This window comes from Phocoena sinus, chromosome 4 (assembly GCF_008692025.1).
Source record: "Phocoena sinus isolate mPhoSin1 chromosome 4, mPhoSin1.pri, whole genome shotgun sequence".
Classification (NCBI taxonomy): domain Eukaryota; kingdom Metazoa; phylum Chordata; class Mammalia; order Artiodactyla; family Phocoenidae; genus Phocoena; species Phocoena sinus.
Window position 1 is genome coordinate 121897959 of NC_045766.1, and position 288358 is coordinate 122186316.

A 288358-nucleotide genomic window follows, 5' to 3' on the forward strand; every position below is an offset into this window, starting at 1 on the left:
GACAAATAGCGAAAGCAAAGCTATACAGACAAAATCTCACACAGAAGCATACACTTACACACTCACAAAAATAGGAAAAGGGGAAAAAATAATATATCTTCCTACCAAATTCCACCTCCTCAATTTGGGATGATTCGTTGTCTATTCAGGTATTCCACAGATGCAGGGTACATCAAATTGATTGTGGAGCTTTAATGCATTGCTCCTGAGGCTGCTGGGAGAGATTTCCCTTTCTCTTCTATGTTCGCACAGCTCCCGGGGTTCAGGTTTGGATCTGGCCCCACCTCTGCATGTAGGTCGCCTGAGGACATCTGTTCTTCGCTTAGTCAGGTCAGGGTTAAAGGAGCAGCTGGTTCAGGGGCTCTGGCTCACTCAGGCTGGGGTGAGGGAGGGGTACAGATGAGGGACGAGCCTGCAGCGGCAGAGGCCAGCAGGATGTTGCACCAGCCTGAGGCGTGCCATGCATTTTCCTGGGGAAGTTGTCCCTGGATCACTGAACCCTGGCAGTGGTGGGCTGCACAGGCTCCCAGGGGGGGAGGTGTGTATAATGACCTGTGCTTGCACACAGGCTTCTTGGTGGCGACAGCAGCAGCCTTAGCATCTCATGCCCATCTCTGTGGTCCCCGCTGATAGTCGCGGCTCGCACCCGTCTCTGGAGCTTCTTTAAGCGGCTCTCTCAATCCCCTCTCCTCACGCACCAGGAAACAAAGAGGGAAGAAAAAGTCTCTTGCCTCTTCGGCAGGTCCAGACTTTCTCCCAGACTCCCTCCCGGCTAGCCGTAGCGCACTAGCCCCCTTCAGGCTGTGTTCACGCCGCCACCCCCAGTCCTCTCCCGGCATGTGACCGAAGCCCAAGCCTCACCTCCCAGCCCCTGCCCACCCCAGCAGGTGAGCAGACAAGCCTCTTGGGTTGGTGAGTGCTGGTCGACACCGATACTCTGTGTGGGAATCTCCCCGCTTTGCCCTCCGCACCCCTGTTGCTGTGCTCTCCTCTGTGGCTCTGAAGCTTCCCCCCTCCGCCACCCGCAGTCACCACCCGTGAAGGGGCTTCCTAGTGTGTGGAAACCTTTCCTCCTTCACAGCTCCCTCCCACTGGTGCAGGTTCCATCCCTATCCTTTTGTCTCTGTTTTTTCTTTTTTCTCTTTTGCCCTACCCAGGTACGTGGGGACTTTTTTGCCTTTTGGGAGGTCTGAGGTCTTCTGCCTGAGTTCAGTAGGTGTTCTGTAGGTGTTGTTCCACGTGTAGATGTATTTCTGATGTATGTGTGGGGAGCAAGGTGATCTCCACATCTTACTCTTCCTCCATCTTCTCAAATCTCTCCTATTTTATTTTATTTAGTGCACTTTTTAAGCTCTATCAATTTTTAGAAACTAATTAGAAGATTAAAATAACTTAAATATCTTTAAATATAGGTTCCCTTTCATATAGAAAGAAATAATAACACTATTTCATGTTTCCAAGATACTAATTAAAATGTGTATTTAATTTTTTTTTTTTCCATTTGAGTCTGATGAGCCAATCTAATTTTGCTTTGCAGGGAACTAATAATTTTTCCTTTTTGTATATTTAGTAGATCATTGTGGAAAACACATTTATACCATTTTATAATGACATATCACAACTTATATAGTTTAATATTGTTTTCATTTAATAAAAGAAATTGCTATCCTGTATTAAGTATAGTGGAAATGTATACTATTCAAGTTATAATTTTTTCTACATTGGAGAATGTAAAATAATCACATTTGCCAAGACATAAAAAATGCTTCGATAACATTTCAATAGTTCAAAATTTCACATTATATTACCTGTATTGAAAGTTCTCTCAAATCACAAAGCAGAAATTACATAATTGACAGACTAACTTTTATTCCTCAAGTACATTTCAGATGGTGTCAAACAGTGGTGAAAAGCCTTTTTAAAACATTTTTATTGGAGTATTGTTGCTTTACAATGTTGTGTTAATTTCTGCTGTACAGCAAAATGAATCAGCTATACGTATACATATATCCCCTCTTTTTTGGATTTCCTTCCCATTTAGGTCACCACAGAGCATTGAGTAGAGTTCCCTGTCCTATACAGCAGGTTGTCATTAGTTTTCTATTTTATACATAGTAGTGTATATATGTCAATCCCAATCTCCCAATTCATCTCACCCGTTCTTCCCACCTTGGTATCCATATGTTTGTTCTCTATGTCTGTGTCTCTATTACTGCTTTGCAGATAAGTTCATCTGTATCATTTTTCTAGATTCTACATATAAACAATATTATATGATATTTGTTTTTCTCTTTCTGGCTTCACTCCGAATGACAGTCTCTAGGTTCATCCACGTTTCTGCAAATGGCACAATTTCATTCCTTTTTATGGCTGAGTAATATTCCATTGTATATATGTACCACATCTTCTTTATCCATTCCTCTGTTGATGGACATTTAGGTTGCTTCCATGTCCTGGCTATTGTAAATAGTGCTTCAATGAACATTGGGGTACATGTATCTTTTGGAATTGTGGTTTTCTCCAGGTATATGCACAGTAGTGGGATTGCTGGGTCATATGGTTGTTCTATTTTTAGTTTTTTAAGGAACCTCCATACTGTTCTCCATAGTTGCTGTATCAATTTACATTTCCACCAACAGTGAAGAAGGTTCCCTTTTCTCCATACCCTCTCCAGCATTTAATGTTTGTAGATTTTTTGATGATGGTCATTCTGACTGGTGTGAGATGTAGTTTTGATTTGCATTTCTCTAATGATTAGTTAAGTTCAGCATCTTTTCATGTGCTTTTTGGCCACTTGTATGTCTGTTTTGGAGAACTGTCTATTTAGGTCTTCCACCTATTTTTTATTGGGTTGTTTGTTTCATTGATATTGAGCTGTATGAGGTGTTTGTATATTTTGAAGATTAATCCCTTGTCAGTTGCTTCATTTGCAAATATTTTCTCCCATTCTCATGGTTGTCTTTTCATCTTGTTTATGGTTTGCTTTGCTGTGCAAAAGCTTTTAAGTTTAATTAGGTCCCATTTGTTAATTTTTGTTTTTATTTTCATTAATCTAGGAGGTGGGTCAAAAAAGAGCTTGCTGTGATTTATGCCAAAGATGTCAAACAGTGTTCTGCCTATCTTTTGCTCTAAGAATTTTATGGTGTTCGGCCTTACGTTTAGGTCTTAAATCCATTTTGAGTTTATTTCTGTGTATGGTGTTAGGGAGTGTTCTAATTACATTATTTTACATGTAGCTGTCCAGTTTTCCCAGCACTACTTATTGAAGAGACTGTCTTTTCTTCACTGTATATCCTTGCCTCCTTTGTCATAGATTAGGTGACCACAGGTGCGTGGGTTTATCTCTGGGCTTGAAAAGCCTTTTTTGAAAGAGGATAACCCATTCCATGATTCTTTTAACAAGCTCCTCTTGCGTCTCATACATGGTGGTAAAACAGGAATAAAGAAGGGAATAATATGAAAACTTCTGCTCTCAAAAGAAAACAAAAACAATAATCAAAAACTGGACCTCTCTCTAAGGTTATAATCAGCTGTCTTCCACAATTTCCTCTTTTTAGACTTCTTTTCTGAATATTTCCTACCAATGGATTAGCCTTTTGCCAGAAAACCATTGAGGCTTAGTACCTAAATACTTCATATAGCCCAACTACACTATAATCAATTTTAGTAAATCATTTACATACTTTCACTGCTTATGTTTGAATTGAAATATGTCAGTGCTGGGCTTCCCAGGTGGTGCAGTGGTTGAGATTCCGCCTGCCAATGTAGGGGAAACGGGTTCGTGCCCCAGTCTGGGAGGATCCCACATGCCGCGGAGCAGCTGGGCCCGTGAGCCATGGCCACTGAGCCTGCGCTTCTGGAGCCTGTGCTCTGTAGCGGGAGAGGCCACAGCAGTGAGAGGCCCACATACCACAAAAAAAAAATTAAAAATAAAAGAAATATGTCAGTGCTGTTAGTTTGCTACATTAGAAAAAAAAAGTATGCATAAATACAAAAGAACTTGACTATATTATTAATTTAGTGGAATTTGATATAATGCAGATATGTCTCAGACTATTCAAAAAGTGTTAGAACTGACTTAGTAAAGCTCTTCGTTATTACATATTATATTATCTACATACATATTAAAGTGTAATGTGAGATTCCCTTGGAAATGCAATTTTGTTTCAATTGTGCACATGTTTTAAACACATTTTGGAAAGTAACTGCACACAGTGATGTCATTTCAATCATTTTTATATGAAATTCTATTTATTTTTAAAATCAAGAATGTGTACTGAATCTTGAGTAGATAAATATTCACTATCTGAGAAAATTAAATTAAAAATGATTAGATTATGGACCCAAATAAAGAAGCTTAATGTATAAGAGATTTTTTACCTCCATTTTGATAACACAACATGAGACAAAAACTCAATGCTATGGCAGAGCTCACTGTTTTGCTTTTTCCTTCAGTGTAACAAGATGGAAAAAAAAAAAAAGTTGGAGTAACAAGAGCAAGAGTGGGAAAATCAACCTTTAGTCCAATAGGATTTGGTCAAGCATGTAAAATATTTTAGTTGTTAATGGCAGATAAAACTCAAATATTTGAACCTAGGGGTTTTAGGTAAAATCAACAAAGTTAGAGAGTATGAGAGAAAAATGCAAATCCAATTGCAAACCTCACTCATCTCCAGTCTAGAACTTTCCAAGCATTGTAATATTCAAAAGACATGACTCCAACAGTAATGTGTTGTTGACCCCTTCAACTCTTACAGTGGTCAGTGGAGCTTGGGGCTCTCAGGATTCATAAGATTATTGTTAGTTATGGTAATAAATGGAAGCGTTTGCATCTTCCATTTATCTAACACACTATTATTTTCTTAGTGTTCTGTGATACCAAAAACACTAGGGAGAAATGTTCTCAGTTGCTAAAGAAGACAAAGAAAAATCCCAACCTTGCATTAAGACACCAAAAATAGTTGAGCTTCTAGAATATATTTTCATGTCTTAAAAGGTCCTGAAATATTCTACCTCTCTGCATACCAATTAAAGAAAAATCTCTCTTTATCTGCCCATCTCTATTTTGCACCATCTCCTTATTTTTATCTCCCATAGCCGATCAAAACCGGACACTTCTCTGTTTCTGTTCTTAAATAACGCTTAGTTCTACACTCTGCTGTACTGCAGTTAAAATTACAAGTATGATGTTCAATATTTGCATTATTTAAAGGGAGAAAAATATTCAGGCAGTGGAGACAAAGCAAGAATGTCTAATTCTAAAATAAAGACTTCTGAACTTGTAAGTAGAACCAAAATTACAAGAAGTGAAATGCTCCTAACGTAAACACCATCAGATAGGGGCACATCCCTAATCATGAACAGGATTTTAGCTGCAGTTTCGCATGTTCACAGTTCTGTCCCCCTATGGCCTCTGCCCTTTATTCCCAACAAAAATTACAAAATAATAAAGCAGATATAGCATTAATACAGAATGTAATAGATCAGAATATAATGTGGTTGTGGCCGTTGTTAGCCTAAGACTAGAGGAAGTAGAATCCTAGAACAGATATGGTTTGGGCACTTTGGGTACCATAGGAGAGCCTGCTCCTTTAGCCTTCCGTTTCACTTTAATTTAATTACACTAGCCTTCTTGCTGTTCTTTGTGTACACCAGACAGGGTCACAATTTAGAGGTTTTTGTTTTTGTTTTGTCTTTCCTGTTACACCCTAAACACCTAGGACAGAGACTTGTATATTAATAGATGATCAATAAGATTTGGCAATTGAAAAAGTAACAATTACATAATACATGAGAGTCTATTAGGTGCTGTACTCAACTTGGCATAAATATAGCTACAGTAAAATAGTCACAAATCTGACTTTGAAATTTTTTTAAAGTTTATTGACTTAAGTTCAAGGAAAAAGTGCAATGCAATTCACAAATCTAGTTTTAACTTTTTTTAAATATGTGAATGCATGAGCCATCTTTTTACCACTTATTTATTTTGCAGTTCTTTTTTAAAATTTCTCCCTAGTTTATCTCACCACAACATATTAATTCCATATCTAAGTCAACACTAGAGGGCTTTATCATGAACAGTAGTAAAAGGAATGCTTTCCTTTGAGACCTAATCATAGGTGCTCCTTTCAGAATCCAGGCTCTTCACTTCTGGGTTTATAAAACATATTGCCCAGTAGCATTTGAAATGCTATTGTTTCACAACCTCCTGGGGAGATTCCTGGGTGTAATCTGAAACCAGCCCCGCTAAGCAGAGGGCAGGGAGAGACAGAAGATAAAACACAGAGCACTCCGGATTGGTAGGTAGCAGTTTTAAGAAGCAAGGGAATTCACTTCAGAGGCTTGTCTTGAGTGGCCACAAGATGAGTCAATTTTCACATCTGACTGCCAGAATCTTAAAAATGTATCTAGGGACCTTAACTGCGTTCAGTCACATGCCCAGTTTAGATAGTAGTCTCAATACCACATTTTTTTTTAACATCTTTATTGGGGTATAATTGCTTTACAATGGTGTGTTAGTTTCTGCTTTATAACAAAGTGAATCAGTTATACATATACATATGTTCCCATATCTCTTCCCTCTTGCATCTTCCTCCCTCCCACCCTCCCTATCCCACCCCTCCAGGCGGTCACAAAGCACCAAGCTGATATCCCTGTGCTATGTGGCTGCTTCCCACTAGCTATCTACCTTACGTTTGGTAGTGTATATATGTCCATGCCTCTCTCTCGCTTTGTCACAGCTCACCCTTCCCTCTCCCCATATCCTCAAGTCCGTTCTCTAGTAGGTCTGTGTCTTTATTCCTGTCTTACCCCTAGGTTCTTCATGACATTTTTTTTTCTTAACTTCCATATATATGTGTTAGCATACGGTATTTGTCTTTTTCTTTCTCACTTACTTCACACTGTATGACAGACTCTAGGTCTATCCACCTCACTACTAATAACTCAGTTTTGTTTCTTTTTATGGCTGAGTAATATTCCATTGTATATATGTGCCACATCTTCTTTATCCATTCATCCAATGATGGGCACTTAGGTTGTTTCCATCTCTGGGCTGTTGTACATAGAGCTGCAATGAACATTTTGATACATAACTCTTTTTGAATTATGGTTTTCTCAGGGTATATGCCCAGTAGTGGTATTGCTGGATCATATGGTAGTTCTATTTCTAGTTTTTTAAGGAACCTCCATACTGTTCTCCATAGTGGCTGTACCAATTCACATTTCCACCAGCAGTGCAGGACAAGGGAGGGAGTGAAGAGCCTCCAATTTCCCAGGTGCAGTGGGAGGATCAACTGGTGGTCACGTCACGTCTTCTTGATGACTTCCGCCTACAGATGCAGGCACTCACTCCCAGCATCTCTGCACCATGGATGTTGCTTACTTACTTCCTGCAACATTCCAATACTGTCCATGTTAATTCAAGAATAAAAATAAAATGGCTGGGCTTCCCTGGTGGCGCAGTGGTTGAGAGTCCAGCTGCCGATGCAGGGGATGCCCCGGTCTGGGAGGATCCCACGTGCCACAGAGCAGCTGGGCCGGTGAGCCATGGCCGCTGAGCCAGCGCATCTGGAGCCTGTGCTCCACAACAGGAGAGGCCACAACAGTGAGAGGCCCGTGTACCGCAAAAATAAAATAAAATAAAATGAAATAAAATGGCTTATATCCTATACGGAAATGCATTGGCTTTTAAAGATTCCAACATTAATCACAAACATTGAATAGGGAAAAATGCAGAATGGAAAAACGAAACCAAAAAATGGAGTTATCCATTATAAAGTAAATATCCAAAAGACAAAAAGAAGCAGACTATGAAACAAAGTAAACTGATGGGAAAGGTTTGTGATAGCAACCAAAACTAATACCTGTAGTATACCTGAAATTTCCAACGAGAAATGCAAGATAAGTAACACTGGAATTTGCACTGTCTTTTCCACATATACTGGTTGATATTACAGTTCACCCCATCTTTTTCTGTGCATCCCTCTTTATAAGCCTCTACAACAGTAAAGCTCTAAGTGCTTTCATGATATAAAGTAGTCTATGATATCTATGAAATCGAGTTGTGAGTGAGCTAACAATGTTTTGATGCCCTGGACTTTCAAAATATTAAACAAATAATCATTTTTCAACAGTATTTTTGAAGTTTTAAAAGAGTGCTAAAAAATAACTGTGCTTTTATTTACGTGTCGCTCTTGGATTTTTTTCTTATTAGACAAAAGCCACTAATAGGAAGAAAATTTCCATAGTTCACATCATGCTTTCATGTATAGATAAAAGTCACTATATTTGCCAAAAATTATACATCTACCTTGCATTTTCATGATTTATAAAAGCCTCATGGATTTTTTAAGTAGAGCTATGTCACAGATATTAAAATTGACAGTCTTACTGGGATTTCTTTTATTTCACAAAACATATTGTGTTCAAGGTTAATAATACATTTCAGCAACATACATAGGGCCCTTGGCAGATGTGTGCTCAGTTTCATCATTTTGATAAGCAGATCCTATTCTCTTCCTCTTCATACTAAGTAAAATTCTGCCAAAAGCCAACATTCTGAATTGCTTTAAAATTCTTTTTAAATGTAAATTTGGATAGAGTATTTTTTTTTTCTCTTGCTACAAGACTAGCTAACCAGTATCTGCAAGAAAACTGGCTGGCTGGAAAGGAAGTTGGTGATTTTAATAGAAAACTTATTACAAAAAAATGAATGGGATTAAAGAAAACAGTGAATGAAATACAGTTGTACTACGTGTTTGGTGGGAAAAAAATGAAGGGTATTATTTTAGGGGAAGAGAGAAGGAGCTATTGAGACTGTCATGTCTAAAACAGAATTCCAAGCTATCTTTTATCAGTAAAAACATACTATTAAATTTTTAGTCTTTCAAGGATATTTAACACTGACTCAGTCTTAGTACTGAAAGTCTAGAAGGACATTACAAAAAAGTCACAGGTTTTCAAAACTATATTTATTTCAATTGTTTTGAAAACTGATTGTATTTCAAAGCAATCATACTGTGCTTTGTTATTGAGATTGATCACACATATACTCTGTAAAAGCAATCTTTATATCAGTCCACAAATGAAACAATGTTGAAACTTAACACTTTTCTCATAATTAAAGAAAAATCTCATATTCTCCTACTTCACAAAGATTATAAGAGGCTCATTTTGTTTGAAAAAATACTGCAAAAATCACCTGCCATAAGTTAACAAATATTTATTGAGCTGTTGCCATTTTCCAGGTTCAAATATGTTTTGTCTTATTGAGTCTTATAGTCTATCTGGAGAATAAATAAATGAAACTGGAATAGTGTAATTTTTTCTATCATAGCTTTGCATAAGTTTTGGGGTATGGGCATAAAGGGAACTGTCTACATGGCACTGAAATTTTCAGAGTTGTTTTCCAGAGGCAGTGTCTCTGGAAGTGATTTCTAAACAATGAGTAGGGATCATCCAGACTATATGAACGACAGAGGAAGTTTTTTTGTTTGTTTGTTTAGAATAAACTTGAAACAGTATGTGCCCTTTTTGTTATTACAATTAGTTTCATAAACCTAGAGAAAATGTTACGTATATGGGAGATATTGGAAATAAGGCTGGGGAGGTAAGCATTAATTAGATCATGAAATAACTTGTCTGCAAATCTGTTGTGCAAATTGTTATAAATGCTATAGAGAATCATTAAAGTATTATAAGCTTAATACACTGTGGTCCTTCTTGATGGACCAGTTTCTACAGTGTGAGCATGGAGAGTAGACCAACTTAAATGGTCACACCGTAGAGAAGACACACCTGGATAGAACCAACTGAAAATTTCCTTGGAATAGTTTTCAACTTCTTTCTCTCTCTCACACATACACACACATACACTAGTAACAGTTGCCTGAGCCATTTATTTTTAAAATAAAGAATACAAACACCTTATTATTTTCCTTTAATAAATATCAGAAATCGCAAAGATAATCAAGGACATTGTAAGAAATTAATTTTTAGCCTTAAGACTGACATGTTTTTAGTTTCACAATAACTACTGTTCCCTCCTATTTAACTAAAGATGTTATAAATTGATAAAATAATAAAACAATTATTAGATACTTGAAAAGACAAGTATTTATACACACTCAAATACAGAACGCTGAGAAAGAACCAAGAGATCATGCAGAAACTGATCTGTTCTGGCCTTAAATCTACATATGTTCTTTTAGAAGGAGTTAAACTTTCTTTTGTAAATCCTGGACAAGATAACTCTACTTTCACAGTGTTGTATGCAGATTAGAATATGCCACCAAGCCTTAAGTTATTGGGTCGCAACCTCCCAGGGAAATTGAGCCTGTCACTTTCAACTTGTCCAAACTATCTAGTGAAGTCTATGCAATGAGAAATCTCAGAATAGCTAACAGGACACCTCTGTGGCTGAATGAGTTAATGTAGCTTCATAAAGTGCTTACACTTTGTCTCTCACTGGAAAACCTGGTTCATTGCACATCCAGAATGTGCAAAGCAATCTCAGTCTGCAGACAACAGGCAGATGGACTGCCTTAAAGACAGAAGTCCCTTGTTTACAGAGAAAACAAGTACAGAAATGCAGCCTAAGGCCAAATGCTCACAAACTGCCTGGGCAAGCTTTAGGGAGTTAAATCCCCAAACTAACCTGATGTCCCAAGGGGGCAGATTTTGGTCTTATAATTTATTAAAGTGTTCATGGTAATTAATTGTGCTCAATTGAAACAAGAATTTACTTAGCATGGATTACGAAGGCCTTTATAGGAGTAAGCCATGAGGGAAAGAATTAACTTTGATAAAACCAATAAGCATTAACATTGACCTGAAGATCATACTATATCGTAATGCTATACAGAAAATATTGGAAAGGCCCAAAATAACTTGGTGCAAAGAGTAAACCTTAACAATACAAATGTTTCTGTTTATATTTTTCAATTATTTCCCCAAAATTATTTTCCATATTTTCCTAGAATAAGGATTTGATTTTTATTTTAAAGGATGTGGGGATAAATATAACCCTCATTTGTTTACATTTAAAATTATACACCTTATGTCATTGAAATGAAACAAAGTATACAACAAGTTATACTACCCTTGTTTCTTGGAATAGTATCTTACAAGCAGGGATAAAATAATAATTATCCTAGATGACTTGTATTTGAGAAAAATTCAAATTTTATCTTGTTTCCTATGTAAATCTTTGGGTATGTATATTGCTGCATATTATATTCTACAATGATTTCTTCTCCTTCCCTTTTAATGCATCTTTCCTAGAAAGTCAGGATCTCTTGAGTTTGGGGAAAGGCAATCAACTCGGAATCATTCAACAGTACAGAACATTGCAATGTTTATGGATTGAAAACACAGCCAACTGGGAAGAGTTGGATCTCTAAAAAAAGTGATTTAACTTAGAAAAATTTTAAACTTTAGTCATTGGAGATACAGACTTGTGTGTGTGTGTATGTGTGTACTCATATGTGTGTATGCATATTTGCACATACACATATATGATTGTTAAAAATGGCCTGTTTATCCAAACCGTAAACTTGGCATAAATCCTTGCAGATTTATTTATTATGTAAATTGTAACCGGTAAAGTTTTTAAAATTCGAAGATACTGTTATTACAAGCTTTTCTCTTTTAGAAAAGAAATTTGTCTCTATCTGAATCAAGTCCATGAAATCTGAGCCATTGTTAAGCCAACTACTTGAAAGATACTTACTTTGAGTATCTTCTTTACATTTCCACCCCTGGCTAGTAAAGAGTGAAGATAAGAATAATTCTGTCTTTAAAAAGAAGTGGAAATTATTCCAGTCTCATTGAGGAAAATAATCTTCTTGTATAGAGAAACTCTAACTGAACCAGCATTTATGAAGAACATACAAGTGCAAGCAAGCAATTTATTTCATTTTTACTTCCTTTTACTTTACTTTAGTATCTTTTGTGTACTACCAGTTTGTGTTCTTCATTCATTTTTCTATTAGGTTAATGTTCTTTTTCTCATTGATTATATGAATTTTTCATGTATTAAAGAAAGTAGTTTTTTTCCTTTGGTTGCAAGTACTTTTTCCCCAGGGAAGTATTATTTTTATATTGGTTGCATGTAGTTCTTCTACAACTGGTCACTTTAAATTGCCCTTATGTTTGGTTGAAATAAAAGCAAAGAGAATTAAAAACATAAATGCTACATTTCACAAGAAATCAGTTGCATATTACCAATTACATATTTTGATTTAAAATGAAAGAAATTTATGTTAGACCACATGGTGTCTTAAGGGCATTGACAGGATTTTTCTACCTTTGAAGAATATAGCACAGTTATATTGTGATGAAAAACAAAAAGCCTTCACTGGAGAAAAACATGTATTATCAATAAGTTAGTTTACTGAACAGAACTAAATATGTTTGTTTTCCCATTAACCATCCAGTGGTAGCTTTTAAGATCAATATAAGGAATCAAAAAATTAAAAATATTAAATATTTTCTCATCAGAGTTATCAGATGATGAATTTTGAAAACTGACTCTACATTTTTATTATTATTGTTCCTTTCTCTACCACCCACAATGAAAAAATACTCCATGTGTTATTTAGGGTCCTTGTCTAATTCACTAATATATTGGCAGCACCTAGATAGTGTCTGGGATAAAATAGGTACAAACTTATCATTGTTAAATGAGGAATTGATATTTATTGAACATTTTTTTGCTCCTTTGTGAATAACCTTTATCTGAGAGTTTAAAGTTATATTTGTACATTAAAATATTTTTCTCTTTACTGGAAAATTACACTTTCTTTAACATATGGACCTTAAAACTCAACCAGAAAAAGAAGACAATGTTTCCTATAAACACTGTCATATAAAACAAATGTCTTTACTTAACACAAAAATGGAATTCACTTAAGCACACATATGCTTCAAATTAGTTTCATTTTGACAAAATAAATACTAATTGAAATAAAAATCCACAGATAATTTCTGCATTTATTCTCCCTAGAACTACTATAGAATGAGGAAAATTTTAAGCACTGGGAAAACAGAAAAAAGAATAACACATGGTGTTTTTAAATTTTTTTAATCTCAAACAGCTCAGAATCTGCACACTGAGCAATAGATATGAATAAACACTTGCTGTACAACAAAGATAATTATCAGTCTCTGGTCACTTAACAATTGCTATACACCACTCAAAACATTCATATGTATTTCCTTATTTAATCATTAATACATTGTGGTGTATTATACTCTCACTGTATAGATAGAAAAACTCAACAACTGAGAGCCAAGTAATTTGCTGATGCTACAGAGTTTTGAAGTTTTACACCTGGTACTCAGAAGTAGGCTCTCAGACTTCAGTGCCCCTCATCTTCAGTGCCCCAGAAAAGCAAAGAAAAAGCTTAAAATCTGCCAAGAGGTAGAGGGATTATTAGATCCAGTGGAATATTGTTATGTGGTTTTCTCCTAAGAATCAATAAAGATTAGATTAGAAGAAAATAAAATCACATGTTTAGAGTTCTGAAATTTAAAAATTTGTCAGTCCAAAATTATCCATCTAGTGGAAAAATTCTTTAAAATGAAGCTAAAACAAAAGCATTTTAAGAGAGAAATGCCTTAGAGAATTTGTGTCCAGCTGAAACAAACTATAAGAAATGGTCAACAAAGTTCTTCAGAATAAAGAGAAATCATACCAAGTAGAAATCCAGATCTGCAGGAAGAAAGAAGAGTACCTGGAAAGTTAAAATTGAGGAAAACTATAAATTACCTTTTAATCATCTTTTATAAGGGGGTGTATATATGTGTGTTCGCATATATTAAAATTCTTTAAAATATTATTGACTGAAGAAAAATGATACAAATATATGCTGGGGGTATACCATATGGAGAAACAAAATATATGAATACAAAAATACAAAGGACAGGCACAAATGGAATTACACTACTGTGAGGTTTGTATACTGTTGTTGAAATACTATAATAATATTTGATGATTCAATATGATAAATTAAATATTTGTCCTATAAGCTCAAGAATAACACTGTCCAATAGAACTTTCTGTGATGATGAAATATTCTATTAATCTATGCTGTCTAATCCTGTAACCACTAGGTACATTTGATTAGTAAGCATCTAAAAGTGGTTAGTGCAGCTACAGAACTGAGTTTTCAATGATATTTAATTTTAATTAATTTAAATTTTGATTTAAAGGACCACATGTGGGCTAGTAGCTAGCTATTGGACAGTCCAGCTCTGGAGCAGTCACTAAAATAAAAAAGGAAAGAATTATAATCCAAATGTTAATAGAGCAGATAAAAAGAAATAATAAAGGATACTTAATTATTCCAAAAGATAGGAGAGGAATAAGGAGAAAAAAGAACAAAGAATTGCTATAACCAAACCCAACAATTATAAAGATTTTAGACTTAAACACATCAATAATATGATCATGTAAATAAATACTGCAATTAAAAGACAAACACTTTTAGACTAGAGAAGAAAGCAAGACTCCAAGGGTGGAAAAAAGAAAAAAAGCATAGAAACACAAATTTTAAATATAAATACACAAAGAAATGGCAAAATAAATATCAGAAAAGTACATACCAAACATAAGAATGCTGGTACAGCTATATTTAATAAGAAAAAGTTCTCTTTAAAAACTCACCAGTAATAAAGTAGAGCATTTCCTCACGATAAATGTGTCAGTTCATCAAGAAGACATAACAAAACTTAATGAGTGGGCTTCCCTGGTGGCGCAGTGGTTGAGAGTCCGCCTGCCGATGCAGGGGACACGAGTTTGTGCCCTGGTCCGGGAAGATCCCAGACCGGGAGCGGTTGGGCCCATGAGCCATGACCGCTGAGCCAGCGCTTCCGGAGCCTATGCTCCACAACGGGAGAGGCCACAACAGTGAGAGGCCCGCGTATCGCAAAAAAACTAAATTAGCATGTACCTAATGGCAAAGATTCAAATATATGAATCGAAAAATGACAAATCCACAGCCATAATAAGAGATTTAAAACTCTCCACTCTCAGTAACTGATAGATAAACAGACAAATAATTAGTAAGAAGAAAGGAGTTCATTGATCTAATTGACATTGATAGACTACTACATCCCAAAACTGCACACTCACTTTTCTTTCAGTAAGCATTGAATAACTCACCCACACGGATGACATGCTGAGTCATACACTGTCTCAACAAATTTCAAAAAGATTGTTGTTATTCAAAGTTTGTGTTCTGAATACAGTAGAATTAAAATAGAAGTCAATAACTATAAGACATGTATAAAATTGTCAAGTATTTGGCAATGTAGCCATATATTTCTACAAAAATATAGGTCAAAAATTGACTACATGAGACTATGGAAAATGTTTCAAACCGAATATATGGAGGAAGAAGATAAAATATTATCATGAAAGTTATCAGAAGAAAAAATACTTAAACGTAAATTAGACCCCCCAAAGGGTGTAATTATTTCTATTATATAGCTTTTTTAGAATTATCAGGGCAGTGAAATATTACAATGAATTTAAAGAAAAATTAAAATAGAGCTAGGAAGTATAGACTAATTTTTCAAAGACCATTTTAAAATTGTGTTAATGGATAGAATAGACATAGTATAATAGCTCAAGGAAAAACTACGTTTGAAATACGTAACATTTTTAGAATTTAAGATCCCTGAGTGATTTTGTATGTAGATATAGGGATAAAAACCATTTGGAGAATGATTGATTGGATATATACAAATCTTGAAATGGTAAAGACTGTTTAAATGAATGATTCCAGAATGTGAGGTTGTTTAGAATGAAGACCATGTGTAGAAGAGTTAGTTTACCTAGAGTTCAAATAATATTTGGCATTATGATAGCAGAGGAGATAAAGACAGATAAGAATAAGCATACATTTGGAAGTAGAATAGAAGAAGTTGGAGAGGTTTGAACCTAGTTTCTTAAGAGATATGTGCTCATCAGCTGAGATGTTTTGAGCAGTGGGTGAAGGAGAACAACTTAATGCAATAAGAGGGATTCAGATTTAACAGCACCACTGTGACATGGGAGCAGCAGCTGTTTAAAATCATACAATGGTGTTTAAAATCATACAATCATACAGACAGAGTGAATCCTCTGGCTGTAGGACAAAGCTAGATTATCCTATAGAAATTCTCCCCAAATTAAGGAAAAATGTACATAAAAGTATCATATAAACAATTATGTCAAAAATTTTGTTTTGGGGACTTCACTGGTGGCACAATGGTTAAGAATCCGCCTGCCAATGCAGGGGACACAGGTTCGAGCCCTGGGCCAAGAAGATCCCACATGCTGCGGAGCAGCTAAGGCCGTGTGTCACAGCTACTGAGCCTGTGTGCCACAGCTACTGAAGCCTGCACACCTAGAGCCCGTGCTCTGCAACAAGAGAAGCCACCGCAATGAGAAGCCCATGCACCGCAATGGAGTAGCCCCTGCTCGCCGCAACCAGAGAAAGCCTGTGGGCAGCAACAAAGACCCAATGCAGCCAAAAATAAATAAATAAATAAAAATTTGTTTTGATCTTGTAAAGAAGTATCAATCTTCCTTAGAAAGATTATAAAATGGACAGCCTTCGCCACATATTTATTTCCTATGCCTTCATCACTGTATTTTACAAAGGTAACCAGTTTCAGGTCCTTAAGGATAATTTACTCTAAGATGGATTTTGTTTTAGTCCAAAGAACATTGGCACAAATGTGGGTCTTGGTGGTTTATTTATATATTAAAAAAATACATATACATACATACACACACACATATATATGTGTGTTTTTAGTTTTCAATGCTTAGTTATTGTGATATTTAACATAAAATTCCAATTTTCAGCTTTTCTCAACAAATTCTGAAGGCCTGCAAACATGATCTCTAAAATACTCTTAATTTTCATAGGGGCAATTGTTTGGACAAGAGCAGGAACTACTGCTTTTAGATGGAGCTTGTGTTCTACTGTTTAACACAATTCTCACTGCTCACTATTCTGCCTAAGTGTCAGTTACTTCTCACAGCTCTTGAAGTATTGCTTGTATCTTTATAGATTTAGGAAAGAGGAAAATATATCTTGATTCATTGAGTTGTAAAGGACATGTGTAAGATAAGATTTAATTTTTATTAACAGGCAAAAAAGTAGATCTGTAAAAATGCTAATATACACACATATTGTATATATGTACATACATATATATGTGTATTCATGCATACATCATATATATACACACACACACCACTTTGGTCAACAAGTCCCTACATTCATTCATGTTACTTGCATGGCGCCATTGTTACAATTTTTACTTTAAATCTATGTTTAGAAAAAACATATATAAGTTTATACAGAGATAAAAGTAAGTTTGCCAAAGACAACAATCAATAAGATGACGGCTATTTATCTTTTCTGTCTTCTGTGGACGCTGGAATGTTGCCTGCAATAGTTAGGCTACATTCTTCCCACATATCAGATTAACACAAATATAGAAGAATTTGAATTTAGAACATTAAGATGGCAATAATCTGATTAAGAAGCCTTAAAACAAAGACTTTTACAGTTTGCACCCAAATCTAAGTATTGCTAATTAACACTCATTTCTCAGATGTAATATAATTGGAATTTGTGAGGGATGAAGCCCTAAGATCTTTACATACTTCCAGTGTAAAAAAAGTCCCTAAGCATAAAATATCCTCAAATAAATAGTAGTAATAATACTAGTACTACTAGTATTACTACTACTAAATATCTAATATTCAGAAAATGTTTATGTGACTAGAGATGTTCAAAGGCTTTCTATAGAGTAAACCACTGAATATTCAAAAAATTCTTTGAAGCAATTATAATTGATCTGTATCTCAAGTAAAAGAAAATGGAGAATAAATATGTTAAGAAGTGTACTCAAGTCAAACAGAAAGTAAGGAGTAAATTCCAGGTTTTGAATTGAGACACCCCATTGGGAGAACCAAATACAGGCTCTCTCTTTGAGTCATGAGTCTTTGCCCAGATTTTCTATGCAACCAGCCTATGGATGGAGGAGCCCTATCTACTAGAGTTTTGGACAAATAAAATTTCTCAGATTTATTCATGCCTCACTGAATATTTAACATCCCATTATATTCCATGATCACCATCTTATTCACTCTGAAAAAGACCTAAAAAATATTCCAAATTCTCCCCTTTTGGTGATATTGCCACAAATAGAAAATAATTCCAGATGTTTCTATAGCCCACACCCTTCTGCCCCCAAGTATGGCCCTCAAGGCAGAGGAAGGAACAAGGCCCCTGAGTTTGATCTTTTTAATTTGCCCTTCTCTTCTTCCCATGTTTACTTTTCCATATTCCTATATCCCATCTTCATATCCCCTCTTTTTCTTTGTTGAGGTGCTTTTCCTACTTTCACCAAGAATATGATTACAGAGCATAACAGAGAAAAAAATGACCAACAAAAAATATTGTAAAATATCCATGTGTACATAGGCTGGTCAAATCATTGGTCATCAAGGTAAAAGATAATCTCCCCATAAGAGTCTGGAAACATATATGCCTCAATTCAATTCCTCATCATGACATGTTAGACCAAGTATAGTTAAAATCACAAATGCTAAAAATGTGTAAGGCAAAGATGTTCTGCACATTCTGTGACATGCTGCCTGCTTTTCACATTACTCTATGGATTACTCTATTTTGAGCCCTAGCTGTTCTTGCTAGCTGCCTTTTTAAAATCTGTCCTTGTAGTTTTCTGCTGTATTATGGTAATAATGAAGGTTTTAAACTAGGGAAACTAATAGAATGATTGGGGACAAAACTATGACATTTTCTACATGGAGCATGAAAATAGAAGTCCTGGTTTCCTGTGCAATCCAGTTTAACACCTTTTCACCCAATACACATATGGACACCCCCACAGCACATACAAATGAACACACTCCCCTTTTGGCTAAAGACAATCAGTGTTAATATCAATACCACCAATTTTATTTTGTTGCTTGTCCTTCAAGTGTTACATCCAAAATGTGGCCGTCATTAGTACATGACAGTCAAATGTGGGCTACCAAAGCATTTTTGTGTGTCTTATAGTTACTCACTCAACTGTTTCTATTAGATTCTGTTTTGAGTATCAATGCTACATAAATAAACACCAAAAAATGCAGTTGTAAAAAACAACAACCGTTTTCATGTGCTCAGAATTTTATGGGTCAGAATTTAGGCGTCATAACAGAGGACTCATCTCTGCTCCACAGAGATTGAGCTTTGGTAGTTCAAACAGTTGGAGATGGCTGTGATGGATAAAATGGGGCCACATGTCTAAGGTCTTAGTTGTGGCTGTTGACTGATCCCAAATGTCTTATTCACTCACGTGTCTGACATCTGAGCTGTGGGCTGGACTGGCTGGACCAGCTGAGGTTACCTGAGCAGCACATCTCTCATCTCCCCTCTTTCTTCTCTGTTTCTCCACTATGACAGTCTCAAGGTTGTTGAATTTTTTAGAGCGGATGGCTTCCCCTAGTGGTAGTATTCCAAGAAATCTGCATAGAAACAGCAAGACTTCTTGTGAAATAGCTTTGGAAATTCCAGAGTATACAGTTCTACTCATTTAATTGATGAAGTAAACAATTAAGGCAAGCCCAGATTAAAGAAGAATAGAATTAGACTCTACCTCTTAATGGGAGAAGCAGCAAGAATTTATGGTCACATTTTTTTTTTTTTTTACCATACAGCAAGCAGTGTTAACTGTAGTCATCATGTCATAATGTTGCACGTTACATCCCCATTACTCATTTATCTGGGAGTGAAGATATCTCTTCAACACAGTGTTTTCATTTCCTGTGGATGTATTCCCAGAAGTAGAATTGTTGATCATGTATGATAGTTATATTTTTAATATTTTGAGAAACGTCCATACTTTTTCCATAGTGAGTGTATTGATTTACTTTCCTACTAACAGTGGAGAAGGGTTCCCTTTTCTCCACATCCTCTACAACATTTACTGTGTCTTGTCTTTTTATGATAGCCATCCTAACGGATGTGAGATGATATCTCATTGTCGTTTTGATTTGAATTTCCCTGATGATTAGTGATACTGGGCAACTTTTCATGTACCTGTTGGTCTTTCATATATCTTCTTTGGAAAAAATGTCTCTTCGGTTGTTTTGCCCATTTTTTAAGTGGATTTGTTTGTTTGTTTGTTTTGTTTTGTTTTTGTTTTCTGTTGAGTAGTATGAGTTCTTTATATTTTGGATATTAACCCCTTATAAGATAAAGGATATGCAAATATTTTTCCCATTCCATAGGCTGTCTTTTCAGATTGTTGGATGTGTCTTTTGCTGTGCAGAGCTTTTAGTTTTTTTATGTAGTCCTGCTAGTTTATTTTTATTTTGTTGCTTGTCCTTCAAGTGTTACATCCAAAATGTGGCCATCATTAGTACATGACAGACTTGGTGTGTGTAAGTAGCTCAGAACCCACACTGTTGAAGAAAAGTGTAATAAAATGATTACACAGTTGTTGCAGTTTAATCCATGACAATTATACCAAAATACTTCCACAAGTTGACTGCTTGGCCTTTTTCTATTCCCTGCTTCTACTGTTGGTTTTGCCTTATTATCGTAAACACATGACCCCACAATTAAGGATCTCCTACCCTCCTCCGACACTCTACAATGAAACAAGCTTTATCTCTTTTGAAACTGTCAGTCAAATCTAGTCCATTTTACTGTAACTTTATACCCAGAGTTCTATAGACACCAGGTCTTTGGAACTATTTAGCAGAAGTAGGTTATTCCACTAAATGTGCAAAAATGTTCTTCTTATACCATATTCTTTTTATATTAATAAAATGCCAGAGTCCCAGAAGGTCTCAATAAGGATGACAAAATTTAGTGGGGTTTAGGAAAATAAAAGCAAAAAAAAAAACAGCATGAGAAAAAGAGTGAAACAAATAATATAGTAATGTTGGGTGTTATTGCCTGCTATTACATGTCAACTTAGCTAAAATAACATTAGCTCAAAAAGGACTATTTTAATATCAACTAATTTAACACATTTTTTGCACATTTCTCAGTTGTTTTCATTTTAGAAATACATGAAAGCAAAATTTTTGTAGGAAGAATATTTTAATAGATTTCAAAAAGTAGGCTCTTTCAAAGATTGTCATGCAATTTCTTATTTTTAGAGTTATACAATTTCTTAGTTTAAATTCCTCTGGGGGGAGTATTAATATCCAATTGATGGAAGGAGAATGAAATGGAGCAAAGTAAGTACAACATATTCCCAGTTCAATTTAATAATATTTTTATTCACAGTTATTATCAAGATAATACTCCAGAGATTTGTTAAACTATTTTTGCAAAACATTTTAAGTAGGACAAGAACTGTATGCATGATACTGCAAAACAAATTATATGACTTTCCAATTGATAAAATATTAATAGAATTAGAGACTTTAAACTCTAGACCTATGGGGATAAAATGAGAAAAATAAATATTATAATAGTATTCATTCTCAAAGTCCTTATTATCTCATTTTTATAGAGTTAAAAATGGATAAATATAACCTAAACTTTAAATTATGGGTGTTCGTCACTTTACCAATGAATAACAGTCAAAATTACAAAATTCAATTATTAGCTTTTATGTTAAGTGTTCTGGTAGTTTTTCTTAAGTAATTCAGTATTGTTGTGCCATTGGCCCATTTATTTTACCCAGAAAATGACATGCTCACCATGTGAGAGTGAAAAATTAGAGAATAGATGGAAAACAATAAGAATTGTTTAAATTGTCCTTCTCACTAGTAGAACAAAATGTATTTGATTCATAGACATGAAAAAGAATAGGCACAGAGATGCAGGAACACACACACACATATATATTTAACCCACAGTTTAATAACTTGACAAAATAGTTATATGTCTCACAATTGAGAGTCGATTAGAAAAATTCTATAATGATGTGTACATCAGTTAAGAGATTCTTGTTTGGTTTTTCTACTATGAAATAAAAATCAGAAATATTTTTCAGCATAATACAACTCTTCCATTTCTTTGACAGTTTTAGGCTATTAGAAACAGATGGTGTTTTGGTGGTAAACATAATTAGTTCCATTTTATAGAATTCACTTAATTAGAATTGGGCTCCATGTCTCACATGCATTGGATTGTTATACATATTGTTTTTAATTCTGCCAGCTGTCATAAATGCATACTTATTTTTTTAATTCTTAAAAATATCATTTCTAAAGAGAAGATAATCTATTCATTTTCCTGAATAAGTTGGAAATGAAATACATTATTGCAAAATTGAATTTTATAGAATGCTATAAGCAGACAAATTATTGTTTCAAAATGCATGGAGAATTCAAAGTATATACAAGTTCTAGAACATATTACCACTTTGCTTCCCTTCAATTATGTTAATGTTTTTATTTTTCATTTGTAAAGTATTAGCTGAAATATTTTATACTTCTAAGATTTAAAAAATACTAATCGTGACAAAACACATGCTTAATAGACCATGAAATCTTTCTCAATTTATTTACTTTTTATTTTTAAAAATGTTGCCAAAGTAGATTGAATACAAGAACCAAATAAACTGATGAAAAGTGAAAACACTGCCCGTTTCCAATATATTAATTCTACATAAAGCTTCTCAATGAAATGATTAATATTTCAAACTTTGTGTGTGTGTGCACTTGTGTGTGTGTGCGTCTACCTCTTGCTGATCACCTTCAGTATTCAAATACTATCTTGTTGAATTAAATATAATAACATAAGATATATTAACTCAAATCGTTTATATTTTATAAACTGTACTTTTACCATTAGATATTTTATTCATATTCCAAAAAACAAAACTTTGTCATGGCTATAAAGTCTATTTTACCTGTTATGGATCATCAACAGAGGGTTGTTTAATACTTTGAGCATACTATTCTTTTACTCTGGAAAGTACAATTAATAGTTTTTCTTTCTTTTTTTTTGTGTGTGTGTGTGGTCTGCAGGCCTCTCACTGCTGTGGCTTCTCCCGTTGCGGAGCACAGGCTCCGGACGCACAGGCTCAGCGGCCATGGCTCATGGGCCCAGCCGCTCCGGGGCATGTGGGACCTTCTTGGACTGGGGCACGAACCCGTGTCTGCTGCATCGGCAGGCAGACTCTCAACCACTGTGCCACCAGGGAAGCCCAATAGTTTTTCTTTAGTAATTTCCTATAGTAATGGTTTCTAATAAGTACAAAAGCTATGGTTAAAATTATGTATTTTGTATCCTAACTAGAATTAGAAAGACTAAAGAATATTTAAAATTTTAAAAAATAGCTTAAGCTTAATATTTTCTTTCTTTGTTTACTTTCTGTATGCTTTAAAAAAATTTTATTGAAGTATAGTTGATTTACAACTTTATGTTACTTTCAGATGTACAACAAAGTAATTGAGTTATACAGACATATATAACTATTTTTTCATATTCTTTTCCCTTATAGGTTATTACAAAATATTCAGTATAGTTCTCTGTGCTATACAGTAGGTACTTGTTGGTTATCAATTTTATATATAGTAGTGTGTATATGTTAATCCCAAACTCCTAATTTTGCTCTCTCCCCACCCCCACTATCACCTTTAGTAAGCATAATTTTGTTTTCTATGTCTGTGGGTCTATTTCTGTTTTGTATGTAAGTTCATCTGTATCATTCTTTTAGATCCCATATATAAGCAATATCATGATATTTGTTTTTCTCAATCTGGCTTACTTCACTTTGTATGATAATCTCTAGGTCCATCCATGCTGCTGCAAGTGGTATTATTTCATTGTTTTTTATGGCTGAGTAATATTCCATTGTACAAATATACCACATCTTATTTATCCATTCATCTGTTGATGGACATTTAGGTTGCTTCCACATCTTGACTATTGTAAATAGTGCTGCAATGAACATTGGGTAGCTCTCTTTTTAGTTTTTTAAGGAACCTCCATACTGTTCTCCATAGTGGCTGTACCAATTTACATTCCCACCAACATTGTGGGAGGGTTCTTTTTTCTCCACACCCTCTCCAGCATTTATTATTTGTAGATTTTTGATGATGGTTATTCTGATCAGTGTGAGGTGACACCTCACTGTAGTTTGATTTGCATTTCTCTAATAATTAGCGATGCTGAGCATCTTTTCATGTGCATTTTGGCCATCTGTATGTCTTCTTTGGAAAAATGTTTATTTAGATTTTCTGCTCATTTTTTGATTGGGTTGTTTGGTTTTTTTGATATTGAGGGGTATGAGTTGTGTATTTTGGAGATTAATCCCTTGTCGGTCACATCATTTGCAAATATTTTCTCCCGTTCTGTAGGTTGTCTTTTTGTTTTGTTTATGGTTTCTTTGCTGTGCAAAAGCTTTTACATTTAATTAAGTCCTGTCTATTTGTTTTTGTTTTCATTTCCATTACTCTAGGAGATGGATCTAAAAAGATCTTGCTGGGATTTATGTCAAAGAGTGTCCTGCCTATGACTTCTTGGAGGAATTTTATAGTATCTGGTCTTACATTTAGGTCTGTAATCTATTTTTAGTTTATTTTTGTGCATTATGTTCTAGAATGTTCTGATTTCATTCTTTTACATGTAGCTGTCCAGTTTTCCCAACACCACTTATTGAAGAGACTGTATTTTCTCACTGTATATTCTTTCCTCCTTTGTCATAGATTAATTGACCATAGGTACATGGGTTTATTTCTGGGGTTTCTATCCTGTTCTATTGATCTATATTTTTGTTTTTGTACCAGTGCCATACTCTTGATTACTGTAGCTTTGTAGTATAGTCTGAAGTCAGGGAGCCTGATTCCTCCAGTTCTGTTTTTCTTTCTCTAGATCACTTTGGCTATTCAGGGTCTTTTGTATTTCCATACAAATTAAAATTTTTTTTCTTCTAGTTCTGTGAAAAATGACACAGGTAATTTGATAGGGGGATTGCATTAAATCTGTGATTGCTTGGGTAATATGGTCATTTTTACAATATTGATTCTTCCATTCCAAGAACACAGTATATCTTTCCATCTGTTTGTGTCATCTTTGATTTCTTTCATCAATGTCTTATAGTTTTCAGAGTACAGGTCTTTTGCCTCCTTAGGTAGATTTACTCCTAGGTATTTTATTCTTAAGCTTAATATTTTCTTAGAAACAGCTCTTCACAATTTGTGGGGATTAGATTTAGGTTATATTTCCACTTATCTTATGTACTGTCATAAAAAAAACAAATTAAAGATAATCATTATTAAAAATAATGGCCAAATATTACAAATAATAATTTAGGCCCCAATGGTAATATTCAAATTGTTCTGAAAAATTCCCTTAATAATAATCCATTATAATCAATAGACTTATATTTTACATCCCTTTAGCCCATGATTTAATGAAACATCAAAAAAAAATCAGTAAAAGTTATATTATTCTTATTGGTGATTATTTGCTTGACTCTGGTATATCAATATTTCAGGCATAAAATAAACTTTAATTTTTTCACCTTCATTTAAAGTAAAGCATTTTTATCATCATAAAAGTTATGGCAGCTCATATTTCCACTGAATATTAATAAAGCTATCAAGAGAATATCTGTAAGGTAACAGTTAGCTATCAACTTCTAAAACAATCACATCATGAAGTATTTTTAGATGTATAGGAAAGAATGTTTTTACATTATTTCAATATTCAGCTTCAGCTCCCTCTTGCTCCAGCATTGATTATTTAAACAAACATTTTTCTTCTCAGATTCATTTGATATTCCAAAATCACAAAACAGTCAAACTATATGACCATAAGTAATTTTGAAAAGCTCCACTACATTCCTATTGATCTAAAAGGCTGAAGGCATGTACCAGACTACACACATGCCCTGAAAGGCATAGATAAAGACAAATCACAAGTCACTGACTTCTGGTTGCAAAAATAAGGCTGTCTTGTAAACTGTCTGCAGTTCAAATGTGCACCTTCTTGCACAGATCCTCTTGTTAAAAGGGTGGAAATCATACAGTCAAAGCACTTAAAGAAATGTGATCAGTCACTGTCTACTTACTAAATTATACTGGCAGACGTTAACCTCAGGAAGCAGGCTGAAAATAAAAACCAGTCCAAAAAAAAAAAAAAAAAAGAAAGAAAAGAAAAGAAAAAAAGCAGAGAACCCAATAACCACATGCTACAGGGAATAAAGTATCTAAAAATTATTCCAGGAGAGTTGCTAAATGATACTCAGCAACAGGGACAAAAATAACCTTTGGGGTAGAAGAACCTGATACCAGAATTGTTACAATATATTATGTAAAATCTACAATGCAAGTTTTAACAATAAATTACATGGCATGTAAAGAAATAGAAAAGTTTGTACAGAAAAAATGAAAGGAGATAGAAAGTTTCCCTGAGGAAGTCCAGATTTTGGACCTAGTAAACAAAGAATTTATGTTAGCATTATAACAGATGACATGATACTATATATAAAAAAATCCAAAAGATGCCACTAAAAAACAACTAGAACTCATCAATGAATTTCATAAAGTTGCAGTTACAAAATTAATATACAGAAATTGGTGCCATTTCTACACACTAACAATGAACTATCAGAAAGAGAAATTAAGAAAACAATCCTGGACTTCCCTGGTGGTGCAGTGGTTGGGAGTCCGCCTGCTGATGAAGGGGACGCAGTTTCGTGCCCCAGTCTGGAAAGATCCCACATGCTGCAGAGCAGCTGGGCCCATGAGCCTGCGCGTCCGGAGCCTGTACTCTGCAACGGGAGAGGCCACAACAGTGAGAGGCCTGCATACCGCAAAAAAAAAAAAAAAAGAAAGAAAGAAAACAATCCCATTTACAATCACGTCAAAAGAATACAATAGCTAGGAATAAATCTAAGGAGATAAAACACAAACAGATGAAAAGATATACCATGCTCATGAAAGAATCAATATTGACAAAATGACCATACTACCCAAGGCATTCTACATATTCAATGCAGTTCCTATCAAAATACTAATGATATTTTTCAGAGAACTAGAAAAAATAATTCTAAAATTTGTATGAAAACAATAAAGACCTCAAAAATCCAAAATAATCTTGAGAAAGAATAAAGCTGCAGATATTATGCTTACCTGACTTCAAACTATATTACAAAGCTACGGTGATCAAAAAAATTTTGTTCTGGCATAAAAACAGACACATAAATCCATGAAACGGAGTAGACAGCCCAGGAATGAACACACATTTATAAGGGCAATTAATCAATAATAAAGGAGGCAAGAATAAACAATGAGGAAAAGACAGTCTTTTCAATAAATTGTGTTGAGTAAACTGGACAGCTACATACAAAAGAATCAAACTGGACTACTTTTTCACACCATGTACAAAAATAAACTCACAATGGATGAAAGACTTAAATGTAAAACCTGGAACCATAAATTTCGTAGAAGAAAACATGGGCAGTAAGCTGTTTGACGTCTGTCTTAGCAATATTTCTTGGATATGTCTCCTCAGGCAAGGGAAACAAAAGCAAATATAAACAAATGAGACTTCATCAAACTAAAAAAAAAAAAATTGCACAGCAAAGAAAACTATCAAGAAATCAAAAAGGCCACCTCTGAATGGGAGAAGATACTTGCAAATAATATATCTGATAAAGGGTTAATATCCAAAATGTACCAAGAACTCATACAGCTCAACATCAAAAAAATAAACAGTCAGATTAAAAAATGAACAGAGACATTTTTTTCAAAGAAGACATACAGGCAGCCAAGGGACACATGGAAGGATGCTCACCATCACTAATCATCAGGGAAATGCAAGTCAAATCCACTTCACACCTGTCAGAATGGCTATTATCAAAAAGACAACAAATAACAAGCATTGGCCAGGATGTGGAGAAAAGTGAATCCTTGTGCACTGTTGGGGGAAATGTAGATTGATGCAGCTAATGTGGAAAACAGTATGGAACTTCCTCAAATTAAAAATAGAACTACAGTATGATCCAGAAATTCCACTCCTTGGTATTTATCTGAAGAAAATGAAAACATTAATTTGAAAAGATATATATACACCCCTATGTTCATCGCAGCATTATTTACAATAGCCAAGATATGCAAGCAAAGTGCCCATCGATAAATGAATGGATAATGATATGGTATATATAAACAACGGAATATTAATCAGCCATAAAAAAGAATGAAATCTTGACATTTGCAGTATGGAAGTATCTAAAGGGTGAAATAAATCAGACAGAGAACAAAAAATACTGCATGATTTTACTTACATGTGGAATCTAGACACAAAGTAAACACAACACAATAGAAACAGAGTCATAGATACAGAGAACAAACAGTCAGTTGCCAGAAGGGAAGGGTTGGGGGATAAGAGAAATAGGTGAGGGAGATTAAGAGGTACAAACCTCCTGTTACAAAATAAATGAGTCATGGGTATGAATGCATAGCACAGGGAGTATAGTCAATAATTATGTAATATCTTTGTATGGTGACAGATGGTTTCTAGACTTATCTTGGTGATCATTTTGAAATGTATAGAAATATCACATGACTATGTAGTGTACCAGGAGCTAACATAGTGTTGTAGGTGAATTACACTTCAAAACAAAAAAAACAAATGAACTCACCAAAAAAGAGATCATATTTGTGGTTACCAGGAGTTGGGGGTGGGAGAAGGGGAAACTGAATAAAGGCAGTCCAAAGGAAAAAACTTCTAGTTTTAAGATAAATAAGTATTAGAGATATAATGTACAGTATGATTAATATAATTAACACTACAGTGTGTTATATATGAAAATTGATAAGAGAGTAAATCCTAAGAGTTCTCATCACAAGGAATACTATTTTTCTTTCTATTTATTTTGTAACTAGATGAGGTGATGAGGTGATATTTAACTAAACCTATTGTGATAATCATTTCATGATATATGTAAGTCAAATATTGATGCTCTACACCTTAAACTTATATAGGACTGCATGTTGATTATATCTCAATAAATCTGGGAGAAATAAAAGTTAGCATTATAAATATCTTCAAAGAAGGAAAGTGTATATGAAGAATTAAAGAAAAATATGATGGTGATGTATGACGTTGGTGTCTCACCAAATAGAGAATGCCAATAAATAGAAATTATGAAAAAGAGCCAAGTAAAAATTCGGGAGTTGAAAAGTACAATAATTGAATTTTTTAAAAAAGATCACTAATAACTAAAGGGCTCAATAAGAGCTAGAATCAGTAAACATGAATACAGGTCATCAGAAATTATCCAGGCTGAGGAGTAGAAAGAAAGAAAATGAAGAAAAATGAGCAGAGCCTCACAGAATTGTAGAACACTATCAAGCGTACCAACATGTGCATAATAGAAGGCCCAAAATGAGAAGAGAAAGGAGCACAAAAATATTTGAAAAATTGTGGTGGGAAACTTTCTAAATTTGATGGAAAATATTAAATCTACATATTCAAGAAGCTCAATGAGGTACAAGTAGGATAAACACAAATAGGTCCACCAGACAACATCATATTGAAAAATGTTTAAAGACCAAGACAGAAAGACTTTGAAAGCAGCACGGGTAAAATGACTCATCATATACACAGGAACCCCAGTTAGCTGACTTCTTATCAGAAATTACAGAGGCCAAAAGGCAGTGAGATGACATTTTTAAAGTGCTGAAAGAAAAATGTATGTCATCTCAAAATTCAGTATCTTACTCAATGCTCCTTCAAAATTGAAGGAGAAATTTTTTAGTTAAACAAAGGCAGAGAGAATTCATTGCTAGCAGACCTACCCCATAAGGAATACTAAAGGAAGGTCAAAATGAAAGGAAATCAGACAGTAACTCAAGGCCATGCAAAGAAATATAGAGCACCAGTAAAGCCGACAACATAGTTATTTAAAAAGATAGTATAACCATATTCTTGTGTCTAATTCTTTTCTTCTATCAGTTTTAAAAACAATTGCATAAATAATCATTATAAATCTCTGTTGATGGGCTTATAATGTTTAAGGATGTATTTTGTTTGAGAGTAGTAGTACAGTAGAGGGAAAACAAGCCACAAAACCACAGCAGAATACACATTCTTCTCAAGTGCACATGGAATATTACATGGATAGACCATAAATTAGACTATTATTATATAATAAGCTACTATCATATTATATTACTATAAACTTATTATTTAATAATATAAAATACATTTTAAAAGATTGAAATCATACAAAGTATGTTCTCTGATTACACTGCAATTATATTAGAAAATAATGTAAGGAAATTTAGAAAATTCAAATTCAGAAATATGTAAAAAATTTAAAAGTAAACTTCTAAATAACCAATGGGTCAAACAAAAAAAATCACAAGAAATATTGGAAAATATCCTGAGATGAATAAAAATACATACACAGCATACAAAAATGAATAGAATTCAGCTAAAGCCAGGCTTAGAAGAAATTTATAGCAGTAAAAGCCAATATTAATAAAAGACAAAATATCTTAAATCAATAACCAAAATTTCCATCTTAAGAAATTAGAAAAAGATGTGCCAACACTTCTAGGATATTGGTTCTATCTAAAATGTTCATAAAATGTTTGCTACAAACCAGAAGGTCCTTGATATTTGGTTCTATCCAAAGTGTTCTTAAGATATTTGGTCAAAGCCAAAAGTTTCTTAATATTTGCAGGATCATTTGATCCTGTCCAAAACATCCATAAGACATTTGGTCCACGTTAAAAGGTCCTTGATATTTGGTCATATTTGTTCTTGTCCAAAACAATTTGGCATGAACCAAATATGCTCACGGATGTTTTGGATAGAGGGACCAAATTTCAAAGACATTTTGGTATGGGACAAATGTCTTTTAGATATTTTGGATAGGACTAAATGTCTGCTAGCCATAAAGATACTCAAAAAGAAATAGAAAATCTGAAAAGACTTTAAAAAGTAATTAAATTAATAATAATTCTAAAAAAACTTCCCACAAAGAAAAGCCCAGAAACAGGTGGATTCACTGGTTATTTCTAGTACACATTTAAACAGAATTAATAACAAACATTCTCAAACTTTTCCAAATAAACTGAAAAAGAAGGAAAACTTCCCAACTCTATGAGACCAGTATTACTTTGATACCCAAAACAAATACATTGAAAAGTAGAAGAAAATTATAGACTGATATTCCTTATTGTTATATAAATAAGCCAAAGATGGTTTCTATGTTTCTGTATTTTGGCCCTGTGTTGCTTACTTCTTCATAGCAAGCTAGGACTGTTAGTTCAAAAGCCTGTTGCAACAAACTCTATTTTTTACATACCCTATTGTTTTAAATATAGCTCAGATAAGCAGGTTTTTAGCCATTTAGAGCCTGCCTACTTTGCATACTCCACAATCTGCACCTCCAATCTTCTATCCATAGATAAGTAAAGCCCTGGGGATATGATAGACCACAAGCCACTGTTGCCCTTAAGAGTTCTTTGACCCAGGGACACACATCATGCTCCTAAGCACCATCCCCAAGACACATAAGGACACTCTCCAACTCTCCTTTTTCCCAGGAGGTCCACTTCCGTCCTCTCCTTCTGGCTGGTGGCCCTTTACTGTCATCTCTAAAAGGTCTCATGCTGTCGGGGGCTTATTCTTATATGCAAACCTGTGCAAGTGTCACTAAAGTAAAACTCCTATGCTACTGCCACTGGAATGGTCTTTTTCTTTGATTAACCCTGAAATTCCCAAACTTACTATAAATATATAGATTTAACAATGCTCAACAAAATATTAGCAGACCAGCAACGTGTAAGAAGTAATATACAGCAACACGTGGGATTTATTCCCAGAATGCAAAGGGGATTCAATATAAAAAAAAAACCCACAATTTATTTTATACACCACGTCAGTAGAATAAAGGACAGAAATCACATTATCATTTCAATAGAAGTAGAAATAGCATTTGGCAAAACTTAACACATTTTTATAGTAACAACCCTCAAGACACTAGGAATAGAATGGAACTTCCTCAATCTGGCAAAGGCCGTATATAAAAATCCAACACCTAATATCATAATCAATGGTGAAAGGCTGAAAACTTTCCCCCTAAAATCAGGGACACTATCAGAATGGCCACTCTTGCCACTCTATTCAACATTGTACTTGTGGTTCTTGCCATGGAAGTTAGATAAGAAAAATAAAATTCACCAATGTGTGAATGGAATATGTAAAACTATATTTGCAGATGACTTGATTTTGTATCTGAAAAAATTCTAAGGAATCCACAAAACAATTAGCATTCACAAACAAGTTTGCCAGGTATACCATAGAGTAAATATCATTATACAAAATCACTTGGACTTCATTCAAATTTAAAGCCATTATGTTTCAAAAGATACAATCAAGAAAGTGAAAACATACCCCAAATAATAGGAGAGCATTTTTGCAAATGGTATCCTGATAATGTTCTACTGATACTATCCAGGTTACATTTAAAAAACTCCTACAAGTTAACAATAGAAACGACAAATAACAGAAGTTTAAACAGGTCAAAAAATGTGAATGGACATTTCTCCAAAGAGTATATAATAATGGCCAACAAATACATGAAACATTTTCAACATCATTTATCCTTAGAAATATTCAAATCAAAATTCCAATAAGATACCACTTCCCACACACTAGGATCCCTATACTCAGAAAAAACAAAAAACAGTAATAAGTATTAAGCATATGGAGAAATTTGAACCCAAACATTGCTAGTAGAAATATAAAATGGTGCAGTCACCTTAGAAGTCAGTTCCTCAAAAAATTAAACATAGAATCACCATACGATCCTGCAATTTTACTCCTAGGTAAATATTTAAGACAATTGAAAATATATGTTCACTCAAAAACTTGTACACAAATGCTCCTAGCAGCACTATTCGTAATAGCCCCAAAGTGAAAACAATCCAAATGTGTGTTGACAGATGAATGGTTAAACAAAATGTTGCATATCTATACATTAGAATATTTTCTGGCAATAAAAAATAATGAAGCATAAAAAACATATCACGACACTGGTGAACCTTGGAAATATTATTCTGAGTCAAAGAAGCATACCTAAAAAACTAAATTTTGTGTGAATCTCTTTAGGTGAAATGTTCTGAACTGGCAGATCCAAAGAGACAGAAAGTAGATTAGTAGATCTTGTGACTGGAGTTGGGGGAGATGGTAACAGGAATGGCCACTGCTTGCTAATGGCTATGCAACTTTTTTTCTGAGAGTTGAAAATATTTCAAAATTAGATTATAGTGATGGTTGTACAACATGTGAATATACTAAAATACATTGAATGATATAATTTAAATTGGTGAATTGAATTGTATCTGAATTAAATTTTGACAGAACTGTAAAAATAAATCCCTTTGTTTAAAATAAAAAGATCCCCTCCAAAATTTAAGGTGTATGATTTTGAGCACTCCTCTCAAATAATTTAGTCTTCTTAAAGAACATACATAAAAATAAAAAGATAAAGAAGAAACCAAATAAATCACATATATATTTCCATGCTTAAAAGTTTACCTTTTTCATACTACTTCAATGATCTTTGTAGACAAATTGCTTAGAATTGTATCCTAGCTCATTATCTACCTGCTCTGTTTAACTTGGTTAATTTTGTTAACCTTCCTGTGCCTCACTTTCCAGCTTTTCAATTCAGAAAGATCTTATAAAGACTAAATAACTCAGTATACAAAGTGAAAATAACAATATCTGGCAAGAAATAAGGTCTGTGTAACTGTAGATGTTATATGCTATTATCACACACAATTATATTTATACATATAATTGTTATGTAATTGCTATAAGCACTTTAATAGAAGCATAATCTAATTAAAATTTATAAAGTTGGTAGCTTTGAAATTTTTTCACTTGAATGTGTACCAAAACTAAGCTTATTTCAATTTATAGAACAAACAGTAATTGCTAGTTAAGGTTCTAGTAAATAAAATCATACAGGAAAAAATAGAAAGATATAAATGAAGAATTTGTGCAAGATTGAAAAACAAAAGTGTAGGCTAATAGATCAGTGGGAAAGACATGTATGTGAAATGTTCAATAACATTTTAAAAAACATTTTTGTAAGAAATATTTTATTTAAAAAATGTTTGTATAAATAAATGTTTATGTTTAAAAGAATAACCATTTGTAATCTTACTGATCTTATTTTCTATAAGCCTACATTTTTAGAGAAATAGAGAAAAAAATTAAAACTAAGGCACTTTATTTAACAGGGTAGTGTCAGTTACGCTTGGGTTGAATATGTCTTTCTAAATCTTTAATACATTTAATATAAAAAGTATGAGAATACTGGTCCAAGAAAGAATGAAAAAACTTCTGTAGCCATTTACACATTTTTCTTTTCTTTTTTAACATATGTCTGTGAAACTGAGGAGAGATAAGAAAGGAGAGTAAAAGGCTGAAACAGAAAAAGAAAAAACAGAAATTAAGCCACCATTAGAAGTTTGAATACATAGCAGTCAACTAACTAAAAGTGAAATTCCTATGGCTTTAGTCTAATTCACTGTTTTTATATGTATCAAATAAAATACAGTTCTTTGCATGTATTGATATGTTTGGGTTGTGTATGTCTCTCTCTCTCTCTGTGTGTGTGTGTGTGTGTGTGCGAACAAACAAGAAAAAAATCCTCTGAGTTATAGGTCATTACAACCATATGATTTTGTACTTGTGAAATATTTTCAGATTTTTATTGATTCTGTCACTGAAGAGGCCACTGAACCTATCACATGGGTAGAAACTGCTTCTGAGTGAAAAAGATTTATCTGAGCAATTACTACATTGACTAAGAAACAAGGAGGTGAGTCTCCTCTTGACACAATTGTTTCATTGACTAGTGTTAAGTGAGAGACAGAGCCTAAGTACACAGGAACAATTATCCTCTCATGGGAGTGAAGCATGATGCTCTGTAAAGACTTGAATTCTAGAATAAATCATTAGAATAGTGTTGGCAGCAGTATGGATCCACTGTTTGAAAATAAATTTATCCCTAGTGGTTCCCGTGTTGAATGAAATAAATGCCCAGCAATATACAGAGCCAACCAGCATTCCTCAGTGGAAATTATTTTAGTCACTGTTAGAGTAGTTTCATTTAAACTACATCCAAGAGATTGTTAATTGATACCTGGGAATATATTAATGTCCCAGACAGCAAATAGTTAATTTTATAGCTTTACATAATTTTTTTTTCTCTCTAGTAATAACTGATTTTAAATCTAATACCAAGGCCCACCAAAAAACATCTTACATAAGTCTCAAATCTGAATTTCATAAGCCCAATTTATCAAAACAAATGATCAATATTAGAAGTTATACTATCTGCAGCAGCTAGTCTCAATGAGAAAAGTAACATATACTCTGGTGTCTATTTTTTCAGTGTCAGTATGCTGTTCATTTATTCTTATTACATGATGAATACTAAGAGAAACCTAGTAGAAGAAATCAAGGTCACTTATCCGTTCTTCTGCTCCAGTTACTCTGATAAGTGGTGCTGGGAAAACAGCTACATGTAGAAGAATGAAATTAGAACACTCCCTAACATCATACACAAAAATAAACTCAAAATGGAGTAGAGATCCAAATGTAAGACCAGACACTATAAAACTCTTAGAGGAAAGCATATGAAGAGCACTCTTTGACATAAATCACAGCAAGATCTTTTTTGATCCACCTCCTAGAGTAATGGAAATACAAAAATAAACAAATGGAACCTAATGAAACTTAAAAGCTTTTGCAAAGCAAAGGAAACTACAAACAAGACAAAAAGACAACCCTCAGAATGGGAGAAAATATTTGCAGACAAAAGATTAATCTCCAAAATATATAAACAGCACATGCAGCTCAATAGTAAAAAAACAAACAACCCAATCAAAAAATGGCCAGAAGACCTAAATAGACATTTCTCCAAAGAAGACATACAGATGGTCAAGAAACACATGAAAAGCTGCTCAACATCACTAATTATTAGAGAAATGTAAGTCAAAACTACAATGAGGTGTCACCTCACACCAGTTAGAATGGGCTTCATCAGAAAATCTACAAACAACAAATGCTGGAGAGGGTGTGGAGAAAAGGGAACCCTCTTGCACTGTTGGTAGGAAAGTAAATTGATACAGCCACTATGGAGAACAGTATGGAGGTTCCTTAAAAAACTAAAAATAGAATTACCATATGACCCAGCAATCCCACTACTGAGCATATACCCAGATAAAACCATAATTCAAAATGACACATGCACCCCAATATTCATTGCAACACTATTTACAATAGGTCACGGCAGCAACCTAAATGCCCATCAACAGACGAATGGATAAAGAATGACGTGGTATGTATATTCCATTGTATATATGTAGTACATATATAAAATGGAATATTACTCAGCCATAAAAAGGAACGAAATTGGGTCATTTGTAGAGACATGGATGGATCTAGAGACTGTTATACAGAGTGAAGTAAGCCAGAAAGAGAAAAACAAATATTGTATATTAACGCATATACGTGGAACCTAGAAAAATGGTACAGATGAACCGGTTTGTGGGGCAGAAATAGAGACACAGATGTAGAGAACAAACGTATGGACACCAAGGGGGGAAAGCGGCAGAGGTGGTGGTGGTGCTGTGATGATTTGGGAGATTGGGATTGAGACATATACACTAATATGTATAAAATAGATAACGTATAAGAACATGCTGTATAAAAAAATAAATAAAATTAAATTAAAAAAATTAAAAATGTTATTACAGAAGTGTGTCAGACAGTTACAGATTTTGTGATGTTGGTCAGCTGTTAAAATTCGTAACTTGTGATTTCTTTCCTTGGTTGAAATAAATATATTTTTTATACCTAAAAAAAAAGAAATCAAGGTTTTCTGTGAAATAAAAGCTACAAAATTAGTTTTGTGTTCACATATACTTCACCTTCCCAGACACAATGTTTATGACCTTCTCTTTTCTTTATTCCACAACCATGATTTTAACCCTTTGCCCCGAATCTTGAGACAGAACCATTCAGATTCTCAGTGTCCTCCACTATAGAACTGTCTCAAAATCTGGTCCCTAAAGTCACCCCTTTTATATAGTGGCTTAATGCTAAAACCATAGAAAATATAAAAACTCAATTTTCACTTATTTATTATTCTTTTCATTGAACAAGTGTTTATCATCCATCTATATGTGCTAAGAGCTGAACATACAGTGATGAGTGCATCAGCTCAAAAAAGAGCTTCAAAGTACGTGCATCAACCATTTCTTTGCCAAACATTCGTACTCTTATTTTAATTTGACTGCAGTGTAAACTAAAATGCATCTCTCTCTCTTTCTCTCTCTCTCTCTCTCTCTCACTCTTGTACACACACACACACACACATACACACACAATAATTTTATGAATGGTCAGTGTTTTAATCTGAAAATGTTATAATACTATTAACACATACAAACACACACAATTACATTTCTGCATATAATTGTCAACATGTGTGTAACGTTTGCTCTATGATAGGCATTGTTATAAACACTTTAACTATGAGCATAATCTAATTCAGATTTATAAAGTTGATGGTTTTGAATTTTTTTCACTTAAATGTATAGGTTTAATATACACTAATAGTTTTAAAAGCAGGAATAGCTTAAAATGTTGACAATTGTCCTGGCAGCTGGTTTACTTGCAACTAAGGTGTAAATCTGACAATGTATTCAAAGTGAAATAATTATTTTAGTATGTGATCTCAAAGAAGTAAACAAACATGAATACAGAAAGGGAGAGGATATATTTTTCCTGATAAATCTCTACTAACTTGGTGTTTTAATCTATGAACAGATTTTGACTTATAGTGCTAAAGTTTAAATATTAATAGTTAGTATTTCTAGAATATAACAAAACATTCCTTGTGAAACATACAAGAAAACATATCAGCTATATCTATACTTAAAGCTACTCTGTCTTTATTTTAATTATATTCTCATTTTTTAAAAATTATTTGGGAGCTTTTGATTCAGACTGTTTTGTTTCAAATTATAGCTCTGCCATGTATTTGTCTCAGAATCTGTGCAAATTAGTCAGATGTGTAAACCTCAGTTACATAATCTGTAAAATAGAGATAATAATATGAAACTGATAGAATTATTATGAAGCTTGAGATAATACAAAGTACTTAGCACAGTGTCTAGCACACAATAATACCTCACTAAGGTGTCATTTGAGAGCATATTAAAAATAGACCAATATTTCATCCTACAAGTGAAGTACATTCCAGTGAGAAAAGTATGGAAGTGTAATTCCCAATACCACATTTCTGAGCCTTATGGAGCTATGAGTCTATACTTTCATAAGACTAACAGCAAATTTGGAAAATTCTTGACCATAAGTTAATTTGAGAGTGGAGGGATATAAAATATCCTTAGAATTAAATAATATTTACTTGAGTTCCCTTCATCTCTGGTTCCCTTCAAGATTTTTCTCAACTATGAGATATTATTTATCTACTAATCTTCTTAGAGTATGGAGTCTTGCTGTTCACTTCTTGACAGTAATACATTTTTGTTTCTATACTAATAAATATGACCTTTTATATTTAACACGTTTTCACTATCCAAAATGTTTACATATTTTAGGTTTTTATATCCCCCCAAATATGTGATTAACTCCTATTTTCAGAAAAACATTGCTTTATGAATTTTATAGATAGGTGTGATTTTTTTTTATTAAACTGTATGTTATTCAAAGCTATAACTGGACTCACTTTTTGTATTAGAGTTTTTCCTGTCATTAAAGTAAAATATTTGCTCAAAGATGGAATAGCCTGTGTACTGTTAGTGAAAATAAATTTGGAGGTGTAGGAAAGAAAAATGTTCCTTGGGTCTCTTAGAGTCCCTGGCTGGGTCTGAAAATTAAACTGACAAAGACAAATTAACAAAAGAAATGCATAACGTTTTTTAATATAAGTTTCAGGTGACACGGGAGCCTTCATAAGGTAATGAAACTCCAAGAAACAGTTAAATCTGAGTATTTTTATGCTAGTTCTAATGACGAGTGGACAGTCATGGAGAAATATTGTAAGTCAAGGAGTGTGAGGTAAACTGGGGAAACTTAGCAAGACCTGTTTCTTAGGATTCTTCACACCTTGCTTTGTCTTGGGAGGTAAGGGTGCTCCTTCCCTTCAGTTACAGGGAAGGCACCTCTTACCTGAGTGTTTTACGACGCTTTTCAACGGAGAAAGGTCAGGGGAAAGTCAGCGTGACCTTCCTGCCTCTGCTGTGTTTTCAAGCTCCTTCAGCTTAAAATATTCAGTATGCCAGTAAAATATTTGGGCTACTGTGTCCTGAGCCTTGTCAGAGGACTGTGAACCGTTCACAGTCAATTATTAATTATTGAAAAAGAAGTTTCAGAAAAAGTGGCAATGTTAATAGTAAATGTATCATGACAAAGTTTTATTGTCATTAAGGATACATTAAGCTTACAATTATAGCCCTGTTATTAAAACAATTAATATCAGATGCAAAGTTAATTTTAAATGAGTTTTAAAGAAAGGTTAAAGTGAGATGTCAATAGATGTTTAAGATGAAAGTATTTTGTAATAAGAATGATAAACAAACTTGTCGGTTGGAATTTACAAGCTGATTTATTGTAATCCTGCAAAGAATTCATCAAAATTATTTAATACACCATGGAAAATAACTGATAAATAACAAAATTATTTAATACACCATTCCTTTGAGAACAATTATACCCAGAAAGCAGAAGAAGAGCACATTTTAAGAAAAAGATATTAGGCAAGTAGGGAATGTCATGAAGACCATCTCTATTTTGTCAAAAATAAAATACCATTAGAATTGGGACTCCTTGGTTATATATGATAGAATTATAATTGAACTAAATCTAGAGTACCTCCAGAATTGATCACTGTGAATGAATTACAGTTCAATATGAATGAACTATACTGAAGCATTGCTGTGAGCATGTACATGTGTCATATCAATAAAAGGTACCATATGATAAATAATCAGGGTTATCTGTTCACTGAGGATTTGTTCTAAGCCATTCTCTCTAACGGTGAGTTGGAGAGAGTTTTGTGTGTAAAAAAGATCATTCATTAATTCTATGTTATATGAATAACATTATTCTTATGAAATAACCACTAATCTTTGATAGTATGATTGATATTGCACAGCGATCATATTGACAGTCAAATCATTTTTCTAGAAAAAAAATCTGAAAAAATTGTCTTGCTCTCTTACTTTTGACTTTGAAACACAGTAGAAGGAATATTGTGTTATGACTGACAAGGTGAATTAACACTGGATTTCCCCTTAGGTAAAATCATTTATCTATTCACTTTCAGTAAGTAGGTGTAATGATATACTAGGAAATGTACATATAATACATGGTTGTAATTAAATATTTTATTTACTGACAAATTTATTTTCTAAGATTTACTTTCAAATATATGTAGAAAAAATGGCACCTATTTCTATACCTATAGACTTATTTATAAATTAATTATTATGTATGGTAGGTGGATTCCATGGGACCATGGGATATTTTTTATATGACATACGTTTGATCCTTTTTATAAGACACATGTTGATAAGCCAAAAAGAAAAGAAGTGCAAACATTTGAATGACCTGCAGGGGAAAGAGTCAAATTACCTCACCTTCCCTTTATAGTTAGAAGACTGTGGATATAAAATTGTCAGGTACATATAGAAATAAGTACAGGAAGATTTTTTTAATGCAATGGGGTCAATTAATTGGAACTGAATACTTATTGAACATTTATTGATCTAGAACCATATGATATGAAAAATGACACAGTCATATTCCTTAAAACACATAGCTATGTAAGACAAACAGCAAAGTGAATAGGCAATTACAATGGAAAGGGATAAATGCTATGGCAGAGAAAGTCTTATAGGGGCTTTAAGACACTATTAACAATACAGTCTTTGCAAAATTGGAAAAAGAAAAGAACTTTAAATTAATACACACACACACACACACACACACATGCACACACAAACACCTATAGTTTGATACTATGTTTCAAGATAAAAATTATAGCAGAACAGGAATCAGGAAACATTTGTATCATGATTCTGCTGTATTTGACAAATTCCTTTATTACTCCAGTTGTCCTCAGGTTTTAGAAGTTATTAGATTAGGAACATACCATTTAAATATAAGTTTTTAAGTAAAGTGAAAAAGAAAAAGTTGATGTGAATGAAGGTTTTTCCCATGAATATAATACTCATTTTTACTGCACTAAAGCTGCTCTGCCATTAATATGGTCTTCTGTACTTATTAGCCAAAAGTAATGTTTTCAATTGTCATACCTAATGATAAATTTTAAAAGCTTACATTTGTTGAACACTTTTTTGTGTGCAAGGTAATTTTCTGAAATCATTACATATAAGAACTGAGGTTGGATCTGCTATCATTCCCATTTTACAAGTAAGGAAACTGAGTACAAAGAGAAAATCTTCCCAAAGGTTCTGTTACAATTAATGGGAAAAACAAGATTCATGCTAAGTTTAGGGACAAGTTGTCCTAAACTACAAGCTAATAAGTACACTAAGATATTATATTTAAAATTTTTCACTAGGGCTCTTAGACCAGACAACATATATTCACACTGGTTCGATTAAATCAATGTTCCAAGCACAGGACCTTACTTATAGGTAGCAAGTATTACATTGTAGAATAAAATTATTTTAACTAAAGACCATTATAATGATTCTTCCAAAGAGATGTTGCAGTATTTTCAGGCTATAATATGATTATACAGATGAACAAGCAAAAAAGAGGAAAATAACTTTCATATAACCACACTAGTATTAGTGTGGTAGATGCAGTTATTAAAAGTATAATGAAATATGTGAAAATGTATTAAACAGATTATTATCCTTTAAAAAATATCTAAAGCCACTATTCTTATTGGAGAAATAAAAAGTGTATTATTCAGCAAAGGAAACTGTCAACAAAATGAAAAGACAACCTACAGAATGGGAGAAAATATTTGCAAATGATGTGACTGACAAGAGCTTAATATCCAAAATATAAAAACAGGTCATACAACTCAGTATCAAAAAAACCAAACAATCCAATCAAAAAATGGGCAAAAGATTTGAATAGACATTTTTTCAAAGAAGGCATACAGATGGTTAATAGGCACATGAAAAGATGTTCAACATCACTAATTATTAGAGAAATGCAAATCAAAACCACAATGAGGCATCACCTCACACCTGTCAGAATGGTTATCATCAAAAGGTCTACAAAAATAACAAATGTTGGATAAGATGTGGAGAAAAGGGAACCCTCAAATGTAAATTAATACAGCCACTGTGGAAAACAGTATGCAGGTTCCTCAAAAAAACTAAAAATAAAACTACCATATGATCCAGCAATCCCACTCCTGGGTATACATCTGGAAAAAAGAAAACACTAATCCAAAAAGATACATGTACCCCAATGTTTATAGCAGCACTATCTACAATAGCCAAGATGTGGAAGCGACACAAATACCCATCAACAAAAAATTGTCTTAAGAAGATGTGGTATATATATACAATAGAATATTATGCAGTCATAAAAAGAATGAGATTCTGCCATTTGCGACAATGTGGATGCACCTAGAGAGTATTATGTGTAGTGAAATAAGTCAGACAGAGAAAGACAAATACTGTACAATCTCACTTATCTAGAATCTAAAAAAACAAATGAATATATACAGGACAGAAACAGACTCACAGACATAGAAAACAAACTTGTGGTTACCAAGGGGAGAGGAGGGGGAGGAGAGGGGTATGGGACTAACAGATGCAAACTACTATACATAAAGTAGAAAAGCAACAAGAATTTACTGTATAACACAGGGAATTATGTCCAGTATATTATAATAACCTATAATGGAATATAATTCTCAAAAATACTGAATCACTGTGCTGTACACCTGAAACTAACACAATATTGTAAATCACCTATACTTCAATAAAAATTAATTTATCTAATTAAAAATGTGCATTATTATTCAATGCCTCTATAAAAAGTCCAAAGAAAACACCTGTAATTTCACATATGATGTTTCCTTAAGAAAAAAGAATGTTATCTTACCACTTAAAATTACGTACAACCTGGTTTCAGTACTGCTTCTGTTGTTAAAAAGCTGTGAGACCTAGGACATCATTTAACTTCTCTGAGACTTTGTGTGCTGATCTGTAATGGGAGCCTAGGAATCACAAATTGATTTCTGAGGTTCCCTCAGGCTATGATAAGCTATGATTATATGAAATTAGCAGAGTTTGAATAGAATGAAATCAATAGAGATAAACATGACAATTAGTGCATTCTAATTCAATGTTGAAGGTAAAGAAGAAAGGTGGAGTACTGATACTACTACCTGGTTTCAACACTTACCATAAAGCTACAGTAATCAAGACAGAGTGGTATCCATGAAAGAACAGACACTTGACAAAGGATCAAAGACAATACAATGGAGCGAATATAGTCTTCAATTAAATGTCCTGGGACAATGGACATCTACATACAAAATAATGAATCTAAACACAGAATTTAAACCCTTCACAAAAATTAACTCAATATGGACCAAAGACCTAAGTGTAAAATGCAAATCTATAGAATATATTCCTATAAGATAACATTGAAGAAAACTTAGATAACGTTGGGTATAGCCTTGACTTGTTTTTCTTTTCCATTTTTTTTTTAAAAATTATTTGAGTGTAGTTGATTTACAATGTTGTATTAATTTCAGATGTACAGCAAAGTGATTCAGTTACACATATACATATATTCATTCTTTTTCAGACTTTACCCATATAGGTTATTACAGAACGTTGAGTAGAATTTGCTGTGCTATACGATAGGTTTTAGTTTGTTATCTATTTTATATATAGTAGTGTGTGTATCTTAATTCCAAGCTTCTAATTTATCCCTCCACCACCATGTTTCCCCATGTAACCATAGGTTTGTTTTTGACATCTGTGAGTCTGTTTCTCTTTTGTAAATAAGTTCATTTGTATCATTTTTTAAAAATTAGATTCCATATATGAGTGATATCATATGATATTTGTCTTTCGCTGACTTAATGTCATTTAGTATGATAATCTCTAGGCCCATCCATGTTGCTGCAAATAGGTCTTGACTTTTTATATACAACACGAAGGCATGATTCATAGAAGAAATCATTGATAAGCTGAACATCGTTAAAATTAACAAACAACACAAAACTTCTGCTGTGTGAAAGATAGTGTCAAGAGAATGAAAGAAAACCCACCGACTAGGAGAAAATATTTTCAAAAGACACATCTGATAAAGCACTGTTATTCAAATTTTACAGTGAACTCTTAAAACTAAAAAATAAGGAAACAAACACTCCAATTAAAAAAAACAAAAGGGCCAAATACCTTAATTGACACTTCACCAAAGAAAATATACAGATGCCAAATAAGCATGTGAAAAGTTGCTCCACATCACATGTTATCAGGGAAATATAAATAAAGACAATGAGATACCACTGCACACCTATTAGAATAGCCAAAATTCAGAACACTGACAACCCCAAATGCTGGTAAGAATGTAGAACAACAGGAGCTCTCATTCATTGCTGGTGGGAATGCAAAATAGTACAGACACTTTGCGAGACATTTTGGTGGTTTCTTACAAAACTAAACATACTCAGCATACAATCACCAATCATGTTTCTTGGTATTACTGAAAAGAGTTGAAAATTTATATTCACACAGAGCCTGAACACAGATGTTTATAGCAGCTCTACTCATAATTGTCAAAACTTGAAAGAAACCAAGATTCCTCAGTGAGTGAATGAAGAAATAAACTGCAGGACATCCAGACGATGGAATACTATTCAGTGCTGAAAACAAATGAGCCAGCAGTTCATGAAAAGACATAGAGTAACCTTAAATGCATATTATTAAGTGAAAGAAGCCCATATAAAAAGGCTACACACTGTGTGCTTCCAACTATACGGATTCTAAAAAAGACATAATTATTGTGTATTTAGCAAGACTTCTACACTAAAACCTATGATCATCTCAATAGATGCAGGAAAAGCTTTTGACAAAATTCAACACTGATTTATTATAAAAACTCTCCAGAAAGTGGGCACAGAGGCAATCTACCTCAACATTGTATAGGCCATATATGACAAACCTACAGCAAACATCATTCTCAATGGTGAAAAACTGAAAGCATTTCCTCTAAGATCAAGAACAAGAAAAGGATGTTCACTATTGTCACTATTATTCAGCATAGTTTTGGAAGTCGTAGCCACAGCAATCAGAGAAGAAAAATAAATAAAATGAATACAAATTGGAAAAGAAGTGAACTGTCACTGTTTGCAGATGACATGATATTATACATAGAAAATCCTAAAGATGTCACTGGAAAGCCACTAGAGCTAATGAATGAATTTGGTAAAGTTGCAGGATACAAAACTAATGCACAGAAATCTCTTGCATTCCTATACAACAACAACAAAAGATGAGAAAGGGAAATTAAGAAAACGATCCCATTCACCATTGCAACAAAAAGAATAACATACCTAGGAAGAAACGCACCTGAAGTAAAAGACCTGTACTCAGAAAACTATAAGACACTGCTGAAAGAAGTCAAAGATGACACAAACAGTTGGAGAGGTATATTATGTTCTTGGATTGGAAGAATCAATGTTGTGAAAATGACTGTACTACCCAAAACAATCTACAGATTCAATGAAATCCCTATCAAATTACCAGTGGCATTTTTCACAGAATTAGAACAAAAAAATTTACAATTTGTATGGAAACACAAAGGATCCCAAATAGCTAAAGCAATCTTGAGAAGGAAAAACAGAGCTGGAGGAATAAAACTCCCTGACCTCAGACTATACTACAGAGTTACAGTAATAAAGACTAATAATAGAACTACCATATGACCCAGCAATCCCAGTACCAGGCATATACCCTGAGAAAACCAAAATTCAAAAAGACACATGCACCCCAATGTTCATTGCAGCACCATTTACAATAATCAGGACATGGAAGTGACCTAAATGTCCACTGACAGATGAATGGATAAAGAAGATGTAGTACATACATATACAATGGAATATTGCTCAGCCATAAAAAGGAACAAAACTGTCATTTGTAGAGATGTGAATGGACCTAGGGTCTGTCATACAGAGTAAAGTAAGTCAGAAAGAGAAAAACAAATGTATGTTAACGCATATATGTGGAATCTAGAAAAACGGTACAGATGAACCTATTCGCAAGGCAGGAATAGAGACACAGATGTAGAGAACAGGCATGTGGACATGGGGGTGGGGAGGAGAAGGTGGGACAAATTGGGAGATTGGGATTGACATATATACACTACCATGTGTATAACAGATAGCTAGTGGGAATCTGCTGTATAGTGCAGGGAGCTCAGCTCGGTGCTCTGGGGTGACCTAGATGGGTGGGATGGGTGGGATGGGGGTGGGTGGGAGGGAAGACCAAGAGGTAGGGGATATATGTATACATATAGCTGATTCACTTCATTGTACAGCAGAAACTAACCAACATTGTAAAGCAAATATACCACAATACCAAAAAAAAAAGTCAAAGGACACAGGGCTGGGGGTTCTGTCGCTGGGAAGGCCCACAAAGTCCTGCTCTGTTTCAAAATGTGGAAACTGTACTCCTATATTGCTCATTTTCTCCTCCACTTTTAATGCTATTACTTGTACACATATTATGTCTATATTTGATATAAATCCATTGTTATAATTATTACTTTATATTATCTTATGTATTTTAAAGAAGCTGAGAGAAGAAAGGAAAGCATATATAAAATTTGTTTTAAAATAACATTTTTATTTACCTGTTTTTGCTCTGTTCATTTCTTGTGGATTCTTTTGCTAATGGGTGTCATTTGTTTATACCAAATACAACTTTTTCCCCACCCACCTGTTCTGTGTTATTTTGTTATTGTCAAATATATTACATTTCTATATGTTATGGGTCCAGCAGTACAATTACATAATAATAGTTTTAGACAACTGCTTTTTAAATTAGTCATGAGAAGAAGGAGAAGCAATGTGCAATTATAGTCTTTTGTAGTTACCTATATAATTATCTTTAATGGAACTCATTAATTTGAATTACATTCTGATGTCACTTGCTTTCACCTTGAAGAACTTCCTTTAGAATTTCTTGTTACATGTGTCTTTAAGCAATGAATTCTCTCTACTTTCACTTACCTAGAAATGTCTTTAACATAATTTTGGTAAATTAGTTATAATTAGTATAAGATAGATAACAGAATCTTGATTGATAGTTTTTTGTTTTATTTTTTACTTTCATCACTTTGAATATTTTGTCCCACTACTTCCTGGAATCTCTTGTTTCTGATAAGTCAGCTCATTTCTTACTGGGACCCCCGTATACATAATGACTTATTTTTCTTTTGCTGCTTTCAAGATTTTCTCTTTGCCTTTGACCTTTTAATATATTAACAATAGTGTGTCTGAGGGTATATCTTTTTGTTTTCATCTTGTTTGGAATTTTTTGAGCTTTATAAGTGAGCAGATTAATCTTTTTATCAATCCGGAAAGATTTCAGTCATTATTTCCTCAAATATTTTTTTTTCTTTTTATCTTTCTTTTTCTCTCTCTTCTCCAGCCCAGTTACACATAGCTTCTCTGGTTAATGGTCCAACATTCCCTTCAAGCATTTTAAATTTTTCTTCAGTCTTTCTTCTATGGGTTCTTCAAATTACATAATCTCTATTGATCATTCTTCAGTTGTGCTTATTCTTTTTTCTTCCGGTTCAAAACTCTTGTTGAACTCTTCTTGTGAATGTCTTATTTTGGTTACTGTATTTTTCAACCACAGAATTTTCATTTTGTCATTTATAATAATGTCCGTGCCTTTGTTGATGCTCTATCTGATGATACATTGTATTCATATGTTTCTTTATTTTTGAAACATAGTTTTCTTTAGTTTTCAAACATATTTGTGAGAACTGCTTTAAAATTGTTTTATTCTGATTACACCCTCTGGTCCCCTTCATAGACAATTTCTATTACCACTTTTTCCCCCCCGTATTTGTGTCATGCTTTTATTTTGTTGTTTATTTGCATGACTTGTAGTTTTTAGGTGGAAAAAAAGTGGACATTTTAGAATGTAGTGTAGTGTCTCTGGATATTGATTCTCCCTTTCCAGAGGTTGATTTGTTGTTGTTTGCTTCATCATTTTGTGTTGAGTGATTTTGCTGAACTAAATTTGTGAAATCACTTTTCCCTGCATTTTGAAGCTCCTGATGTCCCTGTTCAGGTGATATTTCCCTTTCATCTTTTAGGCAGGCTACCTATGGGTCATCCCTGAATTGGTGTTAGCTGCATTTTACAAAAGTTTTATTTAAGCTTTCTTGGTCATTTCGGTTTTACCATTTACTGTTAGATGTGTGGCTTATTTTGTCCCCGGTTTCAAAGACCATTAGCTTGGAGGTACTCTCTCAGATCATTCCTAAGAGGGTTTAGCCTTGTGTATGAACTCAGTCTTCCAAACAGCCAGGAATGAGAGTGATTTTGTTTTTAATTCTGAATTTTTGAATTCAGCTATAAGAGCAGTTTATAATTCAGTCAGTGTTTAGCCAGAGGTTTGCTTTAAACCCCTTGTGTCAGTGGCTCTTCCACTATGTGATGTTAAGTCTATTTGTGACTTGAAGATGCTTTCAAGTCTGCAAAACATCCTGCTCTGTTCCTGAGAGAGTTCAACCAAGTGCATGTACACAAGCTTCCCATTTTCCAGGGTTGACTGTGATCCCTGAAGGTCAGTTCTTAACTTTCTCTTCCCTTCATTCTCTATTAAACTTCTGGCTGTTCTACCACTTTGCTTGTGTCATAGACCTACCAGCTTCCTCTTATTTTCTCTCCAAGCTCTTTATTTATTTATTTTTTTTACAACACCCTTAGGCATAGAAGTCACTATTCTCATATGCAAATAAAGTCAGCTCCCTTAGACAGATTTTTTTTCTGGAATGACACCCTCTCTCTATGAGTTGACATTGGGTAGTTGTGGCAACCACTTTCTCAGCTTGCTTCCTCTCTCCCCAGCATGTAATTTCTGCCCTAAGAATGAGTGAGTGGTGTCCCAGCATTCTTGGTTTGACATGCCTGGGTAAGAATTTCCACCATATAAGTGGGGACTGGGTGGGGGGATGGAGACCTGGTTGTATCAGATACACACCTGCATGGATTAGAGCCTCCACAACATGGTGCTGGGGCAGTAAGTGAGAAACTCAAGCAGGCTGCCCCTTCCAGGCTGAAACCACAACCCCAGAATGACAACTGGGAGGAGCCCATCCTCTTGGTATTACCTGCCTGCAGTAGGGTGTACTGTGTAGAGCTTCTGTAACTTGTTGCTAGAGAGTTGTGGTAAGGGATGAGGTCACAGTTCAAAGGCACAGACTCTTGCCATTCTTTGAAGGGATTTATTATATGACCTTGAATGAATGTTACTTTATTTACAATATTTCTTTAGAACAATTTCAGACTACTTTCTAATTATCACAATTAGAGCAATTAAAATTTATTTTAAAAATATATAGTACTTTTTAGTTTAAATTTTATTTCTCACAAATCTGATTTCTTTTAACTTTCACAACCTGCTAAGATTCTGTTATTGTATTTTAAGAGGGAGAAACTGAGGATCAAAGAGACTGAACATTTTGAAATGACTAGACAGAATTAAGAGCCAGAGGTAAAAGTAGCATTATGCACAATGGCCAAGATATGGAAACAACCTAAGTGTCCATCAATGGATGAATGGACGAAGAAGATGTGGTGTATATATATATATATATATATATATATATATATATATATATACAATGGAATATTATTTAGCCATTAGAAAGAAAGTAATCTTGTCATTTGCAACAACATGGATGGATCCTGAGGGCATTATGCTAAGTGAAATAAGGCAGACAGAGAAAGACAAATACTGCACAGTATCACTTATATATGGAAGTGGAATCTAAAAAAAATAAAAAAGAAAAGTGCTTGCTGGGGCCTGGGGTTTCCAGAGAAATAGGGAGAGGGTAGTGAAAGGGGACAAACTTTCAACTATAAGATAAATAAGGTCTGTATGACATAGTGACTCTAGTTGATAACACTGTATTGTATAATTGAAATTTGCTAAGAGAGTAGAACTTAAATTTGCCCACAAAGAAAGGAAAAAAGATAAATATGTGGGGTGATGGATATGTAATTGACAGATGAGGGAAATCCTTTCACAACGTATATATATGTAAAATTACCATGATGTTCACTTTAAGTATCCTACAATTTTATTTGTCAGGTATACCTCAATAAAGCTGAAATTAAAAAACAAAAAAAGTAAATTTGAAACCAGCTTGTATGCCTTTTCCTTGCACTCTACAGCTAGGCCACACTCTTATATTTTGTTCTGAATTATCTGCTTCACACCTCTATCAATAATCTTGAATTCTAGTCTTTTAAAATATTTCTGCCTTCACCCAACTCTCTTGAGTAGGAACTAGTGTGTAAATTGAAATGTCTCTTCCAAAGAAAGCCTGTAACAACTAAATTGTTTAGAAACTGGGGAAATGTCTACTCTCTTGCCTATAAGATCGTATTCCATTTATCAACTGCAATTGTTTAGATCAAAGTTGAGGGACACATGAAATTCACTGTGAAGTCTGCAAACTGCACAGCATGTGGCATTTATTTCTTCAGTTTGTTTCACACAAAACCTTGAAATTTCCCCTTGTGTTCTGAACAGATTTCTAACTGGCACTATGGTTTTCAATGTGGGTTTAATGTCAAAAAATAAACAGAGACAATTTCCTTGAATAAATATTCTGATTGTTTGGAAAACATCAAAAACATTAACAATTCTTGTAATGAGTAGAAAATTGTGCATTTTTCTTTTAAGCACAGACATTTTCTGACATAGAAATATGCCAGATCTCTATTAGGAGTACTGTGCCTATATTTTCTCGAAGTCAGTATTGTGCATATGAAGTCTTTATTACTGTACATGAATTATTTTATATCTAACTGAAAGTCCAAAAATTAGCCAATTATATCAAAGGATCAGAATAGAAGATATTTTTCCATTTCCTGGGAATTTTATTTCCCCTAAATCTCATCTTTGCAGAGTCTACAAATTCCTCTTCCCCAGATTAAATTTGTTTTCAGACATAAACTCCAAAATGATAATTGGAGAATTATTGGCCTAACTGGAACTCTAAAGTGGATATAAGTTATTTTTCTGTTGTGGTAAAATTCATCCTGATCCACTGCAGGCGTCCGTCAAAAAAACGAAGGAGAACGAGTGGCATGATCTGACTTTCTTTGATGTTTTTTTTTTTCCATTTAATGATCAGGAGCTCATTCTGGTTGCATGCTTCGTATAGTTCTAGAATAAAGCACATTCATCTCCCTAACTCTTTGTACTTTCAAATGCCATTTTATTCTCAAACGTCTTGACCATATCCACAAAAGTAAACTCTGTAAATTTAACGGTATTATTGAAAGTTGAGTGATCTAAAGAGCCCATGAACAGGCTGACATTATATCCAAAAATAACCCTGTTATTTATGGAACAGTTTTGGGGGGCTCTTTAACCTGACAACTAACTTAATAAAATATTTTACCACCGTAGCAGAATGTTAAATTGTCAAAACAAAAATGGTCAAAAACACGCCATGAATATATTGTCAAAAATTTATTCTGACAGAAAATTGTCATCTTTGACACATTAGATTTTGGAGAAAATTTACACATAATCCATAAATCCGTGTATCTGACTAGTAGTATAAAAAGTCCTGTCAAAAATTAAAGGTAGTAAATAGATATATTAATAATTACAATAATAGTTAATAATAAATACTTGTAAATTAAACATTATTATTTAAAGGTGAGGGCTTCCCTGGTGGGGCAGTGGTTGAGAGTCTGCCTGCCGATGCAGGGGACACGGGTTCGTGCCCCGGTCCGGGAAGATCCCACATGCCGCGGAGCAGCTGGGCCCGTGAGCCATGGTCGCTGAGCCTGCGCGTCCGGAGCCTGTGCTTCACAACGGGAGAGACCACAACAGTGTGAGGCCCACGTACCGAAAACAAAAACAAAAACAAACCGCCTATATAGTGTTAACTAATAATATATGATTTAAAAATAAATCACAAAGAGAAAAAATGTGTAAGGGACAGTATGGCAAAGCAAATGTGCTAAAGTGTTTTTACTATATTTCAAGTGGCTATTAGATGAATTACAGCAAACTCTCTTTTGAATTCACTCTTACGCTGAAAATAATTTAGAGAACATCATTCAAGGATTAAAAAACCAATACATAAACAGCTGAAACTGAGCAGGGAGCTCTCAGGTTATGTAAACTCATCATTGATGGGGTTTGGGGAACAAATGCTAATGCTGTTGTGTAATGCAGGTCTTTGAGCCTGTGTAATACTCCAAAGTGTTGGAAGTAAACCTGAGAGGCCCTCATTAACTCAGGATTCGATAAGGGACAATACTCAACTGCTCAACCGTGGAAACTTTATTTCTCCCTCACTTAATAGTCCAGAGGTGAATGTTCCAACGTTGGCAGAGTTTCTCTGCTCCGTAAAATTATCCAGGAACATGACGTGTCAGATTAGCGTTAAACTCAGCCATAAGCCTGTGATTTCCTTCACTAGGGTCTATAATCTAACATGCTGAGAGCCACTTTTTTTTTCTATGTAATTGGTAAGGGTTATAAACAGGTTATCAGTGGAAGTATAGCTTTATACAAATCGAGTGCATTTAAATTGACAACATGTATCAATATTTGATATTGCAGAGAGTGCCTTGATAAAGTGATTCCACTTATAAAATTTCACCTAGAGGAAAATCATACAGATGTATTCACCTGTGAACAATAACGTGGTATAGCAGTGGTTATAATAATAAATATATATTTAAATTTTTAGGTGTTGGTAGTGATTTAAAACAGCTTTATTTTTTACACTAATGCCAATAAACTTGAAAGAATGCAGAAGGAGAGATTTCTGAAAAGTAATTGTAAGAAACAGACAATTTAGAACGTTTAAAAAATTCTAATGGAAATAAATGTTATTTTTATATCTTTTTTTCAGATGTTAAAAAGCCAAAACCCAAAAGTATTTTAAAATGCATATTTCATAGCATGCCTGTATGTATATTATTCATGTGTCTATATATATGTATATTTATAACAATCATATTTACTAGAAATCTGAGCAAATGAGAAGAATAATGAGTAGTGTTACAGAAAGGGCATGAGCTTATAGAAACACTTATCTCAATTTGAATCCCACCCACCTCTGACCTCTACCATCTGTGTGATTTTCAGCATGTAATTGATTTCCCTCATTTTCAATTCAATCACAAGAAAAATCAGCTTAGTGAAGACTACACTTCTGTAACCATGGGTATTAAATAAGACAATAGTTCCGAAGTACTCAAGACAATGTTAAAAATTAAGTGTTCAATGACGGTAGCTTTATTGTCTGTTTTCTATTGTTGTTATTATAATTATTATTGTCATATGTTTATTAAAGGGATATTTGAAGTCTTTTAACCCAATGATTGTGCACACGTCCCTTTTACCGAGATTAACCAGGCTCTGCTAGAACAATTTTAGAGACAGAAAAACTATGTTTTAAAAAGTTGCCTTAACTATAAATGTTATACTTTTATATAATTGTTGCTATGCTAAATATATACATAGGTATATATATTAAAAAACTATGTTTTTAACACTTATTCAGAATTCTTATGTTTGCCTAACAATTTATGAGCAGTAATTCATACATTTAAACTATTTTATTATTTAGAATAAATTCAAAGATAATTATAATACAATGTAATCAGTTTGATGGGAAAGTGTACATTTATGGATTTCCTTTGGAAACTGATTAAATAAGATACACATATTGGAAATGGGAGGCTTATGTGCTACAGAATAAGGCTGATATTTTGTGCCATTCTTGAAAAATAATGTTTAATAATTGAGAAAATGACAGGGCTGTGCCACACCATATTTCTGTTAAATAACCCATTTTTAAAATGAGATTTTTGCTTATTAACAAGTTAAATCTCAATTTGGGGGGTGAGGGATTAATAAGCTTTGGCAGTATCTACCCAACTATCTTTAAGGAAAGCATCCATATAAAGGAAGCCTTGATTTTAGTTTTCTTAAATACAGATCTGCTAGATTGCTTCCTTTTTGCATATAGCTAGAATATAATTAAAATAGATAATTAGGGAAAGTAATTACTGAGTTCTTCTTTCAGCCCTTGCACATTCATTAAGGATTATATATAAATCTAAATTAGCCTAAAAAGTACAGTAGTTGACAGCTCAAAAGCTATCTTGAGTTAAAAAATTAAGAACAGTCATCTTTTCTCATAAATATCTGTGTTTAATTTGGGACCAGGCAAAGTTATATTAATTTGTATAATCAAGGTTTTTACATACTGCAGAGTAATAAACCATGAACTAGAGGAACAATCTGAATTTATATTTTATATTTACTTTAAATGAGGAAACAGAGACAGCTTTGTTTCCTTTTTTCCATCTTACTTGTATTTTCAAATCTCAAATGTTGTGTTAAGCCATTATTTCTATAACAGAAACTATATGCAAAATGATACTTTTTCTACCTTGGTCTGTTCAAACTATGTAAGCTGTGGGCAGTTTCTCTTTATTAAATGGAGAGACAAACAGTGAAACAATGTGAAGTATTACTGCATTATAGCCACTGACTTTCTGTGGGTAAACTCAAAATAGGATAATTTCATAGGATTTCAACCCAGATCACAAATCATAAAAGTCTCTAACATAGTAGATATTTACAGCCCTGAGCTTGATTACAGTGTAAACTGCATGGTTTTATTTTAATGATCATAGTCTTTCTAGTCTTCACCCTTTATTCTCATCATTGATGCCTGCTTAAGTATCTAATGCCCACCAATAAATGAATAGTTTTTAATTGAAAGATTATTTTGGTAGAAGAATGGAACATTGAAATGGAATAAGAAGTTATGTTAAAATTAAAATTTAGTTTTTTCAGTCATAGTTTATTATATTAGAAAATTCGGCTATTGATTTCATATTGTAAGGAAAGCAGATATATGTCAAAATCTACAAATTAAGGTATACAGAAATATGTTTGAAATTTTGCCCTATTGACTTAAATTTCATGTTTCCATCTGTTTTACCAAATATTAATTCACAGTAACCTTTGGGTTGATAACTCAAGAAGATGGAACAAACAAAATTTTGAAAGACACTTGCTATACATAATATCAAGGTATTGTACAGCCATGGTAACCAAGACAGCATTCACAGGGATGAACAAAGAGACCAAAAAAACAGAAAAGAAAGTGGTCAAAAAGGCTGCTATGTATGAATTTCTGATGTATGTTGAAAATAACCTTTCATATGCCTGAAGAAATCAAATATAATTCATAAGTGGACTCAGAAAATAAGTTTAACTACCAGATTGGAAAAAAAATAGTGTCATAATCTACTTGTTGATGACGTATGGAACAATGGACGTATACACACGCTGCTGAGGACAAATTGGTACTGCCATTTAGAAAACAGTTTGTCATTTCATTACCTTATAAAGCGGAACTTGTACATACGTTCCTTATTATTCAGCAATTGTGTTTCCAGGATATAGTCTTGTATACCAGAAGGCATGCACAGTATGTACTGTTCATAATACAACAACAACAACAACACACACGCACAAACTGAATATCTGTAAAACAGATATTGACTTACGTGTAGTCATACAATGCAAAATTAAACAATATATTATTGGGCATATTTACCTATGAGACAAATGAGTTATGTTAAGCAAGGCATTAAATAACACAAAATTCAGAACAGTAGATTCATTCTACTAAAAGGAAAACAGAGCATAAATGTAAATCAAGATTCACTTATTTCTTCCTTTCTTAAGGAATTTGGTCAGGACATAGGCATTTCTTTCTTCAGATTGTGCAGTTATATATTACATTAAGTTTTTGGTGTGCATGAAAGCAAATAGAAATTAACATACCATGAAAACTGGAACAGCAACTGTTTTTAAAGCTAAAAAATGAGCAGATCAAATAGAATTTTTTTTTAATTTTATTTATTTATTTATGGCTGTGTTGGGTCTTTGTTTCTGTGTGAGGGCTTTCCCTAGTTGTGGCAAGCGGGGGCCACTCTTCATCGCGGTGCGCGGGCCTCTCACTATCGCGGCCTCTCTTGTTGCGGAGCACAAGCTCCAGATGCGCAGGCTCAGTAGTTGTGGCTCACGGGCCCAGCTGCTCCGCAGCGTGTCCCAGACCAGGGTGCGAACCCATGTCCCCTGCATTGGCAGGCACACTCCCAACCACTGCGCCACCCGGGAAGCCCCCAAATAGAATTTTTTAGTTTCAGATAATGGATAAAAGGAGGAAATCTAAATTATTTTATGTGTAAAATATTATTATTTTGATGACTTGATTCCAGTGAAGCAAATTTTAATTTCTGAAATGAATAGCACATACTTGAAGTATATTTTCACAGTTTCACATGATTATTGTCCTAATTATGTCTAAGAACTAAAAAAAAAAATTCAGCATCTTACATTAATATACAAAAGAAAGAGACAAAATAGAAGCCCTAGTTACTGTGAATCATTCTTTTTTTTGCAACAAGTCAATAAAGAAGCACCCTCTCAATTAGGAGGACAATGTCTCAGTTTACCATCCTCATGGTGGGCCCCTCCCCTTGACTTCATTCCTAGATGGAAGAGAATACAGAGGCTCATTTGTGACAGACTGTCCTTTCTTTTTTTTTTTTTTTTGTTTTTTTTTTTTTAAATATCTTTATTGGGGTATAATTGCTTTACAATGGTGTGTTAGTTTCTGCTTTACAACAAAGTGAATCAGCTATACATATACATATGTTCCCATATGTCTTCCCTCTTGCGTCTCCCTCCCTCCCACTCTCCCCATCCCACCCTTCCAGGCTGTCACAAAGCACCGAGCTAATATCCCTGTGCCTTGCGGCTGCTTCCCCCCAGCTATCTACCTTACTACGTTTGTTAGTGTGTATATGTCCATGACTCTCTCTCGCCCTGTCAAAACTCACCCTTCCCCCTCCCCATATCCTTAAGTCCGATCTCCAGTAGGTCTGCGTCTTTATTCCTATCTTACCCCAAGGTTTTTCATGACATTTTTTCCCCTTAAATTCCATATATATGTGTTAGCATACGGTATTTGTCTTTTTCTTTCTGACTTACTTCACTCTGTATGACAGATTCTAGGTCTATCCATCTCATTACAAATAGCTCAATTTCATTTCTTTTTAAGGCTGAGTAATATTCCATTGTGTATATGTGCCACATCTTCTTTATCCATTCATCCGATGATGGGCGCTTAGGTTGTTTCCATGTCCTGGCTATTGTAAATAGAGCTGCAATGAACATTTTGGTACATGACTCTCTTTGAATTTTGGTTTTCTCAGGGTATATGCCAAGTAGTGGGATTGCTGGGTCATATGGTAATTCTATTTGTAGTTTTTTAAGGAACCTCCATACTGTTCTCCACAGTGGCTGAACCAATTCACATTCCCACCAGCAGTGCAAGAGTGTCCCCTTTTCTCCACACCCTCTCCAGCATTTATTGTTTCTAGATTTTTTGATGATGGCCATTCTGACTGGTGTGAGATGATATCTCATTGTAGTTTTGATTTGCATTTCTCTAATGATTAATGATGTTGAGCATTCTTTCATGTGTCTGTTGGCATTCTGTATATCTTCTTTGGAGAAATGTCTATTTAGGTCTTCTGCCCATTTTTGGATGGGGTTGTTTGTTTTTTTGTTATTGAGCTGCATGAGCTGCTTGTAAATTTTGGAGATTAATCCTTTGTCAGTTGCTTCATTTGCAAATGTTTTCTCCCATTCTGAGGGTTGTCTTTTGGTCTTGGTTATGGTTTCCTTTGCTGTGCAAAAGCTTTGAAGTTTCATTAGGTCCCATTTGTTTATTTTTATTTTTATTTCCATTACTCTAGGAGGTGGGTCAGAAAGGATCTTGCTGTGATTTATGTCATAGAGTGTTCTTCCTATGTTTTCTTCTAAGAGTTTGATAGTTTCTGGCCTTACATTTAGGTCTTTAATCCATTTTGAGCTTATTTTTGTGTATGGTGTTAGGGAGTGATCTAATCTCATACTTTTACATGTACCTGTCCAGTTTTCCCAGCACCATTTATTGAAGAGGCTGTCCTTTCTCCACTGTACATTCCTGCCTCCTTTATCAAAGATAAGGTGTCCATATGTGCGTGGGTTTATCTCTGGGCTTTCTATCCTGTTCCACTGATCTGTCTTTCTGTTTTTGTGCCAGTACCATACTGTCTTGATTACTGTTGCTTTGTAATATAGTCTGAAGTCAGGGAGCCTTATTCCTCCAGCTCCTTTTTTCGTTCTCAAGATTGCTTTGGCTATTCGGGGTCTTTTGTGTTTCCATACAAATTGCGAAATTTTTTGTTCTAGTTCTGTGAAAAATGCCAGTGGTAGTTTGATAGGGATTGCATTGAATCTGTAGATTGCTTTGGGTAGTAGAGTCATTTTCACAATGTTGATTCTTCCCATCCAAGAACATGGTATATCTCTCCATCTATTTGTATCATCTTTAATTTCTTTCATCAGTGTCTTATAATTTTCTGCATACAGGTCTTTCGTATCCTTAGGTAGGTTTATTCCTAGATATTTTATTCTTTTTGTTGCAATGGTAAATGGGAGTGTTTTCTTGATTTCACTTTCAGATTTTTCATCATTAGTATATAGGAATGCCAGAGATTTCTGTGCATTAATTTTGTATCCTGCTACTTTACCAAATTCATTGATTAGCTCTAGTAGTTTTCTGGTAGCATCTTTAGGATTCTCTATGTATAGTATCATGTCATCTGCAAACAGTGACAGCTTTACTTCTTCTTTTCCGATTTGGATTCCTTTTATTTCCTTTTCTTCTCTGATTGCTGTGGCTAAAACTTCCAAAACTATGTTGAATAAGAGTGGTGAGAGTGGGCAACCTTGTCTTGTTCCTGATCTTAGTGGAAATGCTTTCAGTTTTTCACCATTGAGGATGATGTTTGCTGTGGGCTTGTCATATATGGCTTTTATTATGTTGAGGAAAGTTCCCTCTATGCCTACTTTCTGGAGGGTTTTTATCATAAATGGGTGTTGAATTTTGTCGAAAGCTTTCTCTGCATCTATTGAGATGATCATATGGTTTTTCTCCTTCAATTTGTTAATATAGTTTATCACATTGATAGATTTGCGTATATTGAAGAATCCTTGCATTCCTGGAATAAACCCCACTTGATCATGGTGTATGATCCTTTTAATGTGCTGTTGGATTCTGTTTGCTAGTATTTTGTTGAGGATTTTTGCATCTATGTTCATCAGTGATATTGGCCTGTAGTTTTCTTTCTTTGTGACATCCTTGTCTGGTTTTGGTATCAAGGTGATGGTGGCTTCGTAGAAGGAATTTGGGAGTGTTCCTCCCTCTGCTATATTTTGGAAGAGTTTGAGAAGGATAGGTGTTAGCTCTTCTCTAAACTTTTGATAGAATTCACCTGTGAAGCCATCTGGTCCTGGGCTTTTGTTTGTTGGAAGATTTTTAATCACAGTTTCAATTTCAGTGCTTGTGATTGGTCTGTTCATATTTTCTATTTCTTCCTGATTCAGTCTTGGCAGGTTGTGCATTTCTAAGAATTTGTCGATTTCTTCCAGATTGTCCATTTTATTGGCATAGAGTTGCTTGTAGTAATCTCTCATGATTTTTTTTATTTCTGCAGTGTCAGTTGTTACTTCTCCTTTTTCATTTCTAATTCTATTGATTTGAGTCTTCTCCCTTTTTTTCTTGATGAGTCTGGCTAGTGGTTTATCTATTTTGTTTATCTTCTCAAAGAACCAGCTCTTAGTTTTATTGATCTTTGCTATTGTTTCCTTCATTTCTTTTTCATTTATTTCTGATCTGATTTTTATGATTTCTTTCCTTCTGCTAGCTTTGGGGTTTTTTTGTTCTTCTTTCTCTAATTGCTTGAGGTGCAAGGTTAGGTTGTTTATTCGAGATGTTTCCTGCTTCTTAAGGTGGGCTTGTATTGCTATAAACTTCCCCCTTAGAACTGCTTTTGCTGCATCCCATAGGTTTTGGGTCGTTGTGTCTCCATTGTCATTTGTTTCTAGGTATTTTTTTATTTCCTCTTTGATTTCTTCAGTGATCACTTCATTATTAAGTAGTGTATTGTTTAGCCTCCATGTGTTTGTATTTTTTACAGATCTTTTCCTGTAATTGATATCTAGTCTCATGGCGTTGTGGTCGGAAAAGATACTTGATACAATTTCAGTTTTCTTAAATTTACCAAGGCTTGATTTGTGACCCAAGATATGATCTATCCTGGAGAATGTTCCATGAGCACTTGAGAAAAATGTGTATTCTGTTGTTTTTGGATGGAGTGTCCTATAAATATCAATTAAGTCCATCTTGTTTAATGTATCATTTAAAGCTTGTGTTTCCTTATTTATTTTCATTTTGGATGATCTGTCCATGGGTGAAAGTGGGGTGTTAAAGTCCCCTACTATGAATGTGTTACTGTTGATCTCCCCTTTTATGGTTGTTAGTATTTGCCTTATGTATTGAGGTGCTCCTATGTTGGGTGCATAAATATTTACAATTGTTATATCTTCTTCTTGGATCGATCCCTTGATCATTATGTAGTGTCCTTCTTTGTCCCTTTTAATAGTCCTTATTTTAAAGTCTATTTTGTCTGATATGAGAATTGCTACTCCAGCTTTCTTTTGGTTTCCATTTGCATGGAATATCTTTTTCCATCCCCTTACTTTCAGTCTGTATGTGTCTCTAGTTCTGAAGTGGGTCTCTTGTAGACAGCATATATAAGGGTCTTGTTTTTGTATCCATTCAGCCAATCTGTGTCTTTTGGTGGGAGCATTTACTCCATTTACATTTAAGGTAATTATTGATATGTATGTTCCTATTTCCATTTTATATATTGCTTTGGGTTCGCTACTATAGGTCATTTCCTTCTCTTGTGTTTCGTGTCTAGAGAAGTTCCTTTAGCATTTGTTGTAAGGCTGGTTTGGTGGTGCTGAACTCTCTCAGCTTTTGCTTGTCTGTAAAGGTTTTAATTTCTCCATCAAATGTGAATGAGATCCTTGCTGGGTAGAGTAGTCTTGGTTTCAGGCTATTCTCCTTCATCACTTTCAGTATGTCCTGCCACTCCCTTCTGGCTTGTAGGGTTTCTGCTGAGAGATCAGATGTTAACCTTATGGGGATTCCCTTGTGTGTTATTTGTTGTTTTTCCCTTGCTGCTTTTAATATGCTTTCTTTGTATTTAATTTTTGACAGTTTGATTAATATGTGTCTTGGCGTGTTTCTCCTTGTATTTATCCTGTATGGGACCCTCTGTGCTTCCTGGACTTGATTAACTATTTCCTTTCCCATATTAGGGAAGTTTTCAACTATAATCTCTTCAAATATTTTCTCAGTCCCTTTCTTTCTTTCTTCTTCTTCTGGAACCCCTATAATTCGAATGTTGGTGCGTTTCATGTTGTCCCAGAGGTCTCTGAGACTGTCCTCAGTTCTTTTCATTCTTTTTTCTTTATTCTGCTCTGCAGTAGTTATTTCCACTACTTTATCTTCCAGGTCACTTATCTGTTCTTCTGCCTCAGTTATTCTGCTATAGATCCTATCTAGAGTGATTTTAATTTCATTTATTGCATTGTTCATCGTTGCTTGTTTCATCTTTAGTTCTTGTAGGTCCTTGTTAACTGTTTCTTGCATTTTGTCCATTCTACTTCCAAGATTTCGGATCATCCTTACTATCATTATTCTGAATTCTTTTTCAGGTAGATTGCCTATTTCCTCTTCATTTGTTAGGTCTGGTGGGTTTTTATCTTGCTCCTTCATCTGCTGTGTGTTTTTCTGTCTTCTCATTTTGCTTATCTTACTGTGTTTGGGGTCTCCTTTTTGCAGGCTGCAGGTTCGTAGTTCCCTTTGTTTTTGATGTCTGTCTCCAGTGGCTAAGGTTGTTTCAGTGGGTTGTGTAGGCTTCCTGGTGGAGGGGACTAGTGCCTGTGTTGTGCTGGATGAGGCTGGATCTTGTCTCTCTAGTGGGCAGGTTCACGTCTGGTGGTGTGTTTTGGGGTGTCTGTGGCCTTATTATGATTTTAGGCAGCCTCTCTGCTAATGGGTGGGGTTGTGTTCCTGTTTTGCTAGTTGTTTGGCATAGGTTGTCCAGCACTGTGGCTTGCTGGTCGTTGAGTGAAGCTGGGTGCTGGTGTTAAGATGGAGGTCTCTGGGAGATTTCCGCTGTTTAATATTATGTGGAGCTGGGAGGTCTCTTGTTGACCAGTGACCTGAAGTTGGCTCTCCTACCTCAGAGGCAGAGCCCTGACTCCTGGCTGGAGCACCAAGAGCCTTTCATCCACATGGCTCAGAATAAAAGGGAGAAAAAGTAGAGAGAATTAGTAGAAGTATGAGGAAAGAAAGAAGGAAAGGAGGAAAGGAAGGAAGGAAGAAAGAAGCAAAGAAGGAAAGAAAGGAGGGAGGGAGGGAGGGAGGGAGGAAGGAAGGAAGGAGTGAAAGAAGGAAAAAAAGACAGAAAGAAAGATGATACAGTAAAAATAAAATAAAGTATAATATAGTTATTGAATTAAAAAATATTTAGAAAAAAAAAAAAGGGACGGATAGAACCTTAGGACAAATGTTGGAAGCAAAGCTATACAGAGAAAATCTTACACAGAAGCATACACATACACCTTCACAAAAAGAGGTAAAGGGGGAAAAATCATAAGTCCTGCTCCCTGAGACCACCTCCTCAATTTGGGGTGATTTGTTGTCTAAAGGAGGGAGGGAAGGAAGGAAAGAAAGAAAGAACGAAGGTAAAGTATAATAAAGTTATTACAATTAAACTTAATTATTAAGAAAAAGAATTTTTAAAAAAAAGTCATGGACGGATAGAGCCCTAGGACAAATGGTGGAAGCTAGAGTATACAGACTAGATGTCACACAGGAGCATACACGTACACCTTCACAAAAAGAGGAAAAGGGAAAAAAATCATAGATTTCGCTCCTAAATTCCACCTCTTCAATTGGGGGTCATTCCTTGTCTATTCAGGTATTCCACAGATGCAGGGTATATCAAGTTGATTGTGGAGCTTTAATCCGCTGCTTCTGTGGCTGCTGGGAGAGATTTCCCTTTCTCTTCTTTGTTCTCACAGCTCACAGGAGCTCAGCTTTGGATTTGGCCCTGCCTCTGCGTGTAGGTCGCTGGAGGGCGTCTGTTTTTTCGCTCAGACAGGACGGGGTTAAAGGAGTCGCTGATTCGGGGCCTCCGGCTCACTCAGGCCGGGGGTTGGGGGATGGGGGAAGGAGGGGCACTGCGTGCGGGATGGGCCTGCGGCAGCAGAGGCAGCGTGACGTTGCGGCAGAGGCCGGCGTGACGTTGCACCAGCCTGAGGCCCGCCGTGCGCTGTCCCGGGGAAGTGGTCCCTGGATCCCGGGAACCTGGCAGTGGCGGGCTGCACAGGCTCCGCGGAAGAGGGGTGTGGAGAGTGACCTGTGCTCGCACACAGGCCCCTTGGTGGCGGCAGCAGCAGCCTTAGCGTCTCCCGCCCGTCTCTCGGGTCCGCGGTTTTAGCCGCGGCTCGCGCCCATCTATGGGGTTTGCGCTTTCAGCCGCGGCTCGCGCCCGTCTCGGGGGCTCGCGCCCTCAGCCGCGGCTCGCGCCCGTCTCTGGGGTTCGCGCTTTTAGCCGCGGCTCGCGCCCGTCTCTGGAGTTCCTTTAAGCAGCGCTCTTAAACCCCTCTCCTCGCGCACCAGGAGACAAAGAGGGAAGAAAAAGTCTCTTGCCTCTTCGGCGGGTGCAGGCTTTTCCCCGAACTCCCTCCCGGCTAGTCGTGGTGCACTAACCCCTTCAGGCTATGTTCAAGCAGCCAACCCCAGTCCTCTCCCTGAGCTCCGTCCAAAACCAAAACCCGAGCCTCAGCTCGCAGCCCCGCCCGCCCCGGTGGGTGAGCAGCAAGCCTCTCGGGTTGGTGAGTGCTGGTCGGCACCGATCGTCTGTGCAGGAATCTCCCCGCTTTGCCCTCCGCACCCGTCGCTGTGCACTACTCCGCGGTCCCGAAACTCCCCCCTCTGCCTCCCGCAGTCTCCGCCCGCGGAGGGGCTTCCTAGTGTGTGGAAACTTTTCCTCCTTCACAGCTCCCTCCCACTGGTGCAGGTGCCGTCCTTATTCTTTTGTCTCTGTTTTTTCTTTTGCCCTACCCAGTTACGTGGGGAGTTTCTTGCCTTTTGGGAGGTCTGAGGTCTTCTGCCAGCCTTCAGTAGGAGTTCTGTAGGAGTTGTTCCACGTGTGGATGTATTTCTGGTGTATCCGTGGGGAGGAAGGCGATCTCCGCGTCTTACTCTTCCGCCATCTTCAAGGTCCCCCTGTCCTTTCTTAATCTACAAAAGTTATCAATTTATTTATTAGAAATAAATTATAAATACAGGCTTATCTAGAGTTTACTATCATATTTCAGTGAAAATATTCTAAAATCATATTTACCAAAAATATGATGATATGCGCTAGATATAGTGGCAATTTTTCTACTGAAGTAAAATTAAAGGCAAATCTGGTATGACTGCTACATATTAATAGATCACTATAACAACAAAAATTCTAAGATCAAGGAAAGGATTTCTATTGGGGCATAATGCATTGATGCTTGTCCATCAGTCTCTACTCACAAAATATATATGTAATTTTAGAGATGAAATGGGTTGAAGTAAATTATTGTTAATTGTATTTTCTTATATTTATATTTATTGGCACTGAAAAAAGTAATAGCCTAATTTTCTTCAAGTACCACTAGTTAATATTTTTATATGATCATAATGGAAATATTGAGTTTTATTATTCATTTAATAATTCTAAAAATACACAATAGTTCAGGCAGCAATATGAAAAAAGAGTAATATTAAGCTCTAACACAGATAACATTGGTTATACAAAAACTAATCAAATAAGAGTGTTAATAGAAATTTATCAAGTAGCCTATAATATAATCCCAAACTAATTTATAAAGAAACAAGGAGATATATATTTTAAAAGATTAATCAGAGAGATACTTTCTTCTTTACCTGAAGGAAGATTAGAACAGGTACTTAATGCCCCTTGAAGTTTAAGATATTTTTTCCTTTAATACTTGAATGTCATAAAAATGAACTGGATTTCATACTATTTTTCTTAGAATAGAGGCTTAAAAAGTAGCATTTCACCAGAAAACCTCTTTATAGAATCCAAGGAGTAATGCATCATCGACAGAGAAAGATTTAAATAAGATTAGCATCTCTCTTCCTTTCTTTTCAGTGCACATTGTAATAACGTCAACTCCTAGTCTATTCTTCCAACATCAGTGACTCCCTTCTCTGAATTCTCTTGCTGGTAATCTCTGTAACCTCATTTAGAATTCTTCTGCTGCTTCATTTTACAGGATTATAATTATTTCAGTTTCCTTAGATTACATTCTTTAGCTAGATTTCAAGCCCCTGGAGAAGCATCCTCTAAGTTAAAAGGATGATCTTCACCCAACTTTATGGTGAGCCCCACCTCTTGACTTCCTTTCTAGATGGAGGAGAGAGTGGTGGCTTATTTGTGACGGATTGTCTTATGTGAAGCTACAAATATCGACTGATTTATTTATTAGGAGTAATACTTGTTATCTGGAGGTTCCTTTCCACATTAGTTAATGTAGTGTTGCAGATATTTACCTTTGAATATGATGAAATGCACTTGAATATAGAAGCAATTTTCCCACTGAAGTAAAATTTAAAGAATAATTTGGTATTAGCAGAACACTGTGCAGGAAGAAGTTTAATTTTAAGGAACTGATTTATTTTGAAGCATAATCATTGCTTTCCTTTCAGTTTTCCCGAATTGCAATAACATACATATTTGTAGGGGTGGAATGGGTTAAATTTTGCATTAGTCACTATTAAATTCAGAGGACAAAGAAAATAGGCTATGTCTGGTTAGACCTGAACTTGAAATCAGCCTTAAAAAATGAAGAGAATATTCAGTATTAAAAGAGAAGGAAGAGGGCTTCCCTGGTGGCGCAGTGGTTGAGACTCTGCCTGCCAATGCAGGGGACGCGGGTTCGTGCCCCGGTCCGGGAAGATTCCACATGCCACGGAGCAGCTGGGACCGTGAGCCATGGCCACTGAGCCTGCGCGTCCGGAGCCTGTGCTCCGCAACGGTAGAGGCCACAACAATGAGAGGCCCGCGTACCGCAAAAAAAAAAAAAAAAAAAAAAAAGAGAAGGAAGAGACTGCTGAAAATGAAATCAAAGATACAGGAGGCAGTAGTAAATTCAAGGGAGGGAAACAAGATAAAGGTGGCCACTTAAGTAAAATCCAGAGTTTATGTTATTCATTCAGACTAAAAATATTTTTAGAGCACCACCTTTTGGGAGACAATTTTCTATGGGTCCCTTATGTTTCTGAACATCTTGCAAGCAAAAGCACTGACAGCTTTTGTTCCAGACTGTATTTTCAAGGCAGCCTGTAGAGTGAACCACCCTAAAAGATAGAGATGGTGTCTTTCTCTAGAGCAGAGAGATTTGTCTGCTGGCCACAATAATAAAGTTAATGTCTCTTTCTGGGACAAAGTTTGGGCAGGTTTGCATCACTGGTAAAGATTGGCATTTTCTGAAATTGGAGTTCTTTGGATGTGAGCAAAAACACTGCATGTGTTACATCCAGCTAGGCCCCTCTGAGTCACTGCTGTGAGACCTGGGAGGCACAGGGAACCAGAGCGAACATGGAGCTCACGATGTCTGTTTTGCTATGCATAAAAAACAACAACAAAAAACAAAAAAAACCCTTTTTCTTTAATGCAGCGTTCCTCTGTAACTTAAAAGAATACAATCTCAGTCCCTTCACAGTTCTTGACATCTACTATGTTCTTGACATTTTTTAGGCCTTGGGGAACATAAACAAATAAAATAGACCATAATTTCTGCTCTATTAGAGCTTGTATTCTAAGGATGCAAAATTTTAAATTCTAAGGATTCAAAATTTTAAAAATAATAACTAAAATAAATAAGATATAGAGCATGTAAATAGAATTTCTCTAAAATAAAATTTTATTTAAAATTTTAAAGCAGTGAGGGTAAAATTTACATAAAGTAGTGCCCTGTGAAAATGTCATGATGGTCGTATACTGAAAGATATTTAACAGAGGACAGTGGTAAGTGTGGTGGGACTAGAGCCTAAAATTAATAGATTACCGCATATTTTATAGGCAGCTAGGAACTTCTTAGTGACTTATATCTTAAAATTAGTAATCACAGTGAAGATATAGACAAAGTTATGTAATCACTTGTGTTTCATGAAAAGTGGTCTAACTACAGTTGTAAAAAGGGGTTAATATAAAATTAGATAAATAATTGTGACACTGAATTTGACAGAATCATGAAAAAGTGATGAAATCGCCTTGAAGTTAAAACTGTGGTATTGAAAATTATTAATCTGAAAATTGATAACATAAATGAGAAAGGGCATGATATCAAGAAGAGGCTTAACTTTGTTTTAGGACCCTTGAGTGTGGGATTATAGTAAGACTTCACTACTAAGTGAAAAGGTTCATGAAACAGTGAAAAGTCTGGCCCTAGAATGTAGAAAGAAATTTGAATGCCAGATAAGGTTTAGGATCATCCCTAGAGAATTGATTTCTAAAGCTGTGAGAATAGATAAGCTCTCAAGGATGGTTACAAAAATGAAAGAACAGATGGCCAAAAACCTAATGCTGAATCACCCGCATTTTCAGAGCATTGTCAAAAGTAATCTAAAACAGAAATAGAATTGGAGAAAGAGAAACAGAAGAAGGATGAGGGGATTCAAGGTAGCACAGGGCCCTAAATACCAACACAGACAAGAGTATCAACAAGGAGGGAGCAACTGAGTTGTACAGAGTGACCAAAGAATATCAAAACTAGAGAAGAAATTATAGGTGACCTTCAATTATGTAAGGGTAGAGGCCATAGACTTCATAGAGATAAAAACAAGATAGTTTTAAAACAATTTTTGTAATGTTATGTATAATTGTTATTTTTATTGAAGTATAGTTGATGTACAATATTATATGTTACAGGTAAACAGTATAGTGATTCACAATTTTTAAAGGTTATACTCCATTTATAGTTATTATAAAATAGTGGCTCTATTCCCTGTATTGTACACTATATCCTTGTAGCTTGTTTTGTACATAATAGTTCCTATCTCTTAACCTGCTATCCCTATATTGCCCCTCCCCCTCCCACTCCCTATTGGTAACCACTAGTTTGTTCTCTATATCTGTGAGTCTGCTTCTTTTTTGTTTATTCACTAGTTTGTTGTATTTTTTAGATTACACATATAAATGATATCATACAGAATTTAACTTTCTCTGTCTGACTTATTTCACTTAGCATAATACCCTCCAAGTCCATCCATGTTGTTGTAAATGGCAAATTTTTATTCTTTTTTATGGCTGAATGGTACTCCATTGTATATATATATATATACCATTTCTTCTTTATTCATTCATCTGTTGATGGACACTTAGGTTGCTTCCATATTTTGGCAATTGTAAATAATGCTGCTTGAACATTGGGATGCATGTATCTTAAGACCAGAAACCATAAAATTAGAGGAAAATGCAGGCAGAACTCTCTTTGACATAAATTGCAGCAATATTTTTTTGGATCTGTCTCTTAAAGCAAAGGAAATAAAAGCAAAACTAAACAAATGGGGCCTAATTAAACTTAAAACCTTTTGCACAGCAAAGAAAACTGTCTACAAAATGAAAAGACATCCCACTAAATGGAAAAAAATATTTGCAAATGGTATGACCAATAAGGGATTACTACCCAAAATATATAAACAGCTCATACAGGTCAATATAAAAAAAACAACTTGAGTAAAAAATAGGCAGAAGACCTGAATAGATATTTTTCCAACAAGGAAATGAAGATGGTCAACAAACACATGAAAAGATGCTCAACACCATTAATCATCAGGGAAATGCAAATCAAAACCACAATGAGATATGATCTCACACCTGTCAGAATGGCTATTATCAAAAAGACTACAAATAACAAATGTTGACGAGGATGTAGAAAAAGAAACCCTTGTACACTGACTGTGAGAATGTAAGTTGGTGCAGTCACTGTGGAAAACTGTATGGAGGTTCTCAAAAAGCTAAAAATAGGACTACCATATGACCTGGCAATTCCAATCCTGGGTATATATTGGAAAAAAGCAAAAACACGAATTCCAAAAAAATACATGTTATGCATAATTCTTAAATTAATTTGTAAAAAATATTGTGTTGACAAGTTATCTCTAATTTTTTGACTAAAATAATTTCATTACATATGAAATGCTTGATACATAAAATGACATTGAAGTAAATCTTACTCTTTTGTGTGTATAATGTATTTCAACATTAAAATTAATAATAATAATGCCTAATTATAATTTTATTTCTTTTCAGTAAGTCTTTTCTGTGCTGAGTCCTGAGGGATGTTTATGAGTTTCTTTAATTCACTCAGTTATGTTAAGTGGTTAATACTATGAAATGATTCAGTATGAGCAAAAGGATAGAAATAAAGCAATAAAAATTCTCCAATATTTTTTCTTCATTACTTATATTTCATTAACTTGCTGTGTGTCTTTGGGAAATAAAAGGTATTTCCACCTCAATTTTTTAGTTTGTGATACAGGAATAATAATAATACCAACTTCAAACTTATCTAGAAGGGTACAGTTGATTTTGAAGCAAATGGAGAAAAAAAAATAGAGTGAGGCAGAAAATGATTTGAAGTTTCATTTCAGGAGTGTTAAATAGTTTGGAGTATTTTTTATTGTATTACTTGATTTAACTTCATCATTTCATTACATTAAATGGCAATATGAAAAATACATATTTCTCTAAAACACATGTGGGATCTTAAGCCTTCCTCTGTCTACCCTAATTCTGTCTAGGTTTACGAATAACCACTGAGTTCATTAGACACTACTGATGTGTGCAAAATAATTCGATAGTTCACAACTTCATATATTTAACTTTGTGAAAAAAATCTTTTAAATGCTGTTAGAGTTCATGTCACTTTTACGTGCCTACCATCTTTTGCATCAACTCAAATAAAAATTAAAGTACAATGCTTTGTTTGAATACTGACTTCCTGGTAAGATTTCTGTAGATTATTATGTACTCAATGTTAAAGAAAGGAAAACAAAATAATGTTATAGATTATTTACTGTGATTTATGTCACCACTGTGGTATCATAAGCATGTTAAAAACTTAGCCATATCACTTTCATTTATTTATTTCATGTATTTGCTTTCTAAATCAAAAAGTAATTAAAAGAGATAGTCATAAAATGAAGATTTTCTGACAATGCAGTGAAAGTTGTGAGAAATTAAATCTGTGGATTAATATTTTATAATTTTGAATCACAATATGAATGTGGAGAATCATTCTTTCCCATCAAGTTTGGAGTCAGTTGAGAAGCGACAAAGAATTAGCAGACATAGAACTATCATATGCTTTTGTTTTGTTTAACTGATAAAGATCTAGCTTATATGAGATTTTTTAAAAATGGTTTTCATACTTATTATTCTTAAAATAGCCCATGCAAAGGAATGTTTACAGTTGTAGAATAGACATTATTTACCCACGTTGCTACTCTCTACTACTTTAGAGTGTGTATATGTGTCTGTGTGTGTGCATGTGGCAGGGTGGTGGAGTGGGAGTGTCCCTAACTTTAGCTAGTTGAGAAACCTGGATGAAGACTCTGACCCATACCGGTTAACATATCCTACTCCTAAAGAAATACTAAGAGTGGTGGGTGGTGGAAGCATCCAGGAGGATGTAGCAAAATCCTTTCTCATAGATAACAGAATACTTGAGAAACGGATCATCCAATTCACTTTTAGGTTTTTTTTTTTTTTTTCCCAAAATTCATTCCAAAATATACAACACCTAAAGTCTAACTTTCCTTTTGGAATGCCAAAGAGTGACAACTGTAAATCCTCCTGGTTAGCATATTTAGAAGGTGATATAAGATTTTTCTTCCCATTTTGTCAATAATAATACTCCATGTATAGAAGACCAGATTATATAACTGGCAAATATAAATTAGACTCTACTTGAACTGAGACACCCCAAACTACAATAAACAATCTCATTTTCATTTCATTAAGATAATATTAATAATAATCAAAAAGATAAGCTTGGTCAGTTCTAAAATATCCCATCAGCCAGTTCACAGTGATTTCTCTAGTCTTTAAATCAAAACTCATCTTTTCTGCATGACTACTGCCACAAATACTCATATACTGAATAATGAAAGTTTTATTATCTAGAAATTATTATTACTTTATTATCTACTTGTTTCATATTCCCAAATTTAAAAAATTTTATGACCCATATAATAGTACCTTGAGAATAACAGATAATTTATAAATAGTTGGTAATTTGAGTTCTAAATTTTTTTTGTTTTATAACTAACTAGTGGAATAGTCTAGCCTCTGCTTGAATTGAGGATATCAGGAGTTGAATGATAGGGAATTTGAAATACCTCTAATTTTCTTCACTTTCTGTGTATAAATTGCTATTCCTTTTGTATTTCAACCTATTACATAATTTCTTTATGACACTGCCCCATCACCTTCCAAAGGGCTGATAATGACATTTGGCAATTATTGATATAACATCAATACTTATCTCTAAATAAGGTTAAATGAAACATATATTGTGTACAAAAGCATTGAGGTAAATATTTTTGTTGACACTGATTTATTTGCAAGATAGTTGCATTTTATTTTAGGTTCTGAGTCCAATTTTGATCCTGTTCTTGGACACAATCTAGTTTCCATTATATAAATAGTCAAACACTGTAAATTTAATAGTGAAAATACTATTAACACATTTCTTCCTTATTTTCTCTCTCAGGCTAGTTTCCAAAATATCTCAGGACTTCCATTCATAGGGTATAGGTATATTATTGTTACATCATGCAATCAATTGGTTTTTCTATTTGTACATTTCCTACTATATAATTGCAGTGACCAAATAATTCCTTATTTATTTCAGAGGACCACACATGTTAGTTTACTGATGTACATCTCTTTTGGATTCCAGCTCTGTTTGAGTATGACTCACTAAGGAGCAAAGGGAACCTACAGAAGGAAAACTAAATAAAGGAGAATAAATGAAAATATTATGGAAAGTATACAAAACACAAAAGGTTCCCAAAGAAATCAGAAGAAGAAAGGAGAGAAAAGGAAGATACGTGTGTAAGAAACAAGCAAAGAGGAAATCTTCACTAAGGGGAAGGAAGAAAGATGAAATCAGAGAAATTATTATATATTTTTGTAAAACCTTTAAGGCCCTTGATGTTGCTGCTAATAAGTGATCTCTTTTACATATTCCTCCAAGTACAACTCCAAATTTACATCACTCCATTTTAAACTGATCTTTTATAATGAATGTTCATTTCAACCAGATTTTCTCAAAGTTCTTTTCTCAGAAGTTTGTGTGTATCCTCTGCTGATTGACAGTGAATCTGTACCAGGAATGACTCAAGTCAGCTGACAACTACTTACAATCCAAGGTGCCATCAAAGTAAAGTTCTGTTTAGTAAAAAAAAAAGTAGTCTAACTCCAGACAGACTTCTCTTTCTTTCTTAGTAACAAGCAGTCGAGGGGCAGAATGCCAGCCTAATGTAAGCCAACTGTGAACTACTGGGAATGTGTCAGTATCTATCCTTAGCAATCACCATTTCAAATTTGAAAAAGGGAGCCTGTTTTAATATTTTAAGTACAGAAATTCACGTGTGAAAAGGTGAGTTGAAAGAGGATATTCTTTTTCCACAATATTAAAGACAATACGGGGATTTACATTAATGATTTTTATGTAAAACCTGAATCTTTCGGCCTTTGAATTCCAAATGAGAGCTAAAGTTTGGCAGTTTGCATTTTTTATGATGCCATCAAAAATGTAATAGCACCTGAGTTACAACACCTAATGCATTTAATTTCAATCAAACTCATTATAGATGGATCTATAGATAGGAGGTAAATCTAAGTGCTTGTTTGAGTTGGCCTTAAAGAAACTACAGGAGAACATACACAGCAAGTACAAACTTAAGAATGCAAATATGTACAAAAATACAACTCTAAATTTCTTCTCCTGAACTTAATGCTAACATGAGCATCAACTGTAACCAGTATGGTAATTCAATGTAAGAATAATCTAATAAGAGTTTTCTCAGTTAACCTAGCTTTCCCTCCTCCCTTTCTTCACAGGGTAGATAAAAATTATGAAAAAGTGAACATACGGTCAGTGCATTGACAGAGGAGCTGCTGATATTTGATCAATATATTTCCTTACGTTCATCCAAAGAGACATATATGGTTGGGACATCATGTCATCTGGTTCTAACATTGTTTCCTCAGTGCATTGTATTAGCTGAGATGTCCTTGATCTGCTGCTATCTTATATATATATAATATATATATATGTATATTACATATATATATACACATACATACATACATATATGTATTATTTTTTATTGGAGTATAATTGATTTACAATGTTGTGTTAGTTTCAGGTGTACAGCAAAATGAATCAATTATATACATAGATCCACTCTTTTTAAGATTATTTTCCCATATAGGTCATTACAGAGTATTGAGTAGAGTTCCCTGTGCTATACATACTGTAGGGTCTTTATTTGTTATCTATTTTATGTATAGTAGTGTGTATATGTCAATCCCAATCTCCCAATTTATCTTTCCCCACCAATTACTCCCTGGTCACCATAAGTTTGTCTTCTATATCTGTAACTCTATTTCTGTTTTTCTTCTATTTGCTACAACTTTCCTCCCTCAAACTATGAAGCCTCTCCAAGCCCCACTCTTTTCTCATCTTTATCCCCAGGTTAAAGGTCTTTCAGTGTCAGGTAACAGAATACCTGTTGAAAAGCAAATTAAATAATAAGGTTCTGATTTAAAAATGTAATAAGATTTTCATTTCTCTAATGACTAACGATGTTGAGCATTTTTTCATGTGCCTCTTGGTCATCTGTATGTCTTCTTTGAAGAAATGTCTATATAAAAAATAGAATAGAATAGAACAGAATAAAAAAATAAAGTAAAATAAGAAGTGTAGGAGTAATTGGTCCTATAATTAATTCATCAGAATGAAAATGTCAGTACTGGGGATGACTTTAATTTACTGTTCTGGTCCTTCCCATTTATACACGGGTCAGATGCTACAGTTCCAAATATTATCTAATCTTATAATGCCAGCAACAGAGAGACATGTACCATAAGGACATTGATGAGACACCAGAAGTTGTGCTTAATGACCATAACTTAACCTGGCTTCATCTGTCACACATCACCAAACACATATCATTTAACTTATTGCTCTAAAATATTAAATTAGTTATCTGGGAACTGCAAATTATAATCACATTGAGAGAGCTCTTTTTAAAAAACATAATTAATTTATTTTATTCATTTTTGGCTGCATGGGGTCTTTGTTGCTGCACGTGGGCTTTCTCTAGTTGTGGTGAGCGGGTGGTACTCTGTTGTGGTGCATGGGCTTCTCACTGCGGTAGCTTCTTTTGTTGTGGAGCATGGGCTCTAGGTGCACGGGCTTCAGTAGATGCAGCACGTGGGCTCATTAGTTATAGCACACAGGATCTAGAGCTCAGGCTCAGTAGTTGTGGCGTACAGGCCTAGTTGCTCCACAGCATGTGGCATCTTCCTGGACCAGGGCTCGAACCTGTGTCCCCTGCACTGGCAGGCGGATTATTAACCACTGTGCCAACAGGGAAGTTCTGGGAGAGCTCTTAACCCCTATGAAAATGGTCTAAATTGGAAATAATGACATCCCCAAGAAAAATGAATATGTGTATAAAATAAATATAGTCTTATACAGAAAGATTTATAGAAAATAATATTTTTCATAATAGCCCAAGCTGGAAACAATCCAAATACGTAGCAAGGAGAAGGGATAAGCAATAAATGGATTGTGATATAACAATACCATGGAACCCTACTGAATCATCAAAAGGGGAAAAACAAAAGCATATTTGCAACAACATAGGTGATCCTAACAACATGCTGAGCATAAGAAGCAGAGAGAAAAGAATACTCGCTGCATGATTTCATCTACATGAACTGCAGACAGGATGAAAGTTCAAATAATAGTTATTGAGGAATTATGAAGGTGAGGGCTGATTGGGAAGGGACATGATAGATTTTTTCATCTAAGATGATGTAAATTGCCCATATATTTGTACCAGTGTAAGTTATTCAGGTGTGTGCAAATATAAAAACTCATCACACTGTATGCCATATATAAATTTTACCTCAATTACCAAAAAAAAAAGTGACATACTGATACAAAACTATAGATTCTGAAAGATTCTCTGTTTTTTCTTTACGTTGGACATTCATTGGGTAACAGGACCCTGAACTTCCTAAAGTGAAAGAGAAAGTTTTGATATGTCATAAAAGAATAATGATGATACAAAATTTTTCTTCTAAACTAAATGAAAAAAAATCTTCTTTGAACTTCAGTGATATTCCAGAGCCTATCAGGAGATGATATGGGAGCACCATCTCAGTTAATAAATAACACCTCATCAAAACTAACAAAAGCTGTCATAGATAAAATTCGCTAAAAAATATTTTGTTAATTCATTTTATTATTTGGATTTTATTGTCTATAAATAAAATCTAACTCATTGGACAATTTGCCTTATTGTATATTACAGGTCTGAATATGTAAACAGGATAGGAAAGCATTTGAGAGAGCCCTGTGATTAAATTCAAAGAAGTATAAGACTATAACTTGAAAATTATTTTATTTTGATAAGCAGAATTTTCTATGTAGTATTAATCTGTATCTTTTTATAATTATTAAGTAATATTTTTTAAAAAATGAGAATTAACTTCAAAAACATAATCAAATGAAAGATTATATTAGAAGTATCTACAGAAACATGTTTTTATATGTATGATATTTATGTATCTATCAACAAAAATGTCTCGTGTTTGACTGAGACACAATATTTTGAAATGACTTTAGAAAACAGAAAAGGGATCCATTTATTATTATTGTTATTATTACTAAATTGAATTCTTAGATTTTTCTACCTGTAAATTGTATACTCTTTCTCATTATAACAGCTTGCCTTTTAATTTGATAACTATGCATACACTCATTGAAAAGTACATATTCTTCCCACATAAATAACACTTTTTAAAGTCTACATTTCCTCCACTGTCATCAAATTATCTTCCTCCCCTCACCTCAGTGTTTCCACATTTTTCTTTATTTTTCTTTCAGCTGCAAACAATAAGTCTCTATGAATATTAAATGTAGAAACACGATGTAAGATTACAGAAGGAAACATAAAATAAATTTAACGATGGCAAATTCACAGTGTTTAATAATGCACTTTATTAAATATATGATATTTCAATTTTACCTTCTCATTTTAAGAGAGTAAAACTAAACATGTTCTCAGATTATCAAAATAATGTAATCCAGAAAACTTGTTCTTGCTTTATTAATCATTTTCCTTTAAACAAGTATAACATTTAATTTACCCATATGTCCAAGTAAACTTAACCATTTTACCAACTGGTGTGATAAACAAATCGTTTATCTTCTTTACACTGTATTCAACTTAACTCTTTACTTGCATACTTTTCCTACTAAATCACAAATTTCCTAAATCCAGGACCTAAATGCAGGGAGTACTCTTAAATTACAAACTTTTATTATTAATTTATGTATCACTATTACCTATTTTGGTACATGGGATATAGTTAATAGTCAATAAATATTTTTAATTAAGAAATATTTCTTACCCAAACTGTTTTCTAACCATTGAATTCTTTTTTTTTTACATTGTTTTATTATCTTAACTCAAATATTGTCAATATTTTGACTTAAGTTAACAAGATTTCCAATTTAAAAAAAATATTGAATGAAAGATTCTTTTAATTCTATAGTACTTTACAATTTTCAAAAGTTTAACATAGATGATTTCATATAATTCGATAATAACCCCCTTTGTTTTCTCCTAGCCCTATATTGCCCCTCCCCTCTTCCCTCTTCCCACTGGTAACCACTAGTTTTTTCTCTTTATCTCTGAGTCTGTTTCTTTTTTTCGTTTTATTCACTAGATGGTGTATTTTTTAGATTCCACATATAAGTGATATCATACAGTATTTGTCTTTTTCTGTCTGACTTATGTCACTTAACATAATGATCTCCAAGTCCATCCATGTTGCTGCAAATGGCAAAATTTCATTATTTTTTTATGCCTGAGTAGTATTCCATTGTGTATATATGTACACCACATCTTCTTTATCCATTCCTCCGTTGATAGACACTTAGGTTGCTTCCATATCTTGGCAAATGTAAATAATGCTGCTATGAACATTGGGGTGTATGTATCTTTTCAAATTACTGTTTTTGTTTTTGCTTCGTTTTCTCAGATATATATATCCAGGAGTGGAATTGCTGGGTCATACGGTAGTTCTAGTTTTAGTTTTTTGAGACACTTCCATATTGTTTTCCACAGTGGCTGCACCAATTTACATTCCCCCCAACAGTGTACAAAGGTTCCCTTTTCTCCACATCCTCTTCAACATTTGTTATTTGTGTTCTTTTTGATTATAGTCATTCCGACAGGTGTGAGGTGATATTTCATTGTGGTTTTGATTTGTGTTTCCCTGGTGATTAGTAATGTTGAGCATCTTTTCATGTGCCTGTTGGCCATCTGCATTTCCTCTTTGGAAAACTATCTATTCAGTTCTTCCACATATGTTTTAATCAGGTTGTTTGTTTTTTTGATGTTGAGTTGTATGTCCAATCCATGTGCCCAATTTTTAACATAAATAATATGGGAATTTAAAGGTCTGTCAGATTTTATACAGCTTAGTTTAGTTATCTGTTATCCTTCTAACATCTTGGGCTAAATAGAAGAAAATGGGCATCTTAATAAAGTGTATGATAATGGAAAAAAAGAAATGTGAATTTTTCAAGCATGTGTGAATTTGGGCAATGAGTGGATTTTTAAAATTATTTAATTAATTAATTTTTGTCTGCACTGGGTCTTTGTTGTTGTGTGTGGGCTTTTCTCTAGTTGCGGTAAGCAGGGGTTACTCTTCATTGCAGTGCATGGGCTTCTCATTGTGGTGGCTTCTTTGGTTGAGGAGCACAGGCTCTAGTCATGTGGGCTTCAGTAGTTGTGACATGCGGGCTCAGTAGTTGTGGCACACAGGATTAGTTGCTCCATGGCATGTGGGATCTCCCCAGATCAGGGATCGAACCAGTGTCCCCTGCATTGGCAGGCAGATTCTTAACCACTGCACCACCAAGGAAGTTCCAATGAGTGTACTGCTATTTTATTAAGTCAAAAAGAAATTTGAAGAGAGAAAGTAACTGGGTGAAATGTAAGTCTGTAAAGGAGACATAGGAGACCACAAAATACAAGCATCCACTATTTGACATTTTTGCCTGGAATTATGTGGTTGTTCTCACTCCCCTCTGCCCCTTCTACCTCCTGACTCACTACTTACTACTACATGTAGATTTGTCTTCCTCTGTCTGTTTTTCTTTTTTTCCAGTGAAGCGCAGCCCAAATTCTAGCCACAATACGTACTTCAGTGTTCTAAAGAAAATAAATAAATAAATACAAATTTTCACAAGGGTTGTTAAAAGTATGTTTTTTTCTATACCACATTTTCAAATATAGTGTTATATTTCTTCTAAGGTTTCCCTGAAGTAGTGTTTCTCAAATATGGCTGCTTATTTCAATAACTAAGGGAGATTTTAAAATGCAATGAGATCCACACATCAGTATATTTTTTTAAAGCACTCCTGGTAATTCAAATGCACAGCTATCGCTGAGAGCTATTGCCAAAAATCAACTAAAACAGATGAGTCATTTAGTGGGCATTTCATACATAACTGATGTCATCTTCAAAATCAGGCAAGAAAATGATTTGTTAGAATGGTTTCCATATATGAACTGAGATAAAAGCATTTACCATGCTTACTTGAAAAGAAGAATAAAATATCAATTTCCAAAACAAATATCTCAGGAAAGCACCTTTGGAAATGCAGAGAATTTGCTGCTTATTAAAAAAAAGTCTACTTTTTAAAATCAAGGGTATTCCATTTGTCCTCTTCTCCCCCTGTTTCTCTTTGCCCCAAAATAGCACAGAAGGTACAAGGCAGCAACCTATTTTTACCTTACTATTTGTGAAATTCTTAAAAAGAAAACATGACTTATAAGTGGTACTTAATGTTGCAAAGCATTTTTGTAAAAATATGATATTTGTATTTGAATAACTTTAATATGGAAAATAAATTCCATTTTTAAATGCCTTAAAAAGGAAATTAATTTGATTAATTCAAGTTATGAAAAACAGAAATTGATAAGAAAAGTGGTTATAAGAAGTGAATGCAATACAAAAACGCTTTTTAATATACTTTTTTTTCTTTTTCTTAAGACAGATTTTCCAAGGGCTAAGGTTCTACTTTCCCCAGAGCTAAGATGATTTTATATCTCAATTTGTCCTGGAAAGCTAAAGTTTTTTATTCTATATCTTAGGAAACTTCCAGGTCAGAGAATCTTACTCCAGAAATAAGTACTGTATGTATCTTCTTAGTGAGATATCTAAGATGACCTCATTTTGTGCTGGTTCACAGTGTGATACATGATTCCTTGTACTTTGCCACAAATTGTTTAGTTTCTCTTCTAAGACTCATTCAGTCCCAAGAGTTTGGTTTTATTTTGTATGAAGGAATCCTGGTTGCCAGAGAAATTCAGGATTTAAAGATACTTCTTTTTATCTATTCTTATATCAAGACCACATGCTTAACTCAGAGGCTATTGGTATTTAAGACAAATAGATTCACTTAATCTGCTAGTTGCTGTTTCCCTGACTTTGCATTTCCCTGAGGAGAGTCTTTACTCTCAGTTCCTCCTGATGTGTGGAAGTGAAGGAAAAGGCCTTATTTAATTGATTTGCTGAGACCTCCACATTTTGGTGAATTAGCCAGGCACCGTGAGAAATAGATAAGAAATAACTTTAGGAGAACAGTGTTACATATTAAGATTAAGGATCCTTGTTTATCACAAGAGCTGGTTCTAAACGTGTACCAAATGAGTTTGAGCTTGGTGGTTTATGGTTAGTTTCTACTGACTACCTTTTTACATGAGTGCTTGACTAGTTTTAATTGATGAGCAAACAATATCTAAGTGAGCAAGGACTGACTATTTTGGCAAGAATTTGTGAATCTGGTTTTGACAAGCCCTAGCCAGGTACTACTGAAATAAGGATTCAATTATAAGGAAGAGAGAATTTTTATATATCTAGGCCCCTTAGATATCTACAGACTTGGTTTCTTAGCCAAGAGTGCAAAAAGCCATGTTGAGTTTGGAGTTTTACAATATTGGCCAGTGCTGTCAGACAAGCAGCCTCAAACTTACTTAATTGCTATGTTGTCTTTGACTGTTCACAGGGCCAAAGGAAGGAACTGTGAATAAGCTAACCTCTTGGATCCATGTGGCTTTTTTTAATAGGCAAAAATTTCCAGCACTCACATGGTCTCTAGTTAACTAGCTGCATAAACTCTGAATATGGCTTTAGGTAGTAGACATCAAAACTTTCATCACCCACAGAAAGGAAAAGTGGTACATTTTATAAACAGAAAAAAACAATTATAAACAGAATAAACAATGTTAAGCAGTGGGGTGCATCTAGAATATGTGATATTCTTTGATGGAAATTGATAAACAACTTGTTGAAAATATTACAAATCAAATACTTAAAAGGAAAATTTTTTCAGACGCACAGGCTCAGCGGCCATGGCTCACGGGCCCAGCCACTCCACGGCATGTGGGATCTTCCCAGACCGGGGCACGAACCCATGTCCCCTGCATCGGCAGGCGGACTCTCAACCATTGCGCCACCAGGGAAGCCTGGGAAATTTTAATACATATCTATAATAATCTTGAAATCATTTTGCTCCAGAAATCAAGAAAGAATGGGAGTGATTTGAATTTAAAATATCATTACTAGTATCAGAATGAAAATGAAGAGAGAATAAAATAAAAATAAAATACTAAAAAACACAAACCTGTTTATACTTATTTACCTGTTTTAAATTTAAAATCTGAGAATACAAGAGTGGGAGTGAATGTGGATAAAAGAGTTTTCTTGATGTTGAATGTATAAACTACTCTGAAAAAAAAATACCTTGGATTTATATTGTTAAGTTGAACAGTTATATATACCTTATAATATTGTAATTTCATCCTTATATAATATACCCAAGAAAAGCTTTAATATCTGTGTACCTGGAGACATCTAAAATATAGGATCATTGAATAGCATTGTATTCGAGTGATGTACTGGAACCAACCCAGACTCTGATCCAGTGGGTAACCATATTAGAAAATTCACACAGTTACATAATTACACAGCAGTGAAAATAAAGGGGTCACCTAAGTGAATATTAGTAATAAATATTGTGTTGAGAAAGCAAGTTCCCAAAGACTATTAATAGAAGACAATTTTATATAAAGCTCAAATATAAGTAAAATAGTATATTTTACATATATATTGATTAAAAAATAAAGCAGACTATGGTAAATCTCAAATTCAAAATAAGGATTACTTTTAGGAATGATAGAATAGAAGAGGGACTGGCAAATAGACAAGCACTATTGACAGTAATTAATCCTCATCTTTGACAATGTGTCTATGGCTGTTCATCCTATCATAAAAATAAGTCATGTGGCAAATGATTCAAGGAAACAGCAGGGAATTCATTATAGTTGGGGTAGGAAGCTGAAGAGATTGGAAGTGAAAGATTGGCTCTTCTTGGGTCTTGAGCCTGCCAGCTTTTGGAGTAGAACTTACATCATCCACTCTTCTGGTTCTCACAACCTTCAGACTTAAACTACAACTGTACCACCTGCTCTGCTGGGTCTCCATTCAGCTTGTTGACTGCAGACCTTGAGACTTCTCAGCCTCCATAATCATCTTTATTGAGATATAATTGGCATAAAACATTGTGGAAAGAGCAGTTCCCAGCTCCCAGCCAGTCGGGAAACAGGACCTCGGAGCCATAGTCACAAGAGACTGGATTCTGCCAACAATCTGAATGACTTTAGAAGCAGGTTCTTCTCAAGAGCTTCCAGTTCCCAGACCAGGGATCAAACCTGCACCCTTGGGACTGAAAGCTCAGAGTCTTAACCACTGGACTGTGAGGGAATTCCCCAGAATACCCCACTTCTTATCACCTCTGACACCCTCGTCCAAGCCACCATCATCTCAGGTTTATCCATTGAGAGGGACTGAGGGCGGAAACATCCCAAAGCAAGGAGCTCACTTAGCACCTGGATCTTAGATTCTGAGTGCCAAGAAATCTGGCAGAGACCATCTTCATCAAATGACTCAAGCAAACAAAGTTAACATCACAAGGAATGAAACAAATTGAAATTGTGCACCCCCCTGATAGGATGCAGTAAGAAGAACACAGCATCACTTGTGTGATATTCCTGCCAAAGTGCATCACTTGGGACCTGAGCCTTACTCTAGTGGCACCTCCAGTGGAGTCCTGTAGGACATAATTCACTTTCCACATGGATAGGAATTATCAAAGCAAAAACTGCACTAGACAGAGTTATAGAGCCATGTGGCTGACAGGGTCTTGGTGCTCTGGCCAGGTCTCAGGCCTGAGCCTCTGAGGTGGGAGAGCCGAGTTCAGGACATTGGTCCAGCAGAGACCTCCCGGTCCCACATAATATCAATCGGTGAGAGCTCTCCCAAAGATCTCTGTCTCAATGCTAAGACCTAGCTCCAATCAACAACCAGCAAGCTCCAGTGCTGGACACCCCATGCCAAACAACAAGCAACAGAGGAACACAACCCCACCCATTAGCAGAGAGGCTGCCTAAAATCATAAATTCACAGACATGCCAAAACACACCACTGGATGCAATCCTGCCCACAAGAAACACAAGATCCAGCCTCATTCACCAGAACAGAGGCACCAGTCCACTCTACCAGAAAGCCTACACAAACCACTGAATCAACCCTACCCACTAGGAGCAGACACCAAAAACAACAGGAACCACAAACCTGCAGCCTGAGAAAAGGAGACCCCAAACACAGTAAGTTAAGCAAAATGAGAAGACAGAGAAACACACAGCAGTTGAAGGGGTAAGCTAAAAACCCACCAGAACAAACAAATGAATAGGAAATAGGTAGTCTACCTGAAAAAGAATTCAGAGTAATGATAGTAAAAATGATACTAAATCTTGGAAATAGAATGGAGAAAATACAAGAAACAATTAATAAGGACCTAGAAGAACTAAAGACCAAACAACAATGATGAACAACACAATAAATGAAATTAAAAATTCTCTAGAAGTAATCAATAGCAGAATAACTAAGGCAGAAGAACAGATAAGTGACTCTGAAGATAAAATAGTGGAAATAACTACTGCAGAGCAGAATAAAGAAAAAAGAAGGAAAACAATTGAAGAGAGTCTCAGAGAATTCTGGGACAACATTAAATCACCAACATTGGAATTATAGGGGTCCCAGAAGAAAAGAGAAAAAGAAAGGGACTGAGAAAATATTTGAAGAGATTATAGTTGAAAATCTCCCTAATATGGGAAGGGAAATAGTCAATAAAGTCCAGGAAGTGCAGAGAATCTCATACAGGATAAATCCAAGAAGAAACACACCAAGATATATATTAATCAAACTATTAAAAATTAAATACAAAGAAAAAAATTAAAAGCAGCAAGGGAAAGCAACAAATACTATACAAGGGAATCCCCATAAGGTTAACAGCTGATCTTTCAGCAGAAACTCTGGAAGCCAGAAGGGAGTGGCAGGATATACTTAAAGTGATGAAAGGGAAAACCCTACAACCAAGATTACTCTACCCAGCAAGGACCTCATTCAGATTCAACGGAGAAATTAAAACCTTTACAGACAAGCAAAAGCTAAGAGAATTCAGCGCCACCAAACCAGCTTTACAACAAATGCTAAAGGAATTTCTCTAGGCAGAGAACACAAGAGAAGGAAAAGACCTATAATAACAAACCCCAAACAATTAAGAAAATGGTAATAGGAACATACACATTGATAATTACCTTAAATGTAAATGTAAATGGAGAGGCCCGTGTACCGCAAAAAAAAAAAAAAAAAAAAAAACAGAGCCACAGGTTATGTATATACTAAAGGATTAATTTGATGTAAACAAAATTAAACTAAGAACTTATCATAAGTTCTTATGATAATCAATGATAAATAAGAGTAGTAAATGATATTTAGTTTTGTTTTTTCTACCTCATGAAAGCATTGAATTAAACAGGGGAGATGTTTGACAATATATTAAATGTGACACACTCCAAAAGTACATTATAATTTATAAGCACTATTTTTTGTGTCTGTATGTATTTATGTGTGAGGTTATGCATGTGTGTGTGTATTTCTCCAAAATTTAATCCAAAGTTATCTTTAACTCTATCAAATAGCATGAAAGAGACATCTATTTTTTTACCTACTATTTTTTTTCTTTTCTTTTTTTTTCTTTTTGGTGGGGGGTACACGGGCCTTTCACTGTTGTGGCCTCTCCCGTTGTGGAGCACAGGCTCCGGGTGCACAGGCTCAGCGGCCATGGCTCACGGGCCCAGCTGCTCTGCGGCATGTGGGATCTTCCCGGACTGGGGCACGAACCCGTGTCCCCTGAATCGGCAGGCAGACTCTCAACCACTGCGCCACCAGGGAAGCCCTACCTACTATTTATATATCTGAATAAAATGCAGTTAAAAGCTGAAGAGATCAATCTTTTTAAAAATGGAAAGTAATCCTTTCTGCCTCCAAATAAAACTGAATTACAACATTCTTCTTATCTTTCTAGTTGTCCATGTTGCTTAAAGATTGTAAGTTAAATTTAAAAAGTAGGCAGAAGTTTGTATCTAGAAAATGACATTTTCACTGTAATAGTCATTATTATTGTAATGCTTGTAAAGTCCAATTAATGATAAATGTCAAAATCTTAAGTGGATATACTGTGTGCTGTAGGAGGGCTAAGATTCAGAGAAAAATCTACTTTGGAGAGGTAAAAAAAAAGGAAAATTATGATAGCTTTTTTTCTAGGGAATATTCTCTAAAGATATATGACAAAGGTGTGCATTAAAGGACCAAATTTAAAAAGAGTAGAATAAAGTGGGATATTTTAATCTATTTTCTACTTTTTCAACCACTGTTTCCCTAAGATTAATAGTACCTTTTAAAATTACAGTAAGACTGTATATAAGGAGATGTGACAGTGGGAATACTTGAATTAGAAGAAAGTAAAATAAAATGAAATTGAATGTTAAACAAAGGTAATCAAAGTGAGAGTCTACACATGTCAAAAAGTTTAAATATAGTATCATACTTAATATTCACATTGTATTCTAGTACAGGTATTATTAACTCCCTTTTCAAATGAACAAGAACAGCAAAAAATTAAAAGAGATAAATAATTTGCAAAAGATATATAACTTGTAATATAACTAACACCAAGTGCTTGCTTGTTCACTGCAGCACCCATCCTGGATAAATGAGGCAAAGCACGTTGTAGATTATGTATTTGATTAAGTAGCATTTTTTTTTTTTTCTGTGAAACTGAATTCAGTTTTCAGAGAAAAAAATGTGTAATATAAACTAAGAGATTTTAGAATGCCAGCCAAAGGTCTCTGGGTTTTTTGAATTTTTAGTCTTGGCTAAATTGTAGCTGAGTAAGCACCAGGGCATGGGAGTTCAGTTGAGGTTAAAAGCAACAATATGGGGCACCATCAGGGGAGCTTAAAGGCTCAATTCCTCTGAGAACCTGTGTGACTAAGAACTTGGATCCATAGAGTTAATGGACAAGCAGAACTTTAAGTAATGTGTTGGGAAAAGTACTGTTAGGTCACTTTGGGATTGTGAAGTTACAGAAAGCAAAGACACTGTTCCAGGACCTGCCATCTGTAGGTCACATTGACCTTCCTGCTTGGGGGCCCTCATTAAGGGTATGCACTGTGAACACATCTTGAGCCTTCTGCTGGGGAAGGATTTGAGGAAAAGGAGAACCTCTTGATCTTTACTGAGTCATTAGAGAGACTGAGTGGTTACAGAATATGATGGAAGAAATAACTCTAACAAAAGCTCAGATGATTTAAACTTACAAGATTCCAAAGAAATAGAGAAGAATCAAGTTTATTGCCCAGGATACAAGATGACATAGACACAGAGATACAGGGCCCAGATGCCCCTTTAAGGAAGGACTTGCTGTCAACTCTAGGAAGTCAGTCACTAGACAGACTCCAGCTGTTAGCTCCTTTAGGACCTTATCTCCACCTCAGTTACCTTTCCAAGGGCCACATCCTTCCAAGAAGCCTGCATTCAGTGGTTTTTAAGGCAGGCAGTATAAAGGATTGGAAATATCATCTCCATGTGGGCTTTCTGACCAGCAGTCTTCACCCCAGAGCTTCCTGTGGGATTGGCTCAGGCTTTTCAGGCCTGTGAATGCAACTTGATTCCTTTCCCTGCCAAATCTAGATTCTGACTCCTTCTTTTCACAAGTGTGGATTCTTGTTAAATATTAGGCAGGCTCCATCTCAAAATCAGCCTCTGGAAGGCCCAACTTGTAAAATCAAGGCTCATAGATCAAAGAATATGTTTCCTAAAAGTTAAAAAAAGAGAAGCATTTAACCATTAGTGGTATGCAGTGTTTTCAGAAGAAGGTTAATCGTGGAAAAAATAGCTATCCAAGTTCCAGTTTATGAATCCAATCCAAGCTCTCAGGTTATGAAAATCTGAGAAAAATCTCTGGTCCTCTTCAGTGGTAGAAACATTGAGACCAGAAAGAGAAGACCAGAAGTCAATTTCAAATCTATCATTTGTTTAATTGCTTGATCTTGGGCAAGTCATTTATCTCATTAAGCTCCAGTTTCTTTTTTGGTATAATGTCAATTTTATAGGTAATCAGAGTACATTTTTTTTTTTTTTAACTTTGAAACATGTGGTATTCTACCTTCTCTGTTCTGGTAGCTTTTGTTAATTATACCAGAATGTTCCAGCAACTAGAGAAATGGATTGTTACTCAATAAATGATTGAGATGAATTGTGCACAAGATATGACATTAAACCAACTGATTATTAACACTTCTGCTATATTTCAGAAAATAAAGCTTCTCCCCAAATTCCCTAACTCTACCTGAAGTAATTTTGACATTTTTGTCAAAGAACTTAGTGTATAAATGAACTATTTTCTTCCGATTAAGTTTAGGTCATTGGAACAGAGTGGAATTTATTTATAAGAAAGCCACAGAAAATATTATTTCTCTCTATGCAAAACTGTTGAAAATCCCACAAGGCTTCTTCTTTTAAAGTATCTGGGAAGTGACCCCCACATTATGATGACTCTTTCAAGCTTCCTGAATAAATTGACAATTTTTTTTCCTTTGTCCATCCAGGGTACATGTGTCTATTTCTTTTCTTTTTTTTTTTTTTTTTTTTTTGTGGTACGCGGGCGTCTCACTGTTGTGGCCTCTCCCGTTGCAGAGCACAGGCTCCCAACGCACAGGCTCAGAGGCCATGGCTCACAGGCCCAGCCGCTCCACGGCATGTGGGATCTTCCCAGACCGGGACACGAACCCGTGTCCCTCGCATCGGCAGGCAGACTCTCAACCACTGCGCCACCAGGGAAGCCCCATGTGTCTATTTCTTGCAGAACACCTGTGATGCATTGTATTTCATTGCTTTAATATCTATTTCCCTCTGCTAGACTATAGGATCTTGAAAGCAATGGCTCCATGGGCTCTGTATCCTCAGCACATTCCAAGTGACTGACATATAATAGATGAAAAAGATGAGTAATGATAAATTGGTTATACGTGAGTTGGGTATATCCTATAATCAAATATGTGGCTTTCAAATTGCTCTCAGCTGAGTTCCTTAAAGGTCCTTATTTCATAGTTGGAGAGGGAGAAGATGGAGAATCACTCCCTTTCCTTACTCCAATCACAAAAGAATTATAGACATTTTAAACCAATGAGAGTATAGGGTCACTGCACGTTCGTGCACATATTCTGCCTCTACTGCTTCCCAACAGTGTGACCCCATAAAAACTTTCTGAATCTCAGGAAATTTATCTTTACAGTGGGTTTAGTAATCTCTGTCTCACAAAGTGGTTTTGAAGAGCAAGTGAAATAACACATGCAAGCCCTAACATGGTACCTAGCACACAGTATGCCCTGGCAATTACTTCTCTTCTCATCAAAAAAAAAAAATAATAATAATAATAATAAAAATAAAAACTGCATCTTGTGATGAGGTTCCTCCAAATCACTAGGAGGTGATATAGCTACCAAGATCATTATAGCAATAGAATCTTGGATTCTAGATAGCCTCTCCTATGTAAGTTTGTTCTGGCTCTCAGAATCTTAGGCAATTTATTGATGCTATAATGTTTGTCACATCATGTGATCTAGGACATGGACTTCTCCCACCCAGCTCAAACTGAGATTTTCTGATTAAAACTTATAAAATAAAAAGCACTTTTCTCAATGCACTATTTCACAACCTCTACTCATTTTTAACTGCCTCCCAACAAAATAATTAATAAGCCTGCCACTATACAGTTACACACTAATTTGGAAATGATTGTTTTAAAAATGTCTTATTTTCTCACTGTGCACTTTTTGTATTGCCTGTCAATAACGATGCATCTCTAAAAATATCATAATATGACTGACTTCATAGGAATTTGAGAAGTTAATGAGACAATGGGTTCAAGGATCTTAATAATGTAATACTTTAGTACATTTCATCTGTATACTTGAATACTATGGTACTGTTACTAGGAAACCTACTAATGATTTTATTTAGCTATGCTTCCCAAATCCATGAAGTAAACAAATATTGAATTACAGATATTCTACATACTGGATTAGGGAAAACCAATTGTACAACAGGAACAGGGACTCTTATTTTTAAAAATCTAGATTTATATTGCCTCCTTCTGTGAGACACTTCCATGTTATCTTCTTCTCTCTTTGTTCTCAACTATTTATTAGGATGAGTATAATGAAATGCATAATGATACAATATGGCTTTACCTCCTAATATATACAACTCAACCAAAAATCCAGAACGTATCTCCCAGTAGTGATCTAAATACTTTGTGAAACAAGGGCTTCTAGGAGTTTTATGGTTTCAGATCTCACATTTAGGTCTTTATCCATTTTGAGTTTAATTTTGTAAGTGATGTAAGGAAGTGTTCTAATCTCATTCTTTTACAAGTAGCTGTCCAGTATTTCTAGCACCACTTATTGAAGAGGCTGTCTTTTCTCCACTGTAAATTTTTGACTCATTTGTCATATATTAATTGGCTGTAGGTGTGTGTGTTTATTTCTGGGCTATCTATTCTTTTCCATTGATCTGCATCTGTATTAGTGCCAGTACCATATTTTTTGATACTGTAGCTTTGTAGTATAGTCTGAAGTCTGGGAGGGTGATACCTCCAGCCTTTTTCCTTTTTTTCTCTCATGACTGCTGTGGCAATTCAGAGTCTTTTGTGGTTACACATAAATTCTAGGATTATTTGTTCTAGTTCTGCAAAAAATATCATGGGTATTTTGATAGTAATTACATTAAATCTATAGATTGCTTTGGGTAGTATGGTCCTTTTAGCAATATTTATTCTTCCAATTCATGAACACAGGATAGTTTCCATTTCTTTGTATCATCTTCAATTTCCTTTAACAAAGTTTTACAGTTTTCAGAGTACAGGTCTTTGACCTTGGTTAAGTTTATTCCTAGGTATTTTATTCTCTTTGATGCTATTTTGAATGGGATTGATATTTCGCTTTTTCTTTTTGATTGTTCATTATTATATAGAAAGGCAACAGATTTCTGTATATTAATCTGTATCCTGAAACTTTACAGAATTCACGTATTAGTTCTAATAGCTTTTTGGTGGAGACTTTATGGTTTTCTATATACAGTATTATGTCATCTTCAAATAGTGACAGTTTGTCTTTTTGATGTCACATCTTACATTTTCATGTTTATTCTTTTACTGCTTATTATAGTTATAGTTGCTTTTACAATTTTTTTGTCTTTTGTTCTGAGTACTATCTTATTTAAGTTGATTGAGTGTCAGCTCTTACTATATATTTGCCTTTCCTAGTGTGATTTTTTTTCCTTTCCTATAGATTCTTAATTCTTGTGATAGCCTTTTCTTTTCCACTTAGATAAGAATGTTTAACATTTAAGGTTAGTACTGATGAATGCTTAATTTTTGCTTGTAGGAGAAATTCTTTATCTCTCCTTCTATTCTAAATTATTATCTTGCTGGGTAGAATACCCTAGGTTGCAGGTTTTTCCCTTTTAGAACTTTGAATAGATCATTCCACTCCATCTGGCCTGCAAAATTTGTGCAGAAAAATCAACTTATAGTCTTATGGGGGTTCCCTTTTATATGCCTGTTTTTCTCTTGGAATCCTCTCTTTAACTTTTGCCATTTTAATTATGATATGGTATTAGTTTTGGGGGGTTCATCTTGCTAAGGACCTTCTGAGCTTCCTGTACTTGGATATTTCTTTCTTTCTTTCTTCAGATTTAAGATGTTTTCAGCCATAATTTCATCAAATACATTTTTGACCCCATTCTCCTTCTCTTATCCTTCTTGTAGCCCTATAATACAAGTGTTGGTATGTTTGATTTCATCCCAGAGATCTCTTTAACTGTTCTCATTTTTTAAATTTGTTTTTCTTTTTACTGTTCTGATTAAGTGATTTCTATTATTCTGTCTTCCAAATCACTTATGTGTTCTTCTCTATCACATGGTCAGCTCTTCATTCCTTCTAGTGTGGTTTTTTGTTTTCAGTTATTGTATTCTTTAGTTGTGACTGGTTTTCTTTTTCTTTTTCTTTTTTTTTTTTAATATTTTCTAGTTCCTTGTTAAAATTCTCATTGTTCATCTATTCTTCTCCCTAATTCAGTTAGCATTCTTACTACTAATGGTATGAATTCTTTATCTGGTAAATTGTTTATTGCTGTTTTATTTTTTTTTCAGGGTTTTTCTCTTGATCTTTCAATTGAGACCAGCTTCTCTGTCTTTTCATTTTGCTTAACATTCTCTGTCTAAATGAATTTAGGTGAAACAGTTACCTACTGCTGTCTTGAGGGGGTGTCCTTGTATGGGGTCATCCCTATATAGTCTGTGTGTGGTCAGTGCCTTTGGTGGGAGACCTGGATTTGATGTGAGCAGAAGTCACATCTTTACTCAGCTTATGCTGGCAGCTATCACCTCTGTAGGAGGTGGGGCTGGAGATGGTAGGGCTAGGACAGGAGCCAGGTGTGAGACAGGGCTTCCCCTGTGCTTAGTTACCATCACTGCCCTATGGAGTGCTGGTACAGATCCCAAGTTGATGGAGCAGAAGCCCTGAGTGTTAAGTTTGAACTGGCTCTTTTCCCTTCAAGTGTGTGCTTATCTTCTCTCAGCACCAGGAATCCCACCCCAGAGGGGAATGGCACTGGAACAAGTTGGTCTTGTGTAGGGTCTCAGCTCATGACATCACACTGCCTGTGGTGAGCTGGCTACAGACAGTTGTCCAGGCTGCCTCTGATATACCACCTGTGTGAGCACCAGCTATGGCAGCCCCCTTTGAGTCCAAGCCTCCTTGTGCTTCATAACCAATTGATGAGTCCTCCCACCCTCTGCTGACCTTGTCTTGTGGAGCCACACTGCAGGGTAGTCAAGGCACACATGGGTTTCTTGGGAGTTGTCAGGACTTGGGTCATAGGAGTCCAGCCATAACCACTTATTTTAATTTAAATAGAATAAACGACTCTCCAGAAGCACTCTATTATTTTATTGAATTATTCATTTAAATTAAATTATCAATTACAACAATATGGCAATGGAAATTGTTGATTAATCCTAATTACTTTAATGTAGCCTGGTTGAGAAGCTTTGACAGCAAATAAATATTACCATGTATAACACCTACATTGGAAATGTATTAATATAATATTTATCTCTACACAAGAAGTAGTTTCCTTTCCTTTTATATTTTTAATGGATGTGAGTCACACAGCTTTATTTTTATATAATGAACTCTGAGTTCATGGTTGTGATGGTTCTCCCATAGTAAAATAAGGCTTCAGAGAGGAGACATTTTTCCATAGTAGTAAATAAAATGTTTTAAAAATAATGAAAAACTTGCCTGAAAGTTTTTTCTTCAAGAAGATATAGAACATTTATTTATACTTTCATTTAATATGTCACCTAGTAGCCATTATCTCTATAAATAGATGAGAAACTTGAAGGCTTATTTACTCAAAAAATCTCTGAAATAACTTGCAGAAAGATTATTCTTATAAAGTGAGTGAATATTTTGAGTAACTCTGTTGAAAATAATGAAATTAAATTTCCTTTTTAGGTCCTCTACTCTACAGATGTTCTTTCCCACATTCAATCCTCTCTACCCTTTATCTCTGAATGGCAAATGTCCTTATAAGGTGCCATTTGTTGGCACCAACTCTCCTGAGCTTCCATTAATCTCTGCAACATTAAAATTAGCTAAGTTACATTTGCTAGAGTTAGATTAAAATTGTGCCTTTATTCATCCAATTCACACTGATTATTTTCCAGAAATGATTAAGTCATTTTCAGGTATTATTTACATTTTTAATTTCCTCTAAATTGCATATTTAAGACATTTTATAAAGAAATTCAAATATATAACTTCAAAAAAGATTGTTAATAAAATCTACTTCTATACAGTTTAATATGCATAAAAATAGATTTAAAAATACATTTTCAGAGTAAGAGAATAGATCACTTGAGTGTACAAGTGAACAGCCTTAAAAGATGGAGTAGTTTAGCAAGAAGAACATAAGATTGATTATGAAACTTTTTGGATTCTGTTCCTAGCTCTGCTGTTGCTTGACTTTGGCAAGATCTAAAATATAGTCAACTTTTCACTTGCTTCATGCATATGAACTAAATTAAATGATTCCCCTCCCACCCATATGGTGGACTTTCTGCACAGATGCAGTTAGTATTACATGCTGTGCAAAATCCCAGCTGTAAATGAAAACAGTGCTTTCATTTATTTTCTATTGTTTTTAGTTTTTTTTAAAATAAGCTTAAGAAGCAAATGAAAAACAAAAAATTGAACCAGTGTATTGGCTCATTCTACAATTGAGTGATGAAAGATAGAAAGGGCTGGAAACAGAAAGGAAAAACAGATACATTTAAATGAAAAGAATGATGAAAATGGTAAAACTCACAATATTTGCAAGCTTCCTAAAATGTGTTCTTCAAAAGAAATGTCCTCCAAAAGCAATATTCAGAAGCCCCAATTTCCTCCAAAATTCTATGGAAGATAATGTGTTCTGAGGGAAAATACTGTGCTTTGTTTACTTCCAAAGAGTATAAAAATCTGAAAGTAAGGTAGGAAATTTGTAGTACCTCAAATATATAAGAATTAGTATTTGATTAAAGCCATGGGTAATTATCAGCTTTAATATTAATTTCTAAAAGAGGTGGGTTTAAAATAAGAGTAACTCTTTACAGTAACTTAAGTCATCAGGTATTTTTATGAGGAGTTTCTGGTCAGAATTTCTTCAGTTCCAAATTTCTATATGTTTCTCAGTAGAAAACCAGTTTTACAGATTCATTAGGCTAAAAGCCAATCTGGAAGGATTCAGCATAGATATGTGTGTGTACAAAACAGCCAGAGACAGAGAGATGTGCCTGAATACAGATGTGAAGTTTAGAAAATAATGCACACAAAAACTCCATTGTTCACGATCATTGTTTAGATAAAGTCTTTTCTGTAGCTAGGAAATCAGTTCTATCACTGGCACAGCCTGTCTATATCTAGCTCTGTCTCTGTCTTTATGTTTATAACTCTAACATTTCTATCCCTATCACTTAGTTGAAACCTCTTGAGTCAGTCTCCCAGAGTAATTTGTGTAGTTGCAAAGTGTCTGGTTTGTAGTCCTTTAGGAAATTTTATCTTCCTCAAGATATTTCAACAGCATATAATAATGAAACTTTGATGAAATGAATACATTTCATTTGAAAATAAATTTTCTTAAAGTTCATATCTCTCCCAAGTTCAGCCTCCTACCTTTACCATAAGAGTACATAATAAGGATTAGGCAAAATTAACAAAAAATGGTATGAACTTTGTTTGTTCTCTTGACTCTCCTACGTAATTCACTGTACCTAAAGTGGATATTTGATATCATGTGATATATATTGCCAATTCCTTCCTAGAGAAATCTTAACTATATTCAAATTGCCTACATTTCAGAGTGAAGAATCTTACATACCCCTGCAAACGTTCAGCATCCTTATATTAAATAATAGACAAACACTAAATGGACATACATTATATATTTTAAAATTTGTTTAAAAAATTCTGGGCTAGACCTCAGTCACAAGCAGAGATTGAAAAAAAATCTAAGGAATTAGATTAATTAATTAGTTAACGAAAGGAATGCTGTATGTCACTGAATTGTACTAATCATACATAAAATAATGTCAAATGTTGTAAACATTAGTGTTCTGGTTATCTATTGCTGTTTATACAACTACCTCAAAATTTAATGGCTTAAAACATCATTATTTACTTTGATCACAGACCTGCAATTCTGGTAGTGCTGGGGTGGGATGGCTCCTCTTTACGCCACAGAGTGTCACTGATGTGGCTAAACTGTGGCTGGAGAATCTATTTCCAGGATGATTTGGTCACATGGCTGTGAGCTGAGCCAGAGCTGCCAGCCATGGATCTTGTCTTCTTTCCTAATGTGAATCTCCTTGAAGCTATCTGGGGCTCTTCCTAGGATATGGTTGGGTTTTAAGAAAGATTATTGCAAAAGACAAGGAGTGGGAATTGCCACTTTTCTAAGGCCTGAGCCTAGAACCTGTCACAGCATTATTTCTGACATTTACTGTCTGTCAAAGTAGTCATAGGGCTTCCCTGGTGGCGAAGTGGTTGAGAGTCCGCCTGCCGATGCAGGGGAAACGGGTTCGTGCCCCGGTTTGGGAAGATCCCACGTGCCGCGGAGCGGCTGGGCCCGTGAGCCATGGCCACTGAGCCTGCGCGTCCGGAGCCTCTGCTCCACAATGGGAGAGGCCACGGCAGTGAGAGGCCCGCGTACCGCAAAAAAAAAAAAAAAAAAAAAAAAAAAAAAAAAAAAAAAAAAGAGTAGTCATAGAAGCCTCCCATATTCAAGTAGAAAGCATATCAACTCCACCTCTGGGTGGAAAAATATCAAAGAATTTGTAGTCAGCTTTAATACTTACTTAATACTTTAATATATACTTAATATATCCCTTTTGCTTTAATCAAATCAAAAGAAAATCCAATTTAAAATACAATTACTATGTAGGTCTCACTCAGTCAGACTCAAAGCTAATCATGTCATTGCTTGTAAAATTTAAATTGTATGTTTCCTTAAGTTGTTTATAAAATTGAATGTAATAAATTTTCAAACTGATGTCTGACTATCAAAAATATTGTGGTAGGCCATAATCAAGGCCACATTAGTACCAAATGGACCAGAAGGAAACATTCCACTGAAGTATGAAAGCAAAGACTTGCTTTTTTAGTAGAGATAAAATCTCTGTTAGCTGAAAGTAACAAAGGACAGCAAGTCCATTGTTTATTTTTTTCTAACCTGTTCAATTTTTCATTCTACATGGGATTTATTCAACAATGAACTTTACCTCAGTCTCCTTCAGGAGGGTACTTATGAGCACCAGGAGCTATATGCCCCACGTGCATCCTCATCTTGTGCATCCTTTGCATTATATTCTTTATTTACAAGGACAGCGGTAAACTGAAGTGACAGAGAGTTTAGCTAACTCTGAGTTATCATTCTTGCAGTCTTTGAACCCTGATTAGGCTTTGTAGTCTAGCTCACAAACTGACAGACCTGTCAAAGGCAAATATTCCAGCCTCATGAAAGAATTTGATGCTGCAAAAAACAAGAGCCCATTGGAGATCATATTTTAATAATCAAAGGGCAAATATTATTTCCTCTAGTCTCAAGACCATCTCTGAAATATATTTCTCCAGTACATACAAAAAATAATATACTTTTTTGAATTATAGACTCAAATCTTTAAAGCGGAAGAGATATTCAATATTAGTGACTATTAAACCTATACTTTGCAAATGAGGAAAATACTGAGCATTGTAGGAGTTTGTTTCAGCTACACAGCTCATTAGAAGCAGAGTAAGAGTTGAGACCTAGGCTTCTGAGTCTCCAGTTTAGAGCTTTCTTTACGATTATTATACATCAGGGTTTTCTACTAAAATAAGCCATCAGTATAAATCACGTGGCAGACTATTTAAAATATTCATTTTATTAGCAATTGTATAAGGAAATCTCTTTTGTTGATTACCAGAATTATGCTGAAAAAAGCAATATACATTAATAAAGAAAGCATGGAGCAGATATCTGGCTAAGATGATAGAATGTTATGTTTCTGCTACTGAGATATACAAATGCTGAATATAATATGTAAAAATATGTATAAAGTGTAAATATATATAAATATGTACTTATATAATTTGCAATATATGTGTGTGTGTGTATATATATATATATATATATATATATATATATATATATACAATTTATAAGAGAGAGAGGGAGTGAATCAAGCTTGAAGTTAACAAAGGGAAATGTTCAGATGCCTTAGCAGCAGATGATGTGGAAGCTGTTTGGCTTGTGTCTAAGGTAACCTAGTTTGCCTGGGATATTCCAGTATATCCTTATTATCTGGATTAAATAATATCACCCCCTATACTCTCAGATGTTTTCTGGTTTGGGTGTAAAGTTACATTGTCACTACACATATAGGGCTGTGGAATACAAACATGCTGGGTTTGTTTCAATACCCATAAAGTGATGATGGATACAAGGTCGCAGACCATGACAAAACCAAAATGATCCTAACAATGAGTGGGCAAAGACACTGCCAACTCTGACCAGGAAGCCAACTGAAGTAAAATATGGTGAGTTAAAAAGAGTGTCACCTGTGGCTAAACAGAAGCCTAAGTCTGAATCCCAAAATTTCTGGTGATAAATCCTCTATTTAAAGAACTAACATAAAAATCATTCAGACATAAAGAGTTTCTAGAGCAACATTTCAGTCTTGATTCCATCATGAAAACAAAGTCATTTTAATGAAATAATTGGGTTAATAAATGCATTGAGATTAGATGATTGTGGGAGAGCTGGAGCAGCTACAGTTCAAGGAATTGTCACCAAATATAAAACCATTGCTGGTGGGAGGTAAGAGAAACAAACTTTAATGTCTTCATCTTAAGCATTAGATTGGGTAGTTCTCATGGGCTGGACTGAATGATTGGAAGCTCCTATCAAATGCCTCAGTCAGCAGCAGGGAAATGGTTCTTTTCACTTGCTGGCTGAGAAGCTACAGTGATTCTTCAGTCTGACCACGAGTAAGGAAGAAAATACCTTTTAAACATTACATGAGTTCTCTTACTGGTAAATTGTAGCCCAGAGTTTTAGAGGAAATGGGGTTCTGTAAAGGAAGTTCCCTGCTTCTCCTCTACCATGCAGAGAAAACCAGAAAGGGGGGATGAGGTGGATGCTAAATTGACATTGGACAGCCCAGCATAGGCCCCAAAGAGATGAATGCACTCCCATCCCCCATGGAGACTTCTACAGCCCAGAGAACACCTGACACTCCTTCTGAAGACAATTTCTTTGGAGAAAGGCTCACACAGAAAACTGAAAAGCATTTACATGAATCTTTTTCTTTGAAGTTGAATTTGCAGAATTAAAGTGAAAATTCAGAACCAGAATCTATAGATTTAAAATGATCTGAAAACTTATTTTACAATAAACATAGTTAAATTATTCAAAGAGATAAAAGAAGAAATAAAGTTCATAATGGGCCTAGAACATTTTTAATATATAAATCCCAGAAATAAACCATATCTGCATTTAAATTTAAAAGTGATAGAGAGTTAATTAGTTACTCATTATTGTTATTAGTTAATTATTTGGCCAACAGATCTTAGGAAAACACTAAGGACACATCACAATGAGTTTAAAGATGATGATTGAGAGAAAAAGAAGAAAAAGATGATGACTGAACTAAACAGACAGAATAAGAACCTGGATATATGTCTAAAGGAACACCAGAGGGTGAAGAAAAGTGATAGGGAAGGGAATCTATATTTAAGTAGAATGTGATTTCATTTTTATCTAGAAATATAGAAATTTTTATCTAGAAATATAGAAAATGTGTTCTCACATTGAAATAGTACAGTGAAATCTGAGTAGGAAAAGTAAAGCAATCTTCACTTTCAGAACATCAAGAGTAAAGACATACATTTTACACTCACACACACACACATATATCCATACATATATATATATGTGTGTGTGTGTGTATTATGGTAATAATTGAACAATTTTAAGATAAATGGTAACATCTAAATTCATTTACCACTTTACAACTTTAACAACTAGCCATTTGACCTTAAAAAAAATCACATAATCTTTTCAACCTTAATTTACTCAACTGAAAAGTGGGAATAACACCACTGATTCTACTCAATAAAAAGAAACCATACTACTGGGCCAGTGAGCCATGGCCGCTGAGCCTGCACGTCCGGAGCCTGTTCTCCACAGCGGGAGAGGCCACAACAGTGAGAGGCCCGCATACCGCAAAAGAAAAAGAAGCCATACTATTTTGAGGTTACTTAAGAAACTGTAGAGGAATATGAGCTACTTGTTATCTCCATCAGTGATTTGAAAACTTAAGACGCCATTCTATATCTTTCATCCATTTAATCATTGTTTCAAATATTAAAATGACCATCAATATGAAAAAATAGAATAAGAAAATTATTGGAATGTGTTGGGAAGGAAGTTGTAAAAGTGGGTGAATGGCAGTTTTTAAAAAAGTCTCCCCATTTCCATTAAAGCATTCTAAATGTATTTAAATGATGCTATTATATGGAATAAAATTTAGTAATAGAGTACAAGTTCAAGATTAAATACTGCTTTCAAGTATAAGAATTACCTATGATGAAGACTGATGGTTTTAGGTTGTTCTGACCTTCTTAGAATTAGATCTAAACAAAGAAGTCTTTCAGCTTTGGAGACACCATATAAAATTGTCACTTTTCAAGATTTAACTGAGTTATATGGAGGTGGACATGCAGAATATTACCTGTATTAAGCTAAGCATATACTAATGGCTTTATCTTAAGAAAGAATGATGATTTGGAAAATTAAGACTAAACACAAATCTTCCTGCTCTGTTAAAGACAGTTGTATAAGTCACCTTAAATCTTCAGGACATGGCAGTTATCAGTAAATCAATAAATGAAATAAATAATTGCAAACTCGAAATTTTAGAATGGAAAAGGGAAAGAAAAAAATGTTTTTGGTTTTGTTTTGCTTTTTTACAATGCATATTCCAAAGTGAAACCTCAAGTATTTTATAAAATATAGTATATAGTATTTATAGAAAATGTTTCAGTCAGAAAAAAAATCAATGTATAAAATACGATGAATCCTCAAAGAACAGATCCTTTTAAAACCAAAGTATTTTATTCAAGCATAGAAAGAATCTTCATAATGAAAACAGCAATATGAGTAATTTTTTTATGGAGAGGCTCCAGAACCTTTTTCCCCAAAGAGGTTAAAATAAATTGGGACCATCTTAATCAAGGTTATAACTTCCTTGAGGCTTATCTTCTGACAGAATCATTTACTTTTCTGTTAGCAATTATTGTCTGGGGCTTTTCTACTTCCTCACGGTCCCCAGTCTGTAAGTCAAAGAATGATCTGATATTCAATTATTTACACTTAAAAAAAATAGTCTAAGCTCAATTAGAATTGAGTCACAATTAGGTATAAACTAATATAGCTTTAATATTTCTGGTTTATGGGTGGTTGTCTAATTAGAGAGTGAGCCTTTACAATGCTACCTTACTTCCATTGGAAAGCAGTGAGAATGGGGTATCAGAGAGGAGAGAGGAAACCAAGCCCTTGGGCTGGTATCTCAAAGAATGGAGATTTCCCAATGACCGGACATCTCACCCAGCAGCAGGTCTCACTTGACTATACTTTCAATGAAAATAGCAGAATGTACTCAATATTTCCTTGTTCCCCAAGATTTTGTTCAATCATGAGCAATACTGAATGTTGACTTGCTATGTATTACCAAAACAAGTTGATGAGATAAACCTGAATTCATTTCTTGTCATGGTAACATAGAATACTACCTCAGCAGAGGGGAAAGAGATATTCATTGAGATTTTAAAGTCTGGTTTAAGGTGACTCCTTTAATGTGAAGCCTTGGTTAGGATTGGGTAAGAAACATAGTAAAATTGTTTAGGATTGTGGACACAGTAAGGAGAGAATTTTGAGGCAAGTAGGACAAAGGGTCTTGACATGTACCTTTCAGTAAGTTACTAGAATGCAAAATAAAATTATTTGTAATTTTATCTTCTTGCTCAAGGGTTGTCTGTGATACTAATGTGAAGTTGGGCAAGAGTTGTCAGTGGGGCTTCCCTGGTGGTGCAGTGGTTGAGAGTCCGCCTGCCAATGCAGGGGACACGGGTTCGTGCCTCGGTCTGGGAAGACCCCACATGCTGTGGAGCAGCTGGGCCCATGAGCCATGGCCGCTGAGCCTGCGTGTCCAGAGGCTGTGCTCCGCAACGGGAGAGGCCACAACAGTGAGAGGCCCATGTACCACAAAAAAAAAAAAAAAAAAAAAAAGAGTTGTCTGTGATACTAATGTGAATTTGATGAAGTCAGTGGAGGAGTAAAGGCGTGTTAATGTAGACAGTAAACTGTGCGATGGAGTCTCAGCTCTCAACAGGGAATTTCCACAAAACAATATGAAGACTGATGAAACAAGACAGGAAAGCAGACTCCAGAACAGAGAAATAGCAGGCTCAAGGAAGAGCAACATTTAAGCATAAAGAAAAACAAAATGATATGATTGTATCTTAAAGGAAGTATGGCTTTAAACATACACATACAAAAAGAGTAACACCAGAGAATAAAAATAGAGTTTTTTTGGGCTTCCCTGGTGGTGCAGTGGTTGAGAGTCCGCCTGCTGATGCAGGGACACGGGTTCGTGCCCCGGTCCGGGAGGATCCCACATGCTGCGGAGCATAATAGCGTTTTTTTGAAACTAAAAGAAACTTCAGTATGTAGGCTAAATAGCAAGATGGATATGGCTGAAAAGTAAACTAACAAGTAGATGTATTCAAGTGAGGATTGTTTCCAAAGGGAAAAGGGATTGTGAAGTATGAAAAAAGATGTAAGAGACTTGGGAAAATCATACTAAGTTCCAATATCCAAAAAGCTGGAATGCCAGAAAAAGAAAACCAAGAGAATACTGAGGAATCAATGATTCAAAAATCAGTTTCTAATGCTCAGTATGGTGAATATAGACAACGATATTGTATTAAAATCATCAAACTTGATAAGACTAGATCTTAATTATGCACTCCTCAAAAAAGAAATGAAGGTTATGTGATGTGATAGGGATGCTAAGTATTGGTACAATGGCTATCATATTATGACATATAAATGTGTCAAATCAAACTATTGTACACCTTAATTGTATACAATGCTATACATCTAACATATTTCAAATAAAATACAAATTAAAAAATGGGGTTCACCAGAGGATGTTTTAAAACTGACTTAATTATGCATTTTTATCCTAACCAACTATTTTGTTTTAACCTCTAATAAAAAACATTTATGGGGGGAACCTTCAAGATGGTGGAAGAGTAAGACATGGAGATCACCTTCCTCCCCATAAATACACCAAAAATACATCTACATGTGGAACAACTTCTACAGAACACCTACTGAATGCTGGTGGAAGAACTCAAACTTCCCAAAAGGCAAGAAAGTCCCCACATACCTGGGTAGGGCAAAAGAAAAAAAGAAAAAACAAGACAAAAGAGAAGGGATGGGACCTGCACCTCTGGGAGGGAACTGTGAAGGAGGAAAAGTTTCCACATACTAGGAAGCCCCCTCACTGGCGGAGACTGGGGAAGGGTGGGGGGAAGCTTCAGAGACATGGAGGAGAGCGCAGCAACAGGGGTGCAGAGGGCAAGGTAGAGAGATTCCCACACAGAGGATCCATGCTGACCAGGACTCACCAGCCTGAGATGCTTGCCTGCTCACCCACCAGGGTGGGTGGAGGCTTGGAGCTGAGGCTTGGGCTTCAGAGTCAGATCCCAGGGAGAGGACTGGGGTTGGCTGTGTGAAGACAGGCTGAGGGCGCTAGTGCACCACAGCTAGCCAGGAGGGAGTCTGGGAAAATGTCTGGACCTATCTAAGGGGCAGGAGACCATTGTTTCAGGGTGCGTGAGGAGAGGGGATTCCTTCCCCATCTGCCCACAGATGGCAGAGCACCGCCTAAGCCAGCTCCAGAGATGGGCGCAAGCCACTGCTATCAGCTTGAACCACAGAGACAGGAATGAAATGCTAACGCTGCTGCTGCTGCTGCCACCAAGAATCCTGTGTGCAAGCACAGGTCACTATCCACACCTTACCCGAGAGCCTGTGCAGCCTGCCACTGCCAGGGTCCCAAGATCCAGGGACAACTTCCCCAGGAGAACACACTGCGTGCCTCAGCCTGTTGCAACATCACAGCGGCCTCTGCCAATGCAGGCTTGCCCCTATCCCAATTTTGACTACTGTACCCTTCCTTCACCCTGGCCTGAGTGAGCAAGAGTGCCCTAATCAGCTGCTGCTTTAACCCCCACCTGTCTGGGCAGGGAACAGACACCTGAAGGTGACCTACACACTGGGGTGGGACCAAAACCAAAGCTGAACACCAAGAGCTGTGTGAACAAAGAAGAGAAAGAGAAATTTCACCATGTAGCCTCAGGAGCAGTGGATTAAATCCTCACAATCAACTTGAAGTACGCTGCACCTGTAGAATACTTGAATAGACAAGAAGTCATCCCAAAATTCAGGTGGTGGACTTTGGGAGCAACAGTAGGTTTGGGGTTTGCTGTCTGTGACTGATTTGTTTCTGATTTTTATACTTACCTTAATTTAGTTTTTAGCACTTGTTATCTTTGGTGGATTTGTTTATTGGTTTGGTTGCTCTCTTCCTTTTCTTAAATTAATTTTTATATTTTAATAATTTTATCTAATTAAAAAAATTTTTTTCTCCCTTCTCTTCTGAGCTGTGTGGCTGACAGAGTCTTAGTGCTTCAGCCTGGTGTCAGGCCTGAGCCTCTCAGGTGGGAGAGCAAAGTTCAGGACATTGGACTACCAAAGACCTCCTGGCACCAGGTAATATCAATTGGTGAGAACTCTCCCAGAGATCTCCACCTCAATGTTGAGACCCAGCTCCACCCAACGGCCTGCAAGCACAAGTGCTGGATGCCCCAAGCCAAACAACTAGCAACACAAGAACACAACCCCACCCATTAGCAGAGAGGCTGCCTAAAATCATAATAAGTTCACAGACACCCCAAAACACACCACCAGATGTGACCCTACCAACCAGAAAGACAAGACCCAGCCCCATCTACCAAAACACAGGCACAAGCCCCCTCCACCAGGAAGCCTACACAAGCTACTGAATCAACCTCAGACACTGGGGGAAGACACCAAAAACAACGGGAACTATGAACGTGTAGCCGGTGAAAAGGAGACCTGAAACACAGTAAGTTACACAAAATGAGAAGACAGAGAAATATGCAGCAGATGAAGGAGCAAGGTAAAAGCCCACCAGACCAAACAAATGAAGAGGAGAGAGGCAGTCTACCTGAAAAATAATTTAGAGTAATGATAGTAAAAATGATCCAAAATCTTGGAAATAGAATGGAGAAAACACAAGAAACATTTAATAAGGACCAAGAAGACCTAAAGACCAAACAAACAATGATGAACAGCACAATAAATAAAAAAAAAATTCTCTAGAAGTGATCAATAGCAGAATAATTGAGGCAGAAGAATGGATACATGACCTGGAAGGTAAACTATTGGAAATAACTACTGAAGAGTAGATTAAAGAAAAAAGAATAAAAAGGATTGAGATGGTCTCAGAGACCTCTGGGACAACATTAAATGCACCAATATTCAAATTATAGGGGTTCCAGAAGAGGAAGAGAAAAAGAAAGGGTCTGAGAAAATATTTGAAGAGATTATATTTGAAAACATCCCTAATGTGGGAAAGGAAACAAACAATAAAGTCCAGGAAGATCAGAGAGTCCCATACAGGATAAATTCAAGGAGAAACACACCAAGACATATATTAATCAAACTATCAAAAATTAAATACAAAGAAAAAATATTAAAAGCAGCAAGGGAAAAGCAAAAAAAATAACATACAAGGGAATCCCCATAAGGTTAACAGCTGAGCTTTCAGCAGAAACTCTGCAAGCCAGAAAGGACTGGCAGGACATATTCAAAGTGATGAACGGGAAAAACCTACAACCAAGATTACTCTACCCAGCAAGGATCTCATTCAAATTCAACGGAGAAATTAAAACCTTTACAGGCAAAAAGCTTAGACAAAAGCTAAGAGAATTCAGCACCACCAAACCAGCTTTACAACAAATGCTAAAGAAACTTCTCTAGGCAGGAAATACAAGACAAGGAAAAGACCTCCAATAACAAACTCAAAATAATTAAGAAAATGGTAATAGAACAAACCTATCGATAATTACCTTAAATGTAAATGGATTAAATATTCCATCCAAAAGACATAGACTGGCTGAATGGATCAGTAAACAAGACCCATACACATGTTATTTACAAGAGACCAACTTCAGACCTAGGGACACCTACAGACTGAAAGTGAGGGGATGGAAAAAGATATTCCATGCAAATGAAAATCAAAAGAAAGCTGGAGTAGCAATTCTCATGTCAGACACAATAGACTTTAAAATAAAGACTGTTACAAGAGACAATGAAGGACACTACATAATGATCAAAGGATCAATCCAAGAAGAAGATGTAACAATAGTAAATATTTATGCACCCAACATAGCAACTCAATACATACAGCAAATGCTAACAGCCATAAAAGGGAAAATTGACAGTAACACAATCATAGTAGGGGACTTTAACACCTCACTTTCACCAATGGACAGATCATCCAAAAATAAAATAAATAAGGAAACACAAGCTTTAAATGATACATTAAACAAGATGGACTTAATTGATAATTATAGGACATTCCATCCAAAAACAGCAGAATAAACTTTCTTCTCAAGTGCTCATGTAACATTCTCCAGGATAGATTATATCTTGTGTCACAAATCAAGGCTTGGTTAATTTATTAAAATTGAAATCATATCAAGTAACTTTTCTGACCACAATGCTATGAGACTAGATATCAACTACAGGAAAAATACTGTAAAAAATACAAACACATGGAGGCTAAACAATAAACTCCTAAATAACCAAGAGATTGCTGAAGAAATCAAAGAGGAAATCAAAACATACCTAGAAAAAAATGGCAATGAAAACACGACAACCCAAAACCTATGGGATGCAGCAAAAGCAGTTCTAAGAGGGAAGTATTTAGCAATACAATCCTACCTCAAGAAACAAGAAACATCTCAAATAAACAACCTAACCTTGCACCTAAAGCAATTAGAGAAATAAGAACAAAAAACCCCCAAAGTTAGTGGAAGAAAAGAAATCATAAAGATCAGATCAGAAATAAATGAAAACGAAATGAAGGAAACAATAGCAAACATCCGTAAAATCAAAACCTGGTTCTTTGAGAAGATAAACAAAAATGATAAACCATTAGCCAGAATCATCAAAAAAAAAGGTAGAAAACTCAAATCAACAGAATTAGAAATGAAAAAAAGAAGTAACAACTGAAACTTCAGAAATACAAAGGATCATGAGAGATTACTACAAGCAACTATATGCCAATAAAATAGACAACCTAGAAGAAATGAACAAATTCTTAGAGAAGCACAACCTTCTGAGACTGAACCAGGAACAAATACAAAATATAAACAGACCAATCACAAGCACTAAAATTGAAACTGTGATTAAAAATCTTCCAACAAACAAAAGCCAGGACGAAATGGCTTCACAGGAGACATCTATCAAACATTTAGAGAAGAGCTAACACCTATCCTTCTCAAACTCTTCCAAAATATAGCATAGGGAGGAATACTCCCAAACTCATTCTACGAGGCCACCATCACCCTGATATGAAAACCAGACAAAGATGTCACAAAGAAAGAAAACTACAGGCCAGTATCACTGATGAACATAGATGCAAAAATCCTCAACAAAATACTAGCAAACAGAATCCAACAGCACATTAAAAGGATCATACACCATGATCAAGTGGTATTTATTCCAGGAATGCAAGGATTCTTCAATATATGCAAATCAATCAATGTGATACACCATACTAACAAATAGAAGGATTAAAAACCCTATGATAAACTCAGATGCAGATAAAGCTTTAGATAAACATCTCTGTAGAAATGTTTATGATAACATCTCTGTAGAAAGTAGGCATAGAGGAAACCTACCTCAACATAATAAAGACCATATATGACAAACCCACAGCTACAGGTCTCAATGGTGAAAAACTGAAACCATTTCCTCTAAGATCAGGAATAAGACAAGCTTGCCCACTCTCACCACTATTATTCAACATAGTTTTGGAAGTTTTAGCCATAGCAATTAGAGAAGAAAAAGAAATAAAAGGAATCTAAATCAGAAAAGAAGTAAAACTGTCACTGTTTGCAGATGACATGATACTATACATAGAAAATCCTAAATATGCTACCAGAAAACTACTAGAAATAATTAATGAATTTGGTACAGTAGCAGGATACAAAATTAATGCACAGAAATCTCTGGCATTCCTATACAACAACGATGAAAAATCTGAAAGAGAAATTAAGGAAACACTCCCATTTACCATTGCAAGAAAAAGAATAAAATACCTAGGAATAAACCTACCTAAGGAGACAAAAGACCTGTATGCAGAAAACTATAAGAAACTGATGAAAGAAGTTAAAGATGATACAAACAATTGGAGAGATATACCATTTTCTTGGATTAGAGGAATCAACCTTGTGAAAATGACTCTACTACCCAAAGCAATCTACAGATTCAGTGCAATACCTATCAAACTACCAATGGCATTTTTCACAGAAATAGAACAAAAAAAATTCACAATTTGTATGGAAACACAAAAGACCCCAAATAGCCAAAGCAATCTTGGGGAAAGAAAAACGGAGCTGGAGGAATCAGGTTCCCTGACTTCAGACTATACTGCAAAGCTACAGTAATGAAGACACTATGGTATTGGCACAAAAACAGAAATATAGATCAATGGAACAGGATAGAAAGCCCAGAGATAAACCCATGCACATATGGTCACCTTATCTTTGATAAAGGAGGCAAGAATATACAATGGAGAAAAGACAGCCTCTTCAATAAATGGTGCTGGGAAAACTGGACAGCTACATTTAAAAGAATGAAATTAGAACACTTCCTAACACCATACACAAAAATAAATTCAAAATGGATTTAAAATGTAAATGTAAGGCCAGACACTATAAATCTCATAGAGGAAAATGTAGGCAGAACACTCTATGACATAAATCACAGCAAGATCCTTTTTGTCCCACCTCCTAGAGAAATTGAAATAAAAACAAAAATAAACAAATGTGACCTAGTGAAACTTAAAAGCTCTTGCACAGCAAAGGAAACCATAAACAATACAAAAGGACAATCCTCACAAATGGGAGAAAATATTTACAAACAAAGCAACTGACAAAGGATTAATCTCCAAAATATACAAGCAACTCATTCAGCTAAATAGCAGCAAAACAAACAATCTAATCCAAAAATGGGCCAAAAATCTAAATAGACTTTTCTCCAAAGAAGATATACCAATTGCCAATAAACATATGAAAGGATACTCAACATCACTAATCATTAGAGAAATGCAAATCAGAACCACAGTGAGGTATCACCTCAAACCAGTCAGAATGGCCATCATAAAAATATCTACAAACAATAAATGCTGGGGAGAGTGTGAAGAAAAGGGATCCCTCTTGCAATATTGGTGGGAATGTAAATTGATACAGCCACTATGGATAACAGTATGGAGGTTCATTAAAAAACTAAAAATAGGGCTTCCCTGGTGGCACAGTGGTTGAGAGTCCGCCTGCCGATGCAGGGGACACGGGTTCGTGACCCGGTCCGGGAAGATCCCACATGCCGCGGAGCGGCTGGGCCCGTGAGCCATGGCCGCTGAGCCTGCGTGTCCGGAGCCTGTGCTCCGCAACGGGAGAGGCCACGACAGTGAGGGGCCCGCGTACCAAAAAAAAAAAAAAAAAAAAAAAAAAAAAGAAAACTAAAAGTAGAACTACCATACAACCCAGCAAACATACTACTGGACATATACCCTGAGAAAACCATAATTCAAAAAGGATCATGTACCACAATATTCATTGCAGCTCTATTTACAATAGCCAGGATGTGGAAGCAACCTAAGTGTCCATTGACAGATCAATGGATAAAGAAAATGTGGCATATATATACAATGGAATATTACTCAGCCATAAAAAGAAATGAAACTGAGTTATTTGTAGTGAGGTGGATGGACCTAGAGTCTGTCATACAGAGTGAAGTAAGTCAGAAAGAGAAAAACAAATGCCATATGATAACACATATATATGGAATCTGATAAAACAAAAAGGTTTTGATGAGCCTAGCAGCAGGATAGGAATAAAGATGCAGACATAGAGAATGGACTTGAGGACATGCAGACAGGGAAGGGTAAACTGGGACGAAGTGAGAGAGTAGCATTGACAGATATACACTACCAAATGTAAAATAGATAGTTCGTGGGAAGTAGCTGCATAGCACAGGGAGATCAGGTCAGTGGTTTGTGACCACCTAGAGGGTGGGATAGGGAGTGTAGGAGGGAGATACAAGAGGGAGGGGATATGGGGATATATGTATACATATAGCCGATTCACTTTGTTATACAGCAGAAACCAGCACAACATTGTAAATCAATTATACTCCAATAAAGGTGTTTAAAAAAACAAAACAAAACATTTATGCTTCACCAAGCAAAGTTTTGTTATTTGTAAAAGCAAAAAAAAATAGTTGAACTGCTGAGATGCCTCTGAAATCATAGTCTCTGACAATTCTAGAAAATGTCCCTTACTTATGCATGGTGCAATATCTTGTGTCAAAGATGGTCCAATCCAAGACAGAAGTCTCTTCTTCAACATTTCCTTGAGGCCATGAGTATTGGGACGCTCTCCATGTCTGAGTGACCAGAAAATTTTGGGGTATAAAAGCCTATATATCCTGGCATTTATAAGTTCTTCCATTGTCTAGAATTCTCTCTCCTATGAGTATACAAAGTAGACTGATGGCAGATCACTTGTCTGGAAACTTTATCTAAATTGTTTGATGGAATCCTTATCCAGTTAAAGATTTTTTTCTGAGTAGTTTGGTGAAGTGATCTCAGTTAATTTTAATAATGTTTTCCTAACAACATCCATGTTGCCTGTTACCACAAGATACATTGTTCCATACTTTTTATTTCTACATCTGGCTGTAAAGTCCCTTGAAAAGGGTGCTATCAAAACAAATCCATTTTACTAAGAAAGGTATGCATGTTTCCTCAAAGTGGTTATTTAGAAAAATAATTACCGCCTGTCAACTGCTCATCACCAATGACACAAGCTAGCTATATTGCTATTGTGGAGAAGGAACCACAATTCTGTCTTTGAGCAGGTAAAGAAAATCTTACTAAAATGACCTTTTATTACCAGCTTTGTCCTCTCTTTAGGTTTGTAAAGATTGTTAGCTATATTCACAGAAGAAAGAAGCATCCTGCCTAGTTCTGGCACCCACCGTTACAGCCAGGCTTAGATAACATCTGCTAATTTTGATCTGAATAAAATCATCTCATTTTATTCATTTTCTTTTTTAGCACTAACATAATACCCCTCTTCATACACTTTATCATAGAGGTTACATACTAAATGGAAAGAAGGTGATGCATTTTCATTTTTTTCTTCATCATTTTCAAACCAAAACAAATCTGAATTTACTAAGGAGAAATTGTATTTGGAAGGATTATTGCAAGGGTGAAAAGGACTATTGTAATAGGGGATGGGAAGTATTATAATAGGGAGAACACTCTGATCATAAAGTTTTCGAGCATCTCAAGGGTTAGGCAAAAAGAGTTTTCTTTTATAGAGAGAAATGAACAAGGTTAAAAGGAAATGCCTGACAGGGAGTGAGATGAAAAGGTGGCCTGATCGGTTAGGAGATCAGAGAATGTTTTACTCTGAGGCCAGCCTATTCTCAGGAAGGGCTGTTAAAGAAAAGTTGCATGCTGCCCAAAGATAGGGACCTGGGGAAGGTGAGAAGCTTAACCAAAGTTGTTTTGTTTTGTTTTAACAAGCATTTCGTTCTGATTGATCAGTGGGGACAAGCAGTTCGGCTTCTAAATTATGAAACAAAGAATGAGAATTTGGAAGGTGTGTATCTGGTTTTGTTATGGAAAACAAGGGGAACATCCATGATTCTTATCTAAGTTATGTTGGGAAGGGCGGGTGATCAGAGCAGACCTTTTCGTGGAACACAAAAGGGTGGGGGGGTTTCTTAACCTTTGTTGTTTTTCATAATCATAGGGCTCAGGTATAATTCAATATTATCATCATAAAGAACATTTTAGATAGGCACCAGAGATGCTCAAACTATGTCTTGAAATTTCAAAGCACAATTCTATAAAATCACTTACAGTCATCCTGAGGTTAGAAGTCAAATATTTAGAGGTTCTTCTTTGAATAAAAGCCTGAATCTGGCCGTTACATTTATTGTTTGTTCTAAGTGGAATATTTATACATACAACAAAATAAGAACGGCATCTGTTAGTATTTAAACACCTGAAAACTGTAATACTTCTATCTCTAAAACTGGTAGTGTTTTTATGGATTACATATGATATGAGTTTTGTCAACACAGAAAATCCTAGAATAAGCAGCCAGGGCTTCTCTTTTCTCACTCAAAATGTAGCCAATGAGTAGATAATTACTCCAAAGTTACATATAGAATATAACTCTTAAAATAACTGTAGAATATTATGTAGACTATAGAATATTATTCTATAAGAAAATTTCCAAAGCTCTAAACTATATATTTTGAGAGTGGCCAGCCTTCCAATGCTGATTCTGCAGTTTGTTGCAGAATCAATAGTTTTGTCATTAGTTTTGTCACCTTGGTAAGTTGTTAAGTCCTTTGTGCCTTATTTTCTACATCTGTAAATTGATTACACCAATGCCCACTAAATTAAATGAGAATGGAAATGTAAAATCCATTCATTGCATGTGGATTAAAGTCCCGGTAAAACAAAACATCAAAAAAAAAAAAAAAGTGGGGGGGAATTTTTGAATTAATAAATTCCTTTATGAATGAATTCTGGTAATATGAATAATCAATACATGATACCTAAATAAGAACTGGCAGTTGATCAAGAAAATATGCTACAATTCTTGAATCTACTCACCTACTCAACTCTGTTCCTTACTCTTATAATTTTTTTCCTAGAATAAAATCCAAAGGCATTCCATCCTCATATTTTTTAAACTTTATGAAATATTTGTTCTATTAGAACTAAAATGTATGACAGATACATGCAGTTTTAAAAGCAAATCATTTTCTTGTCATACCCCTAGAGTTTTTTCGACTAGCATGATAATAACTGGGCCATTATTCCTCTGAGAACTGAAAATGAATGTTCATAAATAATTGAGTTTCTAAAAGCCATAATAACAAAGACTTTAAATGTCATATTTACTTACCTTTATTTCCTGCTGTGTATTTTTAATATATCTTTATATGTACTATTCATGATCTCTTTCTGTAGCATTATCCGGAAAATGATGAATTTTTCTGTAACTGAGCCTGGAAGAAAAATCTAGAGGAATCTTTGAAAGTAATAATTGTGTAAGAGGTGCTATGATTCAATGTTCGGGAATTTTTTGTCTTCATAAGCATCCTTGATAATATTATTACACTGTTTAATAAGAGTGTCAGGGAGCAATGGGGCGAACATGTAATCCTTTAAGAGCAATTAACAAGAAAGTTTAGATGGCTTACTTCTTCCTTGTATGTATGTTTCTGTCAGGGAGATTTCACTACTAGAGTATAGCACATCTTTTTTGGCAGCAATGATATGAGTCTGTTAAAAAGTAAATTGGGCAATAACAGCAAGAGAAGATGGGACTATTCAAGAGCTGTGTGCAATTATCTGAGAGCTCTAAGAACAAAGTGAAACAGCTGCTGCTAAGGAAAGAATCAGCAGTAGTTGCCAACACGCAGCGAAAAATCAACCCAATCATGTGGGCAAACATTTTAACACAGTATTCACTGTGGAACCTCAGCTCACCCTGTATTTAACCCTGGACAAAAGCCATAAAGTCCAACAGACGAAAATCTCTGTTAACATTGTATATGGCAAAGCAACAAACTTGTGATCTACAGCCCTTGATATCTGCTGTTTTGGCTATTGTGTCATTTTCTACCTGGTCTATCAATTAGGGGATGAGGGCATTAAAAAAAAAAAAAAAAGTAAAAGAAAATGCACGAGAATTAGTTTCCCCAACGTCATTTTTCTCTACCATGTGCTTAAAATGAACTAAAGAAACCTCAGCTGAAAGTGGAGTGGGAACAGACCTGTAGGGGGAGCTCTCACACTCCACCATGCATTGTCAGTTGCTCCAAATAGGAAGAGACTTAAGCCTGCATCTCTGACAGGAAGGTGCCTCTACTCTACTACCAAGCAGAGAGAAAGAAACTTATTTCCACCCCATGACAGCCCAGTTAGATACTAGCAGCCCAACCAATGAGAAGTCTCCATATTTTTGGACTCCCACCTTCCTCGAATGAACTCTGTTTATCACAGCCCCTCTCAACTCCCCACTTTACCCTATAAAAACAGGTTCCCCTTTCTTGTTCTCTGGATTTGCCTTTGGTCTGCCATAGCTTGCATCTCCCAAATTGCAATTCCTTTGGCTATTCCTGCATAAACTCACTTTTACTGGTAAAATAGTGGGCTATTATATTATTAAAGTTGACACTTGTATAGACAACGGATACCTACCCATCCATCACCACTTAAAGTGTCTATAGGAGGTTTGTTTATAATCTGCTTTATGGATTGGAACAATGAAAGAATGAAATCCAAACCCTTAGAGGTTAAGCCTAAATACATTTATCAGATCCATAGCACTGAATTATTGTTGTAGTTCATAAAGTCAATGTCAAGTGCTTAAAACTTGCAAATACACAAAATGGATTTTTTTCCTCTTGAATGATGGCATTTCTATGTCCTCAACAATAACATTTCAACATTGTCATTTTTCAGATTAGTATACCAAGATTCGAAGAGGGTAAGTGAATTTCTAGAGTTGCAACAATTAAAAGTACCTACCTCAAAGTGTTGCAGTATGAATTAACTAAATAGGTATGACTTAGAAAGACTTTATAATGGTGTTTGGCACATAGAATGTGCTTAGAAGTGTTTGCTCTTATTATGACCCCTGTTTTCAAAAGGTTGATATTTTCACCTTGTATTGCAAAGCTTGAAACGCCAACTATGACTAAAGTATCAACTGCCCTTTTAGAAGAAATGGAAACACTCCAGGACTCACTTTCAGCCAGGTGCTCTGCACTTCCTGGACTGATGCTGGCCACAAAAGCAATGCTCCTAGAAGATAATGCAGTACCACATGATTGCAAAGTCAAGGAGGTCTAACCCCAGAAACACTCAAAGGAACTTGATTTAGATTTGACCTACGCTTGACAGCATTGTTGGTATGAAGCAGGCAAAGGTCCAAACAATGTGCAGCCCAGACAATGGAGGGGAGATCCTGGGGATGTGAGGATGGTCCCACAGAACACCCTTACTCAGCTGTGTCATTCCTGATATCAGGACACAAACTGGCTTCAGGACTTGAAACCAAGCTTACAAATGCCTTAAGTTAAAAGCGATGGAAGAGAGGCAACTGAAGCCATGCTACATTTTTATTCTTACAACAACTTCGTGTTGTCTTTTGATGTTTACAAAACATTTTTTTCCAAAATATTATCTCAGTAATTCCCTATAAAAAGAAGGGGAAACTGTCTTTATTAAATAATCATAATGTAAAAAATAGTATTAAGAGGAAGGTACAAAGTCCCATATCTCCTCTGCAAAGTCATTTCCAAACCTACTCCTCTTAAAAAATAGAGTAGCAATGCTAAAGCCACCAGTCTCAGGCTGGATAGCCAGGCAGTCTGATTATAGAGATATTTGTTAATATTATGGGCTTCACAGTTTGAAAATGCGGCTTCCAACAGGGGTCAAACAAGTATCACCAGAAGAAGCTTGTGTTGGGTTGAGTGAGTGAGGAGTTGAAGGGTGCTTGCCCTTCTAAAGGGGTCAGCTGCTCCCAAGATCAAATGCTGGGCTGATACCCTAATGAGATTTCAAGATCTGAAATTCTTCTAAAGCTAGAAATTCCAATTTCAATGTGAATTCTACCTATTTTAAAAGTAGATGATTAATTCAATTTTGTAAAAACACTACTTCAAACACAAAAATACACTAGTGAGATTCTGCTATGTCCAAACCCTTTATCCCAGCAAGTGGGAACTTTAAATCAGAAAGCAGTCTTAGAAAGAGAAGTGGGTAAGTTTTATAGCAGCACTGGGTGGTAGTGGTGGGACAGTATAAATGCTGTTTAAGCACTGAGGGTACAGTGTTGCTACCAAGGGGTAGCTTAGTCATGTGTGGTGACATTAGTCTCCCACAGTCTTTAACTCTGCCAGTAAAACCACCTCTAATTTTAAATATATATATATAAATACATACATATATATATATATATATTTATATGCCAACTATGTTATAGGAACATTTTGAAAGATACTACATTTTCAAGACTGGTTTAAATTTTGGAAAGATTTTAGAGGCTATTAGAAACTATTACAATTAGATTTAAGTGAAAGTACTGAAAAACTTGCCATTTTTATGGTTACATTCATCATAATTGAAAAAAAAAGAGTTTCCTTGGTCTGAGAGGGAGGCAAGGAGAGAATCTGTGGAGAGGGGCAGTGGGGACCATATACAGTGATGTCAATTTTGTTGGGATGGTTGATTCAGATTTAACTTATACACTGCTTTTTTAATAACTATTTTTTTTAAAAAAACTAAAAGCTAAAGTAGATAAAACATGGACAAGTGATTGAGAATGCTATGAAACTAAGTTACGATTAATTCAGTTCTGTGCAACTGAGGAAAAAAATATAAATGTCACAAAAGCATAAAGGCAGTGGGATAGTTATGCCAACACAATTTCAGCAGATATCCCTGACCTCTACTCCCAACTAGTCCCTAATTCCTCCGTCTATGAGACTCTGGTGCCAATAAAGAGACTAGGAAAGTGGAAATACATCCATAGTTCACGTTCTGTCTGCATTTTGTAGTTTGCAAGTACACATTTCTTGGAACACAAGGAAAGGACTATATTTCCCTCTTGGAATGAACAGATAAAAATTACTTTTATTTCCCCCTATGCTGAATCACATTAGTCTATCCCTAAACCAAAGCACATACCTCTCCTCCAAAACAGAGTTCTTAAGACCCAACTTACCTGTAAAAAAGTGCTTCTACTAATAAAAGTCAAGATAACCATCTGGGGATATGTAGAGCTTAGCCTTTGGATTGGATATAATTGTTTGAAATCCAGCTACAATTGATATTAGCCCAGGACTTTCAACAAGTCACTGTATCTTTCTGTGCTTCACTTACATTAAGGCAGGTAACAACAGTGCCCTGCTGGACTGTGTCCCTTATCGGGTTTTATTATACCTGGGTACATTTGAAATCCTGGTAGGGTAGCATGAAGGGAAGCTGATTTGCAAGTGGCTGTTTAATTTTGTTTTTAACAGGTGAAGGGGCAGTACAGAGGCATGAAAATGGGGAAGATTTGATGAATCTACCCAACACCAAGCTCAAAGGGTGAGTGATATACCCTACAGAGATACTAGTTTCAGCACAAACTGCCAAGACCCAGATTTGCAGGGCTTGAGCATTCATTCACCTCTTTCCAAAAAAAAATAGGATACGCTGGAATTCTGTAGCTCTATGAGTGATATGTCAGCAGACAGCAGCAGAGCAGTGGTGGAGACCATGCTGTTTAGTGGATAATACCAGATGCAGGTTGTTCACATGCTTGGCCTGTTGTCCAAAGAAGATGCCCAGTAAGAGATGGAAGATTCCCAATGAAAGAGGTACTGGAATCGTGTCTTTTAGCAAGGTAAGAATTCTAACGTGAATACATGTAAGGGTACCACTAGGAATGCTAAGAAGTGTGCATTTTGACACTGCTCTTTTAATTTGAGCAATTTAGACTGTATTTCTAACCATCTCAATTTTAAAGCAATGTACTAATCATTGACAACTAAACATGATCAGCAAATCAAAAAGTTCTCTGTTAAAAAACAATATTTTAAGGCCTTAGAAGATAATTCTTTATCTCCTGATATTGGTGCTGTCTTTTGATTCAATCTATTCCTACGGCATAAACCTTCTAGACCAAGTGGCTGTTGACAACTTGATGTTTTTAAGGAGTGGTAATGAGGTGACATGTAGCAATGAAGCCATTTGGTACTTTTTATTATTGCTAAGAAATCTTGATTATTAACTTTGTCCCCTAATTACTTTCAGTAACCATTAGCTTTCAATCCAAGCACATTTTTCCTCAAAAATACCAACCATGACAGGAGCAAACCTCCTTCCTTAAAACATGTTACTCTTGCTTTCTTTAAATATGCCAAAGATGAAACTCAGATAATGAATGAAAATTTGGCTTAAAAACCTAGCTATTTTGTAAAATTAGCAATAATGAAATCAGGTAGTGTCACAGAAATGTCAAGCATCCAGAAATCTACAATGAAATTTTCTGTGTCACTCTCATAAATAGTTCTTCTGACTGGTGGAAACACATTCACAAACTGAAATCTTCCCCAAGCAAATGGAGCAAAATCAAATTCATTAATGTTTTATATAATTACAGAGAACAGTTATCAGGGATGTGCTACAGTGTGTGGCACACAGCTCATGCTCTTTAAAAATAATGGATATATGAATGGATAGATAAATAAATGAATGAATAAATGCTATAATCAGTCAAAATATTTTGCTGCAAGTAAGATTAATTGACTCCAGCTAACTTAAGTAGAAAACAAAATCGTTGGAAAGATAATAGAAAGATCACAGAATGGATGGAAATCTTAGTGAAACTAAGAGGTGAAAGCTAATGGGGAGAGTGACTCAGCACTCAGCAGTAAGAAGCAAATCTAAGGACACATCATGGAAACAACTGGCTGAAATGTTATATGATGTAGCTGTAGATCAACTGGTTTTACCATCAATGACCTCATGGTGCTCCCATCTCTGATATGAACATCCAATATATAGATTCTTGGCCACACTCCCAAGTCATCTGGGCATTGTCTGGCCCTTTGGGATTCTATAGTAGGAAGGCAAGACCCATAATCTCAAGGAGACTCACACAGTAGAAATACTGCTACGGTAGAAAGTGAGTTTAAAGGCAGTAAGAAAACAGCAAAATTCACTACAATATTGTAGAGTATAATATCATCTTTGTTTTTGATATCTTTATAGCTATACATATGGTAACTGATTAATTCTGATTAAAGGGACGTGAATGAGTTTATTTGCTTGTTTTCAGTTTGTCTGCATTTGTATTTATTAAAAACAAATAATTGGATTAAACTATCAAAGAAAAGATAGAGAATTTTCTGCTTTAGTTTATTAATTCACACATTCTTTTACTCATTGATTAATTCAATAAATGTTTATTGAATAACTATTATATTTTAAGGGCTATGTCAGAAACTAAATATTATATTGCAATGAACAATATTCCTAATGCTTACAAAGTATACAGTAAATTAGAAGAGAACACATTACACAAATCCATAAAGAACTACACATTTGATATGGAAAGAGACCATAATTAGTTAGCAATATAAAGTCTAACTGAGGAAGTGACATAAAAGGTGATTCCTAAAGAATATAAGAGTTTGCTAAGAAAATTGGAGGTAAACCAATCTAGGCCAAGGGCACCCTTTTCTGTAAAGAGCCATATAGTAAATATTTTCAGCTTTGCAGGCCATATGGTCCCCCTTGCAATTGCTTAAGTCTGCCTTTGCAGAAGGAATGCAACCACAGACAATACACAATAACGAAATGAGCACACCTGCTTTCCGGTAAAACGGCACACTCTTGGACCATGGGCAGTAGTTAGCTGACCCTCTAGCTGAGCAAAGAGCACATTAGGCATGTATGAAACCCTGAAGGCACAAAACCTGAATAGATAGTTTATCAAAACACAGGACATTCACTGAGCACTCTGTCTGAAATAGGAAATGCATGTTAAATAATTGCAACTGTATTCATATATCATATTGACTTAGAATTACAGTTTTAAATGAAGGTTTTTCAGACTGTGATTTTAAAAGTTTTGGGTTTTGCGAAATAAATGGGAATTTTTGCTATTTTATCCCATGGCATAAAAATACTATAAATGAACTTGAAATAATAGGTTATATGAAAAGTAGAAAAAGTATGTCAATCTATCCTACTCTGTTGTTTTGATTTATTAATTCTAATTATCAAGATGTAAACTTTATAACTTGTTAGAAAGCTTTCCATTTTTTATTGGTTTTCAAATCCATTGCAGCAGAGATGCATGTGCTATTTGGGATATGCAAATATGTGCAATATTCCCTCTGTTTCTGATAATATTTCCTGTCTTATTTATTATCTTGTATATTTCCTATCCCCCCACCATACATGCACACACGTTTTTCAGTAAGCTTATGACTGACTTTTTGAATTTACTTTTTCCCCAGAACTAGATTTTACTTTTTATCTTTATTCAAAAATTTTTTCCATTTCATCAATTTCAGGTCTTATTTTTAGTTCACTCTTACCTCAGTCTTAATTTCCAAGTGGTTAAGATAGTTTTGTGACCTTTTAAAATTTATTTTTAACTTTATTGGATTATATTCAGATTATTACCTATAAAACTTTTACCTTTCTGAATTTATGAAGCTTTTTGTGTGGTAAATACAAAAGTTTCAAGGACATAGATTTTTGAAAGATGTACTTTTTATAGATATTCATTAAATCATCATTAAGATTAATTAACTTCTTTTTTTAATGTTAGCATTGCTTAATTTTGAGAGTGGTTTATTTGAATCTCATAATCGAATTGATTTTGTCAAGTTCTTCTTGGATTTTTAATAATTACATTAAGTATTTAGCTGATTTCTTATTATCTTATGCATTTATGATGATCATATTTTTCCACAAAGTGTGCCTTTTTTATATAAAATGTTTCATTTTATTTCGATTAGTAAGTTTTACTTTAAATTCCACTTTGACATATTAATACTGCCATTGTTTTTTCTTTTTAACTTGCGTTAACCTAACATCTCTTTTACTATCTCTATTCTATCATTTTTTAAGATATTTTAAGGATATTTATTGAAAAAATGTAACATTTTTATTTTTAAACTTGTATGTTAAACCTCTGTCTTTTAAAAATATAATTTATTCCATTTTCAATCATTTGTAATTAATATACCTGATTCTTGTCATAAGCTAGGAGTTATTTCACATTGCTCTTCTTCTTTTTTTGTTTAGCTCATTTGTTTTCTGGTTTAAGAAAAAAAACACTTTATTTCCCTTTGATCATTAAAAAAATGTGTTGAGTTTTTATTTTATTAATAGTTACTATTTTTCCTTACCCTGCTCTCCTCTTCAGAGATTTCTTTTTTTTATATGAAAAGAAAATTAAAAAAACTAAAGTAAATAAGATAACCCAATAAATATTTTCCCAACCTAATTCCCCTAATTCCTCCTTACATAAACTTCAATCCAAAATTTAAAATGAATGTTTTGCCTTATTCTTCCTTATATTTTCATTCCATTGCTCTTCCCTCATACCACTATGAGAACTTGGACAAGAATAAAGACGCAGATGTAGAAAATGGACTTGAGGACATGAGGAGGGGGAAGGGTAAGCTGGGATGAAGTGAGAAAGTGGCATGGATATATACACACTACCAAACGTAAAATAGGTAGCTAGTGGGAAGCAGCCGCATGGAACAGGGAGATCAGCTCGGTGCTTTGTGTCCACCTAGAGGGGTGGGATAGGGAAGGTGGGAAGGAGTGAGACGCAAGAGGGAGGAGATATGGGGATATATGTATATGTATAACTGATTCACTTTGTTATAAAGCAGAAACTAACACACCACTGTAAAGCAATTATACTCCAATAAAGATGTAAAAAGAAAAAAAAAAGAGCTTTATTTACTCTCACTCCCCATCTCCAACCCAACCCTTATTTTCTGGGTTTTGTTGAAGTCATTTAATGTTTTTATTTGTAATTATTATTAGAATTACCCAAAGAATGTCCTTTTGGTTTCAAGAATCTAGACATTTAACACTTAAGTTAATATTTATTTAGTGTACTTCTCACCACTTATTCTTCATTTTTCCTAATTTTGTGTGTTCTTGCTCTTTGGTGGAGTAGTTGAATAATTTTTCATGTGTTTTTTGACATAGATTACAGAAGCTATGCTGTTTAAATCCTTGCTGAACTTCAAATATCTTGACTTAACTCGTGAGTTAGCTCTGATAGTTAACTGCTAGTTTGGTGGGCATACAGACCTTGGACTATAGGCCTTTTCACTTAGTACTCTTTAGAAGCTATTCCCACTGATTTCTAGCTTCCAATGAAGTAAATGTGAATTCTGTTCCCTGAACTTTTTTTCTCCTTTTTCATAAGTTTTTCTGTATAGGCAAGTTATTTTTCATCAAGTCATTTAATGTTGCAATTGAGTAACTGCATTGCTATTTTGTTCATATCATGATCCACTTTTTCTAAGAAGCTCCATTTTGCTGTGTATATTATTTGTTTCTGCAGGTTGAACTGTCTCTAATACAAGGTCCTCTGAGATGGGTAGTCAACTTATATACATATATATATATATATATATATATATATATATATATATATGGCCACTAGTTTCATGTCTTGTCAATGGATTGCCTTCAACTTCACACACAGCTAGGTGGTGGTCATGTTTTCAACTCCATAACCATGGTAGAACAGGAAAACAGGTCATTCTGCTCCTTGAAGAGGAATATAAAAGAAGGAGCTTTACTCACTATGTTTCTATTTCCAGATCTTCCTGTGCAAGTAGAAAAGTCTTCAGAGACTTCTTACAGTAGAGGAAATAACACTGTGATAGTTAAGTTTACATCACTTTGACTGAGCAGTGAGTTGCCCAGACATCTGATTAAACATTATTCTGGCTGTGTCTGTGAGGGTGTTTCTGAATGAGATTAACATTCAAATCAGCAAGCTGAGTAAAGCAAATAGCCCTCTCCAATTAGGGTGGACCTCATGCAATCACTTGACAGCTTGAGTAGAACAAAAGGTAGAATAAGGGAGAATTTCTTTTCTCTGCCTAATTATCTTTTAGCTGGGACACTTGTTTTCTCCTGTGTTCAGGCTCAAACTGAACTTATGCCATTCTCCAGCTTTCAACAGACGATTTCGGGATTTCTGAGCATCCATAATCAATTATGTGAGTTAATTCCTTATAATAAGCATATCAAGTATAAGTATAATAAGTATACTTATGTGTACATGTTTGTTTGTTTGTTAATATATCCTTATATCCTATTGGTTCTGTTTCATTGGATTACTCTAATACAACTTCCCTACCTTCAAATATCTCTTATGATCAAACTCTTTGCTGGCTGAACCTACCAATATCTAGGTCTTATCCTGGGGACTTCAATGTCACTATCCAGGCCTTTGTCTGGCCCTTAGACACTAAGGCTGCACACGTTTTCCTTCCATCCTCTTAGGATGATGAAATGAATACAGGTCATGCAGATGAATGCATGTCTCTGGATCTGTATTCGGGAAAAGAATATAACTCAAAGGTGGGAAGGAAGGACAATGGAAGTGAATTTAGGTATTTCTTGATACCTCCTCTAAGAAAGGCTGAATTGAACATCTAAAATAAGATTGTGGTACTTTAAATATTCATAATATTTTGACTAAGGTATGCCTCTAGCTCTTTGAGATATTCAGTCCTCACACTATCTGAGATGGAGATTCCATAGTATATGTAATGATAACATCTAATAATAGTATGATGACTAACATTTATTGAGCCCTTTTATAATGATAGGTAATTTATATTTATTATTTATTTTAATATTCACAGCACCACCATGAGGTTGGCTCTACCATTTTCCCTCATTTTACAGCTGGAAGAAAAGCTGAGATTTAGAGAATTTAATAATATATCAGACAATAAGTAAATGAGCAAGGACTTGAACTGATGCCTTATTCCAGTTTTCTCTGCTCATAATCACAATACTATATTCTAAGTAATGTAATTCAAAGAGAATGAGAAAGAAATACCCCTGTCTAAAACATTTCAGCTTTTATACTCATTACTCCTACTTTCTGACTCTTCTTACTTTGAAATTCCCTTATCAAGAATATTTGAGTAAAGTAACTATGCATTAAATTTCAAAAGACAATATTCTTATTTAATTATCAAAAACTTCTGTGACTTCACTAGCACAGGATACGATTAAATACAGGTAGCTAAAAGAACAAGTTTAACTTCAAAAGCCTTATATACCTTGCATATCTTGTAAGAAATTCTATCTGCTTACAGTTGCAATACGATGTGCTAAAGCAAGTTTATACTTCTTGAACAAAATTTTCTAATAATTTATTATAGAAAGCAATGCAATAATTTCTATGACAATTCAATCAGGCATATTACTGCAATATATTAAAATCAAGAGTTTTTTCTCCATATGTACTTTAATTGAACATTGTTTGGATTTTATAGGAGGAACTTTTACATATTTGATGTAGTCAAGGTATAGAAGGCACCAGTTACTGAAATTTGACTATATAAATATAAACTATGTTGCTTAAGCTTATTGGTGAACTTAGAAGCAATAAAGCAAAAAAAGAGCTTTTCTTTTTCTAAGAGAAATGTGTAACTAAGTATGCTACACATTTTTTAGTATTTTAATGTCTTTAAATGGCAGGGTGATTTTTATATTCATATGAGCTTTCTATTCCATTTCTCTTGGAGAATCATAAACATGCAACATTTATGGTGACATGTAATTTTTAGCTTGCATTTTATTATCTTTCTTGTGATTAAAAACTATGTTTCCAGGAATATCCCATTTTTATGGCTCATTTCTAAAATTATATTAGATAATTTAATTACAAAATGGTATATGATTGCTCCTTTCAAGTGACTTCATAGAGATATTATTATGATTCTATTTTTGATTTTCTTAGAGGAAAGGAAGTAGTAAAGAAGAATATGTTAGGTGTCTGTCAATAAAATAAAAATCATCCAATGTTTTATGGGCAAATAATTGAAACCAAGTACACAACAGACTTATACTTTGAAGCATATAAAATAAAATTTGAGATTTAATATTAATAATAATTACTTTAAAAACTGAGAGATATGTATAATCTGAAGAGATTAGTTGCTTTGGGAATAGAAAATAGACAGTTGCTCTCAACAGTAGTTCAGGTGCAGAATTACAGAAAATGTTATGGAGAATGACAGATAAGGGTAGCAATGTCAACCTTAAGCTTTTTAGTTTCGATATTTGAGTGACTACACCAATTGGAAATATAGGGACAGTAAAGTGATGAATAATTTCTGGATGAGAGAAAATAAGTTCAGTTTTATATTTTACCACTTTAGTGTGACTTTTGACCATTCATAGAGGGATATCAGGTAAATATTTCAAAATGTGAATGTGGAACTCAAAAATATTTTTTTTCAATATCAAATGTTCAAGCATTCAGATGGGATAGCATAAGAAATAACTAGCTGGTTTCAATGAGTTATATGTGGATTTTAACAAAAACAGCTAGAGACAAGAGGAGAATGCTTTTGGCTGAAGTTTGGTAGTGAAGGAAAGAAAAAGGCAATACCTAATTTTAAAGGTATAAGATATAAATATAGTAAAGACAGAACAATGTCCCCCAGAGCAGGAGAGGGGAAGAGTTGAGTCACAAGATTAAGAGGAAAAGCTAAGTTAATCCAAAAAAATAAAATAAAATAAACAAATGAACCAGAAGAAGATCTTAGTGTATTTAAGAATACGAGACTATTATCTGTTGATTTCCAATTACTAGATTAGTAGATATTAAGTCATTTATAAACCACAAGGGGCATGTTAGTAGTATACTTTAAGAAGGTGAAAATAGTTTAAAAACTGCCTTGAAAAGAAAGCAAGCAAATTTTAAAAGAAACAGATAGATTGACCAACAGTATTAATGGCTCATCTAATAAATTCCCAGTGCATATAATCCTGCTGTGTATCTTTATCCAGTACAGTTCCAACTGGGAAGAGCTGTGCTCTTACATTAAAATCAATCCATGTGGAGGAAGGAGGTGGAGGATTTAACTCCACAAAAGAAAACCATAAAGCTCTTAGCGGATAATTTAATGGCAAATTTTCATGACCTTGGAATAAAGTATGGTTTCTTGAACAGGGTAAAAAGTTCTAACCATGAAGAAATTATACAATATTTAAATCAGGAAATCGTATTAATCAGTAGTTTGCATTAACATGTGAAGTGCAGAGCACAGAGTTAGGATACATTGTCTGCCTATTTAATCATCAAAAATCTAATCTCGGAATATATAGAATTATTCCATAAATAATAAAAATATACGAGTCAAACTTAAAAAGGGACAAAAGCATTTGACCAAAGAGGATATTCACATATCCCATAAATGGATGAACAAGTCCAAAATCTTACTAGTTTCTTGAGAAAATCAAATTAAAACTATGAGATAGCACTACACACTTACCTGCATATCTGAAAATTTAAAAACCTGATTAATACTTAATGTTGCTGAAGATGAACAGCAATTGAAACTCTCATACCTGCCAGCAGGATCACACATCAGTACAAACACTTTGGAAACCTCCTTGACATTAACTGCAAAACCTGAACATAGATACACCAGATCATATAGTAATATTATTCCTAGGAGTATGCCCAACAGAAATGTGTACAAAATCATGAGCTTAAATGCTAATAGCAGCATAACTCATAATAGCCAAATTGTGCAGATTCATTTCCATCAATAGCAAAATTTATAAGCAGTGGTATAAATAGTATCACACAATGGATTGCATTACAGCAACGAAATGAACAAACTATAGACAATGAAGGAGTCCCACAAACATAATGCATGAAAAAGCCAGTAAGAAAAGGGACCTTAACTTGTGATTTTATTTACATAAACTAAACTATGGTCATAAACTGAAATTCTGGCAAAATTATGAAGACTGAGAAAAGATCAGTGGTTACCAGAGTTCAGAGGTGGGGGAAGGATGAAAAGGTGGAGCAGAGGGGATTTTTAGGGAAGTGAAATTATGTATGATACTGTTATGGTGAATACATGACATGCATTTGTTAAAAACCATAGAGCTATATAAAACAGTGAACCCTTATATAAACTATGGACTTTAGTTAATAATAATGTATCAGTATTGGTTCATCAGTTGTAACAAATGTACCACACCAATGAAAGATCTTGATAATGGAAGAAACTGTAGGCTTAGGGAGAGGGAGTACATGGGAGCCCTCTGAACTTGTTGTTCCATTTTTCTGTAAACTTAAATTACTTTAAGAAACAAAGTCCATTAATTAAAGGAAAAAAGAAAAAAAACAGAAGGACAAATATGTTTCCAGGGCCCCATCAATCACTTCTTTAGCTGCCAGATTCCTTGACAGAGGAAAAAGATTCTCTCAAAACAAACACTAAACTAAGAAGGAGCCATGGATTTGAGCCCTTCTTCCACCAATCAGATGAGTGTGACTTTAGGACTTTCATCAAAAGTTTTTCAGCCTTCAATTTTTCATTTTTCAAACTATAGGGCTTCCCTGGTGGCGCAGGGGTTGGGAGTCCGCCTGCCGATGCGGGGGGTGAGGGTTCGTGCCCCGGTCCGGGAGGATCCCGCATGCCGCGGAGCGGCTGGGTCCGTGGGCCACGGCCACTGAGCCTGCGCGTCCGGAGCCTGTGCTCCACGACGGGAGAGGCCGCAGTGGTGAGAGGCCCGCGTACCGAAAAAAAAAAAACAAAAAAAAAAAACTATAAGACATGATGAGTTATATACAGTCTGTTTCTTGATCTAGCTATGTTATTGTTTATTGAAATTTTATTTGACTAATGGAATGTTTTTAGCTTGGGAGAAGCAAGATTAGTTTACTGAAACATAAATAGTAAATATTTTCAAAGGAGTACAAAAACAGTGCTTTTGTTACTAGGGCTGGTTGTTTTGAAGTGTGTGTGTGTGTGTGTGTGTGTGTGTGTGTGTGTGTGTGAAAGAGAGAGATAATTTTCCAATTTGAGCAGTGAATAAAGAAGTAATAGTTTTAACAATATGGGGCTTTGAAAAAATTTTAAATATGAAGAGATGTGTTATCAAAACTGTAATTACTAGAAATGTAAAGAAATAAAAGCCTATTATTTGTTACTAGAAAACTACTTTGGTAGTGTGAACAGTTATATTTTTCTTTATTATTAATTGAATTGTATTATCTGCTTTTAAATCATTTATTTGTCCTAAAAGTAATAGTTGAGATTCAGTATAAAAAGGAACAATACTCAATTATAAGACTGACTTATACATGTTTATAATTTGCATCAAGATCAATACATATGCAGATCACAAGTTAAGTATAAATGTCTCCTCTTTTAGTCCAGTTCAGTGTGTGGTTAAAATTACTTTTTAAATTTCTGAATTAATGCATCTAAAATACTCAAAAAAGACACAGGGTACTTGTAAACATATTTTCAGATGCAAATTATATGCTACTTCCACTAAGAATAGATTTTTCTAACCTTTGAGGATCATTATAGATCATTCTTTAGACTTCCTTATAAGTAAATTTAAGGCTGCATCTTTAACTAAAAAATTTTAAGCACGTATTTCAATTACTATTGTATCATTAGGTATATATGTTTTTCTTCCAGATTCAATCATTACATGGCTTGCTACTCATGCTGTTGTTAAGCTTATGAAAAGAGATTAATGAAATGACTTGTCTGTGCTTTCTCTTAAGTTAGAATGTGCCTCATTTTCCTCCTTGTGTTTGATTGAAAGTTAGCAAGATAACAATCTACTGCAGTATTCATAAAAGAGCAGATTTGGAGCCACTTGCTCTGTGGATCAGGATCCATTCAAGAGGTTCAGGCTCGGCTGGTTTCAGATGGAGCCCAGGAATCTCTTTTTGGAAAACTCCTCATTGACTGTTATGCATACTAAAATTTGAGAGCTCTAATGCATAAGAGGAAAAAATATATCTATTTTTCTCTTTCCAAATTACATTTCAAAACAAGTACCTTATTGGAAAATCCAATTTCTAGTTATTCAAGACATATTTAATAGAACTTCCTATATATATAAAAAATTGCTGTATAAACATAAACAAGGATTGAATAAGTATTACAAGAATACTTATGGAAAGATCACAGACCAATAAATTCTACAGGAAAAGACCAATTAACAGAACTAATTTATGGCCAAATTTCCTTTGCAAAAAAAAAAAAAAAATGATACTTTTTTGATGCAGATTTCAAGAGGTCCTGTAATTAACCCTTGGGGAGGATTTTTAGCAAGTAAACCAAAATTCTAAGAAGGATAATATTTACACTAATGTTAGCCACAGCAACAACTGCAACCATTTTAAGAATGTTTCATGTACTATGCATAACGTAGATCATCTCTTATTGAATTCAGTGAGGTATGTATTATTAGTTGTTCTTTCATTTTATAAGTGATATATTAGCGAGATTAAATAATCTGCTCAACATCATATAGTTTGTGAAGCCATTAATTGAGCAGTCATCAGATGTCCTTGTCTATATGCTATTCTGTCTCCCACTAAATAGGCAGAAAATTTCTTCCAAACAGAAGAGAAAAACTTCTCAAAACTTCTAAATTTTTGCTATCTACTTCTAAGCTACATAATGGCAGAAATCTTTAGGATCTTCCTGGAATTGTGACAGAATATCAGAGAGAAGGTTGAAATACCAAACCATGCTTTGCTTAAAGAGAAATCTTGAGGTAAGTATAGATATCTCAGTCTTAACACTGCCCCCTTCAATCCACCAAACCATTTCAAAAGAATGATCTGTGTTTTGTGAGGCCCTTATTATGTGATACTTCCTTATACTATGGAATCTCACAAAGGTCTGATCAGAGAAGGTTGTCACACTTTGAAAGCAACTGAACACATTTTGAGGGAGTATAGAAAAGTCATTGTTAATGAATTTAGTCATTATTTAAATATATATATATATTTTTTTCATTAATGAATTATATTTGGTGCCAGCAAGGTGAAAGGTATAGTGTAAACAGTGTTTTGAGTAAAATAGAGGCATTACCCTGAAGGAAATTGTCTAGTTAGTATAATAAACAAAATTAGATAAATAAACAAAATAAATAAAGACTCTGAAATGACCAACTAGATGATTCAATAAAGTCACACAGTCAAGGAAAACCTGTCTGGGAGATTAATTTACCATGATTAATATGTTAAAAGACTTACTAGAAAAGGTAGATAACATATATAAGAGATTAATATTTAAGCAAAAAGGGAAATTTATAAGAAAGGATCAAATTGAAATTTTAGACATAAAATCTTGATAGCAGCAGTAAAGAATTTCTTCAACCATCTCTAAAGTAGGCTGGAAAATATGTCAGTGGAAATTATCTAAACTGAAACACAAAGCAAAAAAATATTGGAAAAATTATTTTAAAAATCTATGGGACAATATCAAACAGTCTAGCATAATGTAATTAGAGTCCAAAAAGGAGAAGAGAATTATTGATAGAACAATTGGACAGAAAATTAGTAAAGATACAGAAGTTCTGACAACACTGCTAAAAAGAAGAGAAAGGGAACAAATAAAACTATAAGTAAACAACGAAAATACAATAAATTTAAATACTATAGTATTAACAATCACATTAAGTGTAATGGTTTAACCTTCCATTTAAAAAGCAGTATTAGCCACACTGGATTAAAAAGCATACCCCAAATATATGCCACGTATTATAAAAATCCACATTAGAGTACAGGGGGCGGCATGCCCCGAAATAGAAAAATAAACTCAAAACTCCACCCCTCCATAAAAGCAATGAAAAATGGGACAAAAGGGATCAGAACCAATTTCTTTGAAGTACGGATGTTAACTAAAGACTTTCAGCAAAGCAGAGAGTGCTTATTCAAGAAAAGCAGCTACATTGCCAGTAAGCACAGTAAGCTGTTTTGTATTTTAACTTATACCAGTTTGATCCTCCTTCTCTAGTTTAGCCATAGTCCCTGAAAATAACAGCTTGCATTTCCAGTACTGAAGTGGACACTACAGACTGCATTTGCAAATTGTTGTACTAATTACTTTTTAAACTCTACCCAGTCATTCCCTGGAAGACCAGCTCAAAAGTTTTGCCTTTATTTCACCTGACTCAGAACTGACCCAGAGCTAAATCTGCTTCCACAGGTTGTTTGTCAAAAACATTTACAGGACAATGTTTTAGACACAGCTGCTGGTGGTGATAGATAACAACTGGGGCAAACAAACGACTAGCTAAAAGACATGGGAGAACTGAATGGTCAATGAGATGTTCATAAGGGCTTTGAAAAGCTCCAATATATTCCTGGGAAGCCAGAAGTCCACACTCATGCCCAGAGCTGTGCACGTGCTCAGGAATGATCTGAACACGTCCTCAGTGCTCAACTGTCTAACCTTAAGCCCATGTGGAAGCAGGAAGTGAAGGCCAAGGCAAAGTTGTAAACTGCCTGACTGAGTGCTGAAGGGGCACCCAAATATACACAGAGCCACTCAGCAAACACTGGAAGGGTTTTTTGGTTCCAGATATTTAAGGAAATTCTCTCCAATCATTAGCTGACTACTAAGCTAATGGAACAGAGATGCTAATAGCCAAACACAACAAAAAATACAGACTTTACAGAATTAGTTTACAAAAGTCATTGAATAAACCGAAAAAAACCCCAAAAACAAAAAACCCAAAACTATATTGAAAGCAACAACAAAACAACATGACAAATAAGTGTATCCAGTTTCCAAAGCTGTCACAATATAATATGTAAAATGTCCAGTTTTCAACAACAAAACAATGAGGAGTGCAAAGTAACAAAAAAGTATGACCTGTACACAAGAAAAATATGCCATTAATAAAAACTGTACTTGAAGAAGCACAAACATATGAATTTCTAGAGAGATATTTTAAAGCCAGCTATTCTAAATATTTTCAACAATGAATGAATACCATGTCTGAAAAACTAGAGTATGAGAATGATAGTTCACCAAGTACAGAATATCAATAAAGTTACAGAAATTATAAATGGAACCAAAATGAAATTTTGAAGTTGACAAGTATAATAATTGAAATGAAAAATTCAGTAAGGGTTTCAATAGCAGATTTGAGCAGAAAGAATCAGCAACTGAAGATACGAGATTATCCAGTCTTAGAAAATATAATGAAGAAAAATGAACAGAGCCTGAGACCTGTGAGACACTATGGAGCATATCAACATATGCATAATAAGAGTCCCAGAAGGAAAGGAGACAGAGAAAAGGGAATTCTGAAGGAATATTTGAAGAAATGGTCAAAAACTTCCTAAGTTTGATTAATAATATTAATATTGCTCATTCATCTTGCAAACCAAAACAGGGAGCACACAGAGGGATTACATACTGTAGCCATATTGGATTTATGGCAGGAATGCAAGGTGTTTCAATATACGAAAATCAATCCATGTAATACACCATATTAATAGAATAAAGAGAAAAGAATCATTTTGATAGATGTAGAAAAAACATTTGACAAAATTCAACATGTATTCATGATAAAAACACTCAACAAGCAAGGATTAGAGGAAAACTTCAGTCTGAAGAAGGGCATCTGCAAAAAACACATAGCTGACATTTTAGCTAATGGTGAAATATTGAAGGTTTTCCACTTAAGATCAGGAACAAGATAAAGATGTCTGCATTTGCCACTTCTGTTCAGTATTGTACTAGAGATTCTAGCCAGGGCAATTAGGTAAGAAAATGAAATTAAAAAGAGATTGGAATAGGAAGAAGCAAAACTATTTCTCTTTGCAGTTGACATGACATACACACACAGAACTATTAGAGCTAATAAATGATTTCAGAAAAATTGAAGAATACAGGGTCAACATACAGAATCAGTTATGTTTCTATACCCTAGCAATGAACAATGTGAAAATGAAATTAAGAGAACAATTCCATTTACAATACCATCAAAGAACATAAAATACTTAAGAGTAAATGTAATCAAAATTGTAAGACTTATACACTGAGAGCTATGGAATATATTCTACTAAAGAAGTATCCTGATGGCAAGTAAACACATGATTAAATGTACAATGTAATTAGTGAGATGCAAATTAAAGTCCCAATAGGATACCACTACAGAACTATTACAATTAATTTTAAAAGTACTGACAGCATCAAGTGCTGACATGAATTCAGAACAACTAGAATGCTCATACATTACTGATAAGAATGCAAAATGGCACATCCAGTTTGGAAAATATTAGCAGTTTCTTAAATGGTTAAAACATATACTAACTATATGACCCAACAATCCCATTCTTAGGTATTCATTCAAGAGAACCAAATACACATATCCACACAAAAATCTATAGTTGAATGTTCACAGCAGTTGTATTCATGATCACCCAACACTGAAAACAGCACCAATGTCTGCCAAATTTTGAATGAGTAAACAAAATATTGTTCATCTACACAGTCTTACTCAGCACTAAGAAGGAGTGAATGATTGATACACACATTAATGAATCAGTGCATTACACTGCATAAAAGAAAGTACTCAATGTGCTTTTTTTATATAGTCCATGATTCTATTTATGTAACATCTGTAAAAGATAAAATCCAAGAAAGAGGAAAGTTTAGAGGTTGTCAGAGAATGGAGTTGTGGGGAGAAAACTGACCACAAAGAAGCACGAAGAATCTTTCTGAAATGATGGAAATCCTCTATACATTGACTACAGTGGTAGTTACACAACTATATATATTTTTCAAAATTAACAGAACTATATACCTAAATGGAGTAAATCTTATTGTATATAAATTGTGCCTCAATAAAGCTGACTAAAAATAAGTACCAAGGAATAATTAATATCACCTGCAAAAAACCATAGGTCTTTGTTTTGTGCTCACACGCTGTCCAGGTAAGATATGCTTTTTCAAATCTGCAGGCTTTCAAAATTTATCTCCAGGTCAGTTGGTATTTTTGAGACTCTCACCCATGTATCCAATTACATAATTGTTATTTTCACTGATATGTTCAAGTGATTCAAACTCATCATATTTAAAACAAATCGTAATCTCTGTCACCTCTGCCTCAAACTTGCTTTACATTTTTTGTTTCTTATCTCAGGTAGTAGGGTCAATTATTCAAGCCAGAATTCCTGATACTATGCTTGTTTCCTTTTTCTCCCTTTTGCTATATTTGGTCAGATGCAATCTGTATCTAGCAGATAGTAGATATGCAAAATATATTTTTGAATGAATGAATAAATTAAAGAATTCTGCTCCTGGGAATAAAATCAATATTTGAATGATACTAAGGAAGCCTGTGCCTCCAGATAAGCATCATGAAACATTAGCTCTGTTTTTAGAAGCAACACAATGCAATTAAGGGCAGAGTATGGGAGGAGGGGTGAAAATTAATCTGCTGCTGAGATGCACAATTTAAATATCTTTAGAGAAATGAGAATAGATTGATTGAGGCAAAACTGTCATAAACTCTTCCATGTTTAGTTCCTTAAGTTTTACATCCTGGATCTTATTTATACTTCTTATATCTACCTCTACTTATAAATTCATAACTGCCTTGTTCTCTCATAGGCACTCCATTTCTCTATAGTTTATGCCTGGCTTTGCTAAATCAATTAGGTTCAATTGAATTTAGCTAAATAAGTTACAAAACTAAACCCAGAAGATCACATTAACAGAGACATTCTGCTGCATTCACTCCTGATGAATATTTAGTAGTATCCATATTTCCTCAGTCTGTAAGATTATTTGATTTATTATGTAAGCCTGTAAATAGAATAAAATTGATTGGTCTTAAAACAATAGGCACTCTTATCTAATGGGAAGAAAAATGTAGTAAACTGAAAATAGTGGTGTTTGTGAGACTTATCTTGGTCATTCAAAACTAAAATTTAAATAGGAGTCCTAGAGGGATGTGACAAGCCTTCCCTGCCTCTCCTTCCTCATCTCATTTCTATAGAGATCAGCCTGCACTTATAAATTGAACTGGAGCTGAGTATGACTTGTTCTCACAAACCCATGATGGATAATGGCTAATGGGTAGTACTCTGGCTTCAAAGCACTGTCTTTGAACAAAATAGTTGTGGGACTTGAAGATACCTTCTGCTTCAAAAATACACCAAGTTTCCCAGAAGAACTGGGCAACAAAACTGAAAGATCAGGGAAGGTCAAGCACAAAAGAACTAATAGGATCTCAGGGGAAAAATGTTGCAGCTGGAGGTTATTACCACTCATGACTAGTCCAGGAGATATGTTAAAAAAATCAAAACTTTTTCAGCAGGTAGAATAAATAAACTTACTCTAGACCATGTTGATCTTTCTTTCCTTCAGATAATCAAGACTGCACAATTTTCTTCCTTCACATTGCTTTAGTCATACCTTTAATTTTTCCAAGTGCTCCCTCAGAGTAGAGCACTTGCAATTTGGGTCATTGACAGTTTTTTTAAAAACCCTAAAGTTGGGACTTCCTTGGTGGTCCAGTGGTTAAGACTCTGTGCTTCCATGGTAGGGGGCATGGGTTCGATCCCTGGTCAGGGACCTATGATCCCGAATGCTGCGCGACACAGCAAGAAATCCTAAAGTTTCTTTAAGCCTAAGCACTGGATAAAACAAGGGATACTTTAGAATAATGTATAGCATCAGATTATTATGTATGGTCTATGTCCATAGTTTTCTATTGACACTAAATAATAACATATTTTAGGAAACTCTGTTAGGCCATTTTTCATGGATTAATTAATTTAATCTTCTTTCTTGGGTATGTATTATTACTATTTTTCATGAAAAAATAAGATACTAAGAAAAAAAGAGAAAATGCTGATTCATGTGACACAATTCCTTCTTATCACTTAGAGCTGTTTAGACAAATTAGACACAGATTTTATTAATCAGCCATTACCCTGTACATATGTAAGTAAAAATATAAGTTAAATTAATTCGTTCAGGTATTCCTAAAATGTATTAATATTGAGAATCCAATTATTAATCACTTTTTCACCCAGATTTATCATTGATAATATTATTCTTTGTGTCAGTAAGAATTTGCGACATTTCTTTGAAAAATTTATAAACTATCCTGAAACCACTGTCAGTGTGCTGTTGTTAAGCTAACTTTATAAAAACACTGTTCTGAGATTATTGCTCTACATGTTTGATTCACCAACTCCCTGAAACCTGCCCCAGACTAAGTCAATCCTGAGGATATAAAGAACGTCCCAAGGGTGTCATTCAGATTATCATCCATGCCACTGCCATCCATTCTACAAATTTTCAAGTTGGATATTTTTTACAGGCAGTGACAATTATACCATGACTATTCTCCAGCTATCATCAATTTTAAGACAATGTCAATTATAAGATGCATACTGATAGCAAAGATGTTAAACTCACTGCAAACGCATATCATGCCCAAAGATACACAGCTAGTAAATGGTCAAGCCAGGATTCAAATAAAGGCCTTTAAACACAAGAACCCACACTGTTAAAGACTTTTAAGTAGACCTATTTCACATATGCGTTTGCATATTAAATATTGTGGATGGAAAATGGAAATTTCAAATAAAATTGCTGTAATCTACTTAATTTCCCAGATTAATTTCTGATGTACTTCTCTAAAACTGCTATCCTATTACCTTTAGCTATACAGCGCCTAACTATTCCAGCTGTGTCAAATTACTCATCTATTCTTCAGTCCACAAATTCTTTCTTTGTGCACAAATGTATTAGTTAGGATATTGATTGCTACTGTAACAAATAAGCCCCCAAAATAAAATTGTTTCAAAAAGAGTTGTATATACCAATTTTGGTTGAGAGTTTAGGTAAGTCTTCAGGGGCCACAAGTTGATGGAAGAAATTTTCAAGCCATGGTTTCCAAGATTATTTCATCCTATAAGCCAGAAAAAAGGAATTATACATTGCAGGTGCACAATACTTATGGAATGCATGAATAAGTGATTGGATTTTATATTCACTTATCTTGAATAAAATATGAAATATTTATTCTTGATGGAACAACCCCTCCTGAGAAGTCATCCTGAAAGCACATTGAAAACATATGCTTTTCAATGAATAATTCCTGCTGATCCAGTTAAACCAGAGTAAAATTGGAACTCAATTGTCACTTTTATTTTTACTAAAGGATATTTTCTCATAGGACAGAAAGGCTGTCTCAGTTTTAGTAGATTGGCGAGGATGAAAATGATGGTGAAGTGTGAATGACTACCTAGTAGAAATGAGAGCAAAAAAAGATTTCTAAAGACATAAAAGAGTATGTCATTCAAGGATATTGTAGATCATATAACAGATCATGTAGATGAACTACAGAAAAATGGTGATTCCCAATATATTGGTCTTACCCCAATCAATTAACACTTCTAAAAGTTTTACCAAAAAAAAATGCAAAAGTTTTTCTAGAGGTATTATAAGACTGTACAATTATTTTTTTCAAGGTCTGACAACAGATAAAAATTCTGTGTAACAATAATTAAAACAAGTGAAATGTATGCTTTTCAGTGTACATTAACATATGTTATCCCACCATAGATTTCCACTTGATTCTTTAACTTAGGACAAAAGTTATAATGGTTTTACAAAAAAGAAACCAGGACTCAAGTTAAACCATAACTGACAAGTTCAAGAATTCAACTTTATGGTCTTCCTTTACATCATTTCCATCATTACCTTTAAGAAGAGCAAGTCATAAGTGAGTCATTTACTTACTTCTGGTAGCCAGCTGTGGTGTAAGAAGGCTACATGTATCCCTATTAATCTGATTCCTCAAACTAAAGATGACCAAAGCTGTTTCACACATTTCACTCACCCAGAGGTAAATAAACTGCATTATATGTTCCCTCTCTCATTGTGGTCCATTTGAAGTAATCTGCAGTGTGCAGCCATGGCTTGCCAGACTTGGTCAGAACTAAGCCCTTGCTATTTTTGTCTACTTTTAACAGCCTTTTTACTATTTATCTCTGACATTGTTTCACATTTGCTTCAATTCAAATATTTTGAATATTCAAAATATTCGCCCTAATCCTTCTGTTTGTTTATTGGATATCCATTGCCTCTGAGTTTTCAAACCATAGAAGCAACGTAAGAGCTTAAAATTTCATCTCGGTCCATAACTTCCCAAGGAAAGAGTCATGTCTTTAAAGGACCGGCTTACTCTAGTTGTTCTGAATAAACTTCCAAGGAAGGAGGCTATCCTATTGTGAATTTTTTCACTGAAAACATTGGCTTGGTTTAAATGCCTCCTTCCAGTCATTTTGTGGTGATATGAATAGAATTGTCCAAAAATATCCATGGATGTTCACTCTGAATTTCCTGGTCAATGAACCAGTTGAGATAGTTGGGAGTTCTGCCATCCCAGCCCCACCTTCTCTTGCCAGATGGGGTTATGCCCAATTTCAGCTCCCCCTGGCACAAGTTGTTGCTGTTCCTTGACAAGAGAGGATGTAACATCCCATGGGCACCAAGCTCTCCAGGTGCTGAGCAGCTGGTATTCCCAGACCACTTCTGTCAGTAGCTGGCATCAAAATTCCAGACTGCATGAGACCAAGCTCCCTTTGTTCTCCCAGTTCACAAGCTATTTTCTCACGCTTGCTCCAAATAATGAAGAATAAGGGAAGTCAGTGTCCCTCCACTAGAACATAAGCACCCTGTATGCCCAAGCACCCAGGCCCTGATAAAATTCTCTCTGCGGAGGAACCTCAGCTTTCTCTTCGCTTGCTGACCTGGCCTTGCAATTAGGACTTTGTTGAATTCAGCAGAATCTCCATAGAGGAAAGGTTAGAGACCCAGAAGGAAACTACTTTGCACAGCACAATACTTTGCAAACTCTTCTGAGCCCTAACTAAATAATCAGATAAACATCCAGGCACAGAGTGAGTGACTCAGAAGCAATTTGCACTAAGCATTATGCCTCTCACCTTCTAACCAGTATTATAAAAACTAGCACAGCTCCTCATTTCTCTTTAAGCTACCAATTTCTTTTGTTTCCCTAGATCCTCTATAACACAGGCTTAATTAACCTGAAATAGTTATTTTAACTTAAGCAGAACTTCCAGCTGTTTTTGAAAATTTTCTACTTCAAATCTCAGAGCGTTCTCTTATTTTCCTTTGGGTTATTTAAGGACTCATTGATAAATATATTTTACTAATTCTGTTTATAAAAATGTATGTCACCATTTCCACCCCAAAAGATGCTTCCTTTATTTAAAAATACATATATAAATTCAAAGTTGTATCATTATTACCATTACTATAATAATAACCTGATTATGTAAATGTATACATTTTACTGCCTTGGTGTTTTTCTGTTATAGACATCATATTTTCTATATTATATCCTAATTTCTGAAACAAAGACTATTACCTGAAGTAGAAAGAACAGAGAACTATAACTGGATATAAAGATAAAACTTTATCTTTATATAAATATATATAAATATATTAATGATACCATATCTTTGTATTCTTAAGTTCACCATAAAGTTTTCATTGTTATTTTAATTTTAATATGTAATTGATCTTTGTAAGCATTTTGTATTGTGTAATTACAAAAAAAGGAAAATATAACTGGTTATCTCTGAGTAGAGGGATTAGAGGTGACTTTCAATTTTATCGATGATCTACAGTTTCTAATTATTTTAGATAACTATATATTATATTAGATATTATATATTATAACTATATATATAACTATAGTTATATATATAGTTATATATAACTATATGACTATATATAACTATATAACTATTATATAACTATAACTATATATATATAACTATTTTATATATTATATAACTATATATTATTTAAGAACATTAAAAATGTCTCAGAAATTCAAAGGTGGCATCTGAATAGTTTTGAAAAGGCTATTTCACTAGGTACTATTAACTATTTATAGGAAAAATATTGTCCAACTCAGAGTCTCTGGGAGAAGTATATAGAATGTTTAAGAAGAAAGGGCTTCCCTGGTGGCGCAGTGGTTGAGAGTCCGCCTGCCAATGGAGGGAACAAGGGTTCGTGCCCCGGTCCGGGAAAATCCCACACGCCACAGAGCGGCTGGGCCCGTGAGCCATGACCGCTGAGCCTGCGCGTCTGGAGCCTGTGCTCCACAACGGGAGAGGCCACAACAGTGAGAGGCCTGCGTACCGCAAAAAAAGAAAAAAAAAAAGGAAAGACATACCAGATTGCTTATACTTTTTAAAAAATCTTAATGGAGAGGAATCAGTCATCTTCCAGGGTCTCAATTTCCACATTTAGGTACTCACCAAGTACATTCACTAACTTTATCACTTTTTAATATCATAATTCTACTATTACCTTGGCCTTTTCACTTGGTAAGATTACCTTTTTAATACCCATCATGATAATTAGGCCTTGGTAAACTAGCATATGTATGACTACGACTGTGTTTTCTTTGTGCTGGGAACAGTATTTCTATTGGTCAGAAGTACAACAAAAGTTAAATTTAATTAGCCTAGTTTTAAGGTAAAACAAATTAAGACAGGTGTCATTGCAAGAATTCCCAGGGTCACCTACAAGTAAGCAACAGAATCAAAATTTAGATCCCATTCTTTCTTCAGGGTCACTGCCTTGCCCAGGTCCAGGGAGCACCTTGGTAGTTGAAAGGAAAGGCACTTACATTTCATCATACACCACAGGTCTCTGCTCTGGCTGTAGAGCTGCTGTCAATTCCTTCTTTATATACCAGGCTCCCTCCCAATTCCTGACAGCCAAATGTGGTGAATGGTTTGGCCTTGGAGCATACAGCTAAGTCTACAAGTGATCACACTATGTCTTCCCTCTGAGAATTCATAAATGAATAGACAGCTGCTTTATCGCTGGTATGAGAGAGGAAGCTACTAATGTAAGATTGCACTGTCATTACTCAGAATTTCTAAGTCAGAAAAATAACATAAAAATGAAAAAGTTGACTTGTCTGTGGATTCATTTTTATACAATTTTATTTGAGAAGAGCCACAATCAATGAAAGTTCTAGCATTCATATTTTGCCAGCCACTGATGGATATTAAGGTTGCCTCACCTTTGCTGACTTTGTTATGTGAGAGGCTAACTTCCCTGACTGCAAATCATCACTGGTAATTCACCATGATGGTGGGGCTGTACATACTGACCCAAGGGAAATTTGCTTTCTGTTTGATAAACTGAGATTTCTCAACACTCCTGTAACAGCTGAGTGACCTCCCTTGTTCTGGAGAGAAGCTGCCCTTGTTTGATCTCCTCAGGTTATTCTCCTATTGGCCTAAATGAGAGTCTAGCTGCTCCTTCAGACAACACCAAGAGATATGGTGGTGGTGAAAATGAGGGAGGAAAAGAAAAATAAATGGCATCATTTGCTTTCAAATAAAGCCTCAGGTAAAAACACTAACTGCCTTGTGCTTATTTTTACAGAAAAAACAAACAAGCAAACAATCATTTTAGGCAATTACACGAGATGAAACAGGGGGAAAAAAGCATATACAGCAGTTTAATACTACTTTTACTCTTTCCTGAACTACTGTTTCAGTCCAAGAATTTTACCTCCAAAGAAGATATTCTAAACATTACTATCTTTTTATCCTCACGTGTTATACATAATGGAATCACATTGAACTAAGAATTTAATGACATTAATTAATTCTAAGGGATTTTAGTAGCTCTTGTTTATTCATTTTTTTATATTCAAAGTATTTTTTTTTCATTTAAGGCATTGTAGAAGTAATACAAACAGCCAAATCAGTAAAATGAGAGTTAAACATTGTTTGAAAAAATAAACCTTTTCTCACAGCTAATTATTTTCATAGAACAGAATTTATTCATATTTACTGTGGTAGTGGGCTTGTCTAGAATCAGGATAGAATATATTATCTGGAACAAAAATATTCGTGAGTATAAGGAAAAAAGTACTCACGTTGACCGTGTTAGATTCCATGGGAAAAGCAAAAGGGATTAGACTAAATTTCAGTGCACTCAGCATCTAGCAATTTTAAGTATACTAGACAAATTTGGATGGGGAAAGGTACTGGTATTGAACAAAAGATCTTGCTTCACTGAAACCACTGATAACACTATTGGTGTTCCTCTGAGTCAGAAGTCTCTGTCTCTTGTGTGTTCTTCTCATGCCTCTCTCTCCTGCCCAAAGGGTCATCATAGACTTCGGTGTAATACACACACCAGACCATCTCGAGATTTCCCATAACAAAAGTTAACTATATACAAGCTTTTGTTTTTTTTTTTTTTTTCTGTTGAGGTCCCCTCACTTTGACAACTAGTCTACTTGGAAAAGGTGAGAATATGTCTAGATTAGTTCTACCACGGCCACTTCACTCAGAAAAGTGCTCATTTTGGCTGAATCAAACTTTGGAAAGAAGGGTGGTTCTCACTGCAGCCTAGAAAAGATTTTACTATCATCACAGACAGCTTCAAGCTGCCTCTCATCTTTAGATTTATCCAGGAGTCAGGCTCCGTTCCAAGTGTTCAAGTTGTCCACTCGCCAAATTCTTATTATGGTCTCCTCTTGTTCCATAGAAACACTAGACCTACACTTGTCAATGAATATCCAGCATCCTTTTTCCTGAGATACACTAATATTTCACAAGGCTCATAATTCAGTCCCACTATACACTTGTGGCTTGAAGTTACAGAAAGGATAAATGCACAGCAATGGCTAGTACCATCTTTAAAGAAATAGTCCCCCTCTCACAAATCTCTTTTCTGCTCGTGTATATTGGCTAAATGTGGTTGCTGGATAAGAATCAGAGAACCTGTTGTTGATCATTGCTGAGCAAGTACTGCTAATATGCTTTTAGAACCTCCCTTAGAATGTCACGGACACTCCCTTACTTTGGGGCTTCAGCCAATATTTTGCAGTGTTATTAAAAGTTTCTCATTTTGTTTTGCTTTAGAGAAGAACTAAATATCTTTAAAAAGGAATTAGTTTTAGAAAACATATTAGGAGGTTTGAAAATGAACCTATCCAGAAAGATTTATACCTCACAATTCAGGAAAAACAGAGAGGTTAGGTACAATCTTTTCCATCAAAGACATTATAAGTTAAAACTAGCAGAGGAAGGCAGGCACCATAAGTCGAAGGAAACAAACCAATCTTTTCATTGATTTTTGTACAAAATTCTTAGTGAACCCCTAAAGTAAGGATCATGACTGAAGTGAGTACAGAGTCTACAGATAAGACTCATTTACCTCATATCGTTCATACATATGGGATGTTTTATATTATAAATATACCTATAATATACCTGTTAGGTACATATATACATATATATATATATATATATATATATATATATATATATATATATATAGAGAGAGAGAGAGAGAGAGAGAGAGTCATCAGTCCATCTGTGTGTGGGAAGGATTGGTTTTCCAGAACCAATACCAAAATCAGCAGATGCTCAAGTCCCATAGTTGGCCTTTCATATGTATAGATTCTGCATCCACAGATTCAACCAACCACAGATCCTAAAAATAGTACATGATCCACAGTTGGTTGAATTTGTGGATGTGGAACTCATTGATATGGCAGGCCAACTGTGTATGTATTGAAAAAAAATGTATAAGTGGACCTGTGCAGTTCAAACCCAGGCTGTTCAAGGGTCAAATATATATATAATGTTTTGGTATCAGTCATGTATAGTGTTTATATACATATATAAACACCCCAGGTTTGGTTGTTATTTACTAGAAAGACTCAGCATATAGTCATACTCAAGGCTATAATTTATTATAGTGAAAGGATAAAGCAAAATTAGCAAAGGAAAAGTGTATAGGATGTGCTATAGAATGAATATTTGTATTCTTCCCAAATTCATATGTTGATGCCCTAACTTCCAATGTGATGGTGTCTGGAATTAGGGGTTTTGGGAAGTGATTAAGATTAGATGAGGTCATGAGAGTAGAATCCTGGTCTGATGGAATTAGTGCCCTTATAAGAAGAAATACCAGACAGCTCTCTATGTCTATATCTATCTGTATCTATATCTATCTATATCTGTACATCTATATATCTCTCTCCATCTCTATCTCTCTCTACATTTATATATCTCTCCCCCATGTGAGGGTATAATGAGAAGGTAGCCAACTACAAGTCAGGAAGAGAGTTCTCACCAGAACCCAACGATGCTGGCACCCATCCCTGAGACTTCCATCCTCCAGAACTGTAGTAACTTTCTGTTGTTTAAGCTACTCTGTCTATGGTACTTTGTCATGGCAGCACAAGCTAACCAATGAAGTGCCTTTTCAGAGGAAACTAGGTACAAGCTTCAAAGAGTCCTCTTCCAATTGAGTCACATAGTATGTGCTTATTTCCTCCAGCAATGAGCTGTGACAACATGTGTAAAATGCTGCCTACTAGAGAAACTCATTAGGGTCTCAGTATCCAGGACTTTATGGAAGCTGGTCCTGTAGGCACCCTCTGCCTTGCATGTTCCAAAATTCCAGATTCCCAGAAGAAAAGCAGGTGTTCAGTATAAACCATATTGTCTGTACAAATAGTCTAGTCATACTAAGCCATTCTATTTAGTTTTGAGAATGGTAGGAACCCACCCTAAATCTCAGATGCCAGCCAAGGGCTGATCTAGCAAATGGGCATTTTGAAGTATAGCAGGCCTGCTATGTTAACCCTTTTCTGCATGTAGCCCAATCTGGGTTGCACCAGGTAGAGAAAACTAAGGAATTCTACAGAGGAAGAAAAGTAGATTTTGAAAGATGAAGCTTTGAATGGGGCACTGAATATAAGAAAGAAACATTGCAGCATCAAATTTCTGAGAGCTTGAGAAACACTGACAGTTAATGTAGGTTTTTGGGGGCTACCCTTGAGAAGATGCCTGGGGTGAAAGCCAAGACTGAAACATTACTGGAACTTGACTGGTAACTGGCATTCGATGAAGAGTTTGACAGGAGAGAAATTGCCAATGAGACATATGTGGAGTGTGAGACCATCTGGCATAAGAAGTTGAAAAGAATTTTAGTTTTGTAATAATATGAAAATATTATTTTCAAAAGTCAGTGCAGAGGGAGACCAAGGAAGGAGACTCAGAAAGCCAGGCACTAAACAAGGACATGTAGTTGGGACTCACCTTACTTGGTGAATAAATCTGGGTTATTTTAGCCTCAACCCAGGACTTTCAAGGAGCCTGACAGAGAATCTCCAACCAAGATTCTCCATCATTGTTAGAATAATTCAGGTGGAAAAGGAGAAAGTCTTAACACACAAACACCTACCCTACCTACCTACCTACACACACACACACACACACACACACACACACACACATACACACACACACACCTGTTTGTAGCATGAGTTTAGGGTGGTGTCACATTAAACTGGGTAAAACAGACAGCCACAGAGCAAAGCAGATTGTTATGTTGGTGGCCACATTAAAGCAAGTAGAAATTGGAACACTGCTAACTTCACCTTCTACAGTCATCACAGATGCATGTAGAAAATTGGCCCAGAACTCAGTGAGGAGGTTGAACGTTGCAACATAAAAAAGACAAGCAAGAAAAATTCCATTCCTTATAAACTTTTATATTCTGATCACCCTGGTCTTGGAATGGCATAATTTTCATGAATTAATAGATTCATTAAGTTAGTTCAATGACCTAAGGCAGGAAACTCTAGCCTCAGGGATATTTCATGATGAAGGCTGTGAATGAAGACTGTAGACAGTGGAGGAAAAAAGGTGTGTTCTAGTATTGGATACTCTATTCTAATGCATTCCAAACACAGGATTAATACTGAAATCTGTTTTAGGGAACACATAAACTGCAGAGGACATTTTAAAAAATGCAAATCTCAGGAGAGTTTTGCAGCCTTTCATACCTAGAGAATGTTCCTTCTAGGGCACCATGGTATAAAAACCTACGTACTTGGTTGTTCTCCTTGGTTCCTGACACAGAGCTCCAAAAACCCTCGGAATTCCCTGAGTGATAGGAGCATCTAATGTTACTGATAAAGAGCCCTTTACAACACCTGAGTTTATGCCATATGGATTAACTCACGGTGGGACCCCTAGATAACTCCAGGAATTGGGCTGGTCACCAGGAAGACCGATCACATGATTGGAGGATTGAAACTTGCAGCCCCACCCTCTGACCTCTGGAAAGCATAGGGGGACTAGATACTGGGTTATAAAAACTTTTGACCAATGAGATTTGGAGAGATTCTGAGTTGGTGAACACATCAATGTGCTGGGAAGGTCTATTACTAGGTGAAAGCTCTGCACCCCCCATACTCCATACTTTGTCCTATGGAACTCTTCCATTTGGCTGTTCCTGAGTTGTATCCTTTATATTAAACCAATAATTGTAAATAGAGCACCTTCCTGGGTTCTGTAAATTGTTTTAGAGAATTGTCAAACCTGAGGAATAGGTCATGGAAAACCTCAAATCTATAGTTGGTCAGATAGTAGTATGAGTCGCCTGGGACACCTATTTACACCTGGTGGCTGAAGTGGGGGCAGTCTTTTAGGACTGAGCCCTTAGCCTGTGGGATCTGGGCTCCATACATATATCATAACCATGTGGAACATGTAAAACATATATGTTAGATAGATAGATGATAGATAGATAGATAGATAGATGAATAGATAGATACAGATGATAATCATATTGCCATAAAGTTATCTAAAATATACCCACTATTAGTATTGTATTTGAGCTCTTGTTACTCCACATCCTCACTGATACTTGATACTATCTATATTTTTCAATTTGCCATTTAGTTGACTAGTAGTATCAAGTTGTGACTTGAATGTATACTTCCCTGATGACTAATAAGTTTGAACCATATTTCTAATGTTCATTGGCCTTTTGAATCTTCTCTTTTGCAAAGTGTTTATGTAGTTTGCCCATTAAAATAATTTGGTTATGTAGTCTTCTGTGATTTGCAGAAATTATTTATTTATTTTGGCAATGAGATCTTTACTAGCTCTATGAATATCATTTTCTATATTTTAGTTTAATTTTCACTCTTATTGGTGTCTTTTGATACACCAGAGTTCTTAATTTTAAAGTAGCTTGATTTGTCTTTTCTGCGAGTTTTACATCCTTTTTAAAAAATTATTGTCTGCTCCAAGATCAAAAAGTTGTCAACATGTATTGAGATCACAGTCATTTTCACACTTCACTGAAGTATCACCACTGTTATAAATTAGAAGACATCATATGTTTTGTTGTACTCCCAGAATCTATATCTTATCCATATTAGTTTTTCTTTTATTCTTTCATCTGAACACAATGTGTTAAGTATAGCTTTATAGCTTATTGTAGAATTACATTTGCTACTATAATATCCCTAGGTTTTTTCTTCTACTAGAAGATTACTTCGCCTTTTTTTGCACTTTACATATCCATATGAATTTATAATACGTTTACTAACTTCTGAGAAAAACCCTATGAATATTTTGATTGGTATTGCCAATATGTAAATAAATTTGACATATTTACAAAATTGAGTCTTCATAAACAAACATGTTTATTTTAGGCATCAGTAATTTTAAAAATATTTTAGTATGAAGTCCTTACAAACTTTTGTTTGATTTGTTCTTAGATTTGTGATTTTTTTGTTGCCTTGTAAGTGATATCACTTCTTAAATTTCCAATTGTGTTGTTCTTTTTCTGTAGAAATATGATTTTTTTTTTTTTTTAAACATCTTTATTGGGGTATAATTGCTTTACAATGGTGTGTTAGTTTCTGCTTTACAACAAAGTGAATCAGCTATACATATACATATGTTCCCATATGTCTTCCCTCTTGCGTCTCCCTCCCTCCCACTCTCCCCATCCCACCCTTCCAGGCTGTCACAAAGCACCGAGCTAATATCCCTGTGCCTTGCGGCTGCTTCCCCCCAGCTATCTACCTTACTACGTTTGTTAGTGTGTATATGTCCATGACTCTCTCTCGCCCTGTCAAAACTCACCCTTCCCCCTCCCCATATCCTTAAGTCCATTCTCCAGTAGGTCTGCGTCTTTATTCCTATCTTACCCCTAGGTTCTTCATGACATTTTTTTCCCTTAAATTCCATATATATGTGTTAGCATACGGTATTTGTCTTTTTCTTTCTGACTTACTTCACTCTGTATGACAGATTCTAGGTCTATCCATCTCATTACAAATAGCTCAATTTCATTTCTTTTTAAGGCTGAGTAATATTCCATTGTGTATATGTGCCACATCTTCTTTATCCATTCATCCGATGATGGGCGCTTAGGTTGTTTCCATGTCCTGGCTATTGTAAATAGAGCTGCAATGAACATTTTGGTACATGACTCTCTTTGAATTTTGGTTTTCTCAGGGTATATGCCAAGTAGTGGGATTGCTGGGTCATATGGTAATTCTATTTGTAGTTTTTTAAGGAACCTCCATACTGTTCTCCACAGTGGCTGAACCAATTCACATTCCCACCAGCAGTGCAAGAGTGTCCCCTTTTCTCCACACCCTCTCCAGCATTTATTGTTTCTTGATTTTTTGATGATGGCCATTCTGACTGGTGTGAGATGATATCTCATTGTAGTTTTGATTTGCATTTCTCTAATGATTAATGATGTTGAGCATTCTTTCATGTGTTTGTTGGCATTCTGTATATCTTCTTTGGAGAAATGTCTATTTAGGTCTTCTGCCCATTTTTGGATGGGGTTGTTTGTTTTTTTGTTATTGAGCTGCATGAGCTGCTTGTAAATTTTGGAGATTAATCCTTTGTCAGTTGCTTCATTTGCAAATGTTTTCTCCCATTCTGAGGGTTGTCTTTTGGTCTTGGTTATGGTTTCCTTTGCTGTGCAAAAGCTTTGAAGTTTCATTAGGTCCCATTTGTTTATTTTTGTTTTTATTTCCATTACTCTAGGAGGTGGGTCAGAAAGGATCTTGCTGTGATTTATGTCATAGAGTGTTCTTCCTATGTTTTCTTCTAAGAGTTTGATAGTTTCTGGCCTTACATTTAGGTCTTTAATCCATTTTGAGCTTATTTTTGTGTATGGTGTTAGGGAGTGATCTAATCTCATACTTTTACATGTACCTGTCCAGTTTTCCCAGCACCATTTATTGAAGAGGCTGTCCTTTCTCCACTGTACATTCCTGCCTCCTTTATCAAAGATAAGGTGTCCATATGTGCGTGGGTTTATCTCTGGGCTTTCTATCCTGTTCCACTGATCTGTCTTTCTGTTTTTGTGCCAGTACCATACTGTCTTGATTACTGTTGCTTTGTAATATAGTCTGAAGTCAGGGAGCCTTATTCCTCCAGCTCCTTTTTTCGTTCTCAAGATTGCTTTGGCTATTCGGGGTCTTTTGTATTTCCATACAAATTGCGAAATTTTTTGTTCTAGTTCTGTGAAAAATGCCAATGGTAGTTTGATAGGGATTGCATTGAATCTGTAGATTGCTTTGGGTAGTAGAGTCATTTTCACAATGTTGATTCTTCCCATCCAAGAACATGGTATATCTCTCCATCTATTTGTATCATCTTTAATTTCTTTCATCAGTGTCTTATAATTTTCTGCATACAGGTCTTTCGTATCCTTAGGTAGGTTTATTCCTAGATATTTTATTCTTTTTGTTGCAATGGTAAATGGGAGTGTTTTCTTGATTTCACTTTCAGATTTTTCATCATTAGTATATAGGAATGCCAGAGATTTCTGTGCATTAATTTTGTATCCTGCTACTTTACCAAATTCATTGATTAGCTCTAGTAGTTTTCTGGTAGCATCTTTAGGATTCTCTATGTATAGTATCATGTCATCTGCAAACAGTGACAGCTTTACTTCTTCTTTTCCGATTTGGATTCCTTTTATTTCCTTTTCTTCTCTGATTGCTGTGGCTAAAACTTCCAAAACTATGTTGAATAAGAGTGGTGAGAGTGGGCAACCTTGTCTTGTTCCTGATCTTAGTGGAAATGCTTTCAGTTTTTCACCATTGAGGATGATGTTTGCTGTGGGCTTGTCATATATGGCTTTTATTATGTTGAGGAAAGTTCCCTCTATGCCTACTTTCTGGAGGGTTTTTATCATAAATGGGTGTTGAATTTTGTCGAAAGCTTTCTCTGCATCTATTGAGATGATCACATGGTTTTTCTCCTTCAATTTGTTAATATAGTTTATCACATTGATAGATTTGCGTATATTGAAGAATCCTTGCATTCCTGGAATAAACCCCACTTGATCATGGTGTATGATCCTTTTAATGTGCTGTTGGATTCTGTTTGCTAGTATTTTGTTGAGGATTTTTGCATCTATGTTCATCAGTGATATTGGCCTGTAGTTTTCTTTCTTTGTGACATCCTTGTCTGGTTTTGGTATCAAGGTGATGGTGGCCTCGTAGAAGGAATTTGGGAGTGTTCCTCCCTCTGCTATATTTTGGAAGAGTTTGAGAAGGATAGGTGTTAGCTCTTCTCTAAACGTTTGATAGAATTCACCTGTGAAGCCATCTGGTCCTGGGCTTTTGTTTGTTGGAAGGTTTTTAATCACAGTTTCAATTTCAGTGCTTGTGATTGGTCTGTTCATATTTTCTATTTCTTCCTGATTCAGTCTTGGCAGGTTGTGCATTTCTAAGAATTTGTCCATTTCTTCCAGATTGTCCATTTTATTGGCATAGAGTTGCTTGTAGTAATCTCTCATGATTTTTTTTATTTCTGCAGTGTCAGTTGTTACTTCTCCTTTTTCATTTCTAATTCTATTGATTTGAGTCTTCTCCCTTTTTTTCTGGATGAGTCTGGCTAGTGGTTTATCTATTTTGTTTATCTTCTCAAAGAACCAGCTTTTAGTTTTATTGATCTTTGCTATTGTTTCCTTCATTTCTTTTTCATTTATTTCTGATCTGATTTTTATGATTTCTTTCCTTCTGCTAGCTTTGGGGTTTTTTTTGTTCTTCTTTCTCTAATTGCTTGAGGTGCAAGGTTAGGTTGTTTATTCGAGATGTTTCCTGCTTCTTAAGGTGGGCTTGTATTGCTATAAACTTCCCCCTTAGAACTGCTTTTGCTGCATCCCATAGGTTTTGGGTCGTTGTGTCTCCATTGTCATTTGTTTCTAGGTATTTTTTTATTTCCTCTTTGATTTCTTCAGTGATCACTTCATTATTAAGTAGTGTATTGTTTAGCCTCCATGTGTTTGTATTTTTTACAGATCTTTTCCTGTAATTGATATCTAGTCTCATGGCGTTGTGGTCGGAAAAGATACTTGATACAATTTCAGTTTTCTTAAATTTACCAAGGCTTGATTTGTGACCCAAGATATGATCTATCCTGGAGAATGTTCCATGAGCACTTGAGAAAAATGTGTATTCTGTTGTTTTTGGATGGAGTGTCCTATAAACATCAATTAAGTCCATCTTGTTTAATGTATCATTTAAAGCTTGTGTTTCCTTATTTATTTTCATTTTGGATGATCTGTCCATGGGTGAAAGTGGGGTGTTAAAGTCCCCTACTATGAATGTGTTACTGTTGATCTCCCCTTTTATGGTTGTTAGTATTTGCCTTATGTATTGAGGTGCTCCTATGTTGGGTGCATAAATATTTACAATTGTTATATCTTCTTCTTGGATCGATCCCTTGATCATTATGTAGTGTCCTTCTTTGTCCCTTTTAATAGTCCTTATTTTAAAGTCTATTTTGTCTGATATGAGAATTGCTACTCCAGCTTTCTTTTGGTTTCCATTTGCATGGAATATCTTTTTCCATCCCCTTACTTTCAGTCTGTATGTGTCTCTAGTTCTGAAGTGGGTCTCTTGTAGACAGCATATATAAGGGTCTTGTTTTTGTATCCATTCAGCCAATCTGTGTCTTTTGGTGGGAGCATTTAGTCCATTTACATTTAAGGTAATTATCGATATGTATGTTCCTATTTCCATTTTATATATTGTTTTGGGTTCGCTACTATAGGTCATTTCCTTCTCTTGTGTTTCGTGTCTAGAGAAGTTCCTTTAGCATTTGTTGTAAAGCTGGTTTGGTGGTGCTGAACTCTCTCAGCTTTTGCTTGTCTGTAAAGGTTTTAATTTCTCCATCAAATGTGAATGAGATCCTTGCTGGGTAGAGTAGTCTTGGTTGCAGGCTATTCTCCTTCATCACTTTCAGTATGTCCTGCCACTCCCTTCTGGCTTGTAGGGTTTCTGCTGAGAGATCAGCTGTTAACCTTATGGGGATTCCCTTGTGTGTTATTTGTTGTTTTTCCCTTGCTGCTTTTAATATGCTTTCTTTGTATTTAATTTTTGACAGTTTGATTAATATGTGTCTTGGCGTGTTTCTCCTTGTATTTATCCTGTATGGGACCCTCTGTGCTTCCTGGACTTAATTAACTATTTCCTTTCCCATATTAGGGAAGTTTTCAACTATAATCTCTTCAAATATTTTCTCAGTCCCTTTCTTTCTTTCTTCTTCTTCTGGAACCCCTATAATTCGAATGTTGGTGCGTTTCATGTTGTCCCAGAGGTCTCTGAGACTGTCCTCAGTTCTTTTCATTCTTTTTTCTTTATTCTGCTCTGCAGTAGTTATTTCCACTACTTTATCTTCCAGGTCACTTATCCGTTCTTCTGCCTCAGTTATTCTGCTATTGATCCTATCTAGAGTGATTTTAATTTCATTTATTGCATTGTTCATCGTTGCTTGTTTCATCTTTAGTTCTTGTAGGTCCTTGTTAACTGTTTCTTGCATTTTGTCCATTCTACTTCCAAGATTTCGGATCATCCTTACTATCATTATTCTGAATTCTTTTTCAGGTAGATTGCCTATTTCCTCTTCATTTGTTAGGTCTGGTGGGTTTTTATCTTGCTCCTTCATCTGCTGTGTGTTTTTCTGTCTTCTCATTTTGCTTATCTTACTGTGTTTGGGGTCTCCTTTTTGCAGGCTGCACTTTCGTAGTTCCCGTTGTTTTTGATGTCTGTCTCCAGTGGCTAAGGTTGTTTCAGTGGGTTGTGTAGGCTTCCTGGTGGAGGGGACTAGTGCCTGTGTTGTGCTGGATGAGGCTGGATCTTGTCTCTCTAGTGGGCAGGTTCACGTCTGGTGGTGTGTTTTGGGGTGTCTGTGGCCTTATTCTGATTTTAGGCGGCCTCTCTGCTAATGGGTGGGGTTGTGTTCCTGTTTTGCTAGTTGTTTGGCATAGGTTGTCCAGCACTGTGGCTTGCTGGTCGTTGAGTGAAGCTGGGTGCTGGTGTTAAGATGGAGGTCTCTGGGAGATTTCCGCTGTTTAATATTATGTGGAGCTGGGAGGTCTCTTGTTGACCAGTGACCTGAAGTTGGCTCTCCTACCTCAGAGGCAGAGCCCTGACTCCTGGCTGGAGCACCAAGAGCCTTTCATCCACACGGCTCAGAATAAAAGGGAGAAAAAGTAGAGAGAATTAGTAGAAGTATGAGGAAAGAAAGAAGGAAAGGAGGAAAGGAAGGAAGGAAGAAAGAAGCAAAGAAGGAAAGAAGGGAGGGAGGGAGGGAGGAAGGAAGGAAGGAAGGAGGGAAAGAAGGAAAAAAAGACAGAAAGAAAGATGATACAGTAAAAATAAAATAAAGTATAATATAGTTATTGAATTAAAAAATATTTAGAAAAAAAAAAAGGGACGGATAGAACCTTAGGACAAATGTTGGAAGCAAAGCTATACAGAGAAATTCTTACACAGAAGCATACACATACACCTTCACAAAAAGAGGTAAAGGGGGAAAAATCATAAATCCTGCTCCCTGAGACCACCTCCTCAATTTGGGGTGATTCGTTGTCTAAAGGAGGGAGGGAAGGAAGGAAAGAAAGAACGAAGGTAAAGTATAATAAAGTTATTACAATTAAACTTAATTATTAAGAAAAAGAATTTTTAAAAAAAAGTCATGGACGGATAGAGCCCTAGGACAAATGGTGGAAGCTAGAGTATACAGACTAGATGTCACACAGGAGCATACACGTACACCTTCACAAAAAGAGGAAAAGGGAAAAAAATCATAGATTTCGCTCCTAAATTCCACCTCTTCAATTTGGGATCATTCCTTGTCTATTCAGGTATTCCACAGATGCAGGGTATATCAAGTTGATTGTGGAGCTTTAATCCGCTGCTTTTGTGGCTGCTGGGAGAGATTTCCCTTTCTCTTCTTTGTTTTCACAGCTCACAGGAGCTCAGCTTTGGATTTGGCCCTGCCTCTGCGTGTAGGTCGCTGGAGGGCGTCTGTTTTTTCGCTCAGACAGGACGGGGTTAAAGGAGCCGCTGATTCGGGGCCTCCGGCTCACTCAGGCCGGGGGTTGGGGGATGGGGGAAGGAGGGGCACTGCGTGCGGGGCCGGCCTGTGGCGGCAGAGGCAGCGTGACGTTGCGGCAGAGGCCGGCGTGACGTTGCACCAGCCTGAGGCCCGCCGTGCGCTGTCCCGGGGAAGTTGTCCCTGGATCCCGGGAACCTGGCAGTGGCGGGCTGCACAGGCTCCGCGGAAGAGGGGTGTGGAGAGTGACCTGTGCTCGCACACAGGCCCCTTGGTGGCGGCAGCAGCAGCCTTAGCGTCTCCCGCCCGTCTCTGGGGTCCGCGGTTTTAGCCGCGGCTCGCGCCCGTCTCGGGGGCTCGCGCCCTCAGCCGTGGCTCGCGCCCGTCTCTGGGGTTTGCGCTTTCAGCCGCGGCTCGCGCCCGTCTCGGGGGCTCTCGCCCTCAGCCGCGGCTCGCGCCCGTCTCTGGGGTTCGCGCTTTTAGCCGCGGCTCGCGCCCGTCTCTGGAGTTCCTTTAAGCAGCGCTCTTAGACCCCTCTCCTCGCGCACCAGGAGACAAAGAGGGAAGAAAAAGTCTCTTGCCTCTTCGGCCGGTGCAGGCTTTTCCCCAAACTCCCTCCCGGCTAGTCGTGGTGCACTAACCCCTTCAGGCTCTGTTCAAGCCGTCAACCCCAGTCCTCTCCCTGAGCTCCGTCCAAAACCAAAACCTTAGCCTCAGCTCGCAGCCCCACCCGCCCCGGTGGGTGAGCAGCAAGCCTCTCGGGTTGGTGAGTGCTGGTCGGCACCGATCGTCTGTGCAGGAATCTCCCCGCTTTGCCCTCCGCACCCGTCGCTGTGCACTACTCCGCGGTCCCGAAACTCCCCCCTCTGCCTCCCGCAGTCTCCGCCCGCGGAGGGGCTTCCTAGTGTGTGGAAACTTTTCCTCCTTCACAGCTCCCTCCCACTGGTGCAGGTGCCGTCCTTATTCTTTTGTCTCTGTTTTTTCTTTTGCCCTACCCAGTTACGTGGGGAGTTTCTTGCCTTTTGGGAGGTCTGAGGTCTTCTGCCAGCCTTCAGTAGGAGTTCTGTAGGAGTTGTTCCACGTGTGGATGTATTTCTCGAAATATGATTTTTTGATATTGATCTTGGATCCAATAGCACATTCATTAATTTAGTGAAACAATTCATAGAATATTTTAGAGTTTTTAGTTGTCATGTTATCTTCAAGAAAAAAAGTTTTACTTCTTTATTTTCAGTTTTATTTTTGTTTGTTTGTTTGTTTACATCTTTATTGGAGTATAATTGCTTTACAATGCTGTGTTAGTTTCTGTTTTATAATAAAGTGAATCAGTTATACATATACATATGTTCCCATATCTCTTCCCTCTTTCGTCTCCCTCCCTCCCACCCTCCCTATCCCACCCCTCCAGGCGGTCACAAAGCACTGAGCTGATCTCCCTCTGCTATGCTTTATACTTTCAGTTTTATCATTGTATGCCTCTCTCTCTTTTCCTTGCTTATGTTCAGACTCTCTATTAAAATATAAAAGTAGAAATAGTGAGTGTTCTTTTCCTCTTCCCCCTCTACAAGTTTTCAACTTTTTAAAAGAGATCACTGAATATATATACCCTCTATGTTTTCTGTAGATATTTCTTGTCGTTTAAAAAATTTCACTTTTTGTCCTAGTTTACTAAAAGACTTTTCATGAAAGAGTGTTGAAGTTTAGTCAAATGCTTCTTTTTGACTTCTGTTGATATATATATTTTTTTTTCTTTCTCGACTGTTCTTGACAGGATATAGAATTCATGGTTTGGTCAGTCTCAGAAAAGTAGATAAGAAAGGTCACCTTCAATTTTTTTCTGTTTTTCAGAGATTTTGTGCAAGATTAGGGTTATTTATTTTTTAAATATTTGGAAAATTTTACTATTAAAGCCATCTGGTTCTAGAGTTTCTGTGGGAACTTTTTAAAATAACAAATTTAATTTCTTTAACAGGTGCTTCACTACTAAGATTTTATATTTCACCTCTTAACTTCAGTAAATTGTAATTTGTGGAGGCATTTATTCATTTTAACTAAATAATAACTTCCTTTGCTAGAAGTTGTTCATAGTGTTCTTTTATTATTTATACTATAGATCTATATTTATGCCATCTTTTCCATTTTTATTTTTGTTATTCTGGTTTATTTTTCTCTTTTTTGCCTTGATCAATCTTGTTAAGGATTAACAAATTGATTAATATGTTCAATCTTTTCAAAGTTCTAACTTTTCACTTTATTTTTTCTATTCTATAGTATTTTTCAAATTTCCTTCATTTCTGTTTTCATTTTTATTATTCCTTTCTTTTTTCCATGCTCCTCCTTCTGGAGATACAAAATTAAATTGTTGATTTTCACCCATTTTTCTTTCTCATATATGCATGTTAGGCTATAAGTTTTTCTTTAAATATTATTTTATGTCTCACAAGTTTTGATCTGTTACATTTTATTATAATTCAATTCAATAATTTTCTGATTTCTATGCTGATTCATTCCTTGATCCATGAGTTGTTTAGGAATGTATTATTTAATTTTCAAGTAGTACACCTTTTTCTAGTATAGTTTTATTGCTGATTTCCATCTTAATCCCATAATTAAGGAACATACTTTGAATTATTTCAAATATTTTAACATTTCAACATATTTCAGTATTTTAAATTTTGTTGAAGCTTTGTTATAGTTCACCATGTGGTTGATTTTGATGAACCTTACATATGCACTTGAGAAGAAAATAAATTATATTGTTGTTGGGTGAGGGTTCTACATATGTCAATTAGTTCATGTGCTAATTGTGATGTTCAGAAACTTTTTTGTCTTTCCTTATTTTTGAATGATTTTCTATCAATTGTGAAAAGATACTCCAGATAATGGAAGCCAAAAATTTCCAGATGGATTTCATTTAAATGAATTTTTAATGTTGTTTCACATTATTCTAAATTGTATCCATCTTTGGGAAGATTCAGTTGAGTGATCTATGTTTTGGTCATTGAAGTAATCCTTGAATGGATGACAGTAATCCATTTATAGCATAAGTTTATACTAAACACACATATTGGGCAGCTTTCCAGAATACCCCCTTAACCCTTTTTTTTTTTCTTAATTATAAAGTGTTTCCAATAAATGTAATCAAGCGAAAACACGTTTCTTTCATAGATAAATATTATTTTTTAATCTAACACTATAGCATTTTGTAGATGTATATGCTTAAGTGGTAAGGGAGTATGATATTTTGATAAGATCTGTCTTTATATTTCAATATTTTGAAAAAGCTCTTTAAATATTCTTTCTTGCTAGTTATCCTATGAATCACAGGATTATTTTCTTATTTTAAGTTATTTTCCTAACCAAATATTTTTAGATTATATTTGGGGTTAGCAACTTGTCAAAAAAAGAGAGAACAAATTCTTTTAAAAAATGTAATCCTTAAATTAGACAGGGGAATCTGGTAGCCTAAGGGCAAAATTTAACCCTTAGACATTTTTTGTTTGATCCATGAAATTTTTTAAAAAGTCAATATTTTTAAATTGAGAGATGTTATATAAAAATAGTAATGTTAATTCTTTTGAAATTTTAGAAATTTGACAAAATCAATGCCATAATTTTCTCAGCACCCTACAGCCTCCAGTTTTGGAACAAGCATCTTTATCCTAGTAGCCTCACCTGCTTAAGTTTCCTTCCTGGAAAATGTAGAGAGATATTTGTGAGTCCTGCCATAAATAAAGTTCTGTGATCTTAAGCATCCTAAGAATCATCATTCAGTCCACATCTTTTCAACTGGAGTGTGTTTGGGGTGCTGACTGGGTGGAGAATATTGTAGGTCAATTTATGGGGTTGGCCAAAAAGTTCGTTCAGGTTTTCATAACATCTTATGGGGGAACCCGAATGAACTTTTTGGCCAATCCAATATAATAGAAGTTGTGGGGAGCAACTGGCAAATAATATGCAAAGGAATATGCATCAGATGTGTAAAATCATATGCTTGGAGATTATTCTAACAAAGTTGTTTACTGAAATTTTAATTAGGCTAAAGTTGTATCTGAGAATTTTTAATTAAAAAAATATTAAAAACAGATGAATAACACACCCCTAGTAGTGGTGACATGGCGTCAGAAATAGTAGTAGCGATGGACAACAAACCTAGACAGAGAGACTGGGATCTAATTATTGCCTTTAAGGAGTCTTCCTCTTGTCGCCAATCTCCAGATCTTTGAAGCAGAGGAACAAGAGAGAATTCCCCACAATTAGCAGTATATGTACATGTTATGTGAGTTACCTGCAGTGACCAGGAAGTTCAGTGCTCAAAATTTGTATGTGTCTATGCCACATTACACCATTTAATGTTAACAGAACTTAATGGTAGTTTCTGGAATAATGACAATCATAAAATTAAGTGCCATTTTCTGGAATCAGAATATTAGTTTAGAGGGAACCTGAAGGAAAACTGACTCGACCATAAGTTTCTAAACCATGTGAAATCAGAGGTTATGACATCATTCTGCCTGGAAGTATTGTTAATCCAACTGTTTAAGATAGGGATGTATTTTCAGAGAGGAAGGAGTTAAGCTTCCCAGCACCTGTGGCAGATTAAATAGCTATTGACATCCATTTTTAAGGTGAGAAATAATTCACTGTGGAAGCTATTTGCTTCTTTAGGTACAGAGACACATCCAGGACAATTGAATTTGAATGTATACTAAAACTGAAAGAAAATTAGTTGCCTGATTTCTCTAAATCCATGTACATTCTGGGATGTGCTTTGACTGGACAAAATCGAGTAGCAATATTTTAAATACCAGCAGCTCTCTCTTCCACTAAAAGACCAAGTCATGGCTTAAATATAAGACGGAAAGAAACAATTGAAAAGAGTGTAAAGTTTAGATAACTAAACAGAAAACTGAAACACAGAAGAGGGTTTCTGTTTTTGGACCTTATGGGTAAATATCTTTCCTAAACCAATGTGATTAAATTTATCTGCCAGGAAAGAAAAGAATAAAAATTTCCTAGTACCACAACTTTTGAACAACACTATAGTGATCTTTGGATAACAGTACTGATGTAGCTTAAAAATTCACTGGAATACATAGTTTCTTCCATCTTGATTTCATATAATTCACCAATATATATACATAGGAAAAGTATTTATGATTTACCAGGACTGTATTTGCTCACCCAAAGATTCTCTGGATGAACTATTGAAGGTTTCCACAGATGCCTGCATCTTATTCTTCACCTACCTTGAACTTCCAAGTTATTCCCTGTGAAGAAATACTATGAAAACATACACAGATGGCCTTGAAACTTAAATATATAATTGGAATCCCCCCCATCTAGAAAAAGAAATAGTTCTGGTTGAAGCCTAGGATGGCTAGTTATCCAAGATCTACTTTATAGCTTTATTTAGAGCCCATTAAATTCAATATAGACAGAATTTTAAAACTAATACCAAATAAAGGCAAATGAAATAATTTTAAGCATTTAAGAGAACTTATCAAACAGTTTCTACTGTCATACTCAAGCACATTCTCATTCTAGGACAATTATTCTTTAGGTCTTCCTGTTTTTAGTTTTGTTATTGTTAAACAAATCTAAAAACAGGAAGACAAATACTGAAGAAATACAAATAAAGGCAATTGCAAAATGAGTAAGTATTCCTCTAACCTAACTCTAAGGAAAATAATTTATTGGGATACAGCTTCATTTTCATATGAGAAGTTTTCATTAATTTTTATGGGCCTTTGACATATGAACATTTTGGGGAAAGGATGTGGAGCCTGGGGGAATATGTCTACAATAGTGCAAGGGTGCCTTATTTTAATATTTTTCTGGAGTTTCCCATAGCGTCTTCCCTTCTAGTCTTTAATCAACATTCTATTTGTATCATACTCACATTACTATACCTTGGCATGATGAAAGTTGATGGCTGCTCTTTTAATCAACATTTCAAGATTTTTTGGTACTTAATGCTTTATCATGTATAGCTTTGAAAATCTACACATGCCCACAGTTGATTTTTAAGATATTTTAGTAGGAATAAATGTATTCATTCAACCAACATTTATTGAGATCTTATAATGTGTCATGAACAATGGTAAAAAGAACTGGAAGAGCTAGAAAAGTAATGAAACAACAAATACAAAAATTAAATATGCAATTGGTATGATACAGGTAAGAAGTAGTATTCATTCACCTCATTTTTTACAGTTGAGCAGAAATTAACATAGGAAAGAGGTGGAGGGACTGTTCCTGGAGATAAAGATACAGAGGCATTAGGAGGATGGAGCAACCTTAAAGAATACCAAATCAACTGTTATGGCTGGAGCAAGGGTGTGGGTGGTGGATTGCTGAGATATGGGTTAACCAGGTCATCTGAGACCAGATCTCGAAACACCAGGTGAAAAACTGTATACAGAAGCTATTGAATAATTTAAATGAGAGTAACCAAATAAGAGTGTTTTGTTTTTTTGTTTGTTTTTTGGCTGCAACATGTGGCATGCAGGATCTTAGTCCCTGACCAGGGATCGAACCCATTGCCCCCCATCAGTGCAAGTGCAGAGCCTTAACCACTGGGCCACCAAGGAATTCCCAAGATTGTATTTTAGAAAAATTATTCCAGCAGCTGTCATAAGCATGGATGAATTGAGGAGGGAGATAAAACAGGTAGAGAGAAATGAGGCAGTGCTAAAGGGGATCAGGAGGAAGTAAGAAGTATATTATAGGGATAACAAGTAGGATAGAAAGGATTTGGATGTGGAGAAGAAAGAGAAATATAAAAGATTTCTTGTGCAGATAAGCTCATTGGGTTTAAGCTGAATCTCTCTGAAACAGAATACAAAGAAGGAGAACTGCATTTTGGATGGAAGATAAGGATACTGGTTTTAGATAAATTAATTGAGATCTCAGTATGATTCCCTAAATTGATAATTAATCAGTTGTGATATTCAAAATATTTAATAACCAGTACAGCAAAGGCTATGGTTAATCAGGGTAGATGTTGGCAAATTACCTGGAGTAGGGTCCTAGAGGCTCCCTGACACGCTGGACACTGGGGAAGGGAAAAGGGGCTTAACTGTGGATGGTAAGGTCTATTATACCAAGGTTGGAGCAAGGATCCCCAGTCCAAACAGATGATAATTAAGGGTATGGGACAGCGGCTTTAACTAGCTCATATAGTGTATTTCACTTGTCTGCAGTGAACCAGGATGAATATCAGTCCCGGATATGGGGACTTGCAGATTAGGAGAACAATCTGTATTAGAGGCAGATGTTCGGGAGCCTTTTCCCTTTGCACTAGTGACCAAAGTCCTTTATATGAATAGAATTTCTACTCTTTCTATTGTATTATTCAATAATGCTTTTACTCAATTTCTCACAGGCTTATTTCCCAAAGAACAGGGGATATTCCTTTCTCCATGCCTTGCACTAAATTAATTAAATGGTTCTTTTATATAAAAGTGTCAAAGAAAGATTACTAACAAAACCTCCCCAAAGACAGACTTATTCATAGGGAGCTTTAAGCAAGTTTCTTTTAATTTTCTACTTGGGTTAATCATTAGATTAGATATCATCTATTTTGGCTCAATAATTTCTTTTTTTTTTCTTCCATTTTTAAGAATAAGAGCTGGGATATCTGTACTCACAGCATGTCTCAGAGTGTCAAGTACAGTGAGGAGTCTTAGATTTTATCCTCCTTGCAAGCGAACATGTGAGCCTGCCGCTGTTTTATGGATGCTAGCAGAAGGCATGACAATCCTGGGTCAGATAATTTTATTAATCACAACAATTCCAGTGGCCAGAATATCAGCATTTTTCTTTCTTTTTTTTTTTTTTTTTTGTGGTACGTGGGCCTCTTACTGTTGTGGCCTCTCCCGTTGCGGAGCACAGGCTCCGGACGCGCAGGCTCAGCGGCCATGGCTCACGGGCCCAGCCGCTCCGCGGCATGTGGGATCTTCCCAGACCGGGGCACGAACCCACGTCCCCTGCATCGGCAGGCAGACTCTCAACCGCTTCACCACCAGGGAAGCCCATCAGCATTTTTCTTGAGCAAGTTCCTCAAGCTGCAGTTCCCACAGGGCATGGCAAAGATGGCCAGGTGAAGCCTGCACATGAGTGAATTTTTTTAATAGGAAACTCTGAGCTTAGGAAACCTAAATCTTTTATCATAGATATTAAGCATGATTTCTCTTTGTTCTAGACATAGACACTATTTTACTGTATTGAACAACTAACAAATCTGCTGTTTGTGTTGAAGGGAGATATTATTTCTATCTTTCAAGGCTCTTTGCTGTGTGAACATCATTGAAAGTAATCATACCCAAGATATGCAGGAAAATAAGAGATCCATAGAGGATTGTCTCCCAAAAATACCTGCCCTTCATTTTTTACAATATTGACTTCTGAGAAATTTTCTCATAAGAATACCTCTTCATTGAAAAAAATGGTTAACTTGACAGTCAATGGCTGGGACAAAATCTGTTCCATTTTTCTCCTTCTCCATTTAACTTAGGCTGTTATCAACATGACTCCAAGCAGCAGGACGAGGCCTGCCTGTGGATTTCAAAGATGCCCTGTCATCCTTGTCTCAACTGGCTGAACAAATCCCATAAACCATCAGTGTCTACGTTAGAAAGCCATGTGCTATTCTTAGGTTTCTAAGTTTGCCATTCCACGTGTCCTGAGACATGGATCCAGTACCCCAGGATTTATTACCTATTACAGACTCCAGGCTTGCATGCAGAAAAGAATTCTAGGGCATATCTAAATTCAAAACAGACCAGTGAGTTGAGGATGACCTGAAAGTCTTCCAGGGCCAGAGGAGTATTTTCTTAAACACTTGAAGGTCACTTATAACCATATCTGATGAGCACGTCACAATGTTTTTGAAAAGGAGGCAGGTTAATACCTGGTTTCCACTCAAGAACTATAGTCAGAAGTCCCTAGTTGAGTCTGAATAATTGGGTTAGTACATGAAAGACAAGGACATTTTTATTGAACTTGCAAAAATCTACAGTGTTCCCCACTCTGACCTGAGTGGTCCATGGTAGTATATTCAACCAAGTGGTTATTATCTTTTATGATCTAGGACTATGCTGATTTAACATGAAAATCCAAGTAATTTACCTGGAAATAAGTGTGAATTCCCTATGCTCCCTTTTGTCCAGGCTGTCTCTCAGAGTATATACCAGAGGCTGACCTGAGGTTGCCTTTAGAGGAAAGAATGAAGCATCATACACAAGAATGGTAAGGACAGGAAACTGAAAACGGGTGCATATATCCCCAACTTGTTCATCCTGATCATTACCCAGGAAGCAATTGAGAGTAGATTATCCCATTCTGGTTACAGTCTCATTCAGTGACAAAACTTCCTTACTAAGACATGTGAACAAAAAGAAGTCAGAAAACGTTTTACATCAATTTTGGAAGAGACATTTCTAATATGCAAGCATACCAGTTGTCTGTAAATGATAAAGAGTATGGAAGATCCATTGAATATCTTGAAAATCATTTATTGTTAAGTGGTTTTTGTGACAAAAGCTTATCATTATCAGATTTCAAATGGTCCAGTGACTGAAAACATGACACATATTATTTTCAAGGGCTGAGTTGGTATGGCAGGGTCAGCAGATTGGACTAGAGCCACAGCCCTTTAACCTAAAAAAGTGTCAATAGCATGACATTTCTAGCTCCTGGGTCTCCTACACTATGTGGGTTGGGTCTTCTAAGTATAAAGGCAAATGGACACTTGCAGCTATTACATAAAGAACTCCCATGGACTTGGCTTCTCTCATTCTAGTACATTCATAATTTCAGCCTCCATCCTGTTCTTTCCTATTTAGCATGCATGTTAATTTGCTAGGGCCCTGTAACACAATACCACAGACTGGATGGCTTAAACAACAGAAATTTACTTTCCCACAGTTCTAAAGGCTAGAAATTCAAGATCAAGGTGCCTCCAGGTTTAATTTCTTCTGAGCCCTCTCTCCTTGGTTTGCAGATGGCTTCCCTCTTGCTGTCTTCAAATGTTAGTCCTCTGTGCACACGCCCCTTTGGCATGTCCTTCTGTGCCCAAATTTCCTCTTCTTAGATGAACCCTAGTCAGATTGGATTAGGGCCCACCTACATGACTTCATTTCACCTTAATTACCTCTTTGAAGCTCTTATCTCCAAATACAGTCATATCCTGAGGTACTTAAGGATAGGGCTTTTGACTTTCCGAAGGATGTGATTCAGCCCATAACAGCATGTTTCCTTAAATATTAGTGTTCTAAAATGTCCATCTCATCAGGGTTGCTACCTCTCATGTGTTAGTTGTCAGCAAAATTTCCCTAACTTCCATGGAATGGACTCAGAAAAAGGAGAATTTTAGAAGCCAAGATTCAGCAAAGGAAGAAAAGGTATGCTTTGCTCAACTTATCATCCCTCAGAAGACATATGAGAGAGAGTTTTGGGCACACAAGATGGGTTTGTCATCCAGTAAAGGGACCTTCTTAGAGTAAGCAATCTGATCCATGGGGAAACACACACAAGTTACAGATTTGGGTGCCAGGCTGCTTGGATTTGCTTCTGGCTGCTTTCAAGAGTTGTCTTAAAATAGAGACATCTTTGACATTGAATCTCTCTCAGTTCCACAGGAGACTGAGAGATGCCCCTGAAGTAGTGTCTCATAAGACTCGCGTTATTTCTTGTTCAGAGGGGATGACGAAACAATCTTCTAAGACTCAAACAACAGTGTTTCAATCTTTGCCCCCATGGCCTATGGGATACATATAATGTTGTCAGGGCACTGTGGTTGCACCGTTCTCCTCCAGATGCCCTTGGATCATTGTCTATGTGGCCCATGGTAAAGATTCAGGGTCATTTTCAGAAAATCCTACTTTTTCTAACAGATATAGTACTTTGGGATAATCAACATCCGTCTGATTCTTATGCAAGAGGAATGATTTCTGGGTAACGGTTTGATTGCAGGATGGAACTTGTATATTCTGTAGACGTAATTTGATCCCAGAGTAGTAAAATAACTCATTTTAAGAAAAAAAAAAACAATTAAGTTTAAGGTTGAAGACAGAGATGCATTAATGAGGATGGTCTGTTATTTCTGTCTTTGATCTTACTGACCTTAAACGTTCCTGAAAGGAATTTGGTCATTCTGTGAGAGGTTACTCGGGTCCTTTGTGAAAAACAAGTTCTAGCAGATGTTTTAAATTTCAAAACACCACAGTGCTTTTTAAGTCATTTTGCACTTAAATTATTCAATGTGGGCAGATAGTTGGAGCCATCTCACTAATGGCGTATCTATGAGTTGTTTTCCCTCTTTCATGTAAATTATGGCCATTGTAATGATGGTTTAGGTCACTTTAGATGTCTGGAGGCCAGAAACTTTGAAAGAAACCCAGGATATTTTAAAAATGGAAAGCTCTCTTCTCCATTTCACTCTAGTATGAAAAAAATATGAGATTGGCACCATCATACTGAGATTAAAATAGACTCATTCAACAAAATGTCTTTTTTAGTTGTGACATGTATATTATCTGATTTTTCAAAATGTGAGACGCATAATCTTATTTCCTGCCATAACAGCATGTGATTTTTAAAAAATATATATATTCATACAGATAAATTAATGTCATTAGCCAAATGATCATATAATTTTAGTTCATCACCTTTGCAAGCTGAGAAAGAAAATACATTGCATCATAATACCTTTTGCTGAAACATTGCAAAAATAGACAGTTTTAATAAGCAATAGTGCTCAAGATACGTGAAAATAGAGTACTAAGAGTCAGCTTGGGAATACACAATGAAGATTAGTCACATTGCTTATTCAGTATCACACTCCATAGCATCTAACTAAATCTGTACTATATTTGGCATTAACAGCCCACAGTAGAAAAAGAAGAGAATCATTTAACAGTGGGAGGTGATCTGTCTTGTTTATCTAATACAACAGTTTCTAATGTGGGGAGAAAGATAGGAGGGGGTCTACAATTTGGTCCAGTGAGGTGCTCAAGGAAGGCGTTTGACATTCTATTCACACTTATTCTATCTCTTTCACCTTATTTTCATTTTGGATCTTTTAATTATGTTTGTTTATTAGCACTACATGAATATAAGTTATATAGTCACACATGCATATATAATTTAAAGAAATATAAATATGTTAACTGTGTGTAATTATTTTTGCTCATGCAGATGAGAAAACAAATAAACTTAAGAACAAAAGGGATAATATATTCTTCTTTTATGCAAATCATTAGGTTATTCTTCATTTTATGCTTAGAGTAAAAAAGGCAAAAAATATCACACGACTTATATTACCGACAATTGAATATTCAAAAATATTTCAATGACACAAGACATTGATAACAACCAACAAGCTCAAAAAACAATTGTTTAAAACAAACGCAATGATTCTGCAAAAATCATATTTCAGAATAATATGTGTTTGTATCTTATTTCCACTGTAACAAATTACCATAAATTTAGTGCTTTAAACAACACATATTCATTCTGGAAGTTACAAGTCTAAAAAGGGTCAGCAGGATTGTGTTCTCTGAAGCTCTAGGGGAGATTCCATTTCCTTGCCCTTTCCAGCTTCCAAAGGCCTCCTACAGTCTTTGGTTCATGGCCCTCTTACCCCTATTTCAAAGCCGGAAGTGTAGCATCTGCAAATCTCATTTTCTGCCCCTCTGCTTCAGTAGTTGTATTGCCTTCTATCAGACTCGAACTCCTCCCATGTCCCTTCTATATGGACCGTTGTGATTACAGTGGGATCACTTATATAATCCAGGATAATTTTCCCATCTCAGAATCTTCAACCTGATCACATCTGAAAAGTCTCTTCCTACTTAAGGTAACGGTGACAGATTCTGGGGGTTAGGACCTGGACATCTCAGGAAGCCATTATGCAACTTACCACACATAGAAAACATTTTTACCTTCCTAAGCTCTTTCTAGTCAAAAAAAGTTTCACTTAGTACTGATACCCACTCAAAAATATGTCTTTACTCTCTTCATACTATTAATTTCTTGAAGAAGAAGGAGGAGAAACAGGAAGAGAAGGAGAAGAACAAGAAATTGTATGCAAAGTCAGGTAGGGCTTAGGTTTACCCCAGATGTGGAGTCCAGCTACCATACTTACAAGATTCCATCTAACCAGATTTACTAGACTGGGATTCAAATCAGGTAAGAGAAGTCTAGATAAGACATTTTTTATCATAATTCTCTCAATCTTGAATTATTAATGTTGATCATCTCTTTGCTTTTGTCTAAGATATATCTTCAAGTAATTTTTCAAAGTGTCTGCAATTTCTGTATTCTTATATATGAGAATGATTTTGTAGCCTTCACATATGAAAGACAATTTCACTAGTTATAAAATTATCAAGGGAGCAGATCATTTCCTTCTTAATTCTGAATACATTACTTCATCATATTCTGAAAAATTATATGGTCAATATAATTTTTCTCCCTTGTGTAAGCTTTCCTTTACTTTTTAATTTTCTTTTATCTTAAACTCTTTCAGAGCTACTTTACATGAGCATATTATATCCTTGCAAAAATCCAGAAGTGTGTGAAATCATTAGCCATTTTTAAGATTAAAAAAAACTATGTCATAGCAGAATAACTTCCTTACATAATGTCACTCAGCATTTAAGTGCCTTATAGTTCAAGATGGCTACATTATGTTGCAGTTAACAACTCCAGGAATCCACAAAAGGTTATTTTTTAATAGAAGTCTGGTGCAGAATCAGGCAACTTTTCAAGGCAGTTGTGCTCCTTGTGTTGGCTCAGAATTCAGCTGCTTGATCTGATGGCCCAACTTGTGCTTCTATACCCAAAACTGTTGAGGAAGAAAGCACAGAACAGTCTTCACTGGCAATTAAATGACTCAAAGTGACATACATTGGCCAGACTTATATGTCAGAACCAGTCACAAGGCCCTGTCTAACTGCAAATATGGTGATAGGAGATAATCCTGTCATGTGATCTGGAGGGGATGAGAATTAATTATCATTAGTTGTAAGTTGTCTTCACAAGTGTCTTCCACAATGGCAGAACAGCATTTCAATTCCAGACAGTCTAGCTCCAGAGTACTTTCAACCGATAAGTTAAACTGCTTGGCAGCATATGTAATTTTTCTCCATTTTTATAATTTAACCTGTATCAGGATTTATTCAATTAATTGAAAATTTTAATTTGTATCTACTAAGTGCCTGGCAATGTTCTTGGAGCTGTGAATATTGCAGTAAACAAAGTCACTGGCTTCATGGAGCTTAAATTCTAGGCCCTGGTCTTTTCTCACTGTGAAGATTCCTTTCAACCTGTCTCCAGATCAAAAATAAAGTCTTTTTGATTTTACTTCTTTCCTTTTTTTTTATATACATTTTTCTTCACTTAACCAGTTTTATCAATTCAATATCCTCTTCAGCGGTGCAACATATCATTATTTTATATTTTACTATGAAAGTAAAAGTCCTGTCAATTAAGCTGTGAGATTTGCTATAAGCCTCTTCCTTATTTTAAAAACATTAACATGTAGAAAAATAAGATATTAGAATTTAAGTACAGTATTTCTTGAATTATTACTTTGTTCTAATTTTTCTTTTTTCTAACTAAAATAGCTATAATTCTTACTTTGGCTCTCTGGGGTTTTTATTGACCTAATATTTATGAATGTCTATCTTTCCTTCATGTTTTTGACTTCCCTTAAATTTGGTCAGAGTGCATCAGTGTGTCCTATAATTTAATGTTCTTGGTCAATTCTTTTTTTTTTTTTACGGTATGCAGGCCTCTCACTGCTGTGGCCTCTCCCATTGTGGAGCACAGGCTCCGGACGTGCAGGCTCAGTAGCCATGGCCCATGGGCCCAGCCGCTCCACGGCATGTGGGATCCTCCCGGACCGGGGCACGAACCTGCGTCCCCTGCATCGGCAGGCGGACTCTCAACCACTGTGCCACCAGGGAAGCCCCCCAATTCTCTTTTTAAATTGATTTACTTAGAAAGGTTTTGCCATCCTATCTTATTTTACCCATCTTGCTTTTTATCTTGTCTGAATTTTGCTTTACTCCTGTTTCAAATACATTTTTAGGTAACTGCCCAATTTTCAAATACCTTCTTTCCTAAAATGATAGGCCTCTGTGGTAGACACCAATTAGATCATACTGCAAGAAAGACATACTGTTCAACTTCAGGGAAGAGAGTTATCATTCAGCCTCCAGCTGTCAACACCAGGGTCAACCTCAACTGTCTTGTTTCAAGTCATGATTTTTCTGGGACAAGCCACCTCTGGTGACAGAGTGTAGCTGGAGTGTAAATGCCTGGCCAGATCAGCCCAAAGGCAGGCAAATTTCATGAACAATATTTGCTCCAAAATTTGCCAGAACTTTGGTGAGCCTGCATTTCCGTTCAATTTATCCCTCTTCACAATTCTGCTTCATCTCCTTTCCTTTCAAAAATATTGATCCCTAATGAATATCTTGCACTCTAAATTGTATATCAGTGTGTGTAATCCAGAAGAATAATCCTGCCACACAAACGATATACATTTAGAGTTTGGCTCCAGGGTTATATTAACTTTCACACCCCTGTCACCTCTGTCATAATATTATCTGAGGAAACCTAGACCATTTGAAAGTCTTGTAGAATATCACATTGATCCATTATATTGATAAGATCATGCTTATTGGGCTGAGTGAGCTAATACACTGGTGGGCTTGGTAGGACATATGTGAATATTCAGCGACCTACCATGTCAGTAAAACTTTTAAAAGTATAGTGGTCAAGGGCATCCCCTCCAGTGTAAAAGATAAATAATTACATCTTGTAATTCCTACCATCAAGAAGGAAGTATAATGTCTGTTAGTTCTTTTGGGTACTAGAGGCAACACATTCCACACCTGTGAATATTTTTCTGGTTCATATACTTTTGATGTGAAAGGCTGCCAACTTTAAGTGGGGTTCAGAGAGGGAAAAGGGTCTGCAGTTTATCTAGCTTCAGAGGAAGCAGCACTGCCTTGTGGCCCGTATGATCCAACAGATCCTATAATTTAGGGGATATCCATGGAAATGTGGAGTTTGTGTTAAGACTCAGTGAGGAAATCATAATGCAGGTTCGAAGAATTCTGGAAAAAAAGTAATGTTATCAGAATCAGACATTATAAATCTTGTGAAAAACAAATCCTAGTCTTGTACTAGACTCAGGTAAAGAAAGAATACCATGGAATACCATGTTACCATGAGACCAGAGCAGCCCATTATTAAACAGTTCCTATCAGATTCACCAAGTCATAAAGCCAGGTGGATCCATACCCAACTTTTTTTTTTTTTTTTTTTCCGGTATGCTGGCCTCTCACTGTTGCGGCCTCTCCCGTTGCGGAGCACAGGCTCCGGACGCACAGGCTCAGCGGCCATGGCTCACGGGCCCAGCGGCTCTGCGGCATGTGGGATCTTCCCGGACCGGGGCACGAACCCGTGTCCCCTACATCGGCAGGCGGACTCTCAACCACTGCGCCACCAGGGAAGCCCCCCCCATGCATTTTTAAACAAGGAAATAGTACATTTGGGATTAAGCTTGAGCATGACTATAAGGCAGAAGCACGATATACAAGCAGGTAGACCACAATTCCATGGTTTCCAAAGTTGTTGCACTAGTGTTCTTTCTTCAACTTCTGCCCAGAAATAGGTCATTCTCATTGAACCACTTTAAGAAAACGGAAAAGAAAAACAATGCCCATTTGGTTTATAGATGGCCTGGCTTGCTAGGTGAAAAATGGATAGTGGCTGCATTATGCTTCTTTCAGGGGTGATCTTGAAAGATAGAGCTTAGTAAAAATGCTCTCAATGGGCAGAGTTTCAGGAAAATTATCTACCTTATGTGGAACAAACGGAGCCCAGCGATATCAAATATATGGTCTTATAGGCGGTTGCAAATGGCTTGGCCAGTTGGTCCTGGCCTAGAAAGAAAATTAGTGGAAGAACCAGGGAATTCAGGGGGAGAGGCAGGAGGATGGACATACTGGAGGGGCACAAAGGGAGGATCTTTCCATCACATGTTAGCAACCACCAAAGGACATTCCATCACAGATGCTGAATTACACAACCAAGAGAACAAAATTACTGGGTACGATGACATCTACCAGCCTCTGCCATTGACCACCCCAGCACCAGTACAATAGGCACAGAAAAGTACTGTTCACTATGGAAATGGTAGAGACTATGCATGGACCCAACAGAATGGACCTTCACAGCTACTGTTATTGTGAAATGTCCAGCCTGCTAGAAATAAAGAACAATGCTGAGGTCCCAGGATGGCACTATTCCTCTAGGAGACAATCCAGCCACTCACTGGCAAAATTTCTGCATTAATCTCTTTCCATATTGGAATGGTCAGCAGTTTGATCTCACAAAAACAGGTGCATATTCTGGATATGAGTTTGTCTTTCTTGACCTCAGACCCTCAACAAGCACCACTATTTGAATGTTTGAAGATTGTTTATTCCAATGGCCTGAATCCCACTGAATGTCACCTGGGACCAAGGGATCCAATTTCCAGCATATAAGTAGGCCCATGACCATGGGATCCACTGGTCAGATCACACAGTAGGATCTGATGACCTGATGTACCATTGAAGCAATGGCTAATGCATACCTGAGTCATCAGTCTGGATGTTAACATTCCTTGAAAATGGAATGTCATCCCCCAGGAGGCAGTATACATATTGAATCAAAGACCTTTATATGGCTTCATGTCCCAATATAAAGAATACATGTTTCCATTGTACAGTAAGCTCTATCTGCTTGCTCAGTTATGTTCTTTTTTCATAAAGGCTACTTTTGTCTATGAAAAAGATATTCATAATTTTCTTTGGGTTTCTGCAGTAGATAATTTTCAGACATTTGCTTTCCTCTTGCATTTTTGTGGTAATACTGCCTTTACTTCACTTTCTATAAAATTTCATAAGAAGTTTTGCTTTTTTCTTCAATTTTTTTATTACAGATTAAGCAAGAAAAATTTATTCAGACTCATTATTTTTCATTAATCAAAGTGTGGGAATGTCCCTTACCTGGGCACACATTTTGCGTAAGCATTGGCTATATCTCCTCTTCATATCTAGACTTGAAAGTTGGTTTATAGAATGCAGTGTTCTGTCCTATTTCTATAAGCCAACTGCATTCATAGAACACAGGTTTCCTATACTGAGCTCCAAATAAGACCATTGCTTGGTTTTCTGATAATCTAAAATAAAGGACAAGAGAATGCTGAGAATGCATTATTTCCAAGAATATTCTCATATTCACCCTGCTGAAAGTGCTTTATTTAGGATGAAAATGCTTCTAGGTTGCAATGCTGTGTGCTTCTATACCCCTTTCCATATTTCTGACTCCCTGCTGCATTGATTTCCTAGAATTGCAATTCCCAAATGGCTATAAAACTGTGGGTAAGAGTACAAAAACCACTTCCGAATGTATCAACTGTCAAACATAATGGTAACTATCCAGTTTTCCAGTTAGTAGAGACATGGGTCTCTGGGTCATATTTTAAAGTTATAAATAAACGAAGTGTCTGTTTCTATTCATGAGTAAGCTCAATTTCTTAGTAAAGTGTAAGTCAGTCCATAATTACCTTTCTCAATCAGGTTCAATTATCCCTGTAGTTAGTGGAAATACTTCCAAACCTTAGTATCAATTATCTCAGGGTTTCACTCTGCTGATTTCGTATTTTATTTTATCTCATTTCATTGATTCATTTACTTGTTTACTTATTTATTTTCAGCTAGCTTCTGGTCTGAGTCTAACTATTTTGAAATCATAAATTATTCTGTATTGGTTTAATCCATACTTGATTTTCTCTTCCATTCTCTCCATTCTTGATCATGCACTATCAATTAATACACCAGCCTTCATAGTCACCTCTTTTCTTGTGCTATTAATTAAGCTACTGTATCTCTGCTTCACACTTTGCTTTCTATATTCAGGCTTATTTTGCTAAGGCTGGTGCTCTACAAACCACCTTGCTCAATCAGCTAACTGGCTGGCACCTATGACTTATGAAGCCACGTGGATTAATTTTAATTATGATATGTTGATTGAGAAAGAAGCCAGACAAAAAAGAACTACATGCATACTGTATCATCCCATTTATAGGAAATGCTAATGCCAGGCAAAATAAATTTAAAGTGACAGAAACCAGAACAGCTTTTGTCTGTGGTGTGTGTGGACTGGAAGAAGGCATAAAAAATTTCCTTAGATGATTCTATCTCTATTGATTACACTTGTTAAAACTTATCAAATTGTACACTAAATATATGCACATTTGTACATTCAACTGTGTGTAGGTTTTAACTCAATTTAAAAAATATATTATCCAGGGCTAAGAAAAAAACTAAATCACGGATAACAAAGAAACCCCAAAACCAAAATCAGCAAAACCAAAAATGCCGCAAAACACTAGCGTGAAAATGAAACCTATGCTTTTAAAGTTCATAATAATGGTTACATTTCAAACAGGCAGATGGTGACCTAAATGGAACATGATAGAAACTTCTGGAATGCTGGGAATATTTGTATTCTTGATATGGATTCTGGTTCTGTAGGTATGTTCAATTTATGAAAGTTAATTGAGCTGTGCATATTATATGTATAACATATCTATGTATAAATACATCAATAAAATATTAAAAATGGCCTGCAAGAATTTTTTTAAAAGTCAATGACTTAACATTGAAATATTTCTTGAGAGAATTATCATAACTAAGACAGAACATAGTCATTCACAGATTTGATTATTATCAGCAAAGAAATAAAATACATGAAAAAAAAAAAAAAGCACAGCAGAGAAGAAAAGAAAGGGGTGATGATGAACCAGATGAAACAAAGGCCACTTTGTAAGAGGCAAAGTTTTGAGTCTTATGGAGTAGTGGAGTTTGTTTCATGCGTCATGTGATGTGAGCAATAAATTTCAGCTCTGCCCTCCTGGCTGACAGCTGTTCGCAGAATAAGAAAAGTGAGAAATTAGAATGATTTCTACTTGAAGAAAACAGATGGTTACTTAAGTGTGTTAATTTCTGCCATTTAAGATTAAAAGCAGAAAGAAACATACTTTGTACATAGTCTTTATTTTTAGACTTTTATTGAAACTGTTTGCCTATTATCTACATTGTTCATTGCCATTTTCAGTTGTCACTAATGTTGCCAAGTTTAAGATGAGAAATAAATATTACGGTCACTAAAACTGTTGCTTGTTTGACGTGCATGTATGTACTGTCTGTTCAATATATGTATCTTTTGTTATATGTTTATTTTCCAATTTTACACATCTGTCTTTCCACATGTATATTAATAGATGCACTATCAAACTATTATGGCATAAATATTAATAATTTCAAATCTTCTATAACACCACAGTCATCCAATTTTCTACACGAGAGAAATGCTTTTACACCAGAGTAGTAACTGAGTTACACTGGTATAAAGCTATAAGCACTTAAGTTATTGCAAAGGTGTTTTAATGATTTAACAATATTTTTTGTGATCTTTACTGAAGAGAAACCAAAAATATTATCTGTTATTCTATTATAAATCTGTCATCCTAACTTTCTAGATGTCTAGTCTAATCCCTTTCTCAGGAGCTTTCCTAAATTGTACACTGGTACGGAAGACTTCACCTGATGTAGGTCCTTGTTGGACCAGGTTCTTTTCATCTCTAAAAAAAATAAAGATAAAAAAAGCCATGGAAAACTTTCTCTCTGAGTATATCTAATAAGATGGGAAATATTTCAGAGAGGGGCCTATTTAAATGAACTACAGGAAGGATCACACTGTACATTTCAATATCTGGGTCCCTACCACTCATATTACCTGGGTAGTGATGGCAATGCAAAGTCATTGAGAGAAGAGTTATATGTCAATCTTCTGGTTGAGCGAGAAAGATGAGAGCTTCTTCTGGGGAGGTTGGTAAGTCTGAGAGAAATTTAAAAATAATTTAATATCAAAGTAATGCCCTTCATTCGCATCCACAGGCAGAGATGATTCCCCAATCTGTACAGAATTATGGCTCCAACTCTTATCATTATTAAGCCTTACCTGTTGAGAGTTCTGTTTAGGCTGGTTTATATTCCAGGAGATATGTCCAGTCACACTGCAAAGAATCAAAGAAATAAAGTCAACATAGAAAAGAATGCAATAAACTACATTGATGTCAACTTATCTATAAAATTTGGAATGTAGCAAGAATAACACAGAAGCCATTGTTACTTCATTGTTAAAACAAAACAACAAATAAACAGATACTCTCATTTCAATTTGGGAACTTATAGATTATTTCTTGGTCTTAAAAATAAAAGATATTTTCAGCAATTTTCTGTAGTATTATCCCTGAATACTGAAGCATAGTTAGGATAGCGATCTATTGAATACATATAGAGTATATATACATATATAAAGTATATAGAGATACATACACTTAGGTTTACAAATATATGTACTTAGCTTTATATATATAGTTAGTTTTATATGTATATATACATATATATGTATATATATATAGAGAGAGAGACAGAGAGAATGTGCATGCACATGAGTACAGATATCTATGTGCCTAAATACTTATCTGGCTGGATATTTAATAGATATTTCTATTTTTTAAAACATAATTATTACTATAAATCTAGATAACCTCTAGCAAGAACGAAAACTAGAAGCAATATAAAGATCTCACATCCAGTGTAGACTTGAGGCTCTGTTAGCCAAGAAAATATGTCAACTCTTCATTTTGAATAGGAACATTAATCATTGTATGAAAGTTTGCATGAAAACAGTGTAGATTAATTTCTTTCTGAAACAGAATGTTTTCTATATTAGAGCATTAATACCTGTGCATACCCTAGTCACTTTTATAAGCTCTATTACATTTATATGCCATGGAAAATGATAGAAGAAATATAAAAAATGGGTTTGTCTCAAAATTACTTTTTATGAGAAAAAGATATTAATAGGTAATAGTTGAAAATACTTAACATTTATTCATTACTTAATATGTACTGTATAGTTTTCTAAGTGATTTATATTTAATAACTCATTAAATCTACATTACATTAATGAGAAGTAGCTGATTATATAAATGAGTAACTCAGGGCAGAGAGAGGTAAAATAACTTACTTGAGTTTATAGCTTACTCAGGGTCTGTGCTTGGAATACCAGGTATTTGAACCCTGACACCCCAGCTAAATTAATCATATGCTTTACCTTTATATACTTTACTTTTCTTATAACTGATCATGTATCCCTAGATTTATAGATTTAAATCTATATTAAACTAATTCACTGAATTTTCAGTTACTATGATATTAAATTACAAAAAGAGAAGTTTTTAAAATTGTGTGTAAATTTATGTTACTTCTAAATTAGAGTGTTAATAAATATGTAAAATGAATAGAAACAGATTTATAATTCAAGTGACCTCACTACTGTAGATATGGATAAAACTGTTTTTTAAATCTTCAAGATAAACACATTAAAGGAAAAAAGGAAGTGAAAAATGCAAAAACAATGATAATACAGTGTGCAGAGAGTACCCAACTTTTCTTCTGCTTTCAATGACTGATGATGTATAGACTGAGATAGAAAAGTTTACACATACTGGTCTCTGACACTATCCTGTGACTTTTGAGACATTCCCAGTATAGATCATGCTTTTAAGCAACTTTGTAAAATGTAAATATAATTTAAATTTATAATGTAGATAATAAGTAAAATGTAAGTACTTGTATGATTTGCATGTTCCCAGAATAATAACTACAGAGAAAAATCAAGATGAATCGGGATCTTAGTTATCCTCCCTGGAAACTTCCTAGAAAGGATACATAAGGTTGTTAGACCCTTAATCTCACCCTATCCCACTTTGTGCTTTAAGTCTCAATAAATTTCAAGTGATATATGAGACTAGAGGGGAGACACCGATAAAATGATGTTCAACTCTCAATTCCTAATGGGGATTTTGTTCTTCGGATCTCATAAATGGCATGTCCTTCTCTTCCCTCAATAATGGCTCTAAATCCTTTGAAAGACCCCCTACCAATCACTTTTGTCATACTTAGCACTGAAGAGCTGTGTGCTGCCAAGGAGGGAAGAAACCAAATGTTTTAGTGACATCGACCTAGAGGCATATGTCAAAATAGTTATGTACAAAATCACAAGATTTATTTAAGTTATCGTCAAGTTTCTGCCCCTGAAAACATACAATTAACCACATGCAAATATAGCTAAAGTCATTCTTCAAACCCCTTTGACTCATTACCCCATAGTGCTCTCTCCTCTCTCTTCTCTCTCTCTCTCTCCCTCACTCTCTCTCCTGCAGGAAAAAAACACGTCAGAATTTAGATGTGATGCAACATTTGTCTTTGCATGGGAAGCAACTGATAATTCAACACTGACATTGCCCCAAGTGAAGTCTATAATTTCTTCAAAAAAATACAAATTTCATGTAAGCACAGTATATCACCAGCCTTAATTCTTACTTCAAAGATCAAAAGTTCACAGAAAAATCAAGCATGCAATTCCTCCAGAAAATGGTGAAAAAAACCCCACATTTTTCCTATTGAGGGGCATTAATTTTATGGTTATATATTTATTTTTAACTTGTCTAAAAATGAAAATAATCAACATTTTCAACAGTGAAGTAAGTGAGTTTCCTGCACACATATATACCCAATTTCTCTATTCCTGATTTTTTTACCTCTTGAATATCTAATAATTAGGTCCAGTTAAAATACAGAGACCTTGCAGTGTTGTTTCAATCTTCCCTGCTGATTATGAATTACCCATTCAGCAAAATTTGTCTCCAAAGCATTAATTTTTGCTTGTCCTCACCTTCATCACCATCAGTATCCTATAAAATTTCTCATCTTCCTTCTCTTGGACCATCTCATAATTTTTCTTTCTCCATATGACCCCCTTAAATAAATTTCCATAAGGTCTCAAGAATGATACACCTGAAAGAAAGTGTGGCTATGCCATAATAGCCCTGAATTAAACTCTTCACTCTCAGCCTGGCACACATTGTGGTGGTTCTCAAATGGAAAAGCTTAGCAAGAGAAAAATCTTAGCAATTGTCCTCTCAGTCTACCCCATTACTTTTCCCATTATTATATGGAATAGTATTAAAAATTATTTATTTCAAAATTCTCCTAGGTGATTCTGCTTCAAACACCATCACTTACTTTTTACCTATCCTTCCTCACTCTGATTGATTGGCAAAAGTCCAAACTGCTTGAAGTAGCACAACAATTAAAACTTATCCTGTTCTTCCTTCTCTGTGAAACTCAAGTCTCATTACTTCTTAAACTTCCACAATAATTACCATTAATAGCCAACTATTTTTAGATCCTCTGCAAACCATATTTATCTATTCATATATACTAGTATCTTTGCCTAAAACAGGACTCAGAGTTTTACCCGTTTTTGCAGTTTTATTGGAACATAGACAAACACATTCCCTATGTATCATCTATGTCTGCTTTTGCATTACTATGGCAGAGTTGAGTGGCTGCAATAGAGGCTGTGTGACCTTCAGATTCTAAAATATTTACTATCCGTCCTTTCCTTTATAGAAAATTTCGGCCAATCCTTGACCTAAACTATCCTTTTACTTTTTCAACTGTATAATCCCTACTTATATTCAAGATTCAGATGTGTATTAGTTTTATAAGAAATATGAGAAATGTGCATGTTTTGTGTTGAAATTGGGTTATTGCCACTAGTCTGAGCAAAGCTTTCTTCTGAACAACCATATTCCTTAAGCACATGTCTATCTATAAAAGTTTTCTATACATTTGCTTGTCTTCTTCACTCTGCTTTGTAAGAGACACTTTCCCTTTTGACTTCTGTATCACCAAAAGCCTAGAACACAGTAAGCAGACAATATTATTTGGGGATTTGAATTGAATTAATATATGCCAGCAACTGTGCTGGGAGGTGGGGAGACCAAGATAACAAAGGTGCTGTAACTTCAGTCAAATAAATAACATTGTGAGAGCAAAAATTTTGTAATTAGTAATTATTAGACTACAATATGATAATGATGCAAGTTGTGATAATAAGCAAAGAGAAATGGAGGTTCATAAAGACAAAAATTAATTGACAGAAAGGAAGTATGTCAAAAAAATCTATACCAAAAAAGAGATTAAAAAAAGAATTTGAGCACCAACCATGCGTCAAATGTGTCTAGCTAGTATAGAATTAATGATACAATTTTCTTACATAACTAAAACTCTAAGAAAGAAAATAATATGACTAAGTCACAAAATTAGGGAAGAGATAAGTATTGAGTTTTTTCACTTTCTGAAGCTCAGGCCCTTCACTAGATGAGACCAAGTTTCCCCCTTGTCCCTCTTCCCAAGGTGGTGATTAAAGCCTGGATGAAAATACCAATCTCAACCTTGACTCATATTCCATCTCCTGCCCTCCCGACAGGGCTATGCATGCTTGTACTTAGAGTGTGGAGTGGATAAGAAAATGTAGTCAGATTTTTACCAGGCGTGTAACTCCAAACTCTTTGAATGGGAGATAGGGGCAGGATTTGATTCTAGGAAAACCTCTCCTCTCTTAATTTCTAATATCCAGTTTTCTCTCTTTTTTAATAATAGCATATTAAGTATTGTTAATTAGTCTCTTTCCTAGATATCTGCTTCTTCATCCAGAGACAAAGAATATATACAGATAATATATCCATCATAGGTATAAAACTCAAAAAATATATTATTCAATAAAAATTCAACAAGTATATTTAATAATGCATTATTGGAATATAGGAATATATTTTGACTGTATTTGTTGACAATATACTTAGAATATATTAACCAAATAATTTTTAATAAGTCAGGAAGATGTGAAGAATACATTCACAAAAATACTTTGAAATATTCTTGCATATTTTCTATAAGAAAATGTTTATGAACAACAATACATGCACAAGGAAAGTATTCCTGAGTATTTTCTTAAATAAGAAAATTCACAGAGACTTCACAAGATCCTCTCCTCCTTCCTCTTATAGACTGTTAACAACTCAAAGTTTGATGATGATCCCTTCTCATACTGATGGTTTGGGCTGCTTAAACCAACATTTCATGCACAAATGTCTCCAGCAAAATGCAGGCACCAGGCTCTGTGGTCATAGTCATGCCCAAAACAGGTGATACATATCAAGCTCTCCTATGGACACTCTCTCCATACTCTCCCCAGCTTGGTTAAACTGCTTACTCCCCAGTTTATCAAACTTCTTGTCAGGAATCAAGGTTTTACTTCCCTGTTTGTAGACACCTCAGTATGAAGGGATGATTATCTCAAGATTTGGCTGGGATGTGGGAAAGGAACTATCTCAGAAATCCTTACATAGCATGATTCTCCATTTCTTCTTTCCTGCAGTCTATGTAGACAAAGAAAGATGAGTGGGAAGCTGGGGTGATTTTTGGAGTAACAGACCTAGTATGATCATCTTTCAATAACTTCTCAGAAATATTTATGACTAATTGTTATAATGATTTGATGGCCCTTTCCTTGGAAGATGGAGTATATAATGTCTCTTTTTCTTTTTCTATCCTTGAATTCTAGTTGCCAAATCTAAGGCAACTGTAAAAGGTACCTTCAAGATTACATTTCATAATTATTAAAAGTTGAATTATCAGAGAGGAGAGGCCAACTGGAAATAGAGCATTCGAGTCACAGGAATCAGTATAGTAAAATATGCAGAGACATTAATGGACATTGCATGTTGAACAACACTAAATGCTCAGAATTTTGGAATGTAAGGAGTAAAGAAAGACGGAAGAAGGTGAAGAGAGAAAGAAGACTGGGAAACAGATAAGGAAATGTCTTACATGAATATTGAAAATTTTAAAGAATATCTATGTTTTAAATTTGCTTGATTAAAACATACTTTGATGACATATAGAAATTTTCACAATAAATATCTTAAAATATTTTTATTTAAACAAATTCTACCAAAATCAAGTCCTTTGTCTTTATCCAGAGGATCCAATGAGCTTCATATGCATAAAGGGTATAAAATATGTAAAAATATTTTTTTCTTATTTTTTAGAAAATGTTACTTTACAGAGAAAACATTCTTAACATTATATATATATTTAAATGTTAGCACCAGAATCTGAATAAAGGTGTTGAGTGCAGTTTATTTTACAGCTCTATGGGAAACTCTTGTAAACTAGACCAGTGAAACAAATACCTATTCAGGAATATATTAACAATGGCTTAACAACAGCAGTTGATGTTACACTGCTGGAAATCAGTTACACACACACACATACACACACACACATATGTAAGTGTACTGAGTGTTCCTGAAGCTATAAACTACCCTGAGTTACTCACCTATCAAAAGAATATGATCTACATGGGTTTTTAAATGGATATTAAAGGAAGTCTCATTATGTAAAAAGCAGATTTTTATAGCTCTGGAAAGAATATGCCAAATAGTATAAAAATCTGGATGTATGGTTGAATAAAATTATCAGTTTCAAAGGTAAAATAGGAAATTCTAAGAATAAAAGTGTTGTACATTTTTATGCTGCAAACTCCAGTAAAAATAGCCAGTGTTTCAAGTAATGACAATAAGTAGAGGCTGGGAAGTCCAACTTTATTCCGTAAATAAACTATATTACATTTTCAAAACCAAGAATACATATTCAAAGAAATGTAGAAATATGTATAAACATGAAATGGAATCTCCTTAATGACTCAAATTTTGAAATCTGAATAGACTAAGCATAAATGTGATTCATTTTAATAATACATGTTCTCAGATGAGAAAAGTCTATTGCCATTTGTGGACTTTTTAGAAAGCTGCTTTCATTCCTAATTAAATAAACATTATATAAGTATAACTATTTAAAATATTAAGCTAAAAAATATCTTGCGGGCTTCAATGTTACTTCCAGAAAGGATGCTAAAAACAGTCTATTGGCAGGAAAATGATCACGGCTCATTAGGGATTAGGTAAAAGATAAGAAATTTTAATTTGCAGATAAGTATTTCAAGAAAGGTGAATTAATCTAAATATGTATATTGATAAAATCTCCTACTATGATTAAATCATTTGAGTTTCAGATTTTAATATAAAAACCTTTTTTACTTAAGAGGAAGACATGTTGAGGCAAGGACTACAAAACATAAAAATCAATTCTCAAAAAGTTGACAGAAAGCTAGCCCTTACAGAAACGCTACCACTGAAGTATGATTTCCCAGTGTCTTATACTTCAGTTGAGATTAACATTGTTTCTTGGTAGAAATTAACAAAAGTGGATAGAGAAAGGTCAGTATTTTAAGTGAAAAAGAAAAGGCAAAGTCAAGTCTCATAGCCACTGTGTCACTCAGAAATCATACTCTACGTATCACATAATCCCTAGTCATGACACATATCACTTTTTAAAAAGTTTTTTTAAACTTTTTATTGGAGTATAATCACATATCACCTTTTATATCACAAGCTTATATGTCTCTGCTTTGTGTCTGTGTTGTGTCGATATAAAACATTCTTATTGGGTTTTACACATCAAATGTCAACAATCTCTAATCATCAAAACTCACAACTACTTGTGAGCCTCTGCTAATATTTAGGTCTTCACTAGCCCTAAACACTTATGGTAAGTCATATAAAACTACTTCATTAATAAGTTGCATAGGTAATAATGGGAAAAGTTTCCAAATATGGCAAAAATATCCGTAATGGCTCTAATTCTCCATTTTTATTTCCTGGTGGACTTCTGAATTTATAAATTGCCAGTTCAATGTGTGCTCTAAACCTAACGTAGAGTGGTGACATTTTCAATGATTTATTCTCCACAGATACTCACTTTACTTAATTTTAGTTATGGTTCAATGTAACTATCTTTATTGAATCATCTAGAAGGTTGATGTAGAATTTGTTTATATAATTTATCATCTTTTGAGACTCATATAAGAGAGACATGTGCAAGACATGAAGATTCCAAAATTAACATAAAAACTAGAGTTACTATTCACAGCCTTCTGGGGAAGACAAACACTTATCAGACCCTTTGAATAACATGTGAAAAGTACAATAATAGAGATATTCACATATCATTGTGGGTTCACAATGAAAATACTTTACTCAGACTTGGGAAATAAGAAGTGGTTTTCTAGGTAAGTTGCCCAAAAAGCAGGGGTCTAAATGCAGAAACAGGGAGGATAATCTAGTGTTGAGCTGGGAAAATGGGGAAAGCCACATGAACAAAAAGGAAAGCTAGCACAGTGTAGGGTGTTCAATGAATCAAAAGTAGAAATAGAAGAATAAATTCTAGAGGCAGAAGATTAAGATAATAAAAGAGAAAAAGTCCAGGTCATGGAGATTCCTCTCAACTAAAGTTGTTTGGGAAACTGAAGGAAGGGCATGAACTGGGATCTAGGAATATAGGAATATGGGAGAGTGAAGTGGCAAACATTAACACAACGTTTGCCCGTTGGATCCCTTGGTGGCTCATAGAGGTACCAGAAGGTATAGCAATACAAGAGAAGGGTAATACTGATGTAGTTTTCCAGTTAGAGACACAGTGCTATAAGCAACAGGAGGCAATCCTAGTTATCTTAAGCAGAAGGAAATGTATTGAAAGGTGTGGTAGATAGTGTCTAAGATGCCCCCATGAGATGATCACTTTCCCCTGTGGTTAACACCTTTACATAATCTCCTCCCCTTGAGTGTGGGCTGGATTTGTTGATTCACTTGTAATAAATAGAATAAGGCAGAAATGGTGAAAGGTCATCTCAGCGATTAGGCTTTAAAAACTGTGGCTTCCACCCTAGATACTCTATCTTGCTCCCTCTTGGATGATGATCAATTTCTCCCTGGTGAAAACTAATTGCCATGTTATGAGAAAACCCTGTGGAGACTCCTATGGAGCAAGCTTGGAAACAGACATTCTGAGGTCTATCAACTGCCACGTACATGATGTGGATTTACCTGTCCTAATTGAGCCTGGTGATGACTATGACCACCCAGTCCCCAAGAGTATTATTTGGAATAGGAGACGTGCAAATTGGATAGAAACCGGGGAAAGAACTGGGGCTGAGAGAACTACTCAATCATGCAAGAAAGATGACACCATTTACATAAACAGACTCTGGGTTTTCAGTCCCAGTATCACAACTTTCAAAATCAGAGAGAATCCAGTTGTCTATTATTTCGGCCATGTGCTCACCCTTAGACCACACAGGATAGTAAAAGAAAGGATCTAGCAGAGAGCCTTTTATATTCTCCAAAAATTCCTTTGACTTCTGTAGTGAGAGAGCAGAATCCCCGGACTGACAAGAACTCACTCAAATGAGAATGAGGTATTTCTCCAAAATAAAACTGTTATGCTGTCAAGAAGGGAAAATTGATGTTGGCTAGTCAATATACAATGAATGTCCACCATCTGAGAAAAGATAAGTTCAGTACTGAGCATAGTAAAATTTTTATGATATCCAAGTGAAGATGTACATGCAGTTTAATAAGTGAATCTGAAGCTTAAATGAGAGAAGTCAGAGACTTAGTTGAGAGGCTTCAAAACTTAGTATTTGAGTTCAGGTAATTTTATTTGGTCACCCATGGAGAACAGGATGAACAGGAGCCTTTAACTGAGGGAAGAATGCTATGAAATACTAACATGGGAAAGAAATATTGCAACAAAATATCAACATTGCAAAGAAAAAGAAGAGCCTATAAAGGTGAATAAGAAATATTGGTGAGGGCTTCCCTGGTGGCGCAGTGGTTGAGAGTCCACCTTCCGATGCAGGGGACACGGGTTCATGTCCCGGTCCGGGAAGATCCCACATGCCGCGGAGCCGCTGGGCCCGAGAGCCATGGCCGCTAAGCCTGCGCGTCCGGAGCCTGTGCTCCGCAACGGGAGAAGCCACAACAGTGAGAGGCCCGTGTACCAATTAAAAAAAAAAAAAAAAAAAAGAAAAAAAAAAAGAAAAGAAATATTGGTGAAAAAATTTGAGGAGAAAGTAGAAGCCTGGGTACCAAAATTAAGAGATAAGAACATTTCAAAGAGAAAATGACTGACAGTATCAATTGCATTATATGTCAGTAAAATATGAAGGCAAAATTGTCCTCACATTTGGAAATCAATGTTTATAGATTCCTTTTTTTGAAAACACATCATTTCAGTAGCCAAATCCTGTTCATAAGAGTTGGTGGCTCTCCTTTGCACTAAGAATCAAGTTCAAAATTCTAGGCCTAACTTTTGACATTCTCGCATAGTCTGTCTACCCAATTTACTATTTATAAATATGGCTTATGTCCCCAACAGGACTATATTTTCCTTGAAGGCAGAGACTATATATTACTTTTATATTATATTATCTAGTATATATTATAGTAATATATAGTAATATATAATATATAATAATATAGTAGGTGATCAATAAATCTATTTTAGATAAAAGGGGTTTTTATTGCTCACTCATTCTATCTACACCTGTTTATCTGTGTATGTATGTATCTACTTATCTATCTATCATCTATGTACCTATTTTTACAAAACCTAGACTGTTAATAAGCTAGCTTAAATATAGTTTAAATTATAAGGCTGACACAGTCTCTCTCTTTCTCTCTCTCTCCTGCATATCAGGTTTAGTCAATAGAACAGAATTTCCTATATCTTCACTCTTTTCCCCCTTTTTCTACTAATTAACAAAGGGAAAAGATGAGGTCTAAATACTGAGTTACGGTTTTATCCATATTTTCTTGACAATTTATCTTTTTTATTATAGAAAATAAACAAACAAAAACAGCTAATTTCCACTGTATGTTTTCTTCCCTAAACTAATATTTCTTAAACTATAGCCAGCACCTTCTTAAAAAAGACAGCTACACTATCATAAATACAAGAGTTTTTGTGTAGGTCTCATTAATTAATATGTTTGAAAATAAGTTTTAATACTCAAAAAAAGAGAAAGGAAGAAGGAAGCCTGAAATAAAAGTTTATGTGTTATCTACACCATTCCATTTTTTAATTTAGGAGCATTTTCATGTCAGCATTTGCCAGTCTCTGGTTAGAGGGAAGTAAAGTATAGGAGAAGTTCCTGGAAAACACACAAGCTTCCTGCTTTTCTCTACTATTTGAGTCATCTTCCTAATTATCATACAAACTTCAGGAAAATATTTCATAAACCTGGTTTTAAAACTAAAACTTTTTTCAGTTTTTGTTTTATTTAGTTTGCATATATATTTGGAAGATCTTTTCCCAGGTTCACAGTATTCCTGATTTTTTCAATGTCTCCCGGTGTTAGTATTTTACAAGGCCTACATGCGATTTGTGACATGACTTATTTAAAGTTAGCAGGAGAGCAGCAATCCTCCTTTGGCAATTCCAGTTCACATACTAAATGCAGGTTTTCTCATGCAGTACAACACCTGCATAAATTTGAAAAACTGAGAATCATAAAAATGGTATCTCAGTAGCAATTCAGTTCAGCAAAGGGACAAAATTTACCATGCAATATGACAGTGTGAGCAAGGTTAATGCCCTGTGGAAACTACATTTTCTTGAAGATTTGTTGTTGTTGATGATTTAAAAAAAATAATACATACATAATCCTCCTATTACACATACTTTTCTGTCAGATGGGTATCAAAATACTGCTAAGATATGTCTATATCATGTGAAGAAAAGCCTTTAGCTACAGCAAAAATAATGCACAAGACACCCATAAACAAACAAACAAAAACACACAAACACAGCTGAGTGGGGGTGGATCAGCAACTCTTTTTAAATAATGTGCATCTGATTTAATTTTATTGTATTGAAGGAATAAATGCTTGTTAATTTTTAAATTTCCCTTATCCATTCCTAAATTCAAAGGTAATGATAATTCTGAAAAAACAGAAAATTGTAATATACTTACCTGAATTACACAGCAAATTATCAATTTTTTTCTTTCATTCTAACCAAGGAAAACAGTCTCATTTTAGCCAACACACACAGAAAGTGAGAGAGAATACAAAAATCTGTCCCCTGCTATCAAGTTATGAATTGTTATGATTATGAAGAATTTGATACAGTCAGAAGTTTCTGAAATGTGGAAGCCTAATTGAACTGAAAATGTGTAATAAATAAAAAAAGTATGTCCACTATAAATGAATCCTTGAACCGAGCCCAGGGTATCACACTCATTCTCTCAGTCTCTGTCTCTGTCTCTTGTCTCTCTCTCTCTCTCTCTCTCTCACACACACATACACACACACACACACACATAATTTTTTTCCACAAGTAATCAAAGCTAATTACTGAAATTTCCAAGACCTCATTGTTTGTGGCACAGAAAGTAGCAAATATTGACAGAAAATCTTATAGAGAAACCCTAGGACAACAGAATAACTTATTCAATAAAGATCTGTAAAGTTTCTATTTTTGTTTGTTTCATGAAGGTGTTCATATGGTGTAGCTAGCCCGCAAGTTTAAATTCACATATATACAAAATTACAATCTAAAAAGTAATTCATGTGGTATTCTTCAATTCTTATTTTTTTAATAGATCTTTATTCAAATATAATTGCTTCACAATACTGCGTTAGTTTCTGTTGTACAACAAAGTGAAATCATCCATACGCATACATATATCCCCATATCCCCTCCCTCTTGAGCCTCCCTCCCACCCTCTCTATCCCACATCTCTAGGTCATTGTAAATCACCCAGCTAATCTCCCTGTGCTATGCTGCTGCTTCTCACTAGCTATTTTACATTTAGTAGTGTATAATTAGTTTTCAAGACACGGATTAAAAAATCAGCTCAAAGTGTCAGTTTTCAAAAGAAAAGTCAATATTCTTTAGGAGGATATAACACTACAGTTTCCCAGTAATTGATGGTAACATCTCTCTCTTCAGCTCCGGAACTACCAGAAAGATGACTAAAGAAAAGTCCGGGCAGGCTTTCTGCCTCTCTTAGACTTAATTCGATTAGATAATTATTTGAATCTCCATAAGTACATTTGGAAATATTTTAGGAAATTATAGTTGACCTTCAAATCTCTTCACTGTTCAAATATTTATCCTTGATTTATATATATATATATATATGTATATATATATATACATATGTATATATGTTTATAACTTTCCTGTGGAATCTCACTTAAGGAATTTGTGTCATAATTTTCAGATAATAAAACGGCGTTAGATTTTCTTTTAAAAAATTCTATTTGAATACTGTGGTCTGGATAGTAAGAGAAGATGGCAACACATTTCCCACATTCAACCAACTAATAAAGTCATGCCATCTGTGACATGCAAATACTTAAGTGCATTATTGCCATAAAAGTGTCTTGTAGTTCTCTATATAACTTCTAATTCTAGTGATGTATAAATAATATAAAATAAAAACTTAAAATTATAAGTTGATAGGTGGTGGAGAGATAATATTTTGGCTTAACAGTACTAAGAGACGTGAAAGTCAACTGTAACCTTCTGAGAGAATCATTTCCTGTGTCAGATTCTGGGAATAGAAAAATCATCAACACATTTATTTTTTACCTCAAGAAATTCCATCTTATTTTCATGTTCCCTGTTTTCCTGTCCTTCCATTACAAACATATTTCCCCTACTTGCCAACACTTTTACTCCCTTTCCTGGTAATGTGTGCACACTCATCCAAGTGACATTGTAGGTTGACTCTAGAGCAATGTTGATTGTACCACGCATGTCAAAGTCAATATTTCCTTTAAATTCTAAGTTATCTAGGTAATTCATTTATAAGAATGAGGAAGTGATAACATACAATGAAAAAGGATTAGAAAATCAGTATAAGAAATTAAAAGACAGAGAGGAGGGTATGCCAATCCTTTCTGTAGTGTTGCAAGAAATCTTCTATGAGATCAAAATTTGAGTTGATTATTTTAGGTTAAGGCTTATTTTACCAGATGGTACCTGGAATTGGGGATGGAAAAGGAGGAGCCACTTCTGCTAGAGAATATATCATATGACAAAGTGCAGAAGAGAGAGAGGAGTAAAGTTTTGCAGTTTTGAAGTACAAATGTAAAACGAGGTCAGATAAGGAAAAGATGTGTGTTAACAGTAAGATATTTAAATCTTTGATAATCAGGAAGTATTGAAAAAATGAAGTAGAGAATTGTCATCCTTAATTTTAATTTCATATTTTAAATTTTAAGTACTTGAATGAATATTTTAAATTTCATGTCTGTAGTTTCATTCCTTATACCTTGAAGAATAAGATTTAGACTCTAACAAGATCAGTGTTCCTACTGTGTGTCTGCATAATATACTGATTTAGGTCTGCCTTATAATTTGTCACACTTAATTGTGGTTTAATGCTTATAATCCTATAACATTCATGCTTTGAGGATAAAGACCATAGTTCTGATTCACCTAGGTAGCCCCTATTTAACACGTCAAATAAAATAAAATTGTAACAATTATTCAGTGAATAAGTGAATGGATGATTCACTCTTCCTCAATCCCTGCTCCTGGGAAATATTTGCTCCTTACCCATTATGTTCTATCTCAGTAAATGTCACCACAGTCCATCTAATTAGTCAGGACATTTGCCTGGAAATTTTCTTTACTCCACTCTCATACAACCAACATTAATCCATGAGAAAATCCTCTTAGTTCTTTAAATTATAACATGAATTTGACAACTTTTCACATACTCAACCATTCTTTGAACTATTGCAGTATCCTGCTCACTTATTTCTTCAGTTTCTGCTTGACAGTCTCCATAAAGAAACAAGAGTTATCTTTTAACAAAGATAAATCAGAACCTGTAACTACTATGTTCACAAAAAATTTCTGGTTCAACATATGGACTTTTGGAAAGAGCAGCACCCCCACTCACACAACAATAAAATCCAGATATGGTGTTAAGGAGCGTTCTAATTTCATTCTTTTACATGTAGTTGTCCAGTTTCCCCAGCACCACTTATTGAAGTGGCTGTCTTTTCTCCATTGTATATTATTGCCTCCTTTATGAAAGATAAGGTGACCATAGGTGCGTCGGTTTATCTCTGGGCTTTCTATCCTGTTCCGTTGATCTATATTTCTGTTTTTGCGCCTTGTACCATACTGTCTTGATTACTGTAGCTTTGTAGTAGTGTCTGAAGTCAGGGAGCCTGATTCCTCCAGCTCCGTTTTTCTTTCTCAAGATTGCTTTGGGTATTCGGGGTCTTTTGTGTTTCCATACAAATTGTGCAACTTTTTGTTCTAGTTCTGTGAAAAATGCCATCAGTAGTTTGATAGGGATTGCATTGGATCTGTAGATTGCTTTGGGTGTTATAGTCATTTTCACAATGTTGATTCTTCCAATCCAAGAACATGGTATATCTCTACATCTATTTGTATCATTATTAATTTCTTTCATCATTGTCTTATAGTTTCCTGCATACAGGTCTTTTGTCTCCTTGGATAGGTTTATTCCTAGGTATTTTATTACTTTTGTTGCAATGGTAAATGGGATTGTTTCCTTAATTTCTCTTTCAGACTTTTCATCATTAGTGTATAGGAATGTAAGAGATTTCTCTGCATTAATTTTTCATCCTGCTACTTTACCAATTTCGTTGATTAGCTCTAGTAGTTTTCTGGTAGCATCTTTAGAATTCTCTATATATAGTATCATGTCATCTGCAAACAGTGACAGCTTTACTTCTTTTCAGATTTGGATTCCTTTTATTTCTCTTTCTTCTCTGATTGCTGTGACTAAAACTTCCAAAACTATGTTGAATAATAGTGGTGAAAGTGGGCACCTTCTCTTGTTCCTGATCTTAGTGGAAATGTTTTCAGTTTTTCACCATTGAGAACGATGTTGGCTGTGTTTGTCATATATGGCCTTTATTATGTTGAGGTAAGTTCCCTCTATGCCTACTCTCTGGAGAGTTTTTATCATAAATGGGTGTTGAATTTTAACAAAAGCTTTTTCTTCATCTATTGATATCATATGGTTTTTATCCTACAATTTGTTAATATAGTGTATCATGTTGATTGATTTGCGTGTGGATTAAAGACCTAAATATAAAGCCAGACACTGTAAAACTCTTAGAGGAAAACAGGCAGAACACTCTATGACATAAATCACAGCAAGATCCTTTTTCACTGACCTCCTAGAGAAATGGAAATAAAAAGAAAAATAAACAAGTGGGACCTAATGAAACTTAAAAGCTTTTGCACAGCAAAAGAAACCATAAACAAGACAAAAATACAACCTTCAGATTGGGAGAAAACATTTGCAAATGAAGCAACTGACAAAGGATTAATCTCCAAAATATATAAGCAGCTCAGGCAGCTCAATATCAAAAAACAACCCAATCCAAAAATGGGCAGAAGACCTAAATAGACATTTCTCCAAAGAAGACATACAGATGGCCAACAAACACATGAAAGAATGCTCAGCATCACTAATCATTAGAGAAATGCAAATCAAAACTACAATGAGGTATCACTTCACACTGGTCAGAATGGCCATCATCAAAAAAATCTACAAACAGTAAATACTGGAGATGGTGTGGAGAAAAGGTAACTCTCTTGCACTGCTGGTGGGAACGTAAATTGATACAGCCACTATGGAGAACAGTATGGAGGTTGCTTAAAAAACTAAAAGTAGAACTACCATATGACCCAGCAATCCCACTACTGGACATATACCCTGAGAAAACCATAACTCAAAAAGAGTCATGTACCACAATGTTCATTGCAGCACTATTTACAATAGCCAGGACATGGAAGCAACCTAAGTGTCCACTGACAGATGAATAGATAAAGAAGATGTGGCACATGTATACAATGGAATATTACTTAGCCATAAAAAGAAAAGAAATTGAGTTATTTGTAGTGAAGTGGATGGACTTAGAGTCTGTCATACAGAGTGAAGTAAGTCAGAAAGAGAAAAACAAATACTGTATGCTAACACATATATATGAAATCTAAAAAAAATAATAATAATGGTTCTGGAGAACCTAGGATCAGGACAGGAATAAAGACACAGATGTAAAGAATGGACTTGAGGACACGGGGAAGGGGAAAGGGAAGCTGAGATGAAGTGAGAGAGTGGCATTTACATATATACACTACCAAATGTAAAATAGATAGCTAGTGGGAAGCAGCTGCATAGCACAGGGAGATCAGGTCTGTGCTTTGTGACCACCTAGGGGGGTGGGATAGGGAGGGAGGGAGGGAGATTTAAGAGGGATGGGATATGGGGATATAAGTATACGTATAGCTGATTCACTTTGTTATACAGCAGAAACTAACACAACAATGTAAAGCAATTATACTCCATTTAAGACGTTAAAAAAAAAAATCCAGATAAACTACAAAATTAAAGCTGTCCTTGAACCTGACACTCAGCTTGACTGTTCAACATGCAAAGTTCAAAGATTCAATCACAAAATATAAAACTCTTGAAAGAAATAAGGGGAAAAATTGTATTACCAAAAGACAAAGCAATCAACAGGACCAGACTCAGAGATGACCCCTATGTAGGAATGCACAAAGAGCTAACTTGTAACAACTGTGATTAATATGGTCAACTGCCTAGTGGAGTGTGGAAAATAGATGGGGAATTTCAACAGAGGCAGAAAAGGTGAAATGGAAACGCTGCTGGGGGAGGGGGGTGGGGGAGCGGGAAGAAACACAACAACACTACTGAAGATAGCACTGAGGGACAAGAATACACAGTCTAGCACATTTTATTATAGTAATTTAAAACTTTACCTATTTTTGTCTCATACTAAAATATAAAATTCATGATTGCAAAGTTAAATGTAGTCTATCTGTGCCTATTTTCTTCACCACATTTTTTTCTAGCCACTGGAACAATAACAGTCAAATAGCAGAGAAATGAAGAGTCTTTACTAACTGGAATCACCATATGAAGAATTTTCATTATCATTTTACTTTTCTTAAGAATATCAATAATCTAAGATTTCTTAGACTTCTGAAATTTTGCACTGGATGTTTACATTTATTTATTTATTATTTATTTATTTAATTTATTTATTTGTGGACTTTTCTGGTGGTTGTATGACACCTTTAGCTTCTTTCATAGGGCCTTTTAAAATCCTTAAAGTAAAATATTAGAAAAAAAGAAACACAAATATGTTGAAATAAAGTTATAAAATACTTTAAAAATTGTATGGTATAGTAATATGAGTGCATCGTTATTAAATACATTAGTAGGTTTTAGCAGGAAAGAATATAATAATTATGATTACAAAGTGGTGATGAATGTAAAACCTATATACAGTACAGTATCTCTAACGGGATAGGAAAAGAAAAACATGTACGGTTTCTATGGGTAACAAAGTACTGCAAATACTGCAGTGATTTATTATCCACATTTCTAATTGAAAAAAATAAATAAATAAAGGCTAAATATCAGTAGGGGACAAATATGTACTGTTTTTTTCTATCTCAGTTCATGGATTTCTTATGCCCATGAAGCTCTGGAATGACTGAAGACACCAATTTAAAAACCTCTGCTTCACAGAAATATATATATTTTAAATGCTACTCATTTTTAACAGTAGAGAATGTTGTATTTAAAAGTTTAGTCATCAACAATGAATAGATAACCTGACTCTATGTCTCTGTCTCTGACTCTCTGTCTCTGTCTCTCTCTTTCTCTCTCTCTCTCTCTCTCTATATATATATATACACACACACGTATATCTCACCCCACAGAAATTTTGCAAAAGAATACAAATTAATAAAAATAAAACATTATAGAAACATTTCTTATTGTGAGTGAATCAAAGAGAGTTTCCTGCCTTTACAAAATGGTGCTTGCTTTTCAAATAGGTATCTTGGGATCCTTAGCTATTTCACAGAAGAAAAGATCTGAAACAATCTAGTGTTCAGGTTTGGAGGGTCGGCTGCAGAATAGTTCTCTTGAAAGCATCTGATAGAATCCAGAGATAAAGAGCAAAAGGTAACAGGGAGGTCTGCTAGAAGACTCTATAGAATTGAAAGTATTTGCACAGAAGTGCCCCTCAGGTAATTGATAAAAAGTAGAGGTATAGTCCACTGAGATAAGAAACTACCAAACATAAGAGAATAAAAATTTCTTCTGGGAAATACTGAGGTAATCCATCAACTTTATTATTTTAGTCCTTTCCTATTTCACTTTCCTTCTACAAAGTCTTTATTTTGACAATGTAGAAAGGTTTACACAAACAGTTTGTATTGGAAAAAGTATAATAATCCCTAAATTCACTTGCTAGGGCAAGTTTACTTGCAACAAAAGAAGGTAGAAGACTAGCAATTTTTAGCACATTTGGACTAACCATAAGCAAACAGGGCTTTACAAAAACATTGTGGAAATTTAGTTTGGTTAGTTGAATGCAACTCTGGCTTTTAGTGGAAGACAAAATAGAGGTTACATTAAGCAGCCAAAATTCATTTCTGCTTCTAACCCAAAAATATGGCTTTCTAAAATATAAAAACTCCTGTTTTAATAAAAATTGGTACTCTAAAACCATTTTCCTACTTTTCCTGAATGAGTTATAGAATTGTCAGGGAAGAGACCAATACTTGATGATAATGATATTTACCAGAGATTTTACTTGGTGTAAACAAATGTGACCTAAAATGTATTAGCTGAAGGATCATAGGAAAGGAATTTTAGCAGTTTGTCTCCAATTTTTTGGATCACAAGACATCACCCACCAAAAATAAAAGCCTTAAGCTCTTATTCTGCTTGTGACTCTAGGAATCCCCAAAGTAGAAGTGTTTCACAAAAATCTAAATTACTGCCTGGTGGCCTATAGGTCTCTGACCTAGTTTTCCCTTACCATGTCTTTGCCTTTTGTCTGCATCCCTTGTATTCTGCATCAATCCACCTGCCATGGTCTGCTATGTGAACAGTGCTTTCCTTGAGCAGTGTTATTTGACCTCTGACAACCTTGGGGAAATTATTCCCTTTGTAGTCACTACTCTGAGTTCATCATCATCTCTGACTGCTTCTGTAGTTTTTACTTCTTTCTTAGGAAGATAGGAAAATATATTCCCTTTTGCATGCCCGACTCTTGTAAAAAAACATTACAAAGAAGAATTGTTTGAGCCCCCAGTGATTCAGTCCTGCTATTGTAGTCTTCTCCTTTCCAATATCCCCAAGATGAGAATACTGAGAGGTTAATTAACAGCCGTACAAAATGGCTGGTCCACTGTACCATGTAGGCCCTGCTCAGTCTGAGCCCCCAGACCAGGGTCTTTTCTCATTAATATACATATTTTTCTCTAAAGTATCTTATTATCTTTTTCTGTAATCTATGTTTTATGGCATTCTATTCCCATCATCATTCTGTCAGATGGGTTTGAGTCTCTCTCTTCTATATCCCATGGGGATCTGTGACTGTAAATCTGGGGAAATAGTTAGATACAAGCTTAGAAAAATAGTAAGCATTTGATAATGATTAATATCAGAGTTATGTTTGCCCAGAAATCTATTTGGTAATCTTCAGGCGGCAGTCTAATCACAGAGGCCAGCCTAGCCAGCATGTCCCAAACTCAACTAAGGCTCAGAAAGGGCAACATATGACACAGCCCCTCACACATGTATCATCTCCCCAATTCTCACTATAACTCAGTGATGCTGTTTAGAATTACTATTTTATAAACTGTAATAATAGAAATCAGGATAAATAGAAGTCAAATAAGAAGCGGCAAGGCTGGAGAAAAACAAAGTGTCTCTAAACCCCCAAATGGGTATATCATTATTCAAAATGTCATTAGAGTTATCATAACCATTGATTAACTACTAGGAATAATCCAGTGCAACAATCCTTTTTCCTTTGTACCCCCAGTACCTGAGCAAACACTATCAAATGAACTCAAGTCTGAGAGTGTTCTTTCCTAGATGAAAGTCAACATAACAGCTCTTAATTTTGGAATCTCAGGGAACAATATAACCTTCCTTATCCCTCCTGCTTCTTCACCAAACTGTTCAGACTCTCTCCAATATGTTGTGGGAGGCAAGCTATGTAGTGGTTAGACTCATGTTCTCTGGAATCCACAATCAACCCCTCTACAAATCCCACATCTACTACTGACTGACTTGTAATTTGAGATAAAGTATTTAATATCTTTGCTTTCATTTTCTTATCTGAAAAAGGGAATAATTGTAGTACATTATAGCATTATTTTGAACGTTAAATGAGATATCACTTGTAAAGAATGTAATGCATTGCTTAGCCCTCAGCAGGCACTTAACGAATAATAGTTATTTTAAATTTGAAAAAAATACAATGCAGAAATCAAATCAGAAAATAAAGGAAGAAACTGAGGAGTATGTGTTTTAACTTTCACATTTAGGTATCCCAAACATATTTATTAAGTCATTGTGGAAACAGTGATTGTGGACTATGGTTAATGTCTACTTTCAAGGCACTAACACTATATTTTCTAGTACTGTGATAATTTATAAACTATAGTAGATGTTTGAGGACAGAGGAAAAGGTATATAATATTTGCTTTTGAGTAGGAAGTTAAATGGACTAAGAAAATGTGGCAGGATTGCAGGGTAGCATTAAGGGGTCACATGTGGTTAGCAGGCCTGAGTTTAAAGTCAGGCCAGTTAGCAAAACAGATTATTCTTTTTCAGCCATATTCCGCTTCATGATTTTAGTTATAATAGATAATAAAATTTAACCAAGATAAGCCTTTTGCTATAAGAGTGCGAAGAATGGAGAGACCAGGTGTATCAGTTAAAATAACCTAGGTTTTGTTGCAGAAAATAAGATAAACAATTCTCAGCAGCTTAAAACAATCCAAGTTTATGTCTTGCTCATGTTACAGCTCCATCACATCAGCAGCAGTGGAAGGTTGTTGGTTGTATCAGACTCTGGAGAATCTCCATTTGACTAAATGCTTCAGCTTCAAGGGCCAATTAAATCACTTCTCAGAACTCATTGAGCTGGGCAAATGGCCACACCCAACAACAAGGGGGCTAGAAAGTGCAGTCCTACCTGAACAGAAGACAACCAGAGTATTTGGTAACAGCACTGATGCCACACACAAGTGAAAGAGTCATCTATATATATACTGATATTAAGAAAACATGTGATAGGGTCAATGTAAGAGTGAGATTCAATGAGTGAAGAGGTAAAATCTTAAAGAAATGAAGGGTGGATGATCACAAACTCTTTAAATAAGTGAAAAAAAGAATGAAGAACAGTTAGTAAAATCAGATAAGAAGTGTTTCAAAGCAGAAATGAGCGGGTGGGTTCAGCCTGAGGAAATGAGGAGCAAGACACGTAATCATCCTCCATCAGGTTTGGTTTTATGAGAGCTGCACGTAAAACAGCGATTTCAGGTGAAAGCCAAGTATCATTTGAAGCAAAAAGGTAAAAAAATAAAAATTAAAAAAATGATGAGAGGTGAGTTTGGGGGTATTTTTTTTTCCTTTTTTACTTATAATGAATCGTGATTTTAGAGGACACAATGGAAGGATTTCAGAAGTTGGGGACAATGGCAGATGGGGTCAGATTAAACAATATACAGGTCCATATAAAGATGTATTTTCAAGGAATGATGCATGACTTGGGCTTTCTGGGTATCTTATGATTACTGATGCACAAAGACAAAGGGAAAAATGAAATTTCTGTCCATGCTCTCCAAGACTTATTGCAGTGGTGACATTGTGGAGAGAGAGAAGAAAGAGACTTGCCCAGAGCACAGAGAACTCATTGGCTCCATCTAATCTGTACCATTTTTTACCATCGTGAGTGTTTAAGTCAAAAGAGTACATGGAGTTGTAGGAAAGTATTGATAATTGTTTAAAAGATTTGCACTACAGTAACAACACATTCAGGTAATAAAATCTTGGAATGCATTTAGTGTCCCATGTAGAGTAATCTTTCAGTTTACTCCAAAATCTGACCAGAGTTCATGTGCTGTATGGATGAAGAACTTAATAAAAGTCCTAATTAACTTGACACTCACTTTTGGGAAATAAGTAATGGTTATGTACATGATTAGATGTTGGACTACAGACATTGCTGGAATTTTGCCTATGATTCCATTGCTAAAGATTTGTTATAGTGATGAGGTTTTTGCCTTTGTGTTTTATCTAGCTGAATTGTTGAGTAGGTAATTACTTTAAAAAATAGATCTAAAAAATAAAAATAAAAAATAGATCTATTCAACTAAGGTATTAGGATGAAAAGCTATTAAAGAAGATAGTGATACAATTGGTTTCTGACACAGTAAATGGTAACTTGAGGAAATAAATTTTTTATATCACTTAATTTAGCACATGTGTTTTTTAGTTTCCTGTAATTTAAAAGCATCATTGCCCCCATCTTTACTTGTCATGAACTCCCTACCGATTAGATCACCTGAATGTTTTCTCTAAATTTGAATTAGAAGAGGTTTATACAATAAACATATCTATTGTACATTTCATATGACCACTAAAAAATGTCTAATTTAGAAATAAAAGGTTATGGATTAAGCAACTTATTAAAAAAAACCTCAACATATTGTGGTAGCCTTGCAAAAGAAGTAGTGTGCTATCTTAAAATTAAAGTTTAAAACTTCCTCTATAAATAATATAAAAGGGATATATTTTATTAATATGCAGAAATAAACCTCAAGGAAGTATTTCTAAAACTAACAGTAAAGAACGAAACACTGAATAACAATCATCCTGGCTTTATAGATAACTTACTTTCAAGTTACTTTCTATTTACCTCTAAAAATCAACCCACAGTGAGGTTTCACTTGTCAATAAGAGATCACTGGGCAACCTCTTTTGTACTTCCAAGGCCAAGATGAGGTTATTTAACAGACATTCCTTAAAGAAATCTAATCTGTGTTATCCCTATGTTCTACTTGTTTCCTGTTTTTAAGAGGTGTGTTTTGCCTGATGAACTAGTTTTTCTTGTAAGGTAGGTCTTAACAACCTTCAAGTAAATAATATAAAATTTGGGGCCTCCATTCATAAACAACTCATATAGTCAAAAGGGTCTGTGTACCAGCTTCCACTATATGCTATATTATGGAAGTCTGTGTTCTGTGTTTGTAAATCAGATTCACTACTACACGTGTGGAAGGAATTTAAAAAGTGAGAGATATTTTGACATCCATGCTCTTAAAAATCATTTTAGGGAAAATTTAAAGATGATTATGGAAATTTTATTTATTTTAATATAGGTGTGGAAAATATAACTGAGGTGGTATTTCAGATGAATTTGTTAGTTAATAAATTACACTCTTCAGCTGTGGTTGACATGGTTGCAATTTCTTTCTTCTGGGACAAGAGCTATGAACCCAATGAACTTGTAACTTCAGAGGAAAAACTCCTTTGCTGAGCTTGTTTAAAAGATTAGCTGTCTTTAACCCTAGACTTGATTATGCTGTAGATAGGTTCAGACTGTACTAATTCTCCATGGCTAAAATGCCTTCAACTCAGTAAAATCACGGTTTTTAAGCATTGCTGAGCAATTTGTTGATAATAATGTCACAATTTCAAAGTGAGTGGCTGATTTAGATGAGAAAAGCTCCTTGGGATATGTGTCAATTATGAAGTTTCTCTCTTATAAGTGTGCATCAGATTCAAGTACAGCTGGTTAAAATTTTGTATCATAACTGATGGCATATCCTTAAGGTTTGGGGGGCAAGTTTATGAATTCAAGAATTTATTTGGAAAATTTCGTAAACAACTGTAGTCAAATTTTGGGTCCTTTGGCTCTGATTGACCATTCATCATATAAATATGTCAGACATACTTTACTGACTTAAAATTCCTCAAATTTTTACATACTCAGATTCTTGAATAAAAATTACACAAATATCTTTATTCTCATTTGCTTAACAACAACAAAAAATTCTATCAATAATTAGGACCAGGCCTAAAACTATATCATCACATATCATTGCTAAAAGGATCTGCATTTTGAAGAATAAAGACTATATGTATTTAACACTGCTTCCCACGTGGTTGATTTTTAGTTCCAAAACATGGCATTCCAAGCCCATCACAGTCTACCTCTTTCCTTGTTTTCCAAACTTACTTATTTTATATGACACTTTATTCTTTATTTTCTAGTAATTAAAATTGCTTATAGTTCCCAGAGTCTATTATGATATTTTACACTCCTTTTTCTTTATGTTATAAAATTTCCTCCTCCTTGGAATACCTATTCTGTTTCTGCTACAGAACTTTTACTCATCTTTCAAAATACACCTTAGAAATAAATTCCTCAAGTAAATTTTCTCTTGTTGCCTCAGGCAGGTAACTTTAGGATAGATCTCCTGGGTCCTACATATTATTTGTAATACTTCAGTTTCAGTTTAAGATATTTAACAAACTATCTTAACATTTATATTTTGTGTTATAAAGCTCCTTTTCTAGATAATTAGAACATGAAAGGTAAGTACTCCTTTTATCCATATATGATTAAAATATTTCCTGCATAAATTATGTAAATAATAACTTATTGAATCAATAAGGAAGTGTTTACTAATAATAACAAATCATGTGTGACAAATTCACATACATAGGAGTTGGAATACGATATGTCATTGAAAAAATCTGCAAAACTCCCCAAACTCTGAAACTTCAGGAGCCCTAGAAGATTCCTAAGGGCAGTATAACTGCTCAGAGAATCTTCTAGGACTCATAATCTCTCTAATAGACTTTTCCCCAGCTCAAGGCTTTTCTGTAATTCCTAACTAATGTTCTCTTGTAATAGAAATGCATACAGTTGACATCAAGGGTAAAATTTTCGGGGGGATACAGGAAATATTTTATGTTTTCTTTACCTGAATTGTCACAGATATTTTCCTTGCTATTTACATTTTTCAAGCAATTTGCTGAATATAGTTTACATTCCTTAAAACAAAAATAGACTACTTTTAGTTGTAATTTTGCTTTTTAAAATATACATATAGGGCTTATGAAAAGGATGAATTAGCTTTTATTTAACCTCTATCCCTATGGAACTGATAAGTATACAAGTGATTGTAGTACAGTAAGAATCAAAACATTTGAGAAAGAGTTGTCTGCTCCACATATAAGTAGAAATCCTGCAGGGGTATTAAACTCATCCATAAACATGGATGGGCTGATATGGCCTCATAATCAATCAATCAATATCATATCCTCAGAAATATACTAAAAGTTGTGGAAGATAAAAAATTAGCATCAAATTAGTTATGATCTATTTGGAAAGTCAGTATTTACTAACCTGAAACAAAAGTTTATATTAAAAAAGAATATAAAATTTCAGGGTATAAAGAAATAAAATTAAAGGGATCAGTAACAGAATAGATTGTTGTCCAACTATTTATTCTCCCTCATAACCGCTTTATAGATCCCCATTCATTATCAGGAGTTACTCAGGAGCTCCGTTGATAGAAATTATGTCCTTACTTCATTTTGAAATTGACCATGAAGTACGCTTTGACCAATGGAATGTGAGTAAATGTGATATTTATTATGTCAAAACCAAAACTGTAGTATGATTGCATGGTCTGACTCAGTCTCTCTTTTATTTTGGTGCTATTTGTTCCAGGTAAGAATACCATGCCCCAGACAGAGGTTGCTTTATTTAGTCCCAGACTGAGAAAACATGTGGAGGAGAGCAGAGCAGGGCAACTGCCAACTTGTCCTTATTGTAACATAAGCAAAACATAAATGTTGTAAAGAACTGATATTTTGACATTGTTGTTATTCCAGGACTTATAAAGAAATTAATACTAGAGTCAGAGTGCTGCTGTAGTATATATAAAACTAAAATAGGGTGCTATGGACTTTGAGCCAAGTGTCAGGCAGTGTGGACATCATTAATAAAGTTTAGATAAATGACAATTCAATGTTATTTCTGCCAGATTGTTTGGTAAAACTATTGCCTATTTTAAAATTAGGTAGTATACTTAATGAATTTGTGCCCACTACACTGGCTATTAGCTGTGTTTTGCATGATACCACAGAAAAGAGATGAATTTAAGAAAGAATTAGGCTGTGGGCAATCAGAGATGAAACAAAGAATTCCCAAAATTCAGGACTTGCAGGTTTGAAAGATACACTCAACTAAAGTAGTAAAATACAAACTTTAGAAAAGGCCTGGTCGGCGGGAAGATGGCGGAAGAGTAAGACGTGGATATCGCCTTCCTCCTCACGGATACACCAGAAATACATCTACACGTGGAACAACTCCTACCGAACACCTACTGAAGGCTGGCAGAAGACCTCAGACCTCCCAAAAGGCAAGAAACTCCCCACGTACCTGGGTAGGGCAAAAGAAAAAAGAAAAAACAGAGACAAAAGAATAAGGACGGCACCTGCACCAGTGGGAGGGAGCTGTGAAGGAGGAAAAGTTTCCACACACTAGGAAGCCCCTCCGCGGGCGGAGACTGCGGGAGGTGGAGGGGGGAGCTTCGGGACCGCGGAGTGGTGCACAGCGACGGGTGTGGAGGGCAAAGCGGGGAGATTCCTGCACAGACGATCGGTGCCGACCGGCACTCACCAACCCGAGAGGCTTGTCTGCTCACCCGCCGGGGCGGGCGGGGCTGCGAGCTGAGGCTCGGGTTTCGGTTTTGGACGGAGCGCAGGGAGAGGACTGGGGTTGGTGGCTTGAGCATAGCCTGAAGGGGTTGGTGCGCCACGACTAGCCGGGAGGGAGTTCAGGGAAAAGCCTGCACCGGCCGAAGAGGCAAGAGACTTTTTCTTCCCTCTTTGTTTCCTGGTGCGCGAGGAGAGGGGTTTAAGAGCGCTGCTTAAAGGAACTCCAGAGACGGGCGCGAGCCGCGGCTAAAAGCGCGAACCCCAGAGACGGGCGCGAGCCGCGGCTGAGGGCATGAGCCCCCGAGACGGGCGTGAGCCGCGACGGGAAGCGCGAGCCCCAGAGACGGGCGCGAGCCGCGGCTGAAGCCGCGGACCCCAGAGACGGGCGGGAGACGCTGGGGCTGCTGCTGCCGCCACCAGGGGGCCTGTGTGCGAGCACAGGTCACTCTCCGCGCCCCTCTTCCGCGGAGCCTGTGCAGGCCGCCACTGCCGGGTTCCCGGGATCTGGGGACAGCTTCCCCGGGAGTACGCACGGCGGGTCTCAGGCTGGTGCAGCGTCACGCCGGCCTCTGCCGCAGCGTCACGCCGCCTCTGCCACCGCAGGCCCGCCCCGCACGCAGTGCCCCTCCTTCCCCCATCCCCCAACCCCCGGCCTGAGTGAGCCGGAGCTCCCGAATCAGCGGCTCCTTTAACCCCGTCCTGTCTGAGCAAAAAAACAGACGCCCTCCAGCGATCTGCGCGCAGGGGCAGGGCCGGGTACAAAGCTGAGCTCCTGTGAGCTGTGAGAGCAGGGAGGTGAGGGGGAGGTCTCTCCCGGCAGCTGCGGAGGCGGCGGATTGAAGCTCCACAATCAACTTGATGTGCCCTGCATTGTGGAATACCTGAATAGACAGGGAGTGAGCCCAAATTGAAGAGGGGGAATTTAGGAGCGAGATCGGTGATTTTTTTCCCTTTTCCTCTTTTTGTGAATGTGTGCATGTATGCTTCTGTGTGAGATCTTGTCTGTATACTCTTGTTTCCACCATTTGTCCTAGGGCTCTATCCGTCCATGGTTTTTTTTTTTTTTAAAAAAAAAAAAAATTTTTTTTAAATAATTAATTTTAATTGTAATAACTTTATTGAACTTTACCTTCTTTCTTTCTTTCTTTCCCTCCTTCCCTCCTTTAGACAGCGAATCACCCCAGGTTGAGGGGGTGGTCTCTGGGAGCAGGATTTATGATTTTTCCCCCTTTGCCTCTCTTTGTGAACGTGTATGTGTATGCTTCTGTGTAAGATTTTCTCTGTATAGCTTTGCTCCCAACAGTTGTCCTAGGGCTCTATCCATCCATGGTGTTTTTAAAAAAAAAAATTTTTTTTCTTAATAATTAATTTTAATTGTAATAACTTTATTGTACTTTACCTTCATTCATTCTTTCTTTCTTTCTTTCCTTCCTTCCTTCCCTCCTTTAGACAACAAATCACCCCAAATTGAGGAGGTGGTCTCTGGGAGCAGGATTTATGATTTTTCCCCCTTTGCCTCTCTTTGTGAACGTGTATGTGTATGCTTCTGTGTAAGATTTTCTCTGTATAGCTTTGCTCCCAACAGTTGTCCTAGGGCTCTATCCTTCCATGGTTTTTTAAAAAAGAAAAAATTTTTTTTCTTTCTTAATAATTAATTTTAATTGCAATAACTTTATTGTACTTTACCTTTGTTCTTTCTTTCTTTCTTTCCTTCCTTCCTTCCCTCCTTTAGACAGCAAATCACCCCAGGTTGAGGAGGTGGTCTCTGGGAGCAGGATTTAGGATTTTTCCCCCTTTGCCTCTCTTTGTGAACGTGTATGTGTATGCTTTTGTGTAAGATTTTCTCTGTATAGCTTTGCTTCCAACATTTGTCCTAGGGCTCTATCCGTCCATGTTTTTTTTTAAAAAAAAAAAATTTTTTTTTCTTAATAATTAATTTTAATTGTAATAACTTTATTGTACTTTACCTTCGTTCTTTCTTTCTTTCCTTCCTTCCTTCCCTCCTTTAGACAGCAAATCACCCCAGGTTGAGGAGGTGGTCTCTGGGAGCAGGATTTATGATTTTTCCCCCTTTGCCTCTCTTTGTGAACACGTATGTGTATGCTTCTGTGTAAGATTTTCTCTGTATAGCTTTGTTTCCAACATTGGTCCTAGGGTTCTATCTGTTCTTTTTTTTTTTTTTTTTTTTTTTCTTTTCTTTCTTTCTAAATATTTTTTAGTACAATAACTATATTATACTTTATTTTATTTTTACTGTATCTTCTTTCTTTCTGTCTTTTTTCCTTCTTTCCCTCCTTCCTTCCTCCCTTCCTCCCTCCCTCCCTCCCTCCTTTCTTTCCTTCTTTGCTTCTTTCTTCCTTCCTTCCTTTCCTCCTTTCCTTCTCTCTTTCCTCAAACTTCTACTAATTCTCTCTACATTTTCTCCTTCTTTCCCTCCTTCTTTCCTTCCTTCCTCCCTCCCTCCCTCCCTCCCTCCTTTCTTTCCTTCTTTGCTTCTTTCTTCCTTCCTTCCTTTCCTCCTTTCCCTCTTTCATTCCTCAAACTTCTACTAATTCTCTCTACATTTTCTCCTTCTTTCCCTCCTTCCTTCCTTCCTTCCTCCCTCCCTCCCTCCTTTCTTTCCTTCTTTGCTTCTTTCTTCCTTCCTTCCTTTCCTCCTTTCCTTCTTTCTTTCCTCATACTTCTAATAATTCTCTCTACTTTTCCTCCCTTTTATTCTGAGCCGTGTGGATGAAAGGCTCTTGGTGCTCCAGCCCAGGAGTCAGGGCTCTGCCTCTGAGGTAGGAGAGCCAACTTCAGGACACTGGTCAACAAGAGACCTCCCAGCTCCACATAATATTAAACGGTGGAAATCTCCCAGAGACCTCCATCTTAACACCAGCACCCAGCTTCACTCAACGACCAGCAAGCCACAGTGCTGGACAACCTATGCCAAACAACTAGCAAAACAGGAACACAACCCCACCCATTAGCAGAGAGGCTGCCTAAAATCATAATAAGGCCACAGACACCCCAAAACACACCACCAGATGTGAACCTGCCCACTAGAGAGACAAGATCCAGCCTCATCCAGCACAACACAGGCACTAGTCCCCTCCACCAGGAAGCCTACACAACCCGCTGAAACAACCTTAGCCACTGGAGACAGACATCAAAAACAACGGGAACTACGAACGTGCAGCCTGCAAAAAGGAGACCCCAAACACAGTAAGATAAGCAAAATGAGAAGACAGAAAAACACACAGCAGATGAAAGAGCAAGATAAAAACCCACCAGACCTAACAAATGAAGAGGAAATAGGCAATCTACCTGAAAAAGAATTCGGAATAATGATAGTAAGGATGATCCGAAATCTTGGAAGTAGAATGGACAAAATGCAAGAAACAGTTAACAAGGACCTAGAAGACATAAAGATGAAACAAGCAACGATGAACAACGCAATAAATGAAATGAAAAGTACTCTAGATAGGATCAATAGCAGAATAACTGAGGCAGAAGAACGGATAAGTGACCTGGAAGATAAAGTAGTGGAAATAACTACTGCAGAGCAGAATAAAGAAAAAAGAATGAAAAGAACTGAGGACAGTCTCAGAGAGCTCTGGGACAACATTAAACGCACCAACATTCGAATTATAGGGGTTCCAGAAGAAGAAGAAAAAAAGAAAGGGACTGAGAAAATATTTGAAGAGATTATAGTTGAAAACTTCCCTAATATGGGAAAGGAAATAGTTAATCAAGTCCAGGAAGCACAGAGAATCCCATACAGGATAAATGCAAGGAGAAATACGCCAAGACACATATTAATCAAACTATCAAAAATTAAATACAAAGAAAGCATATTAAAAGCAGCAAGGGAAAAACAACAAATAACACACAAGGGAATCCCCATAAGGTTAACAGCTGATCTCTCAGCAGAAACCCTACAAGCCAGAAGGGAGTGGCAGGACATACTGAAAGTGATGAAGGAGAAAAGCCTGCAACCAAGACTACTCTACCCAGCAAGGATCTCATTCACATTTGATGGAGAAATTAAAACCTTTACAGACAAGCAAAAGCTGAGAGAGTTCAGCACCACCAAACCAGCTTTACAACAAATGCTAAAGGAACTCCTCTAGATAAGAAATGCAAAAGAAGGAAACGACCTATAATAACGAACCCAAAACAATATAGAAAATGGGAATAGGAACATACATATCAATAATTACCTTAAATGTAAATGGACTAAATGCTCCCACCAAAAGACACAGATTGGCTGAATGGATACAAAAACAAGACCCTTATATATGCTGTCTACAAGAGACCCACCTTAGACCTAGAGACACATACAGACTGAAAGTAAGGGGATGGAAAAAGATATTCCATGCAAATGGAAACCAAAAGAAAGCTGGAGTAGCAATTCTCATATCAGACAAAATAGACTTTAAAATAAGGACTATTAAAAGGGATAAAGAAGGACACTGCATAATGATCAAGGGATCGATCCAAGAAGAAGATATAACAATTGTAAATATTTATGCACCCAACATAGGAGCACCTCAATACGTAAGGCAAATACTAACAGCCATAAAAGGGGAAATAGACAGTAACACATTCATAGTAGGGGACTTTAACACCCCACTTTCACCCATGGACAGATCATCCAAAATGAAAATAAATAAGGAAACACAAGCTTTAAATGATACATTAAACAAGATGGACTTAATTGATATTTATAGGACACTCCATCCAAAAACAACAGAATACACATTTTTCTCAAGTGCTCATGGAACATTCTCCAGGATAGATCATATCTTGGGTCACAAATCAAGCCTTGGTAAATTTAAGAAAATTGAAATTGTATCAAGTATCTTTTCTGACCACAACGCCATGAGACTAGATATCAATTACAGGAAAAGATCTGTAAAAAATACAAACACATGGAGGCTAAACAATACACTACTTAATAATGAAGTGATCACTGAAGAAATCAAAGAGGAAATAAAAAAATACCTAGAAACAAATGACAATGGAGACACAACGACCCAAAACCTATGGGATGCAGCAAAAGCAGTTCTAAGGGGGAAGTTTATAGCAATACAAGCCCACCTTAAGAAGCAGGAAACATCTCGAATAAACAACCTAACCTTGCACCTCAAGCAATTAGAGAAAGAAGAACAAAAAAGCCTCAAAGCTAGCAGAAGGAAAGAAATCATAAAAATCAGATCAGAAATAAATGAAAAAGAAATGAAGGAAACGATAGCAAAGATCAATAAAACTAAAAGCTGGTTCTTTGAGAAGATAAACAAAATAGATAAACCACTAGCCAGACTCATCAAGAAAAAAAGGGAGAAGACTCAAATCAATAGAATTAGAAATGAGAAAGGAGAAATAACAACTGACAGTGCAGAAATAAAAAAAATCATGAGAGATTACTACAAGCAACTCTATGCCAATAAAATGGACAATCTGGAAGAAATGGACAAATTCTTAGAAATGCACAACCTACCAAGACTGAATCAGGAAGAAATAGAAAATATGAACAGACCAATCACAAGCACTGAAACTGAAACTGTGATTAAAAATCTTCCAACAAACAAAAGCCCAGGACCAGATGACTTCACAGGTGAATTCTATCAAACGTTTAGAGAAGAGCTAACACCTATCCTTCTCAAACTCTTCCAAAATATAGCAGAGGGAGGAACACTCCCAAATTCCTTCTACGAGGCCACCATCACCTTGATACCAAAACCAGACAAGGATGTCACAAAGAAAGAAAACTACAGGCCAATATCACTGATGAACATAGATGCAAAAATCCTCAACAAAATACTAGCAAACAGAATCCAACAGCACATTAAAAGGATCATACACCATGATCAAGTGGGGTTTATTCCAGGAATGCAAGGATTCTTCAATATACGCAAATCTATCAATGTGATAAACCATATTAACAAATTGAAGGAGAAAAACCATATGATCATCTCAATAGATGCAGAGAAAGCTTTTGACAAAATTCAACACCCATTTATGATAAAAACCCTCCAGAAAGTGGGCATAGAGGGAACTTTCCTCAACATAATAAAGGCCATATATGACAAGCCCACAGCAAACATCATCCTCAATGGTGAAAAACTGAAAGCATTTCCACTAAGATCAGGAACAAGACAAGGTTGCCCACTCTCACCACTCTTATTCAACATAGTTTTGGAAGTTTTAGCCACAGCCATCAGAGAAGAAAAGGAAATAAAAGGAATCCACATCGGAAAAGAAGAAGTAAAGCTGTCACTGTTTGCAGATGACATGATACTATACATAGAGAATCCTAAAGATGCTACCAGAAAACTACTAGAGCTAATCAATGAATTTGGTAAAGTAGCAGGATACAAAATTAATGCACAGAAATCTCTGGCATTCCTATATACTAATGATGAAAAATCTGAAAGTGAAATCAAGAAAACACTCCCATTTACCATTGCAACAAAAAGAATAAAATATCTAGGAATAAACCTACCTAAGGATACGAAAGACCTGTATGCAGAAAATTATAAGACACTGATGAAAGAAATTAAAGATGATACAAATAGATGGAGAGATATACCATGTTCTTGGATGGGAAGAATCAACATTGTGAAAATGACTCTACTACCCAAAGCAATCTACAGATTCAATGCAATCCCTATCAAACTACCACTGGCATTTTTCACAGAACTAGAACAAAAAATTTCGCAATTTGTATGGAAACACAAAAGACCCCGAATAGCCAAAGCAATCTTTTTTTTTTTTTTTTTTTTTTTTTTTTTTTCAAAGCAATCTTGAGAACGAAAAAAGGAGCTGGAGGAATCAGGCTCCCTGACTTCAGACTATACTACAAAGCAACAGTAATCAAGACAGTATGGTACTGGCACAAAAACAGAAAGATAGATCAGTGGAACAGGATAGAAAGCCCAGAGATAAACCCACGCACATATGGACACCTTATCTTTGATAAAGGAGGCAGGAATATACAGTGGAGAAAGGACAGCCTCTTCAATAAATGGTGCTGGGAAAACTGGACAGGTACATGTAAAAGTATGAGATTAGATCACTCCCTAACACCATACACAAAAATAAGCTCAAAATGGATTAAAGACCTAAATGTAAGGCCAGAAACTATCAAACTCTTAGAGGAAAACATAGGCAGAACACTCTATGACATAAATCACAGCAAGATCCTTTCTGACCCACCTCCTAGAGTAATGGAAATAAAAACAAAAATAAACAAATGGGACCTAATGAAACTTCAAAGCTTTTGCACAGCAAAGGAAACCATAATCAAGACCAAAAGACAACCCTCAGAATGGGAGAAAACATTTGCAAATGAAGCAACTGACAAAGGATTAATCTCCAAAATTTACAAGCAGCTCATGCAGCTCAATAACAAAAAAACAAACAACCCCATCCAAAAATGGGCAGAAGACCTAAACAGACATTTCTCCAAAGAAGATATACAGAATGCCAACAAACACATTAAAGAATGCTCAACATCATTAATCATTAGAGAAATGCAAATCAAAACTACAATGAGATATCATCTCACACCAGTCAGAATGGCCATCATCAAAAAATCTAGAAACAATAAATGCTTGAGAGGGTGTGGCGAAAAGGGGACACTCTTGCACTGCTGGTGGGAATGTGAATTGGTTCAGCCACTATGGAGAACAGTATGGAGGTTCCTTAAAAAACTACAAATAGAATTACCATATGACCCAGCAATCCCACTACTGGGCATATACCCTGAGAAAACCAAAATTCAAAAAGAGTCATGTACCAAGGTGTTCATTGCAGCTCTATTTACAATAGCCCGGAGATGGAAAGAACCTAAGCGCCCATCATCGGACGAATGGATAAAGAAGATGTGGCACATATACACAATGGAATATTACTCAGCCTTAAAAAGAAATGAAATTGAGCTATTTGTAATGAGATGGATAGACCTAGAGTCTGTCATACAGAGTGAAGTAAGTCAGAAAGACAAAGACAAATACCGTATGCTAACACATATATATGGAATTTAGGGGGAAAAAATGTCATGAGGAACCTAGGGATAGGACAGGAGTGGAGGCGCAGACCTACTGGAGAACGGACTTAAGGATATGGGGAGGGGGAAGGGTGAGTTTTGACAGGGCGAGAGAGAGTCATGGACATATACACACTAACAGACGTAGTGAGGTGGATAGCTAGGGGGAAGCAGCCGCAAGGCACAGGGATATTAGCTCGGGGCTTTGGGACAGCCTGGAGGGGTGGGAGGGGGAGAGTGGGAGGGAGGGACACACAAGAGGGAAGACACATGGGAGCACGTGTATGTGTATAGCTGATTCACTTTGTTATAGATCAGAAACTAACACACCATTGTAAAGCAATTATACCCCAATAAAGATGTTAAAAAAAAAAAAAAAAAAAAAAAAAGAAAAGGCCTGAGCCACAAAAGCCAATGAAGACAAAGTCTTAAGGAAAACACCAAATCAAGACACAGAGGGAGAGGTGATCATCAAACTCTTTGTTAAGACCTCTTACTGACTTATAAGCAGAGAAAAGAGACCAAATGTGTGGTCCCCAAAAAGCCTGGTAAGATCAAAATAGCTATCAAGACATCTAGACAAGAGATACATCTCAAAAAGAATTGTGGGTATGACTGCTGGCACAAGGGGCTGACTGAAGTCAAAGAGCTAAATGTCAACAAGTTTTTGAAAGTTGTATCTCCAAAAGTGCCACCAGCTTGGTTTGAGACTAAAATACAAAACAAGCCTTAGGCTCTCAATTTTCTAACGGCAGAAACAGGAAGTTACTCAGCTTCTGCGGTGCTCAGATTCTCCCATGTGCCTTTCCAATGTGACTGAGGAGAGTGACGAAGAAAGAAGAGCCTCTAGGAGAGCAAAGTCTAAGTTACAAGAAACAAGGATTGGTGATCAGTAACCAACACAGGAGTGGGTTAAATTGGGGATTAATCAGAGAATATTCCCTAAATTCTGTGATGGCAGACCTTTACTACTGTGACACATGGATTAATTGAAATGCAGCAGTGACTCTGAGGGTCTCTTCTTTTTCTCTATCTGAATGAGTATGTTTATTTGGTTAGAGTATCCCTGTTTCACCATAAAATATTGGGTGTGGATGAGGAATATGCTTGTATTATTTGTTCATTTGTTTCCAGATCAAAAGGAATTGCATTTGGGCTTGATTGAGATCATGGGATGTAGGACTTTGCATTTTATGCCTTAATTAAATGCATTTGCTTTATTCCTAAGGGAAGTATTGAGTGCATTTTTTCATGCAGGAGGAGAGCCAATTATATGCCATCAAGAGTGCAGATTGGAATAATTGATGTTATTGTTTGAATATCTGCTCTCTCCCTTCTAAGGGTATTATATAGTCCTATCTCCCAGAAAGTAGAGTATAATTTCCTCCTCCAATGTAAGGCATGTGTAAGTGATTTGTTTTAGACAACGAAATGAGAGTAGACATTACACAAGACAAGAGTTCACACCGAATCTTTAGGTACATCTATGTAATTTATTTCAAACTCTTCCTTAAGAACAACATATCCCAGATGTTGGTTAATCCTTCACAGTGTGTTCTGGAACTAGATGATGCATGGAGCTAATCTGAGTCCAGTCAAGTCCATCCAAACTCAGCAGAGCTCAATTAACCCAAAACTGACCTATAACCTACATTCTGCCAACCCATAGAGTCAATTTTTCTGTAGTAAAAATGAATGTTTCCTATTGCAATAAAGAAAAGTAATCAGGAAAATCTTTATATTTACAGGTGGGATTTTGCCATATTGTGGAGATTTGGCATCTGGATAACAAAAGGATGAAGCAAAATATTTTCAAAGTAAAGGTAAGTGCAATTGCAAAGGTGGGGAAACAAGAATAAAGTTGGCTTGTTTGAGAAAGAATAAAGAGGTAATTCTGATTACATAAAAACTGCATGATGAGGAATAGTAAGAAATAGACTAAAACTCTGAGCAAATTGTTAAGATTCACTATCTCCGGGGCTTTATGAATGGCATAGTGAATTAACACAGACAGCCTATGTTATGGTCACATGTTTCTAGCTTCTGTTGTCTTATGGCTTGTGTATATGTTTAGAATGTTTTCCTCTCAGAGTGCTCTTAATTGCACAAGATAGGATCTAGAAAAGCAAGTATATTTTCCAGGTTCTCAATTTCATATTATGATTTGTTGGAAGATATTTAAATCTTAATTTGTTAATGTAAAATCTTTTAAGCTTTCATTGACTCTGAATTCAAATCCTTAGGAACTGATCACAATATTAATCTGAATGTAGAAAAAAGTAATAAAATGACACAAAGCATCATTTCAGTTATCTCTATTGTTTAACTGGATTTTTACTGCCAAACACATGTAATATATGTATAACAATAGTAGTAATAGTATCTTACTCAGTAAGAGAATAGCACTGTCAGCTACTGAAAAAGGTTATCTTTGAACTATGTGATCTAATGCCCTGTGGTTCAGAGGGGAGAGCCTTCAGCAACATTTCTTTCAATCTTAATGTCATCAGAGGCAACGTTTAGGAGACGAGTTTATTTCAAAATGACAGGTAAGTCTTGTAGCAATTTTTCTTGTTCCCTTTCTGAAAAATGATGATTTTCAGTTTAATTCATTTTTTAAAAATCTTTGATGGATGGTAGGTGGTCTGCAATAGTGAAATATATGTCTGTTTTTATTTAACCTATGAACTCCCTGTGTTACTAGGTGATTGAACTCATCTTCCAAAAAAGTGGAATTTTATTTATTGCCATAAAGAAGAGTTTTAACATTAGCAGATACTAAAGGATTTGACAATGTGGTTCAATTCAGTAATCCAGTGACTTATTGACTTGATTTAGTTATTTTATATTTTAGTCCTGAGTGGCATCAGTTCCTTTAAGATGTTACTTTACAAAAAAATAAGCCATTCATATTTTATTTCTCTGTACACTGTAAATGAGATCAGCTTATTAGCAAGCCACATTTGAAAACCAATCTTACTATTTGAACATTAAATATCATATTTACATAATTATTAATTACAAGTAATTTTTAGAATGTTTATCTAGACATTGAAAGTTGAAAATATAACCTAATTGGTTTAATTGACTTAGTACTATAATTTAAGATTTGCATTCCATAATAGCCCAACAGGCAAAATGACATTAAAGTTTTCAGAAGACTTCCTACAGATACCTGCCCCTGGCTCAAAACAGATATGTTTCTGGAAAATTAGCCATGTGACTAAGAGAATTCCTCTCTGCATCTCCCTAACACCTGTTTGCTCCTCTTCCCTTTGGCCTGGAAGGAAGTATATGGAACTCCAAGTATTATTATTTCTATTTAGTGTCTGGATGCTTGTAAATTTTTAAGTTATAACCTCATTAAAACATATGTCAGATACTTCCATACTTTTCAAGTGCTATTTTTAGACCCTTTAAAGTTTATCCTTGGTTGTAGGATATATTATAGGCTGCATATAACCTCAAAGTTCTTTTAAATGTTTTCTTGGATCACTCTCCAGATGAAATCCACACCACAAATCTACATCCAGTCCCTCTGATCTTATTTTGGTTCCTTGAACTTTTTACACATCACAGAGCTCCCAAGTGCTGGAACACTATTCCTCCACCCCTCTTTGCCCAGAAATGTCACCTGAATCTTAATTTCTCAAGACTTAAATCATTTTATTCTATGAGACCTTCTCTGAAGTCTCAGACAAGCTTAGATGCCCCTGTTACATACTAGCTCAAAAAGAGTGTATTTTCCTTTCAAATATTTATATTTGAATCTTAATTTATGCATTTATCTTTAAGACTATAATATGGGATAGCATATTATGTTTACCAATTCCTTCTTATTTATTTAAATCTGGGAAGAATAGCATCCATAATTAATTCCTCTGAGAGTAGTTATCTAAGTTGGAAAAGAAAGCTAAATTCTAGAATTACAAAAACTGACATGACTCAGAAAAGAAAAGAAACACGTAGAAAAGAAACGTGATTAACTCTCCCAAGTGTATTTAGAATTATGTAAATGTCTTACTCCACTTGAGGATGATATTTTCATTGAATGCAAGCTCTTTATTAGCTCACTTTAATTGCCTATCTAGGCAGATATTTGGTAATTGCAATGTATAGGTCAAATAAACTCCCCAGCATGTTTTTCAGCATTTTCAGCAGGCTTCCTGTAAGTTAAATGAAAGTATCAAGTAAGAAATTGCAGTATCAGTTTTTTTCTCCCTAATTAGAACTGAACTTTTTTATTACCATTTTGAGTGTTACTGTTTCATCTGTGATCCTGAAGTAGCTACTGCCTAATGACTCTGGTAGAGAAAAAAAGGTCATGGCTAACATTGTATTGGCATTTTGCCTTTGTCTAGTCACAGCAGGAGCCATTGCTCTATAGAATGTTTAAAGGAAATAAGTCTGTGACTTTTATGATGATTGAGAAACTGTACAATCCCCGGGTAGGGGGTTAATTAGAAATGAAAGGGCTTAAAATTTCTCTCAAAACAGATCTCTTTGGGGAGGTCTTTTTCAGAAAGCATCTCATTTATGCATCTCTGAAGTGCTTTTTAAAAAGCATATTCTTGGGGACCTTGAAGATGGCGGAAGAGTAAGACGCGGAGATTGCCTTCCTCCCCACGGATACACCAGAAATACATCCACACGTGGAACAACTCCTACAGAACTCCTACTGAAGGCTGGCAGAAGACCTCAGACCTCCCAAAAGGCAAGAAACTCCCCACGTACCTGGGTAGGGCAAAAGAAAAAAATAAAAAACAGAGACAAAAGAATAAGGACGGCACCTGCACCAGTGGGAGGGAGCTGTGAAGGAGGAAAAGTTTCCACACACTAGGAAGCCCCTCCGCGGGCGGAGACTGCGGGAGGCGGAGGGGGGAGTTTTGGGACCGCGGAGTAGTGCACAGCGACGGGTGCGGAGGGCAAAGCGGGGAGATTCCTGCACAGACGATCGGTGCCGACCAGCACTCACCAACCCGAGAGGCTTGTCTGCTCACCCACCGGGGCGGGCGGGGCTGCGAGCTGAGGCTCGGGTTTTGGTTTTGGACGGAGCTCAGGGAGAGGACTGGGGTTGGCGGCTTGAACATAGCCTGAAGGGGTTAGTGCACCACGACTAGCCGGGAGGGAGTTCGGGGAAAAGCCTGCACCTGCCGAAGAGGCAAGAGACTTTCTTCCCTCTTTGTTCCCTGGTGCGCGAGGAGAGGGGTTTAAGAGCGCTGCTTAAAGGATCTCCAGAGAAGGGCGCGAGCCGCGGCTAAAAGCGCGAACCACAGAGACGGGCGGGAGACGCTAAGGCTGCTGCTGCCGCCACCAAGGGGCCTGTGTGCGAGCACAGGTCACTCTCCACACCCCTCTTCCGCGGAGCCTGTGCAGCCCGCCACTGCCAGGTTCCCGGGATCCAGGGACAACTTCCCCGGGACAACGCACGGCGGGTCTCAGGCTGGTGCAACGTCACGCCGGCCTCTGCCGCAACGTCACGCTGCCTCTGCCGCCGCAGGCCCGCCCCGCACGCAGTGCCCCTCCTTCCCCCATCCCCCAACCCCCGGCCTGAGTGACCCGGAGGCCCCGAATCAGCGGCTCCTTTAACCCCGTCCTGTCTGAGCGAAAAAACAAACGCCCTCCAGCGACCTACACGCAGACGCAGGGCCAAATCCAAAGCTGAGCTCCTGTGAGCTGTGAGAACAAAGAAGAGAAAGGGAAATCTCTCCCAGCAGCCACAGAAGCAGCGGATTAAAGCTCCACAATCAACTTGATATACCCTGCATCTGTGGAATACCTGAATAGACAAGGAATGATCCCAAATTGAAGAGGTGGACTTTAGGAGCGAGATCTATGATTTTTTTTCCTTTTCCTCTTTTTGTGAATGTGTACGTGTATGCTTCTGTGTGAGATCTTGTCTGTATACTCTTGCTTCCACCATTTGTCCTAGGGCTCTATCCGTCCATGATTTTTTTTTAAAAATTCTTTTTCTTAATAATTAAGTTTAATTGTAATAACTTTATTATACTTTACCTTCGTTCTTTCTTTCCTTCCTTCCCTCCCTCCTTTAGACAACGAATCACCCCAAATTGAGGAGGTGGTCTCAGGGAGCAGGATCTATGATTTTTTCCCCCTTTACCTCTTTTTGTGAAAGTGTATGTGTATGCTTCTGTGTAAGATTTTCTCTGTATAGCTTTGCTTCCAACATTTGTCCTAAGGTTCTATCTGTCCCTTTTTTTTTTCTAAATATTTTTTAATTCAATAACTATATTATACTTTATTTTATTTTTACTGTATCATCTTTCTTTCTGTCTTTTTTCCTTCTTTCCCTCCTTCCCTCCTTCCTCCCTCCCTCCCTCCCTCCCTCCTTTCTTTCCTTCTCTGCGTATTTCTTCCTTCCTTCCTTTCCTCCTTTCCTTCTTTCTTTACTCATACTTCTACTAATTCTCCCTACTTTTTCTCCCTTTTATTCTGAGCTGTGTGGATGAAAGGCTCTTGGTGCTCCAGCCAGGAGTCAGGGCTCTGCCTCTGAGGTAGGAGAGCCAACTTCAGGACACTGGTCAACAAGAGACCTCCCAGCTCCACATAATATTAAATGGTGGAAATCTCCCAGAGACCTCCATCTTAACACCAGCACCCAGCTTCACTCAACGACCAGCAAGCCACAGTGCTGGACAACCTATGCCAAACAACTAGCAAAACAGGAACACAACCCCACCCATTAGCAGAGAGGCTGCCTAAAATCATAATAAGGCCACAGACACCCCAAAACACACCACCAGACGTGAACCTGCCCACTAGAGAGACAAGATCCAGCCTCATCCAGCACAACACAGGCACTAGTCCCCTCCACCAGGAAGCCTACACAACCCACTGAAACAACCTTAGCCACTGGAGACAGACATCAAAAACAACGGGAACTACGAAAGTGCAGCCTGCAAAAAGGAGACCCCAAACACAGTAAGATAAGCAAAATGAGAAGACAGAAAAACACACAGCAGATGAAGGAGCAAGATAAAAACCCACCAGACCTAGCAAATGAAGAGGAAATAGGCAATCTACCTGAAAAAGAATTCAGAATAATGATAGTAAGGATGATCCGAAATCTTGGAAGTAGAATGGACAAAATGCAAGAAACAGTTAACAAGGACCTACAAGAACTAAAGATGAAACAAGCAATGATGAACAATGCAATAAATGAAATTAAACCACTCTAGATAGGATCAATAGCAGAATAACTGAGGCAGAAGAACGGATAAGTGACCTGGAAGATAAAGTAGTGGAAATAACTACTGCAGAGCAGAATAAAGAAAAAAGAATGAAAAGAACTGAGGACAGTCTCAGAGACCTCTGGGACAACATGAAACGCACCAACATTCTAATTATAGGGGTTCCAGAAGAAGAAGAAAGAAAGAAAGGGACTGAGAAAATATTTGAAGAGATTATAGTTGAAAACTTCCCTAATATGGGAAAGGAAATAGTTAATCAAGTCCAGGAAGCACAGAGGGTCCCATACAGGATAAATACAAGGAGAAACACGCCAAGACACATATTAATCAAACTGTCAAAAATTAAATACAAAGAAAGCATATTAAAAGCAGCAAGGGAAAAACAACAAATAACACACAAGGGAATCCCCATAAGGTTAACAGCTGATCTCTCAGCAGAAACCCTACAAGCCAGAAGGGAGTGGCAGGACATACTGAAAGTGATGAAGGAGAAAAGCCTGCAACCAAGACTACTCTACCCAGCAAGGATCTCATTCACATTTGATGGAGAAATTAAAACCTTTACAGACAAGCAAAAGCTGAGAGAGTTCAGCACCACCAAACCAGCTTTACAACAAATGCTAAAGGAACTTCTCTAGACACGAAACACAAGAGAAGGAAACGACCTATAGTAGCGAACCCAAAACAATATATAAAATGGGAATTGGAACATACATATCAATAATTACCTTAAATGTAAATGGACTAAATGCTCCCACCAAAAGACACAGATTGGCTGAATGGATACAAAAACAAGACCCTTATATATGCTGTCTACAAGAGACCCACTTCAGACCTAGAGACACATACAGACTGAAAGTAAGGGGATGGAAAAAGATATTCCATGCAAATGGAAACCAAAAGAAAGCTGGAGTAGCAATTCTCATATCAGACAAAATAGACTTTAAAATAAGGACTATTAAAAGGGACAAAGAAGGACACTACATAATGATCAAGGGATCGATCCAAGAAGAAGATATAACAATTGTAAATATTTATGAACCCAACATAGGAGCACCTCAATACATAAGACAAATACTAACAACCATAAAAGGGGAGATCAACAGTAACACATTCATAGTAGGGGACTTTAACACCCCACTTTCACCCATGGACAGATCATCCAAAATGAAAATAAATAAGGAAACACAAGCTTTAAATGATACATTAAACAAGATGGACTTAATTGATATTTATAGGACACTCCATCCAAAAACAACAGAATACACATTTTTCTCAAGTGCTCATGGAACATTCTCCAGGATAGATCATATCTTGGGTCACAAATCAAGCCTTGGTAAATTTAAGAAAACTGAAATTGTATCAAGTATCTTTTCCGACCACAACGCCATGAGACTAGATATCAATTACAGGAAAAGATCTGTAAAAAATACAAACACATGGAGGTTAAACAATACACTACTTAATAATGAAGTGATCACTGAAGAAATCAAAGAGGAAATAAAAATATACCTGGAAACAAATGACAATGGAGACACAACGACCCAAAACCTATGGGATGCAGCAAAAGCAGTTCTAAGGGGGAAGTTTATAGCAATACAAGCCCACCTTAAGAAGCAGGAAACATCTCGAATAAACAACCTAACCTTGCACCTCAAGCAATTAGAGAAAGAAGAACAAAAAAACCCCAAAGCTAGCAGAAGGAAAGAAATCATAAAAATCAGATCAGAAATAAATGAAAAAGAAATGAAGGAAACAATAGCAAAGATCAATAAAACTAAAAGCTGGTTCTTTGAGAAGATAAACAAAATAGATAAACCACTAGCCAGACTCATCAAGAAAAAAAGGGAGAAGACTCAAATCAATAGCATTAGAAATGAAAAAGGAGAAGTAACAACTGAAACTGCAGAAATAAAAAAAATCATGAGAGATTACTACAAGCAACTCTATGCCAATGAAATGGACAATCTGGAAGAAATGGACAAATTCTTAGAAATGCACAACCTGCCAAGACTGAATCAGGAAGAAATAGAAAATATGAACAGACCAATCACAAGCACTGAAATTGAAACTGTGATTAAAAATCTTCCAACAAACAAAAGCCCAGGACCAGATGGCTTCACAGGTGAATTCTATCAAACGTTTAGAGAAGAGCTAACACCTATCCTTCTCAAACTCTTCCAAAATATAGCAGAGGGAGGAACACTCCCAAATTCCTTCTACGAAGCCACCATCACCTTGATACCAAAACCAGACAAGGATGTCACAAAGAAAGAAAACTACAGGCCAATATCACTGATGAACATAGATGCAAAAATCCTCAACAAAATACTAGCAAATAGAATCCAACAGCACATTAAAAGGATCATACACCATGATCAAGTGGGGTTTATTCCAGGAATGCAAGGATTCTTCAATATACGCAAATCTATCAATGTGATAAACCATATTAACAAACTGAAGGAGAAAAACCATATGATCATCTCAATAGGTGCAGAGAAAGCTTTCGACAAAATTCAACACCCATTTATGATAAAAACCCTCCAGAAAGTAGGCATAGAGGGAACTTTCCTAAACATAATAAAGGCCATATATGACAAGCCCACAGCAAACATCATCCTCAATGGTGAAAAACTGAAAGCATTTCCACTAAGATCAGGAACAAGACAAGGTTGCCCACTCTCACCACTCTTATTCAACATAGTATTGGAAGTTTTAGCCACAGCCATCAGAGAAGAAAAGGAAATAAAAGGAATCCACATCGGAAAAGAAGAAGTAAAGCTGTCACTGTTTGCAGATGACATGATACTATACATAGAGAATCCTAAAGATGCTACCAGAAAACTACTAGAGCTAATCAATGAATTTGGTAAAGTAGCAGGATACAAAATTAATGCACAGAAATCTCTGGCATTCCTATATACTAATGATGAAAAATCTGAAAGTGAAATCAAGGAGACACTCCCATTTACCATTGCAACAAAAAGAATAAAATATCTAGGAATAAACCTACCTAAGGATACGAAAGACCTGTATGCAGAAAATTATAAGACACTGATGAAAGAAATTAAAGATGATACAAATAGATGGAGAGATATACCATGTTCTTGGATGGGAAGAATCAACATTGTGAAAATGACTCTACTACCCAAAGCAATCTACAGATTCAATGCAATCCCTATCAAACTACCACTGGCATTTTTCACAGAACTAGAACAAAAAATTTCGCAATTTGTATGGAAACACAAAAGACCCCGAATAGCCAAAGCAATCTTGAGAACGAAAAAAGGAGCTGGAGGAATAAGGCTCCCTGACTTCAGACTATATTACAAAGCAACAGTAATCAAGAGAGTATGGTACTGGCACAAAAACAGAAAGATAGATCAGTGGAACAGGATAGAAAGCCCAGAGATAAACTCACGCACATATGGACACCTTATCTTTGATAAAGGAGGCAGGAATGTACAGTGGAGAAAGGACAGCCTCTTCAATAAATGGTGCTGGGAAAACTGGTCAGGTACATGTAAAAGTATGAGATTAGATCACTCCCTAACACCATACACAAAAATAAGCTCAAAATGGATTAAAGACCTAAATGTAAGGCCAGAAACTATCAAACTCTTAGAAGAAAACATAGGAAGAACACTCTATGACATAAATCACAGCAAGATCCTTTCTGACCCACCTCCTAGAGTAATGGAAATAAAAACAAAAATAAACAAATGGGACCTAATGAAACTTCAAAGCTTTTGCACAGCAAAGGAAACCATAACCAAGACCAAAAGACAACCCTCAGAATGGGAGAAAACATTTGCAAATGAAGCAACTGACAAAGGATTAATCTCCAAAATTTACAAGCAGCTCATGCAGCTCAATAACAAAAAAACAAACAACCCCATCCAAAAATGGGCAGAAGACCTAAATAGACATTTCTCCAAAGAAGATATACAGAATGCCAACAGACACATGAAAGAATGCTCAACATCATTAATCATTAGAGATATGCAAATCAAAACTACAATGAGATATCATCTCACACCAGTCAGAATGGCCATCATCAAAAAATCTAGAAACAATAAATGCTGGAGAGGGTGTGGAGAAAAGGGGACACTCTTGCACTGCTGGTGGGAATGTGAATTGGTTCAGCCACTGTGGAGAACAGTATGGAGGTTCCTTAAAAAACTACAAATAGAATTACCATATGACCCAGCAATCCCACTACTTGGCATATACCCTGAGAAAACCAAAATTCAAAAAGACTCATGTACCAAAATGTTCATTGCAGCTCTATTTACAATAGCCAGGACATGGAAACAACCTAAGCGCCCATCATCGGATGAATGGATAAAGAAGATGTGGCACATATACACAATGGAATATTACTCAGCCTTAAAAAGAAATGAAATTGAGCTATTTGTAATGAGATGGATAGACCTAGAGTCTGTCATACAGAGTGAAGTAAGTCAGAAAGAAAAAGACAAATACCGTATGCTAACACATATATATGGAATTTAAGGGAAAAGAATGTCATGAAGAACCTAGGGGTAAGATAGGAATAAAGACGCAGACCTACTGGAGAACGGACTTGAGGATATGGGGAGGGGGAAGGGTGAGTTTTGACAGGGCGAGAGAGAGTCATGGACATATACACACTAACAAACGTAGTAAGGTAGATAGCTGGGGGGAAGCAGCCGCAAGGCACAGGGATATTAGCTCGGTGCTTTGTGACAGCCTGGAGGGGTGGGATGGGGAGAGTGGAAGGGAGGGAGACGCAAGAGGGAAGACATATGGGAACATATGTATATGTATGGCTGATTCACTTTGTTATAGAGCGGAAACTAACACACCATTGTAAAGCAATTATACCCCAATAAAGATGTTTAAAAAAAAATAAAAAATAAAAAAATAAAAAGCATATTCTTTAAAAAAAATGGAGAACCAGAGAAAAATCATGAGGATCAGAACTAGAAGGGATACATCAATGAATAAGAAGTAATTGTAAAAATCCATTAGGAAACCTAGTAACTACTGTCTGGTTAAATAGTGCTATTTGCATATATTTTACCATTGATATGATAAAATAATGCTAATTTTTTATAGCAGGCATTTTGTAATTGATTTTTTCAGTCATTTTTCTGTTTACATTAGAGGACAGATGTTATTCTTACATTTGTATTTGTGATAAAATTGTGTTCAGAGTAAGAGGGAATTATATAAATTGTCTGCAGGGAAGAACCAGTTAATTTTGTCCTACTTACATCACAAAACATGGACAAGATATTGTAGAGACCATGAAAGAAAATCTGCTCTTTCATTGAATATTCAAATGACTATAGGGCCTTATACTAGCCACAGAGAAAAGAAAAATAAAATATTAATTTACATAGGAAATATTTTTTACTTTCTGGTAGCTTATAGTCTAGTAGAAGATATGTAGAAGATTCAAATATTAGTATAAGGGTTTCCCTGGTGGCGCAGTGGTTGAGAGTCCGCCTGCCGATGCAGGGGACACGGGTTCGTGCCCCGGTCCGGGAAGATCCCACATGCCGTGGAGTGGCTGGGCCCGAGAGCCATGGCCGTTGAGCCTGCGTGTCCAGAGCCTGTGCTCCGCAACGGGAGAGGCCACAACAGTGAGAGGCCCACGTACCCCAAAAAAAAAAAAAAAAAAAAAAAAAAAAATTAGTATAAGATAGTGGGTGTCACTTGCCAGGTCCCCGAAAATGCCATCACCATGCTAACTTGTGGATAAAGTAAAGCCAAGTTTATTACTTCAGTAGGGGGAGCCCCTGTGTTGAGTCTTAGTAGGGTCTCAGAAGGGAGACATCAATGGCAATATATTCAGAAAGATTTGGAGATCTCAGTTTTCTCCTTTTTCTTTGAGCATTTACTTTAGAAAATTTGCAATTTTAAGTACTTTCTCCTCTCTTTGAAATGTATATAAATCCTTTGAAAGCTAGATTGGTATTTTATTAGTTTATGACCTAGGAATGTCTTTCTCAAGGACTTAGAGACTATTTCTTTGAAATGTATTCATCAAGAGAGATAGCACCCCTTACTCCCAGTCTCTGTGGGAGGGTAAGAGCCTATTTGTGTGGGCACTTTACTCCAAGGTGCAAAACTACTTCCTATTATCATAAAGATACCTGAAGTTTGTTTTTCCTCTGGATAATGCCAATTAACTCACACAGACGACACCCCCATAATAAGGCAAAGTTAAGATGAACTATGTGTGATAAATGGTGCTGTTAAGTCCTCTGACTTGAGGACTAGTTATCACTTACCTTGTAAACATGTAACGGGTTGTATATGCATGACTGTGTAAAAGAGTGAGATTTATTTTTGTTTTAGAAATATCTTAGCAGATTGCTTGTAATGCACATCACACTCTGGTTTAATTAATGTTTATTCAATAATGAAAGTGTTCTCTTTCTCTACTACCTTTGTGGAAAGAATTTCTGGGTTGGGAGACTTTGTTTTTGATTCTATTTCCCCAAATTTCCATCACAGGGGACCTGTTTGGGACTGGGCAAAGTTTGGCTGTAATAGTTTAGGACTGGTGGGCACAGTGAGAGAAGGGTTTGAAGTGAGTCTTGAAGAGTAAAGATTTGTTTGTTCAGCTAAATCGAGCTTTATTATTCTGACAAGGAGCTATGGGTAAGTAGACTACTCTATTGTTCAGATAACCAGGTATTCGGTAAGTTCCTAAAACAATGAATGAAGTTATTATAACTTCATCTCCCTGGGTAAAAATTTTCTGGAGTATTAAATTCATATTAATTGCAGGCTATAGAATATTAAATTTGTGTTAGTGTACACAACAAGCTGTGGGTCTGTAAGTGATTTCAATTCTCATGTGGAAAATTGCCATTCAAATGATATAAACAAACAGTTGTTGGTGTTCAGGGTAAAGAGGCTTCATATTTCAGTTGTGATAAGAGAAAACATGTTCATAACTCCATTGGAATTCATGACTGTTCTTGAAGACAAGAAAGAATTTCAGTAAAAAGGCATGAGTAGGAAAGATGTTCTAGCTAGGATTGATTCAACAGCGTATGAGGCTGTAATCTTGAGGAAGGGAAGGGAATCTGAATATGTAGCTCCACTGATAAATAGCCAGAGATGAGGCTGAAAGAAAAATAGAGGAGAGATTCTAAGGAATTTTGAATGTTGACCCTTAGGACTTTGGTTTTTACTTGGTAGGAACTGGGGAAAGAAAATCAAATCGACAACTGATTTAATAAAGACATGTTGATTCAGTGATATGGCTAGAGAAAATATATCAGCTAGAATGTTTTAGGAGCAGGATATATTATTATTGATTTTAATTATTCAGTATTAAAAGATGTCTGGAGCAAGTGGTTCAAGGGTTATATAACTCAGCTTCTCAACCATGCCTGGATTCTAGGTCATCTTCATACTGTTCTCTTATTCACAAGAAGGTGGTCCTATAGATCCAGCATCACATACTTATGTGACCAGGTCCAATCCGGGATATAAAAAGGTGGCTTTCTGTCTGCTCATCACTTTTTTTTTCTTTCTTTTTAATCAGGAAGGCATACCTTTCCAGAAATCCTCCAGAAGACTTTACTTTAGATCAGAGAGTGGACAAGATTAGGACACAACCTCACACTCTTGTTGCAAGGGAGGGAATATGAAAGTAAGTGGAAAGGAAAAAATTATTCCCCTATAGTTATCAATTTATATTACATAAAGCTTCAAAAATGAAAAAAAATTCTATTTTGCCTCAACAACGGACAGATTGAATTGATAGACAACTTAATGGTACAGTCAAGATAAGATAGAAACAAATGATAATGATTACATAAAATGTCAGAGGGCTTGTGATAATAGGTTAACAACTTAGAAAACAATCAAAGTATACTCGAGTCTCATGTTATATTATAGCATAAATACCAGAAGATTAAAGTAATTAATTGCAAAAAATGAAACTATAAACTAGACATGAGTGTATATTTTTTGATTCTGAGATCAGATTATATCAAAGCATAAAAGTGATATCACAGAGGAAAAGAGAGATCACAAAGAAAAAAATATATAGTATAAGCTACACGATGAAAATAAAGCATCAGAAAAAAAATTGTAGAAGAAAATGTTTTTAAAATATTTGTCATTTACTTTATGAATGCTTATATATGACTACTAATTTAAAAAGCTTTTGCAGAATGATTTTTAAAACACATATAAATGACCCCTAAATGGATAAAAAGCAGAAAGAGAAAAAATATAAAGAAAAAATTATGAAAAGAAACTTACTACTAATCAAGAATTGCATATTTGAGTACAATAACATTTCATACCATAAGTAAAAGAAGAATAAAAATTAGTATATAAGAGATGTTAAGAATATTGGAAAATTGGTCTTTCATATCTCAGTCGATGAAGCAAAGAATGATAACATGCCTCACTTCTAGAAGATGATTTGGTAATATATGTCAAAATATTAAAATGTGTTTTTTACTTAGTATTATAGCCCATAGATACTGAGTAATACTATGGTGAAAGTACTATATATATTTTATATATAGTAACCTGCGCCAAGCCTATGGAGTACGAATCACTTTTAATCTCTTTTACAGATAAGAAAACTGCAGCACTGTGGGGTGAGATAAACTCAGGGACACAGCTGATAATTCTTGGGGCCAGATTTCAAAACTATGGTGTCTGTCTCAACAGGTCACACACATAAATATCATGTTACCTTGCTTCTCTACTTTAAATAATCTTACTTAAAGAAATAGAGGAATTATAAAGATGTATGTTAAAGATATTTGCATAAAGAATTTTTAAAGTAGTTAAAACTTTCATATGAAGTAAGTATCCAAACAGGAGAATTTTGCTTAAAAAGTTTACATTTCTTAAAATTGGCAGTGATTATTTTTTGCTTCTGGCTGGCGATTAAACACACTCATATTCTTTACTTTAGAGATTTTAGGTAAATGACAAAATTCGTGCTCTGAAAATGTCTGATCTGTAGTCGTTTTTTGTTTGTTTTTAATTTGAACAACAGCTTGACAAATTCTTGACATCTATCTAGAGAATCTAGAGAAGCATGGATTTCTTGGGCAGAGGAAGTAAGCTTCAGGTAGCATTGAGTGTTCAAATTGTAGGATTGCTTGCTGAATGTCTTACTTTCCACCTTCCTCCTATCTCCCCTAGAGAGACAAAATATTCAACTGCAAACTTCTACTTCTGTGTTGTTTTCTATTCAGAAAGTATGTTGCCATTTAGTCATTTCAGATAGGGATCATGGACTGAGCCTGTTTTGCTGCCTAGACTCTGCATTAACTTAACCTCCTCTTAGACAACAGATAGATGATAGATAGATAGATAGATAGATAGATAGATAGATAGATAGATAGATGATAGATAGATAGATAGATAGATAGATAAATAGATAGATAGATGATAGATAGATAGATAGCCCAAGCAGCTGGAGATGGCTGTAGCAATGGAGGGTCCAGGCCCTTGAGGCGATAAAGGAGGCAAGATGGCTTTTATCCAGCACCAGATTTCTAAGACAGGGAAGCTGAGGACATGGCAGGAGTGTTTGAAATAGTCTGGACCAGCCAGAGGATACAGGTTCTGAGGATGAGCTGGAGGAGAGCAGTCGGTTAAATGAAAGCATGGACCCTGGGGGAGTTAGACCTTATGCCCTTGGCATGGAGCATTGTGAGAAACTTGAAATCTCAGAAACTACTGTGAACAGAGGGCCAGAAAAAGTCAGGCTAGAATGTTTCAAGCTACTTTGGGTACTTGGTAAAGGGGTCTGTGGAGAGATTTTACAAGTAAGAAAAGTAACAGGAGCAAAAACTCAGAAAATATTTGCCATGAAGGTGCTTAAAAAGACAATGATAGTAAAAAGTGCTAAAGACACAACTCATATAAAAAGTAGGATGGAATATTCTGGAGAAAGTAAAGTACCTTTTCCTTGTGGATTTAATTTATGCTTTTCAGACCGATGGAAAATTCTACTTCATCCTTGAGTATCTCAGCAGAGGAGAATTACTTATGCAGTTAGAAAGAGAGGAAATATTTATGGAAGACACAACCTGCTTTTACTGGCAGAAATCTCCATGGCTTTGGGACATTTACATCAAAGGGGGATTATCTACATATACCTGATGTCGGAGAAAGTTATGCTTAATCACCAAGTTCATGGAAACTAATAGATTTTGGACTATTCAAAGAATCTATTCATGATGCAACAGTCACACACACATTTTGTGAAACAATAGAATACATGGACCCTGAAATCTTGATGAAAAGTGGCCACAGTAGTGCTGGGGATTAGTGTAGCTGGGGAGCTTTGATACAGGACATGTTGACTGGAGTACCCTCTTCATTGGGGAGAAGAGAAAGAAAACAATTGATGAAATCCTCAAGTGTAAACTCAATTTGCCTCCCTACCTCACAGAAGAAGCCAGCGATCTGCTTAAAAAGCTGCTGAAAAGAAATGCTGCTTCTCATCTTGGAGCTGGTCCTGGGGACATTGGAGAAGTTCCAGCTCATCCATTCTTCAGATATATTAACTTGGAAGAACTGCTAACTGGGAAGGGAGAGCCCCCTCTTTAAACCTCTTTTGCAACCTAAAGAGGATGTGAGTCTGTTTGATTTGAAGTTTACACATCAAACATCTATCTACCTGTTGACAGCTCAGATGACTCAGCTCTCAGCAAAATTGCCAGCCAGGTCTTTTTGGGTTCTGCATATGTGACTCCATCTGTACTTGAAAACGTGAAAGAAAAGTTTTCCTTTGAACCAAAACTCTGGGCAACTTGAAGATGTATTGGCAGCCCATGAACACCTGTCAGCCAGGTCAAATTTTCTCCTGGACATTTCCAGGGAAGAGTTGCTTCAAGCCAGCATGGCAAATCTTCAGACACCTGTGCCATATATGGTGGAAACAAGTGTCAGGAATAGACCAGGTAGATGTGACCATGACTGGGGAAACTTCAGCGCCATTTCCATTCTGACCTCCAAACTCCTGGCCATACAAAATCAAGCTCTTCCCATGATCTCCAAACAACAAGAGCACCTGCGTATGAATCTGTGACAAAGCAATGCTTTTTAAGAATTTAAGGCAGAAAGGTGGGGAGGGAACGGGTGAGTATCCTTCAAGGTGAAAAAAGAAGACTCTACATAACAGTCTTGAAGAGTCAGTGTCATTCCATAAAACACTTTGGACAGAGGAAAAATAAACATGAATTTTCAAAAATCAATCAGTGGTGCAAGGAACTAAAGTGAAGTCGAATTTTGAAACTCTTAGGCACTAGGAACATCAATTAATTGATTCCTAGCGGCATCTTCTCAAACTTATCAAGGATTTTCATGTTGATGACTTGAAGCTGATGGTATTAAGGGTAAGGTATTGCTTCTGAATCACTGTTGAGTTCTGATTGTATTGAAAAAGAGTTATCCTTTAATTAAGCAAAGTATGAAGTTGTCTGTAATACTTGCAGCTAAGGATAAATTAGCATGAAACTTGGTCAAACTTTCTCCAGCAATATGGAATCAAAGACGAAAGAAACTTATCAATTGATGTTTTATGTGCAAACAACCTAAAAGTTGCAAGTTATGTTTTATTCAGGTAACTTACTGAGCCCAGGAAACAGCCTCTCAGTTTCTAGGTGGTGATGAAGACCCCTAATTTCTTCCTGCACGAATATTTTAAATAAAAAATAAAAATCATATTTAATCATATAAAAAGAGAAAGTAAAAAAAATTATGAGCTTGTTTTTTAAAATGATATTTTTAAGAGTATTTAATGCTATGAGAAACATTCATGGTATTTAAGCTTTAAAAACAATGTAAAACCTGTGTATTTAATATTTTCCATTTAATACAATTTAATGTATATATGCATATATAAACATTGTGTATTTGGAAATTTTCTTACAGTAAAATCTAATTTGTAGAAACAAATTTGTTAACTCATTTGGTTTTGTTAAGGAGCTGACCTGCCAGGTAACAGAAACACAGAAATACAGGAATGAATAAATGAATGAATGAATGAATAAATAAACAAATAAATAAATAAGGGAATGGATAATTAAATAAATCAAGAGATTTTAAGCATACCTGTTTTAAAACTAGGCTAGGGTAATAATTAAAAGCATAGGTAATTCTTATTATTTTTAAGTAAAAACAATTAGCCACTTGGATTTCTGTCATTCTTTTCAGCACATCTATGTGATGGGTTTTGGGGTATGCGGGAGAGCCTGTATCACCTTAAATACTGGCAGTGAATTCTGACTCTTCATTTTCTAAGCAGTAGTATGCTGGTAAATGTTTAAAAATAAACTCCGTGAAAAATAAATGAATGAATGAATGCATGCCTGCACTGATTTGTGGCACTTGTCAATTTCCATGGTATAAATACTCCAATGACCGCTTTTCAAACTACCAATGTATCGGAAAGAGCTGTGAATAATTGGTCCTAGGAAGTGGTAGGAGCCTGTTTCATACTCCATTTTTTCTGAGGCATGGTTCTGTGGACATGGTTCCTAGAGTGTCTATTCCTTGCATGCTGGTGTAACAAGTTCTGTTCTCTCTATGCTTGCTCAGGACCCATATATTAGGTCTCACCTGTGTCTGTTTGAAGCTCTAGAACAGGGGCTGGCAAACTTTTTCTTAAAGGGACAGACAATAAATATTTTTAGACTTGTGGGCATTTGGTCTCTATTGCAACAAACTCAACTCATCTATTGAAGCTCAAAAACAGCCTTAGACAATATATAAAATGACGGACATGTCTGTGTTGCAGTAAACCTTTCTCTTATAAAAACAGGCAGCAGGGCTCTAGACTTTACTTTGCTGTTCCTGCCCATGAACTCCTGACTCTCTGCTGCACGCTGCATCCAGCTCTGTGCCTCAGGCTATGATACTGAGCCTCCCTGCAGGACTGCCGTGAATAGTATCACATCCATGTACACAGTTGTACCGTATAGCCACAGTCTCTGTGCTTTCATCCCCGGCTCAACTTACTAACACCAAGCCAAGAGATGGAAGAAATAACAGTTTTGGTCACTTACTTTCCTTCTATTTTCTTCCATTTTTTCTTCTCTTAATTCACACTAAAAGGGAAAGGCATTATTTTTGCCATGTCGCGTACTCCGTTACTGAAGAACAAACATCACTTAGACAAATGGGCTGGTGTAGGCTTCACTCCACGTTGGAATTCTCTGCTCTGAATCCTTCAGACTGGCTGCTTAGGAATGTGAAATATCTCTTTTTTCATCTAAACCTGGATTTCAAACCTACTGCCTTGCTAAAGCAGTCAACTACCCTACATGTTCTAGATAATATCCTCATGATTCAGAATATGATGTAAAAGGGAAATTAAGGTGCATTTCAATCATTTCTATTATATGGATGTATTAATAGTGGACAAAAATCAAGATAACAACAATAATTTGTGAGTATTAAGTAACTTTTTAAAATTACACAAAATTATTTTAAATCAGAATAATAAAAATCTTAAAATATTTCAAAATGAGGACACTGTGGAGAGCTTATAGAAATATTCTACAAGTTGCAAAATATTATTTTCATAAGGATTAAGTGGAAATTTAGACAATAGACTATTTGGCAAATGAGGAAGGGAACAGTCTGGTACAGCAAATGTAATAGACTCCCATGCCAAAGTTTGCCTAAGCGTTTCGGCTGCAGACAACGGGGAATAGCTGTGTAATAGGAATGTCATGCCAGATGTTCCAATTTCCCTGAACCTAAACTAATCACTGCTGTTGCTTTGGTCTATGAGAAAAAAAGTTTTCATTTGAAAGCATTAGGATTTGTGTTACATAAAATACCAGTTCTTTCTAATTCTTATTCTTAGTCCTATCACCAAAAGTCAGAAGAGATTAGAAATATGCCATTTGAATTTTTACAGTTAAATTTTATTTTATACAATTAGACCAATGCATTTCTCCATTTTATGGGACTTGATATCCACATTTGAAATGTACTCCAAGGGGTATTGAAGAGGATAAAGATGTGGAAGAAAATCTCCCAGGGCTTCCCTGGTGGCGCAGTGGTTGAGAGTCCGCCTGCCAATGCAGGCGACACGGGTTTGTGCCCAGGTCCGGGAAGATCCCACGTGCCACGGAGCGGCTGGGCCCGTGAGCCATGGCCGCTGAGCCTGTGTGTCCAGAGCCTGTGCTCTGCAACGGGAGAGACCACAACAGTGAGAGGCCCGCGTGCCACAAAAAAAAAAAAAAGAAAATCTCCCAAATAGACTTCTGCAGCTTAATTTTATATTGAAGGACTTCCAGAATCTAGTTTTATTTGTCTGTGTTTTAGTTGCAAAGTGACATCATATTTTGTCCGTGTGGAACACATTTTAAAACAATATTCTTCTTTAATACTGTAAGAGATACATAGTATTGCATGCCTCATTGATATATGAACGTGATTAAGGAAATGAAATTGCCCATGCCTAAATAATTCTTTAAAAGTGTGCCATTAGACAAATCAGAGCATGACAAGTTGTAATTATTAACTTTTATAAAATATCACTATATTTAGAAAAATGAATATACTGTGGTATAATAGCCATTAGTTTCACAGACAAGAAAGTAAAGCTAATGCTAATAAAATATATGCTTACAGATTTTTTAACTAGATATTTTCTTAATTACCTTTATTAATGACAAGTTTGGATTAGTACAACTAATCTTTTTACTTCAAATGATTTTTTTTTTGATTCATGTTTTTTTTAAGGCTGAAGTGGCTTCCTTTGAAATATCAAAGTCAATAAATAATGTCACCACTTATTAACAACAAATTAAATGAAAGAAGAAATAGATAAATGCAACATTAAAAGTTCAAAGATGTCACACAGCTCATCTATGCACATTTTCTCAACTTATAGTTAAGAAAACTCAGACATTTATCTGCTCTCAACTGACGAAAACTAACAAAAATAGATACAGTTCATGAGTTTAGAATACACAGATGAGGGAGCTGAGGCGTAGAAGAAAGAAAACGATGAATGTCAGGGGTAATATAAAGCCGGGGATACTTATCAACTCACTTTGGTCAAACAGAAGTTAGAATGGTGGTTGCCAGGGCTGAGGGGCGGTGGAAACAGGGGTATGATGGTTAAAGAATACAAACTTTCAGTTATGAGGTGAATAAGATATAGCATGGTGACTATAGTTAATAATACTGTATTCTATACTCAAAAGTTGCTGTGACAGTAGACCTTTAATGTTCCATTGTAACAGCAACAACAATGAAATGGTAATTATGTGTGGTGAAAAACCTGTTAATTAACCTCATTGTAGTAAACATTTTGCAATGTATAAGTGTATCAAATCATCACCTTGTATGCCTTACTTACACAATGTTATATGTCAATTATATCTTAATAAAGCTGACAGGGTGGTGAGAGCAAGCTAACGGGATAGAGGTTTCAAGTTTATCTCAGTAAGTTCTTGGTGGCAAAATCAAAAGAGAAAATATGTTTTATATTGAGATTCTTAATTGTTTAAGCTAAAAAGAAACCACTTGTATAGGGGGAGTAAAATTCATTTATTTGCATGCTTGTTTGTTTTATTGATACTAATATCTGAATGTAATGCCTCTAAGGAGTTTCTTATGATGTAGAGACATAGGTCCTCAAAATACCCTAGTGACATCTAATTACCTCTTTTTATTACTTTCCTCAATGAAAGACAGATTTCCAAGGGACCAAATCACTTATCAGCACTCTGGCTGTCTGATTTGATTTGAGTAAAATTAAGACTACCTGGAGAAGTGGTTATTTGATAAAAACCACACAGCTATTTCAGGACTAACCCAGATCCCTGGAGTTATAAATAATAATATCTCCAGTATTAAATTTTATATATAATTGGTAATTTCCTGGACAACTGAGTGTATTCAATCTGGTTTCTCTCTCATTTTTCTTTATACATTTATTTTTCAACATAGTCTTTGATAGATTTTTCACTTGCAAATGTTTATTGTTTGTTATTCTCCAAAAACTGTTTATAGATTTCCCAAACTACAGGTGAGGAAATAAGATGTTATCTGAAAAATAATTTTACTGACTCTTCAATTCTGTCAAATAACTGCATATAGACAAAGATTGAAAAGAATCCATTTGCAGAAAATAAGTGTACAAGTTCTTTGCAAGTTCACACATGGCTCAAACATACCTTGGTTGTAATTTTACAACCTCATTTAATCATGCTTTTGGGTAGAGATTATTTCTTTTGTAACCTTTTGTGATTTACAGTATTTCAAATAATGTGTAACACATAATACACATTTAATGGATTTTTAAATTTTTTTTTTTGGCTGTGCCCTGTGGAATGCGGAACTTCCCTGACCAGGGATTGAACCCATGCCCCCTACTTTGGGAGCATGGAGTCTTAACAACTGGACCATGAGGGAAGTCCAGTTAATGGATTTTATATGAACATATAAGGGATAAATCAGTCTTAATTGCTCTGTTTTACCCTGTCTATAATTTGATTCATCAATTAGTTAATTATTAATAAGCCATTCATATAAGATTTCAGCAACGAGAATAATGTTTTCTCAATAGGTATGTTTTTATCGGTGAAGATGATTTCAGGTATAAGTTACCAAAAAAGAACAACAACAAAAAATTGGATAAAAAAGTAAAAATATTTATTATTTCAAGTAGCTAGAATGGTCCAGGAAAGGGTGGCTTTTCTATTGGTTAATTTACAGGATCAATGATATCATTAAAGACCTGAGGGCTTCCCTGGTGGCGCAGTGGTTGAGAGTCCGCCTGCCAATGCAGGGGACACGGGTTCATGCCCCGGTCTGGGAAAATCCCACATGTCACGGAGTGGCTAAGCCCGTGAGCCATGGTCACTGAGCCTGTGCATCCAGAGCCTGTGCTCTGCAGCAGGAGAGGCCACAACAGTGAGAGGCCCGCGTATCACAAATAAAACAAAAAAGCAAAAACCAAACAAACAAACAAAAAAGACCTGAGTCCATTTCCTCTTTCTGCTCTGTTATTCTTCGTGTATTTCTGGAATACCTCATGGATACAAGAGGGCTGCACACCTGCAGGCAGTGAATTCTAATACTTAGAATACCATGGCATGTACAATACTGGCTGAATCAAAGAATAGTAAGATGACAACCTTTTTGCTGGGAAAATTATTAAAAGAGTTGGTTGCATACTTACATTGTATTGAGTTAGGAAGTTATTTTAATTTTCATAGAGTGATAAGCATGAGAACAATTGATTATGTTTATTGTAACAGAACAACATGCCTTTTGAAATGAATCCATGGTTCTAATGCTAATTCTCTATAAGCATTTGGTTTGGAGTTGCCTAAAATTTATATTTGAGTGTTTCCAAAAAAATTAGAAAAAAATGCTCAATTTTTTTACCGAGTTGCAGGTTTATAGGTTATGGAGACCAATTTCTAGCTTTCCTTAATTAAGTGCATTAATGTTATTTTCCTATCAACTTTTCACAATAATGTATGGTCTTAAAGGAAAAGCTTTAATAAATGAGAAAGAAAGAGAGAAAGAGAAAGACAAAGAAAGAAAGAAAGAAAGAAAGAAAGAAAGAAAGAAAGAAAGAAAGAAAGAAAAAGAACAAAGAAAGAAAGAAAGGGAAAGAAAGAAAAGAAGGAGGGGAGAAAGGGAGAAAGAAAAAGATGGAGGGAGGAAGTGAGTCAGAAAGGAAGGGGGCAGGGCACAACCATTAAAAGAATAGCACACCCATTAAGAAAAACAGGATACCACAAAAACTGGTTAGAACCTACTAGGCCCAAGATGGCAGCAGATTTGACTTCCAGGAGAACTTAAGCCTCATTATATGCTCATTGTAATATATTAGCATGCTAAATGACACACCCACAAGTGCCATGGAAGTTCAGAGGCCATCCATAAAAGGCCAAAGTGTAGATGGTGCCCCAACTCCTAGAAATTCCCACTCCTTCTCCAAGACAGAATATTCCTCCCCCTTGTTAGCCTATGAAATTAGCCAGCCCATAAAAACTAACCATCCCCACACCTCCGGTCCTACTCCTGCCTTTTGAGACTGTCTGCATTCTGTGTATGGAATGTGTATCTCCCAGGGTTGCTCTCATTTTCCTGGAGGAACCCACGCCCTGTGGCCTCTCTCCCCCTCTGAGATGACCCATAATGTGCCTATGGAGTGTGTATCTCTTAGTTAACCTGTTTTCTCTTTACTATGGCTCACTCTTGAATTCTTTCCTGCACGAAGCCAAGGACCCTCACTTGGCGGCCCATCCCAGGGACTCACCTGAGACCTGGGACATGACTCTACTCTGGTGTCCCATTTTTTCCTGCAACAGAAGGCAGGCAGGCAGGCAGGAAGGAAGGAAGGAAGGAAGGAAGGAAGGAAGGGAAAAAAGTCAGGAAGAGAGAGAAAAAAGAAAAGAAAAAATATATAACTGCGGGAATTTTAATTTTTGCTAAGAAAAATGATATTTAAAACAAAAAGTTCAAAGTATTACAGAAACCATGTGAACATTTTATTTACCTAGTCATTCAGCACCCATGACCCAGTGCCATGTGCTTACCATGTGCCAAGCTAATATATTAGCTAAAAGATGACTAAGATATACTTTCTTCCCAAATTCCTTAGACATTTTAATATTTATTTCAGTAGAAGATATATATTTATTTAATGAAGATGATTATTATTTATTAATGAGAGGGGTCTTCTTGAAGCATTTTTTGGCTATTGCTCTCAATACCTAGGGAAAAAATGATTGATAAAGAGAACACGCAAGTTGTTTTGAGCAGAATCCACAAGCTATGCATTATCTAAAAAAGAAATGAGATATGAATTTAGAATACTTATGTTCTGTTTAAGTAGAATTCAAGGATATTGTCTCCTTGCCAGCAGAAGTAACTTGTAAGTGGAACAGTTAAAAATAAAAACCCTGATACTACCCAAGTGTTTATCTTTGTTAACAACAAAAGCACCCTCAGGGATCCTAGTTAGTTTCCTCCCCCATTTACTCCACCCACAATGGAATATAATGATGATAGGTATAAGGGCAAGAGCATTCATTAATGCAAACCTCAATTTATATGAAGAAGTAACATTTGATTGTGGTAAATGAAAGTAACAAGGATACTGACATGGCATAGAATAATCGCTTACAGCATGACTGAAATTAGGGAATGTGGTAGACAGTTGAGGCTAGATGGGTTTCCATTAGAATTAGGAGAAAGACTGAATTACGTACTGCCTTTTGTCAGTGAGCATTAGAAGAATCATTGACGTGTGCAATGCAGATTACTTCAAAGAGACTTGGAGTAGAAATTAGAAAACTGTTTTGAATCCTGGTGCCTATATTCATTCATTTATTTCCTACTCATCTTTTATCAATTCATTTATTAATTGTAATTAGGCAATGATTTTAATACATTTTTATGATGGAATATGTTTAATCTAATTTTGAGGTATTTTTTTTGCAGCTCAGATTTTTCTTTTTATTATTTATTTATCTCTAACAATAATATTTTCAGATGATAGCAAAACTCTGAGGGTACAAAAGAATAATCTTTAAGTCTCCTTTGGGAACGTTGTTGGGAGCTTCATTTCCTAACCACAATGCCTCTTTCTTGAATGGAGGATGTTGCTGATTTTGAGTGACTGTCACTCACAGAAAGAATGCAGGGCTCTGGATTACTGATTATCCACCACTGACCCTGCGGCTTGAGTTGCATGTGTAAGTTTAGGTGACATTTTTGCTAATTCATGTTCCAACTAAAATGCTGCCTTTGACTACAGCACCCAAGGGTGGCTAAGGAGGCAGCAGACATCCTTTACCCTGTGCATTCCCAACACTGTTGCTGAGGACAGTTCAGCCATTCCCACCACAGGCTCTCTGACCCCTGTCAAGCAGTCCTTGTCACTCTGCAACAACAATGGGCTCTTCCAAACAATGTCATCTATCTTGCCTCTGATCAATATGATGTCATGCTTTCCCAGGTAAGTCAGAAGCTGAGCCAGAGAAGGAATGGACATTACTTGGATGAATGGGACCATTTTTCTAGTCATCTAGGCCCCTCTTCTGGTCTTCATCCCCTCCTCCATGATTTGCAGACAAGTGTTGTGCAATGTCAACATTGAAAGAGGTTATAGTTTACAAATGTGGCTTTTGCCTAAAGTGTCCAAGAGAATAGTTAATACATTTACACTATGAACTCTCAATGGTAAATATAACATGACCAGAAAACTATTTATCATTCAAATTTTCCTACATACTCTGAATAAAATTACATCACAACTTTTGAGAGAGTAATTTGAAGTCAGTATCCATTATGGCACAATGGGTGATGCAGCATTAAATAAATGGTATTAAGGAACCATAAAGCCAAAAAGGCCTACATTGTTTCAATTCAGACAGGCTGAGGAAAGCCATGTCACTATGTGCAAAAACAATATAGCTACCTTTTTTTCTCATGACGGGAATAATAAAATTAGCAAGAAATGGCACATTTGATGATTAAGAAAAAGAATAGAGGATCCCTGGGCCTCAATAAGAAAAGACAGTTTAGTACACTACAAAGACTCTTCCTACCCATTATTTTAAATTTACATTAATAAATCACTCTACCCCACATGGGTCCATGCACTTTTAACATATTTTTTTAAAAATCCAATTCCTTATATGTACATAGGGTCCCCACCAAAGATATTTGCTTACAGCTCCACATACTCTTGGGTAAGCCCTGCCCAGAAATATGCTAACTGTGAAGTGTGGTCAATACAATTACATAATCTGAAATCTGCTTTCTAATTTCCACTCCATGGTCCATTGCTATGAGATTTTGAAAAAGAGTAATGTCTTTGTACTTCTTTTTCCTCTTTTCCAAATGGAGATACAAGAGTAATTACATCACTAGTATGGTGTGAATACTAATTACCCATATAGAATGCCTAGTAATTGTTTTTATTATTATTACTACTAGTCTAGTGCTCCATAAATATTGACTAGTAGTAGTTGTAATAGTAGTACTCATGAGAGGTTGTGGCTTGAATTAAAAAGATGATCAGGGAAAATTTCTTGGAGGCAGAAATGTTTGAGGGAATTTAAGAACACATTCTTAAATATTTAACATTAGATTGTTGCTTTGCTAAACTCTTGTGAAATTCTTCAACTGCTCTGCATATACAGTAAAGTCTGGCATATACACAACCTTGAGTCCATGGCCCCTGGAAGGAGATGACTTCTGGAAAATGATATAATATGGAAATAAGTGACTTCTGCAGAGTGACATCATGTAGAAAACAGACTGTAGATACAGGAGGAAAAAATCCAGAAGAGAGAGAGAAAAGCAGAAGCAGGAATTTAAAGCTTGAGATCCTTAGGAGAAAAGTGTAGGCAACCTTTCCTTCAAATCCTCAGGAATCTCTAGGGACATTGGAAATGAAGTATTTTTCCCCACCCCCACCATATATAGCTAGTTGATTTGAGCCAATTTTACCTAAATAATAAAGGAAAAGGTGACACAAGCAATTTGAACTTGGGAACATACAGCAAGTTAGCATGTTGGTTACACATCGAGTTATTCCAGGTATTGTAAGAGTAAACAAGTCTGCTTAACCCAAGTCTCCACTTTGAAAACAAACAAAGCACATGTGTAATACTCAATGGGAAGACATTTTGATAATGTTGAAAGCTGAGTCATGAATTCAGTTAAATTTTGAAATAATTAAATCTGATATTGACCACATCTTTGTTTTATTAGTGTTAATTTGGTTCTACAGTAAAATCTCCTTGGACATTATTTTTTTGCTGCCGTATCCCATAAGGCACCTCTGTGGCAGGAAATCTTCAGCATTTCAAGGTTTTGAAAGAATTCCTCTCTAAAGAAGACCCTCATTATAGATCCTACAAGTCAAAACTTTGGGTCCAGCTTCAACCTCTGACACCAGCATTGTCACACTTTTCAGTGGCCTATTGACTGTCTCACAATCTCCCATCTGCATTTCCATGCCTGGTCCCTCACCATGACAGTCTGTCCACTTGGAATGTCTTCTCTCCTCCTTTGCACTTCCCCATACTCCTTCCATGTTTAAAGACCACTTCCAGTCATTGTCAGAGAACATTTCTGATGATTTCCATGTGCTCATTCATTATAAACTCACAGCACTTATTTTCTAAAATGTGACTGGAACTCATAATCAGATATTTCCTAAGGAGATCCTATACTGCTGACTTGCATCACTGTTCTTTTTTTCTGTACCTAAATCTATTGTGCTGGTTCCTAGATTCTGACCTCAGAGAAGGATTAGGTCCTTGTGTTATAAACTCCTTCGCATAGCATGGTACTCAGCATATAATAGCAATAATGGAGGACCGATTTGAAGTTTTCCAAATAAATTAATCATATCATGCATATTTACGATCGAAATAAGCTCTAGTTGGGTCACTGAAGAAATTTTAGTGATATATAATTTAGATCTAATTTTCAGAAAAGAAATATAAATTAGAAGATGTGACACAGCACAAAGTATATTTTAGATTAACTGTAAGTTCCTTAATAATTAAAAACTGTATAAACATTCTCCAGATATCTCACAGGTGAGATGGTAAATGCCTGGCCAAGTCAATTTATAAATAAACAAGCTAATAAAATGCTGATAAACAAGTATCAATCAATGGAATAAAGGTTGGAAAAAATACTGGTAGTCACTTGACTGTGAAAGAATGCAGTTTTGAGCCTGGAATCTGGGGCTGTTGGTGAGGAAACATTTATGAGATGTGTCAGATGTAAGTATGAGTAACACTTTTTTTTGGAAAAAGTAAATTTTTTTTCATATATGCTGACTCTTACTATGATGACAAATGGCTCTCACAAGTATAAGCAGCAATTTTATTTTAAAATGTTTTCTTCAATATATAAATAATGCTTTAAACATAAGTTTAAAGAATATCTCAGAGCTTTATGCTATAGAGAGGTTATTTTGAAAGTAGAATTTGAAATTTTTTCATTATATGTATTTCATTATTGAAAATGATGTGTGTGGTAAATGTATCACTTATTAAATTTCTCTTTTATGTAAACATTTTAAAATCGTATTTTATAGTCTGCTGAAAATTCTAGTGTCTTAAGAGTTCCAATGTGTTTTGCATGTAGTTATAAAATATACAAAACTACAGACGTGAAATATGAATATGAAATAGTAAAATAATTGATACTGTTAGCTATTAAGAATAGCTGGACATTAAGAAAGATGAAAATGTCATAGTTAAATTACAACTAAAACCTTTATTCAACTTTTCATGGTTAAAAAATAAATGTCTTGCTTTACCATGGGAAGCCAGCAGTTTAACCTATTACAGCCCCTCAGACAAAGTACCCAAATAACATGTTTTTTTACTCTCTGCATTCCAATTTCTTAAACCAGCTTTTTAAAAACTACTGGTTATAAAGCATATTTAAATATATTGTTCTCAGAAAAACAGATTATCATCCATTCATTAATTGGCAAATTAATTAATAAGTTAGTAACATATTTAGAATAACAAGCTGATTTTATCACATTAATAAAGTCAAATAGTTCGAAGCAAGTGCATTCATCAGGAACTGGTCTTTTTACTTTTTATTTTATTCTCTTTTATATGTACATGAGTATATAATAGTATATACATACATGTATAAACACACAGTGAACTACAAAATTTTTTATTAATCATCCATATTCTAAAAATATGTTTAACATATTCTATCTTAGTCTATAAGATAATTTAATATCTACAGTATACTTTTTTATATAACTAGATAAACAAATCTGAAGAAAACAACTCCTTGCATGTCATTTTACTCCAATTTTGACTCAGTCTGACGTGCTTTCTTACCCCAGAATCTTGAGGATTTCCACAGAAAGTTCAGGGACCCCATTAACACATTTTTTCCATTTGCATTATTTAAAATGGCAACAATAAAAGGAGCTAAACCATGATAAGTGAGATCTTGAAAGAAGCAGTTTCATTATTTCTAACCTATATATCTTAAGGAAAAATCTAACATTTAGAGACACAACTGAATGGGAAGAATTTTTATAATTTGACCTTTTCTTTCACTCACTTGTCTTTGACAATGATGACCTAACTCTGTTGGGTCCCATTGTCCTTAGGAGTTAACAGAAGTATACTATCTGAATTATGTGGTATTGATTCCAAGATACTAGGAGGTGATTTTAAGAAATAAAGATGTAATGCCTTGGCAAAATAAGAGGATTTTTTTTCAAATGTCTCAGATGATGTATAAATAGACCCACAATCCCTGCAAGTGCCTAGTTGGCATCACAAATAATTCAGTCACCATGGTAAAATCATTATATCCTCAGCTATAGAGAAAAAAGAAATCAAAACAAAAATATAGTTGATCACTGATTGAATATTCATGTCAGCAAAACTGAGAGTTAAATCATTCATGATACCTTAATTTAAATAATATTGGTTTATAATTTAATATACTTTTAACTGCAAGTAACATAAAACTCAACTTAAATTGTGTCTTAATGAAAAGGTGTATCATCAGAACAAGAAACACATGTTCATGGTGCAGTGAAACCCATAGGGTATGCATGGTCATGGGCAAATACTTTTGGCAGGGACCCTGTCAATATGAACAATTTGATTTTTTTAAAATATGTTAAAATATCATGGCCAAGGTGATGTATAGTGATTTATTGATGACTGTTTATACTAACAGTAGAGATGAGGGACATAAATATTTGTTCATTGTCTAAAGAGAGCACTTGAAGATTTGTTTTAGTGACCAGGCACTATCTCTTCCTGTGCAAGGCCAGGGACCATCCCTTCATGGACTTTATTGTCATTTGTGCTGTTCCTGAATGTGTTAGTTTTCTATTGCTGCGAAATTGCCACAAACTTAGCAACTTGAAGCCACTCAATTTTATTCTCTCTCAGTCTCCAAAGGTCAGAGATCAAGACACAGTATGACTGGATTCTCTGCTGAAGGTCTGGATGGGCTGAAATAAAAGTGTGGGCAGGAACTGTGGCTCTCATCTGGACCCAGGTCCTCTTCCAAGCTCACTGGACTATGATGGCAGAATCATTTCTTTGTGGTTGTATGACTGAGATCCCTGCTTTCCTGCCAACTTTTGACTACAAACTGCTCTTAGCCCTTGGAGACCACCTGGATGGAATTCATTGCCATATGGCTCCCATATACAACTTACAAAATAGATGTTTGCTTTCTTCCTGGGCAGCCAAAGCATTGCTTTCTGATGTTTTCTTCTTCAACCAGCCAGATAAAACATGCAGCTTTTAAAGGTCTCACCTGTTGTATCAAGCCTTCCCAGGACAATTACCTTTTTCTGTATAATGCAACATCATCACAGAATTGATATCTCCTTATTTTCCAAGGTTCCAACCACACTCAAAAGGAAAGGGATGATACAAGGGCAAGTGAATCCTGCCTACCACACTGCCTAACTTAATATCCACCACAACTAGAAAAAGGTTGTGAGAAAATGTGACAGCACTACTACTACCCACATTCCTGTGACTCTTTAGAAGGGATTTGTTTTGAAGCAATATAGATCTTCTTACACCTTGGGTTCCCTAAAACCATTGGCTTAATGTTGGCTTCATCATTACACATGACACTGCATCACCTGTTGTGCCATGCATGAACACTGACTCCGAATGACTCCTTCAAAAGTTGTTACAGGCTTTGAGGATGACCACAAAGAGAAGTCTTACTGATATTGCGTAGGAAAATGCAAATGATAGTTGTTACATATTCCATTCTGGATTTTATAGCAGTGAAGCTAAACAGCACATTTTTCATCTGTATCTCTTCTTGAACCCTTTAGACTGTAATCAATGTATTTCTTGAATTTGATCTCTCAATATTCACCACATATCTGTCTTCTACCTGCTACCACCAGTGGGGAGGACAGGACAGGAAAAGCTGTCTGACCCTTATCCACATCTATCATATTATAGGTCCCCTTTGCATTGGAGCAATGGTCTCAAAAACTTAGAGGACATAGATGCAGCCACCCCTGGAAGACTTGTGGATATGTGGCCTAGAGCTTGCAGCTGTAGCGGGTAACTGCCTAGGTGCCCGCGGAGGGTGGCACGCAGGGCAAGGTATGCCTGCTACTATCCCTGCAACTCTCCAGTGCTGTAGACCAGGGGCAGTGTTGAGGTGAACATGGGCCCACACTCCCTCGCTCTCAGCTCAAGCCAAATCTCAGGAGTTGCAAGTCAGTGGTCCAGAACCCTGCATTCTGAGAGTCACCTACATCATTAGAGTCACCCATTCTGGGTGACCTAATCTCTAGTGATCCTGTGGAAAAATACAGTTCTGATCAGTGGGTGATTGACAAACTGTGCCACCCTCCTGGAACCTAGCCATGCACAAGACTCCACATGATCTCATAGAGCTCAGCCCTGGAGGTCCTCTGGGCATCTGGTTGACCCCACTGAGGAAGTTGGGAAAGTGTCAGAAAGGCTATTAAGGGAAGAAAATGACTCTATACCTATAGAGAGACTTCTCAGGGCTCATGATGCTGCGTGGAGACAACTGCACACCCTGGCAGGTCTTGAGCACTGGCAGGAGGTTGGGGGGAGGTTACACCATTTCAAGGAAGGGGCAAGGCTGAGGACAGGGCTGGGGCAGAGCACCCATGTGTCCTGGTCCTGGGATTGTAAATCGTACTTCTCTCCTCCACCCCTCTCTTATTTTTGCTCATTTGCAGTCTACTCCACAATTTCTTTCTGGCAATCTGTATACTTTCCTGGTCCCTGGCCCATCAGGGAACATTCTGTGTGTTAACTTTCGACAATTAAAGTGGACCAACAAAATATTTTACTTAACAAAGACTGTCTTTATCCATAAGAGGAATCTCTCATCAGTTCCTATTTTTATCTCCCAGCTACATAAACTTGAACTTTCCTCACAATATTTCATAAGTATTATAAGAACATAAAACTCTTGTTCTGTGTATGGTAGAGACTGTATTAACGTGGAGTAGACAATAATTTCCTTTCATTTTCCTTGTTCAAACATATCTCAAAATCAAATTTTTTCTCTAGGTGGATTTTATAATGAGGTGTGACTTTTAAATCTGATTTTATCATAGCCTCCAAAATAAATCTCAAACCTACAGGGCTAACAAATTCCATTTGCATTAATCAGGTCTATTATTTTTTTCTTTAGTCATAATCTCACCCAAACTATCACTTGTATTATAGATAGGAATGTATTTCCTGTTTCTAAAGTTCTCCAGTTCTATAAACTCCTTTAGTAACTTGTTCAGATATTTAACAACCTCTCCTGTAAAGAGATTCCTTTTTCTATCTTTCACTTTGTCAAACCTGTTATTTGCTCCTTAAAAAATCGCTATTAACATTTGCCTTAGCCTTATTTTTAACCCTTTAGTTGAACTACACATATATTGAACATAGTTGAATAGAAGAAAATATCAATGTTAAGCTCCTTGAGATTTTATTTAATGATACTACCTTGAATGAAAATGAACAGATAAGTTCAGAACATATGATATTAGGAGAGTTTCTGCCCTTCGTTAATTAGCCTTCCTGTTGAAAACTAATATCAAATTAAATAGCTGTAATAATTTTATATTAAAGTTGCATCACACTTTTATATCAGATAATTATTAGGCAATAACAAATATAAGACTGTGTATATTTAAGGTAAGTTTAAATGTGTAATTAACTTACTATGCAGGCAAAAACTTTGTCTCCAACTTTATGTTGATGTTCTAAAATAATAACATTTTCTAATTTTTTCTTGATTAAAATTGACACAATCTGTTGCAAATAAATAAAAAGATTAAATTAATGCATGTGGCTGCTTAGGTTTACCTCCTAGTAAAGCTAAGTCAGAAGGAAGTTTCTAAGTCCAATAGTCTCAGTTTCCAGAAAAAACAAATTACAATCCTGATATGTGATTTACCCACTTAAATTTAGGTGCAATTCAAATAAGGCAATAAACTAAATGTTTAATACTTCTGTGCTGACACAATAAATCCAATTATTTTACTGAATATGTGCATAGATGGTGCATAAAGATATATGTTGATTAAAATATGGATTAATTTATCATTTTCTGATAAAAATGAGCATTCTTGGTATTAATGGAAAAAGAATGACATTCCCAGTTCCCCAAGATTATTTACCTAACTATAATGACCATGTCATTCTTGTCTCATTCCTAAAATAATAGGTACTAGATAGGTATATTTGGGTTAGGGATAGGAAATTTTTGTCTCTAGGGATAGAGCAGAGGGAGGGTTATGAGTGAGGCAAAGGAACCATGACAGTGGGAACCGTGGCTGCATTCCAGCCACATCTACTCCCCACAGCATTACCCAGCCCGCTGACTTCAATGTACCCTGAGGAAGATTGGAAATAAATGCAGCTTCTAAACTTGGACATGTAGATTATCAAATCACTAAGAGTAATTATTAAGAATGCCACAAATTGATTATGGCTTTTCCTGACACGAAGAAAAGAAGGTCTTTCCTTTTAACAACTGGGAGCTAAGAATAAGCATTTTATGTTACTATTGTTACTTCTCATTTGGCCCTGATCCCTACTCCTAATTTTAGAACCACCATCTATGCACGTAAAGAGAAGACAGAGAAGTGAAAACAAAACAAATCCTTAAAGCTTATGGGAAACTAGAGCATCATATGGGTGCTCTCAATTTCCTGGAACAAGGTAATTAAACAAACAGGAATTGCCAATTTTGCTCTAGAAAGCACTTGAGGGTTAGCTCTGAGAGGAAAGATATGTAGTTTAAAACAAGATTTGACTGGAAGTTCTGAATCAAGCTGCCAGAGGCCCTGTGTAGTCTCACGGAGATGGGGTCTAGTTAAGCCTGAGTTGGACCAAGTTCAGTGTACTTCCTTAGTCACTGTGGTGGTGGACGGCCTTTTACTGTTCCTACTGTTAAGCTTTTGTTTTTGTTTTTGTCTTTTTTGGTCTATATAATGTTCTTCTCTCCTAACTGTGAAGGTCTGGAGAACGAGAAAGCAGAGGGAGAATGTAAGTAGAAAGTAGAGTGTTTACAGAGGAGTGGGAAGGGTTAGCTGGAGAGGTGGTTAGAAACATGTCTACAAGAATTTATAAGGATCTGATACTACAAATAAAACTGTTTGAAGTTATTATATGAAGTGACCTGTGATGCAACAACTACAACAATGGCAAATAATAATAAAATGAATAAATAAAGCAATAAACATTAAAAAAAGAAGATGGACTCTCCCTCCAGAGAATTGTCTTACTGGGGAGGAAAAAAAAAAAATGTGTGGGTGGGGAAGTGCAGGGACATTGTTAAGTCAGCTATATGGGTGATGTGACCTGTCGGGAGTTTGAGCAAGAGAGCAAGGCATGTGCAAATCAAGCAGGAGTTCCTTTTTAGCACAGAGAGAAAGTTAGCCAATTATTGAGAGAACTGTCGCCCCATAGAGAGCATGATCATATAATTCATCGTTCCAGCTAGGACACTTTTGAGAGTAAAGCTGTGCTATATGCTGAGATAAGAAGAATAAAACAACTGTCTGTGCAAACTGGCACCCTATCCGATGAGCAAAACATCAAGGCCTCAGCAGTCATGCTAAAAATAACAGTTACACTAGCCGTAGTATCATCATTACATCTTCATCTTCATCGTTATTATCATATCTTGAGTTTCTTTAATTCAGTGATGGAGTAATTTGTTTCATTTGTTATGCAGTTTATCTTTATTACTACCCTATGAATTAGGCATTATTATTATTACTATTACTATTATTCTCATTTAACAGGGAAGACAGTAGTGACTTAGAGAGATTAAACGAATGGACAAATGCCATACAGCCAGGAACTGGTATAGTTCAGAATCCAGGTTTCTATTACCCCTGAAGCTCTAGTCAACACTGTCCTATAACCTGACTCCATCAAGGGAGTCAGCTGAAACTTATTTACAAATTCCACCTCACAGAGAATAGAGGCAGGTGGGACAACTGCTCTGGACTGGGAGGCATGAAATAGACAACAGACACATCCAGCACATGAACCTGGATTGGATTCTTAGAAGGACAGGGTAGGAAAAACAGAAAGGGTAGGAAAAATATTCCGAAGAAAATTGAGGGAAATTAGACATGGACTCTGTGTGATTCTACTTTTTAAGTGTGATACTACTGTTCTGTTCTAAAAAGAAACTATCCTGGTACTTGAGAAAATTATACTGAAGTATTTAGGGAGGAAGTATACTGATGACTACATCCCATATATTACATATATAAATCTGTATCTATATTCTTCTCTCTTTATCAAGGAGAGAGAATAATAAAATGTTAATAGTTGATGAGTCAAGGTGAGGGGTAAACAGGTAATTTTCAACCTGCTGTATTAACATTAATGCATACTTAATTTTCAAAAAAGTATTCGATTTAAGTTTGACCTTACTGCTAAGCCACAGGCAACAGCTAAAAATAAATAAATAGAATCTATTTATAAGGCAGAGAGTCTGGTGTTCTAGGAGCAATTGGGAACTCAATTACATTAATTGTTTCCAAAGCAAAGACACTCTAACAGATAGACTTGTGCTATGGGGGTGGAGCAAGTGGGACAAGGAGAGTGGGATCCAACTGCTTGGAGACTCAGGGTAGGTGAGGATGCCACCCTCTCTCACTCTTTTTTGACCTCAGATACCATTTCAAATCAACAGGGTGATGGAACAACTCTGTTCCATGTAGTAATTGAGGAACTCAGGATTCTTCCATCTTGTGTGTGTTTTTCCTCTCTTCTTAGAGTCCTTGAATTTCTTTCCATCCAAGCTGTTTAATTTGTAGTGAGACTAAGGATTGGATGAGAGAGGTTTTGTGATCTAGACTGAAAGCATCACACTTCATATTCCATTCTCCACTCCTATTTCATGTGAGGCCAACACAAGAAAATTAGTTCTGCACCTGTTTCAACCCCTGTTTTCAGAGTCAGACCTCAACTCTTGCCCTCTGCAATAGCTTCTCTGCAGAGTAATCATGTTAAGAATCCTTAATGCTGGCCTGTGATGCCCTCTATGTTCTCTCCCTTTTCATCTCTCCTTTTATAACACTTCCCCTCTGTCCATTCCCTAGGATACTGTCTCCTCTCTCCTATGCTCTCTCCTACCCAAGTCCTTTTTATTACTTAACCCATAATAATCTACAAATCACAACAACTAATAATTATAGCACTGAGATTATTAGTAATAGTAGTGCTTATAGTGTCTACTGCATGCCAATCCTAAGCGATTTACAAATACTGACTCTTTTGATTCTCACTATAACACATTGGCCAACACTATCATTCTCTGCATTGATGAATGAGAGACCTGAGGACCAATGAGATTAAGCAACTACCCAGGTCACTTTGTCCATATGTAGTAAAGTCATGATTTGCACCCAGGCAGCCTGGCCCCTGATTCCACAATTGCAGTGGTTATGCTATACTGTCCAAAGGACATTTCCTCATGGAAGTCTCTTGATGCCCTAGTCCTGGTCAGATTCCCAGGTTACATGCCCTCATGGTGCTATGGACTTTTCATTTATTGCACTAGGGCAAGTCAAAATTTTACATTTATGTGTTTGCCTATTTGTTCATTGTCTGTCTCTCCTCCTGGATAGTAATCTCCATGAAAGCTAAGCCATTAACACTTTGGCACACTGATATTTTCCTGAACACCCTAGACCAGTGGTTGACACTGCTCAGTAAATCTCCCTGAGAAAACTGTAGCTCCGTTTCCCCAGGTTCTGTATGGCCTTGGTTTCACTGATTCCCAAAGTCCAGAGGGGATGTTTACATAACACCAGTAAATCAACAGGCAAACATCCAAGGATCACTTGAAAGCCACGTCTGTTAAACTTTGGGAAACACGCCTAAGCATATTTTGGTTAAGAACACAAGAGCTAATTTTATCGATAGCTCTAATGGTGTAACAGGCACTTTGTTACATGGATTTGTCTTATTTATTTTTTTATAGAAACTATGATACAGACTCATTCGCTTATTAACTCCTTTTTACTCATGAGGAAATACAGCTAGTTTGGGTAATTAAATTACCCCAATTCACATAGACACTAAGGTATGACAGGCAACTCAAGCCATACAATCAATTAGCTAAATCAATTAGCTAGTTTCATCACATCAGCCCTTACTATGCAAACGTCCTGGGAGAGAAGACAGGGACTTTGGAGACAATAAGACATAAAGAGGGATTGTGAGGGAAAGGCTGGGAGAAGGGTTTAGAGAGATAGAACCCATGCCATCTAGAGCCTAAGCTGAACCTTGTCTTCATCCATGAAGGCTGTTTCTCACCAGCATCCCCACTCCCTGACTGTGGAGCATCCTTACTGAGGGGAAGGTAGATATTTGTCTTTGGCAGGTCTGGAATAAGAGCGGATTCCCCTTCTGCGGGACTTGAGAGGCTCTCTTAAATTTCCTATCAGTTACTCTTGTTACACTTTCAACTCATGGTCAAATTCAAGGCAAAACAAGGAGTTTGTTTCCAGTCCTAGTAGAAAGTGCAGGGAAAACATAAAGATTTCTCACCCTCTGAACAACGTCTATTTTTTGAGTACTCTATTCTCACTCAAAGTCTGGGTAGAAGGACCTCTCTGGAGAGACTAACAGCTCAGAGATACTATCTATGCTGGACATACTGATCACCCAGACATGCTTACAACATAGATCGACCACCTGGGAAAAACAGACAGGTCCCAGGAGGAAGGGTCCCTCCTGAAGCCTGGCTGTTTCCTGATACTCTGAATGTCCTGATTCTCTTACATACACAAGGACAACTTCATACATAACACATCTCAGATGTGCCAACGTCTCTGCCACACTGAGTTCTTCCTCAATCTCAGCAGTCTACATGGTGGGGGAGATGGAGGAAATGTCATGTGGGGAACTTACAAATGTTGAATTAGTTACTGTCCTCATTATGAGATGAATTACATATAATCTTTGGTCCATTTACAATGTCTAATACTGCTTCAGCAGCAGTAGTTTTCGATTTTTTACATTTCTTGCTGCCTAAAGAGCCATGGAGATTGGCTATTAAAAATTAGACTGACCAAATCTGTAGCACATATCTGCACATTTTATGTGGATTCAGTTTACATATCAAAAAAAAACCAAAACAAAACAGTGCTTCCCTGGTGGCGCAGTGGTTGAAAGCCCGCCTGCCGATGCAGGGCACACGGGTTCGTACCCTGGTCCGGGAGGATCCCACATGCCGCGGAGTGGCTGGGCCCGTGGGCCATGGCCGCTGAGCCTGCGCGTCCGGAGCCTGTGCTCCGCAACGGGAGGGGCCACAGCAGTGAGAGGCCTGCGTACTGCCAAAAAAAAAAAGGCAGAAACCACCAAAACCTACGAGCTCTAACTTGGATTTTTTTCACTTAATTTTGTATTTAATATCTCTTAATATATACCTTATCCTTTTATAAGGATATTTAAGGTTTTTTGGTTTATTTTTCCTTCCATTCCAGAGAGTTAGAAATTTTGGCGACTGAGATGTATAGTCAATGTACCCCATCAGAAATATCTTTAAATACCATACTGCACGAATGTTAGTTCAGTGAAAACTCACAAAGTCTCATATTTTTCAGATTTTTAAATGACACATTGAACACAGAAAAATATTTTATTTCAGTTAAATACAGCTTTAACAATTCATATTCTTTTTACAATAAGATCATTTCTTAAAATGTCTAGATATTTTAGACACTGGATGTACAGCTAATAGCTAACATGAATTATAGGAAAAACTGAAATTGCATGGATTTGCCTAATCTTTAAAAAATACTCCCTGGACAGCTATGAGAAATATATAATACTTCAGTTCAAACTTACACCATTTCTAGGCCTTTCCTTTAATAAGAATTCTAAATCTAACTACTTAAATATATAAATTTATTGAAAATTAACATCAAATGTAAGAACAGCAGTTAATTTAATGTTAAAATATTTAAAATGCTAAAATTATGCCTTACTCGAGAACTAATTTTAAAAGTTTACAGAAAAAGACAGCAACCATGTTCTCTTCTCTCTCCTGTATCTCTCCCTGGGTGGTAGAAATCCAAGAGGCTTTGATTGGATAATGTTCAGCGTGTTTGAACACACTGATCCTGGCAAAAGTATTCTTTGTTTTTTTTCTGAGGTTCAAAATTAAGAACTGAAGAAGCACAAATAAAGGTACAGTTTTCAGTTCATCAGAAATAATAATTTTTACTAAACTCTACAATGAGGTTTTGCCAAAATAAGGAAAACTCATGAAATTTTTTCTTATAAAAAAAAAAAAAAAGAGAGAGAGATAGTTCAGGTAATCACAGGACATTATTTTGGGCAAAGGCCCAGCATATCTGCAAAGAGTATTGCCTTGAAATTTTATCCTCTCTCTCAATCACAGAGAACTCACATATCACAGTTATATTACTGTGCAACTACTGATTTTCCCGAATACTTCTTAAATGCTTCTTTCTAGTCAAGGTAGTATATCAAAGGCTTCCCAAACATTTCTATTCATTTTATTCTTCCATATTCTTGTTTACAATATTTCCTCTGCCTGAAATACTCTCTCTCAAAACCCCTGCCTTCCTTCCATCCCTTCATTTTCTATTTAGTGTCTGTGTCCTCCCTCACAGGCCTTTTTTTTTTTTTTTGCGGTACACGGTCCTCTCACTGTCATGGCCTCTCCCATTGCGGAGCACGCGCACACTCAGCGGCCATGGCTCACGGGCCCAGCCGCTCCGCGGCATGTGGGATCTTCCCGGACCGGGGCACGAACCCATGTCCCCTGCATCGGCAGGCAGACTCTCAACCACTGCACCACCAGGGAAGCCCTCACAGGCCTTTTCTGAATACTTTTATGCTTATATGGCCTAACAATTCTCTTAACTATGATTATAATTGTAACCCCACACATCCTTACTGCATTCCTTATACTATTTTCCAATTTAAATCTCCAGTTTGAATTTTTAATATTTGCTTAAATGCGTTGTTTAAATTTTTGCAACGCTGGAAATACTTTCCCCACCTTTGTACTCCCCATCCTCATTCCCACCAAACTCAAACATATAGTGCACATAGTAGTCACTCAGTAAATAATTGTTTTTTTTCTCATTTATGAATTAAAATGACAGGAAGTAGGGACTCTTTATAGCAAGAGTACTAACCATTAACGTGAAAGTTTCAGAAGCGGTGGAATGAAAGGAGTACATTACCCTCATGGAACAGGGCTGGATTTACAAGTAGCAATTCCCAACTCACCTTGGTCAGATTCACATTTGCATTCCATAACCCTGGAAATCTGGTAGGAATAAGTTCCTATTCATTGCCTTCCCTTCATTTATGGGTCCATTCAATAAAATGCCTAAATCTCAATTAAGCTTTGCTTTTGGAACCAACAGTGTTCCATGCAAAAGCTTGAGTGGACAGATATTCTGAACAAACACTTTTTCATGAAAAGATCAATGGCATATTATGCTGTACAGAGACGAAGGATCTGAGTACATTCTGTTTTTTTTTTAACAAGCAACAGGAAAATTACAAACTGAATCAATATGTCCAACAGAATGCCTGTTCATTGCTACTGACTCAGGCTATTCCTGGAGATTCTCGTGCAGCTGTCTTTTTTCTACATTTTGTGTTCGGAACTGACACATGGAAACTTGAGGACTGAAATACTAAGACTTTAAAGCTCCCACTCCGTGTGGGAAGCCTCTTTCCCTGGTATCAGGGATGACACAATCACTTTCATCATTGGGTTGAATAATCAGCCTTCTTCCAGGGGCCAACTCATGGGAGGAAACTCCCTGCACCCATTATGTCAGACTGCAGTTTAGCAACTTGAGAGATTGTGGCCCACTTGCACATAAGGCATTCATATTTTTCTCAGGCTTTTGTCCAACTTATAATCTTAGGGTATATTTTGAGGTATTTCTTTAAATGTCATTTAAATTTCTGTTCTGGATACTTTACAAACACTCTGAGTCCTACAAAATGATATAATTGTTTTAGTGCTAAATTATTACTTTTATTATAGGTTTTCCTACAGAGAATATAGCAGCCATAGAAGAAACAAAACTGTATCCCAAGAATTTAAAATTGAAAGAAAAGCTTAAAATTTTGTTTTTAGTTTAATAAAATAGAAAAAAAAATAATAGAATACTGCTCTTAAACACTTAATGTACCTCACAAATAACAATTAGGGTAATAGGATTTTCTAGATGTTGCATTGTATTCATAATTTTGGATTACACAAATACAGGTATTGCTTTGAAACAGCTACTTCCAAATATGTTATTAGCAAAACATCTCAATAATGTAACCTTTTATGGATATTATGGTAAATGCTTTCATTTAAACCTTTTTCAGTCTGTCTTGTAGCATTAAAATCTTTTGCACAAGCCTAAATCACTAAGAGAATGGTTTCTGTGACTTTGTTGTCACATGATCCTGCTGCCTACAAACTCATTATATCTTTGATACAGGATTGAATATATAACCTAGAATTACAGCATACAGTCAGTCTCCTCATGATGGCATGCTAGAGGCGCAGTACTCTTTACACAAGTCTTTTTAAAGCTCCTTCTTATGGCTTCATTGGTTGGATTTTCCAGTGTGATAGAAAGTCCCCAGTGGCTGTGGAAGGTACTGGGACTTCTCTGCAACAAATGCAAGAATTCTTTATGAAGGGATGAGCAGACTGCCTATTAGTCACATGACATAGAAACATATGCTATATTAAGGAATTTCCATTTGAAAAACCAGAGCGCCATTTCAAAACCCTGTTAAAACAGAGAACCTTAAAGAAACAGTAATTATAGTAAAATTATACGTGGAAATGAAGAAACCACTTACGCTCTAGGATGAATGGATGGGTATTTTTGATGATAATACAAAGTATAAAAAGGTTAAAATAATAATAATTTACATATTTTGGGGTATTGAAGCTGACTTAAATGTGACATAATTGGGGTTTAGTTGATGCTTAGATAGAATTTGTGGCTGCCATGTGCTGGGGTAATAATAATAATAATAACCATAATACTATCATAGCTATAATAGAAATAACAATTTAAAAATTCCCTTTTCCATCTGTATTACCATTACCAAAATCATCATTATCATCACCACAACCAAACTGAAGAAGTTTTCCACAAGAAGATGAAGCCATTTATTCAATAAATATAAGAAAATCTTAATATTCAAATATTCTTAATGTCTCATATTAAGTTCACTCAGAGTGAACATCAGACTCTAAATTGTTAAGTACTCAGTGGCTGGTAGTGATTGGAGAGAGCTAGCTAAGAGCATGATATGACAATAAAGGGAGGAACCATGAAGACTAAAATTTTGCCTGGAATTTTAGCTTAAAATTTAGATCTGATATCTGGGTCTTCTCCTTTGTGATTACCTTGTCTTACCTTGCAGGCTTCCAATGCACCTGATCTGAATGCTTTTAGATTAGGCAAACTTTTGTGCGACTGTTGTAATTAAAGGTTTTATACATATACACATAAGTATATGCATATACTGTACACATTAATCACGAAATGGTAGAAATACTGAAATAAAAATACTTTTTATTTTAAAAAGTATTTAAAGAAACTAAATAGTAATCTTAAAGTATTTAAAGAACCTTTAAAAAAGGTTCTTTTCCATTTATATAAATCTCTTTGAAATCAAACTGTATGAAGATACAAATTGCCAAATGTGATGCAATTAAAGGTCTGTTGAGATAATTTCTTCATGGTGCATCTAGTTATATCGTCCATATTATCAAAAAATATGAAGCTGGTTTTACAGTCTATAGTCTTTTATCAACTGCTGTATGCCCAGCACACTAGAACACCACCTGACGTGTAATAGGCTCTTAGTGTATAGCTGTTTAATGAATAACAAATTCATTCATTTTCTTTTTATTTTAACAAACACTTGTGCAGTTTTTCCGGGCATAGCTCTAAACACTTTATTACTATATTCCTATTTGATTCTTATAACAACCTTGTGGAGTAAATGCTGATATGAACCAACCTTGCCAATACCTTGCTTTCAGATCTCTGGTCTCATGAATTGTGAGAGAATGAATTCCTTTTGTTTTAGGTCACCTCGTTTGTGGTAGTTTGTTATGGGCAGCCCTAGGACAGTAATACAGTATGTAAGCAAGGTTTACTTTAAAAATAACAAATCTGGGCTTCCCTGATGGCGCAGTGGTTGAGAATCTGCCTGCCGATGCAGGGGACATGGGTTCGTGCCCCGGTCCAGGAAGATCCCACATGCCACAGAGCAGGGGGCCCGTGAGCCATGGCCGCTGAACCTGCGCGTCCAGAGCCTGTGCTCCACAACGGGAGAGGCCATAACAGTGAGGGGCCCGCGTACCGGTAAAAAAAAAAAAAAAAAAAATCTAAGAACTTATTTAAATATAAACAAATTTAAATATTAATAATAGTTAATTAATTTATTAATTTTAAAAATACAACTGCTCAGAGTGCTCAACAAAATCCATGACTCAGTAATGTAGTAAAGTTCACTTTGTTGTTTGTTTTCTCTTTTAACACTGACCATTTGGAGTATATTCCTTAATTAAGATTCATAAGTGCAAGGTTAACAGGTTATTCTAAACACAAATCACAGTATTTGGTGCTAGTTACATTTTCATAGGCATTGAATTTTGTAGTTAGTAAGGAACTTCATAGCTTATCTACACCAGACCCCTAATTTTGGAGAAATTCAATGGCCTGTTTATAGTAGGTGTTTGTAGTATCTGGTTAAGAATCCATTTCCCCCAATTTCCAGGTCCATAATCTCACCATCAATTAAAATAAACTTGGAGAATTAGTAAAGTTTAGTTAGTCACTGAAGACTCTGGTTCTATTTGTACACTAGAAAAAAAAAATTTTTTTCCTACTTTTGGAAAAATAAGTTCCCTGGGAGTTTTGTTTTTAGTGTTATGTTGCTTTTCCTTCTTTCTCTCTCTTGCCCTCTTTCTCTTTCTCATTTTAGCTTTTTCTCCCTACTTTGTGGGCACAATATTTCCCATATTATCAAGACTATTAAGACTATGATATTAATTTGCCTGATCAGTAGCCCTTCAATCTCAGGGATCTGGGCAGAAGAAGGAAACAGCAGGAAGCCTTCAAGCGCAAGGATATCAGCTGCCTCTTGGATGGTGACCAGTGAGCTGAAAGCCTTAACTAACCTTCATGATTTTGGAGCCCTATAGATAGTACTCTGAAGAGATACAGCCTCTGAATTCTGTAGACATTACCACAGATTTCCATTGTCATTCAAATTGAAAATATGTATATATTTACTTTCTAGTTAATAGGTTATTAAAATGGCTATTCAAATATACACTCTGCTAATTAAGTTTAAATGGCGCCGACTAAGGATGACCCTTTCCTCCTCCTCCAGCCCCATCAATAAAGAAAAAGATATTTACAGACTGGACTGATAAGGAATTTTTAAACCTATGAAAATATGTATTTTTCCTATTGTAATTCTTTTAATTTATATGCTAAATAAATATATAAAGCTACATTTGGCATAACTTCTATAAAAGTTCTATATCAAACATAGAGGCAAAGTTAGTAAAATCATTTAAATTTAAGGTTTTTCTAGTCATCATATTTATGGATATTTTTCTCTTCTTATCTCCATCTAAAAGATACTTTATCACTTTTTTCTTCATCATATTGTGCAGAAATTACATTGACTGCTCTTTTGAATCAATCACTACCATTTTAGAAAACAGATTGTTATGTGTGAACAGTATTCAAATTTAATATTTTAGATAGGCCTAGTTTCATCTAAAAGCTGATAACTAGGAAAGTTATAATTAGAATATTAGGGAAAAAAACTGTCTTATAATTAAGAATGAGCTGTCCTTGAAATTCATCTCCACAATATTCACATATATTCATTAACTTCAGATGTAATTGGAAGGCATATAATTAATGCAATGGTTCTGAATGTTTATCAAATTACCACCAGTCATCATAGTTTCCTGGTGATGCTCAGCAACCTGGTGCACGGGTATCAATAAAATACTAATTATGATTTACTAATTGTGATGACTCCACAAGGCCTAAAAAACAGCATTGTTGTTTAAATTAAATTGTTAGTTTTATTGACTTAGTTATTGAAGGATGAGCTGTTTCAAGCTGTAAAATTTTGAACTGACATTTTAAATTCCTTCTACTGTTATAATTAATGCCAATTCTTCTGAAAGTGGGAACCAAAAACAAAAGATGCTAAGGATAATAGGTTACACAAATTAACACATGCTTACTTACTAGATGCCATAAAGAGAGAGGACTGTTAAAGCATATGCATACATTTTTATTTTAGCTGTTAATTTAAAAAAAGTTAAAAAGTACATTGAAATGTAGAAGCCATGATCTTTCAAGAATTTCTAAGCAAAACTTTCTTACATTCCATAAATATAAATGTATCTAAAATGTATAAACACAACAGCAAAGACCACCACTGATTTTCTATTGGTATTGTGTACAACACTGTTACAATCAATCTGCTTCTCTCCAAGATTTAAGTCCCCTGCTGTGCATCAGCAAGGTGATCATTTTCTAATGCCTTTTCGTATTATAAGCTCTAGAAGAGTAATCTTTGAATCAATTAAATTGTGTATTTAAGGAAATATTCAAACTTAATTTCAGAACTCATCAGATTGAAACCTGGATCAGAAACACAAGTGAACCCAAATTGTTTCCAACTTCAAAACATTACTTTAATTTAGAAACACATGTTAATGACTTACATACACAAAATTAATATCTTAATATCTTTTTTCACAATCACACTGACAAGTGAAGTACATTTGTAAAATGAAAACTTTGACTGTGTTAAAGGGCACTTCTGTCAATATTCATATTTTCAGCTTTCTTTGGGGTTGATTAATGCAGGGTGACCCCAGCTGTGAAACCTTGCAAGACTGGCAGAAAACCAAAAGCAAAACAAAACAAAACAACTTCAGTGCTCATAACCCCTCCTGATTTTACTGTTGATAGTTTTACTGCTATCAAACATAAGTAAATGTTTTCTAGAACTTGTGAAACTAAAAGAGGTCTGCTAGTATATTTGAAAGGTGCCAGTGCCCTTCTTCATCATCTACCTGACTCTTAAATTATAACAAAAGCTGCATTATCTACTGCCTGTTTGTGTTCTTAGTGATGAAATTAGTCTAAGTATAATAGTGTCTTACAGTTCAGACTGTTGTCCAAAAACTGAATCCATTTGAATTCAATGTCGTAATCCTGGTGATTTCTTAAAGCTTCATTGCAAATTTTTAAGGCAACTATTTTATCCATAATTGATGCCAGCTGGTATCACCTTTCAAAGAATGAAATGCTCCAGCTTCTCAAATAGTATAGATGCTTTCTAATCCTTTTTGCCCTATTTTGTAGTTTGTTACCTCTCCTTTTTATTGGATCAGTAGCTTAGAGAAGGGAGTTTTAACCCAATAAATATCCCATGGACAGTTGGTACCATCATTCCCCTTCTTATTTTCCTCCCTGATTCAAGGAAGACAGATGGGTATATCTACACCTTAAACATCACAGCTCCAAAGCCCCCACCCAAACATTGGCTGTGATTCCCAATCACAAGCACTGAATTTGAAACCGTTATTAAAAATCTTCCAACAAACAAAAGTCCAGGGCCAGATGGCTTCACAGGTGAATTCTTTCAAACATTTAGAGAAGAGTTAAAACCCATCCTTCTCAAACTCTTCCAAACTATAGCAGAGGGAGGAACACTCCCAAACTCATTCTATGAGGCCACCATCACCCTGATACCAAAACCATACAAAGATGTCACAAAGAAAGAAACCTACAGACCAATATCACTGATGATCATAGATGGAAAAATCCTCAACAAAATACTAGCAAACAGAATACAACAGGACATTAAAAGGATCATACACCATGATCAAGTGGGGTTTATCCAAGGAAGGCAAGGATTCTTCAATATATGCAAATCAATCAATGTGATACACCATAATAACAAACTGAAGAACAAAAACCATATAATCATCTCAATAGAAGCAGAAAAACTTTTGACAAAATTCAACACCTATTTATGTTAAAAACCCTCCAGAAAGTAGGCATAGAGGGAATTTACCTCAGCATAATTAAGGCCATTTATGACAAAACGACAGCCAATATCATTCTCAATGGTGAAAAATTGGAACCATTTCCACTAAGATCAGGAACAAGACAAGGTTGCCCACGTTCTCCACATAGTTTTGGAAGTTTTAGCCACAGCAATCAGAGAAGAAAAAGAAATAAAAGGAATCCAAATTGGAACAGAAGTAAAGCTGTCACTGTTTGCAGATGGCATGATACTATACATAGAGAATCCTAAAGATGCTACCAGAAAACTACTAGAGCTAATCAATGAATCTGGTAAAGTAGCAGGATACTACTAATTAATGAACAGAAATCTCTCACATTCCTACACACTAATGATGAAAAACCTGAAAGAGAAATTAAGGAAACATTTGCATTTACCATTGCAACAAAAAGAATAAAATACCTAGGAATAAAACTACCTAGGGAGACAAAAGACCTGTATTCAGAAAACGATAAGACACTGATGAAAGAAGTTAAAGATGATACAAACAGATTTAGAGATACACCATGTTCTTGGATTGGAAGAATCAACATTGTGAAAATGACTATACTACCCAAAGCAATCTACAGATTCAATACAATCCCTATCAAACTACCACTGGCATTTTAACAGAACTACAACAAAAAATTTCACAATTTGTATGGAAACACAAAAGACCCTGAATAGCCAAAGCAATCTTGAGAAAGAAAAATAGAGCTGGAGTAATCAGGCTCCCTGACTTCAGACTATACTACAAAGCTACAGTAATCAAGTTAGTATGATACTGGCACAAAAACAGAAATATAGCTCAATGGAACAGGAAAGAAAGCTCAGATATAAACCCACAGACATATGGTCACCTTATTTTTTTTTTATTTTTTTAATTTTCTTTGCAGTATGCGGGCCTCTCACTGTTGTGGCCTCTCCCATTGCAGAGCACAGGCTCTGGACATGCAGGCTCAGCAGCCATGGCTCAGGGACCCAGCCGCTCTGTGGCATGTGGGATCTTCCCGGACCGGGGCAGGAACCCGTGTCCTCTGCATCAGCAGGTGGACTCTCAACCACTGGGCCACCAGGGAAGCCTGGTCACCTTAATTTTGTTAAAGGAGGCAAGAATATACAATGGAGAAAAGAAAGGCTCTTCAATATGTGGTGCTGGGAAAATTGGACAGCTACTTGTAAAAGAATGAAATTAGAACACTCCCTAACACCATACACAAAAATAAACTCAAAATAGATTAAAGACCTAAATGTAAGGCCAGACACTATAAAACTCTTAGAGGAAAACATAGGCAGAACACTCTATGACATAAATCACAGCAAGATCCTTTTTGACCTACCTCCTAGAGAAATGGAAATAAAAACAAAAATAAACAAGTGAGACCTAATGAAACTTAAAAGCTTTTGCACAGCAAAGGAAACCATAAACAAGACCAAAAGACAACCCTCAGAATGGGAGAAAATATTTGTAAATGAAGCAACTGACAAAGGATTAATCTTCAAAATTTACAAGCAGCTCATGTAGCTCAATATCATAAAAACAAACAACCCAATCCAAAAATGGACACAAGAGCTAAATAGACCTTTCTCCAAAGAAGATATACAGATTGCCAGCAAACACATGAAAGAATGCTCAACATCATTAATCATTAGAGAAATGCAAATCAAAACTATAATGAGGTATCACCTCACACCAGTCAGAATGGCCATCATCCAAAAATCTAGAAACAATAAATGCTGGAGAGGGTGTGGAGAAAGGGAACCCTCTTGCACTGTGGGCAGGAATGTAAACTGATACAGCCACTATGGAGAACAGTATGGAGGTTCCTAAAAATCTAACTATAGCACCACCATATGACCCAGTAATCCCACTACTGGGCATATACACTGAAAAAAACATAATTCAGAAAGAGTCATGTATCACAGTGTTCATTGCAGCTCTATTTACAATAGCCAGGATGTGGAAGCAACTTAAGTGTCCATCGACAGATGAATGGATAAAGATGTGGTACATATATACAATGGAATATTATTCAGCCATAAAAAGAATTGAAATTGAGTTATTTGTAGTGAGGTGGATGGACCTAGAGCCTATCATACAGAGTGAAGTAATTCAGAAAGAGAAAAACAAATACTGTATGCTAACACGTATAAATGGAATCTAAAAAAAAAAGAAGTTCATGAAGAAACTAGGGGCGGGATGGGAATAAAGGCACAGACTTAGTGCAGAATGGACTTGAGGACATGGGGAGGGGGAAGGGTAAGCTGGGACAAAGTGAGAGAGTAGCATGGACATGTATACACTACCAAATGTAAAACTGATAGCTAGTAGGAAGCAGCCGCATAGCACAGGGAGATCAGCTTGGGGCTTTGTGACCACCTAGAGGGGTGTAATAAGGAGGGTGGGAGGGAGGGAGACGCAAGAGGTAAGAGATATGGGAACATATATATATGTATAGCTGATTCACTTTGTTACAAAGCAGAAACTAACACACCATTGTAAAACAATTATACTCCAATAAAGATGTTAAAAATATAAAAAATATTTTTAAAATTTCAATAAATAAATATTTTAATGAAAATATCAAACTGGACTGACTCTTAACTATTTTGTTCAGGTCTATTTACATTTTAGTGATAACAACAATAGTAACATCAAGACTAATAGTTGTGGAAATAGTAATAGCTAACGTTTGTTGAAAGCTTACTGTCTATTGGGCCTTTTTCTAAGCACTTTACCTAAAACCTTTAACTTAATTTTTGTTTAATCCTTAATAAAACTTTATGAAGTATACATATTATAAAATGGAGAAAAGGTATGTAATTTGCCCAGTTGTAACATCATGACAAAGGCATTTAGTAGATTTTGCTGTTTGTTATTTTTTTTGTTTTTTATTTTTTTTGCAGTACACGGGTCTCTCACTGTTGTGGACTCTCCCGTTGCGGAGCACAGACTCCGGATGCGCAGGCTCAGCGGCCATGGCTCAGAGGCCCAGCCGCTCCACGGCATGTGGGATCTTCCCAGACCGGGACACGAACCCACGTCCCCTGCATCGGCAGGCGGACTCCCAACCACTGTGCCACCAGGGAAGCCCCTATCACTGGTGTTTTATACACAGAATATATCCTGTCCTAGATACACACTACTATACATAAAATAGCTTTAAACAACAAGGACCTACTGTATAGCACAGGGAACTATATTCAATATCTTCTAATAACTTATATTGGAAAAGAATCTGAAAAATACTATATATATCAAGTCACCTTGCTGTACACCTGAAACATTGTATATCAACTATACTCAATATAAATAAATAAATAAATAGAAAATATCCTATCCTATCTGGAGGATCCTGATTAATACATTCACTCGCACACACAGACACATCACAACAACACACACATGCACATATTTAGGATTCTTATGTTTTCACACTTAATGAATGATCTATTCTTTTTATTTTAATAATAGTTTTTAATGGCTTTTAATTTGTGGCACCTAACAAAGTGGCACTCAATAAATATTCTAGATTGAAAATTGCATCTAAAGAGCAAGCATAATTCAGTTAGACTAGAATATCTTCAGTGACCCTATGGATTGTGTGTTTGTGGCACTCATCACATACTGTTTCCTGTTAATATTTTGGATTGACTCTTAAAATATATAGATAGCATATGCTATACTAACTTCTTCAATGGAAAAGTTTTTAACTTGATGCAACATAGTTCCTGTTTTAGTTTCAGTTGTTGCTGTCTTGTATAATTTTTCATTTTGCAAATGACACCGGCATTGTGTGCTTCTTTCACACACGTTTTCCCACCTATGGGATTTTAGTAAAAGCCATGATATTTGCTAATCTAATAACTGAAAAAAATGCTGTTTTACTTCAGTTTTGTTTTTTAATAATTCCATTAAGGTTGAGGTTAAGCTATTTTTTTAAAAGAAGTCTGAGTCTGAGTCATTTTACTTGCTTTTCTATGAACTATTTGTTCACATACTTGCCAATTGTAAAAATCACATTGTTGGTCTGTTCTTTATTAATTTTTACAATCTCATCACATATTGAAGAAATAAAGTATTTGCTATATAAGAGGAATTATACTTAATGAAATTCATTTAAGTATTTTGACTTTCATATGTTTTATCATATGCAGAAAAGTAGGATGAGTTTTCAGGATGATTGGTTCATGGATATTATTAAGCTCAGGATAGAAGCTGTCAAAATTTGCACTGTAGAAAGTCTTATCAATTTAAATTATCTCCAAAAACTTGCATGCATTTTTTAATATACCACAATATTTTCCATGCCCTAACTTTTAATATTAAAAATATTTGGCGGGCTTCCCTGGTGGCGCAGTGGTTGAGAATCTGCCTGCCAATGCAGGGGACACGGGTTTGAGCCCTGGTCTGGGAAGATCCCACATGCCGCGGAGCACCTGGGCCCGTGAGCCACAATTACTGAGCCTGCGCGTCTGGTGCCTGTGCTCTGCAACAAGAGAGGCCGCGATAGTGAGAGGCCCACGCACCGCGATGTAGAGTGGCCCCCACTTGCCACAACTAGAGAAAGCCCTCGCACAGAAACGAAGACCCAACACAGCCAAAAATAAATAAATAAATAATAAAAATAAAGGGATTCCTTTAAAAAAATATTTGGCAATTTAACAGTGTACTATTATAATAAAGTACCTAAGGGTAGGAATAAAGCATAAAGATCATTGGAGAACAATTCAATGCAACAGAAGCAAATAGGATGAATAGAGGGTTGTGACCTGCAGAAGCCTTAGAAGTCCCTGTGAACCCTGTAAAAATGTAACCTTAACTTGGGAGGAATACACTTAAATTGTCACATAAAAGTAATTAGGGAATTTCTGGTTCTAGAAATGGATAAGCAAAACCATGACTGTAGGGATAAATATGTTGAGACTGTGGATCAATGAGGAGACAAGTCTGATATCTGTTAAATATATTGATGAATAACATTGAATTCTGATGACATTGAATATATTAATGTTTTAAGCAAGAGGAGGTCATTGGGTATTCTTGGATCAGCAATGAGAAAGGTGATTAAAGAGATATTTCCAAAATTATTTATGTAATTTGCATTGAAAGAGAGTGAAAAAGAAACAGAGACCCCAGACAGTGATCAATAAAGTGTGACAATGTAATGATTCTTTCTGCTTGAAGGAACCATTAAGGTTCAAGTGGCGTCATAATAAACATACAAAACAATAAGATGGATTCCTATTGAGACCAAGTCTTGGAGCCATCAAAAAAGATCACATCTTTAGATTATCACTGTATAATTATATTTTCCAATAAAAAGCAAGGGTTACTCTAATAGTACACTTATAGAAGAGAAAGTACTAAATATATATTTTCAGCCTTTGATTATTCCAATATTTAATTTTAAGTGAAAGAAACTTGTTAAAATTTAATACCCAAACTTAGATTTTGTACCTTTATGCTGCTTTGTTTTTACGGATGAAGAATTTTTTTACAAAACTTTACAATGCAGATTTTGAGAAGTATGATTTTCCAATCTAATTTTGTCTCTACAACATCCGATCTGCAGTGAGATTTTAGGACAATTTTAGTAACCTCTTTTTCTTTAAAAGATGAAATATTCAGTCACCTAGAACATTAAGGGAAACCACAGTGCTCTCTCTCTCTAATGAGAAGCAGAAATTCAACCACATTGGTTAGAAATAGCTAAATGAACAGGTTCCCTTTTCTTTACTAAGGAAGCTGTGACTGACACTAACTCCTCTTGCCTTAATACAAAATCATGGAGCTGTGATTTCCAGGGATTCTCAATTTGCAGTCTCATTAATTCTCATTTTAATTTGATGGGTTCCTAGGCACTAGTGCCTCTGCTCCTTTCAACAACACTCCTCTCTCTTTGGTTTGCCAGTAATATTAGCCATTCAAAGCTTTATGCCACATGAGCATTGATGAATGCTCATGGAAATAAATCAATTCATCAGACCTGTAACAACTGGATACTCAACATCAATTTTCTCTTTGTGGGAAAACTAATGGGTTTGGTAACGAAGTGGCTGAGAAGCAATGGAACAAGATTTGCAGTTTATTTTTCTCATTCAACCCAGTGATTTCCTTTAAAGTATGTGTCACAGTATTGAGAGATAGTGTTTAATATAAAATTGAGTTTATCATAACATTGTATGTGTACTCAGAGTCAAAGTTCTATTGATAATGTAATAATTTTTTTTTGATGTGAACTGTATATTTGAGAAAAAAAGTAATAAGATTTCCTTATTTCTAGATAATAACACTTCATAAACTTGAATCAAGAAATATTACAGATTCATCATATATTATTTAAAATTGAGCAGTTGTAGGCAATAAGTTTGATATCAAATAAGATCAAAGAACTTTTATAAAATCCTGGTATGGTATATTGCTTGCTAACCATAAAACACATTTTCTCTTCATTCTCTTGCAGTTAGGAGGAATAATATGGTTAAGTTCTGGCCAATGAGATGGGAAGTGATGCACAGCAATAAACTTTCCACAGACTCCCATCCATGTCCCCCACCCCTTCCATCATGACCTTGGGAGCCAGGGTTTAAAGATGGTGGATCCAAAAATACAGAAGGAACTCAAGCCTTTAATCACCACTTAGAGTTGACCTGTCTACTAATGAAGAGCATTCATTTTGAACTTTCCATAAGCAAAAGTTTACATTGAACCACTGCAGTTTTGCAATTCATACATTAAGACAGTGAGTTTAATCTAAATTAAAATACTTAGGAAGAGGACTTGGAAAACACTAAGAAAGGAGAAAAACTTCAGTTATTACTAAGATTACAATTTCCATCAGCCTGGAAAATAGGTGACTCTCAAAATGGAAGTTGATTTTTAGAAATAAAATAAAGTGTTATTTATTGCACATAGGAGTTTAAGTATACAAATTTATTGAATTCCATTTTCTAGAGCATGTACTTCCTTACTATTGAGAGTTTTCCTCTGTGGTCAATATCTAAGAATGAAGCAAAGAAAGGAAAGAAAGAGAAAAGAATGTAGGAAGGAAGGAGAGAAAGTAGGAAGGAAGAAAGGGGAAGAAGGAAGAAGGGAGGTGGTAAGGAGGAAGAAAAATTATGGTGAAATTGAGGAAAAATAGAGCTTCATATTTCCCTTCCATTCTTTTTATTGTGATTTATCAGACACCTATATAGGAAGATAAATTAATTAAGGGATTTATCCTTTAATTTATTAAATAAATTTTTAATACAAAATTTAAAATTTATATTTTCATGCTCTATATATGATATCAGAACTTGAGAGTTTCAGTTGAAGTGAGAAGCAGCAAACCCTTCATTACGTTAGACATGCAAACAACAAAGTTTCAGGTAAAGATGGCAGAGTAGACAAATATATCTGTTCTCAAATTCTTTGGGATGCCAAGAAAAAAGAGCATATAGAGATCTACATTTTTTAAGGCATAATGTTACAAGGACATGAAACATTTGAAAGGGAAAAAAAAATAAAACCCAAAAGGATTTGAACTTAGAAAACAGAGGGAAGGTTAGTAAATGCAGGGCCGGCTTTGTGAGTGGACAACCAGTGCAGTCACAAAAGTCCCCACACATAGATATGTCCTGCAGTCAGTTTAATGGGCTGCTGTCACTATCTTAACATTTTTAATGACTTTCGGACAAGGATTCCCACTTCATTTTGTATTGTGACCTGAAAACTGTGAAACTGGACTTGAGCACATGATTTGGCAAATCTAAGATAATTGAATTGTAAGCCAAAAGTATGGGAAAACATGAACCAAATAAAGTTATGTAGCAAACCCTCAAGTGGCTGAGGTATTAGGATCAACAGAGCTAAAATGTTGGTGGATTGGGGAGTTCTAAAATAATGAAATATGTCGGAAATCTGTTAAAGAAGCAGCCAGACCTATCTCGCGCTCAAGGCAGACAGCCACTCCAGTAGATACTCCTTCCTAACCTAGCAAATGACTGTAGTTTTATTTTCTGGAGAGTAAGGAAACAGAAGGTCTCTGGACTAAGAAAAATAGCAAGATGGTAGATAGAAGTTAAAAGTATCAAAACTGAAAGTTTGTGCCAGTTTATAATTCATTGCCTTCAGTGCTGAATCCACACCTCATGATCTGTGATAATGGAGCTGAACTCTATTAATATTTATCCTTTGCTGCAAGCACAATTTTAGACATCAGTAGGAGGGCATTGCAGGGACACTGGAGGAGATAGGACTTATTTTTTGGTCCTGATATGCTTCCATTTGCTTCATTTTTTCTCTTACAGTTGTCAGTGGCTCTCATCAGGCAGACACCAAGTGATGCTCATGGCTAATCAAGTTTCAGCAGCACCACTGTGAATAGCTTTCCAGTAAGTTTCAGCAGTGTCTCCTCAGGTGGATTCCAACTGAGTTCATTGTAGTGATGCCCAGAGGTCATTTTCACTACTTCACCCTTCTGTACCTTAAAGGAGTGTTTCCTCTTTGACTCCTTAGGCCTCAGTTTCTTGCTCATCTGTACCCAGAAGAGATGTAAACTAACATACCAGTCCTGACTGTGGTTCCCTTGCCCATCAGCCTCAGCACCTACATCCAAGAGGTGTGTTTTCTGTTTGCCCAGCAACTGTGAACTAGCTTTGGCCTAGACCAAACCAAATACATCATTATCCTGTAGGGTTGCAAGCACATCTTCTCCAATGAGATCTGAACTTCAGTCTTGACAATGGGGCCTCCCTTCCATGGATGTTCCTTTCTTTGGGATTCTCTCTCTGCCAGAGGATATTCTTTAGAGTTTTCTTTACCCTTTACAGTTAATAATTCTTTGTATATCACATTCTCTGTTCAAATTACTATGTGATTTCTGTCTCCTTATAATTAAACTCATTGACACAGCAGGATGAAATATCTAATTAAGTATTTTATTTTCTGAGCTATCCAGAGTTCTACACGATTCTGCAATTGCTAGGAAACATATCTTTTCTCTACAGATAGGAAATTGCCAGATTCTCCATGGGGATATCTAATGAGCTCAAAAGCTTAATAGCTAAGTTTCCCCAAATAAGTAGGCCAACCACATTGCAGGAGACAAGTTACAGCCAAGACCCCAAAGTTTAAAGTTAGCTTTTCAGTCTCCACTTTAAATATAAGCAGACAATAAAGGATTATCAGACATCTGAGGGAAACCTCTAATAGGAAGAGAATAAATCAAGGAAAAACCAATTTGAATGAAGTAAAAATTATGTAAAGAGTAGAAAAGCTTAAAAAATCTAGCACTAATAATATTAGGGAGTTAAAAGATATTATATTGCAACCATGAAACAAAAGTTATATAAAAGATAAAAAGACACTCTGGTAATTGCCCTATAGGAAATTAAGGCAAGGATGGCAAAATTAAAAATGCAATAGGTATATTGGAATATAAAATTGTAGAAATCTCCTTGAAAGAGAGCAAAATGACAAAAATAAGAAAAATAAAGAGAGATGATATGATAATCAGAGATCTGTTTCAGGAAACCCAACATCTGAAAAAGAGAATAGAGAAAACAGTGTAATATGATACATAAAATAAAACAAAATGTCCCCCAATATTATACAAGAACATAATTTGACCTGCTTAGCACAATGTTTAGAAGTAGGACCACATCAAGTCACATGAAATTCCAGAGCATTGTGGACAAAGAAAAAACTCAATAAAATTTGAGGGAAAAAATATTAGTCATATAAAAATAAGGAAACACAGTGACTTCAGATTTCCCAATGTTAACACTGGAAGCCAAAAGCAATGGGGTAATACCTTCAAAATGTTAATCAAAATTATTTTCAACCTTGAATATTATTCAAAACTAAACACACAGTCGAGAGTCAGGAAACAATAAATAATTTTTATTTAATATTCTGAGACATTTTTCTTCGTTTGCCATTTTGTAGATGGTCTGGCAAATGTTCTTCACTAAAACAAAGGAGCTAAAGAGGGAAGGATACATACCTTAGGATACATAAACTAGAGATCTGGTGGGAATCCCCAGGAATTTGTTGATAGAAATCTCAAGATGACAACTGCAACTAACAAAGAGGGCAACCAGTCCAGACCAGGTGACCCCAATTCTAGGAGACATCTTTGGAAAGATGAAACTGATGGAATACCTGATGGACCTCCATGTTTTAGAAGAGATTTAGACATGAATGAGTATAGTAGAAAGTGTACATTGAAAACTCAGCAAATAAACCAACACCAGCGATAAAAAAAAAAGCAACTAGGAATTACAGGACTAAGAAGAAAATAATTAGTAAAAATTAAAAGTAATTTAATTAAAAGTAATTTAACAGTTTACCTCATAGTTAGGTATGCATCACTTTTGCATTATTTTCATAGATCTAACCAAAATTACCAGGTAACTGAATTGGGATGATGAGAGCATTTAAGTAGGTGATGAGAAGGGAAACAAAGACAGTTAATTCTTCATCTTCTATGTTTCGAAATCAGTAATCTTTAACCCTAAAAAGTCAAAATATAATCACATAATTTAGCCTTAAAGAGGTAAATTAAAAAATAGTGAGCTAACTGAAAGAAAACTTTAGAAGAGAGAAAAATAGGGAGTGGGTGGTAGAAACCGCTCTTTTTCATAAGAAATCTCATGGAATTATTTTTCTCTTTAAATTGTATGCATACATAACTGCCATTAAAGACAGTTTAAAAATATTAATGTCACTATTTCAGTGGTTTAAATTTGAAATACATTATCTAAACCACATTTTAGTTTGTTTCACATTTTTCATAAATTATATAGCAGCAGTTTGGAGAACTGAAAGTGATTATGCTGATAAACTAACTTAAAATAGCATATAAAATCATAAGAGAAAAATACAATGTGTGGTATAGGAACACTTTTGCTATATAGTCTAAACACATCTTCTCTGCAATTCAAATACAGCTTGGCCATCATCCAGCCAGAACATTAGGTTCCTTAAAATGTTACCTGTAATGATAGGAAAATACCTCTTTACCTATTCCTCCCTATAACGTATTCACCTTTAAAAGAGTTTTACTTTTTGTAACAAACATGTCTTTCATTTTATTATTAGTGAACTCTAACTTCTCGATAAAAAAACATGCTGTCTTCAAGGGGTATTCTTTTCAATAAGGATTGCATTTCTTAAGTGCTTTAGTTTGAATCAAATGTGGATGGTATTTCATAAACTGGAACCATAAAGATTCCTTAAGAGTTAAATTTAATGTGTTTTCATCCCCATTATACAAGTTAGTAAAGAATAATTCTGTGGCAGATTAATGGGCATGGTAGATACACCGGCACACCATTTAGTGACTCTCTGAAATCACTGATCTAGTGTTCTACTTAGACATTGTCTCTAACCTATTGCTATTCATGTCTTAGAGTTTTTATGTTGTCTGTTACGAATTAGTAGAATCTAGTTAAAAATATGTATTTTATTTTTTTTATTTTTTGGGTTGAGACAATTACCAGAGGTGATAATATAAACATTAGGGACATAAGTGCTGAACTTGGTAAGATAATATTTGATGCTGTATTTCATCTATTTTACTTTTCTTTAAAAAATAACAACCGGACTTCCCTGGTGGTGCAGTGGTTGAGAGTCCGCCTGCCGATGCAGGGGACGCGGGTTCGTGTCCCGGTCCGGGGGGATCCCACATGCCGCGGAGCGGCTGGGCCCGTGAGCCATGGCCGCTGAGCCTGTGCGTCCGGATCCTGTGCTCCGCAACGGGAGAGGCCACAACAGTGAGAGGCCTGCGTATCGCAAAAATAAATAAATAAAATAAATAAAAATTAAAAAATAACAGCAAAAGCTCTCTCAACATGTCACTCCAAATTTAAATTTGATTGTCGACTAAAATAAAAGTTGGGCAGTTTGTAGCTAATGTAAATAGTGTCCCCACCCTCATTTCCCAGAAAAAGAAAAAAGAGAGGCAGTTTTACTGCTTTCACTTTAACATGTGTTACACTTAATCTGTGAAATGAACCTAGTTAAAGATGCCTGTAGGAAAACAAGAAAAAAAGAGAGGCAGTTGTTGCAAGTTGTTCTCTTCATAGCATTTCCTGAACCTAAACTTCTTTTTGTCTACTCCCATGGCAATCTCTTTTACATCCCATTCCTGACTGCCAGTGCCTCCTTTCAAATTCAAACTCGAGCAGGTGTGCAGTTCTAGCTCCACTCATAGTTCTACATTTTGGTCCTGTCCCTAAACTCTGGACATATCTATTGTTTTGAAGTCCAATAAGGATATCTTTTATATTCTCATTTTAATGTTTTCTGTCAATCTGTCCATTTATAGCACCACTATATAGGGCCAAAGCATGAGCTTACTTAGCTGTCTACACACAAATTTGATGTATTTTAATGAAATTAACATATAATAAATAAAAAATGTCCTTCAGAAAAGCATACTTATTTATCCACCAGCAGTTTATGAGTGCTCATTTCCTACACTCACAAGACACTGACAGTTATATTTTAAAATATTTCCAACATGACTGAGCAGACAACTGAACCTCAACATTGTTCCAACTTGTAAAATTACACATTGAACCATTATATTATTAGCTTTGATTCAATAGAGGCTAATATAATATAAAGTAAGGGTAGGGAAACTAAATCCCAGAAGCAGAACATCAAGTACTACTGGTCTGGAAAGGTTTCTGAAGAAGATATTAGAATGTACACATTATGAAAGATGAAGATATGCCCACCTTTGGGACTTTATTTCTTTTAAAAATAGCTACTTTTGAAATGGTCTTTCTGAGAAAGCTGTTAGGAATGTGACTAGAAAAGATGCAATGCTGGAGTGTAGGGAACAGCCGACCATTCCCTGGAAACAACTGTTTATTTCTTTACTGGTTCTGCTATCAGGGCTACAGATATGCTTATATTATCATTTGCGAGATGTGTTCACTTCATAACCTGAGTGAAAATGTCATGACTTGCTTTTTTTTTTATGATGAAGAAAATATGTGAGTTGTTCCCTCAAGTCATGTTTGTCTAATTTTTTTTAATTCAAAAGAACAGGTCTCTCACCTTTGGTATTTAAAGGCTCTCTCTTTTATCAGTCCACGGTTTATTTTCTTCTCATACCACACATCTTTTTGTTTTTCTATAATGTTTCATTCAGATTTTTTTTTCTTTCCTATTTTACTAATTTTCTTCTCCTTCAACCCTCTTATTGACCTTCAGACGTTCTCAAAGGTAAATCATCTGAAATATAAAACTTCTTGGCAGCAGAGACAGCATTTTTAAAATCTACAAGAGCAGTACTTTAAATTTTAGAAGTCTTTCCCCCCTTTCTTTCTGAGAAACAGTAAATCTGGTTGATGTCAGTTTTAGACTGCTAGCATTAAAGGGACTGGAAGACTGCATTCATTAAGTAACTTTTGATGAGAATGGAGTTTTCTTAAATCCATTTACACAGTGGATAACTTGAAATGTACTCAAACAGCAGAAGGTAAATATTATTCTATAGAGGAAATAAATTATTTAGGTTAGAAGAACATGTAAAAATATTGGAGCAAAATTAGTTTAAAAAAAAGAGGAGGGGTGGGGAGAGAGAGAGAGAGAGAGATAGAAAATGATGATACATTTAGATCACAGACTGAGTCTAGGATAGATTTTGATTCTCGGAAATTCTCTCTAATTTTTTTTTTTTTTTTTTTCGGTACGCGGGCTTCTCACTGTTGTGGCCTTTCCCGTTGTGGAGCACAGCCTCCGGACGCGCAGGCTCAGCGGCCATGGCTCACGGGCCCAGCCACTCTGCGGCATGTGGGATCTTCCCGGACCGGGACACGAACCCCTGTCCCCTGCATCGGCAGGCGGACTCTCAACCACTGCACCACCAGGGAAGCCCCTGTCTAATTCTTTAAGCTGTAATATTTCAATCTATAGAAGTAAGGAGTAAGAGTTGTTAATTAGCAAAATTTCCTCCAATTCAAGAAATCTATAATTTCAAGAACTACTTGTAGCAAAACTTGTGTAGATATTGACTCATTACTTGGAGTGAAGAAAACTGTTAACTCTCTTTTCTTACAGAAATGCATGTTTGTGTTAAAAATAAAATAAAACCAAAAAAAAAACCACTTAAATTTATCTTTAATACTGCAGGTTCTCGGTTAACTTACATGCACATTCAGGCAAACATGGGAGCCCCCCAAGAATTCATTAGTAAAAAGAAAAGACAGAATACACCTCAAGGTACTAATATCTTTTGCAACAATAGTGAATACCATAAAGTCTAAATAATATTTGTTTGATTTATGTTTCAGGTGCTAATTGTCAAAAAACTCATTAAATGTTTGGAAACCACTTTTAGTTGAAAAAATGATAGTGGGATAATCTAAGCAGGTAAGTACTTCTAGTTCCTTGAAAAATGCCTGAATGTAAAGGTGTATCTAATATGAAACAGATGCCAAATGTTAATTTTATAGACTGTTATGGAAATGAAGAACAAATGCTGATTTCTGTATATAATTTATGACATTTATATTTCAAAATATTTCATGTTAATTTGGACTCTTAAAGCATTGAAAAGTCTCACAGGAAATGCAAACTTGTTGTTTTATACCCAAACTTCATAGACCTACAGCTCTCACTTAAGCAACAATCCTTAAGCCAACCTTACTTAAACTGATACTCCATTAGTATTATATTGTGCTTCTGTTTTAAAGTGTAATATTTGCTGAATTAAACTGTAGACATTACCTCTGAGATACAAATGTGACCTCTGAAATCTTAAGCAACTTGCTTGAGGTCATGCAGCTAGTACAGCATCCAAGGAAGAATATAAACACAGCCATCTTTCCCCAGAATCCAAGCTCTTAGCTAACCACTGTGCAGCACTGCCTCTGATGCATCCATGGAAGAAATGAAGCTTCAAAATTTTCTGCATGTATAACTCAATAGCAAAGTTTCGTTTGATCATGGCTGATTTTATAAAAACTAAATATGCATTAGGTGAAAGATAATTCATTTTATGATAGAAAACTCAAAAGCTCAGAAAATATGTCAGGCATGTTAAGGATCATCTAAACCAGAAAAAAGTAATCAAGTATATTTTCTCTTTTCTTTTTTCAGGTAAAGTTTAAAATGAACCAAATTTTAAATTAAATGTAAGAATGAGTCCGGATAAGTGATATTCATAATGGTTCAGTGTTTATCCCACGGCTGAAGACTTAACTCTGACTCCTACAAATGGTGCTGTCGTTGTGTCCCTTGAGAAACAGAGATCCAAAGGGTAATTTTGTTCTTCAGTTTAGAGTAGGAAGGCAGTGGAATGAGGGATTCAAAATATGAGATGAAAAGAATAATTGGTGGCAGAATTTCCCAGAGCACGCATTAACATCCAGAACGCAGACTTCTGGATTATGTTTTTAAAGGACTGCCACCAGGGAAGGAGAGAAGAAAGAGTGAGAAGTAATGAGTTAAAGGGGGCGATTCTGAACTGTGGGCATTTGATGTGGGTGACTATGTTTGATTAGTTAAAGTGATGTCTTTCATTCTGTGAAATTGTCATGACAGTGTATTGAGTAATCCTTTATAAATGAAGAAAATCCTCTCAATGAATATTTAATATTTCTCTTAAAAAATGCAAACTCCTTCTGATGTACATTGTTATGATTAAACCAAAAAGTAAGAACCAACAAAAAAAGAAATATCAAATTTCCCTTTTATGGTTGCTTTAAAGAATTTGAGGGTGTGAGCTATCAAATAATAGATCTGCTGACATAGGTGTCACTTTGTTTCCATAATTATACTAAGAAGGTTAAGTGCTTCACTTTATTTGATAATTACCAGCAGTAGACATGACACAGTTATTAAAAAGTCAGAAAGGTTATGCATTAAATCTGACATCCTTATGGAATACTAAGAGTATTCTCACCTTATTTTTAAAGTTCATTTTATCTTGTATAAAAAGTTTTAAAAATACACTGCTTAATCATATTTTAAATGACAATAATGCATGTTCTACAACAGAATAGAATCTTTCTCATTTTCCATTGATCTAAGTATGAGAATATTTACGTACCGTAAATCAATGCCACAGTGTAAAGCAGTAAAGATCTGAGCAGAGTGAAGTAAGTGTGCTTTCATCCTTGGTGCCTGCTATGTAATGGGCACAATAGACACATATGATGTCACCCTTGGATAGTGGCCTTCATTAGAGGTTTAATAGAACTAGAATCTTGAAAATAAGGCTTTCGACTGCCAAAGCCACAATTGATTGTCCTGAGGACAGGCACAAGCCAGAGGTGACAAGGTATGGCCTAAGCACCATCATATCAGTGTTCTCTCAGGTTGTTGCTGGGAGAATATGGAGCTCATAATAAAGAGCACCAGAAAACGATCATTGGAAATTCTTTGTGTGAAGAACATAGGTAAGGCGAGATGGTGTGGTCTCTCAGTGAACACAGTGCTAAAGAGCTTCCCTGGAGCTTTGTGAAGTCTTTTCTCGTTCTGTACTTTGAGACTGGGAACTGTGTTGATGGTACCAGTAGAGCCATGCATCTTCTTCTACATTCCATCTCTGTTTCCTTGCACTAAATCCATAGAAGTTATACTAGTGTGCCTAGTCCTCTTGACCCTGAAAAATCTAACCAATTATACCAAAAATGTTTAAAATGCTAAATTAGCAGTCTGCAGATCGAATGTATAGCCTTTTCTTCTACTATTGCATAAGGAGGTAGCATGAAGCATATCATTAAATCCCCTTTGCCTCAATGTTTTTATGTATAAAATGGGACTAATAGTAAGTACATTCCTTACCTAATAGATAATGATGCAAATAAAATGCTATAGGCAAAAGGTTTTTTTTTTTAATTGAGCACATTATAAAGGTGTTAGTGGAACTATTTTATGAACCTAGAAAGGTCTAGAATTTCAAAGATCACAACTCAAGTGGTCTTCATTGTATAGACAGGAGGGTAGGTAGCTATCTTGTCTTCTACTTATAATGTGTGTGATTTGTTTACATGGCTATCTTTGCTTTTGAAAGCCAAAAATGGTATAAATTTTAAGAAAGAAAAAAGTTCTCAATATAATTTCTAACCAGCTATATTTTAAGCAAAACAATAAGAATCTACACATAGAACTTATTCTTATAGTTTGGAGTTAGGAACCCAAGAATATAAATTATGGGTTTCATCAATAAATTTAGACTTTTGGTCATGTGTGGCCCTACAACTCTTAATAATGGCATCCTACTATCTCAGAGTGAAACTATCTCCATTCAGATGAAAAGTGGGCATAATACAATTTGGATCAAAGTTTTTCCAATACTGGAACTTGCAGAACAGTATCTGTTCCTCCATGAAATCATTGACATGTTTATTGAGAAACCATTATGGAATATGTTAATAATAAGAGCTTATTTAAAACAAAGTTGTGATTTAGAGACATACAGTATATAATAGATAATAAGAGTGAACACATTGACTCTTTGTGTGACAGAATCTTCTAAATGCTTTACATGTATTAACTCAATCTTCATAGAAACCCTGAGAGATAATGTATTAGTTTCCTGTTGCTGCTCTAACAAACTACCATGACCTTAATGGCCTAAAAACCACACAAATTTATTCTCTTGTAGTACTAGAGGTGAGAAACTTTAAGTGAGTCATATGAGGTTAAAATCAAGATTTTAGCAAGGCCAGCTCCTTCTGGAGGCTCCAGGAGAGAATCCCTTCCTTGTGTCTCCCAACTTCTAGAGGGCGCTGACATTCCTTGGCTTCTAGCCACATCACCCTAATATCTGACTCCATTGTCACATCACCTTTTCCTCTTCTGTAGTCATATCTCCCTCTTATAAGAATGCTTGCGATTGCATTGGACCTACCCAAATAATACAGTATAATCTCCCATCTCAGGGTTCTTAGTCACATCTACAAAGTCTCTTTTACCATTTAAGTAACATATTCAGAGGCTCTGGGAATTAAGACGTCAACATATTTGGTGGAACATTATTCTGTCAACCACAGAGAACTATAATTCTCCTCATTTTATAAATAAATGAGAAAACAGGTTTAGAAAGAGATCAAGCAACTTATGTAAGTTTATTCAGCTAGGGAAATGGTACAGCCTGAAATCAAATATAGTTAAGTCTCAAGCTCTTGACCACTTTGCCATTCTGCCTGTAAGCTAACTGAAGGGGAATAAAGCCCTAATGTGAATCCTAGGCTGATTCATTGTAACCTCATTCCTAGACAGGGATTCTATGTCACAATACAGGGTCCAGCCTGAAATGGACTCTCTGAGAATAGATGAGTTAGCTTAAATTTTCTCTCCATCCTCATTAATGTGTACATCAATAGTCCCCAGACTCCTTTGGTGACTCAAATATCTCCCAAACTCAGGTGTCCTTGATAATATGGAGTAACCAAGCCAGACTTCTTGTGATGTTTTTACTACAGAGAGTCTATTTTTCTGTCCCTGTAATAGCAGAGCTGCATGTTCCCTGTTCTCCATGGTAGTGTTTCTAGATCTTTCATGTGTGCTCAAATCACCTGGGGATGTAGTATAAAAGTGACTGCCTGACCCACAGCAGACCTGTGCGATCAGAATCTCCCAATGTGGAGCCCAGCTAGGGATGTTTGAACAAGTTTTTTTCTGATTATTCTGATACACACCTAATTATGAACATCAGTTTAGGATTATGTCTTGATTCATAATCTAAAAGCATTTGTTCACCATTTTCTTTCCCCAAAGACATTTGCCAACATTTTTGGAGACATTTCCTGTTGTAACAAATGAGGAGGTGCTACCGACATCCAGTGGGTGGAGGCCAGGGTTATCACTAAACATCCTACAATGTGCCGAACAGCACCCTGACAACAAATAATTACCCAACCCAAAAGAAACCTGTTCCAAAAGGATGTGAGGAGATGGTATCTCAATTTCTTTTAAGCTAAATCCAGTCTTCCTCTGTTCAATTATGTTTCTTCACATCAATAACTGCAGTTGGCTTTGACTTTAAAGGAACAAAACAGGGAAAATAAAGGAAAAGAAAGTTTCCACATGTTTAAGGCTGGGAGATAGTAAAACTCTAAATTAGTATTTTCAACACATTTTGTAAAGAGTAATCCAATATTCACGGTCCCCCCCAAAAGCAAAAAGAACTCTAAAAATTCTTGAACAATCTATGCTTCTCTAATCATGGTTCACTGGCATTGAGTAAATGGTTTCTGGTCTCTTTTATGATTAGCATCAGATTGAGTGAGCATTTACCAACTTTTATAGCCATTGGTCATTGACAGAATAGTTCATCTTGATTTTCAGTCTTAGTTCTATCTATACCTTACAAGCTGTGTGTCCATGGGCAAATTAATTAATCTCCCCAATCCTCAGTTCCCTCATCTATAAAATGAGTGCCAATTTCATGAACTCTAGTAACACACAGATTCTTCTATCTCTACATGACAAAAGAGACTGATGTGTATATGGAACTCCGTTTCATGGGGAAACTATTTTTATTGAGAACTTACTATGCACCCAAGCAATGTGTTTAACATTTTATATAGTCTCCCCGCAACTCACACACTTTTTTTAAACAACAAATCTAAAGGAAGACAAAGTGTTTTTTTTATTCTAAAAAGGACTACACATTCTCTTGCCTTCTAAGAGGTGGGGGGACAAACCATAACCGTGAGAAAATAAATCTCTGAGCTGCTGAATTTCTGGTGATAGAAGGACAGGAGAAGATGTCCTTTGCCAGTTATACTGTTAAAAGTTGAGAAACTCCGTAATGATTATTTTTATTTTGAACAGCAGAAAGTTTAAATAAGAAGAGTACATGTGTTAATTATATCATGCAACAAAAATTGTATTATTGATTTACAGAGTTTGGGACACTGGAAATAACAGCCAACAGAACAGAAAAAGCCCATGCTTTTTGAGTGTTAATGTTCTTGTGGCAAAAGACAGATTTTTTTTGGAACAGAAGATAGGAGTCACTTCAGAGTCTGGGAATATGTGAAACCCTGGGAAGTGCCTTGGACTTCACACTGAATATGGATTAGGCTGATTGAGACAATTTCTTCCAAATTACAAAGGTCTAGATTGCATAAATGCTTTGGGTTAGCTTTGAACTGCCCATATACTACAGATGAAGAAATTGAGATTTGGTGATTGTGGATTAAGAAATTTGCCCATAGACACACAGTTATTGTTAGATCAAAGAATGCAATTTAATTTTGCCTAATCCTCAAACGGGAATTTTTTTTTTTTTTAAACATCTTTATTGGGGTATAATTGCTTTACAATGGTGTGTTAGTTTCTGCTTTATAACAAAGTGAATCAGCTATACATATACATATGTTCCCATATGTCTTCCCTCTTGCGTCTCCCTCCCTCCCACTCTCCCCATCCCACCCTTCCAGGCTGTCACAAAGCACCGAGCTAATATCCCTGTGCCTTGCGGCTGCTTCCCCCCAGCTATCTACCTTACTACGTTTGTTAGTGTGTATATGTCCATGACTCTCTCTCGCCCTGTCAAAACTCACCCTTCCCCCCTCCCCATACCCTCAAGTCCGTTCTCCAGTAGGTCTGCGTCTTTATTCCTATCTTACCCCTAGGTTCTTCATGACATTTTTTTCCCTTAAATTCCATATATATGTGTTAGCATACGGTATTTGTCTTTTTCTTTCTGACTTACTTCACTCTGTATGACAGACTCTAGGTCTATCCATCTCATTACAAATAGCTCAATTTCATTTCTTTTTAAGGCTGAGTAATATTCCATTGTGTATATGTGCCACATCTTCTTTATCCATTCATCCGATGATGGGCGCTTAGGTTGTTTCCATGTCCTGGCTATTGTAAATAGAGCTGCAATGAACATTTTGGTACATGACTCTTTTTGAATTTTGGTTTTCTCAGGGTATATGCCAAGTAGTGGGATTGCTGGGTCATATGGTAATTCTATTTGTAGTTTTTTAAGGAACCTCCATACTGTTCTCCACAGTGGCTGAACCAATTCACATTCCCACCAGCAGTGCAAGAGTGTCCCCTTTTCTCCACACCCTCTCCAGCATTTATTGTTTCTAGATTTTTTGATGATGGCCATTCTGACTGGTGTGAGATGATATCTCATTGTAGTTTTGATTTGCATTTCTCTAATGATTAATGATGTTGAGCATTCTTTCATGTGTTTGTTGGCATTCTGTATATCTTCTTTGGAGAAATGTCTATTTAGGTCTTCTGCCCATTTTTGGATGGGGTTGTTTGTTTTTTTGTTATTGAGCTGCATGAGCTGCTTGTAAATTTTGGAGATTAATCCTTTGTCAGTTGCTTCATTTGCAAATGTTTTCTCCCATTCTGAGGGTTGTCTTTTGGTCTTGGTTATGGTTTCCTTTGCTGTGCAAAAGCTTTGAAGTTTCATTAAGTCCCATTTGTTTATTTTTGTTTTTATTTCCATTACTCTAGGAGGTGGGTCAGAAAGGATCTTGCTGTGATTTATGTCACAGAGTGTTCTTCCTATGTTTCTTCTAAGAGTTTGATAGTTTCTGGCCTTACATTTAGGTCTTTAATCCATTTTGAGCTTATTTTTGTGTATGGTGTTAGGGAGTGATCTAATCTCATACTTTTACATGTACCTGTCCAGTTTTCCCAGCACCATTTATTGAAGAGGCTGTCCTTTCTCCACTGTACATTCCTGCCTCCTTTATCAAAGATAAGGTGTCCATATGTGCGTGGGTTTATCTCTGGGCTTTCTATCCTGTTCCACTGATCTATCTTTCTGTTTTTGTGCCAGTACCATACTGTCTTGATTACTGTTGCTTTGTAATATAGACTGAAGTCAGGGAGCCTTATTCCTCCAGCTCCTTTTTTCATTCTCAAGATTGCTTTGGCTATTCGGGGTCTTTTGTGTTTCCATACAAATTGCGAAATTTTTTGTTCTAGTTCTGTGAAAAATGCCAGTGGTAGTTTGATAGGGATTGCATTGAATCTGTAGATTGCTTTGGGTAGTAGAGTCATTTTCACAATGTTGATTCTTCCCATCCAAGAACATGGTATATCTCTCCATCTATTTGTATCATCTTTAATTTCTTTCATCAGTGTCTTATAATTTTCTGCATACAGGTCTTTCGTATCCTTAGGTAGGTTTATTCCTAGATATTTTATTCTTTTTCTCAAATGGGAATTTTAATCACCTTTCTGTACCGTATTCAGTTGTGATAAGGAGTAGAGTGGAAGTTAAATTGATTGCCTTAGTAGTATTTTGCTTATCAAAATGTGGGCTGTGCTTAAAAAAATGTAGTGTGGTCGATAATTAGAAATGTCATATTAATTGAATAATATATTTCATTGTGGGCTCCACTTACATGTTACTATCTTCTTAGTTGGTCTTATTCATGTATCATGTTTTAAATAAAAGAAAACCAAATGAATAATTTGCAAAAGTAATTATAATACCCAGAGTTAAGTAGCATTGACCAAGTTGCAGGTCCTATTGTAGAAACTGCATATATATTTTTATGAATTTTCACAGGAACCCTGCAAGGCAGTATTACTAGTTTATTTTTTTCTTCTGAGATAAATGGTATTTTCTCCAAATTTCTACAAATAGTAGCAGAAGTAAGATCCAAATCTAGGTCTATAGGTTGTGAAAGATAAGAACAGAAAGTTTTAGATTTTGAAATAGAAGTGTTTTATAATATTTTGTATATTTTAGTCAGTGTCACTATCTTCAAATCTTAGACCCACAAACAAATAATGATAATAAAAATAGAATTTTGTTATTAAAATTTACTAAAGAAAATGACTATTCAAGAAACTTAAATATCAACTTTTCTTTTTTTCAGGTTATAGTGTTTATACTTCTAAAGTTATTAAAGCTTAAACCTGCGCTGAGACTTTTGGGACAACTATGTTACTATGTTACTGCCTCTCCTTATGATCCAAAGTAATCAACTGATGTTCATGCATTGCTCATGACAGAAGTAAAATTCAAAAAAGGTAAGAGAAAAGTGGTAGAATATGCCTAGGTGTAGCCAAACCACCTGGGCACTTAACTTACCCAAAGATTACACCCTGCATGTGACCTTATTTTGATATTCGGCTCAAAATCATTTTATTTTTAGGCATAGCATTGGTTGTTTTTGCTTTAACGGAGGTAATAATAAGTTACTGTTATGACTCTTATTTTTAATTACTTTAGTCGTATAGAAAATCTAGGTACCTGCAATATCTAACTTAAAAAAAAAAAAAAAAGGCAGCTGCGCAATTCATTCTTTGCAAAAAGATGCCACATGCAAAGCTATTAAAAATCCCTGTCGGGGCTTCCCTGGTGGCGCAGTGGTTGAGAGTCCGCCCGCCGAAGCAGGGGACACGGGTTCGTGCCCTGGTCCGGGAAGATCCCACGTGCCGCGGAGGGGCTGGGCCTGTGAGCCATGACCGCTGAGCCTGCGCGTCCGGAGCCTGTGCTCCGCAATAGGAGAGGCCACAACAGTGAGAGGCCCACGCACCGCAAAAAAAAAAAAAAAAAAAATCCCTGTAACTCTGCACACTTCACCTGTTTATAAGGTAGACCATTAAAAGGTAATTTGCTACATGAGGGTTGAATTGCACGACAAATAATATTTACAAATATGAGCAATTAAATTGAAAACTGCTTATTTTTGTTATATTGCTCTGCCATATGACATTCAATCTATAAATATAAAACAAATTTTTAGGGTAAAGGGGCAATTCCCTGGAATGCAATTAAAAGCAAAATCTATGAATGGGAAAACAGACTTGTGGAAAATCATTACTTAAGAAAAATACTTTGCAATTTAAAGTGGAAATTGTATTTATAATTTGCAGTGGACTTCAGTGAATTTCAAATACTCCCAGCATAAACATTTACATTTACATAAAAATTTATGTAAACATTTAGGAGTCATGTCGCTATGTTTTACACACTAGAATGTGAAGAAGCAAATAAACTAAAAATCACAGGAAATTTTTAAATGCATAATTTTACTAACAAACATTCTTTGAGTCTGGCATATCCTCTTCAAAGTAAAAGACATATTTATCTCTTTATACTGGCACTATCATAATTATGATACATTGAACAAGTAAAATATTTTTGAGGAGAATAATACTTCCTATTAAAAACTTTATCCCATTCTGCCCATCCCTGTCCCCCATCAAAGTAGTTTTTGGTTCACTTTTTTAAAAAATACAAAATAATCCTCTTAATTATGATGGCTGTTTGTATGATCAAAACATGTTGTGAGGATGGAAACTGAGAGATCCTGAGGGTCAAATAGGAACATCTGGTCCCCAAAATGGCCATGACCTCATTTACACAGTATTCTCCACACATGTCAATCTACATGCAACCCCCTCTTTGCTCTGTCTTCTGCACAGACATTTCTTTAATATGTTGAAACAGCTGAGGTGTGTATTTCTCTATCTCCTCTTTGCAATTCAAGACAATCTCAAAATTATCCCCTTTAAAAATTTTACCCCCTCCACTTTCTCCCACATGAGACCTGGTTAAGTGCCTCTCACTGGAAATTTTGTAATGCCCAGTATGATAGCTGTTATTACACTGAGCTATAAACATTTTTAATGTTCTGAATTAAAATTAAGTGCCTTCTAAAATTAAAAAAAACTCTTTGAAGTTGAAGATTATTTATTTTATATCAGAAACACTAGTAGCCTGTCACAATAGTTGACATTTTGAAGAAGATTAGAAGTTTAGGATTAATAATAACATTTTTTTTTCTGCCATGAATGTTGTTACATGGCCCATGGATTTTATAATATACAGATAGGTATATGTATAGAGAGAAACCTATTGTATATTATCAATTGCATAGGTAATATATATACATATATATAAACACATATCCATATACAGTTACATTCATATACATGTATATGCATGCATATGTGTTTGTGTATAAAATCATATGTGAATATATTTCTTCCAACTTGAATATTTACTTGTTCTTGTTAAATCAGGTTACCTAGCATATCCTTGGTCTTTGAATGGCTTCCAAGTGACAGAAGAAATCAATGATATGGTTGAAACTCATTTTTAAAATGTTAAATAAATTTTTTAAATGCACCATGACTGCACATAAAAATTGAGTACTCACCTAGATGAGCATTATATGAATTATCATTTTTGTGCTAATGAACAAATATATTCAGGAGGGTGAAATATGTGAGAAATTACCATTCACTATAAAATTAATGAAACAGAAAAAATTTCCCTTTGCAATCTGAAGTTTTTTTTAACTCAATGTAGATATTGAGATTCAAGTTTTCAAGTACAGCTCGCCCAGTCAAGTTTCAGCATGCTTACATCACTGTTGCCCACCAGAAATTGAAAATTTTGTTCCCTACGAATTTCATGTGAACATGAAAATGGAAAGAATGAATATGAGCGTTGATACAGTACCTCCGGAGGGTCCAAGCTTATCATTCTCACGGGCAATTATTTTCAGATGCCTCATGAAGGTTAAATGCTTTCCAAAACTTCATTACAATTTGGATTTCAGAAAGCCTATTCTGGAAATAAATGTGTAAATCAGATCTTCATAAACCCCATGGTAAAGGAGATCTCTGTTAATACCCTGTACTTCATGGTTGTGGAAATTAAAGTTGTCTCACAGGTAGACTCAGAGGAGAAAATTATTACTAGATATATTTAGTGAAGATTTTCCTATGCAAAAGAAAATAGTTAAGGTTTATTTGTTGTATTCTTTTCATGTGTGTGTATGTGTGTGTGTGTGTGTGTGTGTGTGTGTGTGTGCGTGTTCATGTGTGTGTATATGTGTGTCTCCTTGAGCCTCATTTTTGGGATTAATATTTTAGAAAAGACTGCATTTCATCTTCTGTTGGACACAAAATTAAAGCATAAGGGTAAAGGCATGATTAGTTTACTATATGCAAACATTTGGATATTTGCACTAAAATGGCAATAAATATTACTGAGTATATAAGATAGACTGAAGGCTAACCTGGTGTCAAAAAAAAAAAAAAAATCTGGTTGCTGATAAAAATGGGTTGGTATTTCAGCATCGCTCCACAAATTCAATCAAGGGTTCAGCTTGCTGCTTCTTCATCACATAGGTCATTATCCCCTTCTGCATCACTGAGAATGAATCCGGTCAGCCCACAGCAAGGAAAAAGAGAGAATGGGCTACCTAATTAATATTCTGTGCCCATTTTCAATGTGAGGGTTTGTTCCCCCTACATAGTCAAGCAATTTTCAGACACCAGCTGAGTGTCTCACAATTCAACTCAATCCTCCTCCTACTGTCTACCTGGCCATAGCATCAGATCCCACAGGACTGTCCCTACCCACTCAGAAACAATCACAAATCCAGGATGTCACCTGTGCTTCTAACCAGTTGGCTATAGACTGCCGATTTCTACAACCCCCTCCATGGGTTTGATTAATTTGCTAGAGCGCTCACAGAACTCAGAGAAACTTTTCACTTACTACGTTATTGGTTTATTATAAAAGGATATAACTCAGAACAGCCACATGGAAGAGATGCATAGGGCAAATGAAAGGATGAGTTTCCATGCTGTCTCCAAGCAGGCCACTCTCCCAGCACCTCCACCTGTTCATCAACCCAAAAGCTCTCCAAACCTCATCCTTTTGGGGTTTTATGGAGACTTCATTACATAGGCACGACTGATTAAATCATTGGCCACTGGTCATTGATCCAACCTCCAGCCTCTCTCTTTTAGCTAGAGGTTCAGGAGGATGGGGCTAAAAGTTCCAACTCTCTGATCCCTTGGTTTGTTCTCTTGACAACCAGCCCCCATCCCTGGGTGGGCTCAAAAGTCATCTCATTAACATAACAAGAGACACTTTTATTGCTCTCATCACTTAGGAAATTCTAAGAGCTTTAGGAGCTCTGTGCCAGGAAAGGGGACAGAGACCAAATACATATTTCTTATTATAAATCACAGTATCATACTCATACATTATATTTTAATGCCAAGACCTGGAAGTGAACATGTCATTTCTGTCTGCCCCCAATTGGCCTGAATTAATTTATGTGACTGCTCATAACTGCAAGGAAAATTGTGAAATGCAGGCTCTGGCTATGTGCTGAGTTTAAACTCTGGTGGGAGACTCATCAATTAAAAGGAAGAAATAGAGAATGGATGCCGAGAGATAGGTAGGTGTATCTGTCTCTCTGATATCTGGCAAAAGTTTTAAGATTCTCTGAATTTTTTTTTTTTTAATTTTTAGTCTGTTCCCACTCAGAATTACTTAGAAGAGAGTAAAGAATATTACTATAAGTTGAATTCAAAATCTTATCATTTGCTTGTGCTATAGTCAGTAGTCTAAAACACTATGCTTCCAACTATGTTTATGTTGTCCTTTGCGAATTAAATCTTAGAGAGCAGCCACAGTTAATTGTCTTTGTAAGAGTTACCAATTACAATGTTAGACATATTTTCTAAAATGATCTTGTACTTCCTATTGTTGACCTGAAATAAATGGGTTGCCAGATATTTCTTCAGCAAAGATGAGTTTATTCAGGATCAGTTGAGAACTGCAGTTCAGAGTCAACAATGATGGTGAGCCATGGGCAAGTTCCCACACAGCAAAGGAAGGAAAACATTTTTACAGAATGAAAAAAAAACCCAAAAACCATGGGAGGGCTACAGTAAACAAAGAGTCCAAGGCTTTTCATTGGCTGAGTATTTGACAGGAAATAAGAGGAGTCTTTCTTCTTCCTGCTGGTTTCTGCTGTTGTGACAGGGCATAGGAGCTCCCCCTTCTGGTCTTCGAAATCTATTTAATTGAGGTTTCTGTTTATTAATTTTATATTTCCTTCTTTTGATCAAGATCTTTCTCTGAAAGCATCTCTGATCAAGGTCAGGTTTTCTAGTTTCAGTGGCTTTTTATCCCTCAATTCCAGGAAGGAACTTTGTTGGGTGTAATGTCCCATGTTGGAGGGAAAACGCACAAATTGGAAACCTGTTAAGGTCACATTCCAGAAAACAAGGAGGGGTAGGAAGAAGAGCTCTCAGGCACGTTTTGTCTGAAGTCCATATGTTATCAAGATCATAGACACTGGAGATCATCTGAAGCATTATGTCATCATCAAAGGTTTAATGACAAACTTCCAACAGGCCTGGTCTGGATATCTTAAGAAAGCTGTCTCATCAGATATCATCTGTTTTAATTCCAGAAAATCTTTATTTTCAGGTCACCGGATGTTACGTAGGTCCAATCAGGGTTCCACACTTTCCTTAGGTGTGTTGCATGAATCCAAGAGTTTATTCCTTGGAACTTGGCAGAGCAAGGGTTGGTTAGCAGTACTTGAATTCAAGCAGTACTTGAATGGGGCCTTTTCAGTGAAGTTTAAGAGAGACTTTCTGGAGTCTTTCTGGAGTCTTTCTGTTTTTTCCAGTAGACGAAATATCCAGATTACAAGGGGTGATGCTTAAGATCTTTGTCTCCCGAGAGCTCATGGTGAAAAGATTGCTCCACCAAAGCACAGTTATTTTTAATAGAAGCTATTAGGCCTTTGCAATATTGGAGCACTTCTCCCTTTATTAGCTGTGGATCAAAAAATGCAGGAGCAAAGTGCACTGGGCATCCAGCAACTATCTCGAAGAGTGAGTTTATGAGTTCCAAAAGAGATGGTTCTGAGATTTAGAAGGATCAGTGACACTGCTTTTGGCCTAGGTATTTGGAAGTCTTCTACAAATTTTGCCAATTGAGTCTTAAAAATGTCCTTAGTACGTTTGACTAAACCAGAGAATTGAGGTTGTAAGTACAGTGAAAGTGTTATAAAACCAGCCAAATGGCACAAACTTAAAGTACCTGGCCATTAAAATGGGTTCCTCAATCACTGTGATATTCACAAAGGCTTCCCCAGGTAGGGATAATCTTTTCCTAAAGGACTTTTGTCACAGAAGAGGCAATAGCTTGTCTTCCAGGAAAGGCTTTTGTCCAGTGTGAAAGCATACAGACCATGACTAAAATATATTTATATCCATTAGACAGAAGAAGTTATGTGAAATCCAATTGCCTGAACTTGAAATGTCCATTAAGCAGTTTAAAATGTCCAGGAGCATTACAAACAGACTTCCTGGGTTGTATTTGGACAAGTGGGACAAGTGAGGTAGGCACTTTTTTGTGGCCCTGTTAATGTTTCCCCACCAATATTGATTAATGAAGGCAATCATTTTGTCAGTAGAACAATGGTTTAATGCACGTACAGTGGTAAGGAGTCGGAATTTTAGAGTCTCCGGTAGGACCCTAAATACTATTTTGTTCAAACCAGAGCTCATTTTTTTTCATCAAACCAATAACTGATGAATTTCCAATCTCAATTTTCCTTTTCTGAGGCCAATTG

General features: G+C 35.7%; 1 pseudogene; it reads left to right on the forward strand.

Annotated features, from left to right (window-relative positions):
• The first annotated feature begins 226328 nt into the window (after window positions 1–226328).
• LOC116753325 lies at window positions 226329–227910 on the forward strand (annotated as a pseudogene).
• The last annotated feature ends 60448 nt before the right edge of the window (window positions 227911–288358 follow it).